At 37.9% G+C, this 286,108-nt stretch overlaps 10 protein-coding genes and 2 long non-coding RNA genes across 23 annotated transcripts; 8 read left to right on the top strand and 4 right to left on the bottom strand.

Moving 5' to 3' along the window:
- Positions 1 to 24,368: 24,368 nt before the first annotated feature.
- cwc27 (CWC27 spliceosome associated cyclophilin) lies at positions 24,369 to 67,168 on the bottom strand. Its single transcript, XM_079861884.1, has 13 exons — positions 66,918 to 67,168; positions 65,963 to 66,059; positions 65,733 to 65,845; positions 65,228 to 65,371; positions 64,273 to 64,371; positions 64,081 to 64,181; positions 63,370 to 63,439; positions 63,198 to 63,277; positions 62,478 to 62,639; positions 45,090 to 45,190; positions 31,428 to 31,537; positions 30,418 to 30,530; positions 24,369 to 24,919 (listed from the first exon to the last, which is right to left on the bottom strand). Exons 1-13 carry the CDS (start codon positions 66,957 to 66,959, stop codon positions 24,757 to 24,759), a joined length of 1,395 nt encoding a protein of 464 aa, XP_079718010.1. The 5' UTR covers positions 66,960 to 67,168; the 3' UTR covers positions 24,369 to 24,756.
- Positions 67,169 to 67,711: 543 nt separating this feature from the next.
- srek1ip1 (SREK1-interacting protein 1) lies at positions 67,712 to 70,647 on the top strand. The gene is made up of 5 exons (XM_079861889.1): positions 67,712 to 67,855; positions 68,277 to 68,324; positions 69,071 to 69,229; positions 69,651 to 69,726; positions 70,161 to 70,647. Exons 1-5 carry the CDS (start codon positions 67,843 to 67,845, stop codon positions 70,342 to 70,344), a joined length of 480 nt encoding a protein of 159 aa, XP_079718015.1. The 5' UTR covers positions 67,712 to 67,842; the 3' UTR covers positions 70,345 to 70,647.
- A 3,301-nt stretch (positions 70,648 to 73,948) lies between these two features.
- LOC307152895 (placenta-specific gene 8 protein-like) lies at positions 73,949 to 74,594 on the top strand (the record flags this gene model as incomplete). The annotated part of the gene is made up of 3 exons (XM_079861892.1): positions 73,949 to 74,033; positions 74,144 to 74,268; positions 74,452 to 74,594. The coding sequence occupies 3 exons, from the start codon at positions 73,949 to 73,951 to the stop codon at positions 74,560 to 74,562; spliced, it is 321 nt and encodes a 106-aa protein (XP_079718018.1). The 3' UTR covers positions 74,563 to 74,594.
- Positions 74,595 to 84,368: 9,774 nt separating this feature from the next.
- On the top strand, positions 84,369 to 85,175 carry LOC307152893 (placenta-specific gene 8 protein-like). Its single transcript, XM_079861890.1, has 4 exons — positions 84,369 to 84,435; positions 84,578 to 84,665; positions 84,748 to 84,872; positions 84,976 to 85,175. The coding sequence occupies exons 2-4, from the start codon at positions 84,581 to 84,583 to the stop codon at positions 85,078 to 85,080; spliced, it is 315 nt and encodes a 104-aa protein (XP_079718016.1). The 5' UTR covers positions 84,369 to 84,435; positions 84,578 to 84,580; the 3' UTR covers positions 85,081 to 85,175.
- Positions 85,176 to 105,513: 20,338 nt separating this feature from the next.
- Positions 105,514 to 107,863, top strand: LOC307152899. The gene is made up of 3 exons (XR_013820085.1): positions 105,514 to 105,607; positions 105,825 to 105,948; positions 107,555 to 107,863. It is a non-coding gene; the product is annotated as an uncharacterized lncRNA (long non-coding RNA).
- Positions 107,864 to 141,816: 33,953 nt separating this feature from the next.
- Positions 141,817 to 145,459, top strand: LOC307152897. The gene is made up of 4 exons (XR_013820083.1): positions 141,817 to 141,954; positions 142,054 to 143,273; positions 143,618 to 143,811; positions 144,769 to 145,459. It is a non-coding gene; the product is annotated as an uncharacterized lncRNA (long non-coding RNA).
- Positions 145,460 to 148,814: 3,355 nt separating this feature from the next.
- cops4 (COP9 constitutive photomorphogenic homolog subunit 4 (Arabidopsis)) lies at positions 148,815 to 153,124 on the bottom strand. Its single transcript, XM_079861888.1, has 10 exons — positions 153,004 to 153,124; positions 151,879 to 151,958; positions 151,512 to 151,663; positions 151,330 to 151,433; positions 151,066 to 151,219; positions 150,131 to 150,281; positions 149,863 to 150,033; positions 149,665 to 149,780; positions 149,222 to 149,306; positions 148,815 to 149,123 (listed from the first exon to the last, which is right to left on the bottom strand). Exons 1-10 carry the CDS (start codon positions 153,075 to 153,077, stop codon positions 148,990 to 148,992), a joined length of 1,221 nt encoding a protein of 406 aa, XP_079718014.1. The 5' UTR covers positions 153,078 to 153,124; the 3' UTR covers positions 148,815 to 148,989.
- A 2,956-nt stretch (positions 153,125 to 156,080) lies between these two features.
- lin54 (lin-54 DREAM MuvB core complex component) lies at positions 156,081 to 176,225 on the top strand. Of its 4 annotated transcripts, none has more exons than XM_079861872.1 (14): positions 156,081 to 156,267; positions 160,576 to 161,284; positions 162,770 to 162,887; positions 162,984 to 163,117; positions 163,255 to 163,410; positions 163,548 to 163,755; positions 165,044 to 165,114; positions 165,237 to 165,434; positions 165,518 to 165,609; positions 165,709 to 165,780; positions 167,206 to 167,308; positions 167,512 to 167,649; positions 167,759 to 167,961; positions 172,904 to 176,225. In XM_079861872.1, exons 2-14 carry the CDS (start codon positions 160,601 to 160,603, stop codon positions 173,100 to 173,102), a joined length of 2,376 nt encoding a protein of 791 aa, XP_079717998.1. In that variant the 5' UTR covers positions 156,081 to 156,267; positions 160,576 to 160,600; the 3' UTR covers positions 173,103 to 176,225. The 4 variants fall into 4 exon arrangements, with proteins under 4 accessions (XP_079717998.1, XP_079717996.1, XP_079717997.1 ...); XM_079861870.1 differs by having other exon boundaries at positions 162,984 to 163,135; XM_079861871.1 differs by lacking the exon at positions 156,081 to 156,267 and adding an exon at positions 156,931 to 157,466 and having other exon boundaries at positions 162,984 to 163,135.
- A 1,573-nt stretch (positions 176,226 to 177,798) lies between these two features.
- On the top strand, positions 177,799 to 179,762 carry inip (ints3 and nabp interacting protein). Its single transcript, XM_079861891.1, has 4 exons — positions 177,799 to 178,012; positions 178,313 to 178,409; positions 178,568 to 178,658; positions 178,751 to 179,762. The coding sequence occupies exons 1-4, from the start codon at positions 177,988 to 177,990 to the stop codon at positions 178,847 to 178,849; spliced, it is 312 nt and encodes a 103-aa protein (XP_079718017.1). The 5' UTR covers positions 177,799 to 177,987; the 3' UTR covers positions 178,850 to 179,762.
- Positions 179,763 to 179,857: 95 nt separating this feature from the next.
- Positions 179,858 to 200,613, bottom strand: kiaa1958 (KIAA1958 ortholog). Of its 5 annotated transcripts, XM_079861877.1 has the most exons (6): positions 200,410 to 200,604; positions 197,358 to 198,414; positions 192,228 to 192,275; positions 191,226 to 191,345; positions 190,793 to 191,110; positions 186,023 to 189,133 (listed from the first exon to the last, which is right to left on the bottom strand). In XM_079861877.1, exons 1-6 carry the CDS (start codon positions 200,413 to 200,415, stop codon positions 188,949 to 188,951), a joined length of 1,734 nt encoding a protein of 577 aa, XP_079718003.1. In that variant the 5' UTR covers positions 200,416 to 200,604; the 3' UTR covers positions 186,023 to 188,948. The 5 variants fall into 5 exon arrangements, with proteins under 5 accessions (XP_079718000.1, XP_079718001.1, XP_079718002.1 ...); XM_079861876.1 differs by lacking the exons at positions 186,023 to 189,133; positions 190,793 to 191,110; positions 191,226 to 191,345; positions 192,228 to 192,275 and adding exons at positions 183,133 to 183,981; positions 184,937 to 185,143; positions 185,261 to 185,440; XM_079861878.1 differs by lacking the exon at positions 192,228 to 192,275.
- Positions 200,614 to 201,438: 825 nt separating this feature from the next.
- On the bottom strand, positions 201,439 to 210,562 carry hsdl2 (hydroxysteroid dehydrogenase like 2). The gene is made up of 11 exons (XM_079861885.1): positions 210,403 to 210,562; positions 209,428 to 209,591; positions 207,123 to 207,221; positions 206,914 to 207,028; positions 206,695 to 206,798; positions 206,483 to 206,581; positions 204,355 to 204,549; positions 204,110 to 204,181; positions 203,857 to 203,997; positions 201,750 to 201,878; positions 201,439 to 201,667 (listed from the first exon to the last, which is right to left on the bottom strand). The coding sequence occupies exons 1-11, from the start codon at positions 210,537 to 210,539 to the stop codon at positions 201,555 to 201,557; spliced, it is 1,368 nt and encodes a 455-aa protein (XP_079718011.1). The 5' UTR covers positions 210,540 to 210,562; the 3' UTR covers positions 201,439 to 201,554.
- A 581-nt stretch (positions 210,563 to 211,143) lies between these two features.
- Positions 211,144 to 281,828, top strand: ptbp3 (polypyrimidine tract binding protein 3). Of its 5 annotated transcripts, none has more exons than XM_079861879.1 (14): positions 211,144 to 211,162; positions 245,283 to 245,358; positions 257,111 to 257,280; positions 259,479 to 259,625; positions 261,271 to 261,438; positions 262,131 to 262,241; positions 264,635 to 264,809; positions 267,539 to 267,613; positions 268,940 to 269,079; positions 271,298 to 271,331; positions 271,776 to 271,868; positions 273,599 to 273,815; positions 274,268 to 274,345; positions 275,455 to 281,828. In XM_079861879.1, the coding sequence occupies exons 1-14, from the start codon at positions 211,157 to 211,159 to the stop codon at positions 275,585 to 275,587; spliced, it is 1,623 nt and encodes a 540-aa protein (XP_079718005.1). In that variant the 5' UTR covers positions 211,144 to 211,156; the 3' UTR covers positions 275,588 to 281,828. The 5 variants fall into 5 exon arrangements, with proteins under 5 accessions (XP_079718005.1, XP_079718008.1, XP_079718006.1 ...); XM_079861882.1 differs by lacking the exon at positions 211,144 to 211,162 and adding an exon at positions 213,759 to 213,851; XM_079861880.1 differs by lacking the exon at positions 211,144 to 211,162 and adding an exon at positions 213,892 to 214,083.
- The last annotated feature ends 4,280 nt before the right edge of the window (positions 281,829 to 286,108 follow it).

Below are 286,108 nucleotides of genomic sequence, written 5' to 3'. Positions count from 1 at the left end.
CCCTAAAAACAAATGGGTATAGATCAGGGGTAGTCAACCCTGCTCTTGGAGTGCTTCCTTTCAGCAGACCTGCCTGTAATTTTATCTAAACTCTGCAGGATGGTAGCCCTCAACAAGCAGGGTTGGCTACCCCTGGTAGAGATTGAATTGACCTTTGATTTAAAAAATATAGACTAGGAGTGTCCAATCCTGCTACCTCCTGGAGGGCTACTGTCCTACAGAGTTTAACTCCAACCTGCCCAATAAACTTGTCTGGAAGTTTCTAGTAGTCCTGAATTCTTCAAATACTTGGTTCAGGAATGTTTAATTGTGGTAGGAGCTAAACTCTGCAGGACAGTGCCCCTCTATGAATAGGATTGGACACCCCTGGTATAGATGGTTAGAGCCTGTGTTGGTCAGCTCAACTGTTTATTTTTGTGGTTAAATGGAGTTAACCAATACTAGATATGCATGTGGTTTTTATTGAAATCAATAACTTGAAACTTCTATGTACATTTACTCACTTGGCAGACACTTTTATCCAGAATGACTTGCATTGAATTCAAGGACTACAACCCTTGACCTCGGAGTTGTTAGCGGCAGGCTATATTAGTTGAGGAGCTTCTAAACTTGACAGCCCTGGTTGTTACACTTTTGTCAATAACTTTCTAAAATAACATTGAGACCCAAGGGCCAAAGACAAACAGGGTAGTGTGATTGGGTGCTGAATTTGTGCAGGAGAAATCTCAATTAGAGCTTCAGAGTCCAGATGTTCAGTTGTGCTAGTCACCTGTTTTACTGAGCTGAATCACATGACCACAGGCCAAAGAATTCCACCATTGTCTGACACTCGAACAAGGCCTGAAAATCAGATTAGTTCCAAAGGGACGTTTCTTCTGTTGTGTCTCTAGAATTATTGTGGATACCAGAGAGACATTAATTGCGATTCTGACGTGATTCTGCTTTATGGAACCGTATTTAGCTTTAAATTCTGGGGTTCTGACATCTATGCATCTGTTCTGGGGCCCGCCGTATTCCAGATGCAATAATTCTCACATAAAATGCGTGCTGCAGCCACAATCCGCCACATTATCAGCAGTATACACAGACAATTCATCAGCATGGGATGACTTGCTTGGATATCTCCTGGTCTGTGATGCTGATGCATTAGTAGAGTTAAGCGAAGGGCCAGTGCCTGGGTAACCTGCCAGATCCGGTTTGCCATCGACTACCTCCAAAACACCTCCTCTTCCTCCTTCCCTGAGATCGCAGAGCTTCCAGCCCACACTCTTAAACCCTCCACACTCAATGGTGCTTTTCTTCCCTCAGTGGAGCACGGCTTGTTCCACTGCCCTTCTTCCGTTCATCTTTTGAGTGGGCGGCTCTTCTGGCCCCATGGTGCTGTAAGACCTTGATGCATTCTGGGTATGCGGTCTAAGGAGATGACAGAAAACCAAGAATACTTTAGCTCTGTTCCAAATTCTAGTGAACTTCCTACCTAGACCAGCTTTTTAAAGCATCATAGGTGCATTCCTGATGTGAAGACTGTTCCAAAAAGTAAGCAGTTCCTTTGTATTACACTTTTAGGCGGAATAGCATATTTCCTTTGCAAAGGCAATACCAGAATGCATTGCGTTGATCTCAATGTAAAACATTCTAGATTGCAGACTAAGTGAGAAATATAAATATTTGACTTAATACTGAAGAGTATGAAAAATATATAAAAATACAATTGAACCCAGTACTCATGTGCTGTGCATTTTTATGCTTGTTGGACTAGTATGCATTAACTTAGCAACATGCTAACATTAAACTCTACTGGAATCAATTGTGAATCAAGTTTCCTGTGCACTTTACAAATGCTATTTATGTGGCACAGTAGCGAACCTTGACTCTTGAACCTTGGCCCTCTCACCAGCTTCCCTCATCAGGAAAAGAGTAAACTCGGCCTAAAATCATCCTAGCTTACTGTGTCCTCTTCTATAATACTGCATGTTACCTTTGACAAGAAATGCCACAAGCAAACATCAGAGTATAGCGAATAGCGCCAGCTTTTTTATTAGTGGGGGGGGTGTTTCGATCGTGTTCCTCAAAGCAGGCGGAACGCATCGTACACTCAGTGATAACAAGTCCCACCCATTAAAAGGGACTATATGATTGGTCGATTTTCCTGTCAATTGAAATTCGTCTCTCATTGACTCACTAAGACATAGACAGAAAAGCAGCTCGCTGCGTTTTGGAACAGAGCTTAAGCATATTTTTTCTGTCTTTCCTTCCTTTCTGTTTTTTTACCTCACACTGGTTTAAGATCCTAAGTTAACATTCCACCAACTACATGTTGCAGTTTTCCACCATCCATGACTGAGTGACTTTACTCTTTTCAAATTATAGAGCATTGGGGGACCTCAATCGTAGATCTCACCTTTGTTATGGGACACAATTGATTATTGAAGTTTTGAGGAATTATGGGACAGTTTTATGTTTTTAATCACAACCATTTTACTTTTGCTGCTGCTACTCTTTTGTAGCCACAAACAACATTAATTGGATATGTATTGTTATGAAATGTTTAAACTGGGATTATTCAAGAGTGAACCTTGAACAGCGGAACTGTAGGCCACACATGCCGAGCATCCAGATATTGTGCTTGGTAAAATCCTAAGGCTTGAAGTACAAGTTTACTGGCTTTGGGACACGGACTCTCAATAAGACACTCAATGAAACTGGTACTGATCGCTGTGAACTTGTGTCTTTGAATGTCACATTGTTTAACCTGTACCTATAGAAGAGAGTTTTGCATTTTTGTGAATAGTTGCTTACATTTTATATTCAGTATTATTAATGTTGGTACACTGTTACTAATTTTTTTCATTTGTAAATTATATGCTAATTTATTGCCATGTGTCACTTGTCTTATGTATGTTTCACTGCATGCAAACCAAACTCTAGTCTAGTGAAAGCGATGCAGTGGAATAACACCCTTCACGATCTTGTTTTAGTAAAATGTGAGTTTGAATGTGTATTTTTTGCTACTAGGGCGCTCTTAAAATACGTCAGAATGCTTTTGTGTGAGTCGGTGAGTTTGAGTGTGCGTATGTCGGTATGGTATTACTGCACTGTTTCTCAAGGGCCAGTGCTCACAAAAATAATAATTATAATAAATAATGGTAAATGGTGTCAAAGGGTAAGCAAAAAAATATATTAACTTTAACATTCTCAGTCCTTTGGCTTGTACCCTTGGTGAATCCTACAACATGTAATGGATCCTGAATAAAATGACTTTAAAAGGGTTGTGTTTGCTTAGATGTTCTTTCCTGTGGTCTCCCACAAATGCCTAGTAATTCTAAATGAGTTTACTGCTGGAGAACAACAGGCTCATTCATTAAAGGGATAATTCTCCCAAAAAGGAAAATTCTGCCATCATTTACTCACCCTCATATTGTTCCAAACCCTTATTGCTTTCTTTATGCCGTCGAACACACAAGAAGATATTGCTGAATGTCCAGAGTGTTCTGAATCTTCACTGACTTTTTTCTTTAAACCTTTCTTTAAAGTCGTCTACTTCTGAATAACTATCTGTGGATAAAGTTGCTATTTTTAGCATAGCATGTAGTTACGGCAACTACCTGCTAACAAGCCAAACCTTGACCATCTGAGGGACACGGACTGGATTATTTTCTTTGCATTGCTTTATGGGATTGTATGCTTGCTGCTGAGTAATCTGCTGCGATTTCCACGTCCAGCGACTTCGCTGATTGGAAGATCTCTCTCGTTAGGATCATGGGTAGTGTAGTTCTTCACTGGGAATTCAAATATGACACTAAATCAAACATGACACTCAACAGGAACATTTATCATCACATTAAAAACCTTTTTGAATACTTGATTCTTATTGGTCAGACTGACCATCCAGGTAACTAAGGGGCTGTTTACTTAACACCGTATTCAACTAAAACCTTTTATGCCTTTTAACAGCATTTTGGGTGCCTGAAAACGCTAACTTTTGAAAAAGTGAATCAACAAAAACGTGAATCTCTGAAGACGATGATGTCATGCACATGCGTATTATGTGTTCAGTCTATAGTGTGTCATCGCCATCTAATGGCCTGGCAGCAGAATGCAGCGTTTTTAGTCGTTTTCGGTGAAAATTGTGGTGAAAATGACCTCAGAGGACAGTATTAATATTACTTGTAATATTGTTAGTGTTCATCATGTTGCTCAGATGATTATTTTGTACATTGTAATGGACATTTCTAATTTTTTTCGCTTGGCAGAAACTTTAATATAATATAAAAGTAAAATTATAAAACATCTTAAATCAACATTTTATATCAGTGTATTTATCCATTTATTTGTTGGGTAGCCATGTAACAAGGGAGGTAATACTTCATAAACAATATTCCAAGAATTACCATCTGATTGCACGTTATTCCTTAATCTCGTATTTCAAAAAGGTTTAGGAAAGTATACGTTATGGTAAAACCTTTCACTATGGACAAAATGAATGAATTTTCACTTCTGAAACCCAACTATTGCGCTATTTGAACACTTATGCCCTACTTACCGTAATGCTATGAATTACTAGCAGCTCTGTTTTGTCTAAATCAACTACTTTTGAATTCCTGAAAAACTGCTTGGGCTTCTGTCTCGTTTACTTGGAAAAAGAGAGCGATCGAAACAGAGACTGAGAGAAGATTAAGAACGTCTTAGCAGCTGGCTGCAACTGTCAGCTACAATTCGGCTGTTTACATGTCGACTCTCAGCATAGCCACAACAAAGATGAAGCAAGACAGCAGAGACACTTGCCAAGAAACAATTCCATTCTTTATCTCTTTGTAAACTAAAGGGACAGGCTGAGATGTCAAAAGAAATAATGATATAGCATAACAGGGCAGCCCTATGTATGCATGGAAGCCAAAAACGGTTAAGTTGAAGCCTTTATGTTACAACTGCATACATGGATGTCAACACATTTCAGTCGATGGCAACATGTTGTGAACAGAATTCGGTTTTGCGCCCCCAAGAGCCGAGCGTTCTCATTGTTAGCGTAAGGGGGATGTGCATAAGGCAATGGTGATCAAAGACATGCTGATGGCAAGATTGCACTCGTGTTTTTTACTTACCCAAAACAGATGTTTATCTTTGAAGGTTCTCAGAGAGGAACAAAGGCTTTGTTTACTCTGGAGTGGTTGAGCGTTTGCCTGAAAGTGCCTGACCTCGGGGGGTATGGTTTAATGCTGTCCCTATGTGGTCTTAATGTAGATTAGCCAGTGATTCATGATCACTGATCACTTCTTCATGATAGAGTGTTGAGGACGACAGACAAAACCAGCCTTCTGTATCACACTTATAATATTTGTACATCGGGATTATAACAGATTAGACAGACTAAACAAGCTTTCAGTTCTGGCACACGTGCTGAAGACTATAACAATGACAAATAACAATAGCTGTGTTCAAAAACCTAGTGAGCTGCCTACCCAAATTTAAAGGTAGGGGATCTTAACTCTAGCCCTCGAGATCCACTGTCCGGAAGAGTTTTGCTCCGACTCTAATCAAACACACCTGAACAAGCTAATCGACTATAGGCAGGTGAGTTCCATCAGGATTGGAGCTAAAAAGAAAAGTGGATCTCGAGGGCAAGAGTTGAGAACCCCTGATTTAAGGTGTCCGAAATTGCATAGTCTCCTGAGTAGGTATTTATTTTAAATAAGTAACTACTTCACGAATGCTAAAAAAGTATGTTCTATATAGTATGAGTGTAAATGTAATCCGAATTGTACTACATTCGCCATGTTGTCATTATCATGTGACCTACCAGCGTCAGTTGCGTCGCTTCACTGCCATTCATAAATCCTGTCCCATGGCCTCATGGGATAGTAAAGTGTCCATCTTATCCACAATTCAGAATCTCACCGGAAATAGCAGGTCATCTGAGGACTTTTTGCCGACTCTTTTATGAGTACTGTGAATTCGGACATACTACTTTTATCACATACTGTTTTTTCGCCTACTATTTAGTAGGGAAGTATGCGATTTCGGATGCAGCCATAGACTACCTTGTTTTGGCCAAAGATAATAATCCCAGAATGCATTGCAATGAGCTAAGTTGAAATTGACATATTGCTTTCAAATACTGTGTTACTCAAAACAATAGCATTGATAAAAATGGCCCAATTTAATTATATTTTACCCAATTTGTGTGTGGTAAGTATTTTTGTGCATGTTAGTATATTGCGTCGTTAGCTTAGCAACTTGTTAATTGTATTGGAATCACTTGAAATGAATCTCCTGTGCACTTCACATGGAAAAAAACGTAATTTACGTAACGCCTGGAGTCACAGCCTTTGAAGAGTTCCAATTCAGTCATTTGTGAGGTTTTCATTATATGCAGGTTGCTAAGCACGCCAAATTAAAAGTCAGTTTTAAGGTGTGACACATCAAGCCAACAAAGAACTAGCATTGACAAAAGTAGACTGTGTTGTCGCCTCGCATCATCTGCATCCAAGTCAAAAAGTTACGCTTGAACCCACCGCAAAAACTACAGCCAACGGCCAATCAATACGTACATTATATTCCTGCATGAGAGGAAATAACAGCAGGTGCCAGGAGTCTGTCTCTGTCATTCAAAAAGGGAATCAGAACCAGTGCCAAAGGTGCAACACACACCATCAATTCTGTGATTCTACTGATCCAGCTTTGTAGCCCATTACAGGAAGAGAGAAAATACCAGCACAAGTGCTTTCCAAGAACAGGGGCTTCACTGAGGTGGGAACTCATTAGCACATCATAGGCAGTTTTGATAAAAAGGTGTGAATGAGAACCAGAAAGTACCAACCCAATGAGGATTCTTCTTTAAATAGATAGTTAATTATAGAGACTGATAACATATGTTAGCATTATTCATAATGGGATATAAAATGCATGAGTTCACCCAAAAATGGACACTGTCATCATTTACTCACCCTCATATATAACTCACCCTATATATATTATATAACATGAATTTCTTTCTTCTGTGGGACACAAAAGCAGATTTTTGTTGTCCAAACCATTAATAAAAAGTCAATAGGGTTGAAATGCTTTGCTTTGGACCCCATTGACTTTTTTTACTGTATAGACAAAAATAGTTAAAACAAATAATTTTGTGTTCTGCAGTGCATAAAAGGAAGTCATACAACAGGAATGCCATGAAGGTAAATGATGTAAATGATGACAGAATATTCATTTTTGGGTGAACTATCGCTTTAAGTTCTCCTGTCTTATTTTCCTTCTGCTCGACGGATGCTATCGGCATCACGCTGGTGTCCCGATGATGTCAATCAAGTCAAGTCAAGTCACCTTTATTTATATAGCGCTTTTAACAATATATATTGTTTTAAAGCAGCTTTACAGTGATAATAGGAATTACAGTAACAGAGATTGTTTTGGTTTTACAGCAGCTCTAGTCAGTTTTGATCGATTCACTTCCGTTGCAAAAATCATTAGTTATTAACTTAGGGGGCGCTAACACGACACCGTTCTAACAGAAAACCCTTAAAGCTCTCCGGCCGCTCATCTGCACAAAACAGTGCCTGGTGGCTCGAGAACGCAAACCTTGAAATAGATTCCAATGTGCAAGCCTTGAACATTTTTGAAAAAAAGGTTATCTCTGCGCAAACCTCAAAAACGCAAACCTGTGAAAACGGCGACGGCGTGCACATGCGCATCACGTGTTTAGTCTATAGGTATGCGCATTTGAATATATATGTGCGCAGGCGTGTAGTCGTTCTTCACAAACCAACCCTCAACAAACTACTTGTCTGGCCTTAAAGATTTATAATAAAGAATTGTATCGAAGAATGTATCGCTCCCGCGTAGCCACGCGAACCGGAATTATCCCGACAACGCTTTGTCTGTACAGAGGTAAAGGGAGGGGAAGGAGGCCTTCACAGGGGAGAGACTAGTTGACACTTCAGGACTGCGTTGTCGTCGTGTCCAGGCGCAGGTCCTTCATCAGATCTGGATCCGGCGGACTGCGGTAAACCTCGGGATAAACAGAGAGACTAATATTAGCATAGACGCCATCCTTCATAAGATGTAACAAGTACATCAGGATTTATGAGGAGTGTTCCCGGTTCCGGCTGACCTAAACTATGCAGCCTAACAATGAATTGTAAAAGTCTATAATGTGTTACAGTATGTGTATACTAGGTCAAAGAGATGTTTGTTTTTAGTCTAGATTTAAAGTGACAGAGTGTGTCTGCTACCCGGACACTGTTATTCAAGAAAGATACACAGTGCTATAACTTCCACAAATCCAGATCCACATGGGGTCACGTGCACTTGTAAGCACTAAATGGCACACGGGAACATGTCTGGGACCCTTTTAGAGAATTACGGTAGACGTGCTTCAAAGAACTTTGGCTCTACTTGAACAACAGTTTTCCAGATAAATCACACAGGGCTGGTTTTGATCTGTGGCACCAAAAAGCCCCGAGCTCATGTAGTCTGCTTCTGTAAAGAGATACAGGGGCAGATATGACGTGGGGGAAAATAAACCCAGACTATACTGTAGCTTCATGATCTACAAGGCTTCAGCTGTTACTGAATCAGATGCACTAGAAGCTGATATGATGAGGTGTGGGAAATAACAGCCAAATGAAAAACAGCTCTTCGCCAGGAACAAGAATCGCCAGCCAGGTTTCCCAGACCCATTAAGAGCATCTCAAGTGTTCTGACAGAACTTGGTTTGAACAAACAAGCTTCCACCAACACCCCAGATGGTGTTGCTGGAGACACAGCACCCATGCTGGAGGCATGTCATGGAGGAATTCTGCCCTGAGGTTGGAGGGTCATATCATCAGCAACTGCTATCTGCTGAGCTCCTTCCAGAGGCTCTCCCAGGTTCGGATCCCAGCTCTTTTCCCACAGCTGACTGCCATATTGCAGCACTTTAGAGAAGATCAAAGCCAAATGGCTACTGAGCCGACAAGCTGGACAGCATCAGTCTTGCTTCACATTAACAGAGCATGCTCTTACCTTGCTTTCTCAACATACACTGGGAAACTCCATTTCATAAGTGGGACAAAAGAGTTCAGCACTCTAGTTAAAGGGATAGTTCACCTAAAATAAAAAATTCAGACCATTTTACTCCTTTCATGCGGTTTCAAACTAATACTGAACACAAAAAGTAGAATTCATAGTTAAGTCTGTTAAGCTCTAACAAAACAAAATTAGACCATATGACTGCGTTCCAATTTACAAACCATGTAATTATTCAAAGATAACTATAACGTTAACTATAATACTATGAAAATAGGGAAGTCTACACAACAAATATAAGAGTATAGAAACAGAGAAACAATATTGTTGGAATTACTTTCAGAACATTTTTTTCTAACTGATAAATGATCAGAACATTGACAACCAGAATCCATCCGACTGCAAGACCTCAAGCATTTAAAATTGTAGATGGTATAATTGAAGAATGCGCATATAATAAACAGAATGTTATTGTCTGTTGGTGTGGATGCTAATATAGTTGTGAGTTTAGTTATATTTGTACTTATCGCTCTTGGTGTCAGTGGCCTCAACAGTCCCCTCGGCCAGTGATCTCAAATTAAATTTCCTGCTTAAATGGCACAAGTATGGTTGATTTGTAGGGTTGGAAATTAATATAGGCTTGGGGTAAAAATGCAACCAAAACTAACAAGATGCCCCCTCTGTATGAGTGCTTGCAATCTAACAATCACAACTGAAATCCATTGGAAAGTACTTCAGGTAATCAAAGCTTCAAGTACTGATGACAAAGACACATGGATCCGCGAAAACAACTAAAAATGCTGTATTATGTTTGTCAGGCCAATAGTTGATGAGGTCAGAATTTGAATTATTTGGCAATGATAGAATCAGGCGTATATAAACAAAGCTCCAACAAAGCCACAGAAGAACCGCTGCATGTCTGAACAGCACGCAGTGGTGTTTTGTAGATGAATCCACATTTATACCAAATCAGTTGAGTGAATGATTCAATGACCCATTCATGAAGACAGTCACTTGCTAGTGGATATTTTATAGCTAGAATGTTATAATGAAACATTAATTGTAAATGTAGTGTGAATGCATTCATGCCACCTCTGGGCTTATTTTAATTTCATTTACTAAGTTTAAGAATTTGACATTTATTAAAGGTTCTTTTAATAAGGTTAGAAAAATTGTGAAATTTAAGCAAAAATCTATCGAATCACCTCTAATTGGAAAAGTTAGTTTCTGTCACTGCTGGATTGACTCTAATGCATCTTGTGACCATTTATGTCAAATCTGACACGGCACAAGCAAAGGAGCCTAAGTTGATTTGAGAGCTGCAAGTGGAATCAGATAGAGGAAGGTCTAGACTGCTCTTGTCCTTTCAATGAAAGTAAATGGTGACTATGAATCCCAAACGACTTGTGGACTTTATTTCAAGCCTTAGTTTAGTCATCTTTATTTATATAGCACTTTATACAATACAGATACAGTTTAGATTGTTTTGAGTGAAGAACACACCAAAATATTTGTCATTATTAACAGAAAATAACAGTTCTTGCCTTTAGGCCCAAGAATGATTACAATAAAGATAACAACATTATATTAACGTTCTCATCAGTGGAAAATATTGTTCTGTTTATACTAAGAGCGCTGCAGTTTTGTTGTCTGCCACTTTAAATTCTCAAGCTATTTAAGATGGAATCTGATTGGCTAGTTTTTATTGTTCATCAAGCTGGGTAAAAATCATTCTGAAAGTACGATATTGTTTCTCTGTTCCGTTATCATTCTACTTGTGGTGTGGACTCTGCTATTCTTTTATATTTAGAGCAATGTTTAGAACTATATCTTTATTGTTATCATTACAGTTATCTTCCTTGGTGTGAACGGCACTTTTCACTAAACAATTTCTTTGTTTATGTACAGTTTGAAGTGCAGCATATTCCAGAATTAGAAAATCAGACATATAGACTATTTTCATAATACAGTTTATGTATTCACCACTCACTTTCATTGTATGGAAAAGATCAGCCTACATGTTCTGCTTGCTAACTCCTCCTAACATGGCGAGATCCAAAAAAGTACACGTGTGCACTGGAACCATCAGCTGTACTAGCAGGTCACCTTGATGTCTCTCATTTTTGATGATATGTTTTACTGACTTTGAGAAGAGTGCAGGTAAGTAGATTAACTGTACTGCAAATCAATAACCAATCACTTAGCCTGAAAGACACACGGTAAAAAAGGCCTGGAGAGGGTGAAGGACCCTAATGTCTTCCACTCTAAGCAAATGCTGCTAATGGAACAGACAGGGACAGTATGAGATGAAGAGGACCTGTCGTCCTGTGCCCTCCTTACGCCTTTGCACTACTACTCGACCTCTTCAAAAGTAGACTGGGGATTTCTGAGAAACATTTAGGCTACACTATGCCATTCTGTAAGTGTTATCACATAAAAAGTTTTCCGTTTTTAGTTGAAAATGGTGTTGTGTAAACAGCCCCTAAAGTCAGACCATTCAGTCAGGCCTATGTTTGAACCAAGCAAACCGAACTACAAGTGTGAACAGACCCTGAATCTATTGTGAAGTCAGTTTGCAAAACAAATGACTCAGCTCTTTTTTGTGAATAAGATTTGAATCAGTGTCACAAAATGCTGTATCTGACCCAACACATTTGACAAACCATACTTGTTGCATTACTAAAATATAGTGTTAGTTTGCAAAACAAACTGATCTTCCATTGTGAAAAAAAAAGTCGCTGAGGAACCAAAGTGCTGTTGAGCGGTAGTGCCTATCCCTAGACTAAACAATGAACTGGAGAAGACAGTTGAGAAGCACTGCAGGGGGCTGGATGTGCCTGAGTGAACATGAACAAAAATGTGTGGAGAGAAGCTGGCAGTGTACAAATTAAGGTGTTTCTTTCACAGCCAATAGCAGATAAGCAACCAGTTGTTTCCTGACCATCAGCCTTTGACCCGGGGCTCGGTCCACTGCACGCAGGCTTACATACCGCTGAGGCTTTTCTGCCCGAGAGAACTGTGGGCCAAAATGGTTCAAATGAGGGCTTGAAACCCTTTGACGAAGATCCTTGCATGATAGTTTCAGAAGTCAAATCCCATAACATTTCTGGTATTGTGATTTCAAATTTATTTAAAAAGAAATTATACTTAATAGCCCAATTCCAAGTACTCATAATCTTGAAGAGACAACCATCAATCACAGAAGTTCCCTTTACCATGGAAATGTGAATGGCTGCAACAGAGCTTAATTTTGACTGGCCACTCAAGTACCGTATATATTGATATATTTATATCACATTTTATACTTCATCAACGACTAATATCCAATACTTTGCAAAATAGTTTATCATTCACGATGCTTCATGAGATCAGTGTTGTTATTGTTAATTACTTAAACTTGAGAAATGTTGCCTTGGCAACTTAACTGAAAAAAAAAAAAGAAGCTTTTAAGGACTAAAGTTACTTAAATAAAATAAACCTAAAAAGAAATATATATTTTTTTTTTTTAACTAATAAAAAAGCACAAAATTACTAAAAATGTAATTCAAATGAAAACTAAAAATATAAAATAACAGCTAATTCAAAATATTAATGAATACTATAATAGTGAAATTAATACTGAAATAACACACAAACTTACATACAGTCACATACCTTTGTCTTTCTTTCAGATTTTTAATTCTTTACTTCAAAATAAATGTCAGAGCTTCTTAGTTTTGTTCAAGTCTTAATTGAAGAATTTTTTTAAATCCCTATGAGGAAAAATTATTTGGAAAATACTTTTATTCTAATACACTGTTGCGCTCTATATATAAATCTACAAAAATGCCATTCTAGACTGCATATTCCAGCTGGCATGTCGTGAGAAAGGAAAACAATGATAGTCATTAAGATAAACAATGTGAGAGAAGATAAAGGATCCACACCTTTCACCAGGCTTCAATCCAGACACAGCATTACCAGCTTTGAGTTTGTGTCCATGGTATCCCAGTCAAACATTTGTGTTGACCTCATCTCTACCTAATGACAATAACACAGCAAGAGAACAGCTGAAAAATAGCTCATGCATAGTATAACAAAGGCATTTCTCAATAAGCAAGCAATGTTCCATTGCTACCAAACTGCAGTCCTGTGCTTGTTGATAACAAACAAAAACAAAGACCTCTAAGAAGTCAAGTTGTTTTTAATGATTGACCCCTAGAGCTCAATGGAAAGATGGCTTATGGAGACATCTAGAGTCCAGTACTTATACAAGCACCAGTCAGGGTGCAGTTGTCCATCTGGAGCAATCTGGGCAACATTGTCAAGACAATATCAGTGTATAACTTTCTGTCTTCAGCAGAACACAGAACAAATTATTTTGAAGAACCGTTTCTGTGCAATGAAAGACAATGGGGTCCAAAAGAACAGTGGGTACTTACATCAAAGAAAAAAATCCATCCTACAGTACTTACAGTATTGTGTTCATGTTGTTTTGCAAAACACCTGTGCTGCTATTGAGCTGAGATACGGTTAAGGTTAGAAATAGGTTGGGTGTTAAGGCTAGGTTAAGGTGTAAAGGCCTTGGCACACCAAGTCGACGGTCGGCCTAGGATGGTTGTTGACCATCGGTCGGTCTAGTTTTAGCTGTGTTACGCACCGTTGGCTCTATTTTTGGCTGATCGAGCATGTTGAATCAGCGTCCGTTGGGGGTAGAGAGAACTCTGATTGGATGTTCAGTTTAGCGTACGAGTCAGTGCATGAGAATAAAAGCAAAAGTGATGAAAGCGAGCAAAGAAGTCAAGATAGTACAGCCAAAAGGCTGTTCTAATTTTACATGATCTTACCTGAGTTTTCCAATGTCCAAATATTTTCATAATAACATGAGCCGACTGGAATGAAGAAAGTGATCAGCATGATTAATATTGAAAATGGTAAGCAAGCGCTGCTTTATTTACGGTTTGTATAACTGGAGTCCTAGTTTAGGTTTCTCTTTCTGAATGACAAACATAAACTACTGATACCTGCTGATATAGACAGATATTAACTTACCTTAAGGCACAGAACACACAAGCTAGATGACAGTCGCCTTAAGTCCTTTTTGGCCGAGACGCAGCCGTTGGGAGGCAATAACATTCAGCATTCGTCACCGCTAGTTCTTTTTTACATTGGCTTGGTCACTGCCTTAAGGAATGGGTCAACAGTGTAATTTATAGATGTAATTATAAAATAAATACAGGTGTAATTAGATGCAGATATTTTTGGTAACACTTTGTTTTACCATGTCATTGTTACATATGTTACATGTAACGTTAGTTGTAATAACTATAAATTGTGTATTATTACATTCAACTAATCATAAACTAAACCAAACCCTAATCCTAACCCTATAGTAAGTACATGTAGTTTGTTAATATTACTCAGTACTTAAATGTATACTTACAGTGTAACAAAGACACCTTAAAATAAAGTGTAACTGTTTTTGTTTTTGTTTTTTTTGTTAAATATAAGTACACTGTAAAACATGTATGTATACAATAAGTTCACCATTAAATGATTCATGTAAATGTTGGTACATAATAGTTAAAGACACTCAATATAAAGTGGGATTGAACATTGATTGAACTCTGAATTTCATTGTATGGACAATAAAAAACTTTTCAAAATATCTTCTTTTGGAACAAAAGAAAGAAAGATTTGGAACAATGTAAGGGTCAGCAAATTATGACAGAATTTAGATCTAGAATTATTTAGAACTATCCATTTAAACTAATATATCCAAAAGTCCTCATCAGGAACTGGACAGTCAAGCTAATTGTCTGCTGGGTTTGGGTGAGAATGGTGACATTGATGACACCTTTTCCCCACACAACACTCTTTCTCTGTCTTTGGCGAAGCTATGAAGAAAACGTCAGCGTTCAATATGTGAATTACTGTTGTACTTCAAACATCTCCGTTGAGGCAGCACACTGATATGTTTTTCAAAAAGGTATGAAAATAAGAAGCAGACTATCCCGTTTCCTCCCCGGCAGTCTTGCACCCTGCCTGAACGTGGCCTCTTGAATTGTCTAAGACGTTAAAGGGATAGTTCACCCAAAAATGAAAATTCTGTCATTAATTACTCACCCTCATGCCGTTCCAAATCCATAAGACTTTTGTTCATCTTCAGAACACAAATGAAGATCTTTTTGATTAAATCTGAGAGATTTCTGTCCCTCCATTGGTACAGAAATGGAGCACTGACACTTTGATGCTTAAAAGAAGTTCATAAAGAGATTGTAAAATGAATCCATATGAATCTAATGATTTATTCCAAATTTTCTGAAGAGACTCGATCACTTTATATGATGAACAGATATAATTTAGGCTATTATTCACATATAAACATTCCTCAACTCAAACATCAGTTGTGGTAAACAAAAGGTAAAGCATGTTCGCTCGATGTGCAAGAACCAATGAGGTTCATTCTCATGTTACGCAGCACGTTTGAGCTTCAGCAAGAACCAATGAGGTTCATTCTCATGTTACGCATCATGTTTGAGCTTCAGCAAGAACCAATGAGGTTTATTCTCATGTTACGCATCATGTTTGAGCTTCAGCAAGAACCAATGAGGTTCATTCTCATGTTACGCATCATGTTTGAGCTTCAGCAAGAACCAATGAGGTTTATTCTCATGTTACGCAGCACGTTTGAGCTTCAGCAAGAACCAATGAGGTTCATTCTCATGTTACGCAGCACGTTTGAGCTTCAGCAAGAACCAATGAGGTTCATTCTCGTGTTACGCAGCACGTTTGAGCTTCAGCAAGAACCAATGAGGTTTATTCTCGTGTTACGCAGCACGTTTGAGCTTCAGCAAGAACCAATGAGGTTTATTCTCGTGTTACGCAGCACGTTTGAGCTTCAGCAAGAACCAATGAGGTTTATTCTCGTGTTACGCAGCACGTTTGAGCTTCTGCAAGAAGTTTGTTCTTGCGGGTCAAGCCGGTTCGGTTGAGCTTCTGTTTGCTGATCAATGATTATATGTGAATCTTTAAAAGATCTTCATTTGCGTTCCAATGATGAACCAAAGTCTTACGGGTTTGGAACGTCATGAGGGTGAGTAATTAATGACAGAATATACATTTTTGGGTGAACTAACCCTTTAAGAGCTTCATCATAACATCAGAATTTCCAACATTTGAGAGATTTTCTAATAGAAACTAATGAATAATACATGAAAAAGATCCTGATGTTTATAATTGTGGTTCAAGTCATTTGATCACAATGTTCAACCCATGTTGAAGAATTAAGATTGCTTCATTGGTTAATAATTTGTCCAGGGTTTTTCCTTGCCCCCAAGTTTTGCTGGTCTCCCACAGTATACATTCAGGCAGGCCTTAAATGGAAATATTATTCCAGTCGCAGACTGCAAGGTTAGATAACAACCATCCAGGGTGTAATTCAATGCAAAATGTCGTTCAGTCCGAGGTAAAATATTTTTGAGGTTTCCTTTTTAGAGTTTAACCTTGGTCTTGGTTGAAGACTTGGGCTTAATTTATTGTTTTGACTGGTTCCTTTCTATGCTTTAAAATTTTTGGGAAATAATATTCATTCCAGATCGGTCTCGTCAAATTCCTCCAGTACCAAGGTCTTCACGCAGTGCACCATGGATCCAAAAGTCGGGCAAATATAGGAGGGAAAATGAATGTGTTTTTGTTGATGGTTCAGTCATTACACACTATCAGATTTCACTCACTGATGCTGTGGTTGGCATCACCACTGCTGCTACTGATAGATTTCATTCCAGTGACAGATTCTTAATGAGATGCCCACTGAATGTCTTTACCAGTGGCCATCTGAGTGTTTTTGTCCATTCAGTGAAAGTAAATGGAATATATATATATATATGGAACGGGGTACAGAACTTGGTTTTTATAAATCAGGAACACTGATTGGACTGTAAAAAGTGGGCATTTACCTATACCAGAATGGAGTCAGGTGGTTGGAGGGAAATTAGAGGTCTCAGTGATGACAGCCAAAAAAGGAAAAAAGTCGCTTCATAATAAGAGATATGACTTTCTGATAAAAGATTAGGAACACAAAATCAATTAACCATGCATAACAACACGGGAACATTTATTAAGAAAGTAAACAGGGTCTGACTTCATGTTGACTTCAAACACTAAACAACAGTTCAGTTTGAAATTGTACATTATTTTATGCAAAAGACACTTAATCTAAAAGGAACAACCGTATAAAAAAAGGAACAACTAAAAGTGATTCAACTAGAAACAGCATAAATTTAATTACGTTAAATGTTAATATGAATTGTGGACTACAAACACGGCGGATTTGCCAAGCTAGTGCTAAATAGTACATGACAGTTTACTTCACACACTGTCTGAGGTTCGGTCAGAAACGTAGGCCTCCTGACATCCACCTCTTGTGCTTGACAGATGAAATCATCTCTCTGAAGCCTCAGTCATGCTCTTTAACACAATTAGCAGCCCCTCAGTTGATTGTTATCATACTGTGTTGGATGAGAGACACAAACTTGACTGTAGTCCTGTTTAGATTAACATAATTACCATCAGGAGCAAATGATTCATGGGTAATATCACTCATGCTTCCACAAGTGAATCCCTTCATGTCTCTGTTTTTCTTAGTACACTTTATGCTTTATAATTCACAGAATAAGATCATTAGATTACCAATAACACAATGGATACATACATAACTCATTATATAAAGGTTGTAAATTGATTTGCATTTGATCGAGTGAAATAAGTATTTGATCCCCTACCAAGCAGCAAGAATTCTGCCTCCCACAGATTGGTTATGTGCCCATGTGGAACACAGATTAGCCCTGTCACTTTAAGAAAGTACTCCTAATGTCCTAATGTCAGTGGACACCTTTCCACAGAATCTGTATCTTCTATTCCAACCTCTCCACCATTATGAGCTGTCAAACGTCAGGGACCAGATTGTAGACCTGTGGAATGGGCTTCAAGACCATCAGCAAGAAGCTTGGTGAGAAGGAGACTTTTGTTGGTGTGATTATTCGTAAATAGAAGAAATACAAAAGGAAAAAAAATCAATCGCCCTCGGTCTGTAGCTCCATGCAAGATCTCGCCTCATGAGGTAAGGATGATCATGAGAAAGGTGAGGGATCAGCCCAGAACTACACGGGAGGAGCTTGTTAATTATCTCAAGGCAGTTGGGACCACAGTCACCAAGCAAACCATTGGTAACACATTACGGCGCAATGGATTGAAATCCTGCAGTGCCCGCAAGGTCCCCCGGCTCAAGAAGGCACATGTACAAGCCCATCTGAAGTTTGCCAATGAACATCTAATGATTCAGAGAAGGCTTGGGAGAAAATGCTGTGGTCAGATAAGACCAAAATTGAGGTCTTTGGCATCAACTCAACTCGCCAGGAAGAGAAATGCTGACTATAACCCCATGAACACCATCCCTACAGTCAAGCACGGCGGTGGAAACATCATGCTCTGGGGCTGTTTCTCTGCTAAGGGTACAGGACGACTTCACCGCATTGAGGGACTGATGGACGGGGCCATGTACCGTCAAATCCTGGATGAGAACCTCCTTCCTTCAGCCAGAACACTGAAGATGGGTCGTGGATGGGTTTTCCAGCATGACAATGACCCAAAACATACCACCAAGGCAACCAAGGACTGGCTCAAGAAGAAGCACATTAAGGTCTTGGAGTGGCCTAGCCAATATAATCCTATAGAAAATCTGTGGAGGGAGCTGAAACTATGAGTTGCCAAGCGACAGCCAAGAAATCTTAAGGATTTTGAGAGTATCTGTAAAGAGGAGTGGACCAAAATCCCTCCTGAGATGTGTGCAAACCTGGTGACCAACTATTTAGCATTTAAAGGGGTGGTATAATGCCCTTTTCACAAGATGTAAAATAAGTCTTTGATGTCAAAATACCCCACAGATATTTTTATATAGCATGTTAAAGTTGTCACTTTTTGAGGGTGAGCAAAAACGCACAGTTTTTGTCAGTCCCTTTAAATGCAAATGAGCTGCTGCTCCCGGTACAGAGGTCAGAGCTTCAACAGCTTGTGTCCTTTTACCTCACACAGACATGCACTGAATATTTCAAAAACTTTTAGCCTTTTATGTTCAAACCGGAGTCAGAAAGATGGAGAGACTCAAGAAGAAGTGACAGCATGTAGAATGCAACAGGACATTTCTGAATGGTTAGTTGATTAATTGATTAATTGATGTAGCTTATGCGTAGTTATCTTATAGTCATTGATTAGCATATTATATCATGATAATCTTTAAATCACGTTCCTGGGGGCGGGGTTTATGTAAATTTTAGGGTTTGTGATGTCACTAACCCTGGAGGAATGTTGTGTAGGGCCTACCATCCGTTTGTTGTAGTCCTTAAAAAGCAATTTCTTTAAAATAAAATGTCTCCCTTTGCTTTGAACTTTGAGTGTCGTGACTTTGCAGATGTTGTTTATGCTCAAACAGCAACATTACACACTAACTAAAGTTAAAAAAGTGAAATCACAATCAACCACCCCTTTAAATATCATCTTACTAACACACATTATTTGGAAATATAGAGTGACAACTGATACATTATTCATATGCATTTTATGCAAATAGTCTGTTATACTATATCACAATTTCATCTTATGTTTTGGCCATATACATATCAGCAACTGCACTAAATGGCACATGTTTGCTAAGTTTGGGCCTGTGAATAAAACTGTCCATGTTTTTTCCTCCTCGAATATGAGCTCCAGATTCTCCTATATCATACTATTTGAGCCATAAAATGACAACTCAAATATGATGCATATCTACATATATATATATATATATACACACTGCTCAAAAAAATAAAGGGAACACTTAAACAACACAATGTAACTCCAAGTCAATTACACTTCTGTGAAATCAAACTGTCCACTTAGGAAGCAACACTGATTGACAATCAATTTCACATGCTGTTGTTCAAATGGAATAGACAACAGGTGGAAATTATAGGCAATTAGCAAGACACCCTCAATAAAGTAGTGGTTCTGCAGGTGGTGACCACAGACCACTTCTCAGTTCCTACCGCTACCTCCGCCTTTGTGCAAGGAGGAGCAGGAGGAGCACTGCCAGAGCCCTGCAAAATGACCTCCAGCAGGCCACAAATGTGCATGTGTCTGCTCAAACGGTCAGAAACAGACTCCATGAGGGTGGTATGAGGTCCACAGGTGGGGACGTCCACAGGTGGGGGTTGTGCTTACAGCCCAACACCGTGCAGGACGTTTGGCATTTGCCAGAGAACACCAAGATTGGCAAATTCGCCACTGGCGCCAAGTGCTCTTCACAGAGCTCTGGCAGTGCTCCTCCTGCTCCTCCTTGCACAAAGCCGGAGGTAGCGGTCCTGCTGCTGGGTTGTTGCCCTCCTACGGCCTCCTCCATGTCTCCTGATGTACTGGCCTGTCTCCTGGTAGCGCCTCCATGCTCTGGACACTACGCTGACAGACACAGCAAACCTTCTTGCTACAGCTCGCATTGATGTGCCATCCTGGATGAGCTGCACTACCTGAGCCACTTGTGTGGGTTGTAGACTCCGTCTCATGCTACCACTAGAGTGAAAGCACCGCCAGCATTCAAAAGTGACCAAAACATCAGCCAGGAAGCAAAGGAACTGAGAAGTGGTCTGTGGTCACCACCTGCAGAACCACTACTTTATTGGGGGTGTCTTGCTAATTACCTATAATTTCCACCTGTTGTCTATTCCATTTGCACAACAGCATGTGAAATTGATTGTCAATCAGTGTTGCTTCCTAAGTGGACAGTTTGATTTCACAGAAGTGTGATTGACTTGGAGTTACATTGTGTTGTTTAAGTGTTCCCTTTATTTTTTTGAGCCGTGTATATATATATATTTATTTATTTATTTATTATATTATATCTTCAATTTCATATTCAATTTTCATATTTATTTCATATGTCAGGCTTTACAAGGTTAATTGAACAAATTAAATTGACAGCCCTAATATAAAGCCATGAATATGTGTAGTGATGGAAATCAAGCAACATTTCCACCAGATTAAGCCACTGAAGTAGAACTCAGACACGCCCCGTTTTCCAAAACCCCACCATGTGATCAGAATGAAAATGACCAGGCTACGTAAAATAAAGGACAAATCATGTTGAAAAGTTTCAAATGAAACCCAACCTATAATAAGGTCAATCTGACAAGTCATTTTCCTGTAGCAGAGAGGCCAAAGAAAAAGGGGAAAGTGGGAACAGAACAATCCTGGCTTCTCCGGGGCTTAAGGCAGAGAGGATTTCGTCTTGTTCTCGTACAGGGGAAAAAGGATTAAGTGATCTATTTATAGTACTCATTCACAAGGGCACAGGCAGATAGTGAACAAGATAATGACATTACTGGTCCATTTAATCTCCCACAGTCATGTGACCAACAGTAATGATGGGTATTTTGTATCTTGGCCAGCAAGAATGTCAAGTGTTGCTATGCAAGAGTGACATTGTCTTGTCTTCTCTCACCTCAAAGTCCACTGTAAGAGCAAATATTCATGTTTCTTGCCAGAGTCTTTCACACCAAAAACTCAAAAAGGGGCCGCATTACTTTATTATTCCTACCAAAAATCTTGCGTTTTGAAAGCCTCTGGTTAAACATCAAGATACTTGCTTGTTAATGCTTCTTACAGGACTTTGTTCTTACCCAATGTCAATGAAATCCATTCAGGGAGCCAATAAAATCTAAATGTTTTCACTTTTAGCCCATGTTAGCTATGAGGTTAGCATTTATATGCTATTTACAATTTTAAACTTAAGTAAATGTACTGTATGTGTAAAAACTGTACTATAGATGGAATTACTCTAGAAATGCTCAGTGGTGACACTTCTGGGTTCTCCAGGCACCCGTAAAAGACCTGATGTGAATTAACACATTGAAAAAGAGCTCAGAATGATGATAAATATAAAATGCTTGATCATGGTCCAAACAGGTCCAATGCAGTCTCAGCACCAACGTGTGACATCCTGGTTCTTTGTGAAAGGATATGGAAGTCAAAATCATGAAATGTTGATTTGGTGGAAAATTGGTGGAACAATTAAATTTAATGAATTGAGTCATGGGAACAAATTCTCAAAAAGCTCTTCAGTGTGTATTCCCTGTACCAATAGTAGTAATAAATTGTCACCAATGGAACTTGGTCAGAGCACTAACAGATATTTTATATTTTCGCAAAAATAAATAATGTTGTTTAGTCTAATATAATTAATTTGATTATACAGACATCATTATGAAGTCTTTTGCATTGAAAATAATATATCTTTTTTATTATAAATAAATAATTGTATGATGGATATCTCACACCACCTACAGTATATAGACAGCAACTCCCTTTCCATACATCCAGCATAATTTATCAGATCAGTCAGTCCAGTTGTGTTTAGGAACAACTCTGAACGAGTCTTTGGTGTAGAGATGTGTTGAAATGGCAGACCCAGTGGTTTTATAAAAGTCTCCCTGTGACAGAGGCACAGTAGAGCGAGTCAGAGCGCTAGAAGCTGCACTGGCTTTGGTGCGTCTCACCTGGTTTAAATTTGCAGCGGCTTTGGCCACGCGGCTCTTATGGTGTAACATTAACTCTCCTTCCTGTTCCATATGAAAATTTAAGCGTGATCCCAGAGGAGCAGTAAAAGGTTGTGCGCTGGCCAAACCGTGCTGCTGGTCGCGCACACTCGTGGTAGATCATTTAGACCAAACCACAGTCAGCCGACATCATCAGGAACGCCAATGGACTCGGCTCTTCGGTAACAAAATACAAGACCGATAGGAACGGCAGGAAAAACGATAGGAACTGTTTATTATCTTGCCACCGTTTTATACAAATGGGAGTTTTTTTTGGTGGGAGAATCAAGCTATGATTCAGACTGCATTTTTTGGAAGTACGGCTGCAGGACGAGTCAAGCGTAACTCTGGTTTACTTCACTACGGTCATGTGTGTCTTGCATTACTCCTGTTATTTAATGGACAGGTTGAACTCTGAGCTTCGTACTTGCTCGATTTAGGGCAGATGTGGAGTGGATCTAGCTTTTTCGCACATTTTCACTGCTTCTGCAGAAGAGCTCTTTTTTTTACGATGGCAGTCATGGCCGGTGATGTGAAGTAGAGATAAGAGACGCTGCTATTGCGTAATACGGCTGCATAGAGCTGGTTATTGAACCAATTAGATGGAAAATGAATAACTCAAACAGACGTTAAAAAGACTATTACATGTGCATAATAGATTTGCTTAACGTGACAGAAAATATACTGAAACAAAATATAAATGATGTCATGTACAGTATAGGGGCAGAAACTATTAACTATTAAACAATTAATGGCATATAACAAAATAAACAAGATCAAGTCAAGGTGCAATTATATTATTATTATAGTCCGTTACAGGCAATATAATCAATCGATTATTAAATTACGTTATGGATGTTAGGTGTAATTATGCATCGATCAACTGACAAATGATATGTTTTCTTATGCAACACACACACAAAAAAAATAACACACACACACACATATATACAAATATACATAAAAAATTAATCATTTATTTTTCTATATTATTCATATTAATTAACAAAAAACTTTTGTATTTAAACTATATTGTTAGATTAGTTATATTGTATAAAACCAAGGATTTTTTGTTGTGGATGTGCCAGTTGGGATACAGGATTTGCAATATGCGGTGAGTTCAATTAAATGTCCATGCTATTTTTTTGGTGTCATTTGTGAGATGAAAGAAATGGCACTGGATGTGTAAAACAGGCACATGATATTGCAAGATCGATCACAGGCTCCTGAATCTAATCAAACTGCAATTGTATCACGGCATGTTTTGAGGTATCGCAAATATTCTGGCTAAGGTAAAATAATGTTGTAATATCGTGATGAATCGTCCGATTTAAACGCCTAATGGATGCATTGATTTTTTTTATTTTCATAAATCGAAGCACGTATTTTCACAGCCCCAACTGTAACCAGTCACAGTCCAAACATTATGTCTAACAAACTACAACGTTCCCATTGTAATCAGTGTAGACACTGTCAGACAGACTTATTTTGCTTTGTTATAATGGGAGTCTAAAAATAAGTGTGAAATAAATGCTCAAAAATTATATCAACTAATGGTCTCCTTACTCTCTTTGTATTGGCATTGGCTATGTGACTTTGATTGATTTCCTACCATTTTTAGGATTAATTGGTCTATGTAGCTAAACAGTTAATTAAATCTACTTACAAACACATTTCCCCCCCCCCCCCAAACCAAATATGTGTGTTAAGTGAATTCAATCAGTGTATCAGTTAGGTCTCAAAGTGAACAACAAAGCCTAAACATTAGAAATAAAGACTTTTATTACTGTGATGACAGTTTACACTCATTTTGAGGGCATGATTAAACCCGTTCATGAAAAGGTTTTTGTATGAAGACCCAAAAAATGCACTAAGGACAGAGCAGATGGTGTTGCTTTTCCTCTATGGGTTAAAAACAATAAACGCTTGCCATCTTCACAAGTATCTCCAGTATTAGCAGGCAGAAATGAATGTCTTTTTAATAAAGAGGCTGCAGATATCTCCCATTCATACCGACAGAACATCAGTTAATATGATTCCTCTCATGAAGAAATGCTTTTGCCCCTGATGTTGTGCCATTTCTAATGGTCGGACTCATTCCAGATGGGTAGTTTGAGGCAGCGGGTGAACGAGGGGTGTAGCTGTAGTCTCACCTCCTGGCCTTCTTCTCTTTCATGAGTTTTTTGCTCTCCTCACGTCTCCTCTTGTTGACAGGGTTGCGTGGATCATAGATCTCGAATGTGTCTTCGTCCTGCATGTTGGCATCTTTTACCTTTCTGCTTTGTTCATCAAAGTGCAGAACATGGGCCAACCTAAATCACAAGGGGAAACAGAGTTCAGTTCAAAAGAACAGCAAAGCGCAGCTCACAGGCAAATAAATCATCAGAATCAGAGTGGGAAGTTCCCGGTGGAAAAGATCAGATCAGAGCGGACATCCAAATCTGACGAGTTCGCAAACAGCCTGTTTCACAGCATCTTTAAAAAGGCATAACTCATCTAAAAGGGAAAAATTCTGTCATTTGCTTCCATTGTGAAGGGTGCCCGCCAAGTGAATAAATAAATAAATAAATAAATAAATGTATTATAAATATGAAAATATAACAGTAAATTATTCAAATAACAAACAAGATAAATGTTTGCTCGTTTTAAGCGATAACAAATGTTTTCTCTACTATAGCTAGAATCAACAAGACTGAGTATGTGGAAGCCAAAATTATTAATCCTACTAAGACGTGTCTTCAACACTGTCCAGCTGTCTTGCGTCTACTTACAAACATGCTGTTTTCCAAACCAATTAAGTGCAAACATCGCTGCATGGCCAATTCTAAAGATTTCATAGGTCATGTCAATTACACTGAAACAAATACTAACCCCTAATTCTACTCTAAACTTAACCTTAGTTTTGCATTGGTGGCCTTTGCCACAATCAGATCCACCCACGATATTTCTGAAGCGTGATTGATCTTCAGCTTCTGCCTCGACAGAGACGCCCCTTGTAGGAGGTCTCAATAATCCAGCACAGATGCTCATCTACACTGCATTTCTTCAGTAATGCTCTTTCCCTCTCTCTTCACGGCACGGCTGGAGAGGTGATTGGCAGGCAGACTAACATTCCAGGAGCATTCCTGAGTGCCAGCATCAGAAAGAAGAGCTCACAGCTGGCTAAAGTCCCTTCCTGAGGACTCCTGAAGACCGCAGCCCAATCCAAGACACTGTTTACACTAAGCCAACAGGTTTCTGAACACAGAACTACAGTTCTGTCATATCTGAGTGGTTTTACTAATGCCTTCTAAGATGTCAGAAGTCCGTGCTAAGATATTTATAGGAATAGAACATTCTGTCATAATTTTGTCACTCCAAGCCAATATGCTTTATTTCTTCTTTGTCTTTACAATCAAAGTAAATGGAGTCAAAAATAAAGACATACACTCTTAAAAATGAAGGGTTCTTTATTGACATTGATGGCTCATGAAGAACCTTTAACATCCATGGAACCTTTCCATTCCACAAAAAGTTATTTACAGTAGAAAAAGTTTTTTTAGATTTTTAAAATGTTCTTGTTATTTGCTTTTTTCACTGAAAAGTTATTTGGAGAAACTAAATTAGTTCTATTCCATCACTGGAAAAAACTATTTTTGGAACATTTATTTTTGAGTGTACAGGTTTGGAACGACACGAGAGTGAGTAGATGATGGCTGAACTTTCATTCTGTCTGAGGTCATATTTAGGGCATTGTTTTTGGAGCAAGGCTAGGTTGAGGAGCAGATCCACACATCTCACCCCTGCTCTGCTGACCTACATTTCACACTGAAATGATGGCTACTGAGGAACTGTCTGAATCAAGACATGGAGAGTACCTCAAAGAAATGTCAAGAAGGGTGAAACGGGTCATTGTTATACATCATGGACATGGCTGGATGGCTCTCTGGGGTCTCATCTAAACAACAAAAAAAGATTTGAAAGGAACTGATATTCCACACCTGTTTGAGCTATTCTGGTGAAGGTCAGAATCTCTGGAAAGACTTCATCCTTCAAGAATCCAAATCTGTGGTGCAGGTCTCGTAATGAACGTGCTCGCCTCCAAAGCCCAGAGCTGGTTTGAAAGAACAAGATGTGACGGGACTTTCAATAATTCAACGACTGCCAGCAGTCATTCAATATGGTGCAACTTCTGGTGGTTTCGCAGAAGTGTGTCAGGCAGTTACTGTAGGAGCTGAAGGAAGATTTTTAAATTGAACTAGTTGTCTGAGTCAAGATGAATACATTAAGGAATGGAGAATGGAAGTGGCCTCTTCTCTTAAATTATGAGCCTTCTCGTTGGTAAGTAATCCGCCACGCTGCTATTTTTGAGCAATCGCAGAACCCCTGAATTCGGCCAAAGAGATGCATAAAGAGTCTGCGAGTACATGCAAGCCCATTTTTAAGTGTTAAACCGAGTGTGTGCGTGCTTGCTTGCATCCATTTGAAGTCCGTAGGAGATGTGACAGCTCATCTAGAATGTCATGGCTATACTCTGGCAGACCCACAGGACTCCCGTCGCGTAAGGCAGTCGGCACTGATAATTTGTCTAGCAGTCTCGGTGATGACAGCCCGTCGGACTCCTCGCCTAGAGTTATGGCTCGCACAAAAAATCCCACCGTTTGATTGGGGCTCTTATCAGGGAGGGGCTCCCGCCATGATGCCGAGGCCCTCGGAAGACTCTTCCTGAATTTATTTTTCTTTCGCTTTTGCGAAAGAGGGGGGAAGCAAGAGAGGAGGCCTGGTCGAAAAGGGGTTTTTGTAGACGCAGACACAGATGGAATAGTTTACAATCTGGCCCAGACTTGACTTCCAGTGTCTGACCTGTTGTAACCCATGTTCCGTTCGTGGGGTGCACCAGGCGTTCAGAAAGTGGTACAGACTTCCCACTGCTGTTTTTCTAGCACTGGGGGCCTCCCGTCCCTCCTCCGCCCCAGAATCAGTCCTGAGACGTCCTAGCGTCGTGGGGGTCCTCAGACATTAATGACAGTCTATCCAGAGGACAAAGTAACTAATAGGACACACATAGGAACTCAAGCTCAGATGATGGCGCCCCTTTTGCACTCACATGTGGTATTTGTTGGAGCATTTGAGTGGATATATTTAGACAAAGACTCAAAGTCTTTGATGAAAAGCAAATACGAGAGAAAAACACACCGTGTCGATTCATTTCCCTGCGGTGGCTTGCAGCGTGAAGGAGGAGGACGACGGTCTGACAGATCTTTTCGCTTTATCCTCAGCACGTCACCAGTGCGGCACACCATTAACACTGATAATTCATCAAGCATAAAGCCATTACTCTCCGCAGAGGCATGCACTCGACCACATTCTTTACATTTGATTGTGATTTACGGTTTTCCTGCAAATGCGTGAAATAAATGCAGTGGACGTCTACCAAGCAGTTAAGCAAAGACTGGCCGCATCCAAGTCGCTTCAAACACTTCCAGTGGAAAACTACCCTGGGTTTGCAATGGACTGTATCTATATATGGATTGGGCATATCCAAAAAATAATACCCAAAAAAAGCAAACTGCTGAAGCTATACGTTTTAACTGAGAGCAAAAAAGCAGAATGATTTACCAGTCTGCTTCCCGTAATCCTCAGAAAAACGAGAAGTGCCGTGTGACGCATTGGTCATGGCAGGGCTTCAGAAATAAAGCGTATCTATGAATCACAGTAATGTCCAATCACATTGAGAGTTCATTAAATAGAAAAACACATCTTTCAAACTGAAAGCCATAAATGTGGATGAGCAAAATCAGTTTTTAAGTACCTACCGCCATCTCAGAGGCCGTACTTACAAACACATGCATCTTCATCACATATGCTAGGAAGATTATGGAGAAAACAGAATCAAACTGAAACATCTCTAATTGATATTCTATTTGTGTACTTAAGCGCACAATCAGGGCCATAACTTTATGCCTCGCATGCAGCATTAAGATGGATGCTCCCTGGAGCCTGATTCATTTTGCAGCATCATAAATGTTATCCTGGCCAAAGAACTCAGCTGTCAATAACACCCTCGGCCCAACATGGAAACGTTCCCATCAGATCAGGACAAAAAATAATAATCTAGAGGATGCCAAAAAGAAAAGCTAAGCTGTGTTTAGTCTTCATATTTAAAGGAGGGCAAAAATAAAACCGAACAGACTTAATATTTGCACAGTGAGTGGTGTGTGTGATTTAGTGATCTAGCACCGCTGTGACATGGTAATTATTTCATTTCTGTCTTCATAATCTCATAGTATGCTGTTGGATTGTAATTTTCCAGTGACATACAGACAGCTAAGGCAGTTGTTACAGCTCACAACATATAATACTGCCCGACACAGTGCCTAGTTGCGAGTGATACCGTGAAAACAAACAGTAGGGGAGACCGGGGTAAGTTGTGCCACTTTTCATCTTGGAGAAAATGTAAACAAATACTTGATTTTGTAGACAGATGTCTGCTACAGGAAATCATTAATAACAATGCCCTAAAAATATAAAAAGTGGTACAGTGCCACAACTTGTTAGGGGTAAACATGTCAAGGGGTAAGCTGAGCCATTGGCAAAAATGCACAATCTCATTCCTAAGTACTATTTGTCTGCACATTATTTGCATTTTCATAAACCATCCAGAAAAAAGGTTTAATATTCATGCACTGGCATGGTTCGGTTTTTGGAAGAAAAAAAATATCAATAATTCATGGTTAAAAATGCAGCCAAAAAATTACATGATTTTAAATACTGGAAATTCACTAAGAAACACCATATATATTTTGAGCCCTGGAAAAGTTTTAGCCATAACAAATTAATTGTGTGTCACAGGCAGCTAGATATGACGGGATCTTTCTAAATATAAAGAAAAAACACAGTTTTCTTGATTTAGGGCTGCCACATCTTACCCCTGCTTTTCGCTATGTATTTAATAGTGTTGCAGAAGTCAAACTAGCATGTGTCTGCTCGTCATTGGGAGAGCATAGACAGAACAAAAAAAAACATCTGCAGTGACAAAGCGACAAGATTAATTTTCAGAGCTGGGGATCAGAGGACACATGGGCAGATGGTTAGTGCTGGCTTGGTGCTGGTGTAGCTGAATCCTGTTGACCATCACAACTTGGCTGGGGAAGCAAACCAAAAATTGGTCTTAAAAGTGAAGCTAGTAGCCCAAGAAAGTCTCATTGATTATGCTGATTAAAAGCCTGCTGGGGACACCAGCACACCCATATCCAAAACATATGCTGGTGGTGTTATGGAAAATTCCAACAATGGTTTATCGCCGAGCGCTCGTTCTGCTGGCACCCGTAATGAGCGTCTGTTAGAAAGACAGCACGCGCGTCTGACTGCAGGTTGACGTGCACCGTCTGGCGTACGGTGGGTGTGACACGTTCCATCTGGGCACTCGGTCTGCTGAAGCAGTTATTTACTCAGTTAAGTCAGCTGAGAAAACTACTTCTCCACAAGTGGCTATTGCAGCGCAGCAAAAACAAACACTGCATACTGTTCTAATGGTGTCAGTGCGCTCCAGAGCCAAACGCATTACTTGGCTGGAGAGCGAGGTGGTTCAGGCACACTTAAGGCCAGCAGCTGTGCCTGATGTGGAGAGAGGTATGAACGTTTTGCTATGTTAGTCCAAATAAATATCTCTGCTACCTTAATGTGAAACAGTAGCTGTGCATTGGGACAACCAATGAGGCGCGAGTTATTGAGAATGCATTTGATCACAGACAACTGCAAGTCCATTAGTGCATTAAACCTCTGTAGGAATGGGGAACGCACCGTACAGAACTGAGTAAAACCCACTCACCAGCCCTTATCGTCATCCTCGCCTAGTTCCTCCATGGTTTCCTCTGGAACACTAGGAGTCTCTGTGATCGCAGATGATAGTTTGGTTTTGAAGCTTTCCAAAAGGGCAAGTGTCTTTAGAGGCAAGAGAAAGTACGTTATTTTGACTTTTCAAATTGTATGATTAAAAAGAAGAAAAAAAGCACACCTAAGAATGATTCATGGGTATGAGGCACTATATTCTGTAATAGTTTCTATGGAACACAAAAGATATATTTTGAAAAAAGTTTTCAGTGTCCAAACAATGAAAGTCAGTAGGGTCCAGTGTTGTTTTGGACCCCATTGACTGTAATTGTATGGACAAAAACAGCTGGAACAGGCTGTCATGACATCCTTCAGTCAGACCGTACGAACATCAAAACTGACAAATTTCCAAAACTTCCACAATCATCAGGTACATCAGTGAGCGAACCGACTCGTAACATTTTGTTTGATAGACAGAGTATCTGTAGTCAAGTAATAGCCTATTGGGGTGGAACATTATCAATAATTAACTAATTTCTCCCTTTTTTTTTACCATTATGAGAGCAGGAGAAAATCTTAGGGTGCATCCGAAATCACATACTTCCCTACTCTATAGTAGGCGAAAAACAGTATGTAACAAATAAGTTTGTTTGAATTCAAAGTTCTAATACAAAATTACCCAGATGACCTGCTATTTCCGGTGAGATTCTGAAGTGTGCATTCTAAGGACGCTTTACTATCCCATGAGGCCACGGGACAGGATTTATGAATGGAGGTGAAGCAAAGCAACTGACGCTGGTAGGTCACATGATAATGACAACATGGCGAATGTAGATTACATTCATACTACACACACTCATACTATATAGAACATACTTTTTTAGCGGTCGGAGAAGTTATTACTTATTTAAAATAAGTACCTACTCAAAAGATTATGCGATTTCGGAAGCAGCCATAGTGTCTTAAAGCAAAGACTATAGCCATAGTGTCTTAAAAAAGAAGACCCACCTGAGCCTCTCGACCAGAACCCTTCCTTAGTTTCTGCTTCCTTATTTCCTCATACTTCTTCCTGCTCTCCAGGTACTCTGTCATCGCCTCATTGGTCGGGTTACTGACAACTTTGAGAGAAAAGAAGAGTGATCACAATCTAGATAAGAGAAATGAACTTACCCTCAGGAATCAATCTGTCTATTAGTTTAGTTTTATATATATAGTAGTGTGACTAACTTGAAAGAAAAACAGCTGAATTCCAGAACTGAAGTTATTACTATCATATGGACATAACTATACATAAAGTTTATACTGCTATAAACTTAGATGAAGATGACAGCTCCTGTGGGCCGATTCTTTCCAAGAATAATCGTATCGCCAATGCCAAAATTTAGGTCCTAAGAACCTCATCAGTGCAAAGGCCAAAATTTATGACTTTTGCAGTCCAAATGACTTTCTGTGCTATAAAGAGATGGATTTTATTCAAATTATAAGGAAACACATGTGATATACAGACATATATACTGAAAGGATTACACAAATGAAATGGGGAAACATATCAAAATGTGTTTATGTAACACTGAGGCCAACCCATCTTTCAAAATAATCACAGCGAACACTACAAAATTAAGAAAAAAAGAGAAAAGACACAAAAGGAGGAGAAATTGCAAATGTAAGCATCTAATGAAATAAAAGCTCTGTAATTTCTTCCATGATATTATAACAGGTAAATTTGGTGGCAATTTGCAGCATACAGTACCTGTCAAAAGTTTGGAAACATAATTTTTTTTTTTTTTTTAATGAAATCTCTTCTGCTCATCAAGGGTGCATTTATTTAATGAAAAAATACATTAAAAACAGGAATATTGTGAAATATTACAACTTAAAATAAACAATTTCTGTTTAATACATTAAAAAAAAATTGTTTATTCCTGTGATCAAAGCTGAATTTTCAGCATCATTACTCCAGTCTTCAGTGTCAGTGATCCTTCAGAAATATGATGATTTGATGCGCAGGAAACAGTCATGCTGCTTAACATTTTTGTGATATAAAAGTTTGATATAAAAGGTCAATCATATACAGCTACCTGTAATTAAAAGAATTTTAATGCTATATTTGATCAGATTTTAAACCCATTGTTCTACATTCCAGGTGATATCAATATTATGTCAAAGCAAAATTGTAAAATTTTAAACAATGTAAAAAAAATTATAGGAATATACAATTGCTGAGTATTTTCTTAAAACTGCAGTGAACCAAAGACAGTCTCAAAAACACAGTTTGAAATCGCTGGTGTTTCTGACGTCACAAACTAACTAGTAAACAATCAGATCAACGTGTAATCGTCAAGCAGTGGATCTCTGAGCTGGTGTGAGTGAGTGGAGGCGGGGCTCATTTGCATATTCATAGAACCACATATATTTAACGGGGCAAGGGTGTAAATATGTAATTTGGGTGATCAAAGATGAGTTTCAATTATAAAGTTATTGAATACAGGGGGACTTTAAAGGCTCATTATGGTTTAGTATCCCACCCCCAGTATATATTTTAAGTAATTAAATTAATATAAACGTGCATTTAGTTGACTAATGGCTTAAATAGACGACTACTAATCGACTAGAAAAATCTTTAGTCTGGGGCAGCCCTAAGTTTTTCAGTGTCAATTATAAAATGGCCTGTTGTTCACTTTCAAAAACTGCAAAATTAACAGTATTTTACTGTAATCTTTCTGTTAATCAATTTACAGGTTTTTACCTGTAGCAACTTTACAGTATTTTACCATTAAAGTGTTTTTCCAAAATTGTAGCTGAATATTTTAATGTTTTACTACATAGACTTTTCTGTCTTATTTAAGAAAAAAACCCTGAACCCTGCAAGAGGATAAAGACAATGTAATGGTCTTTTAAAATTCTCTCCTAATTATACCCACCAATTTGAGAAGTGTCTAAAAATAAAGTAATAAAGTATGTTCTATTAATTCCACGCTAGAATTGCAGGAATTGGAAAAGTCAATAACATCAAGGCTGGGCTGTTGACACTGGTGCCTACAGGCATTAATGTCCCCCCGCTCAGACGGCTGGCACTGATGTCACAGATTGCCCCGCGGGTACACTGCTTCTTTCGACTACACCTGCCCTCATGGCAACTATGACTGAATGCTTCTCCACAACAAGCTCAAGGGGAACAAACTACATCAGACGGAGCCTCCAACATTCGGGTGATTTATTTCATGTTAGCGCTGTCATGTAACGAAAAATCTTTTTCCCCTCACAAATGGAACACTTGTTTATTCTTCATATTTATGCTGCAGTGAAAACCGCATTGGAGAGAGGCTGGAAATTTGTTTTTCAGCAACTGAGAGAGCGTGCCATGCGTTAGTCTGAGAGCCACTGACTGTGTTTGAAAATGTTTAGTCTGTGGCATGAGCTAATAGAAAACTAGAAAGACAGAAAGAAAGTAATGAGCCAAAGACTATTAAAACACATTAACTGTGTAGAAAACTGAACACTCTACCTCTTTTCAAATCTATAAAAAAACAGGGCTGCCAATATGGGATGAAAAGCATGTTTATCATGGCCGTAGTTTAAACGGTGAAAGATACAGCCTTGATAGGACTGAAATAAACAAGTATTAAAACAAAGTACAAGAACTATGACATTCTTTGAGTAGCTTGTCTATACTGCGCAATACAGGCCTATAAATCATAAAAAAATATTGCTGCAATTGTTTTAACGTTTCTTTGTAAGGACTGTTATATACCCTACCATTCAAATTACCGTTTGGGGGTGAGACTTTTTCTGGAAAAAAAAATGCTACTTTTTTCAGCAAGGATGTATTAAATTGATCAGAAGTGACAGTTAAGACATTTATAATGCTACAAAAGATTTCTATGTCAAATAAATGCAGTTCATTGAACCTTCTATTCATTAAAGACTCCCGAAAAAATGCATCATGATTTCCACAAAAATATTAAGCAGCACAACCGTTTTTGTCATGTCATGTCAACAAGACTTCTTATTTTTTCCAAACAAAAAAAAAAGATTATTAATACCTGGATGGCAGTAATGTCAGTGATTCAGTGAATGTACTGTCTGACTATGAATAATGAAAATTGTGAACAAGACTAAATCCAAAAAGTCAAAAGTTTTGATATTGTTAGTGTGTAGTTTTGTCAAAAATAGCCATATTTCAATATTTATCAATACTGGAATAATTGAAACTGTTCCAAAACTCCTTTTCTGCAGTATCGATACACCAATACCAGCTGCGCGTTCTCGCTCTCTCTTCTCTCCTCCTCCTGTCACTCGTTCGTCTCATTCGCTCCGGTTAAATAGTGCTTGTATTGCATATAATCTTTTCCGCAGGTTTCTCACTCAAACCAAAAGCGCATGCACTACTGATCTATATAAGTGCCGCTCTCATGTGGCTTACTGCACTTAAACGGTCAAATACATCTAAAATAATGTCAAAGTGCATGTCTTGCAGAGTTTACAGGTAAATATAGTGAGTTTTGGAATGTAAATAGTTGAGAAAGATAACACATGTTGTGTAACAGTATATTGGATTTGTGCATAAACTCTTAAAGTGACAGCAGCCTAATAAACCTGCTGCCGTCTGTCATGTTAATCAGAGAACAAAAGACTCGCTGATCTTGACTGAATAACTTTTGTAACTTTAATTGTAAGCATTAATCTGTATTTCATTTTTACAATGAAGACTATCCAGTGTTATTTTACCTTTGATTAGCCTAGCTGTAGCATTTCTTACCTGAATATTCTATATACCCACCTGAAAAATGTAAAGCTGTTTATTTCATCTCTCTGTATTCTATTGTATTTATTTGTGCCATCTTAGCAATTTCTTTATTTGTTCTTATTTTATTACTAACTGTTTACTGGTCTATTTTTTTTTGTAAATGTAGTTCAGAAATTAAAATAAAGCCTGTATAAGCTATAACAACAAAAATACCCAAATTATAAAAAAAATTATGAGATGATAACAAATTATCTGTATGGCAGTATTTATGGCAGTTTTACCTGTGGTATTGAAAATAGTATAAAATATAGATATTTTTCAAGGTATCGTATCGAAGTTGGAAATTCCAGTATTGTGACAACACTATTAGTATGTTAACATTTTTGTTGTTTAATAGTCTTTTGATCTCACAGGACGTAACACGAGATCATTTCAAACTCAAATGACAAAGCTTTTTATTGCAGCCTGAGCAATAAAAAAAGCATTGCAGCCCAAGACCATTGTGTGACAGGAAAGGAAGATGCAGCTCACAATCTGTCATCGGTCATTTCTGTAAAGCATCAATTATTATAAGTTAAATTATTAATTAAATTGGACATATAAAAGAAACACGAGGTAATTGTCAATATCCAGCCCAATCAAAAAGCCCCTTCCCCCTTCAAAAAAAGGTGAGATCAAGCAGCTCCATTAAATTGAAGTGAATTACATATTGTTTTACCTGTCATTCATTGAAGGTAATTGATTGCTGTTTTTTAACTCTAAAACAACCTCTTAAGTCAAGACAAAAGCTGAATTATTGTAGAGTTCTTAATAACTACAGAACGAATCCCCAGAATAATCACTCGAATAATTGTTGGATTAGTCGATTATTCAAAAAACCCTCGACACAGCTTGAACTGGATCCAATTTACATGCCTGACAGACAAACATCTCGTCCTTCACCTGAAAACATTTCTGTACGAACTGGAGGTGTAATGTTCAGGTAGAGTGGAACTTAATTAAGTAACTAAAGTTTGAGTGAAACAGGTTATTTGGCTGTCATTAGCTACTCAAACCATGCAATTACTCATTTACAGAGGTATTCAACGCATGAATGCCACAAATTTAGAGCCGTGATCAAAATCACCTTTTCTAAAAGTCAGCGCCGGTAACAACCCTTTTCTTCGTGATTTATGTGAGCAAAAAGTGATGCCTTCCACTAGGCTTGCTCAACGCTCGCGCTTCGGCCCAGCTGCAGGACTGCTGAATGATGGCACCCTTAGGGCCCACAACAGCAGCACACTCCATCTACTCCAGCTGGTGCTGCTAAGTACTGTCTTTGAGTTTGACGGCTATTCTAACAACATTCCATCCCTCTCCTGTCACTCGGGCCGAAAAGAGCTACAAATCAAGCAACAGGGGGTTGATGGGGACGACAAACACCTCATCATTTGGGAGGTGGATTATTTCCCTTTCGCTGGTCAAGAACGAGTGGATGAATTCAAGGCTTCTCGAAGCTAACTGTGGTCCATCAGTCGACGCTAGCATCTTCAGAAGCCCAGCATGGGAGGACGTGAGTTTCTGCTGAGAATTACTCGGTGGAATTCAATGCAAAAGGTTTGAACTTAATCAGAAGAAACACACACAATGGAATTAGTTCATCTAGTGTGCATTTTACAATCAGCATTTGCCAGTATGTTTGGTAGCCTACGTTTTTATGAAGGTAGTGGTCTCAACTGTAGTATATCCAAAGTAAGTCAAAACCTGAAGATCCCACTAGATAGGTTGCAATATTCTGATTAAATAACAGTTGCTTGTTGTTTTCTAACTTACTAGAAATTGTGCCACTCAATACATCCCTTATTTTCTTTAAAGGGGTGGTATAATATCCAAAGATATTTTTATATAGCATGTTAAAATTGTCACTTTTTGAGGGTGAGCAAAAACGCACTGTTTTTGTGTCTGTCCCTTTAAATGCAAATGAGCTGCTGCTCCCGGCACAGAGGGCGGAGCTTCAACAGCTTGTGTCCTGAAAAACTTTTAGCCTTTTATGTTCAAACTGGAGTCAGATAAAGATGAAGAGACTCAAGAAGAAATGAAAACATGTAGACAACATGTATGAATGGTTAGTTGATGAATTTATGTTGCTTATGTGTAGTTATCTTAAAGTCATTGATTAGCATATTCTGTCATGAAAATCTATAAAATCGTTCCCGGGGGCGGGGTTTATGTAAATTTTAGGGTTAGTGATGTCACTAACCCGGGAGGAATGTTGCGTAGTCCCTACCAGCCGTTTTGTTGTAGTCCTTAAAAAGTAAGTTCTTTAAAATAAAATATGTCCCCCCTTTGCTTTGAACTTTGAGTGTCGTGACTTTGCAGATGTTGTTTCTGCTCAAACAGCAACATTACACACTAACTAAAGTTAAAAAAGTGAAATCATAATCAACCACCCCTTTAAAAAAAAAAAAGAAAGACACTTCTGACAATGGGGCCAATTTTTGGGGCATTTAAAATGAGAAATGTGAAGTTAATAATTTTATAAAACCACTTCATTCATTCTTCAGCTGAAACTTTACATTATAGCATTTTTGGAGCTGCCAAGCTTTTTCAACCATTTTTACATTTCTTTTAGGGTTTTAGCATTGCATTGCCATTGTAACATGTAAAACTGGATAGAACTTTACAACAAAAATGTTAGTAAGCAATATTTTGCACACTAAACTAGTTAAACATATTGTTTACGTCTTGTGGCTATACTATTAAAATGGTAATTTAAGCTTATGAATTGGTCGCCTTCATTTCCATTGTAAGCGCCTCACTGTAACCCAAATTTCAGATTTTTCCACAGAAAAAAGAGATAATTCCATAATTAACATTATGCCACAAATTCTTTTGGTTGAGCTTAATTTGTACTGAACCCTGGATATTATCTACCCGAATACACTGACAACTTAACAGTTACCGTATTTTTCGGACTATAAGTCGCTCCGGAGTATAAGTCGCATCAGTCAAAAAATGCCTCATGAAGTGAAAAAAAACATATATAAGTCGCACTGGACTATAAGTCGCATTTATTTAGAAATTTATTTCACAAAATCCAAGACCAAGAACAGACATTTAATCAGGAAAGGCAAGTTATTCAACTACACAGTAGCACACAGAACAACAGGCTGAATAGGTGTCCAGTATGTTAACGTAACACATTAACGCCCGTTTCACACATACTCCGTTTGTAGTGCGTATATTTTTCCGTACCCTTGTTAACAGGTCAGAGCTTTCACAATGCACGCGGTTGCAGTCCGTCGATACAGCAGTGCAGCGATCGTTTCCGCACCGAGTCTATTTTTGCTGTGCTGCACGCGCTGAATTAAAGTGACAGCACACGGTTTGTGGTCAAAATGAATACAGATTGACCAGATTGACAAGAAAATGTAGTAATTTCATCATAAATGCATTTAATTAAATACTAGCCTACTATTTTTCACAGTCATCTTTTTACTTCAAGCGTTGGTAAATCAAGGAAAACTACAATTTACTTCAACAAGGCGACATAATGAACAACACTCGTCTCATTCGTGGAGGTGGAAAAACAAGTTATTTGTGACATGCAAGATTTATTGTATAAAGATTTAAATTATGCAAAAGAAAGGGTATGAGTCTGCTGTTTTTGTCAATTTTAAGTTTTATTTTAAAATGTATGCGATTTTAATATAAGTGCATGGTTAAATATTTTACCACTTGCTTGAGCAACTTAATATATAATTATATAGAAGTAATGCATTGAATAATAGTTTGTTTAAATTGTGTTTAAACGTGAATACGTCTATTAAAGAGTATACGTATAAAGAGAATCGCAATGCTGACAAAAAACTTTTTCTTTTTTTTTAAATAAAATTTGCTGATAACTTCTGGATTTGAAATACAATGTGTTTGGGGTTACAGCCGCGGGTCAGTTACGCACTGCAAACGCAGCTTATGTGAAAGCACTTTAGCGCGTGCTGCTCCTGCACAGCATATGCACCGCAACACGCACCGCACACGCACTGCACACGTTATTCAGCTACACAATAGCATAAAGAACAAATATCTGGGAGGCTGAATAAGCTAAATTAACATAAGCCAGCGAGTCCAACAAGCAAGTTACCAGTAAACAAGTTCACCAAGCTCCCGCGATCTCATTCCTCATCATTTTCTTCATCATCCGTGTCGCTTCTGAACAACTCCGCCAACTAGAGCGCCCCCTCGCGGCTGTAGACGGTAATGTTTTCTCTTGGTTCATCTCAGTCTGAATTAATTTTGATATATAAGTCGCACCTGACTATAAGTCGCAGGACCAGCCAAACTATGAAAAAAAGTGCGACTTATAGTCCGGAAAATACGGTATATAATACCAAAAAGCCAGAGTCGCTTCAAAGTTGTGCATCTTGCAAAAAAACGCTGCACGCGAGTTAAACCTGAGCGCTGAACGCGTATATTTTCGGCTCATATTTTCTGCCTTTTTTCTCTTTCGGCCAAAAACTAAAAATGCATTTTCGACCAATAATTTCTGGCGGCTGAAATTTCGGAGCATCCCTGATAATTATATATAAAAATCTGTTAAATCTGATTCTGCATTGAACTGAATGCAATATAATATATTGATATTTTATATTATTTTAATATATTTTCTCTCCAATTTTGGTGTTACTCTAAATAAAAGTGTGGTTATTTTTATTTTATTGGCTTGTATTTTTAAAATTTAGATTCAATAAAATTGGAATAAGAACTTAATTATTTAAAAAAGTCATTATTGTTTTTATTTTCGGTTTTCGGCCAAGTGCATCAAGAATTTTCGGTTTCTACCTGAATTTTAATTTCGGTGCATCCCTAACTATTATTATTATTATTATTATTATTATTATTATTATTATTATAACAAAATATACACACACATACAACTGGGCAAAACTTTGGATTTGGATGTTTTTGAAAGAAGTTTCTTCTGCTCACCAAGGCTGCATTTATTTGATAAAAAAAATACAGTAAATAAAGTAATATTGATGAAATATGATTACAATTTAAAATAACTTTTATTTTATTTTAATATATTTTATAAAGCTTTATTATTTTCAGCACCATTACTCCAGTCTTCAGTGTCACATGATCCTTCAGAAATCACTGATACTTATTGGGTGGCAAATCTAGTGCAAGGAAACGAATGCATTGAAATGCTTTGATAGAAAATCATTTTCTAAAGTGTCTTTTTGTAAGATTATGCTCTGACAATTTCTCTTACACATCAATGTGTTTGACTGACAAGGCTCCATTGAAATGAAACACCCTGTGCACACAGGCATAACCTGTATAAATAACTCAGAGTAGTAGAAAGAATGTTGCCACATCATTTAGGGTGGGTAGAAAACGGACAGTGTTTTTAGCATGTCTCTCTTATTTTTGGCTCTTACAAATGACAGCCATGCCAAGAAAGAGAAAACCAGACTAGACGAACATGCTATAATTTATGTCTTGAAAACTAAAGTGATGCCTGTCGAAAATAATAATTCAAAAAGGTACAAATGTCTTCTAGTTTGCTTGGTGAATTGCGGAGGAGACAATTGGCTTCTTCCTAAAATAAGATACCAGATGCCAAGAGAGCGGGTTGCTGTTATTAGAGAGAGGGGAGGAATGTGTTTGCTTTTGGGACTGAATACAAAGCTGGAAGTAGCCTCTGTGGACATATGAACACTAGAGAACCGGACTCAAACCCAAACATTGAGATTAGGGGGTGGGGCCAGATGTCTCGATGGCAAGACAGCCAACTTCTGGATATTGACACAGAGATGGAAGCAGAACATCGGTGAAGCTAGTTTAAAATGCGATGATTGAAGTTTTAGACATGGTTTTTGCATTTTGTTGAGAATGAATAGAACAGAACAACCATGTTGCAGAAAACTGACACAAACTATTCATTTGTTTTTAATATAGCAGTCATAAATTAATGTTCAAAAGAACAATTAAAAAAAGTTTATTATTCTAGAAATATACATTAATATAATTATATTTTTTTTTTTTTTTCTTAATAAATTCATAAAATTAATAATATATATATATATTATCTTAATTATATAATTATATATAATCTTATTTATATAATTTTTACTGCTATTACTACTATTGTTTTCACATTTTTTGTTGCTAATATAAACTACAATTCAGCATACATTTAATTATATTATATTATTCCAACATCTTTATTATATTGAGTTATTAGTTAGAAGTAGTAGTAGTACACTGTAAAAAGTGATCAGTTGCCTTAACTTTAAAAAAAAGTGAGGAAACCCGTTGCAATAAAATTATTAAGTAAATAAACTGCATGCATATTTGAAAAATTTAAGTGGAATGTGGAAATGTCAAGTTCACATAACTTATTTTTTTCAATTACATGAAATTTATTTACTTAATTTTATGGCAACAAGTTTCCGCACTTTTTTAGTTACGTCAACTGATCACTTTTTACAGTGTAGCAGTAGCAAAAGAAAAATTATAAATTAAGGAATTACTATTATTATAAGGAATTACTATTATTATGTTAATATTATTAAGGATTTAAAAGGAATTTTCTTCCCACCAGAGCAATTCAAGCACAAAGTACTATTTTAAATGTTTTTAATGGTTTTTAACTTTGACACCGCTTTTTAAAAGCATGGCTGTTATGTGTCTGTCTGATGCATAGTCTATTTACGCAGACAAACAGTTAAAGACAATAGAATATAAAGAGCACAAAAATGTGTCTTGTGTGAACAGCCCCCAAACATGCCTCTGACAGACTGACAAATGGGTCGCTGTGGGCAGACATGCATTTCTGACACTAATTTTCTTCTCGTAAATAATAAAATCAATACAAAAATATCTGCATAGTTTTCAAAGTGACTTGGGAATTTCACGTGTCTTCAACAGTTTGGTCAAATTTGTCTTTCACAGTCATTACGAAAGCCCTTCGAAACAAAGCTGACAGTCTTAAAAATATATTATACCTCCGTCAGCATTACGATTTGTAACACTTACTTTTTCATTTATTTCTTTTCAATTCTACTGCAAAGGCAAAGGCTGGTCACTCCACATTACCCACAAAAATGTGGATAATGTCAACACCATACTGGCACAAGTGACTGTTTAAGCGTTTTGTCAAGAAACTGTCATAGCGCCAAATGAAGAGCCAATGAGAGAATGTTTAAGTTCTTCTATTGTACATTTGCATGTGCTATTGAACAAACCAGATTTTTCACACATGACAAGTTCTAAAACTAAGTTCAAACTAATGATTATCAGGGTGTATTTAGTTTTACTGGCGAAACTAAAACCACGATTGCAATTCATTCCTAATTTACTGGAACATCCCATCACACAAACTCTCCAAGACAGCTCTTTGTAATTCATTTTATAATAAATACTGTCCTGCTTGCTAAAGCAAGTAGGCCTCAAACATGAACTGGCTGCTAAGCGTAAATAGCACATTCCAGGCCAAACGTTAAAAGACACTGACAACGACAAGGGTGAGGGGACACACCTTTGCCCCCGAGAACACACAACGTGAAGACAGTGATATACAACAGGGCCATTGCAAAGCTCTGCAGAGGTCAAAGGTTAGCCTGCGCAAATCTCAAGCATGCAGTGATCCTCACAGGAAGTAGAGCGAAAACCCAAGAGCCAGGAGTGCTTTCTGGATCTGACAAACAGAAAAGGCTCCGACCTCGTCTGTGTGAGCTCTGTGTGCACTTTGAGCAGTGAAATTAAATGAAATGTTCTTAAGTCTCTTTACCAATGGATGTTCGATTGACGGGACCCTCTAAGAGAAAACTTAAACATTCTTCTGAATAGATAAACCTCTATCTCAAATCCTGTGAGGATAACATCTTCTTTGGTAATGAGAAGAATATTCAAATAACTTCTTTCTCTTATCTGATTTGTCCACAACATAACAAGTTTGAGGAAATTAAGGAGATTGAGTGAAAACAGCAGTGTTGGGGGTAATGCATTACAAGTAATGTGAGTTACGTAATCAAATTACTTTAAGTAACTATACGCATTACTTTAAAATTTCCAAAAAATATCAGTTATTTTTTCAAATAAGTAAAGCAAGTTACTTTGTTTTGCCATATATTGACTGACAGTTGATGATCCAATTCAACCATACAAATAACCAAAAATGACGTTAAATAAACATCATATTTGAGTTTAATTTCTTTGTTTTTATTGCTGATGTAAGAGTGTTGAACTGTCTTGTTCTGCTTTCTTCTGCAATCCAGAATGGCAGCACAGCTGAAAGGTTTGTTTGAGCTAAACAGACGTGAATTTGCATTTCCTTCAGCCTGACGCTTATTGTTTTATTTTATTTTTTGTTATTAAAAACAAGCAAGCCTAGCCCAGATGAGAAAAAGTAAAAATTCCATAAAAAGTAACTAGGTAACACAATTAGTTACTTTTTTAGGGATTGGCGCAATATTGTAATTAATTACTTTTAAAAGTAGCTTTTACCAACACTGGAAAGAGGAAAAAAAAAAGATTTGCATAAATCACCTTAGCGGCACGTTTTTATGGTCATGATAAATATTAGAAAGGAATGTTGCCAAACCACAGAAACCTTTGCAAACAGGAGAATATTAGAAACTAGACTTAATTAAAATGTATTGTAATAACCTGACCCAGAAATGTTGTGTGTGTGTGTGGGGGGGTGGGGGGGGGGGGGGGTTATATTTTGCATAATGGAAATAAAGGCTTTTTTAAACCATTAATTTTTGCATTGTGATTATTTATACTTTATTTATTTGTATTATTAGATAATTTTTTATATTAATTCATTAGTACAAAGAATGTAACTGACATTCTCTAGTCACTGATTACTACAACACAACTGTTTTACTGTACAACCGTAATAAATGTAATCCAAACATCTTTGAATAATTTTAAGCACTATAAATTGAACAATATAAAAATCATTAAATACTAGCATGATATATAAATACCTCCATTTAATTTATTTATTGTAATTTTCTTTAAGCAAAATATAACAACTTTTTTTTCCTTTTGATTTTGGGCTGAAATATGGCATGGTTATTTATGTTCATGCTTAAAAAAGGAAAGAAGAAAAAAAATAGAAAATATTACTAAATTATCATTTTGACATTTTTAAGGGGATAACTCGAATTTTGTCTGCTCCTCACACAAAGGTATTGAATGGCTTCAAAAGAAAAATACAAATATAGTGCACAAGTCATATGGACCATTTCACTGGGGCTTTTACCGTTTTTAGAGCTTGGCACCCCGTGGTCAAAGCAGCTTTCATTGGGTATATTTAAACTTGGTAATTTTGTGTGTTTTTACTGATCAAATAGCTATGGGAAACCCAAGTAAACAGCAGTCCAATCAACACCATGGAATGATGTAAATTGGCCCATTTTTAGAACATTTTGCAAAAATTCTTCTTTTGTAATCCAAACATTACACTGATTTGGAATGATATGGGGTTGAGTAAATGATTACCGAATGATGACTGAAAAAAAAGTTTCATTGCTCTCTTTAAAATGCTCACAAAAGGTAAGCAATCAACTAGGCACGTCCAAAAAAATGACTAAATAACAGCTTGAAATGCCAAATGTTTAATGTTATCCACACGCTCACTTCACAGCCAACATTCAGGCTTTCAAAACACATAAACACAGCAGCTTCAGATTTTTTTTCATATGTATAAAAAAGCAAGGGCTGATGTACAAAAACAAACCTCCAAAACTGAACAATTCAGTTGTTTGGAGGACCTCACTACATGCTGACTTGATTTTGGGAGAGGTTAAAATGCTTTCATTACACCATGTGCGAGAAATAAATTACGCTTTCACTCACACTTTCAGCTTTTCAAATTCTGTCAATAAAAAGACAAACAGCTGTGATTTCGTGGCAGAGACACTCACCCTCAGTGACATCCTCCTCTTTCTTCACACCATCTTCTTTTCGCTGTTTGATTGCGAGTAATTCTTTCTTCAGCTGGCGAGCTTCTTTTCGCAATTCATCACTGTGGAAAGACATTCAACCGAAAGCTGGAATTAATTTCCAGTCTTGGAAGGAACACTTTCCCAATAAGTCTTGCAAAATGCAGAAGGGAAAAACATGTTACGGAAGGAAAAACATGTAGCACATTTTTTCATGCATAGCAATTGAAGATATTTTCCTGCTATCTGTGATAAATCATTCAAATAATAAATAAAACGTTTTAACAAGTTGACGTGACATGATGGAAACTTACCAAATCTTAAATGTGCTCAAAAGACCAAATGTTCTCAAGAACAAATTTAAATGAATAAATGTTTTAAGTCTACAACAAAAAGCCCTAGAAAGTAGCCAACACATCACAGACACAAAATTATTCAAAGTGATATACTTTTAAAAAAACGAGCAACTATTCGTCTCATCTGCACAACTAGCGAAAGAGCCACAAGCTCATGAACTTTTTTATTGTTTAGTGCAAATGTGTGCAAAAACTTCCACAAGCCTTTCTTTAAGTTTTTTGTTGACATCCTGTCACAAATTCAATTGAGTTGCTGTATCTATAAGATTTTGCAAGAGCGAATTTCAGGATTGTAACTATAGTCAAAAACGAAAAAACTAGAACATTTCTGAATGTCTGCAGGGTGTTGGACTCCTTTCTTTATTAATATGTATTTATTTGAAATGGTTGATATGAAAATACAATCCCCAGAACAGAACACAGGATATGAACATCTCCTTAGCTCCGGGGTTTCCAACTGATTAAGCTTCTCATTCCACAATTAACAAGGGGATTGTGTGTGTTCACATAAAACGGGAATAAAACCAACAATTATCTTAGGCATAGTGTTCCAACATGTGTCAGAAACAAATATGTGCATTAGAAGTATAAAACTCTCTAATAAATCGTGTGGCGCCTTGTTAGATCAAGAGTTCAGCGCGGTGTCCAGACAGTCCAGGGTTCTGGCACCTCAAGAAGGGATGTTGTGGCTGAACCGATACACCTCCAGAACTCCAACAGTGAGCTCTCATTATGGTCTTTAGCATGGCTGTGGACATAATCTGTGCTCTCAAACTGGCAACAGAAACCCTGCGGCATCAAAGTACCGCACACAAGTCTGCTTGAAAAATGGGGAGTATCAATTCATGTCGACTCCAGAGCTGGTAAAAATTAGTATGAAAGCAATTTGGCTCAATTTGTGGACGTAAACCGCTGTTGATGATCATCCAATTTATAGCAAGTGACACTGATGTCCTGCAAGCAGCTTGGCTAAATAAACTATCATATTGACTTACCTAGCTCCAATGCTAAAGATAAAGACCAAAAAAAAAAAAAAGAAGCAGAAAAGAAAAGGACCTGGGGCCGCATTCATGAAAATCTTCTTAAGAAGTTAAGAAACTTCCTAAGATACTATTTAAATATCTTAAGAACTATTTAATCGCAACTGAATGCTGCCGAAAATTGAAGCGAGGTTTGACTCTTTTGACTAATTTGACTATTCTTTGTAGAGTTGTTACTGAATCAAGAATTCAGCATAGTCATGACCAATCATTATTTAAGTTACCGATCATGTTGTCACTTCAGAGTACTCATGCACATATCTAGTAATATGCATCATATGTAGCTAAAGTTTTGTTGTAATGCTTAATGTTAGAAACATAATATGCTTAATGAATTTATTGAAAGTTGGAGGTTATTCTAACTTTAAGAGGTTATTTAAGATGACAAAATATTCTGAACATTCTTCTTAAGTCAGAAAATAACAAGTTAATAGTAGTTAAGAAAAGTTTTACTCTTAAGAATACCAAGTTCAACCACGAGGAGTAGGCTTGACAATGGGTGTGTCTCAATCAGCTCCCTAGTTCAGTAGTCAGGGAGTCTGCTATTTTAAGGGCCGTCTCAATCACAAAATCCTACGCTCACTCCGTAAAAAGTCCCACAATGCACCGTGAAAACCAGGGAGCCTCGATGCTCACTGTGTTCCCTTAATGGAAGTTCTGAAGCCGAAACATAAATCACATGAGCCAACTGACATATAAAATAAAAGACTGCATACCAGACAGGGGCAATCTTGGCTAAACTAAATTTTGCCATTGAGCAAGGCACTTTACCTCTAGTTGCTTCATGAGCATTGAAGGTATGACCCCAAAATGGACCAACTAGAACAAGATGACATCCTGCTGTCTCAAAGAAAAAGAAAAACATTGTCACTGATGTCTAACCGAGCAAGTGATAATCAAATTTGTTTGAACTGGTCTTACACCTGAGGTAATCTAACCCTCCAAAAAAGGATCTTATAGCCAGTGCTCTTATTCAGACAATAGAGGCAGATGTCACAGGACAGCTGATAAGGACAGGCCCAGGCAGACACACACTTCCAAGGTGTGAGGTCCTCATTGATGAACTGCCAAGCTTGCCTCGATGAGAGGAAGTTGCTTCCATGTGCAAACACTGCCCCCACCCACAGCTGCCTTCTAGAGAACCAACCCTTCTGGCAGCTCCCAAGACAGCATCTTCTATTGGGGTATAATAATATTTTCATAGGACTTGACAGCTAAGTTTTGATGCCAGGTTCTTACATGGCTACAAAGCACAGGTAAGCTGCAGAGCCTGGGCCTCCAGCCCAAAAACACGTGAGCCATTCAAGCCCGTAACAATGACTGCCTTTGTTCCATCCATCTGCTCCTCTCAGCTGACACACGTTCTCTCCGGCAGCTCTCTTCTGTTACTCCTGTTGAACCTCGGGTCCCCAAACGCCAGGTTCCTAGTTTCTAGGTTCTCAAGGGGCAAATGTGTGCCACTGTGGACGTTTTAAAGGCTGACCTTGTAGAGGACCTCTTCTAGTGTTTGGGAGCTCAGGTAAAGGGGAACCTCTTGGACACTGGCATTCGTTTGTTCTCCTCTTTAGGTCCCCAATCCTGAAAAGAGTGCATCACCTTCAGTGGAGCCACTCAACATCGATCCACTGCTGGAGATCTTGGTAGCCGGATGATTACAAAGCCCTCGGTCTTGGTTAAAGCTGACATTCTCATTTCCTGCACATGTTTTGTTAGTTCATAGAAGGACCAATAAGGTAACAGAGAGTTAGAGTACAGGGCAGGTCATCTCAGCTGGTTCAGGTGCTTAGCAGTTCACTGACTTCAAACCTGGCTAGGGTGGAGGGTGTCTCTCACACAAAACTCTCGGATGGCTTTACAAGATCTGGAATAGTATGGTACTCTGACCACTATTATGGTGTTTTTATAGTGGGTTTTTGTCCTTTTTGAAGCTCTGGTAACTTGCACGACTAGTCAACTAACTTTACCACAACATTCTGACTAGTCATGGATAGGCTTCAGAAACATGACTAAAAATTAATAGTTGGCCTACTGCTCTAATACGCTTTAATTGTACAAAAAGGAAAAATTGTGTTCCTTTAATAGCTTCCATTGTGTTGGAATGAACAAATGCACATTTTGGCAAGAAAACAAGAGAAGACATGAAGTTTCCACAAGGGTGAAGAGTTATCTATTAGAGGCCTACATTGACCCTTGGTCGGAAATGAGCAGGCCATATAGGGAAACACCTCCGACTAAGTGATAATTTTGCTTGCCTGGACATGCTACCATTTACCAAACAAGAGCGGCATATCCTAGGCAACAGCAACACAATGGGTCTCTCAGCCAGATTGCCAGTAAGAGTGGAGAAAGCTGAGAAAAATGCAGAGACAGGAACACCTTCTAATTTACTCCCCAGGGCTCAACAAATTCCTCCGACTATCCTTTTGTTCTTCAGGTGGAGTCCATCTCCACCATATTGACCATGTTTGTGAAGATATCACAATGAGATGTGTTATCATTCAGGTAGACACTAACACATTTTTACCAACTTTTTAAAAAAAGATTCATTCCTACCATGGCAGTAGAAATCAATCTTGTGTAGCTAGAAGCGTTTGCGTTCATGTACCTGTGTAGAGTATGTTTTGGGCCTAAAGCAACAAACTGAATTTATACTCAGGAAAAGTAAAAGGCAAACAATGAAAGATATTTTGTGCATCAAGGAAATGTCCATAACAAGTACAAAAAAGTAGGGCCAATGTAAAGAATCAAGTAAAAGACAAAACAACAGCCAAACAATCCGCAGAAAGCCATTTGTACAAACAGAAAAAGTAATTGTGATCCTGGCATTTAGAAAATTAGGCAATTTGACTGAAATAGCACAGCTATTAATAAACAGCACTGCGCTGAAGAGTGATGGGCTGTTTAAAATAGCAGAGCTGTGAGATATGCCCTTGTTAGACAGCAGAGCGAGATAAAAAGGTATTTGTTAACTCAAGAAAAGAAAAGAACAGTGTGATAAAGTGTCCTTGTGATAAAAGGAGGAGGGGATGAGAGTTTATTAACGAGTGAGCTCTTTGAAGAGGAGCCAAAGTGTGCCCACTGTCTTGCGGCCTCATCAGCCAGAGGGCACACACATCCCCCCCCCCCCACCAGCCAGCACAATGACAGCCATTCACCAAACCCTCTCGGGCCGCCAGCAGGGAAGAGACCGTCATTTCACAAATCAGACGAGAGAGAGAGAGAGAGGGATTGGTGATGAAGTGCTGGACGAGACCTGACGCACACATTTAATGTCTGAGGAGTGGGGGAAAGACTTTGTCGTCACTCACGGCTCTCCAGACCAGCCAGCAATTGTCGCTCATTCAGACAATTCAAATAAGCGAAACCCGGGGAGCTCTGGATGATTTACTTTTCATAAAGAAAGCACACAAAGTGACTGGCCACAGACCAATCTTTCTCGTGAATCGAGACTTCAACATTTAACTCTCCCCCCCCACCAGCCTGCTGTCGCAGTCAAAAAACTTCTTGAGAGCGGGTCGTTTTTGATCTGTTTTTCCAAAACGGATGCGGAGTAGCTCCTCACGCTTCGCAGGAGTGGAAATACTGTTCCTCAAGCTCCACTCTCTACTGATTTTGACTTTTACGCATGGTTCAGAGTTTTATAATCAAGCAGTATAATCTCAGTGTTGCGTGGAGAGGGCAAATGTTTTCAAGGTCTTGAAGCAGATGGTTAAAGCAGAGGTGGTGTATAATAATCATATGATATCACATTTCAAGGAGGATAGTGAAGAATATTAGTTTTCCAGGTCTCCCTCTGACTCAAATGTAACGTCTACCTAAGTTTTGAGAAAGGAGACTGAATAATTGAATAACTGAGAGTTCCATAATAAATATTAATGATGGAGTTGACGAGTCAAGCGGTGTCCAAACGCATGGCATAAGCCGAGGAGTGCAGAAATTAACCATAACACAGAGACTGCGTATATGCTGCATCCTCCAACCACTAGTTTGCTAACAAATTATTAAATTTTACTAAAGCTCCAAACTGCAAGAATGAGTGTTTCAGCAAAGGTTACAAACATGTTGAGTTCATTAGTACGCATTTGAGATTCAAAACACACTTACCTACAACTTACAATGCAGAGTATACTGATCATTTTGCTAATAATATGAAAGATTGTTTTCTCTACAATTTACCTCCATTTACGATTAATTTTCTCCGCCACGATGGAATTGTAATTATACAGCAACAATGTTAACATTCCATATACTTCTTTATTGACCACCAGAAACTCTCTCTGACATAAGTAGCTCTTGCCGATAAGGAAATAAACTTGTAAAATTTCAGCAGTCTTTATAAACTGCTACGTAGAGAGACCGTTACTGATCAAGCAAGCAATGAATACATTGCGGCAGTGCATGCGGATTTCATAAGTGTATATAGTATCAATTAATGGAGTAATATGTTTCTAGTAACAATTAATGGAGTAATATGGCAGCATAACGTATGAAAAAACAACCGAGATAAAGAAAAATATTGACCGACAGGATTAAAATGAATCTATTTTAAATATAAATTAAATCCAAGAACAAATCATTTTCAATAAATGATATAACATATCATTTCCATAGTGTATTAAGATATTTTAATCTCAAAAGGTCATGGAAAAAAATAGTTTTCATGAAGGTGAAGTGAAGGTCATGTGAAGATACAAGTAATAAACAAAGCATGGTTATTTCTGGTTCGTTAATTTACAACGGTGAACAAATACAGAGATGCTCCGCCACTTCTTAGCTCTGCTCTGCTGAACGTCAATAGAGCCTCACATGCTGAAGTCTGGAGTCGTTCTGTCAGACTGCCCCAAACAGGGCACACATGCTCAGCGGGCTGGAGGTCCAGGAACCTGCAGATCCGAGGCACAGCTGCCAAGAATTAGATGATCCCTTCTGGCCTCCACACAAAAAGGGCCAGTGCTTTACTGATCCGGGTGACCTTTCCCTGAGAGGCTGATAGAGCATCGGATTATGACGGATGACAACTGACAGGTGCCATTTAGAAACAGTGACACTGCACACAAAAGTCATCATCTTTGGTGCATAATTGCTATTTGGACTCTCTTAAAAGACATTTCCATTGTGTAGACAAACCTAGTAAAATCTTGCATTATGGTCCAGAGGAGCTTGAAAAGCAGATAATGACGAGACCACATAAGAGTATTCAGTGGTTTGGAGGATTCAGATGGCTGCCGATCCACGCTCCTGTTGTAAGTCCTGTTGCTCTTCACTGCCAAATAATCCACCTCAGGATCACCACCGCGCAGACTCGGGCTCCGAGCGACGTAATCGGCAATGACTGTTTCTGGGATATTTGGCTTCATTTTTCTACAGTGGAAGGAAGCCGCAATGCGCTGTCCATCTTTCTTTTTTTTTTTTACAGTCTATTGTCTGGACAAAATGTTAATGTGAAGGAAAACCTTTTTCAATACTTGAGCAAGTAATTTGGACCCGTTAATTTGAGCAAATGCAGAGATGCTCAGATGCTTCTCTAGCTCTCTCTCAGCTGTGGAATAGAGCCGAACATGCTGAAATTAATCTTGAAAGTATCCATAGCAGGTGTTTACACAGTATGTAAAAAAATAAAATAAATAAGTGCATTTTAAATCTATTAATACGTTTATTTAAAAACACTCTAAAAAGTAATTCGGGGGACCTATTGTCATAATTTAAGTGCAAGGTTGCAATTTAAAAAATCTATTTTAGTGATTTAATTAAACCTTTTAAGTTGCAAACATCATTTTGAGTTCTGTTAAAATAATAATGTTGATCATTGTATTAACTTCATATTATGTGTAATTTAATTCTACTTTTTTTTTTAATGAAGCTGTTACTTTTACTGTTAACTTTGGAAATTGGGCAGTGGAATTATAGTTCCCAGAATTCTTTGCATAGAACAGAATAAGTAGAATAAATTTTGAAATTAATTGTGATTTTAGGGAAAGGAAAAGACCATGTTTGTCATTAAACAGTTTCTGTTATGTTGAAGTTTCTGTGGTTACCATTGTGAGTAAGAGTAACCAACATGAAGGTAAAAAGTAGATTGATGCTATAAGCAATGACTACGCTAATGCCAGTGACAAGTAATATCTTGTTCATTAAATATACATGTTCAATAAGATACATTAGTATGTGGTATGATAGCTGTGGATTTTAACTGAAATAAGATCCAGGTCCAGGGTTACAACTCAAGTAGTTGGAGTGAATTAAATTTTTTGAGTAATGTTTAATGTTATAAATGTTATAATAATGTTATACATTTTCTTTTTAATGTTATAAATTAAGTTAATCTAACTCAATATAGCTTGTTGGTTGAACAATTTCAATCGAAGTTGTCATAACTCAAAAAAAAAAAAATTGTTGAGCCAACATTATCTTTTGGAGTGTATATGTAAATATGTTATTATACATTATATATATATATATTACATATTACAAATATTGACGATAGATAGATGCTTTCATTTAAAACAGCTCAAACTTGCATTTTTAGTGTGGGATTTCTAGACTTAAGCCTTGTCTGTGAAACCGGCCAATTTACTATATAGTACTAATACTTCTAATACTAATAATAAATAAATGTTTATTAAAATACATAACATTTATTATACATTTAATAAATACAGCATACAAAATGTCAGATAGATAACGTTGCAAAGAAAGTGCCAAGTACTTGTTTGCTTGTTCTTTTGCCCAAGGTTTCATAGTTTTCTCTTTTGAATTGTGGCTGTAGTATATCATTCAGGTTTAAATGAAAATATTAAGAGCGTATGGCTATATCCAAGAGCCATATGGAAGCACTTTGTATCCTTAGTTATGCCCTGTCTGTCGGGTTTAGTGTAAGTGGCGGCTACCATATGTCGTGATGTCGGGACTCCCATAAGCATGCTGTTTTATTCATTAATGCCACCAATGATATGGACAGCGGTAAGTGTTTATACATTTTTGTTAAATAAAAGGTAATCAATATCACGGTCACTACAAATTTACGGCTAAAGACAATGGTTTGATTGTAGAACCCCCAAAAAATATTATGATTTTCATTAGCAAGAATACCAGAAGCATGCCATGAACCATGCCAAAACACACAGATAGCCAACCAGGAAATGAAATACTATCTTAAGCAGTAGACATGGATCCGGAGGAGCTAGATTTCAGCTCGAGCCTCATAGACTTATTCCAACCAACATCAGATCCTTCCTACAGCCTGTGCTTCCTTCCAGGTGACTGGCAACCAAAGCTTCTCTCTTCACCTAAAAGCTCCTGTAAGCCTGAGTGGGAAAGAGCTCTGGGCTGCAACAATGCTCCCTTTGTCTTGCACCAACACTCTACCTACCAGCCAACTCTTTGATTGCAAGCCAAGACAAACCACTGTGTTGGGTTACAGTTCTTGTAGCCAAACACCACGCTTGTGTTTAATATACTACAGTCTTTCTGCATTTTGCTTCCTGTCAATCAAAGCTGCGAGACTCGGTGGGTTTGGCCATTACTTCATTATGTAGAAAAAGAAGAGAGCATGTTTATTATGATCGGAAAATTATCCCGACACATAATGGCCGATGGTGAGATAAGGCAGGTGTGCTTCCAGAAAAGGGGGTGTGATGGAAGGGTTCTCCGCCCTTTAGCGCCTCAGTCAGTGAGGTTATGAATCCCTTAATCCCCACATTTACAAAGGTCACACGCTGATTTCAAGGATCACATGAAAGAGATGAAACTGTGACAATGGGTCTGATATGAGAGGCTTTGAAAATGGGTTTTAAAGATGAAACAAAATGGGATCAAGTAGTTTTTGCATCTTGCACTTTGACTATCCCACAGAAATAAGGCATTTCTGAGAGTTTCAGCAGCATTATATTTTAACTTTTGGTCATGCTCAGGGATTTACGGAAGCCAGATGAGGCCATGGTCTTTCTTGTTTTCTCGTTATCACAACTTAATTTTCTCGTGAACAGGTGGCAGTATAGGACTGATTATAAACTGATGGGGTGGTGTGGTATATATCCACCTTACTGTGTTAGTTCACACTGGCCCAGATTGTACGAGTTTGGGACAGAGAGAGTGAAGACCTTACTTCGAGATCACTATAATTTGTGCAGTATTGTGTGCGTTACTAACAAGTAATTAACTTAAAAGTGTTAAATGCTTGAATCAATTTGATTATTTTGCCTGAAAGTGTAGGCCTATCCGTTATCGTTACGTTAACTGCTAGATGCATGACTCGGCACAGTTTCACTTCCGCAATAGCATTCGGTGTGATTCTACATTAAAACTAATGTTGATATCACTGTATAGTATTCAGTTTGCACCCATCTTTACGACGCCATTTTAATCAGCGCAGTCTTAGTAACTGTGTCATTAGTTTACCTCACTGTGTCACTGTTTTTGGAAATCTGGATATTTAGCACCTCTTTTAATGGAAGAGCATGGCTAGAAGGCGGAAGCCAGTGTAACGCACATGATATCAGTCATAGCCTATCCTATATGACGAATAAAAATCACACAAAAAAATCCTGTTTCAGTATCAAACAATCATTGTAAAAAGAACAACTTTTGATCACAAGAAAATTAAGTTGTGATCATAAGAAAACTTTTATTATGTCGTGATCACGTGAAAACAACTTTTGTTAGGTCAAGATCACGAGAAAACAAGAAAGAAAAAAAATTATCCATGGCCTTGTAGGGCTTCCGTTGGGATTCGATCAAACTCCTCATCTAAAATAGTAAACTTTGGCACGTAACTTGTCCCGCACTGTTTTTGCTACAAAAGTGAATTTACTATACACTTAAGTTACCAGCTAAAAAAAACACAGGGACAAATATTTTGTGTCAGTATTAGCTGTATTACTTAGTGAGATTTTATTTATATATGATCATTTTCAACAAATGCATTTTAGTCATTCACAACATATCCGTACTGATTAGTGGCCGATATTACAGATTACAGAACATTTACGCGACAACAGCGTTTTGGGGGCCTGAAAACGCAAACTTTTGAAAACGGGTTTCAAAGTGCACGTTTTTGAAAATGATGCCGTTATCGTCTCTGTGTAAACTACAAAAACTTGAATTTGTGAAAAGGATGACGTCATGCGCATGCATATTACGTGTTCAGTCTATAGAGCTGGTAAGTCCCACCCATCCGTAAAACCCCACTGGACCTCTAGGTTGAAAAATCGTCAATGCAAGTGAATGGGAGAAAATAATAATTTTCTGGTCCCGTTTGAATTGTGCCATGAATGTGAACATATGTTGTCTGTGAATTTTTTATATAATCTTTCATGTTACGAGTTTGACAGTATATGGTATGATTCTTCGGCTAGCAGTTGTGGAAAAGACATAACGAGAAAGACTACATGTCGCCTATGTGACGTCACCCCATAAAGTTGACTTACCCGTGGTTTTCGCCAACCTCAACGATTTTGTCCTCTCCCTGAAAGAAGGTGGTGAAGTGCACCAAAGACACAGCCATGTTTAGCGGGATCCGTGAGCTAGTGTCCGTGTGCGAGTGGTGGTGACGTTTCAAACGCGTCGAAAGCAGCGAAGAGTCCACAAAGTGCTCTCACACAAAGTCTACCCGTATCAAACGTCTACCCGCTAAATTGTAGCATTCTTTACACGAAAAGTTATATAAAAAATTCACAGACAACATATGTTCACATTCATGGCAAAATTCAAACGGGACCAGAAAATAATTATTTTCTCCCATTCACTTGCATTGACGATTTTTCAACCTAGAGGTCCAGTGGGGTTAGCAGAAGGGGCGGGACTTACCAGCTCTATAGGAGTGTAGAGTTTCTTTACGAAGTGACATCGCCATCTACTGGCCTGACAGGAATAATACAGCATTTTAGTCGCTTTTGGGGATCCGTGTGAACGGGGATCATTTAACACTGTTGTCGCATGTACGTAAAACTTTTCATAAATGCAACAGAAAAACTTTTCAGTTTTTTTTACATTTTTGTTGTGTAACGTATCCTTAATATAGATGATTTATCAGTTATCAGCCACAACATGAAAATTAATTATTGGCTCAACAAGCACGTCAAACTGGGACTTGGAGGTGGATTTTCTTTCTTTTCTCAACAAGTAACGACATTTCAACTACCCAGAATACACTAGTAACCCCATAGCAATGTCCTAACAACCATTCACAGCACCCTAACATCATTGCAGACCGTTTTGAACAGGCAAACAATAAAAATCTCAGTCAGTACTACTTTGCACATTATTAAATATGAAAAAGAACTGGCCCTTCACTGATTAGACAGCTTATACCTTTAAGCCATTATTTGTAGTACCATAGAAATACTCTTTTTCAGGGATTTATCAACCTCATTTGTTTCAGAATTTTCCAACCAACCCTGAGCAGGGTCTTTGAGCAAAATAAATGCAAGGATGAAATGAAGCATCTTTGAGCACAGAGAAAAGTCAACAATAGCTCTCTAAGAAAGCACTGCATCGACAGAGACATTCAAACAGTTTTCACAGAAAGAGAAATACTCCAGAAGCACGTTTAAAATGAATTTCTCTAATGTAAGACACGGTCTCTCAGGAGCAGCAGTGCTGGGGTTGCCAGGTTGGCAGGAGGGAGCCGTTTTTCCCCTACTGTGGCAGAGTAATTTGATTTTTGAGTCAGAAATCTCCTTCACCTTGAGGGACCTGGCTGTGTCCACTGAAGCGGATCCACTGAGGACGAGGAGCAACTGTGCCACAGTTCTGGTCCACTGCAGGTGCCACTGCTCTTTAGAACCTTCAGGAGTCAGACGTCTGGTCAACCAGCAACACGCTGAGATCACAATGAGCTGACTGACAAAAAAGAAAACCTCGGTATATTCAACTATTATTGTGGACTTTTTGTATTTTTGCTTTGTGGATAGCGCCAAAAATAAATTTGCAGTTACCAATACTAGTAATAGCCAATTAGACAGCTAAAATATGCTACAAGAAGTTTAACTCCCTTTAAAACTCTAAAGCAATTTCTGTTACATTTACTCAATAACATATACTAGTAAATTACTAACTACTATAGTTTTGTGCAATCAAAGGTTATTGATATTTTGCCTGTTTATTTCCTAAATACATATCTGTGAAAATGCTGCTCATTCTTGGATTCAATCATCACAATTTTATTTAAATGTTGCTCTTGCTCTGTATAAATGTAGGCATGCGTTAAATCTGCAAAAAGTTCTTCTTACTAATGCAAAACAAAGATGTTTTTAGCAAGAGGAGTCCGTTTATTTTGTGCTAACTGAACAAGAATACTCTAAACACGTTCCTAACAAAAGTTGTTTTGTTCGATTCTGGCTACGATATGGACGTCTGAGACAAATTTTGTGAATCCTAATCCTAAAAGATTCCTCTGATCCTTGGCCAGGATCTGAAGTCTTTGATCGCTAGTTTGACATGTTCACCGACAGCCAATTAATGACCGTTGCGATCAGATCTTACCTCTGATGAAATTCTGGCAGTGTCTGAAGTTGAGGCACAGTCCTACAATGTGGCTTTTCTTATGGCGACCGTCAAATCAAAAACCAATAGAAGCAAAGAACCTGATGACAATTAGTGAGACAACAACAAACCACCACTTGCTCCACACACATCGTTTTTTTGTTTGTTTGTTTTTTCAGTTTTCTTATTCAAGAGATCAAATTAACGCTATAGTTTGCTAGCCAACATTCCTATCCCGCACGTAAATGCTGCTCACAATCATTGAACGTGTCACGGATGGACCGTTTTTAACGGGTCTTGACTGCTGTAGAGTCTGACATTAAAGTCAACTGAGATCTTACAGTGTGACATGGCTGACAGTGAGGATCAAGTCTGACAAGCAAAAATCGTAAATGACTATTATAAATCCTACAGCGGGCACCCGGCTTTACTTAGATACATCTATTTGTTCAAAACATGTTGTCCCAACTTCATCTGAACAAACAATTTTACATCGCAAAATGTTGTGTAATTTCCCAGCATACATTGCAGCTTAAAAAAATATGGTAACTATTGTAAAATATGATGATTTGTATGCTGTTGCAGCTGCCACTGTTAGCTGCCATGTGGTTCAGAGCTCATATTTTTACTAAACTAACATTTGTTGATGATTTGTGTTTGAGATTTCTGTGGTGAAGTATGTGCATCTCACTGAAACGGCTGGGTTTAATATATTTGACAAACAGGGTAATACGTTTGCCTCTAGTTTTAAGAGGCAAATCAAACGTAAAGGTGAAAGAACGAGGTTTGTAGCTCCTTGCATTACTTCACAATTTTTATTTTTACAGTTCAATAGACTGCTTTTTTATTCATTAAATGAATATTTTTAAGTTGTCAGATGTTAGTCCAGTTAAATTAATAAATTGATAGTAATGGGTTATAGACTGGTGCAGGTATGACATTACTTTGTAGGGGTCTCTCATATGAGCTTTGAGTTCTTAAGATGATGTGTAAAGTTAAAATAGTTAAACTTTTAGAAACGTGTTCTGTTCGAATCTGCACTTCCTTAAAACGGACTTGTCGCCAAACAGTTCAGATGTTCAAGCATTCTAATCAATTTCTAAAATAAAAGAGTTATCTTCCACATCCTTAATGCGTGCACATAATAACTGGTTTTGGTAAACATGCATTTAAATATCATAATATAAACACTACACTAGTGTCCAATATCACTAAAGTTCCAAATCTTTTTTTTTTTTTTTTTTTTTTTTGTATTAACTGTGCATATTAAGTGCAAAAGTCTCTTTCTGGTTGTCAGACACAATGCTGACTGGAAAAAGACTATGCATTTCAAAGTAGGGATTGACCATGAGTGTTTAAAATCAGTCAACCAATCAGTTTCCTATTTACTGGCCATGTAGAAACTAATAAAACGTTAATAATGGTTCAATTTATAAAATAAGTCAAAAATTTTAAGTGTTAGATTACTTAAAGTTGTCATATTAACATGGAAAGGGAAATTCTATGAAAAATATATAGAGGTTCAGGGCTTCAGCCCAGTTTAGGAGAACACAAAGAACACATAAAACATTTTGTGACACTAAAGCCAAAGGAACTCATCCGCATCCCTGGAGAGAATGTGCGTCTGATCCTACAGACCAACAGTGCCTTCTGCTGGACACACTTGAAATGCTCTATCCACAGCACATTCAGCAGCTGCTCCTGCTCCTGGAGGACCAGCATCCGGCAGAGTTTAGCTCCAACACTCCTGCCTGATAGAGTCTATTGATCCCGAAGTCCTTGATTAGTTGGTTCAGGTGTGTTGGAGCTAAACTCTTCAGGCCGTTGGTCCTCCAGGATGTACAAAGGTAACTGAATTGAAAACCCCCAGAACACTGATGCTAGTACACCAGGGACTGCTTCAAGCTCACTATAGAGACTTTTGGCACAGGTTTATGCTTTATCCTATACCTATCCAATTTTTTCTTTAAGACTGTTCATGGCTTTTTTTAAAATCAACTGCTAGTGGGTCATACTAGAACTTAAAGTCCCTCTGTAGTCAATCATTTTATCCCTTAAAACTCCACCAAAATTACATATTTAAAAGTTTTTTCTTTGAAAAATTATTTCTTCATGCCTTAAAGTAGCTTGAATGTAACTCTACACCCTTGCCTCGTTTAGTATATGCAGTTCTATGAATATGCAAATTATCCCCGCCTCCACTCACTCGCACCAGCTCAGAGATCCACTCGCTGATGATCACACGTTGACCTTACAAGGTAGTTTGTGGCGTCAGAAATACCAGCGATTTCAAACCGTGTTTTTGTGACTATCTTTGGTTCACTGCAGTTTTAAGGAGAAAATACTCAGCAAATTATGTTGATTTTGTACATGGTTTGTCTTAAAGCATTTTAAAAACAGCACATAGACACATAAACAACATTAAAAGCTTGATTTTCACCACGGGGGGCTTTAGACACTGTCTTAACATAATAGCTATGTTTATGCAACCGGCCCCTGATTGGTCAGCTGGATCCATGTGTTGTGATTGGTCAACTGCTTCCACCATGAATTTCAACACACTACTAATTAACTCAACCAGGCCCCGCCCCTTTATTCTGCGTATGCCTTGTGACATTGACTAGCCTGACTACGTCAGACTTCGTACTTCCGCTCAATTTCATTTCGCTTCTGTACTCAGTCTGAGACAGCTTCAGAGCTTTCTGTTTGCCACCGGTCTGGAAACAGCCGGGCCAATCAACGAACAGAGGGCGGGCTGAGAGCCGTGACGTAGACTCTGATTGTACCGTGGATGCGTAGATTTACTTAACTTAACCTGCAAAAGTCGTTCACAGCCATGTTCACTCCGGTATTTCGCTCGATGGTTTTGTTTTCGCATCATACATGTGTTTACAGTGAAAGTTAAATGCGGCCGAGCATGCGCATAACACACGCCATAACCAAACGTTATGTGATTGGCTTACGGGTAACCAATGATTTTAAACTTCAGACAAGCGCCCCCTAGCAAGAGAGAAAACACTTCTCTGTTATGCCATTCCAGACTCTGTCTACGAAGCAAAGTGAAGTAGCAGAGTCTGGTATTACCAGGCTAGACATTGACACCATTACAAGAGAACTGAACTGAGCTGGACGATGACATCACTGTTTTCTTCAGAGCGGCTATATATATATATATATATATAGACCCCTTCTGCGTCGACATCACAGTCACGTCATGGCGCTAGCTGGAGGCAAAACAGAGTGAAAACTGGAGGCGGCCAATACAAACCAGCACAGATTCGACTACATAAGGACCTTAAATTACTATTATTATTATTAAATGTCATCTTGTTGTGTAGTTGGGTTCTAGAATCGACGGAGTACAGGTTCCAATTTGAAATTTTATCGCATAATGTTTTCTAAATGATTGTGATTATTTGTGAATCATCTATGATTGTTGTTTTGATTGATTGGGACTAGACTTTTTGAAGAACCTGGTAAGAAAGGGTAATCAAATACATAGTTAAAAAATGAGTATGCTGTATCTGGAATTTTTATGTCAAGAAAATATTCACATAATTACAATTGCACCGTAATGTCACTCTTTACATTGTCGTCAACTGCGGATCGTACCACACGTCTTGTACGTGACCATTCAGCACATAGTTAAAGGCATCTAAAGATGTATATGCCCTCAGTTTCTCTTTACGCTCAGTTTCTCTATCGGGCAGGTGTAGAGCTTCTCAACCGGAGGTAGCGTTGACGTTAATCCTGTCAGATCGTCCATCCATTAACTGAGTGTACGGGTCGGCCAATCTGGTTCCGTCCGTTAAAATTAATTTTTGCAAATAACAATCGCGGCCCTGGACAGTGAGTGACCTTGCACATTAAGATAAAATTGGATTTTCTCCAGTCACTGTTAAAAAACAAGCTAACAAAACTGGCAAACTAATGTTAGTGAAGCGGCCAGAGGGATCGTTCTGCCTCCAGCTAAGCCCCGCCCACACAAATACATCACCATGTTTACCAACTGTAAAAGGGTCTATATATGAACTAAATTAATAATTTTTTTATAACAAAAATGAACCACCAGATCACTGAACTTACTTAAGCTGGACTATGACGCTATTTTCTTCTAGATCTGCTGTACAGGCGAAACAAACTTTGTTGCATTATTTTCCTGTTATCACTGTAAAGCTGCTTTGAAACAAAGTATTATATCTGTATTGTAAAAAGTCTGTACTGTCATTATTACACACCAAAGACAGTTAAACACGTCAAAAAGCATATTAGTTCCTCTTTACCATAATAACTTCTAATAGTAATCACCACGACATCGCTCATTTGCTGTCAACTCGACTCACAAACACTCACTGAAAACAAATGATTCCAGCTGTGTGAATAACGTTTCAGAAGCACAATTCACAAGTATTATTAAATACTGAATGTCAACTGTGCAATAAGAGGAAAGGACATCATCAGAAGAGAACTCATGGTAAGGCGAATGTCATTACCTGCGAGAGGTCTTCTTCACCATGTCTTGATTGGTCTTCTCCTCATCCGTCTTTTCTTTCTTCAGTTTCTTTGCAATGTTCTCTCGGACCTTCTCTCTCTCCAGTTCACGATCGCTGTCCTCCTCCACATCATCGTCTGCATCATCTCCGCCACTTTGGTTCCTTTACATACAAAAAAAAGTATTATATATATATATATATAGCATTCACACTAGGGTTATTATTGTTAACTAAAACTGGGTAGGATCAAGGGATGTAGAATATGGTCATGCAGAATAAGGCATTAATATGTGCTCTATATAGTACTAATAAACAGCCAATATCCTAGTAATATGCATGCTAATAAGCAACTATTAAAAAGTGAGAACTGGATCCTAAACTAAAGTGTTACCAATAAAATATTATTAGTTGAAAAACCTAAACTCAACGAAAATTAGAAATGCTGCCTTGGCAATAAACTAAAATAAGTTTAAGTTGAAGCACTAAAATCATTAACTGAAAATAAATAAAACTAACTAAAACATAGCGAATATGTAACGCTACATAACGAAATGACTAAAATTAACATTAAAAACTACAAATATAAAAATAAAATGTAATTCAAAATATTATTATTATTATTTATTTTTTTACATAAATATGGATTACATCTGCATGCTAAAGATAATGTATCATCAATATATCATGACATTACTATTCATGTGAAGACATTTTCCTGACCTGTCAACGACTGGAACAGAGCTTAACTTGGGATCATCCTTCAGCAGGTCATGACTGCTTTTGCTTTTCCCTTTCATGGTCTGCAAGAAAGGACATGTTGAAAGCACCATGTTTTCCCACACATGAATATTCACCTCCATAGAGGAATATGTGTCACTGGACACAAGGCTACCTGGCTGACTTGATTGACCATCTCCTCCTCTTCCTCGGCCTCCTCTCCAAACGACAACAAGCTGAAGTTCCTATAATTAAACCTTCCTGGTTAACACTACATTGTGGAAACGTCATTGTACAGCATCAAAATACAAAATTAAAACAAAACAAAAAATCTAATAATAAGTTTAAAAAAACAGATCATATAATAATGATGGACCCTTTACTTTCTGTAAATATATGGGATATTTAACATCCTTTTTTTTTTTTAAGTCTGATTGTTTTTGATAAGATATATATGAAAAATAGAAATGTTGTCTTTGCATCTAACAGAAATAAAATGAGTTGAAGTGGTAAAATTACAAAAATGAAATTAAAAATAAAATTAAAAATATATAGAAATATAAAAAATAAATAAAAAAACGGCAAAAGCACACAGCAAAATTACTATAAAAAATGTAAGTAAAAAGAAAACTGAAAATATAAAAATAAAAGCTAATTTAAAATCTGAATAAATAATAATAGTATATAAATAATACTAAAATAACACTGGATGTAATACTGATTTTTAGATGCATATTTCTTTCTTTTTTCTCCCTATAGCTATTGGTTTTATTGAAGGACATACAGTTCTTGAAATTTCAGAAAGAAAGCAAGGAAGCAAGAAAGCAAGAAAGAAAGAAAGAAAGAAAGAAAGAAAGAAAGAAAGAAAGGTGTAAGTGTAACATACTTGGTTGCTTTGGACTGTGATTTCTTCCCTTCTTCTTTGTTTTTTACTTTTTTGACTTTCATTTCACGTGGAATGATGTCCTCAAAGGCCGAGTGCAAGACCTGTGTAAGAATGTAAGACCAGTCAAGGACTGCATATGGAAAGAAAGGTACAATTAAAATGGTAAAGCCAATTCAGGGGACAGAGACAAACCTCTGCGGTTCGGATTTTGTGTGGGTTGAGTGGCCGTTCATCATTGTTACACTCCACATCTGCTAACCTGAGCATGTTATACACAGTATCTCCTGTGACCTGCAGCCAAAATCACAACAGACAAACTCACACACGTGACAAAGAGGGAATTCAAGAGGGCATTTAACACAATAAAACATTGATCAATATTAACTGATAAATGATAAATGAGATAAATGATAAAGAAATATTTCACCCAAAAATACAATGTCTTTTACTGTACACTACCGTTCAAAAGTGTAGGGTCGGTAAGATTTTACAACGTTTTCTAATCAATGTTGAAAACAGTTGTGCTGCTTCATATTTTTATATTTGTGAAAAAAAAAACAGTGATAATTTGTTTTTAAGAATTCTTTCAAAAGAACAGCATATATTTGAAATAGAAATCTTGTGTAATATTATAAATGTCTTTACTGTTACTTTTGATCAATTTAATGCATCCTTGCTGAATAAATGTATTACATTTCTTTCAACAAAAAAAAAACAAGTAATAAAAACTCAGTGAGTGTTTTAGCGCAATTTTCTGACGTCATGGGATCACAACACTAAGAGATAGTAAATCTTTTTATGGTTTGTTTTTTTTTTTTTTTTTTTTTTTTTTTTGTGTGTGCATTCCCGAGATTAGACCTTCCTTAACATAATGCCGAAAACCCGAAGTCTCTAGGTGGTCTGGTTGAGGAGGAGATAGAAGTGCAAGATTGGTGCGCACAGACAGAACAGAAATCATGAGTTAACAATCGCAATTTTGTCCGTAGGAAAATTGCGCTAAAAATCATCCTAACCCCAAACATTTGAACGGTAGTGCATTTTGCAGAAAGTCCAAGTCCGTTTTCATTTTTGAGTGAACTTTCCCTTCAAACGGGTCATAAAGGCGTAAACTGCAAGCACAAATCTTGAACACGATGTGAAACATCACCTTTCCAAAAATGGTGTGTTTGTTGTTAAGTTCATCAGCCCGTCCAAGAGTGAAGAAGAACTGGCTCCCATTATCATGAGGTCCAGCGTTTGCCATGGCAACCAAACCTCTCCGGTTGAAGCGTAATCTGGAGTGAAATTCATCCTGCATTGGCAAAGATAAACTGTTTAATATACAGTAACATTTACAATGCTTTCCCTTCCTGCACAATCCTATAAGATCATTACAAATCACACTGTCCGACATGGATCTAATAAACTTGGGAACGACATGTATGTAGACTATGTCAACGTCCGTCTTTGAACCTCTCTCACTGTCCGACGTTTATTAGGAGCCACAACCACAGAAATCGCCACGATTGCTCATCTTTTGTCTGGGACAGCCCAAAGTCGTACAATGTGTACCGGGCATTACACAAACGTAGGTCTCTAAATTGTATGTTAATATTAAACATCATGAATTTCATCTTGAAAATAACCAACTCGTCGCAAAAGTCAAGACCAACCTTGAAAGGGCGCCCGTAGATGGACTCCCCGCCTGTTCCTGAGCCCGTCGGATCCCCTCCTTGAACAATGAATTCTGGCACCACGCGATGAAAGACTGTGCCATCATAGTAACCTGCAAAACAGAAGCAATGTTTATGAAGAACAGTCCAGGTACTTGATTAAAAAACTGGCATTGTGACAAATTCCTTACATTTTATATGTGCATATTTTAGCATATGACGCCACTTACCCTCCATACAGAGCTGAGTGAAGTTCCTACATGCCTTCGGTGCTTCCTTAGACCACAGCTCTATATCAATGTCACCCGCCGTGGTCTTCAGCAACACCTAGATAGATAGATAGATAGATAGATAGATAGATAGATAGATAGATAGATAGATAGATATGTTTATAAATTATCAGCATGATCAAAACTTTACTGGAACACCTGTTGTGCAAATTCTACTACATGTTTTCTATCATCTGAATATCTATTGATATTTTGCAGCGAAACCTTTAATGTTTAATCTTTAACCTTTATGTTGTTAGTAATATTTCAAGATGAACATTAACTGGACTGAAGCGACATATGTTTACTTGATTATCCAAACATAAATTGTGAGTATCTATCAAATAAGATACATCAGGCTTTTGAGGATTGTTATTTGTTCATCTTTCAGTCATCATTGTATTGCATTGCATTATATGTTTTGCCCCCAAAAATAAAAACTACAGAGCTTTGATTATAAAACTAGGCATTTAAATAACATTTTAAAGACATATTATTGGGAGTTATAGACTGATATTATGCATTTTATTTAAGTATATGCTATACAATTATAAAGATCTCATTGATTTACATAATATTCTGAATTTCGTCTTGGCCTTATAAAATTCTATTTTTGTGCTCAGTTTGGGCCTCTGAATAAAGCTGAGGTGTTTTTAGTATGAGCTGCATGCATATTCTCCTGTATCAAACTGTATGATGTATCATGCCTCATAAAATGTGATTCAAAACATAAACAAAAATGATAAAATGAGTAAATAAATAAATGTAAATAAACTACTTCTTTGTTTCCATGGAATATTGATTCGTTGCTTGATAATTGCTTATATGAACAACTAAAAGAGAAGTTAGACACAGAACGTATCATTGTATTCATTATTTTCCATGAATATGTGTTTGAGATGATGTTAAAACTCACCTTTCCATTAGTGGGTGGCTCTTGAATATATATGTTGCTCATCTTTAACGCGTGTTATTATTTAGGGTATATTTCTCTCAAAACTGTTTCATTGGTTGATAGAAAAAGAAAAAAATATACGGAGATATTATAAGAACATAAGCACGTCTGACAAATATGAACTATTCTCTCCTGTGGTGTTTACAAGCGCATCCTGTCATGCCGCCAGAGTCAGTCTCGGTCACTCGCTCTTCTTCGACCTTATCGCCCCCTATCGTCACGGAGGAAATGTTCATTTATACTGTAAAAGACTAGAATTCACATGAATGATAGTAAACGCTGTCTCATCTTCTGTGTGTAAACCCTTTTTTTTTACTGTCTATGGTAAAACCTGGGTATAATACAAGTGTAAATTCTTGCAGTCGTCTGTGGTCCATGGTACTTTTCTCCGCGCTGTCAAGATGGACCAGTCACATCCATTTGTGATTACAAAGAAAAAACATTTTCTTTAGTCTCTGATTTATTTGTATATGATTTATAAATCATAGTATTTACTATCTTTAGGATGTATATGTCAAAAATAAAACAAAACAGACAGAATTTTTGATTTTCAGATTTTAATGCGTCTCAAGGCATGTTTCGAGCTCCCCTTAAAACTCTGTCCACATGACAGTAATTATTATCTTGTGAAATTGTGCTTTTTAGTTTTTATCTTTATTTCTATTGTGCTTACATTTTGAATGTATACTATTTGTCAAACACATGAGAGGGATTTAACGGTCTTTAAGCGGAACCACAGTGTGTACCGGGTGTTTCCAGCCGGAGTCTTTTACCAGACGGATTGATTTCATTCTTTGAAAAGCGGCGGAACCAAAACAACGAGTTTCTTATTTGTTATTTTGCTCTGTTATACTTCAGACCAATAAACAGTAGAGTAACTTAGATAATGGCTGCACAAGGTATGCTTTTGCAGATATCAATGGATTGTCCGCTAGTTTTAGTCATTGTAACGTTAGTCGATATGCTTCTGGATTGTTCTAGAAAGCATAACTTGACTTCATTATTGTCTTCATATGTGCTGTCGATTCACATCAAGCGCATATCTTTGCATGTCATACTTCATATTTTACACCAGTTGAGGGTTACTGTTAACTGACGATTTGTACGAATTCATGTAAGCATGTTGTTTTGATATAATGCAGACTGCTCGATGTTTTATAAACGGTGAGCCAGATCAATCCTGAAATCTCGTTAGATAAGGACGCTTTTATTAAATATCTCACGCAAAGACGTTTTCTTCTAGCTGGGGTTGGTTTTGTAATAATGTGTTCATGAATTGAAATCTTGAGGTGATATAATCATTAAATTCCCTACCAACAGGTCCAAACAAAGACAACATCAGAGCTGGTTGTAAAAGATGTGGATATCGTGAGTATGACGATCAGTAAATGAACTATAATTCTGCTCTATCTATCTATCGATCTATCTATCTATCTACAAAACATACATATTATTTTAATTGTGTTTTGGTACCTGTCTGTCTTCTACAGATAAAAACATGCATATACATACAGTTTAAACAGTTTTGTCTGTCTATCTATCTATCTATCTATCTATCTATCTATCTATCTATGTCTGTCTGTCTGTCTATTTGTCTGTCTGTCTATTTATCTGTCTGTCTGTCTGTCTGTCTGTCTATTTATGCCTGTATCTATTTATCTGTCTGTCTGTCTATTTATCTGTCTGCCTGTCTGTATATTTATTTATCTGTCTGTCTGTCTATTTATCTGTCTGTCTATTTGTCTGTCTGTCTATTTAGATAGATAGATAGATAGATAGATAGATAGATAGATAGTAAATTACCTTCCTATCTATCTCTGTCTCTGTCTCTCTTTCTGTGTCTGTCTGTCTGTCTATCTATCTATCTATCTATCTATCTATCTGTCTATCGTCTATCTGTCTACCTGTCTGTCTATCTATCTATATATCATCTATCTGTCTGTCTATCTGTCTATATTTTGGTCTGTCTGTCTGTCACATAAACATACATATAATTTTCAGTTTAGTTTGAATTGTATTTTGTCTTGTGTGTATATTTGTCTGTATGTTAATTAATGTTCAGCTTCACCATATTCATAGTTTATCTCTTTTGTGTCATCCAATGTTTTCATCAGCCGGACACCTTACTTTTGAATGTCGTAATTTTGTTCGCGTGGATCCGAGGAAGGACATTGTTCTGGATGTGAGCAGCACTAGCACTGAGGAGAGTGACACGGAGGAGGAACAGGAAGCTGTCAGTAAAGAAAAGATCTTCGGCAGCAGCCAATCAAAAGGTCCCGTCACTGTTTAGACTGAAATGCTTTTTATTTCCACTCCTGTCATGGGTCTTTTTTTCATATTATATTAAGAATTTCACTACTGAGGCTACGTCTACATTAATCCAGATACATTTAAAAACAGTGTTTTCATTTCAAAACGCTCTCCGTCCACACTAGCGTTTTACAAAAGTTTCTCATCCACCATTATATGTATGGTCTAAAACTAAAAAAAAAAAAGAGCGTTTCCAAAAACTTTCGCAGGACAAAAATGCCGTCTCAGTGTGGACGGAAGGCCAAAACGGAGAGAAAAAGATGCGTTTTCAAATGAAAATGTATTAGTGTGTACAAGGCCTCGGATTACTGTTAGTTCTCATGATTTAGCAGTGATCATTTGTCACTGAATGATTCTGTGATTGATTGGAAACTTTGCACACAGGTTCTCATGAAGATACCAGAAAAGAAAAGCATAAAAAGAAAAGCAAGGACAGATCCCATCAAAAGGCCAAAAAGAGGTACATATTTGATAAATCACAGCACTTCCTTGGAATTATTGGTATAAAAAAAATTGTAAATGCATTTTAGATGTTGCATTTAAAAAAGTTTTATCAACATATTGTTTGTTACGATTACAATCAACCATTTAAACTCGATTCAGTCTATGTGTTTTTACTTTTCATTTGCTTTATTCTTAATAATGATGGGTTTGTTGTCTGTGTACTTGTTTTTCGTGTAGAAAAATCCAATAAAGAAATAAAAAAAAACATTTATAATTGATATCTGGCGCTCGTAGTGCTTCATTAATATGTACATTCATAGATTTCGAAACATTTTAACATATGATACATTTTTCTGTTTTCATCTTTAGAATAGTGAAATCACATTTTTATAAATGTTGTATGTCATTATTAACGGGTTTGATCGTATGTTTATGCTTTCATAACCTCAGGTCTCACTCATCAAGTGATGAGGAGGAGGAAGTGAACAAGAAGAAGAAGAAGCACAAGAGCCACAAGAAGAAAGGGAAAAAGGAGAAAAGGGAGAAAGAAAAGAAACACAAGAAAAAACAGAAAAAGAAAGACACAGGGTCGTCCTCCTCCGACAGCTCTACTGAATCTTCAAACACAGATTGAAGCCGAATAAGTTCATTAGTTTGAATCAGTTACAGGACCACACAATCACAGCCAAGCAAAAAAACTATTGTGAAGCTATAAAACACCTTCTACAGAGCCATTTGTACATAATTCTGCAACAGACACCTCTGATTGATGCTCTTTTTTTGTGGTGTTTCTGTATTTTGTATATAAATGAAATGAAAACAACCCAAAATCGTTTTGGGTGAATACTTTTACCACACTTGTGTTTTTATAATGCTTTACTTAAACTGCTGAAATTATGACACATTTATCCAACAATAAAGGGTCATGGGCAATTGGTTTTGCTTTTTTTTTTTTTTTTTTTTTTTTAACTCTTTATGTGTTAAATAGACATGCCAGAAAAATAACGTGTCAGAGTGGTGACTGGCAGCTATATTATACAGTTTAGCAGTCATTATACAAAATATTTCACGACCAATGACCAAGCAGGATCAAGTATTCCAGAAAGCCAATGAATAATAATGCTATCTCTATGTGAGCTCACGTTTTCCTCTGGTTATCTTCGGGTATCTAGTTAACTCTTTCTGCTCATATCCAGAAGTGATATAAATAGCCCAAGCAGAAGGTTAAGCTGGTCTAAATAGCTCACATTCATATTTTCCTCTGCTTTAAATGCTTTATTATCCTTTATTCTGAGGGTGGGGCAGACGTGCATTTGAGTCCAGCCTCTTTAGACTTTGTCAGGGAAGGGAAGGAAATGACCCTTGTACACCGATGACAAAACTCTTTCCAATACTGACTCACCCTGTTCAGAATTTTCTAGGAGATTAGTGGAAAAAAATCAAATCAAATCTTTTGATTGATGTCTAGAGTTTATGTCCTGAGATAATGATAAAAGAAGTCTACGTAATATAACAAATAATAACAGATATTACATAACATTCAATATGTAAAGTGTTCCAGTAAAGCAGGTATGTTTGAAAATATTATTTGAAAAACCTTTCCTCTTAATCAAAGTTATTGTGAGATAACCTATTTATCTTTAATTTAGCTATTAATTAAATAATTGTTTAAAAAGTTATTGTAAAATGACCTTGCAAAATATGTTTGAAAAAAATTATTTTGTGAGTAAAATAATTAACTTTTTAATTTCATTAGTCATTTAAAAAAAGGCAGAATTTTACAAAAAACATGTGAAAAATTGCCAAATCGATTCTACTGCAATTTTAAAGGATTGTAACTTTTTATCTTATTATAATGTCATCACTGCAGTCAGGAATAACGTTTCTATGAGTGTACGGTGTAAAGAAAAAGTCATTAAAACAAAAAAATGCAATGAAGAAGAAAAACTGTTTCTCAGAACTCGCCACAAGGTTCCTAGTTTTTTAACTAATATTTATATTTTATTTTAGCTTTATTTCAATTAAGGGATAGTTACCCCCCCCCCCCCCAAAAAAGATATATATATATATATATATATATATATATATATATATACAGGTGCTGGTCATATAATTAGAATATCATGAAAAAGTTGATTTATTTCAGTAATTCCAATCAAAAAGTGAAACTTGTATATTATATTCATTTATTACACACAGAAAGATATATTTCAAATGTTTATTTCTTTTAATTTTGATGATTATAACTGACAACTAATGAAAATCCCAAATTCAGTATCTAAGAAAATTAGAATATTACTAAAGACCAATACAAAAAAAGGATTTTTAGAAATGCTGGCCAACTGAAAAGTATGAACATGAAAAGTATGAGCATGTACAGCACTCAATACTTAGTTGGGGCTCCTTTTGCCTGAATTACTGCTGCAATGTGGCGTGGCATGGAGTCGATCAGTCTGTGGCATTGCTCAGGTGTTATGAGAGCCCAGGTTGCTCTGATAGTGGCCTTCAGCTCGTCTGCATTGTTGGGTCTGGCGTATTGCATCTTCCTCTTCACAATACCCCATAGATTTTCTATAGGGTTAAGGTCAGGCGAGTTTGCTGGCCAATTAAGAACAGGGATACCATGGTCCTTAAACCAGGTACTGATAGCTTTGGCACTGTGTGCAGGTGCCAAGTCCTGTTGGAAAATTAAATCTGCATCTCCATAAAGTTGGTCAGCAGAAGGAAGCATGAAATGCTCTAAAATGTCCTGGTAGACGGCTGCGTTGACCTTGGACCTCAGAAAACACAGTGGACCAACACCAGCCGATGACATGGCTCCCCAAACCATCACTGACTGTGGAAACTTCACACTGGACTTCAAGCATCTTGGATTGTGTGCCTCTCCATTCTTCCTCCAGACTCTGGGACCTTGGTTTCCAAATGAGATGCAAAATTTGTTCACATCAGAAAAGAGGACTTTGGTCCACTGTGCTTTATTAAATCCAGAGTCAACGCAGCCGTCTACCAGGACATTTCCAGAGCACTTCATGCTTCCTTCATTTTCCAGCAGGATTTGCACCGGCCCACACTGCCAAAATAACCAAAACCTGGTTCAGTGACCATGGTATCACTGTGTAATTACTGTGTGATTTCATGTAATATTCTAATTTTCTGGGATTTTGATTTTGTGGGTTTCATAAGCTGTAAGCCATAATCATCAAAATTATAACAAATAAAAGCTTGAAATATCTCACTTTGCATGTAATGAGTCTATATAATATACAAGTTTCACGTTTTAAGTTGAATTCTTGAAATAAATCAACTTTTTGCTGATATTCTAATTATATGACCAGCACCTGTATATATATATATATATATATATATATATATTGGGTGCCCTAAGTTTTAGTTAAAAATATTAACCCTGGTATAAACAGCTGCCTAATGGCAGTGTGTCCAGTGTACTCTGGATTTTTAAAGTCATAAAAAGTGTATGTCGTTACTACACTCATGGCAACAGTGTTTTAGTTAGCTAGCAATAAATCAGTTCTGAGCTTCAAATTACTGAATAAACAGAATCCACAATGTCACAAGTCACGTAGCATGAACCCACTGTCTGTCACTTTAATTTTCTAATAAAAGAAATAGCGATATCCATGTTTAATGACCTTATAGTCTTATAAGAATAGCTTTTATTTATATTCAGAATATTATTCCAAAATAGCTAATTATTAGTTCAATCATCATAGTCTGTCGATAAAGTTTAATTATGATATTGTATTTTTCGTTCCTCTGACAGACATGAGAGGTGTGGCAGCACATTACATCAAGGTGTGAGAGCAAATAGCAACTAAATTCTTGGAAAAACACATTAGTGGATATTTATAACCATTATCTATGCTACAACTATTGCTGCAGGACTTTGAACCTATAAAAAGGGCAATAAATATTTTGATAATAACAAAGTAGGCCTAGGTTTTGACCCTTTTCCATCCATTTCCAAGGGCGCGCCCAAACATGTGACTTTTCAAACCATATATAATCGGCATACTGCGCATGTTACAGTGCATAGAGGAATATCCTGACTCAACTGCAAAGGAAACAAAATCAGGTAAAGCTACTATTAAATATTGCCAACCTTTTGGTAAACTTAGTAAATTCTACATTTAAATGTTAAAAAAAAAAATGCTTTGGGAAAAGAAAAAAACAATTCAAAAGAAACTTCATGCCCTAAATGTCTTTACCTATCCTAGATCATGGAGGTCACATCTCAACCTGCAGCATTTCAACCCAGAGAGTTTCACACAAGCTTAATGAGCTGCTGTGATGACGTGGGTGTATGTAAGTGATTCCAATGGCACTAAACACAAATATATAGTAAGTAAATTGTGAGCTATACATCTATCCTGCTGATGTGATTTACTTCTAAATCAGTTGTATATTTTTATTAGGCTGTTGTGGCCTCTTCTGCCTCCCGTGTTTGGGCTGCTCCATTGCTAGGGACATGAATGAGTGCTGCTTATGCGGTTTAGGAATGCCGATCCGAAGTGTATACCGAACTAAATACAACTTACAAGTCAGTATCTATCTATCTATCTATCTATCTATCTATCTATCTATCTATCTATCTATCTATCTATCTATCTATCTATCTATCTATCTATCTATCTATCTATCTATCTATCTATCTATCTATCTATCTATCTATCTAGGGTCTATTGTTTAGTTTTGATTGAATTGCTTTTGGTTTTGTCTCCAGGGTTCGATGTGTAATGACTGGCTCACCGTGTACTGCTGCTTCTCGTGTGCAGCCTGCCAGCTGAAGAGAGACATCAACATAAGGAAGAGTACTGGAACACTGAAACCATGAGGACCGAAAGAGTTTCGGAGTTTCAGAGTTCTGCTATCTAGCCGTCTATACCAGCGACTCCTCATGCACTCCTCTTGGAAACTAAAGATCAAAGAAAGTTGAAGGAGTTAATCATTCAATACGTAATGACAATGTCTTAAATATAAAGGCTCCAAAAGGTTTTTTGTTGTTGCAGCAATGCTATAGAAGATCCATTTTTTGGCTCCCCAAAGAAGCTTTCAAGTGAACTGTTCTTAAAAGAACCATGTTTTTTTGTGAAGAACATTTTAATAATCTAGAACCTTTTTTCCAGTGTAAATAACTTTTTCTGCAATGTAAATGTTCAATGGATGTTAAAGGCTCTTCATGGAACCATCATTGCCAATAAAGAACCTTGATTTTTAAGAGTGTATCATAAGTTGAATTAAGCCTCAATGGGCAAAACACATTCATGTTATCATAAAATGTAGCTCAGAAAAGGTCTAGTGGTGTAACCAGCACATTATGTGATATTAGTATATTGTCAGTGTAGCCTGTGGTTTGTGTTGTGAAACATATGAATTCCTATGTATAGAGTCAAAGAGCATAATAATAATAATAGTAGTAAGTTTATTTAGTAGTAGTATTTATCCTCATAGGAAAAGTAGTTTGCAGTAAGCTCACACAGTTAAAAAATCACAGTTAGCATATACAAACAATAACTGGTAACAATTGGTCTGTTGACTATAAGTAACTTTGCAACTACATGTCAACTAACTGTCATTAGAGTGTTAAAATCTGCTAACTCTTTATTGTGATGATCCTCAACAGACATTATACTGACTACAAGTAACTTTGCAACTACATGTCAACTTATTCTAACCCTAACCCTACTAGTCTACTAATACTCTACTAAAATCCTAATGAGAGTTCGTCGACATGTAGGTGCAACGTTACGTCAACAGAATGTGTTAAAGGGGCCATCAAAATAAAGTGAACCCCAATAATCTAAAGCAAATAAATCTTATTTAGGATAACCAGACCAGCTGACCATCAATCAACACAAGAAGAAACATTTAAAAATCTAATTGCTTGGGGGATAAAAGATAGTTTGGACCTGTTTTTCATGTATCGGGTAACACAGTACCGTCAGACAGATGGAAGTAAGTCAAAAGCCTAAGATAAGGGATGCCTCTAATCATTCACAATGATGTTAATCTTTATTCTGCACTCTCTCTTTATATATACTCTCTATACTTGTTAACTTAATTCCCAACAGTTTGCTTGTCATTTTTACTATTTTTCTTAGTTATTCCTTCTGAGCCTCTGAAGCAGCTCAAACAGAATGTCATAACGCTTTCAATAAAAGCCTAATAAAACATCAAAAGCACTCTGCTATGGACATTAAAAGATATAATTTTTTTAAGAAATACAACTTCTGGTGTGTCTTCTTAATCAGTCCACACATCCCATTTGAGTTCATGATCCAAAATACTGAGGTATTTATAATTTGTTACTAACTGAATTTGTTCCCCATTCATTTATGTAGGATGGGTTATACTGCTCTCTCACTCTAAAATCAATAACCATCTCCTTAGTTTTGGAGGTATTTAAGAGGAGATTTGATGTCTCACACCAGTTTAAAAAGAAATCCAAAACAGGTCCACGCTCTTCCTCCACATCGGTAGACGGCTCACTGAAGCAGTATCATCTGCATATTTGATTAAAAATCAATTTTTAAAAGAACTAGAACAGGAATTAGTACACTTGTGTCTTAGAGATAAGACACATCCTTGAGGTGATCCAAAGTAATCATTTTATCTGAAAGAGACACTCCTGACTCAACCTGTGAGACTGTAAAGTTAAGGAAATCCATCACTCATGTAAGCAACCTACTGTCGAATGAGAATTATTTTGCCAGCCCTTAAGAAAAAAAGTATACTTCAAGTTCATTTTATGAAGTATACTTGAGTAATGTTCAAGTATATTTTTAAGTATACTTTATGTAGTAAGTATACTAATGTCAATATGTACTAGTAGTAAACTTGTAAGTGTACTATTTTAATACCGCTTGGGACTAAATTGGCCCACTTGAAATATATAAAAGTATATGTTTAAGTGTACTATAAGTGTAACAGTAGTAAACTTTAAGTGCACAACTAGTTCATAATTACGTTTCTCATTTGTACTGCAAGTGAACTAATGGGTATACTAGTAGTTCACTATTGTAATACTTGTAGCAACTTTGAAGTATACTCTCAGTAAACTACTAGTTTAGTAGTTTTATACTACAAGTTTTCTTTAAGTGAACTTAACATCATACTTATAATTTACCATTTATATATTATTTTTGCTTTTAGTGTACCCTCAGTAAACTACTAGTTTAGTAGTTTTATACTACAAGTTTTCTTTAAATTAACTTAACATTATACTTATAGTTTACTATATACAATTTTTGCAGTTGCAGTAGGCCTATACTACTATGTTCAAATGTTATTTTTTATACTTGAAAAATACCTTTAACTCTACTTTAATTTTAAAAACATTTTATTAGCTTGCATCCTTTTTATCAACACTTGAATGTCGGTAAGTTTCATAAAGAAAGGCAACATTTTAAACAAAATAGTTGAGAAAATCACATTTTTGTCAAAGACTACACGCCTTGATTCAGAACGATGATCAAAACACAGATGGAGTAGATCGAGTCCGACACCCCCACAGCTTCAGTCGTTTTCTCTTCATGGTTTACGCTTCATTTCATTTGGAAACATTAAGCAGTTTTGATTTACAAGCTGTTTAATGTTTGATGATCACATTATTTTACATTTGAGTGAGCAATCTTCTATCACTTGTTTCAGCTTCTTCTTCTCCTGTATTTTGATCCGGAGATTCTGTACTAGAAGATGTGTCATAGCGCCCGTATACCAGTGAAAACATGGGTAGCTGGAAAATTCAGGCAATGGTGGGGAAAAGTTGAATTAAAGTAAATTCCTATGTACACCAGTGGACTAAAATCCAGATACGCAGAATTAGAAACATATCTTTTTTATATAAATATTTTAATCAATATTTTCAAACAAAGTTTCATAAGACTGTATATGAAAAACAATGTAAAAAAAGTATATTTAATAGGCTACTCGATCAAAAGAGTTAACACAACTACAAGCCAAGTATACTTTGAATAATTAAACTTTTAAGTATATCTCGATCAAAAGATTGAGTACAAGTATAGGCCAAATATACTTGGACTTTTCTCTCAGTATAAGTCAAGTACACTTAAAGTAAGTGTAATCAAGTATATTTTTGAGAAGTATATAAAATGTAGACTGAAAGTATGCTTTCTTCTTTTTAGTTGAAAAGTATACTAATAGAACAATTGAATAAACTTATTTTCCATGCTTATTTTATTTGCTCTATAAGCTCTTCCACCTGAAAGTTTGTTACTATAAAGCTGAACATGTTAGGCTAGTTTATAAGACGGTGTGTAATATTATGTTTTTAAAAAAGTATTTAATAAGCTACTCAATCAAAATAGTAAACACAAGCACAAGCCAAGAATACTTAGAATACTTAATTGTACTTTTAAGTATATCTCGATCAACAAGTATAAGCCAAATATACTTAGACTTTTCTGTCAGTATAAGTCAAGTATACTTAAGTGGAATTTGAAGTATATTTCTGAGAACTTAGTACATAAAGTATATTTCTGAGAAGTATATAAAAAATAGACTGAAAGTATACTTTCTTATTTTTAGTTTAAAATAAGTATACTAATAGCACACTTGAATAAACTTCTTTTTCGTAAGGGAGGGTATCAACGTACTTGGGGAAATACAGTTAAAAGCAGATAAGAAATCCACAAAGTCTTTGGTTTCTCTAAATGTGAATACAGCATATGTAATACCGTTAAAATGGCATCCTCTAGCCCCCTAGAGGACTGATATGCTATGAGATGAGGAGATACAGTATGTCTATGAGATGCTCTGTTTCAGATACAATGTACTTTTTTACTAAACGCTCAAAACATTTCATCACTAGAGATGTTAGTGCTATTGGTCGAAAATCATGTAATCCTAAAGGTCTAGAAACTTTTGCCACGGGAACTATTGTAGAAGGTTTCCATAAAGCAGGGACAATACCAGAATTATAAGATACTTTAAAAATCACGGTAAAAACTGTCGCTAACTGAACCGCACAGTGTTTTAAAACATTACCGGATATCTTATCTGGACCTGGGCTTTTACGGGGATTACATTTCTTAAAGATCTGACTAACCACTATTTCATTCATAAGAAAACCGCAGGAGATGTAGTCATAGTGGCATCACTGAGACAGCATTAACGTCTCCCCTATCAAAACCACAGAAATATGAGTTAAGCTGAGTGGCCATCTCTAGCTCCTCACATCATTGTAACACCAGAGGCAGTTTGCCTCTTTCCTTATGGGGTACATTTGTCATATTCTTAATCCCCTGCCAGGTATATCATGAATTGCCACATGTCAGAGATGCCTCTATTTTTTGTTTGTGCATATGCTTATCTATTTGTATTTGTCTTTTAATCTGCTTCTGTATGTACCTCTGAGTTACCGCATCCTGTTTTTTTTGTATGACTTTCCCTTCTTATTAATAAGGATCTTTAATTCTTTTGACACCCAGGGTTTATCATTAGGGTAGACCTTAAAGATCTTAGTAGGAATAACAGTGTCCACACAGGAATTTATATAATCAGTAACTATTTCAACATGTTCATTGATGTCGACACTACCAAAAACCTCCCACTGGGTCCATATACAATAAAGGATGTATATGGTCCCTCAATATAATTCTACAGTAGCCGAATTCTGCTATTTGCACAGGTACAATAACTGCAAACCCTATTCTTTGTAAAGTTACAACTATATTGATTTCCTTTATCTCTACTTCAGACACATTTTCAGCAAGATCATGTTGTAAGTACTATAGTGTGCAGTACTAATAAAGTACTAATGTTTCCATATGTCTGAAAACAATATCCGTTAACATTTTATCATAACAACTATTCTTTTCACAAACCCTTCCAATCTTATAAATAAATACATATTCTCCTAATCAGTGATTTAGTGTTTGCTCCATGTGAAGGTGGGCAGCTTTGATGGAAGCAATGGCAGTCCTGTTTTGGAGTCTTCAGCCAAACAGCTATCAATGTTATCAGCAGGTTCAGAGTTAAAATATTTTCTCCTGTCCTAGTTTATTGCGCTGATGAATTGCTTTCATAGGTGGACTTCCCGAGACTGTAAACTCTGTGGCCCTGTCGTACTTTAAAAAACAAACAAAAATACTCCAATGTGATTTATTTCAATGGACCAAAATGTCAACTCAACCAGTTCCATTTGGTTGGAAGAATGGTTCGGAAGTTACACACATCACCTTTAAAAGTAAACTACAGGATTGTGGGCTTTCTGTTGATATCTGGGGTTGACAGAGTTGTGTTTGAATTTAAGGAAGTAGAGTTACAATGAATTAAACTTCATTGAGAAAACAAAACAAAAACAGGAAATTATATCATATATCATATGATATCATATAAGCATATCTTAAAGGGATACTCCACTAAAAAAAATCTCTCTTCATTAACTTACCCTCATGCTTTCCCAGATGTATATTACTTTATTTTTTCAGATGAACAAAAAGAAAGATTTTTAGAAAAACAATCCCTCTCTTTGATTCTATATAATGCAAGTGTACGCGACCTCTAAAGTTGATGCATCAAAAACCACACAAGTTAACACAGCAGTAGTCCACAAGACCACAGTTGATGAATCAATGTCTTCTGAAGGAAAATATGAATTATGGATCTAGCAGCGGCTGTAAGAATCCTCCTCATCAGCCAGGGTGATCGCTCCCTCGAGGACCATACACGTGAGTTTTTATGAGTTTTTGAGATACCCTAACTGGTCAGTCGTGGATCTAGGCCCTCATCCTTACACCCAACCCTACATTCCTTCCTCCTCCACCGGTCCCGTCAAGAATATTAGACTCTATAGTTCCTTTCAGTTCTTGGCCCTTCCTCCTCAACTGGTTCTGTCTTGGCTCCTCTGACTCCTCCTCATCCTCATCTCTGCCTGCTCTCCTCAGCCGTCCACCTCCACCAGCCAGCCAGATGATACACCATGGTCTTCGAAGTTGTGACCTCTGGCTTAGAGTTATGACTCTCCATGTCTGCCCTATGATCCCTCTGCTCCACCACGGCTCTTTGGCCCCTTGGCTCCACCATGGTCCTTCATCCTTAGGTCATCCTTAAAGTCTTTACTACTAAACTGTGTTGGAATACACAGTTTGGGCGACGTCTGAGAATTTGTTGATCTTGTCACTGTATCATTGTTATTTTTTTCCTTCGGAATCGGTTTTCCTGCACAACAACATCGAGAACACAAGCACAGTGCACCTTAACTTTAGTTGATGAGGAGCAGACATGCTGGACAATAAAACCTCAGATGATCACAGTGTTGGGTTCAGTCTCGTGAAGAGGGGTGAAGAGGTTCCTGGTGGAGATTTCGAAGACAGGGGTGGTGGAGACGGTACTATTTGCATAATGCTGTAAACTTAACTCAGACTTGTTACCAACATCAGTCTGGGTTGTTTACATTGTGGCTCTCCACTCTCACAGCCGGCTGCTCCAGTGGGTTGTGGATCTTTTTCTCCATGGCCTCCAGCTCCAACTGCATAGTGTAGCTCAAATGTGTCCTCTCCTGCACTCAAAGCTAGACAGACATCTGAAACAACTGGCAATATAAACAGTGATGAATGACAACAGAGTTAGGAGAATTATAAACAAGACTGGCAGTAGACAGCTATAATTATGATCGCAGGCTATTAGCTAGAAGCGTATGTTCTGGAAGTGGGATAAAAACTAGTGGTTTCAAAGTGTTCTGATTGTTTTTATCTAAAATAGTACTCAGTCTTATCTTTATTGTCCCACTTATGGAAAGATTGCATAAAGGTGCCAGAACACTAATCCATTTTATTCATATAAGATAAACTATTACATACAAAAGTAAATTTTCATCAGGCCCAGAACAGTTTGGTAGCTTAATAGCCACAGACAAATGAGTGTTTAGTTATTTTTGGCCTGCTTAGAGCTACTCTAAAACGACAGCTCGAAGGCAACACCTAAAACTCAGATTGTAATGGGTGATCATTGGTACAAAGAATAACCTGAGCCTTCTTAAAAACATAATTATAAAAATAAAATTCAGTAGGACCAGTCTGATCTTCACAGATAATTTCCCTTGCCATCTTCACAAGGCTACTCAACCTATTTTTTATTAGTCAAGCTTAAGATACCATATCATGCCAAAATAACAGATTCAATACATTGTTTCTTCATAGTAAGACACTCTAAATTATTTTGAAGAACGATCTTTGTTGAACCCTTTTACAGACAGCCGATACATTGGGTTGAAAACTCAAATTATTGTCCATCACCACAGCCAAGTATTTATGACTATCTAAAATTGGGGATATGTTCACCCGATCTAACAGCAAAGAATAAGTTATAAATTTGATTATAAGAAAAAAAGGGAGGATTAAGAATCAACTTGATGGACCTCCAAACTCAAACCACGTGGCAGCAACAAACAGGAAGTGGCAACTCAGAATAGATCCACATCTCTAATCTTTGCCAGAAAATGTTTTACACTTCTATGTCATTGACCCCTTATCCTCTGTATTTCTGCCATCTTCATTACTGCTCTTATCTGTTTCCATGTGGGCTACAATAACTTCCAGGAAGGTGTACATGTGTTAGTGTGTGTCATATTTTCTGTCATCTTTTACTTTTATTATTTCCTTTTTTGGGGGAATGTCTGGGATGGCCAGCATGATGGCCAACATGATTGGGTAACTCTTCTCCACATCTGTAACCTGAATCAAAGGCAATTTATGTTTTATTTGAATATGGTGAACGCCCTATAGGCAAAGTGAGGTTGTGAACAAGAAAATACTACATCCATTTATAGATCATATCTAAACTGTGTAATTGGTTTATTTTGTACTGACCTCATTTCTCTTTCAGTCAGTCAGTAAAGCTATGTGTTATGTGTATGCATAAATTACATTTTAACATATATTCACATTGAAAACAGTTATTTTAAAGTTGTAATAATATTTCTGTTTTATCTATTTTTGATCAAGTAAAAGCAGCCGTGGTGAGCAGAAGAAACTTTCAAAAAACGTTTAAAGGAGACATATCATGCTTTTAAATCGTTCCTTTTTACATATAAATCATACATTTGTATGGGTCTGAATTCCTCATTATTATAGCTCCACAGGCCCCTTTTCTACCCCTTTTCTGATGTGTGTCTGAGAGCAACTCGTTTTGGTGCGGTCTCTTTAAATACAGTTGAGACACTTCATACCCCGCCCCCCTCTCCAGGATGCAGAGGTGACACTCGGTTCAACTCCACCCCGTTCGGCCATTTTTGTAGTTTGATAGCAGAGATACGATTATCTAGCGGCACAGAAGCTTTTTATTCACACGTTATTAACAAAATGTCAACAACGGAAGACTTGCCCAGCCAGCCTTACATGTTCGAGCCAGAGTCGGAGCCGGAGCGAAATGAAAATGAAGACGACGAACCTGCAGAACAACGTCTTCATATGGATGTATCGCAATGGTGTGTTACTGTATTTACACATGAAACTTTGGTCTTACGACCTTTTACCACCGTGTCGATTTATTTTGATTAATATGTGCGAGGGAGAGAGAGCAAGACAGCGTCTAGTTTGGAGACGGTGTCTTGTTTACATTTTCTCCTGGCTCCGAGGAGAGAGAGAGTGCGTGCGCGCGACCGGGTCTCTCTATCTCTGTTCGTTCTTTCAGTTAAACATGCGTCCTGACACAAGCACGGCAGTTCATCTACATTAGACGGTGTAATGAAGCGTGTGGGTTACTACATCCAACAACCGAACATTTTAACTTACCCTCTCGTAACTTCTGCATCTTTTAGCTTGGACTACAAAATTGCAGCGAGAAATAAAAATGGCGGATTGCTCGAAGTGTTGGGCTGGAAGTCAATGTCCTTATTTGGCAGTTCCGCTGCAAATACTGTGACGTAATAGTTCACAAAACGTCATAGATAACAGAAAAATCTGAACAGGTTGAAAAATAAGGCCAAAACAGAATATAAATATATCAACGAAGCACCTGAAGAGAATAATTTCAACTTTTCTGTACTTCTAAACACTCCAAATATACAACAAAATGCATTTAAGGGCTAAAAAAAGTGGATTTAGCATGATATGTCCCCTTTAAAAAAGAATCTGTAACAATTAACAATAAGGTTATAACATTAGTTAACTACGTTAGTTCAACTGAGCCAATACTTCTACAGCATTTATTCATTTTAATCAATGATAATTTCAACATTTTAAACATTTAAAAAATAAAAAGTTGTATTTGTTAACTTTTGTTAATGCATTGTGAACTGACATGAACTGTATTTTTATTTAACTAATATTAGCAAAAGAATAATAATATTATTTATATAATATTATTAAAAAATAATAAATGTTGTAAAACACGTCCATTGTTTTATGCTGATGATTCAATTCATTTAATTAGTTTGACTATAATGATATGCTATTTCTTTCTTGTAAAAGCGCTGGTTTCACAAGGACGGGTGATGTGGCAGCAAATGTCATCACTGGAAGGTGTGACAGAAAACGGAACGTGTGCCTTTTAACTATTAGGACTTTGGACCTAAAGGAAGTGCAATATAAATTTCAACAATTCACAACTGTCAGTATAAAGTTTTTATTGGTATTTACTGTAGATTTGAAGGGTGTGTCTGAACTTGTGACTTTCCAACTGTATATAAAGACATACTGTGCCAGTTTGAGTGTGTAGGAGTTTTCCTGATTCAACGGCAAGAAAGGTAAATATAATCTTTTTGATAAACTTTTTGGAACTTCTGTATATAAATGAATACTTAGGTGTAATGTGAACTAAAATGTTTGTAACAGGTTGGAAAAATGTTTTAGTGTTCTTGATGCCTCACTTATCTTTACCTGTCCTAGATCATGGAGGTCACATCTCAACCTGCTGCATTCGCACCCAGAGACTTTCACACAAGCTTAATGAGCTGCTGTGAAGACATGAGCGTATGTAAGTAATTACATATTTTATGATATATAAAGTCTTAAGTAGTCATAATGTGATTTTAACATCAATCATATATTTTTATTAGGCTGTTGTGGCTATTTCTGCCTCCCGTGTTTGGGCTGCTCCATTGCTAAGGACATGAATGAGTGCTGCTTATGCGGTTTAGGAATGCCGATGCGAAGTGTATACCGAACTAAATACAACATACAAGTTAGTATCTATCTATCTATCTATCTATCTATCTATCTATCTATCTATCTATCTATCTATCTATCGCAAATTAATATAAATATGTATTGTTTTTGCTCTCCAGGGATCTATGTGTAATGACTTTTGTGTCGGTTACTTCTGCATGCCTTGTGCAGCTTGCCAGCTGAAGAGAGACATTGAAATTAGGAAGAGTACTGGAGAATTCTGAAGAAACTTTCTTAAACGAAACAAAAGCGGTGAACATAATTGTTCTGTTTTTATAAAAGGCAACAAAGAAAAATGCTATCTAGCAGTCTATCTACAGCACACTACCATATAGTCCTTAATTATTGGGAACTAATCAAACTTTATGACTTTGAAAGTATGAAAGTACAGGCTGTTGCTGGCATCAGACGTCATGTCACTCAAAATGGGCATTGCTCAATGGCATGCTTGCACTTTATCAGATTATGCCATGTTGGTTGTGGTGTAAAACTATGAGTGACTGTAAGTTAAGAGTCCATCCTTAGGAGAATATAGTTGTATTATTTTGATAATTAAATTGTATAATTTCTGAGAAAATGTTATTTTAATACAGTTAGTTTTACTGTAATGTATAGTCTTAGGACAGTTACATCCACATACATTTTCTTGGTGATCTCTAAATTATAAGAAAAAGCATCAAGTTGTAAATATAGTGTAATGTTATTGTCATACATTAGTCTATATGATCTGTAAATGCCTTACTATAGTAAATTTACTCAAAACGTTTCATAATTCCAGTGTAACAAATAAAATACATAAAGAAAATAATTGCTTTCTTGTCTTTTAGAAAATTTTCAAAAATACAGTTGTGAATGCTTTTGGCTACATCATTGCTCCAATTTCAGCATGAAGCCCAGAACAATGTTCTTCATATTGCACAGATCTTCTTCAGCTCATGTCCTCTAAACTCAAGTCCATTTCACTTCAGTCAGTCTACAGCAGGTGGCACTGTGTCAGCTTTAATTAGATGACATGAGGGTTGGGTTCAAACATAAAACACACGCTCTTTGTACAATATCACAGAACAGTACCACAGTTTCATCTCATCTACTGACATTTCCTGTCTGAGAAATGGAGGAACAAGAACAGATTGTTTGAATCTTAGGGCCCAGCATCGTAAATCCCTCCCTGTTAATGCTTTAATTGTTAGCTGGGACATCACAACTTTTTTAATGTCAACAAAATGTAGTAGCTCACCCAAAACATTTAATTTTTGCTTCAAAACCTGCTTATTGTGTCAGCAAATTGGTCCATGCAACAACAACCAGAAGTGTTTTTGTCATCGTGTGAGCCTTGCTGGTTAAAATTGTTAGATGCGTTTTCCACCATGGCAGTCAATCAAGAAAATGTTTGTTATATACAGATTTCCTGTTTGTTCTATTTGTTTTTTTGTTTTGTTTTTTTGTTGACACTGACTGCTTACTATAAAAGAATGTCTGTTTTGTCTAGCTGAATGCCCTTGTGTATCACACTGAACTTTAGATACAGATTTCAACAGTAGGTACAACTTTACTGGCAACAGTCAATACTGTATTACACATTTGTATTTATACAGTATATTTATTTTTGTAGAAATAGGTTACGTGTTGACTGAAAGTTCATAGTTGCTTGTCCATTTTACACATCTTACATGTAAAGTCATACACTGAACAGAAAATTCAAACAAAAATCCCTGACAAAAACAAACTTACTTACTTATGTCCGTCACTCTTGCCTGGTTATGGGCCACCACACCCCAGATCTCCAGAGTCTCCTTGGCCATTCTTTCTAACTGGTTCCAGGTGTAGCTCATTTTGGTGACGTCAGCCTCAAGGTCACATCACCAGGTGTTTCTTGGACGGCCTCTTCTCCGCTTTCCCTGGGGGTTCCACTGCAATGCCTGCCTGTGTATGTTAGTTGGTGGTTTACGAAGGGTGCTCCCTATCCAGCTCCATCTTCTCTTCCTGATTTCTTCTTCAGCAGGGAGTTGGTGTGTCCTTTCCCAAAGGTTGGTATTGCGGATTGTGTCAGGCCAGCAGATCTAGAGAATCCAACTGCTGTTGATGAAGGTTTTGACCTTCCTGATGGTCATCTTGATCATCCTTCAGGTCATCCATCCATCCTTTAGCTCTATAGAGCAACACTGACTTCACGTTAGAGTTGAATAAGCGGATCTTTGAATGCCAGGTTCTGTTGGGTCTTATGGTTGCAGCCGGCAACGTGATTCCGTTGGGCTTGCTGCATATGAGGTCCTTCCACTGGTGGCTCAAAAGCAGTGGGTTTCATCCCTTATTAAAACCCATGTTTATGGTAAGGGTCATGTGTTGAGCGCTTTGTGCCCTTTCTATCTGAAGGAGAGCCCCCGGTTTCTCACCTTGGGTTCCTCTCTAAGAGTATGTTTCCATCTCAAGATCTTCACGATGGACAACTCGCTTACGGGCTGGGGAGCAGTCATGGAAGGCCATCCAGCTCGAGACCTTTGGGAAGACCCTCATCTGTCTTGACACATCAACTGCCTAGAGATCTCTCTTACCTTTATAGATGCGTAAACTGTTATCCACGCTTTCATCACTTCCAGATTGGACTTCTGTAATTCATTATACAGCGGACTACCCACCAAAGCAATATACCGCCTTCAAATGGTACAAAACTCTGCTGCACGAGCCCTCACATGTAATAAAAAATCTGCCCATATCACTCCTATCCTTCACCAACTGCACTGGCTTCCTGTCATAAACCGCATCCAATTCAAACTGTTAGTCCTAGTATATAAAGCCTTACATGGCCCGGCACCCAAATACCTTGTTGATTTGGTACAGCCATACAGTATGTTCCAACTCGGGCCCTTAGGTCTAGCACTGAAAACCTACTCGTGGTACCCCGGGTCAGACTCTCTACGGTGGGCGGTAGGGCTTTTAGTGTTGTTGGTCCTAAGCTTTGGAATAAGCTGCCCCCGAAACTTTGTGCGACCGACAACATCCAGACCTTCAAAAAACAACTTAAAACTCATATCTTCAAGCTTGCCCAATAAATAAGTATCCTCAACACTGTTTTCCCTGTTCTCCACTTTCTCAGCTTTATTTGCCACATACTCTGTCATAATTGTATATTTTGACAAATAGTACAATATGTTTTTCTTTGATTCATGTCAATGTTTGTCTGTTAAAAGCAGATGGCCTTTGTATCTGTTTGCTTGCTGTTTGTTTGCTGTTTGTTTTCTATTTGTATTGCATTGTGAAGTGACCTTGGGTTCTTGAAAGGCGCTATAGAAAATAAACATATTATTATTATTATTATTATTATTATTAGAGATGAGGTCTGTGTTCTTGCCACTACATCACTTCCTGTGGGGCTACCATGTGTTGGTGTGGATGGACAACACACCGGTAGTTTTTTACATAAATCACCAGGGCGTAAATCATAAATCACGTTCGCGCCCCCTGTTCAGGCTGATACAGAAGTTCCTGCTCTGGACGGATGGCAAACTGCTCTCCCTGAGGGAAGTTTTCATCCCGGAACACCTCAATCTGGGGGCAGACGTCCTGTGGAGGCAGCGGCTGAGGCTCGGAGATTGACAACTCCACTCTCCAGTAGTGGAGTCCGAGGAGTCAAGCCACTGTCCCCTCTGGTTTTCTCTGCATCCTCCAGCTTCTCTGGGGCAGGATGCCATGGTACAGACGTGGCCGATTGCTCTGCTCCTGGGAGTCTTGGCGAGGGTCCATCAGGAGGGGCTTTGCTCAATATTGGCAGCCCCATTCTGGCCGGCCCAAGTATGGTTCGAGGACCTTGTGTCTCTCCTGGAAGGCTCTCCTTAGGAGATTCCGCCAAGGAGGGACCTTCTGTCCCAACCTCAGGGAACAATCTTTCACCCCCACCTAGAGATTTGGAAACTATGGGTCTGGCTCCTGAGGGGTACCAGTTTATAGATTCTGGTCTCTCTACTGAAGTTAGCAATGCCATTCTCAATGCTAGGGCTCCTTCTACTAGAAAGCTGTACACTCTTAAAATGGATTTATTTTTCGTCATGGTGTAAGCAACACCATATGAACCCAGTTGACTGCATGTTTGGTCCAGTACTGTTCCTTCAGGAGCATCTGACAGCTGGGCTGACCCCCACAACTCTTAAGGTTAGGTTAGGTTAGGTTAGGTTACTTTTATTGTACCCGTAGGTAAATTTGTTTTACAGTGCAATGACTATGGCATCCAATACAAGAACACACAACATAGAACACTCCACAATACATAGGAACAAATAATTAAATACTCATACTGAATAAAGTGCTCTCAAGAAAGAAAATGCTCTCAAAACATTAAATGTGGTCTTTGTAAAAAAAAAACCTTAAGATGAACCTAAAAACAAACAACTTAAAAATCAATAAAAAACAATTTAAAATAAAAACAGATAAAACTCATAAAACCCTATTACAACATTACTGAGAACCACCTCTACATTTTGTTAATCATATTAATCGCATTTGGTACGAAGCTGCTCTTATATCTTTTCGTTCTACACCTTGGAACTTTATACCTCCTCGCAGATGGCAATAACTGAAACTCAGTGTGCAGGGGGTGACAGTCATCATCTAAGATTGAGAAGGCCATCCTTTGTAACTGTTTGGTATACAGGGATGCCACTCCTGGTTTAGACTCACCTATCAAACGGCCAGACCATTTTACTATCTGGTCTAACTGATTTTTTGCCTTTAAAGATATATGACCATACCATACTACAGTGGAGAAGGACAACACAGATTCAATAAAAGCATGATAAAACATTTTCATTATTGTTCGGTCAAGATTAAACACAGATAATTTCCTTAGGCAATACAAACGCTGGTGCCCCTTTTTGCACAGAGCCTCACAATTATTTTCAAAATTCAGTTTCTCATCAATAATAGTCCCAAGGTATTTGTATGATTGTACATACTCTATTGTTTGTCCTTTAATTGAGGTAGGTTCACTTGGATGAGTACTTTTCCTAAAATCAATGATCATATCCTTGGTCTTTGATATGTTAAGCTGTAAGTAAGATTCCTCACACCAATTGACAAAATCCTCAATAATTGGGCCATGTGAGGTCTCATCCTCCTTAAGTAAACTCAAAATAACTGAGTCATCCGCATACTTTATGATAACTCTGTTATCATACAAGCTTTGACACATATTTGTATATAAAATAAATAAAAGTGGAGACAGCACACATCCTTGAGGAGACCCTGTAGAGGAACTCCTCTGTTCAGATAAGACACCATTTACTCTGACTCTCTGTGTTCTGTTAGTTAAGAAATCCAAAATCCAACCCATCAAATTATTGCTTAACGCAAACTGATCTAAGAGCCTCTTGATTAAAATGTGTGGTTGAATTGTATTAAAGGCTGAAGAAAAATCAACAAATAAAAGTCTAGCATGTGTCCTCTGGCCATCCAAATGTCTTAATAGCAAATTTAGCATTGTGACTGTAGCGTCCTGTACTCCTCTGTGAGGTCTATATGCAAACTGCATAGGGTCCAATTTATGTTCGGTCAACCTTAGGATCTCAGACCGCACTAATTTCTCAAAGATTTTCATTAAAACGGAAGTCAAAGCAACTGGCCTAAAATCATTAATCATCTTCGGACCACTGCATTTAGGGACAGGGATGACCACCGCATCCTTCCACAGGATCGGTACATGTTGTGTCTTCAGAGACTTATTATAAATCTCATGAAATACAGGGCTCAGTTCTTTTGCACATGACTTTAATAGTCTGCCACAGATGCTGTCAGGACCTGGGCTTTTATTTGCCTTAACAAGTCTAAAAGCTTTTTCAACCTCCTGAAGGTCGATGTTAAAATGCTGATCATCCATTAGTTTAAAATTCAACTCCTGGATTTCTTTACTGAAGTCCAAATTGTCAAAACGACAGTAAAAATAGTTGAGTGCATTTGCCAGTTCAAAATCAGAATTAAAACCATTTAAAGTAACCTGATTGCTGCAGTTTGAGTTCTGAAGGCCTACTATGGTTTTCATATTTGCCCATGCTGAGCCAGGATTTTTGGATGCCATCTTATTTTCTAATTTTTCCTTATAGCTTTGTTTAGCTTTAAGGATTTCAGTCTTCAAATCCTTAGTAGCCACATGTAAGTCCATGGTTGTTCCGTGTTTAGATGCAATTTTTTTCCTTTGTAAACAGGACTTAACTGATTTAGTAACCCAGGGCTTATTGTTGGAATAGATTTTGACCTTTTTACATGGGATTATCATGTCCCTGCAAAAAGCCATATATGAGCATGTAACATTAACCATTAAGTCCAAATCGTCACCACAGTCCTGTTTAAAAATGTCCCAATCTGTACAGCTGTAACAGTCTTGTAGACAGGACACATCATCTTCTGACCACACTCGGATGTCCTTAGTCACTGTTTTCTCCCTTTTTAAAAGTGTCTTATATGTGGGCAGCAAATGGACACAATTGTGATCTGACGAGCCCAAGGGAGCCAGAGGAATAGATTTATATGCACCTCTCACCGATCCATAACACAGATCTAAAGTCTTTCCCCGTCTGGTCGGACAGGAGACATACTGATGGAAAGTTTTAAGAGTCTGTTTTAGGGAAACATGATTAAAGTCACCAAGGATGAGGTTTGGTGCCTCCGGTGAGATTGACTGTAACCTCTGTACAACATCAAATACTGTACTAGTAGCCGACGCGGAGTTTGCCTTCGGGTGAATGTAAACTGTTGTGATAAACATCTGAGGGAACTCTCGAGGTAGATAAAACGGTCTCAGAGACACCGATAAAAGTTCTATGTCAGGCGTACAAATACGCTCTCTGACAGTAACACATGAGCAATATCGCTTGTTGACATACAAACATACCCCTCCTCCTTGGGTTTTCCCCGTCACCTTTGATAGTCGATCCAAACGAAAAGGGGCTCCGAATCCATCCATACACAAATCGACGTCCCGATCACTCTCTGTGAGCCATGTTTCAGTAAATGCCATAATACAACAGTTCATAAAATCCTTTTGGTAGCGGACATTTCCTTGAAGCTCATCCACTTTGTTCCTTAGTGATTGTACATTTCCCATAATCATCGAAGGCAATGGAGCCCGGTTGAAACGCTGTTTCTTTAGGCGAGTTTTTACGCCGCCTCGTTTGCCCCTTTTCCTTTTCTTTACCGTGTCCCTTGCTTCCTGGTAATCCCTTCGAATCGAATTGGGTACATTCAACATTAGATTTTCCCGAGCTGGGTTACTGTTCTTGAGCTGCAACAATGTCTCTCTCGTATATGTTGTCCTCCCTTGGCATAAAGCCCCGCAAGTTTTACCGGCGGCCATCCAGTACATCACAAGCCATAACGCAAAAAGATAAAAAGCATCCATTTCGACCAAATGTAAAACTTTAAGAGCACTCCTTCAGTAGAAACATAAAAACGGATAAAAACTTTTAAGACACTAAAACAAAAGAAACGTCATCAAACATACACGAGGACGCCGAACACTCATTCACTGCCAGTCGCTGCGTGCGCATGCGCCAGAGGCCTCATCTTTTTTGGTTAAGGTAAGGTTTATGAAGCCACTATTTTGGCCTACCACAACCAGATAGATAGAATGTCAGTGGGTAAAAATGTTTTGGTTTCCCGTTTTCTGCGCGGTGCCAGACGGTTGAGTCCTATCTGCAGACTGTGGGTTCCATCTTGGGATATTTCTGTGGTACTTGAAGGATTGTCTACTGCTCCCTTGAAACCCCTTGAGTCAGCCTCAATGAAGCTTTTGACATTTAAGGTGACTTTTCTTATTGCTATTACTTCTTTCAAAAGGGTAGGAGACCTTCAGGTTTGTCGGTTTGCACCCTAGGCCGGATTACATCCCTAAGGTGCCTCTTTCACAGTTTCATCCCTTTGTTCTTTAGGCCTTCTCTCCTCCGCCGTTTGAAACTCAGGAGCAAGAGAGGCTGAATGAGAAGTTATGTCCAGTCAGGGCTCTTAATATTTACATCCACCTCTCAGGGCAGTGGCGTACATCTGATCAAATTCTTGTCTGCTTTGGAGGGAGCAACCGAGGTTCCGCTGCTTCCAAACAGACGATTTCTCATTGATTTTCAAATTCTGTCAGTCTGGCCTATGAGGTGCGTGGGGTGGCTTCGTCTCTAGAAGTCAGAGCCCATTCTACCAGAACTGTTGCTGCCTCGAAGGCGCTAGCAAAAGGTGCGTCTTTGGGGGATGTTTGTGCTGCGATAGACTGGTCTTGAAGTGTGAATGTGGACTCAGTTTCTGGGGCTCAGGTCCTTTCAGGGTGAGTCCTTCCTTTATTACAATGCTTTTGCAACTTTCCACAACCTGTTTGCAGGCATCCTCTCAGTATGGCAACGTGGATATTGTCGTTCCCATTGCGTTCCCTGAGAAATGAGTCTTTCCCTTCTTTATACTTCGAGTACTTCTGCATGGCTTCTTCAGACAATGAATCTGGTGATGCTCTCGCACAGGTGTTATTTATAGAATTGATTACGCACTGCAGTGCATCACCTGACTTCATCCTAGGCCAATGCTTTGGCGTGTACTACACATAACACTGCCACGCTCTTAAGGCGCGTTCCCATTGCATCAACACCATAACACGGCTTCTCGTTCCCTTTCTCAGGGAACCGGGTTATATACATTCTGAGCATGAGACGTTGAGACGTTCTGAGTGATGTCAAGTCAAGTCAAGTCATCTTCATTTATATAGCGCTTTTAACATTGTAGATTGTTCCAAAGCAGCTTTACAATGATAATAGGAAACTGAAGTAAAGTGTTTTGGCTTTATAGCAGCTCTAGAATAAAGTTATTGTCCAGCTAAAGTTAGTTTTATTGATTCACTTCCGTCGAAACGATCATTAGTTATTAACTCAGGGGCCGCTAACACGACACTGTTTTAACAGAAAACACTTAAGTTCTTTCTGCACAAACTTCAAAAACGCGAACCAGTGAGAACGCCGATGGCGTGCACATGTGTATTACGAGTTCAGTCTATAGGTATGTGCGTTTGAATATATGTGCGCAGGCGTGTAGTCCTTACCTACAAATCAAGGACTTACTCTGTCTTACTCTTATTATAATGTTTATTATTATTTATGTGACCATTGTAAGTCCGCGCTAGATCGGCCCAAAGTCCGGCATCCGACCAGCAGGGAAGGTCTCTGCGTGTCACTGTCTTTTCTAGAGGCAAAGTATTTTGATTTAAATGCAATACATTTTCTCATATGTATTCTCTCGTTATTTCATCTGACTCTATAAATGAAAAGGTTTTAATGATATCCGTGTATCATTAAATGTGAGTGAATGTTTGACTATTCCTTTCAACTCTTTAATGAAAATAATGTCAAAGTCAGTTAGAATAATCAAATGTAACAATTTATTATGTCAGGTAAATGTATCATGCCAATTACATAATCAATTCAAAAATAATCAATACAAAACATCAAATGCTCTGGGATAAAGAGAAGAGATGTGAACCCAACATTAGGAAATACATGATTCTGAAGTCTTTGAGGTCCCAACATCATAGGCTCATCTGAGGTACAGAAGGCATTTCATTATATAGACAGAACCTCTTTCACATGGCTAACAATGGGAATTTACATTCAGAGTTGACACCTTTTGGGCATAGGCGACCATTTGCCTAGAGACCTTAGTATTAGTATCATTAGTAAGTATCATATCACTAAGACCTTAGTTTAGTATCATTTGAAATGTCTCAGGGCGACTGGTGCAAATGGAGGGTTTCCTTTTGTGCATGTTATCTCTAAACTCTTAAAAACCTTATTACCTTTTGTTTTACTTATTTGGAAATGAGACATTTGTACCAGTCACCCTGAGATATTTCAAATGATACTAAACATGTATAATACTCGATGATAACCATTCACATTAAACCATATATATTCTTGTTTGAGTTTTGGTGATCTCAACATGAGGGAGAAAGAGTGGGGGATGAGGGGAAGAAATGTAGATTAGGATGATTCGGAGGTGAGACTGTCGTCTCGGTAGAGTACAAGGGTGAGTTCAAATGTTAATTTCCATAAAGGTCCTTTGTCTTCTCGAGGAGTGATTGTTCCTCAACCAGTTCTTCCAGTTTCTCCAGCTTACTCCATAAATGACAGGGTATTTTAAGTTGTTTCTGTTGCTATAAGGAAAAATGTACATCACAGTCTATTCATCATTCACAAACTAAAAATGCAATTCACAAACATAGAAAAAGGTATTCAGCTCGATTTGAATTTTCTGTTTTGTAATATGTAGGCTGTGCCGATTACTGTGTTATTCCCCCCAAAAAATTTGGCTACTTATTTTTTTACTTTTTAATTTTAATTTTTTTCTGAATTGGCTACCATTACATTCAAAGGATTTGTGCAGTGAGGGGAACTACATGTGTATAATGTATGTAAACATTTTGCTTGTACCAGAACAAAATGCATTAAAAATAAATCTCTCAAGAACTTACTGACATACTCAGAACTTATTTTCCAGAAAATAATATCACTTATAAAACTGTGCTAGGAACTTAACTAAAGATAATGAGGTGATAAACTAGACACAGCTGACACGGATGAACTAATAATGACGGTAACCAAGAATCCTGATGAGTGACGTTAATCAGAACAAAGACACATAAATGAACACAAACTGAAAGTCCATGAAAACGAAACTAAACTTTACAGAATGGTGACAACTGGAGCTAGGAATGAGGAATGCGGTATTAGAACAAAAGCTTGTCAACAACCAAACTGCCAATAAGACACTGTACCCCAATAAATAATTACAAAGAACCAATTAGTAGAGATAGTAGATAGTAGCAGACATAAAAAGTAATAAACATTTAACTAACTTTACCAAAACTAACATTAGATTAACTTTTTTGTACAAAACAACTACAAAATTCTGTTTCTGTAAAATTCTTTTTCATCTGAACAAAGTGTTATTTACGTACATAATATGTATTTGTAGGGGTGCATGGTGGTTTGGTGAGTAGCACTGTTGCCTCAAAGCAAAAAGATCTCGAGCATCAGGTCCTGGAGAAGGGATGGATGGAAGGATGTATTTAGGCTATAGTGACTAAGTGTATATTGACTTGATAACAAAATGGTTTGTGGTTCACTTCTCAAAGGCTGGATTTTCTGCATGTTAGGATAGTGATAGTATGATAAACAGCTTTGATGAAAATTGTATACCAGTTTATGTTACTCAATAAAAATCTCTGTATGAATTTGTATATGATCTTTACAGTAAATCATTGAGTATCAGATGCAATAGCTGAATTAAAACATTTAAAACTGTTCAGCAACTCACTCCAGAGCAGCTATGAAATGAGTGGTGTATTCACCACGTGACCAGGTCTACTTTCATGATCTTTCAGGATGATATAAAGAGTTCACCCCTTCCTTGATACTTTCTTTTTTAGTTTTTAGCCGTGCTTTTTCAGTTGTGTCTTTGTGTTACTGAAGGACCATTGTCATTTACAATGCCACCTTACTTGGCCACTGATTCCCTGAAGGATTTTTTTGTACCAGCCGGCAGTGCATTTGCTGCCTTTTTGTTTTGGATTATTTTCCAGTATGTGCTTAAACTGGATTTTCAATGTCCTTGTGACCCTGGGGTAAATACTCGTGTCTGTGTAGTTTACATGATTTTTCCTGCCATCTCACTTTTCATTGTAGTGGTGATTGCTGACAAGCGCACAAGGAGAATTTGCTGCATCAATGGAACAGGAATGCAATGCAAGAGCATTATTCTTTTAATTTCAATAATTAAAGCATTTTCTGTAGCGTGCCTGTGGATAATTGCAGTACTGATTGATGGGGACTGGTATGCATGCCTTGAAACAACTAACTATAGCTTGCCTCCTTATGAGCAAAGTTTTTGCAAAATGAACAGAACCCCGGCTGAAGATGCAGATATCCGAACAAAGAAAAGTTTGTCACGAGTAAGTATGCTTATTATTTATTTTAAAAAATGTACATTAAGCTTGCGGTAAAAGGTAATACGGCTTATACTGGTTATGATGAGGGAATATATCGTTTGAGTATATCATTATATCTACTGAGAATAAAATTAGGGAAAATCAACAACAGTGCATATTATATGTTGTTTCAGATCATATATAAGTTTGTTAGAGTGATAAAGGATTTTCACACACCAGGGTCCAGTTGTTCATAAAGTTTAATCTAGATCATAATTATCTACATTTGGAAATCCCATGTTTTGCTATCCAGGATCCATCTTACTTTTGTGCTGGTTTTTCAAAGCAATATTGGATTGGATCACCCTGCAGATACACACTTTTTCCAATTACCAAATCTGGATTATCAGTGCTACAACACTGTAACCCACATGTAACCCACAACCAGTAGGGTTACATTTCACAATCGACAGGAATATTGTTCCAGTATCAACAAAATATGTTGACCCAGGAACTCGTCTAACTCGGCAAAATCAGGACGTGCAGGTAGAAAGGTCGGCATTTAAACATCAGTAGCTCTATATGGGGTGAACGGTATTTATAATACTCACATAAAAATGTGGCAAGTCCTAACACACATCACAGACTAAAGGCTGGAAACAACCCTGCTTCTAATAAGCTCAACCTCTTCTATGCATGCTTTGAAGCCATGAACACAGGGTCCATCTGATAAGGTGGAACAGGTATTCATGCTAACCCCTATGTTTTACAAGTCACTGAGCACAAGGCGGTAGGTCCAGATAACATCCCAGAACGCGTCCTCAGGCTATAAACTTAAGAACTGGCCAGTGTTTACAGTTGATTACAGTTCGGTATTCAACACCATCATACTCTCAAAACTTATAACCAAGCTGCATAACTCTAGGTTACCTTCTGCACTGTGTAACCCTCCTCCGGAAAACTCTCCTCCAGAACCATCATAATGAGCACAGGCACTCCTCAAGGCTGTGTACTCAATGCTGTACACTCTTTTCACACATGACTGTGCTGCTACCCAGTCTTTGGTCTTGTCACAGGCAATGATGAGATGAAGGTGTCAGAAAAAAGGTCTCAGAACTGGTCACATGGCATAAGGATAACAATCTCACACTTAACATCAGCATGACAAATTACATGGTTGTGGAGAAAAGGAGTAAACGTGTCTAACAGCCACTATTGATCAAAGAAAGAGTGGACAACTATAAGTTTTGTGGTGTCCAAATCTATGAGGACCTGAAGTGGATAGAGAACACAGTGCAACTGACAAGGAAAGCCAACCAGAGAATGTACTTCCTTAAGAGACGGAGGAAGTTTGGCATGTCACCACAAATACTCTATAACTTCTACAGATGCACTGTGGAGAGTGTTAGTCCAGTCATTTTATGAAAAAAGGTTGAACAAATGGCAACAGAAGCAAACTCAACTGATTTTGTAATATGTCCTGAGTAAGGGAAAAAAATCCAGAAGAATCCCATTAGGGGAAAGTTTCGAAAAAGACCCAAATATAGCCTATTCATTCTTTTTCATACGTGAATAGGGTAAAAATTGTAACCTTTAGATATCACCATGAAAATTACTGAGTTGATTACTTACATCAAGACAAACAAAAAAAGTATTACAAGTTTTTTTAAATTGTTTGTTAACATGGGCAAACGGTGCATAATCTAATTACGTATGTGCTAATTTGCATAATTACCACAACAGATTTAAACATTGGGTCTAGCCAGGCGAAAATGTCTTGTTGAATCTTGTTGACAAATAACATTAAAATAGCCTACTTAATGTTAAGGTCTGAATGGAACCCATTTAGGCTATATGAGCATTAATACATAGAGGCAGGAAGAAGTACTTTAGAAACCAGCCTTTATTCATTTAAAAAGCTGTGCCATTTTACAATGGTAAGCTGATTTGGTGGAATTATATATATATATATATATATATATATATATATATATATATATATACACAGTATATATATAGTATATCAGTCTGGGGAGTAACCCAAAAAATCTACTAGCCAATGGCAATTTTATTGCCAAGGTGTGGATAGAGGGTTGACATTGCACAGCTCCCGTCTACGACTGCTGACGGACTCCGCCCTATTTGCATAGACCCCGCCCTGAGTGATCTGAACACAGTCCACCATGTTTATCTCCTCGCCAGAGCATTTAACAGCAGCATTAGAGTAAGAAATGTATTCTTATTAAAGCTACTAAAGTTATTCAATCAAGAGCAGTGATTTTCTGTTTTTCTTTTGTTGTTTGATTCATATTAACAGCATAGCAGTAGGTATATTACGCTGCTTTCACTTTAATACACAGATCTACACATGCGATTTCTTTCCCCTGCTGTTTATGTTAACAGACAGAACTGACTGTGTTTATGTGAACTTTGTGTGTTTTTGACATAACCTATTATATATTTGGCAGTTTAAGTGCAATAAGACGCGAAAAACAAATTAGTTTAATACTCATGGGACGTGCCATATCACATCCAGTTTTCTGTGCGCGTGCCTCGGATGTGTGCGCTCAAAAATATATATATCAGAAGTTAAGACTGATATGGCTTTAAAACGTATGCAGATAATAAACTTTCATTATGATGAAGAACTGCAATGTCACGTGAGCATAATCAAAACCAAACAGATGTTTTAGTTTTTGGCAGATTATCCGATGCACGAGCTGTAAAGGCTCCGTCCTCTTCTGGAAAGCAGGGAGCAGCAGCTCATTTGCATTTTTATTGTGAATTGTTTTTATTGCACAATGGTTCTCTTATAGAGTACATTGACTTTTGCTTTTGTTTAATTTTATTATTCTTTCTGGTTTGTCCTTTATTTTATATTCTTTTATATTTTATTGTATTTGTAATTTATTGTTTGTTGCCCTTATACCCCATCTTCCTCATGAGGAGAAAACAAAATAAGAATGTCATTGTACTACATATGACAATAAAGATATTGAATTGAATTTAGTGGGAAAGTCATGGAAATAATTTTTGTCCTATAGTAGTCATAATAGTTTGCTTGGTCAGCAGCTTTGTTATGTGAAGGAGTTAATCAATCTGTCCACACAGGCATTACTCTGACACATTTCCTTCATTTTGGAACTATTCCTTTAAAGGGGGGGTACAATGGTGTTTCATGTATTCAGAGTTGTTTACAGTGTTAAAGAGATGGATTCTCATGCATAACATGGCCAAAGTTTTTAAAAAATATTTTGGACGAATAACGGAGAATTTCTGTGCCGAAAATCTTACTTCCGGGTTGGTACAAGTTTCGGCTGGTTTTTTTTCGACCGTGGATCTAATGACGTAGACCAAAGTGGAACTCCTTATGAGCATTTCTCCCGGAAAAGCGCGGCCGCGCACACGTTGACCAGAAGAGAGCGAGACCGCGCACATCAACGCGCTTCAACAGGAAATCATCGGCAGCGCTGCATAGTGTCTCCAAAGTGTGTTTTTGGATGTGAGGGAAAGCTTCCCAAAGAACCCAGCGTTAGGAACAGTGGATGCTGTTTGTTGTGTAGTTGTGTAGACTGTTTGTTCCCTGCATTTCGACGATGAATGTTTTATAAACAAAGCCCAGATCGACGGATTCTCTCTATGGCTCTGGCTTCGCCCACACGGCCCGCCTCCAGACGCTCGGGTTTTTTCGGAAAGACTCGGTACAGCCTATCTTTAAACTAAAGAAACTAATAAAACTAAAGACTTTTTGGAGATATGAAGGATGCAATACTACTCTATAGGTACTCAAGATTAACAGGAGATTGAGTGAAAATGAGCATTTCACCCCCCCTTTAAGTGTGTGAATTAATAATTTTTATTTGCTGTCTTTTTCATATTTAATTTTACTAGTTAAAAATATAAAATTCAGTTTAGAATTAAGCTGCGTTGTATTATGACAATTATTATATCATGGCAAGTCTAGTGTACATTGTAAAAAAAAAAATCAAAATTAAATATTGTGGTAGTGTTTTGATTAGTAAAATCTAAATAATAATATCATAATAAACACATGATTTATATGTCTGTTTTTAAGTTAAATGTAATATCAAATTTTAAATCACAGAAAGTATATCTTGCAATTAATTCATATCCATTTCTTTTTAAGGAGATCGCCATTTTGGTTTTATTTGGAGTAAGTGTCATTTGGACATTCTCAGCAATAAGGCAATCTCCCTGCATGCGGCCACTTGCACATCGGTATAATGAGATTCTGCTGGAGGAGACTGACCTCTATATAACAAAGGAATTGAAAAACCTGGCTGAAGACCAGGCAAAGACAAGAGGACAGGAACAAATAGACAACGTTAAATTATTTTTACAGCTGGCAGCCGTACAACACAATGATGCAGAAACACAGCAACCGCAGCCGGAGGAGGTTCCGTCAAAAATCTCACGATCAACATTACAGGCCACATCTAATCAAGCAAACCCAGAGCAACTAGATCGATCTTCAGACACATATACTAAATCGTCAGAGAATTTCGGGGAAACAGCTGACACTCAACCTCTACTTGACGAAAAAGAAAAAAGACCATGACATTTATTTAAAGTGCATTATATTGGTCTAATCGAAAAGCATGGTTCATTTCGTTCACTTTGACTAAAAACAAACACTCTTCATAGAAACAATTTTGTTTAAATAGTTTTGTTACACTAATTAACTGTGAAAACAGATTGTCTGATTTGCTCAATCATATTTGTGATCTACACAAAAAAATTGTGTCTCTTCTAAATTTTATTTCTTTGCTTTCTTTTTAATGTAATGCTCTAACGTGTGTAATCTACTAGATTAAATTAAAGTAGGGAATCATAGTTTTCTTAAATCTATTGCATCTATGCTGGTCATTTTACAAGCAAAGTCTGTATGTTGGTGACTGAGGGTCTGATACATGTCAGAAATGCAATTGCAGTGTTTATTAATTTAGCCTGACTTCCAGATATACATTTGATTTGTAATTATTACATTCTATGTAATCAAATGAGCAAAGATTTGTAGAGTTTAATTTCTTTTCTTTCTTTCTTTTTTTTTTTTTTTTTTTTTGCTGTTCTTATTATAGTTGTATGAGACATGTAAAGACAACTGTGAGTCATGTAGGTCAATAACGCACCACATATATCCACTAACACATATCCATACTTGGCATATGTAACTCTTTAGGTTTTACAGCAGCACCATATATGTTAAATGTGGCAATGACTCATTAGTAGAAGTTTATCAGCTCAAGTTTGCTCTGTGTGTGTATTAATTATTATTATTATTATTATTATTTGTCACGATTCTTTTTGTCATGTTCTCTGTGTTTGTCCCTGAACATCTGGAACTTCATGTTCTGTCTGCCATCTTTGTAGTCCTTTTGTAGTTTCCTTGTTGTTATCCCCTTGATTGTCTCCCTCATGTGTGTCTTGTGACAGTTTTTACAATTGTTAAGATACCAAACCCCATTCTCTGAACCAAATGCCAAACGACCTAATGAATAAATCACTCTTTCTGCAAAACAAGTTCAGGTTCAAAACAATTATTTGCAATTCTCATGCACTCTTTTTGCACATTTTGCACTGTGATGCACTTGTGTTGCAAAACAGTAAACACAAGTGGGAAAAGTTAAACACAACTATAACACAGTTGTCATTGTTTACACACAACGACTGGGAGTAGAGCAGGAAGAGAAGGCTACATGTAAGAGGAGGAAGAAGATGAGGACTAGAAAGAGCAAGGTGTGGAGTGTTGTCAAAGCTGGATCCAGCAAACCAGAGGGTTCTTCTCTTCACCTGGCAAGGAACAACATCACCGTCTATCTTGGGCAGGGTGAGCGCTACATTGGGCTGAGACTATCTGGCAGCAGACGGGTCCCGCAACCCAGTCACTTGACAACTTCGTTGCCCATTTCAGAGAGGTCTTCGGTCGACTCATAGGGGACTATTCAGTTGGTGAGCAATTATACTATTTATGTCAAGGCAAAAGTTCAACCAATGTCTAAGCTTTGAAGTTTCATACCCTAGCGGCAGCCAGTGGATGAAACAACTGCACGTTTTTCACCACCTACCGTCAAGGTTTGGAGCCAGCTCTGCAGCTGCATCTCTCGGCATGCGATGACTCCACGCTTGAGCGTTTCATTCAACTGTCCATCCGCTTTGCCAACTGAGTAATAAATTGTGTGGAAGACCAACAGTGCCAGCAGTCCTCCTTGTACCATCTCCAGCCAGAGTTTGCCAGCACATCAGAGCCAGGTCACAAGCCCAAGCAAAATGATCATGCCTGATTTTCCACGGCTGAGCGGCAATGATGGCTGTTTGTACTGCATCTAGTGTTGCATGTCCATTCTGACCTCCTCGTCCCATGGCGAGTTTCATTCACAGACACAGTCCAAATGTTAAATCTCCACACACCACTATTGTACATCTTATTCGCCTTATTCACCTCGAACGTTCCACCGAGCCTGAGGGGTACACTTACCACTTCCGGGAGTTCTCACAGCGCGATTTCTCTCAGTGCAATGGCGCCTCACTGCTGTGTTCCCCAATGCACTTCATCACACAGGAAAAAATCAAATAGAGGACAAACGTTTCACCATTTCCCAAAAGATCAGGGACTACGTCGACAATGGATAATAAACATCAGAAGGGATCCTGGTCGTAATTTTAAGGTAAGTTTTATTATATGTCTGGTGCTGTGAGGCTGAGCCGTCTCCATAACTAGCTTGTATCGCTAGCAGCTAGCTAGGCTAGGATAGAACTAGCAAGTTTTAGTAGATAGATTATGGCAGAGAGCCAGGTTGTTGAAATATACAGCCTAGTCCAAAATTAGTAGTATGTTATTAAAATCTACCACCACAGATTCACTAGTATAAGCATATTCTGAGTGACCTTGTTTGTATTAGCTTCTAGTCACAAGCTAACCTAGGGAACACATCAGTTTTCCTAGCTAGGAGGAGGATGTACAGGAGTCAGATTGAGTCTGATCAATAAAATTCTACATGTAAAAATGTTTATATGATTGCATTTTATTTGCTGATGCAGATAAACACATACACAAAAGTGTGCTCGGAGCATTTCCTCCCAGACTGCCTTGTGAAAAGCACGACTGGCATCACCAAGTTGAAACAGTGTCAACTGTGTTTGCATGGAGTTCTGTCAGACCAGAGAGGAGGAGTGTTGTTAGATCTACAAGGTAGTATTTTACGTTAGATGAATTAAGTTACTACACTGTAACGGATTTCTGTAATTTGAACAGTATTTTACTGTAATATGTACAGTAAGATACTGTAAAATATGTATACAGTATGTTACTGTAAACAGCAAAGGATTATGGGAAAATATAGGGTCACTACTGTAATTCTTCACTACTGTAAATCAATTTACAGTAGTGAACTTGCCCGCGAAAAACTGACCAATGGCAAGAGGGATTTCTTTTCAAGTGTTTTTTTGAGGGGTGAAGTGGCAGTTAATGCACGGACAAAAGATCATGTAACTCACCAAAAAGGTTAGTATATAATTTCTATTTTATGTAAAACAAACATTTTCAAATGTTTTTACTTATGTTAACAGCAAACAAACATGATGTATCGTTTTGTTTTCGTCTGAATGGTTTTAGTGCCTTTTTTTCCTGACTGTCGGCCGGGTCGCTGTCACGGTGATAATATTAACTGGTGAGTAAGTTAAGTTCACCTATATTAGCCGAAATATTCTTTAGTTAAAACTATAAAAAATAATGGTTGTGTGTTCCTCTGCCTCTTTAACGCAAGTTAGCTCATCAGGCGGGCGGAGTCATCGGTAACGTTAACCGAGCTAACAGCGAACTCAACGTGAAATACTGAGGTAAAGTGAGATAGACGAAACCCTTGTTAAAGTGCGGGTTTTAAACAATATTTTCACGTAGGCCTATATGATTTATTTTCAGGTTTTTGATCTGGATAATGCCATCTGCAACGATGGAGTGTGTTGGAGCCTTTTCATTGTGATAACATCAACTGGTATGTAACGTTATGGTCAACTTCACCTAAATTAGCCGAAGTAAACTTATTAAACAGAGAAGCATAATAACTTTGGTATGTTCTGTCTCCTCTTTCACAACTTTTTGGCAGATGTACAACGTAAATACTGAGTAAAACTAAGTTAAAGGGATAACGTAGTACACCTTAAACAGAAAATTATGTATGTCATCATTTACTCGCCCACAACGTGTTCTAAACCTGCATGAAGTTCTTTCGTCTGAACATAAAATAAGATATTTTGAATAATGTTGTTAAATAGTGGCTGGTCCGCATGGACTTCTATAATTGAAAAAAATACTTTGGATGTCAATGGGGACCAGTAACTGTTTGGTTGCTCATGTTCTTTAAAATATCTTCTTTTGTATACAGCACATTAAATAATTTAATGGAAGTTATGAACAAGTTGAGGGTGAGTAAATGGTGACAATTTACAATTTTGAGTAAACTAACCCTTTATCCAACACCGTTGTTAATTTCATCTTTTGTTTTATTTTCAAGTTTGTGGTCTGAATTATGTCGTCTGAAATGTCGGAGGTGTATTTTGGAGTCTTTTTTGTGATTGCCTTCGTAATGGTGATAACATCTACAGGTGAGTAAGATGACATCAACTAAATTAGCTGAAGTATTCATTAGTTAAGCAGGCAAACATGTTCTTTTCTGTTCTTTATTTTGAATTTGCAGCGGCCATTCCCTCCGGACTGTACATCACTGCTGACGCTCTCCACTAATACACAGAACGGGTTGACGTTGGAGGAGGAAGAGGAGAAGGAGGAGGAAAGGGTTAGCAATATACCATTATCAATATAGCAAAGTTTTGCTAACTAATATTTTTAATGTTGTTTAATTGATTAAAAACTATAAACACCATACAACATTATATCTTACCTCATCTTCACCCCACATGTTATTGTTGTTAGTAATAAGTTCTGTTATTGTATTTTAGTTTTTTTCTGTAAACTATAACACTAAAAGGCTGCTCTGACTTTGTCTGTTTCAGGAGAGTCTGTTCTCAAAGCAAAAACATGGATGCTGACAATGAAGGGCAGAATCATCATCCAGTTACAACTGCTAACAGACGACTCTTCAGCATTAGCTGTCTATTTTGTCGAATGCAGAATCAGGTAAACCAAAATATATATATATATTTTTTTTTTTACATTACATTACATTTACATGCATGCATTTGGAAGTCACTTTTATCCAAAGCAACTTACATTGTATTAAGTTTAATTTAAATGATCCATTCCCTGGAAATCTAAGCATTCCTGTGAATGTATTGAAAAATAATGAAGATTTAATGATTTAAATGTAATTTATTATGGGGTAATACCATCCCTGTAGGTTAGGGGTGGAAATTGGCAAAAATTTGATGATTCGATAGTATTGCGATATTTGGGCCACAATTCAATATTATTGCGCTTCCTAACATTGCGATACAGCAAGTATTGCGATTCGATTCTGCGATAAATTGCGATTCATGTCCCCCATATTATTCAAAGACATTACAAAAAATAAGACTGCTCAACTCACTTCAAATGTCACATTAAATCTGTGAACATCTTCTACACATTTACTGGAGGGTAGTGCAAAAACTTTGTCCTTGAACATTCAGGACACAGGACCTTATTACAGAACGTAATTATATGAACGCGTCACCACCGCATTAGCACCAAAAACATGGAGATTTTATTTTAGAGAATAATTACACAACCTATTCGATATACTATAATTCTATAATTAAATAAACTAATCGAATATCCAAAAATTGTGACTCATCCCTGCATGTAATACCTTGTTTTTTTCCCAAAATCTTCACTTACGTCTCGATTTTCGAAGGGGATTATAAACGTTTCTTCCTTGGTTCGCTTTTATTTAGGCCTATTACATTCACATTCTTTACTGTGGTAAAGTAGAAAAACGTTGTAGGACAGATAGCCTACATTTTTACTTGCACGTCAGATTCATTTCAACACAGTTTTTGCTTGTTATTAGACATGTACGGCGCGTCAAGTTTATTTGATTTTTAGTTTCGCTCTCTTTGGCAGCGCAATTTCAAACATAGCTTAAATGTCTTGCCCTTGTGGAAAATTAAATTCACTTTTCATACCTTTTACAACAAGTAGAAAACATGAAGATATCAGAAAATAGATCGATGGTCTCTTTCCTCCTCGTGTCATCCCTCTCAAAGCACAGAGCGGTATGGCTTCATGTGGAATCACGTGTCTTTGTGTGGAAGTATTAAACGAAAGGTTTTTTTTTTTTTTTATATAGATTTAACTTTTCTATTATGTAAGTTTCTAATATTTACTGATATGTATTTGAATGCTTTACAGGCTTTGTGTTGCTTCTTTGACGGAATTGCTCAAATAAAGACTTTTTTGCTCGAATAAACTACATTTTTTTATTTCAATTTTCATAATAACCCCCCAACCACTGCAGGTAGTTGGTCCATTACCACCGCAGTTGTAAAAAAACTGCCACCGTCACAGCCTTATAACCTATATTGGAATACTTTGCGCTACTGTATCAATATAATTGCGTGCGCAAAATATCGCGACACTGAACAGAATCGATTTTTCCCCCACCACTACTGTAAGTGGATTCAGAATCAGATATAGTGCTTTTATTAACGCCAAAGTACATGCAGCATCAAGTTTGAGGGTTAGGGAAAATTCTGCCAACACCGGTCTGAAAAAATTATATATTTTTCCCTGCTTGTGTTTGCAGGTTCATTCTGAGAGTCAACCCTGATGGCACCAAACACCAAAGGCACAGATCAGATGGAAATCTGGAAAGGTCCAAAGAAAAGCATCAGCCTGAAACCCTCAGTGTTTCTCATCAGAGAGCTTGTCAACTTTGACTGGCAAAATTACTGAAATGTAACAACACAACACTGACTTTGACTGTATTTTATTGTTTTAAGGCCTGTTTTGCTTTTCAGTGTGTGTACGTTTTTGCCATGCTACAGATACAAATGGTCACCAGGAGATTAATTCTATGGACTTTGGAGATGTTGCCTTTTTTTTTTCTTCAGCTAGTGGCTCCTAAAGGTCAAGATTTGTAATTTGTACTTCTAAAACAAAATGTTCAACGATTAAAAAGAATATTATAAGGACAAATGTTTGTGAGTTATTGTGATTTTTTGGGGGGTGGGGTAAACATAAATTAAAAAAAGAAAATTTAAATGATGAAAAAAAAAAAAAAAAAACTCAATACTAATACTGTAAATGAAAATACGGTAATAATACTGTAAATGCAATTACAGTAAATGGTACAGTATACTGTAAGTGAAAATACAGTAATATTACTGTAAAACATTTTACAGTAACTTACTGGCATCCAGCTGCCAGTAAGTTACTGTAAAATTTACAGCAACCTCTTTACAGTGTAGTTATTAACTGTGTGTAGTGACAGTATTTCTCTGCTGATGATTTCCAGTAATGTTTCCACGGATCTCGATGATCGACATGGTGTGAATGTGTTGAGGTACGTAAACGATGTAATTGGTTCCATGAATTGAGCATGAGTATCATTGTAAAACACCTAATGTGTCCATCAATATGTTTCTCTTATACTTACAGTGAAGAGACACCCCCTCCGCACCCAGACCATGAATATGCTGCACTGCCTCCCTCACTTCAAGATCAACTTGAAGAAGCCCGCAAGACCATCGGTGATCAAGAACTTTTAATTTTAGAGCTTCAACAAAAACAGTTTTTGATTTCAAATTTTCAAGGTGACGATAAACAGATTTCATTTTATACAGGGTTTCCAGATTATGATACATTTAAAGCTGTGTTTATGGCCCTGCAACCTACTGCAGAAAATATGGTGGGATGGAGTCAGGCTCAGCGACTTAAACATACAAGTGGGGAGGTACTTTGTCAAGGCTTTAGCGCCTCTAAATTGTCCACTATGGACCAGTTTTTTCTTTTTCTTTGTAGGTTGAGGCAGGGATTTCCTGAGCAGGATCTTGCAACCCGTTTCCATGTATCACAGTCAACAGTAAGCAGGATCTGTGTGACCTGGGTCAATTTTTTGTATTTTATGTTGGGATCACTTCCAATGTGGCCTTCAAGGAAAACTGTGGATGAACTTATGCCAGATTGTTTTAAATGCACGTTCCCGGCTACAAGAGTTATATTGGATTGCACTGAAATTCATGTACAGAAACCTAGCCTAGACCTCCAAGGTCCTTAACTCAGCGATTTATTCACACTACAAAGGTAACACCACATTTAAGGGCCTAATAGGCATTGCCCCCTCAGGTGAAGTGACTTTTGTCAGTGATTTATATACAGGTTCAATATCTGACAAAGAAATTGCCAAAAAATCAGGTATCCTTTCTGTTCTCGAAGAAGGAGATATGGTAATGGCCGATAAAGGCTTTCTTATCGAGGACCTTCTCTCTGAAAGACAGGTCTCCCTTGTAATCCCTCCTTTTTTAGGCCCAAGTGGACACTTCACTGCAGACGAAGTACAAAAGACTCAAGCGATAGCAAGACTGCGAATTCATGTAGAGCGCGCTATTAGGCGGATTAAAGAGTACCATATTTTTGATAAAGTCTTACCCATGACACTGGTGGGCTCCGTTAACCAACTGTGGGCCGTCTGTGCCCTTTTAACTAACTTTCAAGGTCCTCTCTTTTAAAATTGTAATGTTAATGTAAATATCTACCAATGTTATGTAAATCTCTAAAACTGAAATCTTAATATCCACAAATGTATTCAAACCTTGAATAGAAAGTGTTCATCTTTACGAATCTGTACAAAGCCTTAACCATCATTATTGTTCTTCTTTATGAATCTATACAAATATGTGAACTTGTATTGTTACCATAGCACCTTATCATGGTCAGTGTATCACAGGATCAGTCCCTGTCAGACCTTATAATCACTTCTCATGCTCTTTACTTTTACATACCTGTGAGTGATTTGATTGTTTTACGTGTGTGTGTGTATGTATAAGCTACTGGATGTGTATCTATCTAAAGAATAAAGTACAATTGTATTACACATGGATGATGTCTTTCATAACTTTATAATTTAATATACTGGAACCAGAACAGGTCAGAATATCAGAAAACATTAAAAAAACATTGATAGGCACACTGGTCTAGGTTTGTAAAGGTAACTTTGTACATAGAAGTTGGAACAGGGGAATAATGTAAAATGGCCTGCCTGTACACTGTAAGCATGGAAAAGGAACCAGAACATCAGAAAACAGGCCGTTCAAAAAACATTGATAGGCACACTGCTCTAGGTTTGTAAAGGTAACCATGTACATAGAAGTATGAAAAAGGAACCGGAACAGGTCAGAACATTAGAAATTGCATTAGGAACAAACCATTTAAAAACATTAACAAAAGAGAACTATATACATAAACAGATTATCAGTGATGTATTACATGATTTTGTTACACAAAGAAGGCAGAAAGTGAGAGAAAAAGAATGTGTCCAATTTACATTTCATGTTCTCCCACTCTTTTGGTTGGAAGTGCACCCGCTCCAAGTGATGGTCATCACTGCACTTCACAAAAAAGTCACACCACTTCAACCCAGTGATGCCCATCTGCCCCATCACTTGAAAATAGTACTCGTGTGTGGTCTTCAGGCTGAGGCTACCATCAGCCTTGCAACGCAAGTACTTGCAATCCCTCATGCTCTCTTTGTTGGGGCACTTGATCTCCAGGAGGCCGTGCGTTGGTGAGGCACTGGGGTCAATCACTTTTCGGTCAGGTGAGGCACCTAGGTGTGGGGCGTGGTGGTTGATGACGAACCCACAGGGGAAGATCTCATAGCCAGTGAGGTCTTGATATTCGGCCGCAGCAACAGGCTCCAGTTCCAAACCTCTCTTCATCACCTTAGTCTGCACTATTTTCTTTTTCAAATTGGCCGCTAATACGTTGTAGTCTGCCACCCTTGAACAAATCCTCTTGAAGAAAGAGGAGGTAAGACGGTTGACTCGAACTTTATGCCAGGTCTTGCTATGGCTCTGTTCCCTTGTCTCTATCTCCAGCTGTATTGCAACAGCCTGAGTGACCACCAGGCCACCATAGTAGCACGACTCAGTGTCATCCAGGACAGTGTAAAATGAGCATGGCTGTGATGGTAAGGGAAACAGGGGATCATCATTAGCCCTGGAAGACTGTGTTGTGTGGTAGGTAAGCACAGATCCCTTTGGAAGGTCTCCAAAGTCGGTAGAGACAAGAGCAGCAGGCTGTTTTCTGTTCTCCTCCAGCAGCTTGAACATCTGACTCTTGCTTTTTATTTGACTCAGGTTTCTGTGTAGGCTCTCTGCAAAGGCATTTGATGGAAGCGGGAGTAGCACAGGACAGTACAGGTTTGACATCACCCCTTCAGACGAGCATTGCCTCTTTGGCGGAGGTGCGTTGGTCACTGGTGGTTTTAGCTTTGAGACACTCACAGAGCTCACCGTTCTTGGACTGACACCCAGGGCCCTCGATGGAATGTGCCAGGCTTGAGGCAGTGACGTCTTGCTCGTTGTTGGGGGGACAGATGTGTAGCCCATCTTGGCAAAGTGAGCGAGAGTGTAGAGCAGCCCGATGAGATGTTGCACTGTCCCAAGCCAGCTTTGCAGTTGCACTGCGTCTCCCTTATAAATGGCTGCTCAAGTGACAGCTCCACCTGAAAAGATAATCAAACTTTAGACACTTGACACTTCAGAGTTGCTATTAACAAATATATATATATATATATATATATATATATATATATATATATATATATATATATATATATATATACACTCACCTAAAGGATTATTAGGAACACCATACTAATACTGTGTTTGACCCCCTTTCGCCTTCAGAACTGCCTTAATTCTACGTGGCATTGATTCAACAAGGTGCTGAAAGCATTCTTTAGAAATGTTGGCCCATATTGATAGGATAGCATCTTGCAGTTGATGGAGATTTGTGGGATGCACATCCAGGGCACGAAGCTCCCGTTCCACCACATCCCAAAGATGCTCTATTGGGTTGAGATCTGGTGACTGTGGGGGCCATTTTAGTACAGTGAAACTTAATTATTTGGATCTATTTGCATCCTTGTTTCCATTTCCTGAGTATCTGGTAATGTTAAAATACAAAACTCTGATCTCGTGTCATAAAACTTTACATCTTGAACATGACCACAAAGCACATAATTATATGTATCTAAGGATTTATATGCCCGCAGGTATACCTTTTTGTGTAGGCTATACACTGGGCTTCTATATGAGATAAGTTCTTTCACAGAACTCTGCATAACAGATAGCGGTTTTGCCTCTTGGATGTGCGCGCATCCGGTATTGTTTGTATACAAGAAACCCGTGTATATGTTTTGAACATACTTCTATATTAGAAGTGTCCTAACAAAGTCAGTAAACACAGCTGTACCTTTGCAGGTGGAATCTCCAAAAGTGCTCCTAACTCTTCAAATGTGATATTATTGTACAGTTTGCTAGCAGACAGCAGATTGTGCTCAATGACTGTGATGCCAGTTCTGCTTCAGCTGCCAGTCCACTTACATAGTCTTTCTTAACCTTCTTAATACTCATCTTCACTGCTTTGTGGTCTTTTGCATGGTCTATTTGAGCCTTGAAATTTGCAGCTCTAGGGTTAGGGTTAGTTTGTTTTGTTTTGGAACCTTTTTGTGTGAGATGGGGGGGGGGGCATACCAATATCGGGTTCTTCCATTTGGCCTAGCCTTGTCTCCTTGAACCTTTACCATATGCATGGATGCAGGTCTGGCTCCTCTGCGACTCCAGGGCAATCCTGGTTCTAAACTACATAGACAACAGGCTCATTTTAGCCAGATCACGAGAGTTGGCGGTTCGACATCGAGGTGTTATTCTTGCTCATATTGAGAATTTAGGTTTGAGAATAAATCTAATAAAGAGCAATCTGTCACTATGTCAGAGAACTATATTTCTCGGGGTGGTTTTGGATTCAACCACGATGCAGGCAGAATTGTCTAAGGTTAGGCCAGGAGCTTTCCGTCCATCAGTGCCAGGTTCTGACAGGTCTTATGGTTGCAGCTGCCAATGTGATTCCGATGGGCTTGCTGCATATGAGGTCCTTCCACTAGTGGCTCAAAAGCAGTGGGTTTCATCCCTTATTAAAACCCATGTTTATGGTAAGGGTCATGTGTTGAGCGCTTTATGCCCTTTCTATCTGAAGGAGTCCCCGGTTTCTCACCTTGGGTACCTCTCTAGGAGTGTGTTTCCATCTCAAGATCATTACGATGGACAACTTGCTTACGGGCTGGGGAGCAGTCATGGAAGGCCATCCTGCTCGAGATCTTTGGGAGGGTCCTCATCTGTCTTGGCACATCAACTGCCTAGAGATGAGGTCTGTGTTCTTGGCACAACATCACTTCCTCGCAGACCTGTGGGGCTACCATGTGTTGATGTGGACAAACAACACATCGGTAGTTTTTTACATAAATCACCAGGGAGTAAATCATAAATCACGTTCGCGCCCCCTGTTCAGGCGGAGATTGCACTAGGACACAAACTAAAAAGTCCACTTGAGCGATTAATCCGCAAGCCGCCTAATCCTGACCATGTACAGTAGCCTACAGCACTGTTGAGAAACAGAAAGCTCTTCTTGACCAAGTGAGGGAGAAGACTAGCCAAGCCCTGGAGGCAAATACTACAATAAACGTAGAAGAATCATTTGAATAAGGAGATCTGGTTTGGATCCTTACTCAACCTCTATCTCATGCTGCCAACTATTTTATGGCCAAGTTAGCTCCAAAATGGCAAGGACCTGCAAAAATCTTGAAAAGGGTTAATAATGTCAATTACAAGGTAGTAATGGTTGACAACCCCAGCCAAAGTGAAAGTTGAAAAGCTAAAGAGATTTTATGGGACTAATTGAAACTCTTCTTTTTGTAGAGAGCGCTGTGTAACAGTTTTACAGTTACATTTGTCCCATTAGCTTTCTATACGTGCAATATTTAATCCTGTCACTAGGGGCTCTCTAGCCAGTAAGATACCTAGTATCATAAAAAGGATAAGAGAAGTAGTATGAGGTAGGAAGGATCATAGATATCATATAATAAAGGCTAGATGTCTCGTCCGCGCTGCTGGCCAATGGAGGTCGACGTCCGCACACGGCGGCCATCTTGCCACAGGGAGCTCGCTCACTCGTAACATTGTGTTTTAATGCTGCATGTACTTTTTAAATAACCATAACTTGCTCAATTTTCTACCGATTTTCAAACGGTTTGGTTTGTTATAAACGTCAGAGATGTAGCTATGACACTGCATACATATGAATAATTAAGAAAATCTGCAATTTCAACATGTTCCAGCGTTCAGAATTATAGCCACGTTAATAACGTTTCTAAGAAACCAAACCGTTTGTAAATCCGTCAAGATTTCACGTGCTGATCACTCACCTTACTTCAGATACCACAGAACTCGCCAGAAAGCTTCCCTGTGGCAAGATGGCCGCCAGTGATGCTGGAAGAGACTCCGTCTTAAGATATCTAGCCTTATATGGATATCTATGGGAAGGATATGTTAACCACATGGAGAAGGTTTCTCACCAATGCTGTCTTGTGTTTTTGCCAAGCGGCAACATTCTAATCTGAAAAATGAAGCCTACCCGGAAGTGCGAAAAACTGCAATACATCGAAAATCCGCTAGGGGCAGGTCCCAAAAGGGAGCAAATGTCCATAGACCCCATGTTAAAATGTCCGTTTTCACAACATAAATTCATGTTTTTACAGGTTGGTCCCATGGACTTTTATTGTATTTTTCGATAGGTTCCGAGTGCCTGACAACTGTGAGGGGGGTGAATTTTTTTCTAACTCGTTAGTTTAGATCGTATTTAGATATAAAATGTATGACAAATAAGGGCGTGGTTAACTTTGATTGACAGCTTGATTGACTGCTGATAACGAGCATATGTTGCGCCAAGGAGAATGACAACATAAGAAGTGCCATTTTTTAATATACAGTTGAAATATAATACTACTGTTTTCAGGCGAGAATGTAAATGTTAAAGCTACACTGTGTAATTTTTTTAGTTGATTCTTAGCAAAAAACACTTAGTTCTTTCAAAAATATATGTGCTCATTAATGTATATTTACATCTTTCAAGTAATAAAGTATTCTCGTAAGTTTATAATCTGCCATTGAAAGTACATACGGGTGAGGGGTTCGAATGCCGGTCGCCATGTTGCCCCTCCATCTTGAAACTACATTAGCCAAAGAGGGACATACCTGTAAATTCAAGCTTCGCCTTTCGCGCTTTACACTCAGTGACACCGTGACGAATGCGAGGGGGAGATTACTCGCGACTGCCGGCAGATTTGAAAGATTGCTGATGGAGGATCACGCCTATTTTCGAGGACATGTAGCAGAGTCGCCAAGGAAGCGAAAGAGAGAATTAAAACGTCAACGCGACAGGCAAATCAGCAAGACCAAATTCAATATTGGAGTAACTTTTCCCAGATGGAAAGAGCTCATGAGGAGCAAAGATTTTAAAACGGACGCCAAAGTTGCCTGCTTTCTTCTCGGCAGGTAATCGAGCCTATTTGTGTAAATTAGAAGTTTTATAGTTGCTTGTCTAACCATAGCATGGTTGTGCATAACGCCAGAACGACCTCTAGTATAACTTGCGTTACTTTTCCTCACGTCAATGGTGAAAAAGTATTGTTTACCTTGTAACATAAATCTGTGCTGCGACGGATCTCAGGTGATGAATAGTTTTAAAGGCGCAATTGGACGAAGTCGAACTGGAAGCCATGTTAATCTTGGAATAATACGGCCTCCGTAGGAGTTAAAACGCCCTCGAAATTGAAAGGAACAGAAACTAATATTCACTGGGTAGTCATATACAATTTCACCGCTAGATGGGGGAAATTATCACACAGTGTAGCTTTAAAGTGCAGTGATGATGAGACCACATCTGCCTGCAACCGAGTTACCAAGTGGCTGTCAGTAATGTGAACGAACTGTAGCTTGTGAAATGAACAATAGATGACAAAGGTGTTGTTGGCAAAACGAAGACAATGAATCGCTTTTTTGGTCAAGGTCCTGTCTATAGTTGAGCTGCCTCCTCATGTCTGCACGTTGAACCCAGTGCATCAAACAAACAGATAAACTTAGTGCCACCGTTAACACATTTACCCATCCCATATTTACAGAAACCTTACATAACATCATAGATACAAACAAACAGGGCCTGAAGTTAACTTTTTTGACCACCAGCCACTGTGGCAGGTGGATTTAAAAATCCACCCGCCACAGTGACTTTTTACCAGCCAGTTTTTTTTTTTTTTTTGCCTCATAAAAGGTGAAAAAAAAAAGGAACTGCACAAACATTTGTTCTTTAACTTGTAAGAATACACATTTAAGTGCTGTCAAGTTATTAACGAGATCCATACAAGTAATAATAACTCTTAGAATACAGATATAGACCGAGTGCAGCTCGTAGGCTATGTAAACAAATCACACGCGGCTGTGTTGATCGCTGGGCGTTACAGCGTTCAGGAACCGTTATGTTGCGTTCGCACCGGACGCGAATAGCGCGTCAGGCGCGAATTTAGACGCATATTCGCGTTTGGTGGGTATGGCTGACTTCGTTTAAATGTCAAATAACAACAGTTGCAAAAAAAAAAAAAAAAAAAAAAAAAAAAAAAAAAAAACCGCAAAGACCCAGCCGCTTTAGTTACTGTTGCTATGTCCGACAAGCTACACCGCGCTCACGCCAAACCATGATCTCACGCAATGAAAAACACATCGCGCAGCAGAGAGGAGGACACTGACAACACGCTGACAGACAAGACAGTCCTGGTTACTTTTGGTTTTAAACAAAGTATCAACGTTAAAATTTGGTCATTTTTAAAGAAATTTAGACAATACCGTTTTTGTGGCTCTGTAATGTGTCTTTACAGATCGCTGTGGTGCCTGCTTGTGAACCGATCATCTCTTCTTTCTAGTTAATTTATAGCATAAAATAAACATGAATGAACATAAGAAGGAATGAAGTTTTAACTGCGGAAAGATGTCAGTAGGTCTACTCAGTACACTCCGTTTTTTCAAGTTCAAATCATCCAACGTTGAACTCTCCTGACTGCTTTGTCGGACAAAAAAAAAGGCGGATTCGGCGGATTATGATTGGCCAGATAGCCGTCAATCAAACTCCCCGCGAAGGGTCGATTCTTATTGGCTACCTGCCAGTGTGGCAGGTAGATTGACAGTGTTACCCGCCAATTGCAGAATTCACCCGCATTTGGCGTGTGGTCGGGTGTTAATTTCAGGCCCTGCAAACAAACAAACAAAAGTACTTACATCTGAGTTTAGGAACCTCAGGTTCCTCAAATCAGGGCAAAAACATATGACATCATTGGTGAGAAAGCTTCTCCATGTGGTTAACACATCCTTCCTACCATGCCTACCTCTTTGTTGGTTATGAGATGAGTTTTTGCAGGCCGTAGAGCAAAGAGTTCTACCCACTTTATAATCCACAAAGAAAGCACATAGAAAGCTAATGGGACAAATGTAACTGTAAAACTGTTACAACCAAACATAGAAAAAGGTATTCAGCCTGATTTAAATTGTCTGTTTTGTAATATGTAGGCTGTGTAGTTATGTAGGCATAACTGTTACTGTTACGCAATATTTATCTGTATCTTTTAAACTGTCAAAAAACACTGAGGGCTACATAACCACCGCCTTACCATTATCCCCCCCCCCCCCCCCCAAAAAAAAAAAATTGTGTATGTTTGCAACACCAGTTTCTGTTTTGCTTTAAATAAATTAGTTTAGGCTTTCAAATAAAGTTGTTTGTAATGAACGTCACTAATTTGTTTATTCTATAGGCTACTTATTTTTTTACTTTTTATTTTTTCTGAATACAAAAATAATCATCTTAAATATATTTAAATACAAATTACATTTGACTTTTTCCAAACACTTTAAAATACAAAATAAGTATTTTGTATTTCAAGTATGTATTTTAAATACATGTATCTGAAATACTGTCCATCCCTGGCTATTACATTCAAAGGATTTCTGCAGTGAGGGGAACTTACATGTTTATAATGTATTTAAACATTTTGTTTCGTACCTGAACAAAATGCATTAAAAAGAAATCTCTCAAGAACGTCGTGACATACTCAGAACTTATAAAGTTCACTTAAGTTCACATAAAGTCACTTATAAAACTGTGCTGTAGGAACACACAGGAACTTATACAGATAACAGGTGATAAACTAGACACAGCTGACACGGATGAACTAATAATGATGGTAACCAAGAATACTGATGAGTGACGTTAATCAGAACAAAGACACACAAATGAACACAAACTGAAAGTCCATGAAAACAGAACTAAATTATACAGAATGGTGACAACTGGAGCTAGGAATGAGGAATGCGGTATTAGAACAAAAGCTCGTCAACAACCAAACTGCCAACAAGACAACCAACCTACCTCAGTAAATTATTACAAATAACCAATTAGTAGAGAATTTAAAATGAAAGGTATTGGTAGACATAAAAAAGTAATAAACATTTAACTAACTTTACCAAAACTAACATTAGATTAACTTTTTTATTTAAAAAAAAAAAACTAAAAAAATCTCAGTTACACTTGCATCATGTTCTGTTTCTGTAAAAGTCTTTTTCATCTGAACAAAGTGTTATTTACGTACATATGTATTTGTAGGGGGCGGCATGGTGGTTTGGTGAGTAGCACTGTTGCCTCACAGCAAAAAGATCCTGACTCGAGCATCAGGTCCTGGAGAAGGGATGGATGGAAGGATGTATTTAGGCTATAGCGACTAAGTGTATATTGACGCGATAACAAAATGGTTTGTGGTTCACTTCTCAAAGGCTGGATTTTCTGCATGTTAGGATAGTGATAGTATGATAAACAGCATCAAAAATTGAATACCAGTTGATGTTACTCAGTAAAAATCTCTGTATGAATATCTATATGATCTTTACAGTAAATCATTGAGTATCAGATGCAATAACTGAATGTATCACATAAAACTGTTCAGCAACTCACTCCAGAGCAGCTATGAAATGGGTGGTGTATTCACCGCATGACCAGGTCTACTTTCATGATCTTTCAGGATGATATAAAGAGTTTACCCCTTCCTTGATACTTTCTTTTTTAGACAGTGCTTTTTTATTTGTGTCTTTGTGTTACTGAAGGATCAATGCCACCTTACTTCACCATTGATAACCTGAAGGAACTTTTTGTACCAGCCAGCAGGGCATTTGCTGCCTTTTCGTTTTGGATTATTTTCCAGTATGTGTTTACACTGGATTTTCAATGTCCTTGTGACCCTGGGGTAAATACTCATGTCTGTGTAGTTTACATGATTTTTCCTGCCATCTCACTTTTCATTGTAATGATGATTGCTGACAAGCGCATAAGGAGAATTTTCAGCAGCAATGGGAGAGGAATACATTGCAAGAGGATTATTCTTTCAATGTCAATAATGAAAGCATTTTCTGTAGCGTGCCTGTGGATAATTGCAGTACTGATTGATGGGGACTGGTATGCATGCCTTGAAACAACTAACGATAGCTTGCCTCCTTATGAGCAAAGTTTTTGCAAAAAGATCAAAACCCCTGTTGAAGATGCAGATATCCGAACAAAGAAAAGTTTGTCACGAGTAAGTATACTTTTTATTTATTTTAAAAGGTGTAGCCTACATTAGGCTTGCAGTAGAAGTTAATACCGGTTATACTGGTTAAGAGTATGGGTACCGAAACCCCATATTAAATGAGCCCCGGTGCCAAATTATAAAAGACAGCAGTCGGAATAAGCTCTGACGTCAAAATTAAATATTGTGGAAGTGTTTTGATTGTCTAAATCTAAATAATAACATCATAATAAGCACATGATTTAAATGTCTGTTTTAAGTTAAATTTAATATCTAATTTTAAATTACAGAAAGAATAGTCACTGATCTTGTGCCTGTTATCTTGCAAGTAATTCATATTAATTTCTTTTTAAGGAGATCGCCATTTTGGTTTTATTTGGAGTAAGTGTCATTTGGACATTCAAGGCAATAAGGCATTCTGACTGTATGCGGCCACTTGCATATCAGTATAATGAGATTCTGCTGGAGGAGACTGACCTCTATATAACAAAGGAATTGAAAAACCTGGCTGAAGACCAGGCGAAGACAAGAGGACAGGAACAAATAGACAATGCCAAATTATTTCACAATGATGCAGAAACACAGACACCGCAGCCGGAGGAGGTTCTGTTAGGATCAACATTACAGGCCGCATCTAATCAAGCAAACCCAGAGCAACTAGATCGATCTTCAGAGACATCTACTATATCGTCAGAGAATGTCGGGGAAACAGCTGACACTCAACCTCTACTAGATGAAAAAAAATAAAAAAGACCATGACAGTTATTTAAAGTGCATTATATTGGTCTAATCGAAAAGCATGGATCATATCGTTCAGTTTGACTAAAAACAAATAACACTCTTCATAGAAACAATTTTGTTTAAATAGTTTTGTTACACTAATTAACTGGGAAAACATCGGTGTCAACATCTGGATCATTTGTGATCTACACAACAAAATTGTGTCTCCTCTAAATGTTATTTCTTTGCTTTCTTTTTAATGTAATGCTCTAAAGTGTGTAATCTACAAGATTCAATTAAAGTAGGGAATCATAGTTTTCTTAAATCTATTGCATCTATGCTGGTATTAATTTTATAAGCAAAGTCTGTATGTTGGTGACTGAGGGTCTGATACATGCCAGAAATGCAATAGCAGTGTTTAATAATTTAGCCTGACTTCCAGATATACATTTGATTTGTAATTATTACATTCTATCATGTAATCAAATGAACAAAGATGTGTAGGTTTTTTTTTTTTTTTTTTTTTGCTGTTCTCATTATAGCTGTACGAGACATGGAAAGACAACTGTGAGTCATGTAGGTCAATAACGCACCACATATATCCACTAACACATATCCATACCTGGCATATGTAACTCTTTAGGTTTTACAGCACCATATATATTAAAATGTGACAGTGACTCATTAGTAGAAGTTTAGATCAGCTCAAGTTTGCTCTGTGTGTGTATTAAATATTATTATTTATTTTATTTTTGTCATTGTTTATGATTCTTTTTCTCGTGTTCTCTGTGTTTGTCCCTGAACATTTGGAACTTCCTGTTCTGTCTGCCATCTTTGTAGTCCTTTTGTAGTTTCCTTGTTGTTATCCCCTTGATTGTCTCCCCCATGTGTGTCTTGTGACAGTTTTCACAGTTCAGGTTCAAAACAATTATTTGCAATTCTCATGCAGTCTTTATGCAAAACTCTTTAACAACTATAACACAGTTGTCATTGTTTACACACAACGACTGGGAGTAGAGGAGGAAGAGAAGGCTACATGTAAGAGGAGGAAGAGGATGAGGACTAGAAAGAGCAAGGTGTGGAGTGTTGTCAAAGCTGGATCCAGCAAACCAGAGGGTTCTTCTCTTCACCTGGCAAGGAACAACATCGCCGTCCATCTTGGGCAGGGTGAGCGCTACATTGGGCTGAGACTATCTGGCAGCAGACGGGTGCCGCAACCAAGTCACTTGACAACTTTGTTGCCAGTTTCAGAGAGGTCTTCGGTCGACTCATAGGGGACTATTCAGTTGGTGAGCAATTATACTGTTTATGTCAAGGCAAAAGTTCAACCAATGTCTAAGCTTTGAAGTCTTGTAGCAGCCAGTGGATGAAACAACTGCACGTTTTTCACCACCTACCGTCAAGGTTTGGAGCCAGCTCTGCAGCTGCATCTCTCGGCATGCGATGACTCCACGCTTGAGCGTTTCATTCAACTGTCCATCCGCTTTGCCAACCGAGTAAGAAATTGTGTGGAAGACCAACAGTGCCAGCAGTCCTCCTTGTACCATCTCCAGCCAGAGTTTGCCAGCACACCAGAGCCAGGTCACAAGCCCATGCAAATTGATCATGCCTGACTTTCCACGGCTGAGCGACAATGATGGCTGTTTGTACTGCATCTTTTCTGGCATGTCCATTCTGACCTCCTCGTCCCATGGCGAGTTTCATTCACAGTCCAAATGTTAAATCTACTCCACACACCACTATTGTACATCTTATTGCCTCTGATGTTTTCATTCCATTTATCATCCTCATTAATTCAGAGGGTCAGCTGGTAACTTCATATCAGTAGACCTCTGTCATCAGCTCAACTTCAACAAGAGGTCTAACAAATCACCTATCAAGTCCAGTTTTTAAAGATTTTAACAGTCATTTGGATAATGTCATGTCTCACAAAGGCATGAAAGAGAGCTCAGTTTAGTAATGCGGGAGTAACAAAATCAGCTTCCTTCCGTGTCTTCTTATCAATGCTTAAACTTTCGTGACGATGAAGCTCTGGCCTGTAAACTATCCCGTCAACTAATTCTTTCCCATCAACTGTATTTTTAAAATTCATAAAAACCGGGCAACTGGCAAGTGACACTCTTTCATATACTCGCCAACACTGATTTTTACTTGCATTTGGTGCTTGGCAAGTGTTAATTTTAGGCCCTGTATATATATGTTTTGAACATACTTCTATATTAGAAGTTTCCTAACAAAGTCAGTAAACACAGCTGTACCTTTGCAGGTGGAATCTCCAAAAGTGCTCCTAACTCTTCAAATGTGATATTATTGTACAGTTTGCTAGCAGACAGCAGGTTGTGCTCAATGACTGTGATGCCAGTTCTGCTTCAGCTGCCAGTCCACTTACATAGTCTTTCTTAACCTTCTTAATACTCATCTTCACTGCTTTGTGGACTTTTGCATGGTCTATTTGAGCCTTGAAATTTGCAGCTCTAGGGTTAGGGTTAGTTTGTTTTGTTTTGGAACCTTTTTGTGTGAGATTGGGGGGGGGGGGGGGGGGGGGGGCATACCAATATCGGGTTCTTCCATTTGGCCTAGCCTTGTCTCCTTGAACCTTTACCATATGCATGGATGCTGGTCTGGCTCCTCTGCGACTCCAGGGCAATCCTGGTTCTAAACTACATAGACAACAGGCTCATTTTAGCCAGATCGCGAGAGTTGGCGGTTCGACATCGAGGTGTCATTCTTGCTCATATTGAGAATTTAGGTTTGAGACTAAATCTAATAAAGAACAATCTGTCACCATGTCAGTGAACTATATTTCTCAGGCTGGTTTTGGATTCAACCAAGATGCAGGCAGAATTGTCCCTGGCTCGGGTGGATTCTGTTCTCACCGTGGTAGGCAGTCTGAGGATAGGCCAGGAGCTTTCCGTCCATCAGTGCCAGGTTCTGACAGGTCTTATGGTTGCAGCTGCCAATGTGATTCCCATGGGCTTGCTGCATATGAGGTCCTTCCACTGATGGCTCAAAAGCAGTGGGTTTCATCCCTTATTAAAACCCATGTTTATGGTAGGGTCACGTGCTGAGCCCTTTTTGCCCTTTCTATCTGAAGGAGTCCCCGGTTTCTCACCTTGGGTACCTCTCTAGGAGCGTGTTTCCATCTCAGGATCTTCACGATGGACAACTTGCTTACGGGCTGGGGAGCAATCATGGAAGGCCATCCAGCTTGAGATCTTTGGGAGGGTCCTCATCTGTCTTGGCACATCAACTGCCTAGAGATGAGGTCTGTGTTCTTGGCACTACATCACTTCCTCCCAGACCTGTGGGGCTACCATGTGTTGGTGTGGACAAATAACACGTTGGCAGTTTTTTTACATAAATCACCAGGGCGTAAATCATAAATCACGTTCGCGCCCCCTGTTCAGGCTGGTACAGCAGTTCCTGCTCTGGGTGGATGGCAAACTGCTATCCCTGAGGGAAGTTTTCATCCCGGGACACCGCAATCTGGGGGCAGACGTCCTGTGGAGGCAGTGGATGAGGCTTGGAGATTGACGACTACACCCTCCAGTAGTGGAGTCCGAGGAGTCAAGCCACTGTCCCCTCTGGTTTTCTCTCCATCCTCCAGCTTCTCTGGGGCAGGATGCCATGGTATAGACGTGGCTGATCGCTCTGCTCCCGGGAGACTTGGCGAGGGTCCATCAGGAGGGGCTTCGCTTAACATTGGCAGCCCCATTCTGGCCGGCCCAAGTATGGTTGGAGGACCTTGTGTCTCTCCTGGAAGGCTCTCCTTGGGAGATTCCGCCAAGGAGGGACCTTCTGTCCCAACCTCAGGGAACAATCTTTCACCCCCACCTGGAGATTTGGAAACAATGGGTCTGGCCCCTCAGGGGTACCAGTTTATAGATTCTGGTCTCTCTACTGAAGTTAGCAATACCATTCTCAAAGCTAGGGCTCCTTCTACTAGAAAGCTGTACGCTCTTACATGGCATTTATTTTTCGTCATGGTGTAAGCAACACCATATGAACCCAGTTGACTGCCTGTTTGGTCCAGTACTGTTCCTTCAGGAGCGTCTGTCAGCTGGGCTGACCCCCACAACTCTTAAGGTTTATGTGGCCACTATTTTGCCTTGCCACAACCAGATAGATAGAATGTCAGTGGGTAAAAATGTATTGGTTCAGCCCATGGTGTTGCTGCCTCGAAGGCGCTAGCAAAAGGTGCTTCTTTGGAGAATGTTTGTGCTGTGACAGACTGGTCTTCCCCATACACTTTCACCAGGTTTTAAAATGTGAATGTGGACTCAGCTTCTGGGGCTCAGGTCCTTTCAGGGTGAGTCCTTCCTTTACTACAATGCTTTTGCAACTTTCCACAACCTGTTTGCAGGCATCCTCTCAGTATGGCAACATGGATATTACATTACATGACATATTGTCGTTCCCATTACATGACACTGCGTCAAGGTGCCATACTTCGAGTACTTCTGCACGGCTTCTTCAGACAATGAATCTGGTGATGCTCTCGCACAGGTTTTATTTATAGAATTGATTACGCACTGCATTGCGTCACCTGACTTCATCCTAGGCCAGGGATGGGCAACTTCGGTCCTGGAGGGCCACTGTCCTACAGAGTTTAGCTTCAACCCTAATCAAACACACCTGAACAAGCTAATCAAGGTCCTCAGGATTACTAGAAAATTACAGGCAGGTGATTTTTTTCAGGGTTGGAGCTAAACTCTGTAGGACAGTGGCCCTCCAGGACCGAAGTTGCCCATCCCTGTCCTAGGCCAGTCCTTTGGTGTGTACTACACATGACTCAGACACTGCCACGAGACGTTCTGAGTGATGTCTTACTCTTATTTATGTGACCATAAATGACAGGGTATTTTATTAAGTTGTTTCTGGTGCTATAAGGAAACATTACATTCATCAGGTTACATTCAAAATTACATTCATACATATTTATCATTCACAAACTAAAAATGCAATTCTTATTGCCATATTTTATGTAACACCTGCTTTTAAAAAAATGCTTTTGATGCTACATAAAGAATTAAGGGACCAGAGACTTTCAAGTTTCAATGAGCCGTGTGTATTACACCACAAATCACCATATCAGTAAACATACAACGTACATAGTCATTCAGTTGCAAGGGACTTTAGGCAAGGCAAGGCAAGTTTATTTATATAGCACATTTCATACACAATGGCAATTCAAAGTGCTTTACATAGAAGAAATTAAAATAATAAAAAGAAATAAGAGTACAGTTTAGAAAAATGAAAAATAAAATACAGTACAGTACAGTAAACAGTCGGACGAACATTGGCACAGTGCTCATTCATTAAATGCATAGCTAAACAGATGTGTTTTGAGTCTGGATTTGAAAGTGACTATTGTAGGAGCACGTCTGATCTCTTCTGGAAGCTGGTTCCAGCTGCAGCTGGCATAAAAGCTAAAAGCGGACTCGCCATGCTTTGAGTGAACTCTTGGTATTTCTAGCTGATATGATCCTAGTGATCTGAGTGATCTGTTGGGTTTATATTCAGTGAGCATATCTGCAATGTATTGAGGTCCTAGGCCATTGAATGATTTATATACCAGTAATAATACTTTAAAATCAATCCTAAATTTAACTGGGAGCCAGTGTAAAGACCTGAGGACTGGTGTGATATGTTCATATTTTCTGGTTCTGCTCAGAATCCTGGCAGCAGCGTTTTGTATGAGCTGCAACTGTCTTATGGTCTTTTTGGGAAGGCCAGTGAGGAGTCCATTACAATAATCCACCCTGCTGGTGATGAACGCATGCACAAGTTTCTCTAAGTCTTGTCTGGAAACAAAGCATCTAATTCTTGCAATATTTTTCAGATGATAGTATGCTGATTTAGTTATTGCTTTGACATGACTACTGAAACTAAGGTCTGACTCAAGGTCACACCAAGATTCCTGACTTGATTTTTAGTTGTTTGACCCCTAGAGTGAAGGTATGCATTAACCTTGAGAACTTCATCTTTGTTTCCAAACGCAATGACTTCAGTTTTGTCTTTGTTTAACTGAAGAAAGTTTTAACACATCCAACTGTTGACTTCATCGATGCATTGGCACAGGGAGTAAATGGGGCTGTAATCGTTAGGCGATAGGGCTAAGTAAATCTGTGTGTCGTCTGCATAGCTGTGGTAAGCAATTTGGTTCTTTCTCATTATTTGGCTCATTGGGAGCATATACAGGTTGAACAGGAGTGCCGCAAGAATTGAGCCTTGAGGGACTCCGCATGTCATGGATGTCCACTCAGACTTATGATCTCCTGTACTCACATAATAACCTCTCCCATCTAAGTATGACCTGAACCATTTTAGGACTATCCCAGAAAGCCCCACCCAGTTTTCCAGCCTGTCAAGAAGTATGTTATGATCGACAGTGTCAAATGCAGCACTGAGGTCGAGTAGTACCAGCACTGATAATTTGCCTGAATCAGTATTTAAGCGAATATCGTTTATTATCTTTATGAGCGCTGTCTCTGTGCTGTGGAGCAGTCTGAAACCAGATTGAAAATTGTCAAAGTATCCATTCGAGCATAAGAATTTGTTCAGCTGATTGAAGACAACTTTTTCAATGATCTTGCCTATGAAAGGAAGATTTGAGATCGGCCTATAGTTGCTTAATATGGTCTTATCCAGATTGCTCTTTTTCAGGAGGGGCTTGACAACTGCAGTTTTCAGGGAGTTTGGAAAACTCCCAGAGAGAAGTGAGGCATTTACCACTTCTAGAAGATCGGCTTCTAAACTGTTTAACACACTTTTGAAAAATGATGTGGGAAGTGTGTCAAGAGCACAGGTTGATGTTTTAAGGTGCTGTACGGTTTCTTCAAAAATTTTGCCATCAATTTCTTTGAAGTCAGACATAGTAACTTTTACAGGTGGTCTGATCTGTCTGACCCCAGGGCAACTCAAGGATGTGCTGATCACCTTTCTGATATTATTGATTTTCTCAGAGAAGAAAGAAGCAAACTCACTGCACTTGTTGTCTGAGAGCATTTCACTGGGAATCTGGCTTGGGGGGTTTGTCAGTCTCTCTACAGTAGCAAAAAGAGTGCGTGTGTTGTTTAAATTACTGTTTATAATATTTGAGAAGAAAGTCTGTCTAGCTTTGCCTAGTTAAAAGCATGGATGCTGTCTTTGTAGATGTTATAATGGACTACAAGTTTAGTCTTCCGCCACATGCGCTCTGCTTTTCTGCATTGTCTTTTCATATTTTGCACTGCTGTTGAGTTTCTCCAAGGTGCTTTTTGTCTGCCACTCTTCTTCCTGACTTTAACAGGAGCAATATCATCAATTACACTTTTAACTTTTGAGTTAAAAGAATCAAGGAGAAAATCAACAGAGTCAGCAGATATGCTTGGTGTTAAGGATATAGCCTTCATAAATAGTACACTAGTGTTCTCATTTAAGCATCTCTTCTTGACAGACACAGATCTAGCTTCAGTGGCAGGAGAGATCAATATATCAAAGAAAATACAGAAATGATCAGACAGTGCTACATCCTTAATAACAATCGATGAAATGTTTAGACCCTTACTGATGAGTAAATCTAGAGTGTGTCCACGATTGTGTGTGGGTCCATGTATAAGCTGAGTCAGATCAAAAGTTTTTAAAACACTTTTGATTTCTTTTGCCATATTGTTCTCTGCACTATCTATGTGGATGTTAAAATCTCCAGCAATGGCAAAACAGTCTAACTCTGATGTAATTGTTGATAACAGTTCTGTAAAGTCCTCACCAAAGGCTGGAGAGTATTTTGGAGGCCTGTAAATAATGATAAGTAAAATGCGTGGAACACCTTTTAACACAATACCCAGATATTCGAAAGACAAGTAATTCCCAAGTGATATTTGCTTACATTGATAGATATCTTTAAAAAGAGCAGCTAGACCCCCACCTCTCTTAACAGCTCTGCAGACACTCATAAAAGTAAAGTTAGGAGGGGCTGCTTCATTGAGGATTGTTGCACTGCAGCTGTCTTCTAGCCAGGTTTCATTTAGAAGCATAAAATCCAGATTGTTTGTGGTTATTAAGTCGTTGACTAGAATTGATTTATTTATAAGTGAGCGGATGTTAAAGAGTGCTAACTTAACAGACTTACTTTTCCCCACATAAATCTTAGTTTGACGTGTAATAGGCACCAGATTAGTTAGGTTTGCTGTACGGCTAGGCTGGAAGACTTTAGAGGCTGTTTGCTGGAAGACTTTAGAGGCTTCGGTACGGACCCCTTCTTCAGAAACGACATGTCCTAGGTATGTGATGGTCTTTTGAAGAGGACAGAACTTTTTGCTCTATGGTCTACAAAAACTCACCTCATAACCAACATTCTGACAAAAGAAATGTTCACACGATGGGGAGCTCCGGCATATTTAGTTTCTGACCGTGGGCCTCAGTTCACTGTCCAGCTACTCAATGATACCTGCAAACGATGGGGTGTAGTTCAAAAACTCACTACATCTTATCATCCCCAGACCAACTTAACCAAAAGGTTCAACAGGACCTTGAAAACGATGATATCATCTTATGTCCATGACAATCATCGTAACTGGGACAAGTGGATACCAGAATTTCGGTATGCCATTAATTCAGCATGGCAAGAGAGTACAGCTCTCACTCCAGCGGAGATTGCACTAGGACGCAAGCTAAAAGGTCCACTTGAGCGATTCATCTGCAAGCCGCCTAATCTCAACCATGTAGCCTACAGCACTGTTGAGAGGCAGAAAGCTCTTCTTGACCAAGTGAGGGAGAAGACTAGCCAAGCCCTGGAGGCAAATACTACAATAAACGTAGAAGAATCCTTTGAAGAAGGAGATCTGGTTTGGATCCTTACTCAACCTCTATCTCATGCTGCCAACTATTTTATGGCCAAGTTAGCTCCAAAATGGCAAGGACCTGCAAAAATCTTGAAAAGGGTTAATAATGTCAATTACAAGGTAGTAATGCTTGACAACCCGAGCCAAAGTGATACTTACCATTTTGAAAAGCTAAAGAGATTTTATGGGACTAATTGAAACTCTTCTTTTTGGGGGGAGGGCTGTGTAACAGTTTTACAGTTACATTTGTCCCATTAGCTTTCTATACGTCCAATATTTAATTAATTAATGGGTATGCCATTAATTCAGCATGGCAAGAGAGTCCTCAGGTTCTCACGCATCCAGCCTCAATTTTGGCGGATAGTGAGTTTTCTAAATGCTGTATCTCTGTGTGATGTATGCAGATTTAACATGTGTTGCGGCTGACTTCCAATGGCAGTCATCTGATTACTTTGCACGTTCAACTGGTGTTGCATTTCTTTAAAATGAATATCAGAGGAATTTTCCAAATCATCCATTCTACATTCAGTTTTAAGCATTCTTGAGGCCATTATCATGTTAACAAACTTTCATCTTCCTCATTTGAAGAAAGGAGGAGGAGGAGATAACAGAGAGTCATCAAAATCACCTTCTTGTTCTACATATTCCTGTTAATTTTCCAGATATAAATTACTGAGAGAATGAATAAGGTCTCAGACAGGCTCATGACGCGTAGTGAAAGTTTCTGAAGAATAGTCTGGGCTTAAAGGAACATCACCCTCTGTCTCTCTTTGCGAGAAGGCCATTTTGCAACTAACACACCACTTGAAGTAACCTTAGCTTTAAAGACCCAAGTTGATTTCAATGCAGTGACGCTTCAAAATATGGTCACAATAAAAACACATATGTAGCATGACTCATTGAAAGCAGAATTTGTGTCTCTCACCAAGATTCAGTTAGGTTTTGCTTTTTCTTTCTCAAGTCTCTGTTCAGGCGCCATATTTTATGTAACACCTGCTTTTAAAAACGCTTTTGATGCTACATTAAGAATTAAGGGACCAGAGACTTTCACGTTTCAATGAGCCATGTGTATTAAACCACAAATCACCAAACAGTCAGTAAACATACATCTATAGCCTCCTCAATCCTGCACGTTGAACCCAGTGCATCAAACAGATAAACTTAGTGCCACCATTAAAACATTTACCCATCGCATATTTACAGAAACCTTACATAACATCATAGATACAAACAAAAGTACTTGCATTTGAGTTTAGGAACCTCAGGTTCCTCAAATCAGGGCAAAAACTCAAGACATCATTGGTGAGAAAGTTTCTCCATGTGGTTAACACATCCTTCCTACCATGCCTACCTCTTCATTGGTTATGAGGTGAGTTTTTGCAGGCCGTAGAGCAAAGAGTTCTACCCACTTTATAATCCACAAAGAAAGCACGTATAGAAAGCTAATGGGACAAATGTAACTGTAAAACTGTTACAACAAAACATAGAAAAAGGTATTCAGCTCGATTTAAATTGTGTTTTGTAATATGTAGGCTGTGCCAATTAGCGTAACTGTTACTGTTACGCGATATTTTTCTGTATTTTTTAAACTGTCAATAAACACTGAGAGCTACATAACCACCGCCTTACCGTCGAACTGTTATTCCCCCCAAAAAATAAATTGTGCATGTTTGCAACACCCGTTTCAGTTAAAGTTCAATAAAGTTGTTTGTAATGATATATATAACCTTTATTTAAACAGGAAAAGTCCCATTGAAACACAGTCTCCTTTACAAGGAAGTCCTGTATAGCACGTTCAATCATAGGTTGCAAGACAATAAATTACAATATAAAATACAAAGCGGATTTACACAAAATTTACAAAATATTTGCATGTGAAGATGCATTGAGTTTAAAATATATGAACAAACTAAATAGGGGCTAGAAGTCAATATCCACCCACCATTAATTAAAGCAACTGCACATGTCCGTCCGCATATCAGATATTCTTTTTTTAAAAGCAGCTAAGGAAATTAGCGCACCAATCTTAAGTCTAGACTGGAGTTCATTCCAGGACGAAGGACCATAGTAAGACAGACCCCTCTTTCCTGCTTCTGTCCTCATTCTTGGTAACTTAAAAAGTAGTACATCACTAGATCTTAATTGATATGTACTTTGGGTACGAACAAATTTTAAACAAATATAAGACGGCAAGATACATAAAATCGCTTTATAAATATAAATGTGCCAATGTCGCATCCTGCGCGATTTAAGTGACGGCCAATTTACCATATTGTATAAGATGCAATGATGTGTCTGATAGCCAGCATTTGTAATGAACCTGAGAGCCGCATGATAAAGAGGGTCTAGTATTGACAGAGTAGATGTACAAGCAAATTGATAGATGATATCCCCATAATCTATCTGAGACAGGAAAAGTCCTGCAACCAGTCTTTTTCTTATAGCCCTAAAAAACAAGATTTAAGAATTCCAGAGTGAATTTAAGTTTCATAGCGAGAGCTTCAATGTGTTTTTTAAAGGTAAAACCTTTATCAAGCCAGATACCCAAATACTTGTAAGTATCAACAAGTTCAATAGCTTCATCTTGGAGTGTCTTAATAGCAAGAACTGGGACTTTAGTACCTACGGGGGCAAATATCATTGCCTTTGTCTTTTTTGCATTTAAAAGTAGCTTCAAATCAAACAAGGCGGATTGTAATGAGGCGAAATCTGACTGCAAATTCGCACAGGCAGTCTCAGGTGTAGAGGCACAAGAATACATAATTGTGTCATCAGCATACAAATGATACTGTGAGTATTTAAATTCACTACAAACATTATTTATAAAGATGATAAAAATGAACGTCACTATATAATTTGTTTATTCTATAGGCTACTTATTTTTTTACTTTTTATTTTTTCTGAATACAAAAATTATCATCTTAAATATATTTAAATACAAATTACATTTGACTTTTTCCAAACACTTTAAAATACAAAATAAGTATTTTGTATTTCAAATACGTATTTTAAATACATGTATCTGAAATACTGCCCATCCCTGGCTATTACATTCAAAGGATTTCTGCAGTGAGGGGAACTTACATGTTTATAATGTATGTAAACATTTTGTTCGTACCTGAACAAAATGCATTAAAAAGAAATCTCTCAAGAACGTCATGACATACTCAGAACTTATTTCCTGGAAAATAAGGCCACTTATAAAACTGTGCCGTAAGAACTTGTATACTAAAGATAACGAGGTGATAAATAGACACAGCTGACACGGATGTAATAAACTAATAATGACGGTAACCAAGAATACTGATGAGTGACGTTAATCAGAACAAAGACACACAAATGAACACAAACTGAAAATCCATGAAAACTAAACTAAACTTTACAGAATGATGACAACTGGAGCTAGGAATGAGGAATGCGGTATTAGAACAAAAGCTCGTCAACAACCAAACTGCCAATAAGACACTGGACCTCAGTAACCCAATAAATAATTACAAAGAACCAATTAGTAGAGATTTTACAATGAAAGGTATTGGCAGGCATAAAAAGAAATAAATATTTAACTAACTTTACCAAAACTAACATTAGATTAACTTTTTTATTTAAAAAAAATAAAAAAAAAAAAAAAAAAAAATAAAAATTACACTTGCATCATGTTCTGTTTCTGTAAAAGTCTTTTTCATCTGAACAAAGTGTTATTTACGTACATATGTATTTGTAGGGGGCGGCATGGTGGTTTGGTGAGTAGCACTGTTGCCTCACAGCAAAAAGATCCTGACTCGAGCATCAGGTCCTGGAGAAGGGATGGATGGAAGGATGTATTTAGGCTATAGTGACTAAGTGTATATTGACGCGATAACAAAATGGTTTGTTGTTCACTTCTCAAAGGCTGGATTTTCTGCATGTTAGGATAGTGATAGTATGATAAACAGCATCGAAGAAAATTGAATACCAGTTGATGGTACTCAATAAAAATCTCTGTATGAATTTATATATGATGTAACAGTCTTGACCTGTCACATTAGTTTCCCTTTGGTATGTAAGGCTACTACCTGACACTAGGGGGAGGTAGTGTGCTTATTGCTCTACCATATCAGTAAGGCAAGGATAGGATCTGGGTATTAGGTTGACGTGTATGTGTTCGTACTGTCGAGGGAACCGAATCTTTTCGAAGGCCCGGTGCGGAGGGACGACCCGGAGACGGAAGTTTTTGGACGGAGCGAAGGCAGATTGCAACCGAACTATATTGTGAGTGTAACGATGGGAGATAGCTCAGATGGTAGCGATAATTATGGGAGGTTAGCCAAACAAAAAAGGCAAGGAAAAAAAGAAGCAAGTAGTGGAGGAGAGAATATTCTAAGACAAGTTAACAAAAAGATTAAAGCTAAATCTAAGGGGAACAGTAGACCTGACGTAGATGATAAGCAGGAAGAGTGGAAAGTTATTATTACGCTCAGTAATGATAAAGGTCACTTTCACCCAGTTCAAGTGACCAAAGCAATTGAGAAGGATATGGGGAAAATTAAATACGCTAAACTACTGAATAACAGAAGAATTCTAATTTCAGCAGTAAATAAGAAGCAGCAGGAAATGATTTTGAAAATGAGTAATCTTGGTGGTGGAAAGATTAAAGTGCATGTACCAGGAATGGCAGCAAAGCTAAGAGGAGTGATCTCAAATGTTCCACTGGAAATGTCTGTGGACGAGGTAAAGAGTGAGATTAAAGGTGGGAAAGTATTAGAGGTGAAAAGGCTCCAAAGTAATAAAAGTGGTGTTAAATCAGATAGTCTATCTGTACTGCTTGTTTTTGAAAAATCCTTACCTTATGAAGTTCAAATAGGATGGATCAATTACAAATTTAGGGAGTATATTCCCCAACCGTTGAGATGCTTTAAGTGCCAGAGAATGGGACACACAGTACAACAATGTAAATGGAGACAAAGATGTGCGAAATGTGGAGGAGACCATGAATATGGAAAATGTAATAAGGATACCAAGCTAAAATGCTGCAACTGCGGGGGTGAGCATAGTGCTGCATGCTGGATGTGTGGTCCAGAAACAAGCTGAAGAAGTACAAAGGTACAAGGTTGTGAATAAGATGTCATATGCAGAGGCTATAAAAAGCATAGGCAACTATGAAACAAAGAAAAATAGTCAAATAGAGAGTCATGAAAACCTGAATGAAAATGCAATACATGGAGCAGCAGGCCTACCCCAGAGGTTAAACATAAAGAGATGTCAGCCAGGAAAAGTAGACCTAATACCTGTAGCCATACAGCAACCATGTAAACATAAGTGTATAGTGGAGGAGAACACCTTGATGGTAGAAAAAAAGAGCTTTGTAGCTTTTATATGTAAAGTTGTGAATGTTGCCACACAACAAGAAAGAAAAAGTGACAGGATCAAGACAGTGGTAGAAGCTGCAGAGGAATTCTTGGGTATCAAAGATCTAAAAGCAGAAGATATACATGGCATGCTTAGCACTAATAATGATGGAGGGTCTCAGAGTATTAATTCAAATTATTATGGTATTCCATCTGTTACAATGGAATGCTAGGAGTCTGACTGCAAATGGACAAGAATTTAAGAAGTTTATAGTAGAGTCTGAAGTCAAACCTGATACTATTTGCATTCAAGAGACCTGGCTAAGGCCCCACCTTGATTTTCTTATACCTGGTTATGAGTCTGTTAGGTTTGATAGAGGTGGGAATCAGGGTGGAGGATGTGCAACATTTGTAAGGAATGGGATACCATTTAGAAGAATAGAAACTACAACAGAAATAGAGTGTGTAATTATTGAAATGTATAAATCAGACGGACACTTAGTAGTAGTCAACTTATATAACCCTTGTAAATCATTAAAACTAGAAACCTTAGAAGGAATAATAAGTAGACAAGGAAACCAGAAAGAAATATGGTGCGGAGATTTCAATGCACATAATAGTCTTTGGGGAATTAAGCATACAGATAGTAATGGAGAAGCAGTGGAAGAACTGATGGAGGTGAGACAATTAGTTTGTTTAAATAATGGGAATGGTACAAGAATTGATATACGTTCTAACACACTGTCTTGTATTGATCTCACTCTGGTTTCTAATAAAATGTCATACTCTTGTGAATGGAAGGTTAAAGAAAGTGTCACGGTGTGACAAAAATTAGAGAAAAGACTAAAGTCCTTGTGAATGCAGTGTTGTTGTGGAGACCTCCAGTGGACACCCGTCTCTATTGCACTGCGAATCTGTTGCCATGGCAGCAAGGCCAATTGCCCGATTGACAGCAGGTGTGGAGTAATTACAGAGAGTGTTGTGAGAGGGACACGTATTCAGATGGGGCTTTAAAAATAGAGAGGAAGCAGACTGTTGTGTGGTTCTCCTCCCGTGAGATACTGTGTTTGTCGGGGGGCTGTTTTGTATTTGAGGCTGGGCTGTGAAGATTGAAGCTGAGAAGTGGAAAGAAGAGAGTGAAGTATTTATCAACGAAAACCCAAGGAATATCGTCAGCAGTGGGGAAGATGTAAAGTGATGAGTATCGGATTCATTGTTTATATGCACTAACACTGAAGTGGTGTTGAGAGTTTGGAAAGTGTGTGGCACGAGTGAACTAGTACACCGAGTGAATTGTTGATCTGTCTCCAATTTTTGTCCGCTCCTCGCTGAATGTGATGATCGCTGCACCCGTTTTCTGCTGTCTCTGGAGAGAAGTTGAGCCCTTGCGAGAGACGAGAGTCGATCTGGTGGGAGAAAGACCGGTGGGTGAGTGCTGGCCTGAATGCACGGTGTGCGAGTGGAATGCAGTGCCTGAAGTGACGATTCACACGGTTTGTGTTATGGAGTGAAGTTCATCGTGTGGAGAAGTAATAGTAGTCTGCTGTGCACTCTCTCCTTACAGTCTTTCACTCGCCGTCTCCAAGGAAGGTTCTGATATATCAAGCGCCCAACTTACCATTTTGAGATAGCCCGGCTCTGTTAATGCTGAATGTTTTATATGCTGTTGAACTGTTAAACCCTGCTACATTGTTACAGTGTACAGCTGAAGTGGAGTGTCTCGCTTAAAGCATCCTCCCTGCCTGGTGGTCTCCACACGCTCCTATCGAAAGTCGCTGCCCTGTTCAGAATGAGAGAAGGTATTGCAGCTGAATGTTTCATCTACTGTTGAATGGTTAAATCCTGTTGCATTGTTACAGTGTACAGCTGAAGTGGAGTGACTCGCTTAAAGCATCCTTCCTGCCTGGTGGTCTCCACACGCTCCTATTGAAAGCCGCTGCCCTGTTCAGAACGAGAGAAGGTATTGCAGCTGAATGTTTCATATGCTGTTGAATAGTTAAACCCTGCTACCTGGTTATAGCGCACAGCCGAGGTGGAGTGTCTCGCTCAAAGTGTCCTCCCCGCCTGGTGGTCTTCATACGCCCCATCGAAAGCTTCTGCCCTGTTCAGAAAGAGAGAAGGTATTTCAACTGAATGTTTATTGTGCTGTTGAATAGTTAAACCCGGTTACCTGGTTACAGCGCACAGCCGAAGTGGAGTGTCTCGCTCAAAGTGTCCTCCCCGCCTGGTGGTCTCCACATGCCCCATTGAAGGCCTCCGCCCTGTTCAGAAAGAGAGAAGGTATCACTGAGCGCTTGTATACCGCTGAACCGTTAAACTCTGTTGTATTGTTGCAGTACACAGCCGAAGGGGAGAGTCTCGCTCAAAGTGTTCTTCTGCCTGGTGGCCCTCCATGCCTACGTTGCAAGCCGCTGCCCCTGTTGAGAAAAGGAATAGCTGCGGCACATGCCTTGATCGAAGTGTCTTCCTGTTGTCCAAGGTTCCCTCACGTCTCGGCTAAAGGCCCCCGTTCTAACTGGTTTGGCATAAAGGACACTTACCGGGATATACTTACCTGTTTCCCCTCCTGGCCCGGTCCGCTCGCCACCTGTGTCCCTGTGCTTTGTCCGAGTCTGAGGCAACCGCTCCCTGGGTACTTGCCTCTGGGGCAGCATCCGGGACTTGTTCCACTCCCGCCCATGAGTACTTACCTGGTTCCAGTCCGAATGGGGTCCGTATAACCACGACTTCCTCTTGAGTCCTGTAAAGAGTACTTACCCAGTGACCTACCTAGACGGTGTGAGTTTCCTCCTGATCCCTCTCCAACGAGCTGCAGGGCCGCCACGATCGTTCTCCCCTCTACGGTCCAGGGGGCCATCGAATTCCCTCTGGTGACAAGAAAGAAGATTTTAATTAGGATTCTTCAAATTACTGCTCTTAACTTAATAAAGAAACTTGTTATTCCTTTATTCCCTTGTCTGTCTGGTCCTTGACACGTTCCTCGAGGTGGTACCCGGTTTCCAGGGGTGGGTGCAGTCTGGCTTGGTCCACCCCGACCTGTGACAGAACTATTGGAAGTGATCATTTTCCAATATTTTGCTCTATAAATATTGAAATAGATCTCCAAGAAAGGCCTAATCATAAGAAATGGGAGTTTGAAAAAGCTGATTGGGAAAAATTTAAAGAAATATGTTGTATTTCAGCAGAGACAATTTCAATGCAGGGTGATATTGAGGAATGTGCATCTGAGGTTACACATTTAATAATGAATTCAGCATTAAAAAGCATACCATTTAAGTCAGTTGGGGGGGAAAGGAAAATGGTCCCATGGTGGAATGATACATGTTCCAAAGCTATTAAAGAACGAAATAGGGCAATGAGAATGCTAAGAAGTAATTTGAATCAAGATAACTTAATTGATTATCAGAGGAAAAAGGCTCAGGCACGAAGAATAATTAAGAATAGTAAACAAAATGCATGGAAGAACTATTGTTTTACTATAGGGAGGGAAGTTAAAATAGGTGAGGTGTGGTCAATGCTGAAGAAAATGAGTGGGAAAAAAATACTAAAATACCTGTATTAGAGGATGATGGAATATTGGCAATAACAGATAAAGAAAAGGCAAACGTATTGGGAAAGAAGTTCATGCCAGTGTTCATAGTGGTGATCATTTAGATGATATACATAGATTACATAAAGAGAAGGTTCTTAAAGAAAATAGATGTGTTTATTAAAAAAGATAGTGAAGAATGTACTATGGATGCAGAAATAAACTTGAATGAACTAGTAATGATATTAAGAATACTGCTGCAGGAGAAGATCAACTGAGTTACGTCATGTTCCAGAAAATACCTGGGAAAGTATTGCAGATAATATTACATTTATTTAATAAGATATGGGAAGGTAGAAGAAGGTAAAATGCCAAAAAGCTGGAAGAGTGCATTAATATTGCCATTTAATAAACCTGGGAAAGACCCTAATAATGCTGGTAATTATAGACCTATTGCCCTTACGTCACATCTCTGCAAGTGGATGGAGAAGATACTAGTCAGAAGACTTAACTACACCCTTGAATATAGAGGATTATTCGCACCATATCAAAGTGGATTCAGGAAAGGGCGTTCCACAATGGATGCTGTTGTGAAAGTAAGCAATGAGATAGAGAAAACTTTTAAAATGAAAGAAATAATGAGTATTGTGTTCTTTGATATTGAAAAAGCTTATGATTCCACGTGGAGGGAAGGGCTGTTAATTAAAATGAACAAAATGGGAATTAGAGGTAGGTTTAGAGAGGTGGGTCTTAGACTTTCTGTCAGAAAGAAGATTTAGAGTTAGAGTGGGATCAGAAATATCTGAGGAATTTGAAATTGTTAATGGAATTCCACAAGGTAGTGTTATTAGTCCAGTTTTATTTAATGTTATGATTAATGATATTTTTATGAATCTGGACAGAAGGATTGGATCAGCTTTGTATGCAGATGATGGGGCCATCTGGGCAAGAGGACGAGATCCCATAAGGGTAAGAAATAAAATTAAGGAAGCAATAGGAAAGGTAGAACAATGGTCGTATAGCTGGGGCTTTAAGCTTTCTCCAAGTAAGTCTTGCCATATGATATTTACAAGGAAGAAAGGGATAGAAAAACAGAACCTACAGTTATATGGACATAATATGGAAACAGTAGATCATTTTAAATATATTGGTATGTGGTTAGACCAAAAGGGAACATGGAAAATACACATTGAAAAGGTGGAATCAAAATGCAAGAAAGTCATAAATTTAATGAGAGCAGTAGTGGGGAAACTAGTGGGGACTTTCTTGCAAATAAACAATCACTAATATATATATACAGGGCTTTAATGAGGTCAACAATAGATTATGGATGTTATGTATATGGAGCAGCAGCTAAAACACATTTATTGAAGCTGGATAGAATTAGTAACAAAGCATTGAGGATATGTGCGGGTGTAATGAGATCAACACCAATTAAAGCAATACAGGTTGAGTTAGGAGAAGTGCCATCAGATCTGAGAAGAGATAAGCTCATGCTTACATATTGGAGTCGCTTAAGTGGATGTGGATATGAAAATCATGCAAAGAGTATTATTCAAGATTGTTGGGAGTATAGGTCTTTTAAAGGTAATGGCTTTGGATGGGTAACAAAAACAAAATCAGAGGAATATAGAGTGAATAATATCTGGTTTAATTCACCTACACCTATTAGTAATATCCCTATATGGTTATTTACTAAAACTGAGATAGACTTAAATATTTTGGAACTAAAAAATGAATGGGAAGAGAGTGGGAAAGGACACATGGCAAGTCAATATATAAGGAACAAATATTATAGTTACTTAGAAATATATACAGATGGATCTAAGGATGAGAAGGACAATGTAGGAATAGGAATATACCAACAATGAACATAAGTATTGGGAAAAGATTACCTGATCAGGCTTCAGTGTATATGGCAGAGATGATGGCGATTATTGTAGGATTACAGTGGATTGAGGAAGTAAAACCAGGCAGAGTGGTGTGTTGTGTTGATTCTGTAGCTCTATATTCAAAATATGAAATCTAATAGAGAAGATCTAATGCTAGAAATTCAACAAAGTTTATTTAGATTACAGAGACTACAGGTAGATGTGAGATTCTGTTGGGTACCTGCTCATATAGGAATAAAAGGGAATGAGGGAGCAGATAAAATAGCAAAAAAATCAACTAGGACGAATGATACCATACATATACCCCTTGGAAAAGGAGAGGCTAAGGCAATAATTAAAAAAGAAATGATGAAAAAATGGCAGGACAGGTGGGATGTGGATAAAAGTGGAAGGAAATATTATAGATTGCAAAAATCTATTAATGCACAGGGTGTGAATAGAAGTAACAGAAGAGAGGAAAGTGTTTTAACCAGGCTAAGGTTTGATCACACAGGATTAAATAAAACATTGTTTTTAATGGGTAAAAGTCAATCTGAAGAATGTATAGAATGTAGGTCCAAAGAAGATGTTGAACACGTATTATTGCATTGTAAGAAATATAGGGATGAGAGGATGAGACTAAATCAAAAGATAAGTCAGGTAGGAAGAAAGTGGAATATTGAAGGTTTGTTAGGCACAACAGGAGATGGGGTAAAGGATGCACAGAAAGCAGTTATACAATATTTGAAAAACATAGCAATATATTATAGGATTTTTTTTTAATGATATAGTCATAATAATACACTCACCTAAAGGATTGTTAGGAACACCTGTTCAATTTCTCATTAATGCAATTATCTAATCAACCAATCACATGGCAGTTGCTTCAATGCATTTAGGGGTGTGGTCCTGGTCAAGACAATCTCCTGAACTCCAAACTGAATGTCAGAATGGGAAAGAAAGGTGATTTAAGCAATTTTGAGCGTGGCATGGTTGTTGGTGCCAGACGGGCCAGTCTGAGTATTTCACAATCTGCTCAGTTACTGGGATTTTCACGCACAACCATTTCTAGGGTTTACAAAGAATGGTGTGAAAAGGGAAAAACATCCAGTATGCGGCAGTCCTGTGGGCGAAAATGCCTTGTTGATGCTAGAGGTCAGAGGAGAATGGGCCGACTGATTCAAGCTGATAGAAGAGCAACTTTGACTGAAATAACCACTCGTTACAACCGAGGTATGCAGCAAAGCATTTGTGAAGCCACAACACGCACAACCTTGAGGCGGATGGGCTACAACAGCAGAAGACCCCACCAGGTACCACTCATCTCCACTACAAATAGGAAAAAGAGGCTACAATTTGCACGAGCTCACCAAAATTGGACAGTTGAAGACTGGAAAAATGTTGCCTGGTCTGATGAGTCTCGATTTCTGTTGAGACATTCAGATGGTAGAGTCAGAATTTGGCGTAAACAGAATGAGAACATGGATCCATCATGCCTTGTTACCACTGTGCAGGCTGGTGGTGATGGTGTAATGGTGTGGGGGATGTTTTCTTGGCACACTTTAGGCCCCTTAGTGTCAATTGGGCATCGCTTAAATGCCACGGCCTACCTGAGCATTGTTTCTGACCATGTCCATCCCTTTATGACCACCATGTACCCATCCTCTGATGGCTACTTTTAGCAGGATAATGCACCATGTCACAAAGCTCGAATCATTTCAAATTGGTTTCTTGAACATGACAATGAGTTCACTGTACTAAAATGGCCTCCACAGTCACCAGATCTCAACCCAATAGAGCATCTTTGGGATTTGGTGGAACGGGAGCTTCGTGCCCTGGATGTGCATCCCACAAATCTCCATCAACTGCAAGATGCTATCCTATCAAAATGGGACAACATTTCTAAAGAATGCTTTCAGCACCTTGTTGAACCAATGCCATGTAGAATTAAGGCAGTTCTGAAGGCGAAAGGGGGTCAAACACAGTATTAGTATGGTGTTCCTAATAATCCTTTAGGTGAGTGTATGTTCTCATGTTACATACTCCTATACAGTAGGTGGCGGTATGCACCTTTATAGTCATGGTTGCAATCTGCCATAAAGCGAAAAGAAGAAGAAGGCAAGGATAGAAGGAGTTAGATGTGTTTGGGGACCAACAGCATGGCGTACCACTCTTAGAGTCCAGACTGGGAATCTATGGGATTTTCTGCTCAGTCAATGTAAGATTTGGTGTTTTGTGTATGTTTTATTCATGGTTATTGTTGGCCTGTGTGGATTCACATATGGTATGATGTTGATTTTTGTTTGCTTGTTTGTAGAAGGACTCTTTAGTCCTTCCTGATAATATCCAGGAGGATTGTACTTCAAAAGGACTGTTTAACCCCAGGACACCTTACTTCTATTCTCCTCGTTATCTTCTGGGTCGATGTACAAGGACAAATGTCTTGTTGCTTGATGACAGATTATATCGGATTGGTGCCGGCCATTTCATTTCCAGACTGTTGTGCACTTGAGTACAGCAGAAAGGACTTTGTCATTTCTGCCTATCCAGATAAGAACATTTGCACTACTTTTGTAAATAATATTGTTGATGCGTGACTTTGTCCTTCTATGTTGAAATGCTTTGACTCTGGGTATTATATGTGTGATTTCCTATCATGTATTGATGATCGTATGTATTCTTTACCTCTTTCTTTTGTGAATAATACTCATTATTGCATCTATTTCTTGTCTTTTTGAGTATTTGAACTAACACAGACCATAGCCGGTGGTTCCCTCCCTAATATAAATTTTGTGGCAATTAGTCTGGGTGTGAATACTAGACGAAGTGTTACAATGATCTTTACAGTAAATCATTGAGTATCAATTGCAATAGCTGAATGTAGTCACATAAAACTGTTCAGCAACTCACTCCAGAGCAGCTATGAAATGGGTGGTGTCTTTACCACATGACCAGGTCTACTTTCATGATCTTTCAGGATGATATAAAGAGTTCACCCCTTCCTTGATACTTTCTTTTTTAGCCGTGCTTTTTTATTTGTGTCTTTGTGTTACTGAAGGACCATTGTCATTTACAATGCCACCTTACTTCACCACTGATAACCTGAAGGAACTTTTTGCACCAGCCAGCAGGGCATTTGCTGCCTTTTCGTTTTGGATTATTTTCCAGTATGTGTTTGCACTGGATTTTCAATGTCCTTGTGACCCTGGGGTAAATACTCGTGTCTGTGTAGTTTACATGATTTTTCCCGCCATATCACTTTTCATTGTAGTGGTGATTGCTGACAAGCGCATAAGGAGAATTTTCAGCAGCAATGGGACAGGAATACAATGCAAGAGGATTATTCTTTCAATGTCAATAATTAAAGCATTTTCTGTAGCGTGCCTGTGGATAATTGCAGTACTGATTGATGGGGACTGGTATGCATGCCTTGAAACAGCTAACTATAGCTTGCCTCCTTATGAGCAAAGTTTTTGCAAAAAGATCAAAACCCCTGTTGAAGATGCAGATATCCGAACAAAGAAAAGTTTGTCACGAGTAAGTATACTTTTTATTTATTTTAAAAGGTGTAGCCTACATTAGGCTTGCCAAGGTAGAAGTTAATACCGGTTATACTGGTTAAGATGGGTACCGAAACCCCATATTAAATGAGCCCCGGTGCCAAATTATAAAAGACAGCAGTCGGAATAAGCTCTGACGTCAAAATTAAATATTGTGGAAGTGTTTTGATTGTAAAATCTAAATAATAACATCATAATAAGCACATGATTTAAATGTCTGTTTTAAGTTCAATTTAATATCTAATTTTAAATTACAGAAAGAATAGTCACTGATCTTGTGCCTGTTATCTTGCAATTAATTCATATTCATTTCTTTTTAAGGAGATCGCCATTTTGGTTTTATTTGGAGTAAGTGTCATTTGGACATTCAAGGCAATATGTTCTCAGTCTCCCTGCATGCGGCCACTTGCATATCAGTATAATGAGATTCTGCTGGAGGAGACTGACCTCTATATAACAAAGGAATTGAAAAACCTGGCTAAAGACGAGGCAAAGAGAAGAGGACAGGAACTAGGGTGACCACCCGTCCCGCGTAGCGCGTGCGCGCACAGCGTTTTAAGCCCAATTCACGCGTCACGCAAATTGAGACCGTGTCACGCATAATCTATGCTTGCTCAAAAAAAAGTTGGTCGCTCTATATACTCGAGCCCCAAGCAGACAAACGAACATTACTTGACATTTCAGCACGCTATTGTTGCCACACAAACCCCTCAGTTGAACTGCTGACTAGGTTGTTGTCAACTTTTTCGTTGTTGTCATGACAGCGCACGCACGCGCATACCAGACACACTTGGAAGGAAGGAACTTTCAGATGCGCGCTTTCCAATTCGAAAAATTCGAGAAAGAGACTGTCTGAGAGGCAACGCCATCATCAATTAAAAAGAGAAGGTGTGAGTACAAGAAACAAGAATGGGGAAATGAATATTTGTGGCTGAAAGGTGTTGAGGGGGATACCGAGAGGGCTTTTTGTGACCTTTGCAAAACGTCCTTCTCAATCGGACATGGAGGGAGGGGAATACGAGGTCAATTGTATTTTTTTTAAATACTTTTTTTTAAACTGTTCCTGTGGTGTTGAGCAACTACAATTCCTGTTAATCCTATAAATTTATATTATAATTTATTAATTTATTTAAAGTAAATAAATTGTAATGAAAAATAAATAAAATTAAATAGTAAATCTTAAGTGGAAGTACATCTGTCAATTCATTGAATGTTCAAAATATTATGAGTCTTTATTTAGAAAAAAAATACACATTGGTTGGCCTATTCATGAGCATACATCAAAAATTACATGTTTAGGAGAATAGGGCATTATTAATACTATGCAAGGTGGTATGTGCTAGAAATGGGTAAACCACTATCAGTGAGTCTGCCAGTGGGGCACCGCCGCGCCAGACAGTGTCCCACATTGTCCCTCAGAAACATACCCCTTGTCCCCCCTTGGGCTTATTAGCAGGTGGTCACCCTAACAGGAACAAATAGACAATGCCAAATTATTTCACAATGATGCAGAAACACAGACACCGCAGCCGGAGGAGGTTCTGTTAGGATCAACATTACAGGCCGCATCTAATCAAGCAAACCCAGAGCAACTAGAGACATCTACTACAGAGACATCTACTATATCATCAGAGAATGTCTGGGAAACAGCTGACACTCAACCTCTACTAGAGGAAAAAGAAAAAAGACCATGACAGTTATTTAAAGCGCATTATATTGGTCTAATCGAAAAGCATGGTTCATTTCGTTCACTTTGACTAAAAGCAAATAAAACTCTTCATAACAATTTTGTTTAAATAGTTTTGCTACACTAATTAACTGGGAAAACAGATTTTCTGATTTGCTCAATCATATTTGTGATCTACACAAACAAATTGTGTCTCTTCTAAATGTTATTTCTTTGCTTTCTTTTTAATGTAATGCTCTAACGTGTGTAATACTAGAATAAATTAAAGTAGGGAATCATAGTTTTCTTAAATCTATTGCATCTATGCTGGTATTAATTTTACAAGCAAAGTCTGTATGTTGGTGACTGAGGGTCTGATACATGTCAGAAATGCAATAGCAGTGTTTATTAATTTAGCCTGACTTCCAGATATACATTTGATTTGTAATTATTACATTCTATCATGTAATCAAATGAAAAAAAGATTTGTTGAGTTGAATTTTTTTTTTTTTTTTTTTTTTTTTTTTTTTATACATAGTTCCCACAGGCCAATTAATGTCACGTGACCTCCCTGGATATGCCATCTTTGATGGCATAAGCTGCTGTTTACAAAGTTTTACAAGCAAATTTCTAATATTTCTTTCTGTTTATAATGTTACGAAAATCATGAAGAGACAAAGTGACAGAGATTATAAAGAGACTCTACACTGTAAAAAAAATCCCGTAGTTTTTACGGAAAAAAACTGGCAGCTGGGGTTACCAGAACAATTCCGTAAAATATACAACAAAACAGTAATTGCTTTTACCGAATAACATGTACATTTTACAGTTTAAACCAGCATATAACACACTGGAGTTCTGTTATATTTACTGGTTTAAACTGTAAAATGTACGTGCTATTCTGAACAACATGTCAATTTTACAGTATAAACCAGTAAATATAACAGTAAATTTCAGTAATATGATATAATGTTAATTTACCATCCTATTGAAGTATTAATATCTGTTTTGTACACTGATAACCACCAATCACAGCAGTGATGAGAGTCACATGATCAATCAAAGCTCAACACAAGCAGTTCTTCCACAAGAAAGTTAATACTAATATATATAGAAGCTGCACAGTGTCATTCACACAAACATTAAACACCATCATGGTAACACATGAAATTTAAAAAATGCAATAAACATTAATTTAACAACATTAAATGTAACATAAACCCCTAATGTACATAACTGATTAGAAAAAACGAAGAAAACTATGAAGAAACAAACAGTTATTTCAACAAAAATACATCAAATGTGAAGTGTCACAGGGAATTGTGGGAATGTCAATTTACGGTTTTTCACTGTAAATTATACAATGAGTTGTTTTTTCACTTTCAAAAACTGTAAATTTAACGGTATGTTACAGTAAAATTACATTAAATGTACCGTTAGATCTATCACAGTTATTTACCGTATATAGTACGGAAACTTTCTGTTAACCAATTAACAGTTTTTCACTGTAGCATTTTTACAGTCTTTTACCGTTAAAATTACGATCATTTTTTACAGTGTATTAACACAAGACAGAGAGAGGTACAATGCGAAAATTTCAGTCATAAATGGTGTGGATCTGTATGCGCTAACGAAGGAAGCACTGAGCACTGATTATGCAGCTTTGCCTCAGATACAGTATTATCATGTGTACCATTATCTGGTATTGGCTAGGAGTTTTTACACATGTGAGCAATTCCGAGCCTGGAAATCACTGGAGGCGTACAATCAGTTTGCCGAGGGTTGGGTTGGTGACGTTTGCTCAAGTGCAATCAATGGAAAAGTAGTCATCATAGCGAAGGTAAAGTTATGTAGCATGATGCTAGACTATCTGTCTAGCCATAGCCTGCACAACTTAAAGGAGAACTCCGGTCAATTTTAACATTGAGCTCATTTTTTTGTCAATTTGGAGTGCTGTCAATACAGAGAACAACGACAAAAATCGGTGTTGCCTACACCGAGTTATCCTCTTTTTAAAATTTGCACCCTGTTGACTTCAATGGGGCAAGTTTTAAACCTGCTTTTAGCCTCTTAACATCCTTGATGTGTCATTACAAGTGCACAGGTCATGTGAGTGATTCCTTCAGAGTGAACACGAGTGAATCTGACTGCAGTAGATGTGAAAGAATTGGATAAAAATGATGTTATTTAAGCCAGCGCAAATACCTGTATTTACATCCTGTTTTCGGTTGAAGTCCAAAGTAGTCGATTGTCGAGTTCTCGAGTTTAAGAGACTTCTTAAATCAGTCAAATTTTGGTAAAATGTTCTAATCACCAACGGAAGAGCATCCCATAACCATAGAGCTGAAAAAAAGGTTGCCCAACCACACATAGACTTTAACTGAAATGGGGGCTACTAAAGAGTAAAAGAACCAGAAGAGCGAAGACACAGAGTTTGAGTATAAGGAGTTCCTAGATTACAGAGATATGCATGGGCTGTCCCATGAATGGCTTTTTATGTCAACATCAGTTTATTAAAATCGATACCTGCCTGTATGGGAAGCCAATGTAATTGATAAAGTACAGGGGAAATATGCTGGCGAACAGTTGTATGAGTCAGTACCGGATGGCTGAATACTGAATATATTGCAGTTTCTTAATGGATTTATCAGGAAGACCAGAGTTTTGCAATAATGAAGTGCATTGCAATAATCAAGCCTGAATATCAATATGAATATTATCAATATGAATATTAACAATACCTATTAACAACATGGACAAATAAGACTCAACAGTCAAAAGTTCAATAAGCTCAGAGAGTTAGCCTTTGGGGGGTGAAATGCTTTTAAAGTAATTTTATGTTTATTTTATGTAAAGTTTATTTGTTTCTATGAGTTTATTAAAATTAGAAAGTGTATATCAAATTTTAAATTAGAATTAATTTAGATTCATTTGACACTATTTACAACTTTTGGATTATTATTTTTTATGTACAACAAAACTAAAAGCTGAAGATGTTTGTGGTGCATCATTCATCAGTGCTTCTTTTTCCACTCCAACGTTCCAATAATTCCTGCCCACTAAAAGCTGCACGGATAAATTTGCTTACCCCACAAATAGGCCCATCTATGTAAACGATTTAGAAAAAGTTGCATCAATTCACACTTTATATCATCACTATGATATGTAGTGTCATATCACCCAGCCCTAACATGCAGTAATGCTTTAAACACATTTAACCTGATAACAATAAAAATGTAGTTCATGATTATGAAAAATGTAATATTTAACAATTAGAAAACATTCTTCTATTTTACTATGTAGTTATGTTGTCATACAAAACCCTGGGAGCATTATTTTATGGGTAAAAAAAGGTTAAAAGAAATGATTTCTCCAAATTCATCATTCTGAAAATGTTGGATATTTGAATACAGTTCAGTGCATTTTCTTTATTTCATGAAAATAATAAAGGGTTATAATCAGTGATGGTCAATATTACCTCAGTTACTTACTTACCTCTGATCAGGATATTATTATAACATTTAACCTTTTTGAAAACCATTAAGCAAATGGTTAGATGCACTTTTTTCCATTAAGCACTGTTTTTCTCTGCTGTCAGAATCACTGGTCTAGTGTGAGTCTCCAAGTTCCTCTTTTTTTTTTTTGCTAACTTTCGTTAGATTTGAGGCCCATGCAAATGACTTCAATGTGAGATTAATCGCCACTCTATTCCATTGGTTTGTAGTATTTCACTTTAAGGTTTTCTCTTTTGTCACTTACATCAAACATGAAAATGGGGGGCATTTTGATTAATGTTTTATATAGCAGCAAATCTATGAAGCAAAATGGAGACAACATTGTTGAGAGATGAAGAAATTTTCACAACGTTTATTGGATACTCACAGACCGTAACTATGAAAATATTAACCTCACAAGCAGAAAGGTCAAGCTTAACAGAACATTAATATATATGAGCCAGGAGTCTTTTCAGTTTTGACCAATGAGAGGAGAGAAAGCAAAGTGATGTCGACAAGAGTATGAGTGTGGTTTATTGAGTCATCTGTGCCTCGATGGCTTGTGCCGTCCACTCGGGTGCTGCCTGACTGATCTTCTCCAGGAGGTTGTTCACCTGGAAGCACAGCGACTGAATCTGCTTGTCCCAGGTGGGCAACGGCTCTCGCGCTGATGGAAATAAGAGATGTCATATTTGTAAGCCTCTTCAGTTTTATTCATGGCTATACAGTCTTCATCCAACATATTCAGTCAAAAATCAAACATACTTTCAAAATGGACAATGCCATCTATCTGGTCGATGAATCCATTCATGCGGCCCTCGGTAATCATTTGTGACGCTATCTTTTCTGCCTGTGAAAAGACAAAGATATTTATAACAGCATGAATTACATAGAATTTTATTAAACTTTTCTCTCTCGCTCTATACATATATAAATATTATTTTTTATTTTATTTTTTGGCACACCTGCCAATGGCCAGTGACTAAATATTTACTGGATCTTAATGTACATTTTTTCATGTTCATGTATTTTTAAAATTCATAAAAACCGGCCAACTGGCGAGTGACACTCTTTCATTTACTCGCCAACACCGATTTTTACTTGCATTTGGTGCTTGGCAAGTGTTAATTTTAGGCCCCGTATATATATGTTTTGAACATACTTTTATATTAGAAGTGTCCTAACAAAGTCAGTAAACACAGCTGTACCTTTGCAGGTGGAATCTCCAAAAGTGCTCCTAACTCCTCAAATGTGATATTATTGTACAGTTTGCTAGCAGACAGCAGGTTGTGCTCAATGACTGCTCGGTCTAGGATGCTTGAACCTGAAAGCATTAGACAAGTATTAGTCATTGCCTCTGCAGTACTAAAGTAATAATCATTCAGATTCCCAGTAATATGAAATACCATCGGCTGTGGTGGCTTTCTGATGTGGCATCAGCATGGCAGCGAACTCTTGCAGCTGGTTTCCCCGAATTATTCGATCCAGGTACATTTTTTCCAGGATGCCGTAGGCGGAAAGTTGCTGACAGCGCTCGTCCTTGAAGAGAGTAGCCAACATACGAGAGCGCTGCTGACCTTATGGACACATTAATAACTGATTAGATAATGCAATCTAAAATGGCTAATCGCAGTTCCGGTAGCTTAGCATAGTGGTGTAACACATTAGCCGTACCTGCAGAGGCCAGTATAGTGCAGTGAAGCGCGTGTTTCAAGGCCTCCAGACGCTCAGTCTCGTGGACGATGGATTTGTAAGAAAGCTCATTGTAGCGCTGAGCTGCCTCGATGAACTTCCTCCGATAATCCAGAACTCTGGCATAGCAAACCTGCAGAACATGATGGAATATATTACAGTTTCACAATAATCATAAAGCAGCCAAATATTACTGAATCACACACTGTCAATTTAGTAATTAACAGAACTTAGTATTTAAGACAATGAAATTAAAATTGTCTCAATATTTTTTATTTTACTTCAACCAAACAACCATTAATTCCAAATATATTACAGCACCTTAGCGTCAAGTAACTATATAAGTTTAAGCATACTAATGTATTCATATTTTAATGTTTTTTATTTTTATTTTAAATTATCTACATTTCATTTTTATTTACAAATATTTTCAGAATTATGTAAATTATGATTCATATATTTTACATACATTTTATATATCATAAATATATTTTAATCGTATTATAAATTATAATTAATTGAATTAAACAATATAAATACAATATATTTATTATATTTTTAATTATATACATCAGTTATATTACATTTTTAAATATTTTAATTAATGTATAAATTATTATTCACATTATTATTTGTGTACTTATATTTTAATATATTTTTACATTTATTTTTACCTACATTTTAACTTTATTTAAAAATGTTTTCATAAATGTGTAAATTATTATCCAGATATTTTATAAACATTTCATATATTCTATATATATACACACACACATATTTACTGTAAAAAAATATTAAAAACTTATGTATTTTTTATATTTAAAAAATATAAATGCATTTAAAAAATATGACAACTGTCTTTAAGTATCAATTAGCATATTCTAAAAGGACAAAATATTGTTCAATTGATGGCGCACCTTGTAGTGAATCTGCAGCTGTTCATTGGTGGATTCGTTCTGAAGTAAAGACGCTCGATTGATGTAGGCCTCGGCCTGAACCGGGTCGTCGTCCTCTAAATACAGCCGAGCGATTTTCAGGTAAGTGTCCAACTTGTAGTCCACGTTGTACTGTCTATAGAATCAGAAAAACAGATAATAACGTAAATACATCATTAGCATTTTGGGTGACTTGCAAACGAAATTCAGGAGCTTGAATTTGTTCCAAGAGAAAAGTGAGCTTACTTTTGACCCGTCTCCAACGGGATTCCCACGAGAACCTGGGCGGCGTTCCTCCAGTCCTCCTCTTTCTCATAGATTGTGGCTAGATGCTGTCTGATGGAGGCCACCTGCAAGAGCACGAGATCTGCTCATATACATGACCCAGGGTTCAGCACTGAGGTGAGAGTATCTCTCAGGACACATACCTGTTCTTCAAATGAGATGACTCTGGGCTGAATCTTCTCCAGAGTGAAGTGACACACAGCTTTCGCCGTGCCTTCCGGCAGGTTTGGAAGGTGTGAGCAGAAGTCTGTCAACAGCTGTCTGGATATGACCAGGCTGACGTTCTCATTGACCACTGTGCAAGTGTGCGAAATGGAGGCGCTCATCAGTTTAAACAATGTAAACAGAGCAATTCCATACAAAACGATTTAAGCGGAAACTATTTGAATTATATTATCAGACTAGTGTACTTGAATACTAGTGTACTTGAATACTAGTGTACTTGAATAATAGTGTACTTGAATACTAGTGTACTTGAATACTAGTGTACTTGAATACTAGTGTACTTACTCGCTTCAACAAATGCTTTCAGTGACTCAAGTTGTTCTGCATCAGTAAACTGAAGAGCCTTTTCTAAAATTTGACGGTATCTGTCAGAAGAAACACATTCATATAAGAAAATAACTAGAATTTTTGCAAAAGAACACATGAACATGATTAATCGCATCCAAAATAAAAGTTTGTTTTTACATAATATATGTGTGTGTACGGTGTATAATTTTTTTTCTATATATAAATACACACACTTGCAAGTATATATTTAAGAAATATTTGCATGTATATACTGTGTATATATAATTTATATTATATATAAATATTTTATATATAAATAATAAATTTTTCTTAAATATATATGCATGTGTGTGTATTTATATATAGAAAATAATTATACTCCATACACACACATATATTATGTAAACACAAACTTTTATTTTGGATGCGATTAATCGCGATTAATCGTTTGACAGCCCTAAATTATAACATTTTAAGTTGGATAACAAAATAAAATACTGGTTGCCAATTTGTTACTTGTTATTTTGTTAGTCAGAGGAAGGCGTGTTGGAGGTAAGTGTCAATCTAGAATATTTGATTGGATTTTAATATAATGATACGCTCCTGAATGCAAGATTGGTCATCAATATTTTTGGTCACTTATTACCAGTAAAACGACCTTAAAATTTAGCGTTTGATTGATGAAATACCCATTTGTCAAATTTTAGGTGCACACAAGGATATAAATTACCTCAAACCTAAAAGACGTCGACTAAAAACCTCCAATTTTGATTTCATGAGGTCTTTAATTTAGTAAAGTGCTTTTCAAGTTAACTTATAGCTCCAGCGGCCAGCACTTGCAAAATGTACCATTAAATACATTATCATACGACTATTTATAAATTATTCTAATAGCGACTAACCATTAACAACTCATAACGTATTTCGACTGCTATCAAACAAATGTAGGCATGTTGACAGGTATCATCTGCACTGCATATCCTCACGCTAGCTAATGCTAGCCTGCAGTCACCGCATCTGCAGCATCATATCTTTCATGAGAGCATAACCTACACCATAATACATTCATGCAATAGACATCTAGTAAGAACCAATACTGGTAAATGACTTGAGAATACATACTTCCCAGCTAGATCTTTATGAGACCCACTAGAGTTCATCAGCTGCGCGAGCTCCTGCCTTACGCCGGACGCCATTTTCCTTGTCACTCAAACAACAACACTCGCGGCGGACCACCAGAGGGCGCCACTCAACCCCGGCCTGAGGGAGACTGCACATCACACACTGACCACCAGAGGGCGCCACTCAACCCCGGCCTGAGGGAGACTGCACATCACACACTGACCACCAGAGGGCGCCACTCAACCCCGGCCTGAGGGAGACTGCACATCACACACTGACACATATGGTGTGTATGTGTTTTATTTTTTTTTATTTTTTTTTGTAATGCAATGTTTTCAACATAGGGAAATATATACAGCATTTGTCAAATTTTCCCTTAACCCCCCAACCCACCCCCAATCCCTTACCAACAACACATGGATCAGCATTAGTCAGCAGAGTACAAATACATGTGTGAAGTAATCATACAAAATAAACACACAAAAAAAACAAAAAACAAAAAAACACCATACACAAACAATTAACACACCATGCACACCATGAAATATATTTTTAATTGATAACGGGTTAAGGTTAACAACCTTTTTTTTTTACTGTGTATTTGTATTTGATTTAACTATTTCACTACCTGCATGAATGGGCTGTCCTGACTTATGATTAATTTATCAATTAAATGTTCTATTTATTGTGGATTGACATGATTAAAATCTTGCCTGTTAATAAGTTAATAAATAATCAATAAGGCCTGTTTCTATTTCATAATCCCACCTGTAATAGCAGTATTGAGTCTAATTAGTCGTTACTGCTTGAATTACCTAAAGAAGAAACATGAACTGGTTATGGAGTTTACTTTTCTTTTCTGCAATACAATAAGTATGCCTAACTTTATCGAGGTAAAAGTTTCCCCGCTGTCACCAGACGCAGGTCTAGAGAAAAGTGACAAAATCACGGTAGGACTGTGCAAACAAAGTAGACTATCTGTCAAGCATTGCCATGTAAGTGTATTGATTCATTGTCCCTTCATAGTTTGTAAGAGACATTTCAGGTTGGATGTATTTAATAAACTGAGCGAAGCCTATTCATCTGTTAATATGAAACGCGACTTGGCTACAGCGCATCTTGTACAACCCTTGGTAGCTAGGCAACGATAAACAAACTGAAAGACCGCAATTCCTGATTTCGCTTTCGTTCACTAAACAAAGGCTATGGAAATTAAACATCACCTTTCCATCAAAAAACGTGTTGTAATAAACATAACTTATTAGATTTAAGACCTAGGTTCGCTAGCTAGTTCTGTGCCTGCCTCTGTGCGCTATGGTGCGCGCTGTGAGCCTGGTCGACGAGAACCCGCATGAGAGATGTGACGCAGGACGTAACCCCGCCCCCCGGGCGAGATGCCCCAAAATTTATGAGTCCCCCACCAGAGGGCGCCACTCAACCCCGGCCTGAGGGAGACTGCACATCACACACTGACCACCAGAGGGCGCCACTCAACCCCGGCCTGAGGGAGACTGCACATCACACACTGACCACCAGAGGGCGCCACTCAACCCCGGCCTGAGGGAAACTGCACATCACACACTGACCACCAGAGGGCGCCACTCAACCCCAGCCTGAGGGAAACTGCACATCACACACTGACCACCAGAGGGCGCCACTCAACCCCGGCCTGAGGGAAACTGCACATCACACACTGACCACCAGAGGGCGCCACTCAATCTGAGGGAAACTGCACATCACACACTGACCACCAGAGGGCGCCACTCAATCTGAGGGAAATGCACACCCTGAGCACTAGAGGGACTCAGGGTATTTCTTTACTTTTCACTTTTTGTTGTTTAAATTTGTTGATCAGATTTAAATTTCATGTAAATTCCAAGTTTCAAGTTTTTCTTTTAACCTCTGCCTTTACCAGCCAGACTCTCCGCCAACCCAAGGACACCAATAGATTCCCCAATAATGCTTTCATTAATACTTTATAGTAACAGAATTATTTAAATCTAATTCTAAAATCTGAAATCTAAAACTTTATTATCGTACAGTGATGACACCATTGCATTTCATAATTATGCTAGCAATAAAGTACAAAAAAAAAATCGACCACGCATTTCAAAATGACTGCTCTTCAGTGCCAGACATCGCATCATCACTCTCTCGAGCACTGGACTTCCGCTCTGTCATATTCAGTCTGCAACACTTACTAAATTATACACTATAAACCATATAGTCCAACCCATTTCACATCTATGAAGTCTGCAGAGAAGGGAAACTGCAGCAGACACAATAGAATAGAATAGAATAGAATAGAATAGAATAGAATGTAACATAATATAATATAATATAATGTAATAGTTAGATTTAGTGAATTCATAACTATAAGTAAACAGTCTAAATGTTATGGCAACAACATATACTATATTTTTATTTACGGTACACAAATATAATACAATATAATAATATTTTATAACAATGAAATCAAATAAATGTTAATAGATATGAAATTAGGCACTTTCTGATAATTTGTCATTGCCACTGTTTTTAAAATATGATACAAATGGCTACATCAATATTTCTGTTGCACTCTTTGTCCTTACACACATTATATTGTTTACGCTATTTATTACTTTATGAATACGCTACATTGTAAGTGGGTTAATATCTTGCTATGGCACGTTAACTGGGCTTTTTGTATAATTTACTCGAACATTAGCACTGCTTTTTTATTCAGAATTAAAATAAACATAAACATACTAATTTTTTACCACAATCCGTTCAACTTTTTAAAATGTATTTTATTGTTATTGAACAAAGATCACAGAGGAATACATATATATCACACAAAAGACAGGATAAGAATCTCGAGGTAGAGCAAGGCAATAAAGTACATTTTCAAACAAGATACAGTAAACAGAGATAGCCTACTAAAATTAATTCATAAAACATTTAAATTAATATAAATGAAACATACAATACATAAATAAGAATACATAACATGAAACTAAAAACAATCCATTCGACTGTGTGCGCGCAGCACGGCCGGAAGTTGTGGCGTGACGTCATTTGTTGTTTCCTCTGGAGGCGTGGCTTGATTATGGGATGTTAGAGGTGAAATGGCGCTCGGCGCGGTATTTTAAACAATCGTCTTCGTCTGAGAGCGGATGATCGACACGATGCAGCAGCGCGTTGGATGTAGCAGCGCGTGATCGAGCGGAGCGCGCGGCGGATTCCAGAAGAGCGTCGCGACACTCATCACCTCGAGCAAGTGTAAGACGCGCTTTGAGCTCGGCTGGGGTTCGCGAGGGGCGCGAGGATATGATCGCGGCTAGTTGAGTTAGCCGCGCTGCTAACAGTGCAGTGTCAGCTGATGCCCGTCCGCGTCACACACACACACACACAGCTGGGATCGCTGGTCAATGCCTGCTGGGCTTCTGAGTCATCAATCAAATATAGCCAAAGGTTACCGCACGCGTCGAGGCGTTGCAGGAGTTAATAGTGGCTAACGTTAACTGGTTAGCAGTTGAGGCTACTAAACCTGACAGTGAGTGACAGCGAGCCGCTGACCCGACGCGCCTGTCTGCCGTACATCTACATACATGTAGTCACAGGCTCACTATATTATTAGCACTATGTATATATATATATATATATATATATAGTGGCAGAGTGACCTGTTATAAACCGTGCAACAGTATTATGGTTATAAAAGTTTATTCAAATTTCATTTACTTTACAGTTTTCTATGCTCTCTGTTTTATATACATCTCTTTGCCATTAAGACTTAGAGAGTAAGTTAGTTTAGTGGCTTTTGTTTGTGTGCGGAACTCTTTTATTTCACACAGTTTTTGTACTTATTCCTTTTAATCAAAATCATAACAGTGACAGTTTTAGGTTTCTGTACTCGTGTGTATGTCTTTCGTTTTCTCTGTCCGGGTGAATGACAGCTTGAGTCTCCGTTCATGTTTACTGTATGAAAGACATGCTATGATAACTAGTATCTGGTGAGGCTGTCATTCGGACAAACACTTTTATTGCTCCAGTGAAGAACAAGCTCGAACCGAATAATGACAGATTAATAGTTATAATTGTCAAATCGAGTATTGCGAGCGTCACTTGTCTATACTTCGCCCCTCTGTAACGTTACTCTAACTATGACAGAACAATACATCAAGTTGTTGTTTTCTTCTTCTCCTGTTTCTCGTTTCCGAACTGATGACGAGATGAAAATGGCGGATCTTTCGAAATCCTGCCCGGCCTGAAATAGACCCTCAGCGCGTGTTAAACTCTCTCCAACAGGGCTCAAATCAAGAGGAAAGCACCCCGGTCTACAGTAACTCTCGCGCTGCGCTCCGTGTACTGTAAATATCGACATTTCCATGGCAACAGGATAGACAGTAAAGCGGCCGCGTCGAATATCAACAAACTCCAGCTGACGCGAGCTGGGTCTCACTGAAGTCTCTGCCGAGGTAACGCATTACACGCGGAGTGTTATTGTCAGGCATGTACACAGGCCTGCTGTTGTTTCCCTCTGTTTAAAACTGCTGTATGTTGCGTTTAGCGATTAAAAGCGTGCATATAAGTGTTTTATTGTGTCTCTTAAGCACATAACTGCTGTCGTTATTAGCAGATTGTCCGTTTTATTGCTAGTTAATGTCCGCTGTGAGTGACTGCTGCTTTTAACATATAACGTTAGCTCTTGTGCTAGTTAGCCACATAGCAGCTGTGCATAAACCGCTCGTCTGCACTGCGAGCGACGCGATCAACGCCGTCACCGGTGGCGACTGTAGAGGGATTGGAATGGGAGCGGTCGCGTCGCGTCGTCTTGTGTCCGGCGTTGAGTAAACACGGGGGTTTGAATGGCCCGCCAGCTGACTGCAGAATATATCAGACTATTAGTGCTGATGTGATTGATACGATGAGACCTGAAGTGCTGCAGTCTTTCTGTGAGGATATTGTGATGTAATGCCATGTAAAATTTCGCCATATGTAAATTAACAAAGTTGGTCATTGTTGTTTCCGGTACGGTACTTTCAGATTTCATAAATGCTGTCTAGACATGTTGGCTGAAGTGGTTATGTTTATTAATACATACACACAGGCCTGGAATTCACTGGGGGGAACATTAGTCGGGACGATTTTTTTTTATTACATATCTTTTTTTTTTTCTTTTTTTTTTTTACGTTTAGTGATTTTTTTTCAGATGTATTTAAATATAAAATCATCTATGATAGCATGAAACATATTTCCTTCAAACAATGCTTTCTTCAGTATCAAGACAGGCACATGAAAGGTCAATGAGCAGCAGTTATGAATTGTGTGTGTGTGTGTGGCACAAACTCTCCATTCAACAGAATCTCTGCTTGGAGATAATTACCTGTTTGATTTTGGCCAAATTAAAGATCTACATAGTGTAGGAATCTGCATAGGCACACTTTTTTTTGGTGCATGCCGAATTTAACTGGTCACACAAACCCTTTAAAAACCTTTGTCCTCCGGTTAAAGAAATGTTTTGGATGTCGACCTCTCAGTTTAGTGCTTTGAAAATCAATAGTTGTGAATCCAGTTTTATAGGAAAGGGAAGTTAATGTGCATACTAAAAGTCATAACATTTTAGATAATAATGTACCTAGATATTCAAAAACATTGACTTATCCCTTTTCTTAAACAGTGGTTAAAAGGGTTAAAATGTGATGTTTATCATTTTATAAAACTTTGTTTTGTGAATGTTACCATTGACATGTTTGTTAAAAAAACACATTTCTACTTAAACATGTCGTTCTGTTCTAATATAATTCTCTGAAATAATTTCAACTGCTGATTCTTTTTCCCCCAGAATTGAAAGAGTAGACTATAATGAGCTGATCTCCCACTACTTCTCACAACCTGTTTCATCACACGAAGTTGTGATGCTCTTTTGTTTTTTTACTCTGTGAACATTTTGCAAATTGAGAGAAATTCTAATTTAAAAAAAGTCTATAAAAGCCTATTTACAAAAATATATTTAATCAATTTTAATGAATTTGTATTATTTAAACAAATGTGTGAATGATTGATTCAATGACTCACTCATAAAGACTTCACTTGTTTCATTACTGGATGAATCAGTGATTATTAACGAATCTCTTGAATTAATGATTCAGTGACGGATACATTTAAGTCACTTGTCGCCACCTACTGGTGTAAACGATGTAATGATACAAAAAATTTTTTTTTTGAAGCATCAAGTTACTTTCAAAAGGTGATTTACTCTATTTTGATCACTAGACATCAGTGTTTATATCTGAACTATAAACTTTTTTCCCAGTACTTCTGTGATAATTTGAATTACTGTAACACAGAAATAATTATACTGTGTGGTTGAAAAGCTTTTTCATACCTATACATGACAACTTCTGAATGCAGATCTTAATGTTCGCTGTGAAATCGTACTTGTCAAAGGTTTAATAGTCTTAATATTAATAGTTCTGTGTAGTCATGGACATTTCTGTAGTGCATTTTTTTTATTTTTCCCAACTCTAAAATCTATAGATCTTGATTTTTTTGTAAAGGGAAACTTGCTTGAAAGTCATAATGTTCAATTTGTGCTAAACCTTATCAGTCACTTTTTTAAAATTCTCTTTTTTAATGAATCCATCAAATGGTTCACAATTTTCTGAATGATTCTGTTATTAGCTATGTTTCCATCCAAAGTTGTGAATTTAACTTATGTGCAGAATTGGAATATTGCATAAAACATTTGCGCTTGCAAAAGCAGCGTTTCCAGTGAGTCGAAGAGAACAAAATCATCACTAACTGATAAACTGATGCTAAATATCACTTAAAAAATGGAAGTTGCTGCAGTGGGAGAAGCAACTGTATATAATACAGAGCGCTCCGATGAAACGCAATAAAGTTATCTTGCTTTCGGAGGCGAAACGCAGTCGTGTAGAACATTTCTGGTAAATTATACCGAACCACTTTGACGACAGACTTTGCTCAGGCATTTCAGAGTGACCAAAACAGCATTTCAGATGCTGTGCAACGGGATCGGTCGGCTGGTTGGTTCCGTCGTCGTCGTCACGTGACCTTTTCTGAAGCGCATCGAGTTACTTATTCGGTAAATGTTTTTCTATCGTAGTTTATGTGCACGTTTTCTTATCGGATAAATGTATCCGACTCAATTGAGCGTATTTCTCTTTTTTTTGTGTGCATTTTTAGAATTTATGTGGATTTTGGCATTTACATCCAGCATTTTATTTATGCGTTATCCCAAAATGCGCATAAAAATAGGTGACGCGACACCTATATACATGCATACACAAAATAATTATACACAGTACACACACGTATAATGTAAACACAAACTTTTATTTTGGATGTGATTAATCGTTTCACAGCCCTACACCAGTGTGATCTCCAACAAAATGTAGTCGTACCTGCAGGAAAAAAAGGTCTCAAAATGTGTCCGTTTGGTCGCAGTCTGGAAGCCTTTGCTTGCTGTACACTTTATACTTTATCAGTGATTTATTCTCTTGCTTATGGATGTTTTTTTATACATTTAAGAATTGTGCTTTTTTTTTTCTTCTTTTTTTCTAGTGTGTTTAGAGTATCTTTGTGCACAATGGATGTGGTGTCACCTGAGCTCAACAGCCTCCTGCCTGATGAGATCATGGACACGGAAGCGATCGCGATGGAAGAGGACCTTCCTGCCGAGCACCTCGCTCCTCCTCCTCCTCAACCTGAACCAGAGCCAGCGCAGGTTCCTATGGAAACAGAGGTGCCTGAAATCGTCAGCCTGTGTCCAGCCACCACGTCTATGCAGATGACCTCCACCTCCACTAATGCTCAGTGTAGCACCAGCACGGGAACTCAACTCCTCCTCGCCTCCTCCGGCCTCATGGCTGTCACCACCACAACCCCTGCCAAAACCACCAGTCCTGCATCAGCTCAAAACCTCCCCAAAATCTCCAGCGTTACTGTCCCAGCCAACCACCAGCTCATCATCAATAAAGTGGCCAGCTCCCCCGCTGCGGATGGCAAGCCTCCAGGCGCTGCTGTGCTCAAGCCGGAGGGGCAGAAACTCCTGGTTGCTGGTCTCAGTAAAACAGGGCAGCCCATTATGTTGGCTCTGCCCCACACTTGGAACAAGCCCGCCACTACCCAGGGCACCGGGGATGGCAAGGCCCAGGCGACGCAGATCAAGATGGTGACGGCAGTGGGGAAGCCTGTGATCGCTGTGAGCTCAGCCAGTCAGCTGATGGGCTCCTCCACGACACTGCAGGCCCAGCAGCTGAAGACCCTTCAGGTGGGTGTTTATCAACCTCTCGTGTTACACTGAGGAGGCAGACGTTACATAACTAAAGGCGGCAGGCCACGCTGTGTTGGGTGGGTGTGAAATTACCTTTTTATATTGAGACCCTAAAGAGAACTTTAATTTCAAGGTTCTTTATTTTTGCCTCAGTTTCTTTCTTTTTTTTCGTGGGAGTTATACGTATATATTACATGTAACAACGAGGTGTTAACTAATAAACTGTAGCCTCTGCAGCGGACTGGTTGTTAGTGAAAACGTTGGTTACACTTTATTTTAAGGTCCGTGTTACAGTGTAATTATACATTTACTAACTAATAATTAACTACTTGTACTTACTATAAGGTTAGGGTGTGATTTTAGGGTTAGTTGCATGTGATTATGCATCATTTATAGTTATTACTACAGTAACTATAAGGACACTGTATAACATTCTGGTAACACTTTTTTACACTTTCAAGCATTGAAAAAACCTTCAAATTTGTAAAATATATTTTGCTTATGAATGCCACTTTTATTACTATATTTTTAAAATTGATTATTGTTTTTTATAATATAATATTTATTTATAGTAGTCATATTTGTATTACTCTATTTTTACATGAGCTATTGTTATAGTATAATTATTTAAAGCCATATATTAGTTTTTGTGCTATTGTTTGTGGTCATTTATTTTTAAAATCTTCAAGTTAAATGTATTTTAAAATGAGCTACTATGATCTTTAGTATAATAATTTCATATTTCTTTTACAAATAATAGTCGTATTTGTAAAAAATGCCTTTTTTAATATTGATTTTTTTAAAAATCATTAATTATTATTTTTTATTGTTAATTATTATATATAATATTTTTATTAGTCATATTTAAAAAAAACTTTTTTCTGTAAGGACATGCTTTTTTATTTTACTGTATTTTTATAAATGAGCTATTATTATTTTTAAGATTATATAGTAATTTCTAAATTTTATAAATGCAAGAAAAATGCAATTGTAATGCTGTATTTAAATCAGTGTTATTGCTATTATTTATTAAAAAACAAATGAATACTCAATTCAGTTAAATGCATGTTAAATATCCTTAATAATAAGTAAAGTTTGATTAACTCTTACAATATTGTTAAACGGATAGTTGACCCAAAAATGAAAATTCATTGTCGTCATCATTGACTCACCCTGAAGTTGTTCCAAACCTGAATGAGTCTCTTTGTTCTGTTGAACACAAAAGAAGATATGAAGTTGACTGAAGCCATTGATTTCTATAGTATATATATATTTTTTTTTTTTTCCTTTCCTGGAAGTCAATGGCTACCGATAGGTTTTTTTTTTTTTTTTTTTTTTTTTTTTTTTTTTTTTTGGTCAACTATCCCTTTAATATGAATTTAAGAAGCTTAATGATGAAAGTACAATCTTGTTTCCTGTTCAGTGTCACAGTCTATCAAAAGCAACTAAAATAATCACCACGTGTCGTGTTTCTCCTCACAGATCACAAAGAAACCACCAGTATCTACGGCTGGACCAATGATAACAAAGCTCATCATCACAAAGGCCCTGAACAGTAAAGCACTGACCAGCCCAGCTTCAGTGTCTCCTGTAGTGACTGGTAATCTTCTGTCTGTATTTATAACATGAGCAAAAGTGCAGTTGTTTTATCAGCACGATTGTCAAATCTATTTCAATCCTCCTCTTTTGCCAACAGGGCGAGTTCTTACCCAGAGTACCCCTGTGACACCTCCACGCACCATTTCCATTGGCGAGGCCATCAGCACTGTGACGCAGAACACGTCTGGTAACAGCAAAGTCGCCATCTCGCCTCTCAAGTCTCCCAGCAAGGTCTTGAATCTTTCAAATGTAAAAACTTGCATCGCAGTTACATTTACCTGTCTTTGTGGTGCCAGATTTTTCTCTGTAATGGCCACACTCTTGTTTCTGATGTCACCCTCTTCCTCATGTTTCTCCTCTGTCTGTAGTTGACTGTGGTTTCGGTGGCCAGTCAGTCTCCAAACTCACCCCAGAAGTCTGTGACACTGCCGCTCAATGTGGCTCTAGGTCAGCAAATCCTCACGGTTCAACAGTCTGCCACCACTTCTCCAGCTAAAGCAGGAACCAGCCAGTCCACCGCACAGGTACGCCCATCTAGAGTCCTCAAAAAACCAAACCAGTCTGCTGTCCTGTCTAATATAGATTTTAACAAAGCCTGTGTGACATTGTAATTTAGTGTACAACAATACAAAACAATGTTTTTATCTGTTTTCATGTACAGGCTGCAAAGCCAATGCAGACAGTTACAGTGGGAGGGATGGGAACATCCCAGTTTAAGACCATCATCCCCCTCACCACACCTCCCAACGTGCAGCAGATCCAGGTGCCGGGCAGTCGCTTCCATTACGTGCGGCTGGTAACGGCCACCACCGGCAGCGGCACGGCACAGACGGGCGCCAGCATCAACACCAACCCCTCCATACAACCCGGTCAGTGCGTCATGTGCAGGGATGGGGGAACCAAAGAACTGAACAAATCCGGTTTCTCTTTATGATTCTGTTTTCATATAAGAATTATTTACTACTTTTATGGAATAAGTCATTGGAAAAAATGCAATTCCATTGCCAAATAGGGCTGGGTGATAAATCGATGTATAGTTCTGAGTCATTTTTTTATATGAACCTAAATCAGGTGCATGTCACTAAAAATCTGCATGCAAGTCTGCGTGTCTCTGTGTGAATGGGCGGTGCTATATGAGGACGTGAACTTAATTTCCTGAGCTGTTCTGTTCACTTCACCAGCTTTTCATTTGATAGAAGCGTATAATACATTTATATCAATATATCAAGCTTATTATATCATAGAATAGCATACAGCCAAGATGTTTATTCATCCATTTTAATTTGTGATATACAAGTTTTATTGTCACACCTTATTTGATTTGCAATTTAACTATCAATTTGTTGTAAATTAATTGTTATATTTTACATTTGTAAAATATTGATTACGTTACTTAATTATTATAAATGTATAAAACTTTGATCAATTTGAATTTTTATAAATATAAAAAAATTATCACCTTTTTTTTTTTTTAGAAGTGGCGAGTGGCATAAATGCAATTCAACAATTGGCCTTAATTGTATGTTAAAGGGGACCTATATAGCAAAATTCAAAAATGGACATTTACAACAAACTTCAGATACATTCAGGGGACAACTGAGACTTATATTGCGTCTTGTAAAAAGGGGCACAATAGCCTTTAAATAAAAAAACTAAAAAGTAGTAATGTTTCATTTATTTTTATGAAATAGTCAAAATGCATCATGTGTAGTACACTATGAATATGAACGTTGAGCGTATCAGTAACTTTAAGTCTCACGGTTACTTGTAGCTGTTAGTTTCTCTAATGTTCAGGAACTGGACTACACTGATCACACTATTTTTGTTTTATTCAATAAATAAATGGGCTCGTTGGAGTCATTCTGTCAGCGGACTACATTGTTTTGTGATATAGATTCGATTCAGTTTTTTTATTTTTTTATTAAACCAATTGTTTGTTTTTTTGTACCCCTGTGACTGTCTTTCATAATACTCCGTTAAATATTGTTTTAGGCAGTGGTCCTTCAATATGCTGCTGTCTTGCCATGCGATATTGTTTTTATAGTGGGTGCACTGCAGCGATCCATTTAAGAATGATTTTAATGCTATGATTGTTTATGAATATGGGAATTTAAGAAAATCTAATAACATTTAGTTACTTTTGTCTTGTTTGCAAAGCCAAGTCTGTGATGATGAACGCTGCGGTACGGATGTCTGTACCCATCGTCTCGGCACAGACCGTCAAACAGGTACACAGTGAAGCAGTTCTGCACACAATGACACCATTCTTATGGATGGCCGTGCAGCTTTTGCTCTGGTTTCTGTATGGTGTTAATAATCTGGAACATTTATATATATTGTTTGTGCACAGGTTGTACCCAAACCCTTGACGTCAGCAGCTCAGGTGGTGACCACCAGTCAGACCCCCCAGCGTCTCATCATGCCAGCCACACATCTGCCACAGATCCAGCCCAACCTCACCAACCTGCCGCCGGGCACTGTGCTCGCCCCCGCCCACGGCTCTGGGAACATGGGCTACGCTGTGTTGCCGGCCCCATACGTTACACAGGTCCGTATGTCACTCCTGGGGCAGGACGGATGAGTTTGGTTGTTTGTATTAGTTGGACTCTCTCACCTTGCTTGTTCCCATAGATCCCCCAGCCTGCGTTTGTGACTTTGACCAGCAGCTCCACCTTCTCAACAGCCACTCCCATACAGACTCAAGCCAGGCTTTCACTCAACGGGTGAGCCGAGCGCCACATGCCTCGCTGTTACATGTAAATCAGTTGCATCAAAAGATTTCATTAACCCTCAGGTTACATTCTGCATGTGCTTTATTACAGTTTATCAACATCAGAAGCAACCTCAAGGCCGAGAAAACCCTGCAACTGCACACGGTCGCAGTGTCTGAAATTGTATGTTCCCCAGCATTTGTTTACTTTCTCTGAAAATTGCCCATAAAAGGTGGTAATCTGTGTGAGCTGCTACGTTTGGCAAGCGCTTTCGTAGTTTCCAAATCCAATTGTGTGATTTTACAACAACTTCCTTCCTTTTAACAAACCTGTAATTCAGTTCTTATACTGTCAAATTCACCAGCAAGGACTGTTAATTCTGACAGACAGGAAGGGGATTATCAGAGGTGCCAATATAATTTTACATTTCTGTCAAGCAGTTTCAATATTGACATGAATTTTTTTTCAAGCTTTGCCTGTAGCATTTCATGTACTACCATTCAAAAGTTTGGGGTCAGTAAGATTATTATTTATTTTATTTTTTTAAGAAATTAATACTTTTATTAAGCAATGATACATTTAATTGATCTAAAGTGGCAGTAAAGACATTTATAATATTACAAAATATATATTTTTTAAATTAGTTATTTTTTATTGATGAATCTTGAAAAAATGCATCATGGTTTCCACAAATATGAAGCTTGCACAACATTGATAATAATCAGAAATGTTTCTTGATCATTAAATCATCATATTAGAATGATTCCTGAAGGATCATGTGACACTGAAGACTGAAGTAATGATGCTGAAAATTCAGCTTTGATCACTGGAATAAATTACATTTTACAATATATACACTTAGAAAACGTCAATTATAAATTAATCATATTTCACAATTAGAGATTCACCGATGTACCGGCCGATTTAACAAACCGATAGGATATTATGTAACTGCCTGGAGGCACTGAGTTGTAAAATATCTTTCTATTTATTAAATAAATATGTAATGTTCTATAAGTCAAATATGTTAATGTTAAGAAATATTTGACAGCAAAAGAACCTCAGAAATTCTGAGTTTTTTTTGCTGTCAAATATTTCTTAACATTAACATATTTGACTTATAGAAGGTTGACATGTCTTTGTATTAATTTGTGCCTCTCTTATAATGTTGGCCTGTTGAATGTTTAATGGATCCAATCCATGTTTAAAGAAATTAATTGATGAGCAATAAACCTTAATGCATGTGTTTTTTAACTTTGCTGATTTAAAACATGATCAAAACAGTAATCTGTAACGACAATTAAAACAGTAATTTTAATGAAAATATAACTGCAAATAAGTGAGCAATAACAAATATCAGTATCGGCCAATAGTTGTTTGTTAAAATCGGTATTGGCTAAAATAATTCCTGTAGGTGCTTCCCTATTCACAATATTTCTGTTTGTACTGTATTTTTGATCAAAGCAATGCAGGCTTGTTGAAAAGAGACTTTACCGTTCCCAAACTTTTGAACTGTAGTGTAACTCTTGGGCAGGTTTTTTATTTATTTATTTTTTTATGAGTTGTATTTTGCATAAACTCAAGAGTTCAATGTCTCTCGTCTCACAGGTATTGTGATTGCTTTGCCAATGGGGAGTTCTGTAATAACTGTAACTGCGTGAACTGCTTCAACAACCTTGATCATGAGAGTGAAAGACTGAAGGCCATCAAGGTAATGAATTACTGCATTCCTATTGATCGACATTGGCTTTTTTTCACTCGTCATTCTTTTCCATCTGCCTACAAACACTTCAAAGCAATAGCACATCATTGCCCTTGACGTCTTGTTTGTCTCACTGATCAGGACAGTTTTGCTGTAATGCTTTGAAGTGCATAGGTATCAAGTGAAGTAAGAAGTAATGTGTTTTTTCCCAGGCGTGTTTAGACAGAAACCCTGTGGCTTTCAAACCCAAGATTGGTAAAGGCAAACAAGGAGAGTCGGACAGGAGACACAGCAAAGGATGCAATTGTAAGAAATCTGGCTGTCTGAAAAACTACTGCGAGTGTTATGAGGTGAGTGTTTTCATGGGTCAAAGGGTAGTGGTGCCCAAGCTCTTGTGGCATATAGAAGACATGGTTCGTTTTCAGTTGTTTATATCACTCTGATGTCCATTCGCATTAGGCAAAGATCATGTGTTCGTCCATCTGCAAATGTATGGGCTGCAAGAACTTTGAGGAGAGTCCTGAGAGGAAGACGCTGATGCACCTGGCCGACGCTGCAGAGGTGCGGGTCCAGCAGCAAACCGCAGCCAAAACCAAACTGTCCTCACAGATCTCAGATCTGCTCACTAGAACCACACCAGCCCTCACCAGTGGAGGCGGGAAGTAAGTCTTTCCTTTAAAGGCACAATATGTATGATTTTTGGATTAAGATATCCAAAAACCACTAGAACATTTTTATATATTTTGTTGACTTGTGTTCTTACACTATCCCAAATGTTTCCAACAATGTTTAAATCCAGAGAAATCAGTAATGGCCCATGTTTTTGCGTTTCCTGTTAATGATGTTAAATCCGCTTTAACCTCGGTTTCCAGTTGTACTTCAGTAGAAACCATAAAAAAACACCAAAGATGCTTTAATATTTTATGTTTTATTAGACAGGTGAGCAACTGTTTGGATACCTTTATCGGATTAGTCTTATTGTTTGAATCTCTTGTTTTCTTGATTTACAGCAAGAAACTTGTTTGTGCCTTGTTTGAGTCAACACCATTTTGTCAAGTGTAAACTCATAAAATCAGAAAGAACTTTATTTGTAGAAACCTTTAGCCTGGCTAACGTCAGACCTCTTTCTCTTTGAGACGTGGTCTGGAAACCATATGTTCATTTTCTCGTATTTGAGGCGTGGTTTACGAATGCCCAGAGCCGTTTATTGGGCGCTACAAATGTCTATCAAATGCGCCTGTACGTAGCTCATAGCCAATCGTTTCAATTATACCAGATGACGTATGTAGAGCGACAGATATTCAACGAAGAAGACGACGATGGGTCAGAGATTTATGTGTACACCAGAGTCCTGCACGGGTCCGATTTTGTAAATCCGCACCCGCCCCGTTTTCCAACAGCAGCACTAATTAAAATCTGCACCGACCCGCTTAAAATAGAACCGACACCCGACCCCCAGCCGAAATAAAATCAGTTTAGACTATCACATTATAGACACACTTACAAAAATGTTTATTGCCAGGTCATACAGAAGTTATTATTACACGACAATTAACACAAGGACAACTTCAGCCTAAGCTGTCAACAGGCCGATACATGAAGAACATGGCGCTAACGTTACCACAAAACTGAGTAGCCTTATCACATTTTACCAATCGAACAGACGCGGCTACAACACTATATGCCACGCAATTTCGTCTAGCCTACATCTGACAATTTTGGGTTCAAACACGCCCTGCACACCACACATACTTAACAGTATTAAATTAGAAAAATACCGTTCGATAGCCGTTGATACAGAGTAATTACTTAATTAGGTACTTAGTAATAGATGTTGTAATAACATGTAACAAAATGTACTTAACATGTAACTAAGTTATGGAACAGCCTGTACTTACAGATTGTAATTACACACATGTAATAGGCAGCTACTGTTACACATGTGTAACAAGCCGAGTTGGATAAGGTTTATAGATACACATGAAGTACACTTAAGTACATTCTTGATACACTTTATTTTACGTAGCTCATCTCTGTGTAATATTATGTAATTACAATGTAATTAGGAAACTACTGCATGCATTTAAGCTGCAAACTAGTAAGTTAAATCAAACTAAGGCAGAGATGGATAAGGTATGTATACACAAAGTACACTTAAGTACATTCTTGATACACTTTATTTTACGTAGCTTATACCTGTGTAATATTTTGTAATTGCAATGTAATTAGGAAGCTAATGCATGTATTTAAGCTATGAACTAGTGGGTTAATTCAGATGGATAACATATGTAGATACACAGGAAGTGCACTTAAGTACAATCTTGATACACTTTATTTTATGTTACATACAAGTAATGCTACAGAACATACACATTTACCATGTGTAACTGCAGACCTTAGTAGCCTAACATATTTAAGTACTTGTTGTTACATTGTGTTATACTAAGTACTTTCTTACATAATTACAGTGTACCAAGTCCGCTTGTTACACATGTGTAACAGTAGCTGCCTATTACATGTGCGTAATTACAATCTGTAAGTATAGGCTGTTCCATAACTTAGTTATGAAGTTACAAAGTCTATTACTAAGTAATTAATTAAGTAATTACTCTGTATCAAGGGCACCGTAAAATAAAGTGTTAACAACTACTTTGTTACCACAGTTTCTGCGTGCTTCCTCAGGGATGTAGTTCCACATATGCGGCTATCCAACACGAAAATGTTTGCAGCAAAGCCTTTCACAATATTTTCTTCAGATAACTCCAAATTTCTCCCACACACTGGACTTGATTTTTGATGACGTATTGTCGACAACTTTACAATCTCCACTAGCTATTCTTTTCTTCAACTCCTCAGCATCCATCTCGACGACTGCAAGCAGATCGCGCGCGCGGTTATGATGAATTTTTAAAAGTGAAAGTAGCCTAGGTAACGTTATAGATCCTGGGAGGGTGTGGCGCGTCAGCACAAATAAACTGATGTGGATTTTAAATTATTTTATCAACTTGAAATACAGGCATATTTTTGTAGATGTGTTCCTAAAAATATGCATATATTTTTACGTCTGTCATGTTGGATCCATAGATAAACAAACTGCTTCGGTGTGTCGCATAGACTTCGTCATCGTCTTGCTGCTCCCACCCCGTTCTGTGATTGGTTTCCTATTTGAGGGGAAAATCTAGTCCATGGTATCCAGGCTGCCTAGCAGCGTGAATAAAATCGCGCTGCGCTCAAGGCAGCATGGGGAAACCCAGTCTAAGAAACCGTAATACAGCATTTTCTCCACCGTACAATGTTTTAAAATGAATTGCATGCCATTTAGCAACACAAGTCATCCAGCTTTTATTAATATGATATTGTAATATCGATCTAGCTTACTGCAATGTGCAACAAGTGTCTAATAGCAGTCACAGAGTGAAAGCACAGATAGTTAAAATAACTTTCAACACACTCAAACAAACATATTTTTATTATGATTGTTTTGACCAAGTAAAACAGCGTTGCGTTACCCCACGATTTTAATTCGACAGATAAAGTGACGTATATGAGTAATAATTCAGCACTCGTGGCTGTTTCACTGGCTGAAATAAAACAATGTGAATTTAACTGATCAAATGTAATTGTAACAAAGTTCAGGGAAGGAGGCAGACGTTTAACGTAACTTTAATCCTAAAATAAACTTAAAGGATTAGTTAACGTCAGAATTAAAATTTCCAGATAATTTACTCACCCCCACGTCATCTAAGATATTCATGTCTTTCTTCAGTTGAAAAGAAATTAAAAGAAAAGGCGTGACCTTTCAACGTGATTACGTAATGCGTGGCGCATCGCAGTGCTAGTGCAAGACGAGCATTTGTGGTTAAAAAGTATATAAATGTGTGGTGTTGTTTTTTATAAATGACCGATCGTTTGTCCAGATAAGACCCTTATTCCTCGGCTGGGATCGTGTAGAGCCTTTGAAGCTGCATTGAAACTGCAATTTGAACGTTGGACCCCATTGAAGTCACTATATGGAGAAAAATCCTGGAATGTTTTCCTCAAAAAACAATTTCCTTTCGATTGAAGAAATTAAGACATGAATATCTTGGATGATGTGGGTGATGAGTAAATTATCAGGAATTTTTAATTCTGAAGTGAACTAATCCTTTTAAACAACAAAACGAAAGGAGGGCAGCAGCCGACTGCTCCATTAAAGAATAATAAAAGCTCTGGAGCCCATGGGACTCGAGACCGGTGTCGCGCAGGTGTCTGTCTCTCATTAGCATTCGATCCACCGGCCTCGTTCCGCTCTCTCGGCTCTCGGCCCCGCCCTGCTTCATACCACAGTAACGTTAATAAAACTTTAATACATTAGCTCATCCATAAACATGATTTCAGCCTTGAGAATCCCACAGCCACCTAACAATGGCCAATGAACCACTAGAACACCTTAGCAACTCCCTAGTCGCTTCAAAAAGTTATAAAGAGATCGTAAACTCATCCGAATTGAGTGGTTTAGTCCAAATTTTCTGAAGAGACTCGATCACTTCATATGATGAACAGATTTAATTTAGGCTTTTATTTACATACAAACATTCATCAACTCATACATCAGTAGCTCAAACATGTTCGCTTGACATGCAAGAACCAATGAGGTTCATTCTCGTGTTACGCAGCACGTTTGAGCTTCCTCAAGAGCCAATGAGGTTCATTCTCGTGTTACGCAGCACGTTTGAGCTTCAGCAAGAACCAATGAGGTTCATTCTAGTGTTACGCAGCACGTTTGAGCTTCAGCGAGAACCAATGAGGTTCATTCTCGTGTTACGCAGCACGTTTGAGCTTCCTCAAGAGCCAATGAGGTTCATTCTCGTGTTACGCAGCACGTTTGAGCTTCAGCAAGAACCAATGAGGTTCATTCTCGTGTTACGCAGCACGTTTGAGCTTCAGCAAGAGCCAATGATGTTCATTCTCGTGTTACGCAGCACGTTTGAGCTTCAGCAAGAGCCAATGAGGTTCATTCTCGTGTTACGCAGCACGTTTGAGCTTCAGCAAGAGCCAATGAGGTTCATTCTTGCGCGTCAAGCTGGTTCGGTTGAGCTTCTGTTTATGTCCGCTGATGAATGTTTATATGTGAATAAAAGCCTAAATTCAATCTGTTCATCATTCAATCGAGTCTCTTCAGAAAATTTTAGACTAAACCGCACAATTCATATGGGTTAGTTTTCTGAAGTCTATGAATTTTATGAAGCGTCAGTGTCAGTTGCTTAGCTGTCTATGGAGGGACAGAAAGCTCTCAGATTTCAATAAAAATAGGTTAATATCCAGGTTTGAAACAACATGAGGGTGAGTAAATGACCGCATTTCATTTCTGGGTGAACAATCCCTTTGACAACCACTCCACTAACATCTAGAAAGATTCATCACTCCCTCAGCTGTTGTGTTAGAAACCCTCGTGCAGCAGCATTTATTAGTTTTTGGTTATTTACTAAAAACATAGAAATAACATTGTAATCTAGCAGCTGTCTAGAATGCGCATGGAACACTTAAACAACACCCTTTGTGTTATTTTAGTGTTATAAAATGGTCTTCCTGTTATGACTCAAATGTTAATGAATTTCTCTCTAGGTTGCCGTACACATTTGTAACAAAGGAAGTGGCGGAGGTGACGTGTGACTGTTTGCTGGAGCAGGCGGAGCAGGCGGAGCTGGCCAACCAGCCTCAGGCCATGGCAGAGCGCCTCATCCTGGAGGAGTTTGGGCGCTGCCTCAGGAGAATCATCAGTTTTGCTGGCAAAGCCAAGACGGACTGCCCCATCAACTGCTAGACCCGGTCCTGGCAAAGCCATGACTGAGAGCCCTTCATCCCGCCCGCTTGGGTCCCACGGCCCAGTGCACTGCCCAACCCAGAGTGGTGGACCACTGAGGGCACTTCTGCCCGCCCCTCATATGGACTCACGGGGCCTTCTAATGCAGAGAGACCAAGCAGAACTTCCCATTGGCCTCTGACACAACAGATGTAATGTGTGTCCGTTGAGCCGGAGGACACACTATATTCAGTAGGAGGACTACAGTACTTGATTGTAGCCCCTGCAAGTGGACTTGCACTGTTTGCTTTCCTGGAAGGGGATTTATTTTAGAACAATCGATAACATTTTAAGGTAGTTTTGTTTTTGTTTGGCAGCGTTTTCCACTTTTAAACGTGTAATCATGCTATTTGTTTGTCTTTTAAAACTGGATTTTCATATTACCATTCACTGTCGTCAGAACGCCCTTTTTTCTTTCTTTCTGCTAATAACCTCGGGATACGCCCGGACCTTCCCTGCACATGTCATTAGCCGTCTGATCATGACTTGTATACAGTAAGTAGCCTGTACTGTAGCTTCATTATATTTATTTGCTTGCAGCCGAGTTTGTTCCTTGAGCAGAATCGGGTTCGTCTTCACCGTTCCTTCTGTTCTCCAAGAATACACGCGTTCAGCCGGGAGGCCGTACTTCATCCCGGACCGGACAAGCCTGAAGCAGAGCATGAAGCGGTACAGAGATATCCTGTACTCCCAAAAGTGCTTACAGCCAATATATATCGGACAGGATTAGATTGAAATCTTTACTAATGGAAAAAACAATCAGCTAAATAATATTCAGTCTTAAAGCTTGTTTGAACATGCTTCTCCACTTCAGTTTACAGGGGAATTAAGACTCTCCTGAATGATTGTGGGAATTGTTTTCTCTAGGTTTGTTTTTTTGCCAATTGATAGTTGATGAGCTCTGTCAGGGTTTAATTAAATCAAACCAGTTTGCATACATATAGTCGCTGAAATGCTTTATGAAGAACATGTCCAGTCTATTTTATTACATCCCAAAATAAAATTAATATTTCTTAATGAAAATTAAGCATAATTCAGGTCCTATTAAGTTTTGTTTGTTTGTTTGTTTTTGCATTTTCACATTATATTCATTATTTTAATGCACCCCCCCCCCCCAAATTAGCATTATGTATAAAATGAGAAAAATCTGATTCTCATTAGTGTAATTATAATTTGTTTTAAATAAGCTTAAAGTACAGTTTAATTGTTTTTTGTTTTTTTACTTTTTAGTAATGCAAGATTATTTTACAGTAATGTTAATTAAAATGAGTTTTTTGTTTGCAAACCATTTTTATAAACAATATATGAGTGTATGATAAAAGGAAATTCTTATTCTCGTTACTGTAGTTCTGACAATTGCTTGGATTAAAATGATTGTATTAGTTTACAGATTTCTTTTTAGTAGCATGAAATTATTTTACAGTAATGAAAAATATCTAAAATAACAATTACAAATAATGATGCTCATTATTACTGTAATTGCAATTACTTTGATTTATTTTATGAAGTACAGATTTCTTTTTCATTTTAGTAGCATAAAATTACTTTACAGTAACAAGAATCAAAATTATATATATATATATATATATTCTTTATGGCCCTAAAAATGGGAATATGTATATAATCCCATTACAAAAAAAAGTACCTTTTTTATCTTTTGATTTTGGGGTGAAATATGATGTGCACATGTTCTCTTTGTGTTTCATTCATAATGTGGTCTGTTAATTGCTATATCTTTTTGAAGGCAAGGAACAGAAACTCAAGGTTGATCAGCAAACCTGAAGCTTGTGTAGGTTTGGTTTAGGCCGTGATTTGTTTGGCACAGGTGTTTAATACAGACTTCCATGCGTAATTCTTCATTCAGTGCCTTCTCACAAAACTGCTCCAACCATTCCTCCCCGTCCTTCGTTGAAGTGTTGCTTTCTTAAACGCATTACCCTTGATGAATAATGAAACATCTGCTGTGTGTAATCTGCCATAACTAGTTTTTAATCTGCTTTTACTCAGTTTTATTTGTAATACCAGACAGCTATGAACAAACATAGTAATCATATCTTGGCCAGACTCAAATAGGCTTCTTGAATGCAACTTTTATTTTATCACTAAACAGACCATCGAACTGTCATGAAGCCGTTTGATTCTGTAACGTGTTTTAGCTGAAGGTTTCTGATCTGATCCATGCATTTCACAGCACATGTATTTATATTTCACTGCTAAACAGCTGCTTCAGTGCAAGCGGTTTAATAAAAGTGTTGAATAGGGCGAACCGCTTATACACCTTATGCCTTAATAACCACCTCTCAGGGCTTTTTATGTGAATATCTGTGCGTTTATGTAGATGCATGACTTCAAGCGATTTAATAAGCTCTGCTAAACCACTCCTGAATCACATTATTGCATTAAAATCTTTCAACAGCTGTATTGGATATGGCGTCTTTGATCTTACTAATAATGCATATGCCCACAGTATATTTGTTAACCGTTCTGCTGGCATTGCGAAGTCTTAAAGGGTTCCTCACCTGTGCCATCCAAAACTGTCATCTTTCCAGTTTCAGTTGTTTGAAGGACATCCTTGTTTGTGGATTTTATGGTGATAAACATTATATCATATTCTAGACCCTTTCCTCCACTATATTTCTGACAGATGCAAATGATTTTCAGGTTGTACTTTTGTCAAAAAAGATGATGAACAATGGGCTCACTGTATCTTTGTATGTAGCCAGTTAATGTTATCTTGTATATAAATGTAAATGAACGTTAGTGCTCCTTTTTACCTTTCTGAAAATTGCCATGTTTTTTTTCTTTTCTTTTTTCATAAAGTAAACCCTTCACTAATGTGTAAATGTTTTCCTGTTTGATTTCCATATGGTGAGATGCATAAAGGCAGGTGTTGTAGTGTTTGAGTTTTGCTACAATTCTAATCTTTTCTGTTTGTCCTTTCTTTTCTGTTTAACATCTGTCTATCCACATGATTATAACACTGTGTATCAGTCAGGATTAAAATCCCTCTGAAGATATATTAGAAAGTTTATTTTCAGTGCATTGTTATACTCACTAAAAGACTGATTAACACTTAAAATAATAATAGGCAAAAATAAGTTAAAATCAATTTAATTTCAATAAAATATTTTCAAAATAATGCATAATTCATATTTGCATCAGAAAATGATACATTTTTAATATTTATTATTTAACATTATTATTTGCATTTGCTGTGAAGTTTCTGATAATATTCATATTCCTTTGAGTTATTTTGTTCTTACATTTACAATGTATACTAACTCTTAAAATGAAGCATTTAAAGTCGTCATGAAGCAGAAGTTCTTTCCGGTTGTGGCGTATTGAGTGAAACGGCTTCTCCAACAAGAATACATTTAGGGCGGAAGTTAATTGTGTTGATTGGATGGTTGTGGTTTGCTATTGGTGGATCTCATGTGAGTGACAGGTTGCTCCGCCCTCTCGCCAGTGAACACGTCATCAGAGAAGAGACGCTGCGAGAGGGAGGGGAAGTTATTTTGATTAAAGATTATGAGAACACATTCATTAAAAAATAATATAATGATGCGCACAGATAAATAATTTATAATAAATACTGCAGTAGGCCCATCCCATAGAAATAAGTCTGATTTCATAATAAATAAATTATGATTTCATGGTGACTTTAACCCTTTCATGCATGAATTATGATAACCTCAGGATTTTTTTCCATTGTATTTTTATTGCTCTCAGGGCAGCAATAGTACAGCAAAATTGTGTGTATTTAACAAACTAATCAACAACATGGTATAAAATCATGTGAAAACTATAAAATATATACAAAATATATAAATGCAAAATATTGCAAAGGTAACTGAACTTCATACAAATTGCACTTCGCGTATCTTTGATATCAGAACATGAGGACGTGATTCCATCAGAGATCTCTACAGCCTGTCAAGGTACAACTGTGGAAACCCGACCCAGAGTGTGTCAATTTACCCTTACTAGCTGATAATTCAGATTATGTTCAAGATGGACACGTCTAACAGCTCTCCTCTGAGAAAACCTAGCTATCAGGTGTTTTCAATCTCATATGAAATAAGCAGTGTTGCACTACACTATCAGATTACTTGTTTTGATGTTACGAGTAAAGTAATGCATTACAAGTAACGTGCATTACGTAATCAGATTACTTTATGATCTAACAAGTAATGCATTACAACAAGTAACGTGCATTACGTAATCAGATTACTTTCTGATCTAACAAGTAATGCATTACAACAAGTAACGTGCATTACGTAATCAGATTACTTTTTGATGTTAGGAGTAATGCATTACAAGTCACATATTATGTAATCACATTACTTTTTTGATGTCGGTACAGGATGATGCACCAGGGTACAATGTAGAGGTTGATGTGCAACTTTGCCATCAAAACCCATGCAAATGCAAGAAAATGCTTTTTTAATAGCTGTCCTTTGTAGTGCCCTCAATGCATTAAATAATTAAGAAGGAAAGAGACCATAATTTAATTTCTTAAGTTTTTATGTAATAGGAAGTAGCATATGCTCTGAAATTTCCATTATAGACGTAGTTCGCATTTATATTTACCTACATTTACAATGTAAATAAAGCGTTTAAACCCACCCTGTGGTTCACACGTGCAGTTGCTCCGATCCTCCAGAAGGCGCTGTTCACACTGAAACAGTAGCGACGCGATGAGGAGCTCTTACCGAAGAAGACAAGAGAGCTGCTTTATTTACCAGAGGAGACCATGCATCCGTTTTAGATTCTATTTATTGATTTGACTCAGTATTTTAGAAGTTGTTTATTCTGTTTATTATTTAGATATAGAGCTCATGTGGAAATGGCCGCAAATCCGCCCGGACAAGGTAACTGTTGCTGTATATCAGTTGTCATAAACAGCTGTACTGTCATTTCAGATATTAAGCTCGGTGGATGTGATATATACTGTACTCTTTAAATCGTTTTCAAAGTAACTCACTAAATACAACAAAGTTAAGTTATACAGTGCGATGAGGCCTATCAAACATTTAAAAAAAATAATTAGTCGTTTTGTCACAATCACACAGTTATTATACAAGATTGGCTTCAAATAGGCCTACAGAATTTAAAATGTGTTTGCTTGCTTTAAATGAACAATTATATATCTGTAAATTTGTTCTCAATAGGATTTCAAAACAAAAACAGGGTTGCTATTCTAGCTGAGCTGGATAAGGAGAAGAAACGCCTGATCCAGAGTCAGTCTATGAATAATCCAGGAGCCAGGTACTGTTTAAAAAACATAAATCACTGTAAAAATACTTCATTTGTATTTTGTATTTTCTTCTAAAGAATCCTGCTGTTAAGTCAGTACCTTTCTTGTAAGATTGTCAATAATCTTTTTTTTTTTTCCATAACTTATGCAATATAATGTGTTTTCCCAGCATTCCACTGTCTAGACCAGCAGTAAATAAGGAGTTCAGGGATCAGGCCGAACAGCAGCACATTGCAGCACAGCAGAAAGCAGCTTTACAGGTATACCGTAAGCTTCATGTTTAGAGCTTCAATATTTATTTATTATTGATAATGTCCCATCAGATGAGTATTTTTCTCTGGTTTGGTTTCAGCACGCACATGCACACTCGTCAGGCTTCTTCATCACTCAGGATTCCTCCTTTGGTAACCTTATACTGCCTGTGTTACCAAGACTCGACCCGGAGTCTTGATCACTTTTGATGCTACTCTGACATGGACTTGCTAGATGACATAAATTTTTCATGAATTTTTTTAGTTTTTTTTGGTGGTCTATTTTTTTATGATTTTACATAAAATGGAGAAAAGTGAACCACTACTGTGTTGTCATTTTTAATAATGTGATATATTTACGATGATAGGATGTCCTACCTGCCTTTCAACATATGTATTTCTATACCTCTGCACAGACATCACACGTCATCTGCGCGTTCAGTAAAGTAACCCAGAGTTGTAGACGCACAGTAACCGAGCGCCGAAATGAACAGCAGCCGCCTTTTACTATTTCTCCTGAACCAAAACAACAAGCTTATGCTGCGTTCACGCCATTTCATAACTGTAATTACGAGACGGCAACCCGAGCTGTTCACATCCTCAGACACAGATTTATGCATTTCTATGTCAACACTATCAATGCCGAAATAAATCTACAGCAGTCAGTTGTTACAACTAGAGCTCTGTAAGATGTCTACATTATATTATTATAATGTTATGTGCTTTGAGACATGAGGTAATTTAACGCTGCCTCATCTCGTGACGCTATGCTAGCTAGCTTGCTACTGCTAGCCTTTCTGAAATTGCCTACCCTACCTTTAAAGTACTTTCTTCCCTATTGTCATGTATATCAGAGAGAAACAGCTTCTCAAACAAGAACAAATGTTGGGCGGGGCTTGATCTTGTCCATGGGGAAATGATTGGATGGTTGTGGTTTGCTATTCGAACTATGGGAGTGACAGATTGCTCCTCCCTCACGCCAATAAACGAGAAGATGTCACTGCAAGAGGAAGGAGAACTTATTTTGATTCAAGATTATGGGGCACATGAGTAAAAAAAAAAATGGATGTGCATGGATAAATAATTTATAATAAATACTGCAATATTCCATATAAAACAAGAATTGTCCATTTTGATTTCATGGTGAATTTAAACACTAAAACTGAGACATGTGAGATAAAAGCCAGAAAAATATGACTACTTATTTTACAGGGTTGCTTTATTCGTGGTAGTATATTTGTTTCTCAGCTGATTTCTTTCATGCCTCAAACACCTTAATTTGTAACCATTTCAGTTCATAACCTAAAATAGTCATTGTTGTGTATGTTAAAGAATAAATATTATATCAGGCACATATGTTGAACAGGCACGTATCTGTAATATATCTAACACATACAGTATCTAACAATGTAACATCTGATAAGTGCTTTCTATTTTAGAGAACAGCTACACAAACAGAACATTTCCAAGACATGAATAAATGAAGGATAGCAGGACTAGTTCCACTACATTCATACGTCTACGACATGTACGGAATAACTGGACTGACATTTTTAATTCATCGTCAAACTCGTAACTGTTGCCATACACAGTAAAAACATCAAAATTGGCATCCAAATGCCTTTATGTAGTTGACTTAATACTGGATAAAGAAAATTTTTCACTGCACATAGTAAGACAGCTGTGTTTACAATATAATCATGACAAAAAGACAACTTTATACATAGTTTCATACACATTGACAGAAACAACAATTAAGACTTTGCTTACCTAATAGAACAGAGCATTGAGACATAAAGCAAGATGGCCCACTCAGTCATACAATTTAATTTAAAGCTGCCGTGTGTTCATCGATGTTAAAAATACTTCCTCCTATCCTAGCTTAATGTGCCATTTGTAGATTAAATTTCTGAGGAGTGTAATCATCACAGTGGTTCTGTGGCCCTTTCCTTGGTTGATCTGAGCCATACCTAGAGGGAGATATCCATTAGCATTCCCAATTATCCAAATGCCAGTTGCTCAGCTGCTGCAAGTATGGACGTATGCAACTTGAATTCCACTATCTTTGCACATGGACACTCAGTTATGAATACAGATTTTTTTTGTCCTGATCCAATTACCTGAGCCACAAATGTCATATGACTAATAACTCTTAAAGCCTCTGGAAAATTACATTGTGACAAGCTGACAACACTGACTGGCTGGTGGAACCACAAGCAACTATCCTGAGCTGTGACTCAAAGGCAGCAGACAGGGGCAAATATGAGTCCATTTGAGGCTTTGAATAGCCCTCCAAAAAGTCACTTGGCAAAGACAAAAGTATCAGAATACACAGCTAATTTTAAATGAAAAGGTTAAAAATGGCACTTCATTCAGGAAAGATTGGCAACCCCTGGTGTAGACATCTGTCAGCAGGGGCTAACTGAACCCTCCCAATCATCCGATCATTGACTCCTTAGTTTGAGCAATCTAACTCAACGAGTGGTGTGCATTTGGAGTGGGAACAACTTTTTGTCCAAACAAATGGAAGACAGAAGTGTTTGAGAAAATAGTTTGGAAACAGCCGATCCGTTTGATGCTACAAGTGGCTCGAAAGTTACTCTTCAGCTTTAAGCAGAGTCAGTAGAGTCAAAAGAACCAGCAATGACAAAGTTGGTGCTGCCAGGATGGGAAGTCCCTGACTGGGCGGCTTGTTGCCTAAGGTCATTGCAGATCAGAACTAGCTGATTGCTCTGGGCCTCGGACAAGGAGCTGCAACTCTGGTAAACACTGAAATTGGTCTTTCTCCCTGGAATGTTGCCTTTCTCACACATGGTCTTCACCATCTTTGCTAATTTGTTCTTTCCCAGAGCTTGGCAGTTGTACCAGTGCAGGGCGGCCAGGTTGACCACAGGCTTGATGGACAGATAAAAGGGGGCATCTTCAAAGAGCATTGCTTGAGGTCTGCGCTGAGCGAAGTCCTTGTAGTCCTGCACCGGGCAGGTTTGAGGAGCGTGTGGGGTAGCGTAGATGCGAAACTCGGTCGTGGACCTTCTGTTTCTGGCATTTGGGTCACTAAAATCCTGGTATGTCCACTCCAGACACTCTAGTCCTGTTTCTGTGGTGAGCAAGCGCACATCGCCCCATTTGAGAGTGGAGCTATGAAAGCCTGTGCAGTGGCCAAAAGCCTTTGTGTTGTTGAGCCACACCAGGTTGAGTAGACCCTCCGGGTTGAAGCGACTCAGGAGACCCCGTTTCCTTAGGAGCAACTCGTCAGCAAGGGTCAGCTTCATTGACTTGTGGGGTTTGTTGCCTTTCCCTTTGAACTTGAGCTCCAACTGCTTTTGCTTGAGGGCATCTTGGGATCTCTGAAACTCCCGGTCTCTTGTAATGCTGTAGGCGTAGCGATGCTCCTTCAGATAGCGTTCCAGGCCACACTGATAGTTGGCCAGGCTGTTGGGCTCATACTCCGAGCCATCCCTTTGGCGAGCATCCACAAAGAAGGAGGCCAAGTAGATGTCCAACTCATGGCAGGGGATGAAGTATATCTCTCTGGTCTCGGTTGGATACTTAGAAACCAGGAAGTCCCGAAAGTTGCGAAGAGCTGTTTGGGTGCTGCGAATGGTCTTCTCGTTCTGTTCTCGGTATGCTCTCTCATCCATGTCTGCTGAAAGGGAAGAAGGTAGTTTTTTCATATGTCAAGAACTTAATTGCTTTGAAAACAATTACCCAATGGACCTTGGACTAAAGAGGCGGGATATTTGACATGAATGGAAATGTATTTGTGTCTCTCTGTGAGGGGATACACATACAGTTACTAGTGAGTCACCATTATTGGTTAGATCAATACTGGTCTAAGGTGTTGTCCAGAGATTTTTTCCGATGGAATTTTGTTGTTGTTGTTGAAAGGCCAGGTTTTTGAAGGCTTTTGAAATTTTGAAGATTTTCACGGTACAATCCATTAAATGGACTGTACACTTCTATCTCTCCAGCCTTGACTAGTGCAAATCCAAGCGCTTACACGGATACACACGGGAGTGTTTGAAAGCAGGCGTCTATCAGCGGATGCCTAATATATCCACTGATAAATGCCTGCTTTCAAGCGCTCCCATGTGTATCTGTAAGTGCTCAGTGAAGACAACATGTTTTTGAAGCGTTGATCATTGTAGCCAATCACAGATATATATGTTGAACTCGTGAACACAATGGCCAATCAGAGGTGTTTAAGAATCCGTTCAAAATGCTAGAGGGAAATGCTGGTATCGTTACTTTTTTATATTTCACTGGGGACCACAGTCTGTAATTTTGACAACACTAATTTGTACCATATGAAATATGAGGTCCTTTGTTGATAGCAAACAGCGAATCTGCTCAGCTACTGTCCAATCTTTAGGAAAAGATTTCTAATCCCAGATTCTGTATTGATTGTATTGCTTTTTGAGTTATCGCTTATCAACATAATGGCAAAATTATTTTCCCAACAAAAATACACAAGCATCAAAAGGGGTTTTAGGTTGTGATTTTCCATTTATTATTCACAATAACAGTCATTGAACCCACTGGTTCATACAATGCCGTGTAAGATCATTAAGCACTTATTTTTCACAGTCTACACCTTGACAATCTTGTTACATGACACTAATCTGGTATTCAGAGAGGAAGAGGTGTCGTGTCAGAAAGTACAAACATACACTGTAGTTTGTAATGGAAGTAAGCATGCAGTCATATAATTATTATTATTATTATTTACCCTAATGTTTAACACTGAAGTAAATACTGGTCAGGCAATCTGATACTGATACAAGGCATACAAAACAATTATTTAATTTAATTTAAAAGCCAAATTGGCCAAGAACAAGTATAACAACTGATTGAAAGTTTTAAACAAGTGTGCTGCCATAAATCGCTCACTTTGTGACGGATCATGGCAAAAGAGGAAAAAAGAAGAACAAGGCCGAAATGTGATGGTGAAATCCAAAGTGTTCACTTAGAGTGGTCCTCATGTCCATTGTAAATCAGATAAGGTAAATGTAATTTTTTTATTATTATTTGCTGACAATTGGTAGAAGTTCCCCCTTTGCTTTCATACTTTTAATCTTGGCTTTGATGCTGTCATCCATGGCCTGTCGGCATCTGACTGCATAGTGGGCCAGCGTTTCCTCCTTCTCATCCCACGGAGGCAGAGCGTGGAAGACTTCAGGGGCCGCCAAGCTGAGTTCAGCAATGGCTGCTGTCCTGGAAATGGTATTACGGTCTACACCGACTCTGTCAAAAGCCACTTTCATGGATACACTACGTCGAAACTCTTGCAGTGCAGCCATATATCGAGCAATCACACCCACAACGTTTTTCACTGAAAAATAGTAACATCATTCTTTAGTGAAACGAAATTTTACTTGAATGACAATCAAAATCTAGCATTGTTATTCATTATCTAAAACAGGGGTTCTGAACTCTGGCCCCCGAGATCCACTTTCCTGAAGGGTTTAGCTCAAAACTCATCTGCCTATAACTTTCTAGGGCTGCGTTTATGTCCAATTTTTTATGCCCTTCCCTCACTAACTTCCCTTCGTCTCGTTCACTCGGATGTACATCATTGCTTACGTTGCTCAAGTGCCCACTACTGGCAGAACCCTTGCAATGTGTTTAAATGGAGCCCTAAACCCTTGATCACTGGAATCTGCTATGAAGCTGATTTATTATTTTCAGGTTATTTCCTTATGAATTTGTTTTACGCACCATTCTATAGGCCTGTATGTATGCTTGGCCTGTTACTAAATATAGTAAACTACACAAGCAAAAATGATAACAATACAATAAACTATAACAGTAAGCTTAAGGTAGCTACAAGTATTATGCGGTGAAATATCAAAATAACCAATATCAAACAATAGAGTTGTGTGGGGTGGGGTAAATTAAGCACGGCCTGCTGTGAACGTCACACTCATGTTGCATTGTGGTCTATGGATCTGCCTGAAGTGTACATGTTGAGTAGACTCGCTCCCTCTGTCTGTCCAAATAAACTTCCCTAGCGCACCTTACAAAGTCGAACACACTTCAAAATGGCGGTGGGGATTCCTCTGAGCGGAAGTGCTTAGGGAAGTTTGCGATTGTGAATAAAAGTGGTGTTAAACGCAGCCTAGTAATCCTTAAGACACTGGTTAGCTTGTTCAGGTGTGTTTGATTAGGGTTGGAGCAAAACTCGGCAGGAAAATGGATCTTGAGGGCCAGAGTCCAAAACCCCGGCTCTAGATGTTTGAGTTAAAGTTGAAATTTAGCTCAACTTTGGACCCAAATCCGTTTCTTACTTCGGACACGCGTGTTCTCGCCATCTCTGCTTCTCTTTGATGAAATCTTGATGGTCCTCTGCCTGTCCAGCGGGTGCAACTCCACTTCCTCAAAGGAGTCGAAGAGGGCTGGAGAGTCAAACGGAGCGCCCTCTTCAGGAATGGAGGTAATTATCTGATGCGAGCTGCCTGCCTCCATTTGACTTGACGAAAGTGTCCTTCTTTTATCTGCCAATCAGAGAAAACAAGACCGTTCTTATCCAAATCACAACCTACATACTGATCTCCATGCCTCCCTTCATATCATATAAAATTGTTATTCTCTAGATTGTAAGGAATAGTCACCTGGGCGCAGTTGTTCTTGCAGGAAGTCACAGATGAGCTCAGCCTTCTTAGTGAGTTCCTGTTGCAGAAGCTCTTTGTCTTGTTTCAGGCTGCTGATGGTTTCACCCATCAACTCACCTTTGCTTCTCTCAGCCTGTAGTAGTGCTTTCAGTCTCTCTATTTCATACACAGCTGGAGATACTGTTTGAGATAGAAACAAAGCTTTACCTCAGGAGTTCCCACTACCACTGGAAAGATATATCTAAATGTTGTTGTTGTTTGGTGCTAATCTGAGAAGTCATCTGAAATCTGATTTAAAAAAAGAAAGAAGAAAAGAAATACTTAACATAGGCAATAATATAAATTATAAGCATTGGGAATTAAAAGTAGAAAACAAGAGTAATACGTGGCTGGTGGTGAACATTTAGGGCTGCCAGATGATTAGAAATTGTAATTGAATTAATTATGAGTTGATCAATTAGTCAAATGAATATCTATTAATTACATTTATCCACAGAAATCAAGTTTATCTGTGGTAGACCTTGGAGCCATTTACACAGGACATGTTTTTATTCCATCTGCAATGTCTGTCATTTCATTTGGCATCTTGCTGTTAACATTATGGTTGCTGTTTTTTAGCTTCTTGATTTTCTGCACTCTTGCAGACATTAAGTTATAATATAGGCAACTATTGCTATTTTTAACACTACATTTTAACATTTGGCATTTCATATAAATTTATATTGCATATATTCTGACTTTTTTTTTTTTTTTTTTTCATCACAGCACAAAGATGGAGATGCTTTTCAGGATCTTTTCATCTCTTTCATCGCTTATCTTGACAAAGGGGTCCAAAATATGTTTTTAATATAGTAATTCAGAACACTTCTCTTTCCAGTCAGTGTTGGGAAAAGTTACTTTTAAAAGTAATGTTACTTACAATATAAATTTACTCCCTAAAAAAGTAACTACTTGCATTACTTAGTTACTTTTTATGGAAAGTAATCCAACTTGACGTTACTTAATCATAGTTATCCTCAGATATTTTGTTGTAAATTTAAAAGTAATGCATTACTTTACTAGTTACTTGAAAAAGTAATCTGATTACATATCCTGCACTACTTGCAATGCGTTTCCCCCAACACGGTTTCCAGTAAAACTTATTCTGATTGATTTCCGTGTCACATCTTGAAATGTGATCCATTTATCATTGCTTTTGTTGTTACTTGATGATAACTACCCTTTTAGACGGGGAGATTTCTTTGTCTTTGTATGGAGTGGTTTAAACTAAGATCATCTTTATAATACTTCTTTAAATGTCTTTCCTTTTAGTAGACTTATTTTTGCTACTTCTACCATGACCTCTTCAAATATGATTATTATGTGATAACAAATAGGAAAAAACTGAAAAGACTACACCACCTCAAATGAATGCCACTGATGCAGACTGGTAAAAGCGAAATTAAGAAATAAAATACACTGAATTAATAAGCAGTCAATAAAAAAAAAATCCTACTTTATAATATAAGATGACATGCAAAGAAAAAAAAAAAAAAAGCTAAATTGCAGCAATTTATGCAAAGGCAAAAATGGATCACAGACATCATTTGGTCATTGATTTTATTGTAACGCATCATAAAATGACAAATAAGACCACTTAAGACACACCAGGATGATTGAGTATTTACACACTTGAAAATAAACATCAGTCATCAGTCTTTGTAGAAGTGCTAAAATAAGTACAAGTTCAGCATCAAGTAGGTACAAAAACAAAACACTTTTAAAACTGGTCAGGTGAAGACTTCCTAACCATTACGAAAAGATTGACCTTTCATAACCATACTAAATGCTAAAGTCAGTTTTTTCTTTTATATTAAACATTTGTGGTCAATGTGATATACCGGTATCAACCAAGGTTTATAAAAAACATAATACTTGGTTGTGAAAAGTGATCAAACTTACTGAGTCTTTCAATGTTTTAAAGTCTGCTTTACTAATGCCATCCAAACAATTTCATTATATATCAGAAGTTTGTGAGCCCTTGAGTGACCTTTTCACTATAGACTCATTTCAGCACCTCACAGACAGCAAGACATTTTGTGGAATATCTTTAACACAGGAATTGTTAATTGTATGTTTGTTTATACTGAATAAACAAATCTCACATTTCTGGCAGTAATTTTATAAGCTGTTATATGCTAAGTGGCCTATCCACCTTATTTGTGGAGTAGTAGTGGCCGCGGCCATTTGTGAATTGAACGTGTCGAGGGGCTTCCAGTTATTTTTAGCAGTACAAAACAGCTCGTTTTGCTGCTTGATATTGCAAACGGGTATTACTTACCATATAATTTTAAAGGGGCTATATGTAGAATTCAGAAACCCATGTTATTAGCGACACCGGTGGCCGTTAAGTGAACTGCAGCCAGCAACCTATTGTTTGTGCTCGCACTCGTGCACACGTGACGTACAAGAGACTGAACGTGATTCAATGCTGGTGAAGTTCTCCTCTCATTAACTAAATAAACACACAACAAAAATGACAGCGGTAGGAAAACAGCAGTTAAAGCATCTGATCATAGCGATGTGAATGTGTTTGAACCAGTTCTGCGAGTCACAGGCTATCAAACTATCATAACAGTGTAATTTTAAAGTATATTTGAGACTATAGACTATATAGATCTGGCTATGTGAGACAATAGTTTGAATTAATCCCTTTTGTTTGCATAACACATTGACATTACAGTACAGAATAGATCTTTCGCTATTATCCCGAAAATGAGCATTCAATTCATGTGTCATTGAACGGAAGAGAGGCTCTCGGGAGCGTAAACGTCACATACTTTGGATTTTCCCAGAAAATAAAAATGAGTCCACAGGCTTTCATAGACAACCTATGAAGTCGGGGAAGGTCTTGTTCACACATTGCCAATAAAAAAGGGATATATTCTTTCATATAGCCTCTTTAATGTATTATTAACATAATTATAAACACGCTGGTTTGTAGCGCAAATAGTTTTAGCGTTTACTGCACATTGCAAAATAAGGTGGATAGGATATCACCTAGGTAAAAATTAAAAATGTACGAAACATATGGAGTAATAAAAACTTTGTGGGATGGTTATACATCTTTAAAATCAATGTCCTGTCAGTCATGCGCAAGCATGTAATGAGGAAGTCCTCGATTTAGTGGGATGCTGATCGACAAATCAGAGCAGCAGAGGAAAAAGGAAGAAAAAAGGCAATAAAATACAGTTTAAGGTGGTTTTGATATGGTAATAATTCACATTGTAATATTTAAAGATATCGGGTACGAGTAAAAACCATCAAAATGGTTTGACAAAACTTGTTTTGATTGTTACAATGCTACATGACTAACATGAATAAGCACTAGACTATTCTAAGGTTATTTTAAATGGTTATAAACAGGTTTGTGTTGACTAAACAAGTCAATAGTCAGTAACTATCACAGTATAGATAAAGTTGGTTTTGCTGAAACGAAAGAAATGGAAATAGTTCATTTGTCTGACCGTGAATCTTTCATCTCTTAGTGCTGTGGCTGAACTGAATCAGCTTTTAACGATTCCACACGTAATCGTTCATGTCCAAGACACCGATCGGCATTCAATCACCGGGCAAAACAGTGTTTCCTTTCAACTGTATGTATAATAATCGCATTTGTCTGTGAATGGAAATTTTTGGGTATCAGCAATTAGATATAGGAAGGGTCGTTTTTGCCTGAAGATTGTTCGTCACAAAAAATAAAGGACTCTTGAGAAGATTCTTGCTTCTTTTTCTGGCCGATTCGAAGTCTGCATTTATTAATACAGGCCTTCTTCAGCTTAGATGATTCCACGGGTGTCCATCCGTCTATAGTAGAACAACGCAGAACATATGCTGCGAGAGAAAACGAAATAAATACATTTTTAATTAAAATCATTTTAGGGAATTAAAATTTAGGAAGTTAGAAAAAACAAACGGTGGATTAATAAAAGCGCAGAGAGCACTCAAAAAAATTCACATCTATTATATAATGAAAAATAAAAATATTATTATGTAACTGTTTATAGCTATTGTGCATTGTTATATCAGTGCAATTCAATAATATAAAATTCCTTTATTGTTTAGGGGAAAACTATGGAAGCTTGTTTCCGCCACAAAATAAAACATTTTAAAAGATACTTGCGACTTTTTATCTCACAATTGCGAGTTTACATCTCGCAATTCTGACTTTATTTCTAAGAATTGCGAGATATAAAGTCAGAATTGCGTGAAATAAAGTCGCAATTATGTGTTATAAAGTCAGAATTGCGAGATATAAAGTCAGAATTGCATGATATAAAGTCAGAATTGCGAGATATAAAGTCAGAATTGCGTGTTATAAAGTCCGAATTCTGACTTTTTTTCTCGCAATTGCGACTTTATATCATGCAATTCTGACTTTATAACACATAATTGCGACTTTATTTCACGCAATTCTGACATATTTTCTCAGAATTGTGAGATATAAACTCACAATTGTGAGAAATAAAGATATAAAGATAAGACAGACTTTTTTCTTTTTTTTTTACCTCAGAATAGTTTATCTCTCACAATTCTGACTTTATAACACGCAATTGCGACTTTATTTCTCAGAATTGCAACTTTATATCTCGCAATTGCAACTTTATATCTCGCAATTGCAACTTTATATCTCGCAATTGCAACTTTATATCTCGCAATTGCAACTTTATATCTCGCAACTGCGACTGTTTCTCAGAATTGCGACTTTATTTCTCACAATTCTGACTTAATATCTCGCAATTGTGAGAAAAAAAGTCACAATTCTGACTTGATATCTCGCAATTGTGAGAAAAAAGTCAGAATTGTGAGATAAAAAGTCGCAATTATTATTATTTATTTATTATTCAGTGGCGGAAACAAGCTTCCATAGAAAACAGTGTAGAACATCCTTGATTATTTGTCTTAAACATTTTAAATCTACTAGATGTTCTGGGGGAAAAAACAGGCATAAATCTAAATATTAAATATCAATAAAAGGCTGAAGAGTTTTAGCTGAAATATTATCAAACTGTTTGGGATAAGTCTCTTATTCTCACCAATGCTGCATTGATTTGAACAAAAATACAGTAAAATATGGAATAAAAACGGTAATATTGTGAAATTTTTTTACTACTTAAAATAACTGTTTTCTACGTGAATATATGTTAAAATGTAATTTATTCCTGTTATCAAAGCTTAATTTTTAGCATCATTACTCCAGTCTTCAGTGTCACATGATCCTTCAGAAATCATTCTAATATGATGATTTGATGCTCAAGAAACATTTATGATTATTATAAACAGTTTTTGCTGCTTAATATTTTCGTGGAAACTGGGATGTTTTTTTTCTGGATTCTTTGATGAACAGAACAAGAACAGCATATATTTAAAACTTTTTTTTTGTAATGTGAATGTCTTTGTCACTTTTGATGAACTTCATTTAAAAAACAAAAACAAAACTTCTGAGCCCTAAATTGTCAAGTTAGAGTGAACTGTCCCATTTCAAATACTCACACATAATCCCATCCACTCTTCTTCTGTCCAGGATCTTTTTGCCATCAGGCACTTTTCCCCTCTTGCCGAAAGCGACGGCCCCGTTGAGGTCCTCCTCGCTGAAGAAGTGCTCGAACAGCAGGTGGAAGAGCCTCATGCTGTCCTGCCGTGACTCCTGAAGCATGGAGGCCAGTTTGTAGTGTGGCAGGAAGAGTCCGCTCCCCGGAAACAGCTCCTGCTCTCCCAGTCTGGCCGGACTGGACAGAGGCATCTGCGTTCGCTCGTGAAACACCAGGATCCGATCAATGACTGTCTGCAGGTTTTGTAGGGTTATAGTATCTGCAATTTATTAAAAAGAATTGACCTGTTGACATAACTGATGGTGCATCAATCACAATTACATCCAACCGATATAGTTGAGGTTGATTTTTTTTAAATCGGGCTGCTAGCTCACCTATGCTTGTTATAAACTCTTCCAGGTGTTTTCTCTCTTCAAAATACCTCTCACTGCTTGGACTGAGATCGGATGTGCAGAACTGCTCTTCTGAACTGTGTGCCGCAGGAACCAGATGCTCTGTAATACATCAAATAAGCGTTTAGAAGCGGATGAACTTTCCTCCCGACCCGATATTGCAATCAGCCGGCAGAAACACAACGCACAACGCTTCAAACCAAACGCATTTCCCACACAACGTCACAGTAAAGGACTGGTCTGTACTGCAGTTCATACAATCGGCAAGTCCACAGACAATCAAGGCATTTTCAACAGAGACATTTTATTTTATTTGCCATGATGCAAAGTTTCCTCCAAATTCATTATAAAAATCAATACAGAGGAAAAATTCTACTAGCGTAGAGTGAATCTCACTAAACCTGTCGATAGGAAATACATGCTGCGCTCAAAGAACCAAGACTGTTTGCATTGTGACATTCATTTCATGAAAAATAAGCACATTTTCCTCCCAAATTTTCAGATCTTTTTTCTAACAATTCTCAACAAAAAAAAAAGTATTTCTCATTACCCAAAAGAAATCACACAGTAATGCTTTACTGAATTAAATAAAAAACATTTATTTTGGTAATAAGTTTTTTTTAACTAGCAAAAAAATAAATCCAGTACAACTACCATAATGTAAATGCATTATATATAAATAAATTATATATAAATGTATATGTATTTTTTAGACATTATATTTTTTTAATGTAGTCCCGAGAATGGGATTTTTTGTTACACTTTAATTAGAGTGTTTCTGCTTAATTTTCATGAAAATGTCACTTTGCAAAAAAAACAATGAGGTTCTTATAAAATAGTGTATGCGAAATAAAATTTCTTAATTGTTTTAATTTTGGGTAAATATGAGCTGAACATGTTATTGACGGGTTTCGTGGGATTTACCCATTAATAATATAAAACAGCAATACTTTTATATCATAAGTTCTTGCACAAAAAACTAACCATGAAGGGCTTTCAAAATCACAGCATAATCCATCTTCTCGTGTGAACCTGTAAACAGAATAAAATTATAGTTTGTCCGCAGAAAAACAGATATGAATATTATCTTTTAAGCATTTTAATGCATGCTTATGATAAAACACACAATCACATGACACTTTAACAACGTTAAATCTACTGACATCCATTTTCCTCTCAGTAAAGAGAGAAAGTGCCAAGAAAACTCACCTGTTATTTTCGTTCGGTTTATTTGGAGTTAAAGAAATAACAGCGTCATCCATTTCCATCTGGACTGAAATGTCAAATATCCCCAGAGTCTCTTGGGAAAACAGCTTAATGCCTTATTGCAGGATGGGAGAGGACGCGATCTCATTAACTAGCTTACTAAGACCAAATAACTGCCAGTGTGAGATTGAATTCATTTATAATGCCATGTAGAGAGATACCCACTTCCCTGAAAAATGGGATTTTATCATAAAATGTACTCAGGATGAAGCACCAATCTATCTAATTTGTAAAAGAAGGAATGTTTAAGAAAGCGGACGAGATGAGACCGCTACAGTTATTAAGACCATTGATTAAGAACACATTTATACATAGTTAACCAAATCAAAATGTATTTTCATATTGAATGACAGTTACAGTACAGCTTCAAATATGTAAAAAGTCAATTAAATATACAACTATGTAATAAACTAAGAAAACTAATACAATGTTTTGATTATTATTTATTAGATACATACTGTGTTTTGTATATGTATATGCCTATTATATGGCTTTAAATTTGAAAGCAAAGTAAATTACAATATTAATTTATGATTTATCATAATCTGCGCGATTCTTTCTTTGATGGCGTTGATTCTTTCTTTCTTTCCAAATGAGCGATTATTGTCAGTGAAGTCCACTTCAACAAGGTGTTCACTACTCCCTGAACACGGTATATCAGTTGAAGTGGACTTCGCTGACAATAACGGCTCATTTGGCTATATATAAACGTGACGTGACGTGACGAATCGCAGAGCTGGTGCAAAAACATCCACATCGCTACGATCACATGCTTTCTTAACTGCCGTTTTCTCACCGCTGTTATTTTTGTGTGTTTATTCTATTATTGAGAGGCAAGCGCACAGCACATATTTACATATTCATCTAAACACCGCTCTCAGCAGTGTGGACGGCGTCTGGATGTTCGTTAACAGTATATCGCTGCAAAGATGTTTCCAACTTTATGAAACAAGAACTTAGTTATGAATAAATCACAGAATGAACCTTTGCTAACTCAGTTTCTCCACTCTCGCTTTCAATTTCTTCTCCTTCTTCGTTCTTAACTTTGATGTAAATAATTTTGTCAAATACATAGGTCTACCTTAAAGGCACACTACGCAACTTTTGGCACACTAGCGGTTTATTAAAAAAAAACTGAATGTGTCTTGCTCTCATGCTGCATGCCTGCATTCATAAAGTTGTGTTATAGGGCTGAATCCCACAGAACGTGTTTTTCCATTTCCACTGGATTAAAAAAAAAAAGAGGATTTTTTTGCAATGAAATAAATGTATATATTTTAGTTTGATAATGTTTTTATTTAATATTTTGTATTTTTAAGGAATTTTATAGTACTTAATTATATTTATGCAATAGTAATAATAATCCATTTATTCACTTTTTGAACATAGACCTTAAAACTTAAAACTTGCACATAAATCTTGAATGCTTTGGAGCACAGACTTAAGTGTTGTCACTTTTTAAAGAAGACCCTTGGAAGATTATTGCTGAAAAAAAGAACTTAATAGTTATAGAAGTTTAAGTTTATTGTTATGAAATATTCACAAAAATAATTTCAATCTTTACATGAAATATATATTTTCCAAAACATGTTTTACTCTAAAAACTGTGAGACAATCAAAGCCATAAATCTAAACAAGTTGTGCTCCAAATTTGAGTTTGATATCTAAAAAAATGAGCTTTCAGTAAGATTGTGTTTGGGCGCAGTACCAAAGGTTTCCACTGGATGAAATTCGTCTTCCATTCATTTCCAATGTGCTCATTTTTGAAAGCTATTTTTTTTTTAGGGCCATTTAACCCTTTCGAATCATGTCCATGACTTTTTGTGTGTTCACATAGTAAGTGTCAAAAACCTTTACCAAGTTTTGTACCATTCTGATGAAGTAAAAAATTCTCAAAAACCAAAACGAATTCTCAAAAATGACCGAAATGCACCAGAGGGTAAAAAGAGGTTCAACTTCTCGTGTTTTTCCAAATTCCACTGCCTGTGTCTCATGTTTTTCAAAGTGAAAACATGTTTTGTGTGAATGGTCCCTTAGGGCCGGTTGACACAGAATGTGTTTTTGCGGTTAAAAATACAAGACACAGTTCAGTTGAGGGAAAAAATGCAAGGTCTCGAGATGCATTTTTTTAAAAAGTTGAACTTCTTTTAACATGAACACTGCAAAAGACAAGTGCAACAGTTAAACACGTCCATCTAGCATGTGTTTACACTGAAAACCAATGGAAATAAGCGCAGTGGAATGGAAAAACGTGTTCTGCATGAATGGCCCCTTATCCTTAATACAGTCATTCACTTTCCTTTTTAAAGAAAATATATAGGCAAAAATGTTCACTCCTAGCCCATATCATTCCTTGAACACAGCATTTTTCTTTTTGGCCAGGCATGAATTGCATCTGGGGTTTAAGCAACACCCAGTGTGTTTCATCATGTCCATTGTGTAGTGTTGGGTTACACTTGTGCGGTGTGCTAAATCTAATTTATGGCCTTGACTGAGACGACGTCATAAATGTAATAAAGAAGATCAACATAAGCCAGCACTCCGCCCACAGACTCGCTCACAAATATCACACACAGAAATACATGTTCAATATACTAACCTTTTGTGTTTGTTTGTGATTTCTACGCAAGTACATTATAAGTATGGATTTTTGTTCAGGCTTTTTTCATTGGGTGTGTGGTTGCGGCTAGGGCACAAAAGTGGCTTGCATGATTAAATAATTATGCAGAACCATTCAATTTGCATTCAGCAATGTTCAAATGAGGTGCCGGTTTTGCTTTGCCTCTGAAGCTCCGATCTATTGAGCAATATTGATATTTCACTTTTTACTATCATTTATAGCACCCTCATGTTGACTATGAGATCATTAAAGGATTAGTTCACTTCAGAATTAAAATTTTCTGATAATTTACTCACCCCCACATATATATATATACATAGATAGATAGATAGATAGATAGATAGATAGATAGATAGATAGATAGATAGATAGATAGATAGATAGATAGATAGATAGATAGATAGATAGATAGATTTTTTTTATAAATGACCGATGGTTTGGCTAGATAAGACCCTTCTTCCTCGGCTGGGATCGTGTAGAGCCTTTGAAGCTGTATTGAAACTGCAATTTGGACCTTCAACCTGTTGGACCCCATTGAAGTCACTATATGGAGAAAAATCCTGGAATGTTTTCCTCAAAAACCTTCATTTCTTTTTGACTGAAGAAAGAAAGACATGAACATCTTGGATGACGTGGGGGTGAGTATTTTAATTCTGAAGTGAACTAATCCTTTAAGTGGGTTTATGTTCATTTCAAGCACACAAAGGCTCAACAGACACTCATAAGGATAAAATGAATTCAAACACTGTACAAGTATTGTATGCCATTGCTTTAGATATAAAAACGGTCAATCCAAGAGTAATTTATCTAATAACCTTGCCATGTAATAAAAATGTCATAATAATTTCCTATTTTATGCTTTTCTGTATGTTGGGACCTTGCACCACATGACTCTGCAGCAGTGTTGTTATTGTTAAAGTCCCCTGTGGTGAAAATCAAGCTTTTAATGTTGTCTATATGTTTATATGGTGTTGCTTTAAGACAAACCATGTGCAAATTCATAAGTCAACACCATTGCTGAGTATTTTCTCCTTAAAACTGCAGTGACAGTCTAAAGTGTTTCTGACGTCACAAACTACCTTGTAACCAATCACGTCATCGTGTGATCGTCAACGAGTGGATCTCTGAGCTGGTGTGAGTGAGTGGAGGCGGGGCTCATTTGCATATTCATAGAACCGCGTATACTAAATGAGGCAAGGGTGTAGAGTTACAGTCAAGCTATTTTAAGGCATAAATAAATTTTTTCAAGGAAACAACGTTTAAATATGTAATTTTGGTGATCAAGGATGAGTTTTAAGGGATAAAATTATTGACTACAGGGGGACTTTAACTAAAATTAAAACTATTAAAATTTGTAAAAAAATTTACAAATAAGACAAATACTGGATGAAAAACAAACTAAAAATGTTGCCTTGGAAAATAACTCAAATAAAATACATAAGTTAACGTACTAAAATTACTAAAACTAAAATAAAAATAAAGCCAAATAGAAAGCATTTTAAAAACAAATATAAATGACAACAGCACAAAATTACTAAACATTAAACTAAAATTATAATGAAACTGACATTTAAAAATAATGAAATAATAAAAAGCTAAAAAAAAAAACTATAATAGTATATAAATATAAATATATATAAATCTTCCCAGTCTGTCAGTAACCCTCCGTTTAGTTCCTGTCTCTATGAAGCCCCTCCTTCTGAAAAGCTGAATGTGCTCTGATTGGTCGGCTGGACCGGTATGTTGTGATTGGTCAACCACTTTGTGTGTTTTGAGTGTGTTTGGAAATGTCCCGCCCCTTACAATAACCACCAGTTTCAACACACTACTAACTAACTCAACCAGGCCTCGTCCCTTTACTCTGCGTATGCCCTGGAATTATTTAAATGAGGAATATTGTGACGTGTTTGTTCTCGGAAGAAAACTGAAGACTACAATCGAGGCGTTTCAGGGAGTTCAGAAACAGTGACGCCGATATAGACCTTTTTCATGCTCAAACAGCAACATTAAAGAAAGTTGAAGATGTAAAAAGGTGCTCTTTAAAAGCAACCACGAGAATGGCTCAAAAAAAGACGTTCTGTGAAAAGCTTGAGCAGGATTTGTTTGCAGGTGTTGCTAGCGTAAGATATCTAATGAAGTTACATTTTTAAGTGTGACTTAAAAAACAACATTCTCAATCATTTCTCATCACAAACGTAATGACATTTATTGTAGATAAGGGTCTTTACCTGTGTTGTCTGCTCTAACTTCTGTACTAAGTGCTTGTGTTGCTAGAAGATCCATTTCAGGGTTTACACCAATGGAAGCCTCTCCGTAAGACAAAGAAGACCTGGGATATTCGTCCCGGTGTAGCACCCCCATAGCGTCAATCCTTCCGGAATGGGGTACGGCTGCCAAACTTTGACTGCATGCAGGGTTCGAGTTCATGTGCATTTTGTTCTGGGTAACGTGGAAAGGCGCACGCAAGGGTTTGATCATGGATGTAGGGGAGTTGTCCAGCGGAGACGAGGACACCGCCAGGGAATCTCCGTCTACAGAGGAAGGCTTCTGGGACATCGAAGAACTAGAGGACGGCCTGTTCTGGAGGTTCGGCCTGGGCGACTGCGTGACGCCTCCAGAAGAGCGGTTCCCCTCCGAGCTGCTAGGCATCTGTTGGTTGGCCACACTGTAATAGTCTTCACCCCTCTCTTGTTTGATCTTCTTCGACGCCGGGTCAGTGCTGTCCTCAGGTCCGGGTCCTTTCCCGGCTCTTTTCCTGTGCGTGACGCTCGAGGCGTGGTTGAACTCGGAGTCTCCGTCTTCATCGGTGGCCGACGACTCGCAGACGATGTCGTACAGGTTGTTGTTGTACTCCTCGCCGTTGTCGTCGATCTCGGAGGCTTCGCTGCAGTTGGAGATGTCGCACGAGTCGTGGATCTGACTGGAGTCGCCTTGGCTGGAGCTGCCCTTGTGTTTTCCGGCATTGCCGAGGAAGCGCTCGGCCGAGGTGTTTTGCATGACGGCAGCGGCCTGAATCATACTGTCCGTGTTGATGCTGCGGCTCTCTGTGTAGCACATGCGCTCCTTGTTCCCCGTTTTGCAGGTGGTGTTGAGGGGCCAGTGGTAGGCGTGACCGGCGCTGCAGCCCCACAGGGCCGTCAGGGTGCCGTGAGAGCCCTCGTTCAGCATGTGTTTCAGGTTGGGGATCAAGGTGCAGATCGTTCCATGACTGTGGGCCCATTTCACCAGTTTAGCGAGGTTGTCGGAGGAAGTGTGCAAGCAGTCCTCCATGTTGAGCCTCCTCCCCTTGGGATGATAAAATTCATTCATTTTTCAATACAAACGCATGTGTGATAAACTTAAAGGCAACAAAAAAAGCAGTTGCAACTCATTTTGCTTCCATAAAATCAGTATAAGATGCATTGAGAAAATAGGGTGAATTTTCATTTCATGCCAACTTTAACACAAAAGAGTAAAACAAACCATAGAGGGCAACAATGCCCGCCTACTTTTTTAGAGGCGCTGGTTCTGGAAGTATTTTTTTCCTTTCATTTCTTCCATAGGGATTCCAATAAGCCAATAAGCGTTATTAGCCAAGTCAACCAGCTACGAGGTGAATCATAACATTTTCTTCAAAAGTTGGATTTGAAAATCTGACAAAATGACGAAGAAACAAGACTGTGTACTTAACGGCTTTAGAGAGGGAAAGAGCTACAATCCCAAGAAGCATTGCGAATAGCATAATCAAATCAAAAACATAAAACTACTCATTTAAAAATGTTGATTTTATATATAACAATATTTCAGTTTTTTTGCATAATATGCATACGTGTAGAAATAATTAAATATTTTGAGAGTGTCGGAAGCCTACGTCATTCGCAGTGCTTCATGGGAGTGGGCGGAGCTAAAGAGATCTTTTGGCACGTTTCGACTCTGATTGGTGTCGTTTTCTGTACAGCATCATGGATAATGTAGTTTTTCACCACGAATTCTGCTGTTAAACGGTTATTTAAAAAAATAAGATGAAATAATGCGAATTCTTCTGGATTAATCCGACTGTTGCCCTCTATAAGATATTCATATAAAATTTTCAATTCAACTTTTGTGTAGTTGTCATTTTTTTTTTTTTTTCATTCATTAATAAATAAAAAATAAAAGCACGAACACTTATGTATATTAACATTATTTTATCCAATAAATTACTTTCCTTATTGGAGTATGATCAGCTATTCCCTTACAATAAAGTACTGTGACATTATGGTGTCGCTTGATAAAAATAATTCATTTTTCAATACAAATGATTTTTGCATACGATCAACTTAAAGTCAACATGAAATGGCAGGTGCAGCCCATTTTACTTACATAATGTTCACAATAAGGTCATTAAGATGCATTTCAATAATTAAACAACTTCATAGAAGGTGCTAGTTCATGTAAAATTGATCAACCTGAGCTTCTGTTTGACCATATTTTATGTGTACTATGTATATGCAAGCAGCACATATTATGTTTAAATGTGAATAAATCTGCTAATCATTAAATGTGATCGTGTCTCCTCAGAATACTTGGATGAATGATCAAGTAATACATATAGATTGCTTTCACAATGTCTTTAGGAATGTGTTTTTGAAGTGTAAAATTGATGATGGAATAGCACAGAAATATCTGATTTCATTAAAAATGTCTTTATTTGTGTTTCAGAGATACATACTATTAATATTAATAATAAAGTATATTTTTAAATTTCCTCAAGTGAACACTTGTGTAAATCAACATCAGGCTATTTTATCCAATAGATTACTATACTTATAAGTGTGCATGGCTAGTCACTTACAATAAAGTACTGTGACATTATGGTATGTGATGGTATTGGTATTCATTTACCACAATATGTACATGGTATTCCAAGGTACTTATGAGAAAACCATCGCCATGCAAAATGTTAAAAAACAAAACAAAAACACTGAATTACCAAGGTACTTTGATCATTACTTTTTTATTAGCGGAATAACCTGAAGACACACCCCTGTCAAAAACATCACCGCCCACATGCATTGTTTACTACATTAGCTCTGTTGTGATCAGTTGTATGACACATGAAGCCATTGATGTCTATGTTTATGAATACCGATCACGCTGCCTCTATAGACCGCAGTTTTGCACATCATGTTCGCGTAATAAACGCAGAGGTCCGAATGCACATAACAAATCCCCCGAGATGCTGCGCGTGCAGACAGCTGACTGAGTTTGAGACAGAGGATCTGCATAAACACAAAGCCCGACAAAAGCATCATCATGTACCTTCATTCGGGAGAATCCACTCCGATGTCCGTCACGTGTGCTGCTCGCTGGCTCTTCGCTCGATATCAAACATAATTTGTCAAAGCAAACTCTTAATTTCTACGCGGTTCTTCAAATTTTGACAGCATTTTATACAAAAGCCATTAATTTTGCTTTTAATGGACGTACAGCGGGTACTTCCGCTACCACCGGAAGTACGTGTCCGAGATATATGATATGGCAGACAGTGTAAATGTATGAAATTTTACATTTAATTTATTACACAATCGTAAATGACATCGCTAAATATTTTCGTCAAAGTATGCATTCAATAATATAGCCTACTCGTGGCGAAAAAGAAGTTATATCTGACCGTTAACCTGACGTTTAAACACTTAAAATGTGCCCAAAGACCCTGTAGCAAAATTGCAACACGTGTTTAAAGCAATTAAAAAATATACTTTTTTGTTCTTTTTGTATTAATTCCAAAGATGTTTAATGAAAAAAGTAGCATACATAATTTTAGACTGTTTTGTAAGATAAATTAAAACGAAAATGCATTTTACTAAACGATCAACACACAATTTTAGAGAATCACAGGCTGGTCTGATATTTTAGTCTTCCTGTAAAGGCTGAAAGGCAAAGTCAAAAAGGACAAATAATGTGTACTTTAATTATACTGTACTGACGCTTAAAACATGGTTTTATAACCAGTGGCTTCTTAAAACCACTTTCAAGATGGATAAATCAAAATACATAATCAGTGTCAATGAGTTAAACCTCCATCCCTCAGAGAATACTAGAGTTATGATAGTAAAACCACTGTTACCAAAAAAAGAAAAAATATAAATAACAGATTCGCAAAGCTTCTTACACTGTTTGCATGAGCTCCTATATTATTTTGGCTATTTGTGGTTTTACTGTAGCTATAGTCATTATGGTATGTTGGTGGAGTCATGGTCATTTTTGTAAGAGATTGTTAATTCTGCTTTTTAGAATGATGTTGCAATGACAAATCTATTAAATAACATGCAGTGAAGAAAATGTAACTAAAGGAAAATCCTTTATTAAAATGACTATCATGTGGACAAATGGTTTAATGAAAACAGTGATATAGAAAAGAGATCATGTACATCATATGTAAGGCATCAGATTGAGTGATCATATCACAGCTTAGACTTCATCATGGCCATCATCTTCTCCAGTTTGATGGCAAGGCCCATGTCACCCTTGATCTTCAGCTTTCCAGACATGAAGGCCATGGTCGGCTTTAACTTCCCTATGGATGAAGAACATGGTTTCCATCAGTGCTTCCAGTTATGTCAGTAGTGTGTGAAGTGCTTCACCAACACATTTTATACCTCCGAACATCTTGACGAAGTCTGCGCTGTCCATCGACATGACGACGTCAGCTTTGACTGGCGGTTCCCCATGGCCGGCACTTCCGGCATCATTCTTCAGGTCAATGTACCAGACTCCAGCATGCTCGCCTGCCAACCCAGCCAGAGAACTTTGTTAATACAGCACAGATGAAATGGATCCACAAGTGCAGTTGAAGTATTTCCTATTAAAACAGGAAGTTGGGGCAGGACATATGTGGCTTGTCCATTTTATTAAGCCAATAGCCTTTAGTTAACCTCACAACCATGAATCACAGCCAACATGATTTGATACTGCTAGCCAGAAGTATGTGATTTTAGGGGGTGGAACATAATCATTCTGCACAGCCTTTGATTGGACACAATTTATATACACCTGTGAGTTTTCCCAGAAAAGAACTGAAATACTGCACATTTTAGTGCATATCTGTGGATATATATACATATTTCCCTATTATGGAAGCCCATATCCAGCACATAGGGGGAGAAAATCATGATTTGGTAAATCGTAATTATGACTAAAAAAAAAAAACGCAAGCCATAAGTTAACACTTATGACATAAATTGAAATTATGAAACACCAAGTCATAATAATTAGATAAAAATTACGACAAGTCAATTTAATGAGATAAAAAGTCGAAATTAGAATAAGTCTAAATTATGACATAAAAAGTCATAATTGTGACATCTTCCAATTAGTCGTGTGAAAAAGAAAGTGCACCCTTTTGAATTGAATTCTATTTTATGTATCAGGACATAATAAAAATCATCTGGTCATTAGCAGGTCTTAGGTAATGATGAACAACAACACATGACATATTACGCCGTGCCAGTCTGGAGGGATTTTGGCCCGCTCTTCTTTACAACGTTGCTTCAGTTCATTGAGGTTTGTGGGCATTTGTTAATGCACAGCTCTCTGAAGGTCACGCCACAACATTTCAGTCGGGGTTGAGGTCTGGACTTTGACTGGGCCATTGCAACACCTTGATTATTTTCTTTTTCAGCCATTCTGGTGTAGATTTGCTGGTGTGCTTAGGATCATTGTCCTGTTGCATGACCCCGTTTCGGCCAAGCTTTAGCTGTCAGACAGACTCTAGCATTTGACTCTAGAATACTTTGGTGTACAGAGGAGTTCATGGTCGACTCAATGACTGAAGGTGCCCAGCAGGTCCTGGGGCAGCAAAATTTTGCGATTTCTCTGAGCATTGCACGGTCTGACCTTGGGGGGAATTTGCTGGGACATTCACAACTGGAATATTGGCAACTGTCTTGAATGTTTTCCACTTGTGAATAATCTTCTTCACTGTAGAATAATGGACTTCAAATTGTTTGTAAATGGCCGTACAACACTTCTCAGATTGATGGCAGCAACAACTGCTTCTCTAAGATCATTGCTGATGTCTTTCCTCCTTGTCATTGTGTTAACACACACATAAAGGCCACAGACCAGCAAACTGACAAAACGTATGCTTTTATAGAGGTGATCACACTTGCTGATAATCAATTACTCAAAGAATTTCTTAATTCCTATGGAAGCAGTAAGAGTGTCCTTCGTTTGTCACCCATGGCTTCTCCATTTGGCTTTATTTTTGTTAAATAAATAATGACACAATGTAATATGTCATGTGTTGTTGTTAAATTTCTAAGACCTGCTAAGGACCAGATGATTTTGAATTATGTCCTGATATGTAAAACCATAGTATTCTAAAGGGTGTACTTTCTTTTTCACATGACTATGTCTTATTTTGAAAAAGTGGAAATTGATACACTAAGTTACTAAGTCTAAATACTAAATTATGATACAAAAGTCAGCTATGATTTTGACTTTATCTCTTAATTATGACTCACCTCAATTTTACCTCAAAATCAGTATTTAATTCCAAATAATGTTATAATTGTGACTTTTTATGTGATTATTATAATTTACCAAAGCATGTTTTTTCTTATGTGGCAGAAATGGGCTTCCAAAGCCTATTTTTTATTATTAAGTGTAACATTTTTTTTTTGAAGAGTGTTAGAAGAGAGCACACACTCAAAGCCACAAAACTTCAAAGGAACTCAAATGGTTTAAATGAGATTTCATAACTACCTGATAAATCGAATCTGAACACTCCTTTTGTGGTTTTCACTATATCTGGACTGAGAATTCCTCTGATTATGTTGAACATCTCAGAAATAGGTCCCACGGTGGCAGAATCAGCTTTCCCACTTTTGAAAGCCGGAGTGGCACCTGAAGGGGGAGTTAAAATGAGTCGTCTTCTGAAGTACGCTTGAGAATGGAAGTAAATTAACCAAGTAGAACAAAAACGGATGAAATGTGTTGGTTATGCCTCATAACTCACCATGCTGCTCCATTTGCTTGGCTAGATCCTCTGGCTGTTCATCCAAGAAAAAGTCAGGAAGCAATGAATGACCTAAAAAAAAGGAAATATATTGTGTCGTGTCGACACAAGTTCAAAGTTTCCTGTAATACGACATATGCTATAACTGTCATGTTATTGTATACAAGGTCTAAAAAATACCAGAAAGGCCTTTGAATAATGATGGAATAGAAAAACTATAATTTACCATTTTAACATTTACCAACCTGGCTCAACAGCATATATATCAAAGTCCTTAATGCCCTCCTTTTTGAGAATGTCCTCATCAATAACAAACTGTCCCGTGAAGCTGGAGGGTTTTTCCAGGATGGCATAGGCTGCATCAGCCATGATCTCAACCTTCCTGCACTGTTTACCAATCCCAGAACCACCCAACATGTCCATAGCAGCCGTCTGGATGGCTGAAGGTTGATGATGCATAAAGAGTAATTCAGTTATCATAGTCGATTTTGACTAAGGATGTGTTCACAACTTCACACTTGTAGTTTGGTTCGCTTAGTTCATTTAATCCGGACAAAAAAAAAACATTTAGTCCTGGTCCGCTTAGCGTTCACATCGGCATTTTAACACCGAACCTAAAGATACTGAACCTAAAGGCATAGAGATATGTTCACAACCTGATTGGTCGTCTTTTATGACGTATATTTTGAGACCGAACTTACCGAACACCCAAACCAATGCTGTGTTCTGGGCTAAATGCTCTCGCTGTGTGTGCGTAGCTACATATGATGGTATTTTGAGCAGCTGAGAACTCGTGAAGAGCTTATAAAATGTGTAAAGGAGTCAAAACAGCGTCAGGAATCCCTCCGTCACACACATGAAGATCTGCTGTGAGGAGACACGGTTCTGACGCCTGAACTGAGATGGGCAAAAACTATATGCTTGAGCTTTCTGTCCTTTTTAGGGTCTCATCTTCCTGTTTTTGGTTAGTTTACATGTCTTTGGTCCGTGATGCGTTCATATTTCATTCTAATTGTCCCAGAGTTTGTTTGGAAGTGGAGCGAGATCTTTTCAGTGTCTCGGTCCTCTTGTTTGGTGCACCAGGGTTCAGACGGCAGCGTTCACACTTACTCAAATGAACCGCACTAACAGAGCAATCGCACCAGAGTTCGCTTTAATCCAACCAAACATGCCAAGTGTGAACACACCCTTATATTCAATTCCACAGCAAGTTTCATATTGCATATCAATAAAAGGTTCAGCATGCCACTTTGAAACAACGGCACGTGCACCAACTCTCAATGTTTTTTGGAAGCTCAAACTTGCTCTCTTTGAGCTTCCGCTGACCATATTTCATGAGATCTATATAAATGCATTGATCAATGTTTCTATGTGAATAGAAGCCTAAATCAAATATCATCAGAAAAAGCGATCGTAACTCTTTAGAAGATTTAGATTAAACCGCTTGACTCATATGGATTACTTTTACAATTGCTGCATCCAATTCGCATACTATCTGTCCTAAATATTATTCGAAATTAGAATTAGCGTGTCCCAAATCGTAGTATGTTGAAATGAGTTTTCCAAAGATAACCGGAAGGTCTACTTTTCCCGGTTAGAATCCGACGTGCAGATCGATGCGCACTCTAACAGCTAATATTGCCCACAAACCATTGCGCTTTGGACGAGGATGCGATTAGAACTACAAACACGGATAAAAAGTGTTAAAAACTACAAACATGGTGGATGTGCGAGTTTGACGGTTAAGTAGAGAGGTTTAAATAAGGGAGTTTGAATGATTCATTATTAGTATCTAACCGGAGAAAGACATTTATTCAATGTTATCCACATTATATTTAATCTGCAACAGCATTGTAAGTTTTTATAAAATACGTTTGGTCATTACCTTTTAAATGCATCAATGCGCAAAAACACATGAGGAGAGACTCCACATGAATGACCCACGACTGGCAGATCAACCATACGGTAGGAAATTAAATTCAACTGAATGTTGAGGACTACAACTGTGACAAGATGATTGACAGGGCAGTTTAAACGGCGACAGGAAGCACGTAACTGAGCGGCACAGCTGTCCGCTGCAGACGCAAGTCGTATGTCCCAAAGCTTCTACTCTGTTACACACTCAAAATTATGTACATACTTTTATGGCATAGTATAAGTAGGTGAATTGGGGCGCAGCAAATGCCTTTTTGAAGAGTAAAAGTTTTGGTTTGCGTGGACTTTCAATGGAGGTACAGAAAACTCTCAGCTTTCATTAAAAATATCTTCATTTGTGTTTTGAAGATGTACAAAAGACAGAGTCAGCAATATCGACTCATCCATTAATGATCTCCTAATTTAATTATTTAACGACTGAAGTATGAAACCCATTACCTGTCTTGGGCCATAAGGCATTGACGGCAATAGATCCTCTGAACTCTTCGGCCATTCCCAGTACACACATGGACATGCCATACTTTGCCATAGTATACGCTACACAGACATGATGAAAAACAAAATCAGTGGCATTATTTGTCACCCATGTTTAGTGGTAGTTTAAATCCGAAGGCTTTGAGCACAGAATGTGAGAACGCTCCTCCGCTCACCCGTGTGATTTTTGAACCAGACAGGATTGAGGTTGAGAGGTGGGCTGAGGTTAAGTATGTGAGGGTTTTTGCTCTTCAGAAGATGTGGGATACACAATTTAGACCTGTAATGAAAACAGAGTATTGTGTGTTCAAAAACAGACATTATCTGTGAAACACGATAAATGTGAGATTTATTGCAATCAGCTATGAATCTCAATACATAATGCTTCTACTCACGTCAGGTACGTTCCCCTGAGATTGATGCCCAGCATAAGGTCGACTTTCTTCATTGAAGTCTCCAGAGTTCCTGTTAAATTGATGGCACTGGCATTGTTGACCAATATGTCAATCCCTGTCATCAGAATGAAAAACAAATTAGAACGAAGCAGAGCGCTAAAAATGTGCACCGTCTAAGAAGAATAGATATTTCAAACGCTGTAACTCGCCTCCAAATTTTTCCACAGCCTGTTCCACGGCATCGTTGATCTGCTTCTCATCACGGACGTCTACGATACACGGCAGTGCTTTCCCTCCTGCAGCTTCAACTATCACACAGACATTATCTGGTCATAGTCTTTTCACATAAAACATAGTAACTGCAAAAAAAAAAAAAAAAAAAAAAAAAAAAAGTACAAAAACTGCAACAAAGTACAGTGTATTATGGGAGAATGAACTACTCATCCGCAAACCATTGAGAATGATGTAATAGACTTAAAGGGATAGTTCACTTTGAAATTAAATTTTGATATGTTTTAGCTTACCTGAAGGGCATCCAAGATGTAGGTGTCTTTTTTTCCGCAGTAGTTTCAATTTTGATATTTTTAGGTCAAACCGTTCTTGTCTGACAGTCATATCATGCAGGTCTGTGGTCACGGTCTCAAAGAGCATGCACAGAGTCCAAATTAAAACAATTCCCCAACGTCCAAATTAAACAATTCCCCATCGTAAGTACACATTGATGGCCTAAGACACGAAACGAGCGGTTTGTGTGAGAAAACGAACAGTATTTATATCGTTTTTACCTCTTATAACACACCCACGTCCAAGTGATCTGAGGGCGCGGGCGCTTCCTGGTGTGTGACGTGTACGCAGACTGGTGCATAGATATATATACTAGATGTCGCATTAAAGACATTCGTTCCAATGAACTGCCGTAGCCAAGGCGACATCTAGTGTATATATTTCTATGCACCAGTCTGTGCACACGTCACACACCAGGAAGCGCCCGCGCCCTCAGATCACTTGGACGTGGGTGTGTTATAAGAGGTAAAAACTATATAAATACTGTTCGTTTTCTCACACAAACCGCTCGTTTCGTGTCTTAGGCCATCAATGTGTACTTACGATGGGGAATTGTTTAATTTGGACGATGGGGAATTGTTTTAATTTGGACTCTGTGCATGCTCTTTGAGGTGGTGACCACAGACCTGCATGATATGACTGACAGACAAGAACGGTTTGACCTAAAAATATCAAAATTGAAACTACTGCGGAAAAAAAGACACCTACATCTTGGATGCCCTTCAGGTAAGCTAAAACATACCAAAATTTAATTTCAAAGTGAACTATCCCTTTAAAGCTGGCATGAAACGACAGTGTTTTTTCTCTATTGTGACGTATAAAAAAAAAAAAAATGTAGGGCGGGACTGGATTTCGTCCTCAGGAACTGATTGGATTGTAGGAAGTTGGGTGTTGCAGATCTGAAAGGCAGCTTGCAGTCAGTTGAGGAGGATATTGAGTGCCGAGACACACGTCATGAAGAGAACAGATGCCGAAAAAAGATTTGACCCCAAACTTGTGAACGTTACTGTGTGTTCAGCACTTCATGCTTCTATGGGAACTATGATAACTCCCTGTCCTGAAACCAGTTTGAGATGGCCTGTGCTTTTGTGTTTGATTGGTAGAACCAACAGCCAAACGCCCATTAATCAAAGCCCCCACCAGCAGCATGAATCCTTGGCCCTGTGACAGCAATCCAGAATTGTGGCAGTGGTGGGATGGTGCCTGAAATATTTTCTTGGCACACTTGAGGCCTGTTGACACCATTTTATCATCACTCCAATGAGTGTCACAGCCCATATACAAATGTAAACATATCAATACGAATAACACAAAAATACAATGATCACATCATTTGCAATGCTTCAAACCTCTGCTGGTGGCTCTCTCTTCAAGATTATGGGTAATGTAGAATTATACTGGGAATTCGGCTATTAAACGCAATTTTTAAGGAATAAATCTCAAAGCTGAGTTGAAAAGTTAAATACACAAGCTATCAGAAAAAAAAAACTTGTAAATCATCCATTCTGTAGTATTTATTTCTAAGAGGGCATTTACAAGACAAATAACATTTTTAATGCGTTTTGGCCGTTCATTTACACAACTGCGTTTTGGGGGCCTGAAAACGTTTCAAAGGTGCATGTTTTTGAAAATAATACCGTTATCGTCTCCATGTAAACTACAAAAATGTGAACTTCTGAAAACGATGCTGTCACGCGCATGTGAATAACATGTTCAGTTTATAGGCGTGTAGTGTTTCTTTTCAAAGTGAAATCGCCATCTACTGGCCTGGCATAAATAATGCAGCGTTTTTAATCGCATTCGTGGATCCATGTGAACAGGGATCGCTTTTGATAACGTTGTCGTCTGTAAGTGAAACTTTTCATAAACTCAAAGGAAAAACGTTTCAGTTTTTTACTACACCGTTGTCGTGTAAGCGTACGCTAACTGTGTGTAAGAGTGTGCGCTCACTCTCTGCTGCAGCTGTGTAGATGGTGCCCGGCAGTTTGGGGTGCACATCAGCGGTTTTGGCAGCGATGACCACATTGGCACCGTCTCTCGCAGCTTTGAGAGCAATGGCCTTGCCAATCCCTCGACTCGCTCCGGTAATGAAGAGGGTACATCCAGCCAGCTTCCTAAAATGAATGCATATAATCATATAATAATCTGATCATGTCATAATCAGTGCACTATGCAAACAATAAGCGAAACATAACTAATCAGAGATGGATATAATCATATTCTTATCAAATCTAAAGTCAAAGTCATGTGACAGACCAAATTCTACAATTTAACTTGCAATTTGTTTTGAAGACAGCAACATTTGAAATTAAGTCATGTTTCATAATGGTTTCCAATATGTAAAATATTTGAGAACACACACACACACACACACACTCACACACACAGTATAAATATACAGTATATACACACACACATTAATAAGACATACAAAAAGAGCCACAAATACATAAAATATAAGGATACCCAATCTATTTATTATGAGTAATTGCCTTGTATTTGTGCCACTTTTTGTATCGCACATTTTTTGCACTTTTGAAGTCCGTTTTGTCCAAAGTATCACGAATCAAGAGCTGTATTTGCGTTGGCATTCCCTGACTCCTGCGCATGGGAAAGTAGGGTAAAGGTCAAATCATTCAAGTTTAGAAAAATACTATAAATATGTAACGTGAAACAGGGCTAATCTGCTGAAATGCCAAATCAATGTCAACATGTTGACATTGGCTGTGTATTATGGCTGCAAAGTTTTGACGAAACAGTCCAGCTCTCTTATGTCATTCACAACAACACAGGTCAGAAATCGCGTGAATGACTCGATACGAGTAAGTTACAAGTCTTTTAATACTAGTCAACAACAACATGATGTATTCAAGCGCAAAATTGTGCAACACGCGGCTTATCAGCAAGAATGAGAGTGAAACTCACCCAGTGTTCTGCAGCATTGTGATATCTGAGCTGTGAGCAGTAATGTGTCTAACATAAGACTCAAGCCAAGACCTCTGAATGAGAATGCAGGCTGCGAACTCGCCCTTTACTCTAGTGACAGACTCCACTGCGATCATTCACTCCACTTCCGGTAGAGTCATGAACGCGCTACTGTTTTTAAAGGAACATCCGAAATATGCAATAAAAGTTCTAATAATCAGCTAAAAAAGGGGGGGACAGAACAATAAAGAATACAAAGAAGGATCAATCACATAAATAATGGAACAAATTCTTTCTTGATGTACACTAGTATTCAAAGGGTCTCTTGAAGCTTTAATACACTGCCTGGTTGGTTTGCATAATGTAAATATGAACTTCAGCTAAGATTATAATAAAGAAGGTGTTTCTAATGTGCATCAGAGTTTGGAGGAATATTTTCTATTTTACCATGGTCTGTCTGAAATACTCGATTCTGATTAAATCTTTTAATGCACAGGTAGTTCCAGTCAGTTTAATCACCTTTCTGTATTAATGCGCTGTTTTCGTTGAATCGCACGCACACTAAATTGAAGATTGCGCTGCGTGTGCACAGAAACATTCAGGAGCACGGAAACTTCAATGCTTTTAGTTATAAAATAGCTTCGCAACTGAATCGCTACATTATATTTCTCAGCAACAAGGGGGTTACATCGCTATTTTAAAGTAGGCCTAATTAAACTCACAATTTCATTGTAGAGAGAGAGACGCTGAAGAGATGCAGGTAAGAATATCTCTCTCTCTCTCTCTCTCTCTCTCTCTCGATAATTAATTCAAATAAATGCTATAATTCATTCATTCGATTTAATGTACTGCTTTATCTCTGTGTCTGATTCAAATCGGACAGAATGCTAGATCTAACCAGCCGTAACTTAAATAACCAATTACCCTTCCGGTCAAATAACACGATGCAAACATCAATAACAGCTTTAAGTTGTCAATGCTGGCAAATGACCATGGTATAAGCGGAGTAATCCATGGCTAGCTGTGCATTAAACGATTTTAATGCACTCCACGTCGTGCATTAAAATCGTTTAATGCACAGCTAGCCGTGGATTATCCCTTACTTATAATTTCGTTACATTTATATCATGTTTGAAATCCTAATGTATATTTTTTAATTACTCTTCATATAAAAAGATAAAGTTAGTAATAGTAGTAGTAGTTTATTGATCCCAGTTAAATGATAATATTGTATCATTTAATATTGTATCATTCGTGACCTGAGGATATTGTTACAGCCCGACTAAATAATAACAATGATGCAATGGTTACTATTTATAAACAATACTAATAATAATATAAATGATTTATTAATACTAATATAGATGTTTTTTTTATTATTTCTATTTCTGCTGTCTCTGTGCAAAGTACACAGAGATCCAAGAGTTGCTGCAGAGCCAAAAGAGATCCAGCTCTCTGGACGTCATGGGTTGAGCTTGACCTGGTCCAGCTCCACCTCTGAGGATCTAATGGGTGGAGGGATAGAGTTATGGGTGGGGTTGGACCTTCTAGCTCCACCCTTCATGCCCAAATTACATCCAGAGCTCTTTCTCATTCTCTGTAATAACATTACCAGTTTATAGCACCCTCTATGTGTTGCAGAGCTGCGGTCGAGGTAAACATCATCCAAATATACATTGTTGCAATTATATGTGTACATAATAGGCCTACTTAATTAAATGATTTACCTCGTTTAGCTTTTTTTTTTTCATTCCCCTGGATTGCCTCGACCCCTGTGTCATGTTTGTCATCTACCGTGATTAATGATGGTTCCCTTTAAAAACACTTAGTTGACTAGTTGGCCACAATTGGCTAGTGTTACTATGCAAATCTGTAATTGTTTCAAGAACAAAGTTTCAATTGTTTTAATTTTAATTGTTTTAAATTGTTTCAATTACAATCGTAATGTAAACACCTTCACCGTGACATCCACCGTCTCTCAGTCAAGTAAACAGTATAGATATATAAACATACACCTATGATATAATTTAGGGGTTTTCGATCTTTTATAGGCCACAGGCCACCAAATATGATCTTCCTCGTGTGAGGGACCCCCATCATAAAATTTAAAAGTCAGCTATATATTTTCATGTATAAACACCCCATTAATACTGTGATTAATATTATAAATAATAAATGTGTGTAAATGTTATTATTTACATAACATTATTTGGATTACATTAGTTATTTTCCTTACTGTAGTACTACTGTTAGATATATATATATATATATTATTGATTAACATAAATTGATTTAAATATATATTTAAATCAATTTATGTTAATCAATAATCAAATTGAGTTAAGTCAGTCTGTTTCTCTTCACTTTTCCACGGACCCCCTAAGCACTCCCTTGCGGCCCCCGGGGGCCCCAGACCCCAGTTAATTAAACCTGGAGTAAACTACTGTATTACAATTTCAGCTGATTTAGATTCTCTGTGTTCTGGAATAGTGAAAACAGCAGGCTATGAATGTGCGATTACACAGTGCTTTTTTGTGACACACACGTTTCATGTGTGCACAAGACTGCAGTTCAGCCGGTCCAACAAGTGTAACAAGTTCCTACACGCTTCAGGTACTGAGTGGATAACATCTTTACTGCTGTCTTGATGTTATGTGTGTATAACAAATAGTCCTCATTATTAAAAAACAATGCTTAATCGGGTGACATTAATTAGTTAATAATTCAATGCACCAGAATGGTTTGTATGGTTGATAAGGAGTTCATTTTAGGAACACACTCGCAGCTGGAATATAATATAATAAAATATTATAGTATATAGCTATGTCTGTGTGTGTGTGTGTATAGTGTATGTATATATACACAGACACACACATAGACATATATAAATATATATACACACATATTATGTAAACTTTTGTTAGATGTGATTGATGGTTCATGGTTAATCGATTTGACAGCACTAAAAAAATTAAATAAGCAAAATAAAACAAAGAAAATTATAATATTTATTTATAAATAATTAAACAGATATCATTTTACAGACATTATTTTATTCTGTTTTTAAAGACTAGTCTAACCATAAGATAAATAACAGTTATATTTAATGTTTATATATGTTACAGTACACTAATGGGTAGAAAAAGGGATAACGATATAATGTATATGTAAATATGTTTCAGATCATATTTTACACATTTTTTTACTGTATGAAACAAAGTCTTTAAACATGATTATATATTAAATCCCTGCTTTAATCAATATATTCCAGGAACAAGATTATAGAGTTCCTAGTGCTGATACATCATCAAATTATCCAAAAGCACGCGCTGCGCTTGAAAACAGTGAACGCGCGGAACTTGTTGTCGCGCGCAATAACGAACTCTATATTGGTCCTTTCAACAAAACGTCCAACAACAACAATTATATTATTACGCGATTCTTCAAAGGTGTGTCTGCTGAAAGGGGGAGGCCATTTTGTACAGAGAAGCGTCTGTACATGCATGTATGTGTGTGTGTTCACTTCAGGAGCAGGAAGTGTGTGCGTGCCTTTGTGCTTGAGAGAGTGAATTTGTGTTGGGGAGTCGAACTGTAGTAACAGCAGTAACACCCGTTTCTTCATTTTCCTGTGCTTGCATTGTTATTTCACCTCGCCACTGTTTTGCTCTGTGCAATGGATGGGTATGTGAATTTACAGTGTCTTATTTTCCTATTACGCGCTTGTTGAGTTGCTCATGTATTGAAGTGTTTTCATTATTGTATGTAATGATAATAATGGCACGTCAGAAATGGCATGGGAGGAAAAGTGGGGGAGGGAGCAAACGTGTAAACTGCTGGAGATTTAACCTGAGAGTGCTTGTTTATTTTTAAATGCAAATGCAGTGGAAATATTAAATATCATTTTTTTTACTTTCGCTTTGGTTTGTATTAAAATCATGATGCGCTTGTCGCGTAACGTTAGGCTGTGGGTTAACAATAATCGGTTGATGTTGTTGAGATGCAAAATATGGGCGTATGGCACTGTGAATATACCATATAATCAAAGTTAGATTCAAGGAAGTGCGCTTGTTAAGAATTAAATGCCGTTTTGCTTGTGGCTTTTGTTGTACAATCATTCCTCGTTTGCTTTCAACCTTTGCTATTCAATATACACGACATGAATTCGAGGTGAATAGATTCGTGAAGTGGTAAGAATTAAGGAAATAAGAGCTCCTCGTGTGTTGCTGCCATTTTAAAGCCATTAAGGGGCGTTTCTGAAGCGAATCTGTCTGAAAACAGTGTTTCCTGGCGCTATTAGCGCTCCTGTTTTCATCCACCGACGCTCTCGAGTGGGTTTTATGTGAGAATTGTAAAAGAATAACGCGATGTTTATCTTTATATCGCGATATTATGTTTAACGACTTTTGCACAGACGGCGAGTCGACAAACAGCTGCCATTGTACGCAGTCGCGCGCCGCGTTTACAGTAACGTTATAGAGAGCTCGAGCGCTATTTATGGTTTAATTTGCCCGTTGTAAATGGTGTTGTGTAGTGTGCTTAACTGTCATTGTTTACACTCGTGTGCGTGAGCAAAATTGTGGTCGAGGGACTCCGTGGTGTTCAGATTATATTTTACTCACTTATTGTTGCTTTGCTTGTCCTCCTCTCTAGTGACTCATTTCTCCGAATCGGTTCTTTTGAACAGTCCGTTTTAAAGTCCCCGTGAAACCAAAATTGAAGTTTTTTGGCTTTTAGTATAAATGTTAGTCGTAATGTTATCTATAAGCTAGTGTGCTCCAAAACAATGACAAAATTCGCATTTAGAAGATAATCATTCAAAATGTAGTCTCTCATTTACGCCAATATGGATCAATGATTTTGATGACATCACTCTGCACTTCAGCTTCTCATCAGATTTGCTGTCCAATCAAATGCTCTCTAGAATCTGAAGCTCCGCCCCTACATTATAAAAAGTATAGTTGAAGCTGCTGCTGAAATCAGTCACTTGTTCACACAATTATACATGGTGAATGGTGCGCTGTGAACACCACCCTCTGAATTTGTTGCATTATGGGATTGAATAAGTGCACTCAATAATGTTTATTATGGTTTCAAACACCAGTATGAATGGCTGTCCCTTCAAATAGTCCACTATATTAGGGTGTAGCGGGCGATTTCGTACTACATTTGTCATGTTGCAATTTGACCAACAGCGTCAATTGCTTCGCTTCACTGCCATTCACAACTCCTCTACTGTGGCCTCATGGGATAGTTAAGTGTTCATTGGATGCACACTTCAGAATCTCTCCAGAAGTAGTGGGTCATCCGGGTACTTTTCCCCTACTGTTTTATGAATACTATGAATTCGGACATACTGCTCGACTCACGTACTTTGAGTTTTACACTTGCAATATAGTTTGGAAGTATATTTGTACGCAGGAATTCAATCCAGTTTAATGAACCAGTTCAACTGATTCATCTAAAGGATCAGGCTCAAAATGAAGGATTTGTTCAGGAATTGCTTGTAAAATAGGATTTAATCTAGTGCTGGGCAACGATTAATCGCATCCAAAATAAAAGTTTGTGTTTACATAATATATATGTGTGTACTGTGTATAATTATTTTGTATATATAAATACCCACACGCATGTATATATTTAAGAAAAAATTATTTATATATATAAAATATTTATATATAATATAAATTATATATATATATATATATATATATATATATATACAGTATATACATGCAAATATTTCTTAAATATATACATGCATATGTGTGTATTTATATATGCAGAATAATTATACACAATACACACACATCTATTATGTAAACACAAACTTTTATTTTGGATGCGATTAATCACGATTAGGCCTAATCATCGCCCAGCACTAATTTAATCAAAAGAGATATTCCACACCTAGAATTGCGCAAGTTGATTATGGTTTTGTTTGGTTAATGCTGAAGTGCCTCAATGTCTATAGGCTCATGAAAACATGTCACGTTGTCCACAAAGAACTGTGGCAGTTCCCATTATAGCATGTTGCACCTTTTTAGTGTGTTTGTCATCATTCACACATTGGTTGTGATCCTAGCAGTTAATGTAGTACAGTATACTATATATAAAGGACAGTTGCAGCTCTGCTGAAGTGAAAGCATTATATAGGCTAATTGTGCATTTTCACACTCCCAGGGGATTTCTACCATCAAACAACTCCCACATCTCCCCAGTGTGGGGATTACAGTCTGCTTCTGAAAGACCGAACACCCATTTTTTACTTTGCCTCTCTGTCTCTCATTGGCTTTTAATAAATGTGGAAGCTTGAGGTGTCCACCTGGGTGGAGGCGGAACTGAGGGGTTCAGTTTGTGTCACTTTAATTATAACAAAGGCATCGGGTAACGCTGAGTCCTGATATCAGACAACTGATGCAATGGAACAGAGCTAGACAAACATAATTTGTTTGAGGGCTTGTCTTTAAAAAAAAATGTAATATAGCCTCATGTTGTTTCTAAACTTAATATGAAGAAGTGCTCTGTAAATGTTTGACATGCAGTTAGTTCGGTTTATACGGCTCTAAACTTATCTAGTCATGAACCTTTTCACATTTAATACAGAAGTAGTAGGGGAAAAAGGAAGGTAGTTGCTAAAATTCTGCTTTCGACACTGTTTGCAGCTCAAATCTTAAGGGTAAGTGCTATAGCAGACAGTGTTGGGGAAAGTTAATTTTAAAAGTAATGTGTTACTCCCTAGAAAAGTATCTAATTGCATTTTTTTAACCACAAAAAAGTCCTATTTTTGGCAAATGTAAAGGCCCTTTCTCACCAAAAGTGAAATGAATAAGCCTCAGGCTGAAGGAAATGCAAATTCATGTCTGTAGAGTAGAGAGGGTGCAGCGCTAACAAACTATAATGTTTTTATTAAGTCATTTTTGCTTGATCATCAAAGGTCAGCAGCAAAGAAATTTGTTAATAAAGTGAGATTAAATGCACAAAGTATATTTGTGTAATTTAACATTTAATTACTGCAGGTTTGTGTAATATTCTGAGTTTGCATTTCACTGTTTTTATTCATTTTGAGGAGTACTGAATCTATTTTTGTTCAAGTGAGATGAGTAAATGCTCACATTTAGTCTGGAGCTACAATAATCATCATGTTCACACACTGCGCACACACAACACCTCTGCGCTTACAATTTATCTCAACATGGGGACAGGAGAGCTGTCAGTCAATGCATGGCAAAACATAGTACCTTGCAGTAACTTGCATTTACATTACATCAAAGTTACTTTTAAAAGTAATTAGTTACTGAAAAAAAGTAATCCAAATCTCGCATTAGGCCCGCTTATGCGTTTCCCACAGTAATGATAGCAGAGCTTCAGAGGAGGCCTGTGTTTGTGTATCATGGCCAACCGTTTTCACACGTCTCATTTGGAGCATTGTTTTTCTTCTCCCTTAGTTTGGTTCGTTATAGTTATGTGTGAAAACAGAAGAAAAAGAAAAAACGGTGCGAGATCGCCTGAACGAGTTGGTCTCGGCCAGCTTGAAAACTGTGGTTTGCTTGTGGTTGAGAAAGAATACGGACCAACGAACCAAGCTGTATCACAGTGTATGATAGGTAAATCAATACGTTGCGTGAAAAGCTGCAATGTTTGTTTTGCTAATGTGTCTGAAAGCTATCCTGGAGCAAAGACGAAGAGCTGCCTGTTCATTTTAAAATAAATGCATACAAAGCCTTAATTCCTGCTGAGACTATTAAAGTAATATAACAGCAGCTACAAAGAAAGCCACAATGAGAACGCGGAGCTGTTGTCCATCCATCCTGACAGATAACCGCTATGATCAATGGGAGGACAGTTAACTCGCACGTGACTTCTATTAACAAATTTGGGTCCTTTTAAGAAATATTGCCTTGTGAAAGCGAACCGAACCAAGACGACAACATTGTAATAAGAATTCCTGTTTCAGAACAAAACAAATGATCTAGACTACAGGTCTGAATACGCCCTAAGGCTTCATAATAAATTGTATAATTCGGAAATAAATTAGCAGATTTCAGTCTGACCTGCATCCACATTCCAAAAAAGCAAGTGTGACCTTAAGCTCTAACTTAATAATCGACCTTGTTGAAGTAATGTCCGTAGTGTACTTGAGAAATGTTATCCTGTGGGCTGTAATGTAAACTGGCCCGACCGGTCGTCAGCAGGACCAGTGCCCTTAGTTCAAAACGGTGCTTGTTGTGCTCAAAACAAACCAATATTTGTGGGTTTTGAGCATGGAAACATGATTTGGCATTTATATAAAATTTAATCTTATATTAAACCTCAATCTCACAGGATGTGCAGGTCATATTCACCTAAAATCAATAAATAAATAAAAATTATATTTTGCATAAAGAAAATTAAGCCCATTTTTATTTAGGACCATTGAGATTTTTTTGCATTGTCACGACTAAAAAAAATTCATTCTCAAAATCAAAAATCATATTGTATGGACAGAATGTTTTTTTTAATGAGATTTTAAAGGAAATTTTAAAATCAAATTAAATTCAGTACAACAAATACTGTGATGTATGGAATCTATGGGTACTTTACAATTATAATAATATATCTTTATTTTTTATATACATTACAGTGATTTTTGGTTCAAGATTTTTGCTTTACAGTCATTTTCTTAATGTTAAGTTAAATTGATTTTAATTGATTGATTTTAGAATTAAATATACATTTATTTGCAGTTTTGTGAGATTCATCCAAATAATGCACTATTTTTTTCACTGTTCACAAAAAACATTCCAGCCTTCTGTGCCACATGAATTAGAAATGATCGCTCCTGCAGTTCATTATAATGCATTGTAACCCAATCACAATAGCTTCAAAATGGAAACCATGTGATGGGCACTTTGCTGCCTCATGTGGGTGATTCATTTAGGACATTTCACTTTTAGACTAATGTTGTCTTCAGGAGGAAATGTTTCATCCTGTCAGTATCCTCCTGATAAGCCCAAGCGATGATAATTAGGCAAAGTGTGGGGAGCAGGAATAACTCGCAGCATGATAGCCGAGACGTCCCACAAACCCGTGTGAGATGTTGGGGAAGTTCCCCTGCTAGATCGTGGTGAGTTACATCATGAGAACACCATTATGCCCTTACTTCCTGCAGAGCGAGGGTCGGAAAGCAACCTTGCTACTTTCTATTGCATGAGGGCTTTCACATTCATCTCAAGGTCTTGTCTTATAGAAATCATTGATACTTTCAGGTGACCCTCTTTTTAAAAAATTCTAACAGACCTAGGTGACAGACCTCCTGTTTTGGAAATAGCAATAAATATAAAATATAGCTGCAAGCAGCGATAATCAGGTACCACGCATTAAATGCTTATGTAGATTATTCAGTCATACAACTGCGATTATTTTCTAATATAATATAGGACTTTTAAGTGTGTTTTTATGGAAATAAGACAAACTCAAAATTGCGAAAGGGTTTTCTTGCGGAAATGGATACAGATATTACCAACTGACTTCACACTTGGCATGTTTGGTTGGATTAAACCTGAACACAGCATTGTTTTGGATGTTCGGTAAGTTTCGTTGTGAAATATATTTACGTAATAAAAGCCGACCAATCCGGTTGTGAACATATCTCTATGCCTTTAGGTTCAGTATTTTTAGGTTCGGTGTTAAAATGCCAATGTGAACGCTAAGCGGACCAGAACTAAATGTTTTTTGGTCTGGACCAAACCAACCAGTGAACACACCCTTAGGATTCAGGGGAAAGACACATTTTTTATTGTAACCATTATTAGCAAAAACGTGTTGTAGCGCCACCTCTAGACATCCTCTAAATCTACTAAATTTCTTAATGTCTTCTCAGATTTGACATTATTTGCTGATGGAAGCTAATATAAGCTGTGTTTAACCATGAAATTTTAAGAAAATGTAAGCATTTGCTCATTCCCATTCGATTGATCATACGACTACGAAGTTAAAAGCGTTTTACAGTTGTAGTTCCACTGATGCGCAGAACTTGACCTAACTTGGCTGGCATGCATCCTCAGGCTGTCCAGTTGTCTATGTATGTTAAATTTCATTAAGTTTGGACTTTGCATTCGACAGAGATATAGGCAAGTTTTTTTGCAACACAAGACCAATTGATTCGCTTATATCTTCGTAAAGCACCGACATATCAATTTTCTTTTGATCACTTTTTGCCCGTATCTGCAAAACCTTTGCCTTGTTATGGTGCCACCTAGTGTCAGATAGATGTGTGTGTTTGCGGCTGAGTAGTGGGCGGGATTTCTGACCATCCCACCAAATAGGGTATCTCTACAACCTTCGATCTTCGGTTCTTGAACCCCTATTGAGTTGCAAAACGCTCTCAGATCCACTTTACTAAACAAGAGGTTAAGTCAATGGGGTCCAATGTAGTTTTGAAGTCGCTGGCACAATGCTAGGGTGATTTTACGTAGTTGTCAAAGCGTTCTGTATGATTACTAGGATTTTTCATACTAATCCAAGTCAAAAGTCCTCCATCTCTGTGAAATTCTGGCATCCCTCATTCAATGCAAGTCGGATTTCTTCTTTTGCCTATTCTATTATCTGCCAAGCAAAAATCACACCTCTCCTCAACAAGCTAGATGATTTGAGGTATCACACTTCAGCATGTGGGACGAGTTAAATAGGGAAGTTTACTACAATGACACATGAGGGCAGGCTATTCAAAACGGCATCTGCACCTGCGAGTCATATAGCATGGCAGGAAATTAGTGCTTATCGGGTATCAGCTTCTACTTGTCCATGTAATCAAACTGTTTTGGACATGGAAGCCACGCACTGATCCTCGATCAGTGCTTTTATTGCAAACCGATTTATTAAATGTAACGAATCTGCTGTTATATGTATTTGTCAGAATAGAAGGTTAAAGAGGTGGAACGTACGGCTAGATCCAAGACGAGGATGGAGAATGGTCTTTTCTCCACACAAGTCTTATTTTATTAAGGCCTAGAGCAAGAAAGAGAAAAACATTGTCATGTGATGGCTGGCCTCACAGGGCTCAGAGACCTTATGAAGATTTATCTGAAAGAAGCTGGTCTATTTTTATTGTCGGCATGTGAAAATGGTGATGTGATAGCACTTTAAGTGTGATGTAAAATGCACATCCTAAAGCTGACCTGTGTTTTTAAATAGAAATTTAGGTGGTTCTTGAAAAACCTTGTTTCACACCGCACACCAAAGCAGCGCATGTGTATTCACTACCTGTATTAAGTGGTTACAGTTTTCACACCGCCTAACTCTTCTAACTCTTCCGAGTTAGAAGAGTAAAAACAAACCATTATAAGCATAATAACCCCACAACACCCTGCCACATTTTGAAAAGATCTAGTTTAATCTTTAAAGTAAAAAACATAATACAATTTTTATTTTTTTTGGTTTAGATCTAAAACAATTCTTACATACAATTACTTGAAAATGACTCTTCTGTGAAGAGAAATAAAGTTTCTAAGGGGGGGCATAAAGTTTAAATGGTCAGGGTGTTACAACTGTCCTGATATATTAATTAGGGAGGATCCGATCAGGATTTTTGCAGACGAGACCAACTACCTATTTCTTATCATTATGATTGGCCGATACTGATCATTCAAGCTTTAAGTGATATGTATGCTGTCTGTTGGCTGTCACTTTAAACTCTTTTTTTTATGATTTCACATGATTTGGAGTGGCATACCTACACTGCAAAAAAAAGTTGCTGCCTTAAATTGCCCTTGGAGTTTTTAATGTTACAACACTGCTGAGAAAACTCCAGAAAAAGTGATGCAATTTATTGATTGTTCGTTTGAATCGCGACAACCTCGTCTAAATAAAGATGTGCGGTTTACTAATGTTTCACGAAGTTACAAAGCAGAATGTGACTCCTGATCGAATTTCTGAATGTGACAGAAAGTTTAGGACTCCTGATCGAGTCATAAAATGTGATTATCAGCCGGTCGATCGGAGCATCTCTAATAATAATGGATAAAAAAAGCCTCAGTGAAAGAAATAAATTCTTGAAAAAACAATGTTTGGTATAATCCTTTGTTATTTAAAAAAATCATATTTGAAGTAAAACTGCTTCACTGCTTATTAATATTTGAAAACTTCCAAATCAAAGTCATGTGGTGCAACCAACATGCAGAAACATGAAGGGAAAAAACATACAACCGTAATTGGTGACTTATTAGAGAATAAACCCCCCTCCCCCCAATAAATCTCCTCAAATAATCAGAAAATTTAGACTTTTCGTGACAAAGCAATGTTAGTAAAATGTCATGTGGTGTGACGTGATATTTATGAATAATTAATTATATTGGTACAAAATACCTTTAACTTAAGAAATATTTTCTTAAATATATTTCAAAATCGTAAAAAAAAATTATGATTACGTTGTGTATACCCGCATGTATTCAAGATGAAAGGAAAATATATATTTTACTTGATGGTTACACCAATTACTTTTTTTAGTCATTAAATTTAAACTTTTTTTTTGAAAATGGTATAAAACTTGCATTGAGACATAACCAACCTTTACACAACCTGACAGTAATAGTTAGTTTAGGCTTTATGAAATCTCTTGTAAATGTTGAATGCTGTTATTTCTAACTGCCTCCCAGAGTCTATAGTATTTTCGCAGATATGTAAATTAAAATAGAAGAGATGTTCAGAACCTACAACCAGTTCATATTGAAATGCTGTGCCATTCTACCTCAGCTGTGCAGAATTTCAAATATACCCACGGTTTCTAGATTTCAGTAAGAAGGCGACATGTTTCGCCCACTCACATGTCTGCCATATGGACACCAGCCTCATTTCCACACACACTACACCACTCCTTTCCTTTATAAAACACTGTTTAATCTGAGAGAGAGTGCATGACGCTGATTAGCTGTTATCATTATCATGTCTGGTTAATACTGGTGCTGTTGATCTGGCCAGTTTGAACTGTGTCTCAGGAGACCGTGTACTGTACTTCCTCATTTTCATATAGTGCACTTCCTGCTGTACACTGCAGGATCTGAAGAGCGACTGCGCAAAGTGAGTCATTCTCTGCACTTTCTGAACATTTGTATTGTCATGTTTTTCACTGGTCTCAAACATCACGTCATTGTCAACATGACATCAAAATAGTTTGTTCTGTTTATGCATGATACATTGGTTATTCCACTTCATGCCAAAGAAGCAATTTAACCTTAATATTATTGCATTACTTTTTAATAAGTCCAAAACAACAATCATGTTGTTCAAAACTTTGTCATATGGAGGCCACTTTTAACCATCCAATCAAGCTGCACTAAATCAGATTTTTCCACCCCTCCTTTAATATCATGTTTTGCTCGGAAGTACGTCACACTGGGGAAGTAAATTGGTTGCGAACATTGCACTCACACATTACAATGATTGATGGAGAAAAAAATTATGTGGAGACAAGCAACAATGGCTTTTGACAGAGAGTTCCTTATTTTGTTACCATGGACAATGGCAGCATGCAGAACCAGCTCCTGCACTTCAGTATGTTGTCAAATCAGTAAACCGGTGCTTCTGAATATGTTTAACATTCTGCAAATGGTTTAATAAAAAGCATGATTCAAGAAGTGACTCAAATATTCAATGTTTTTTGGTCTATTCTGCACAGTTCTTTGGTCTATGTGTACAGTGATTCTTTAAAAAGACTATTTTTTGCCATTATTTCAAATATTTCTCAGCACTGTCACGAAGGATGAGAATATTTTTTATCATAAATCTACCTTAAAGATCATTTTGATAGTTTTAAGAATGTCAAAACCAGACAATGTGGATGTAAACTACACCCTGGAATATTAAAAGCAGCAGTCTAGATATTTAAAGTGTAAAAATTCTGTCAAAACATAGTTGACGATGGCAGTAACATAGTTGACAGTTTCACCATTTTGAACTATTTGTGGGGAAAAAATGACATCACATGATGCTGGTCACATGGTTTTGGGATAAACCACTTTTTAGTTTTCATGGGGGTGTTTGGTTAGTAACATAGTTGACATAATTTTTGCTTATTTGAAAGAAAATGTATTTAAACCGAATTTATTTTTCTAAGGTATTTAGATTATCTATATTAAATTGATATATACAATCTTGACTGGAACAGAGTCATGGACTACTTTCATGGTATTTTTATGGTGCTGTTTTATCCTTTTCAGGGCTTGACAGCTTCTGGTCACTAAATGCTTTGCTTATATGGAAAAGAGCAGCATGAACTTTCCTCAAAGCATCTTCATTTGTGTTGCACAGGGTTTGGAGTGACATAAGTGTAAGTAAATGTGAACTCTCCCTTTAACATTCACTTTGAGCGAGTTCCCATTTTGTCATTGGCGGTGGACAGTCACATCGGGCTCGTCCCACAGCCTCTTCTCAGTTGAGGTGTTCAGCCATATGAGTCTTTGTAATGGAACGATTCGCTTCCCATCCATCCAGAGGCTTGTTGTTGTTGTTGTTGTTATTGACGTCGAGCTTCCTGCCATTCATCATCTTCCTCTTATACATACACCCTCACAGAGCCTCCCTCCCGCTGGCCAGTGCGCTATCCCAATGATAGTCCTGCCATTCAAGTGCATTCGCCTTTTTGTTTAGGAAAACTAAACGACAATCATGTGACTATACGTATTCAGCATTTGCGGTTTAATGTGAAAGGTGAAACGCTTACATTATCCAAACAGCTGATGTATGTAGACGGGTTAGCAGGGCTGTTTAATATATTATGAGCTGAATAAATAGCGTTGAAAACTGTCGGCTCTGTTTTCATTCAGTGTTAATGTTGGAACACTTATGAAAGTACTGCATTTTCACCTAGTCTCGAGGTTTAAGGCATTAACACCTTTCTATAGTCCAAATTACACAGCTTTCCCATTGAAGTGCATTTATTTAACAGTGCGTTCACAAGCACTGAGAGAGAATAGCTTCTATTTCCGTCTGTGCTGAGTTGTGAGATGAATGGCGTTTTCCCACTGGTGGTGAAAAACCTAATCATTGCCTGCCAGTGTCATTTTGGCTATAGGCATCATGTATGAAACGCGAGCGGGACAAATTTTTGCTTAAATCATTTGTAAAACCATGCTTAAGTAAATTTTAATGTAACAACAATTTTTTAAGAGTGCATTTGGGTCAAATATGGACAAACCCAATGTTTGGGTTTGTCCATAGTTGACCCAAACATGGGTTGAAACATCCCAGCTTTTTTTTTGAGTGTATGTGTAGTATGATAGTTTGGTAGCATGGTATTCCGTATATAGTAAAAGTCATTTCTTCTAACTGAGGGATGCTTGGGAATGCATCAGGAGAATGTGGCAAACACAGCCCAGAGTAAATTACAGGGACTAGATTTAGAGGGGTCGGCCACGCCAAACACACCCCCGTCTCCCCCAGTGCAAATCCCTACGGGTCTGCCAAACTCAGGCACAACAGATGCCATTTGGTTAACCAGAGCATCATGTCTGAAGCCTCAAACAGGTTCGCCCAATTCACTGAGCCTTCAACTGGCTTGGAAGACTTACATAAAATCTCATATACCCATGTGTTCTGTGTTCTATTATTATGCCAATATGCTCCATTATTCATGAGCATGTAGTATGAAAAAAGAGGATGGTGCTCTAATTTTTTCCCAAATGCTAAGCTCCCTTGAATGATGGTGGGAAAATCCCAAATGCTTAGTTTTTCTCCATTTTTGGCATCACTCTAGAGACTGCAACTCCACTCTTTTTTTTCTCTCGCCAAGAGTACACCCCATTAAACGAGAGTCACTGGACGTCTTTCAAATATCCTCCCAAATACACTTTGCTGACACCATAGAATTTTCTCTGACAAAACAGCAAAGTAATTGACACAGCAACATTACTGGGTGTCGTCTTGAGTGATTGGCAAGATGGCAATGCTTTTATTTTCTTCATAATCTAAACACGAAACAAAAAGGTATTCTAACAAACCAGTACCATATGTAGGTTAATGAGGTGATGTTTTTTTTTACATAAATCTATTTATTTAAAAATACATTAGAAAATTCAATGCCATAAAAACTTGCCATAATCGTTTTAATATTATAGGCATTATTATTCTTGGACACTGCTTATTAATATTAAAAAAAAAAAAAAAAAGTGAAAAAATGTGTGCCAAATCCAAGTCAAGTGGTGTGTCCAACATGCAGAAACAATGCAGCAAAAAACATAAAGAGGCATAGCAACACTGTGGCATCATGGTGTAAAGTTGTGAATGGGTTAACATTATTACTTTCTTCAGAAAATGTACTTCTCTCAACTACCAAAAGACCTCCCCCAATCCGTCACCTATTTTCTCGTGACCGTTTAATTTTTTTTGTTGGGTTAATTCTGTGAAGAATGCCACAATCATATGACCAGAAAATCCTGTTATTTCTTTTACACTTCATACTCCATCAAGTTTTTTTTAATACTGTAAAATCACACCCATCCCCAGACTCCATCTGTATTTGTATATTTTTTAATACCTGCAAAGTCAGACCTTTAAGGTATTATGAAAAAACCTCTCACTGTTGCTTCATCATTGATCCTGTTGTGTAAATTCGCCTGCAGTTTTTGCTATTTCAGCAGATGCCATTCATCCTAGTCAGCAGTTATGAGCGCACAGGCCTTATGTTGCCCCAGATGTGGGAGTATTTCAAAACTAACTGAAAATGGGAGTTGTGTAGTCGTGCAGTACTCACTGGCACAATGCAAAGATGGTGCCTGGGTCTTGCTACATGGCAGCTAACCTGTTTTGAGTGATTTTAAGTTTGTGTCTCTGTACTTTCTTGGGGTTCTGGGTAATGTCTGGGGAGTTGGTGTGGTTTCCTCCTGAGCCAAAAAGTCAAACACATCTTAGTCTCTTCCTCCATCAATGATTTTTAACTAGGGCTGTCAAACGATTAATCGCGATTAATCGCATCCAAAGTAAAAGTTTGTTTTTACATAATATATGTGTGTGTACGGTGTATAATTATTTTCTATATATAAATACACACACATGCATGTATATATTTAAGAAATATTTGCATGTATATACTGTGTATGTATATTTATATTATATATCATTTATATTATATATAAATATTTTATATATAAATAACACATTTTTCTTAAATATATATGCATGTGTGTGTATTTATATATAGAAAATAATTATACTCCATACACACACATATATTATGTAAACACAAACTTTTATTTTGGATGCGATTAATCGCGATTAATCGTTTGACAGCCCTATTTTTAACATTTTACCAACTGCCAGGAAAAAAATGGTGATCGTTTGTAAATTGTGATCATTTGAGCAAGTATGAGTAAAGGGCTGTTTATACCAAGGACCATAACTATAAAGTTTTAATCATCATTCTTATTATTTGAGAATAGAGTCCATAACACAATAATGGCACCGAAGAACGAGACAGTTGGAATTCAGAACGCTTATTTTTTCCAGCTGATGAACGATAAAACATTTGACAGCCAATCAGAATCCATTCGACTTTGAAGAGCTTGAGCATTTAAAACGACAGACGACAAAACTGCTGTGCGCACTTGTAATAAACAAACACAACATTAACGCCTTTTGGTGTGAATGCTAATATAGTTATCATTCTTGTGAGAACAGACTTAATAGTAAGGCATACTTGGCTAACACTTCAGTGCTCGACATACGCACACTACAAAGTTGTCCAGTGTCGTCGCCATTTCTTTCCATGTTTTCTGACCAATAAGAATGTCTTTGTACGCATTTAAACTTGGGTTGCGTGTATCTTAACGGGCTTGCACAAGTGCTCGTCAAAGCAGGTGTTTAAAGCCCAAAGTATACTTCGGCTGTCTGCGTTCCACAACGGTCTGCGCGACGTAACTTTCTGTTGTACACATACCCTTTGGTACGCATCAAAACCAATGTATACTTTGAGCTTTAAGTGTCTCCATTGACATCAGGCGCCACAGAGAACCTGTTGCGTGTGTCTGTCCCTCATGTTGTTGCTCTGTGTTACCGCAGAGCCTTCAGTATTTTCACTGCTGAGCATTGTTAGCGCTCTGTTGGCATTCTCGTCTCCACTGGCGGCCTGTGTTTTGGCTAGCAGGGCTGGGAGACGGGCAGCGAGGGCTATTGTTCTACTGTACTCCTTTGTTTCACCCAAAGATCTCCCCCTTCTTCCTCACCTCACTTCTCATCTGCGAGGAATGAGAACTATGCAGTGTCCCGGATGGACCTGGCTCCCACGTTGTTTCGCCCCGTGTTTCTCTCCCGCCCTGTGAGGGAAGCTGTCTTTGCCGGACCAAAATCCTTGACTTTCACAGATTGGATTCAAAACGTGTGACTCACGGCTTGTAACGTTTTGAAATGTTTGTTAGCTAGCTGGTTAATTCGTAGATGATCAGTGCTGTTTTACTGAATCGAAATTTAGGGGCTTTTAGATATTAGATTTAGTTAACACCAAAATACTGGCTACACAAAATTGGTGTAGGATTTACTTTGAAACTATTTTTGCTAGTAAATGTACCAAATAATTATGAAGAAACGGCAAGTTACACATTGAAGTAAATGTGAAATTTTGAAAGACCGAAATGGTATTTTCTTGTAAAACGTACTAGAATAATTTTTCTTTTAGTTACAGCTTTGAAAAACTCTGTTTTTACAGTGAAGGGTGTTGTGGTTGGTTGCCAAATGTGGTTGCTAATATGTTCTGAGTTGATTTAGCATGTTGTTAAGCTATACTAGTGTCCGTTCTCACAGAAAGCGTTTTCATTTCATCGTTTTCCTATGTAAACAAACATGGCGCTTGCATAACGGCCACGTAGAGTAATCTGGATGGTTTCTAGAATGTTGTGAGAAGGTTGCAAAGTGTTTGCTTACTGGCCAAAGTCAAAACACCCCCAGTCTCTATTATGTTCCTTACCTTAAAAGGATGGATCACCCAAAAATGAGAACTGTTATCCTTTACACACCCTCAAATTGTTCCAAATATATATTGGTTTTTTTTGTGTGTGTCCATAGAATGAAACTCAATGGGGTACAATGTTGTTTTGAACACTATTGACTTTCATTGAACGGACAAAAACAGTTAAAACGTCCTTCAAAACACCTTCTTTTGTGTTTCTCAGTACAAAAAGAAAGTCATACAGGTTTGGAACAATACGAAGCCAAGTAAATGATTTTTTTGTGCAGTTTATCATTGTTAGTTCAGCAGTATTAGAGGAAATGCCACTTTCAGTTCAACTACTTCTCAGTGACACAACTGTCAGTTGCACTCAGGGTATGTTTACACGACAACGATATGCTTAAAACAGAGAAGCTTTTCCTTTGAGTTCTCCGCGTACAGACGACACCATTGTCACAATGATCTCCATTTACACGGATCTGCGAAAATGACTCAAAAAAACGCTGTATTCTGCTGCCAGGCCATTAGATGGCGATGAAACACTATCATCATCATCTTCAGAGATTCGCATTTTTGTTGTTTGCACAGAGACCGTTTTCAAAAACTTGCACTTTGAAACCCGTTTTCAGGCAGCCACAACGATGTTGTCGTGTAAACGAACGGCCAAAACGCATAAAGTTTTAAGTTTTTAGTTGTCGTGTAAACAGCCCCTCAGTTTGGACTTTGTTTTCCTGCTTACACTATTTCCCGCCATTACTATGTTGTCATGGTCACTCATTTGATTCATCATTCAGTTCAGGTGTGTGTGATTTGATTATCCTTGTTTTGCATGTGTACTTAAGTTCCATTGTGTCTGTTCATTCTTGTCAGGTCTCGTCAGTGTTCGGATGTGTTGTATGCTACTCTCATTGTGTGGATTTATTAAAGACTGCCTTATAGCCTTCATCTTCCTGTTCGTGTGCAACATGCAAGTATTGTTTTGATAGTCCATAAAAAGACAGATTGACACATTAGTCTCTCTCATGTCTCTGTACAGGATAGAGTTGTTTATGTTTTTGAGTGCTGGTTATCTAGTTGCAGTGAAAGCATGTTGACATGCTTCAGGGTCAGTTTTTGACGGAGCATCTCGCCGTTCTGGTTTCTGCATTCTCCCCCATGCACAGACACTGAAGCTCAGGTAAAAGGCATGCTCGGTTTGATGGGATCATATGACCGCTCCTATCTGGCCTCACTGTCAGCTGGGCTGGTTTCAGTTCTCTCCTCTTTATTACCTCCCTACAATATTAAAGGGAAATGGACACCGGTCTGGCCCTCCCCACAGTAACATGAGTTTGCAGTTCCTCTTTCTTTTTTGTCTTGCTGTTATCCGTGCTGTTGTTTTGTTTTTGATTGGGAGACCAAGGTTTTTCTCAGAGTGCAAACTCGACAAGTGGGAGTTTGACTCCTTTTTGGTGAATCTCACGAAAAGCATGATGGGTCACATCTCACCCTTAAATCCAAAGCAAAAAATTATATTTTGCACAAAGAGAATGAAGCACATGCCATTATTTTCATAGCAACTAAGGCATGTTTTACCCCCAGATTCTCATTACCGCAATGCATGCAGATAGTTTACTTAGGATTTTTTTTTTTGTAATTATGAAAATTAAATAATGAAATGAAAAATGACTGAGCTCACTTTTAAAGCACTTGTAATATAAGGATTATTGTTTTTGTTGGTGTAATTCCGTTTCTATGCTCTTAACTATAGCCTACTCATTAAAAAGTTGTCAAAAACAGCTTTTACTATATGAATGCGTTTATTTTGGAGAAGTGAAAATAGTGATGACTGACCTTGCACAGAGGAGTAGACAAATTGTTGTCCAATCAAATGCTCTCTAGAATGAGCATGCTCCTCCTCTTTATACCACCTTCCTTTGATTAGCAACAGAAAGAAGCAAATCATGTTTCATGGCTGTGACGAAAACTAAAGCCCATTGGCTGTTTAAATAAAAATGCGAGCCTTTCCTGTAAAACAAAGGAAAGAAACCTTTTCCATGGGGCTTTTTGATGGTCATGAAAATAATATTACAGATATGTTTTTGACAGGTTGTTTCCCCTTGTAAGCTACTAAATGATCAAGAGCGCAAAGCAGGAAGTGAATACTCATTAACTGGTGTTGATTAACTTTCCAGTTCTCTCAGTTCTGTCAACATCTGAGGTGTGAATGTCGACTAGATGGATATCAGTCCCTGAACTAGCCACACAACAGAGAAAATAGCAGGAATCCTTTTCTTTTCTTTTTTTTATGGGTTTCAGCCTGTGTGTGAACGTGAATTGGAGGAGTCCGGACCCTCCCTTCCTTCCTCTCCTCCCCCCGGAGGTCTTTCACTGCCCCCCTGAGGGCATCGGCTGGCAGATTTGGGGAGGATTGGTGTGTAGGAGTGTCTATGAAGCACCAACACAAGCTCAACTCACCTGCGTTCTTCAAATACAGAGCATGCAATGCCTGTGACAACTTGATTTCTTTTTTGAGGGTGTGGTTTATCCAGTTGTCTCGTTGCATTTCAGAGAGAAAGAAACTATTTATAAATTACAATTCTGGATGAATCCTGGCTGGTTGTTTTGAAAATAATCTCACAGACAATTTTCGCATTGTCAACTAGATTTGTCAGACCCAAACATGTCGCGGCAAATGCAGACAAATTGAAACATAACTGCTGGTTTGATGTTTTTTTTCCTCTGTTTTTAATTGAAGTAAAATTACCTGCCAGTCTCCAAATCCTTTACTAAGTACGCTGTGGTACTGTGGACCTGTATGTTTTGTTATACTTGTTACCTTATACAGCCCCCTTCTCCTTTCATCTAACTTTCCATTTGAACTATATTATCCCTTGTTTGCATGTAGTGTCACACAGAGTAAGTCTGTGGCTCTTTCAACAGGGCTAGTTAATTGGAATGTTCTGTTAGCTGTGTTTGTCCAATCGTATCCGGTTACTGACGAGGGGGCCCATCTCAATAATAGATATCATAGACAATGAAGCTAGAACACACACACACAACCCTCCCTTCCTTCATCTCACACTCCAGCTACACCAATAGTGATGCGACTAGAATGCTAACGTTATAATTAACAGTGTTGATTACAGTGTTTATATTATATTTAATGATTTTGACGACAATGGAGCATGTCAAACCAGAACACTTTTGTTAAATTGAAAAAGATTGCAAGTGGTGATGCAATAAACGAACATTTCCATTACTGACTACACTGTTAGGACGCTTAAATTTTAATCAGTGACTTTTGCAATAAAAGCACATGAATGGTGATATGCCAAACTTGGAAGCTATCTATCAGGATGGACCAGTTACATGAGTTATTTAATGGTAATTTCAAGATTAATCAGCAACTTAAAGGGTTATTTCACCCAAAAAAAATTTTTTAGTAATTACTCACCCTCATGTCGTTCCAAACCGTAAAACTTTCGTTCATCTTCTGAACACAAATTAAGATATTTTTTATGAAATCTGAGAGCTTGCTGTCCCTCCATTGACAGTCTTCGCAACTACCATTTTAATGGTTCAAAAAGTTCATAAAGAGATTGTAAACTAATCCATATCGAACACTCTGTTGAACAGATTTCATTTAGGCTTTTTTTCACAAATAAACATTCATCAACTCTCACATCAGTTGTGGTAAACGGAAGCTCAAGCATGTTCGCTTGACGTGCGAAAACCAATGAGGTTCATTCTCGTGTTACGCAGCACGTTTGAGCTTCAGCAAGAGCCAATGAGGTTCATTCTCCTGTTACGCAGCATGTTTGAGCTTCAGCAAGAGCCAATGAGGTTCATTCTCGTGTTACGCAGCACGTTTGAGCTTCAGCAAGAGCCAATGAGGTTCATTCTCGTGTTACGCAGCACGTTTGAGCTTCAGCAAGAGCCAATGAGGTGCATTCTCGTGTTACGCAGCACGTTTGAGCTTCAGCAAGAGCCAATGAGGTGCATTCTCCTGTTACGCAGCACGTTTGAGCTTCAGCAAGAACCAATGAGGTTCATTCTCGTGTTACGCAGCACGTTTGAGCTTCAGCAAGAACCAATGAGGTTCATTCTCGTGTTACGCAGCACGTTTGAGCTTCAGCAAGAACCAATGAGGTTCATTCTCGTGTTACGCAGCACGTTTGAGCTTCAGCAAGAGCCAATGAGGTTCATTCTCGTGTTACGCAGCACGTTTGAGCTTAAGCAAGAGCCAATGAGGTTCATTCTCGTGTTACGCAGCACGTTTGAGCTAGACGTATACGCGTTTGACCGTTATGCTCACGTCTTGCATCTTTTGCAGTGTCTCGCACACAACACAGCATTTTAAAAATGTTCTTAGGTTAAAAGCAGTTCAACTTTTTTTTATTAAATGTGTCTTTAGTTTAGCTCGACTTCCTAAAATCACCTATTTTTTCTTATATAGTGCAATATGTGAGGGGACAGACATTTAGTGGTGTCTGAAACCATAGTGGATATTATTAAGAGCACTCATTCAACCCCATAATGCATCTATTGATTGTACAACCGATTTTAACATATAACAAATAGTAATACAACAAATAGTAATATCAAATCTACTCAACTTTACTGCAAAAATATCGCTATTTTAATTCAGCCAAGAGGCCATGCTGTGGCACATCGATCTTCTACTGTCACATGTCTTCACGTGATGCGAATTTGGATTAGTAAATTTCCAAACGCGTGTTTAGTGCGACTGCTCTATAAGGAGCTGTTTACACAGAGCGCTTTTTTCCTCTCCACTGCGATACTTTTTCAGTTGTTTTTGCGCTAGACGGACGTGTAATAACTGCGTCTCGCACATGATATTGCGTTCTAAAAACGTGGCGCTCAAGTTAAAAGAAGTTCAACTTTTAAAGAAACGCGTCTCGAGACCTTGCGTCCACCACACCCCCACAGCCCGCTTCTCGCGTTTTTCAAAGCAAAAACGCGTTCTTTGTGAATGGCCCCTTAGCTTACTTCTGGGTTGAAAATTATGGTGGATAATGGCAGAAATAGATAATTATGCTATTCCGCATTCACCCACCGTCGTTGATTTATAATGACGTGTTGTTTGTAGTTTGTTGCGTCGCTCGCTTGCGGTGTGTGTCAGCCAGAGAGCGAACACGAAACCATAGGACATCTGTTCCCCGTGCGCACTCCCGCTGTTTCTAGGGAGACTCATCATCAACCTGTTGCTCTCCGTCTTTTCTTCTGTCTATTTTCCAATATGAGGCTCGCGCCCTCTCAACAGCGGTATGAGTTAGGACACTCGCTTATTTGCTCTCAGTTAATATGTGCTCAAACATATTTCTTTATCTCGCTCTTTCTGTCCACGCACGCACACAGAGTCCCGTTTTACAATAGGGACCTGTGGTGGTGTGTGCACGCGCATATCCTGCCACACACACATAATACACCCTCCTCTTCCTCCCTCCCTCGGTTCATCTTCCCTTCTGTCCTTCTGTCTGTGTCTCTCGAACCCTCACTGTTCTCTTGAGCTCCGTCTGTTTCACTCTTTCCTTCATCCCACATGCACTTCTATCACTCTCCTCCTCCTTGTACTCTCTCTTTCTCTCTGTCTGTCTGTCTGTCTCCCTCCCTCTATTTAATTCTCTCTCTCTCTCGTCGCTTATGAACACAGGAATATTCTGACATGCTGGAGATGAGATTAAGGTACAGTTTTGCTCATTTTGATGGCAAACTTTTACATTTAGACTGACTTTTGTCATTGAGGAAAAATAGCATTTGCTGCAATTGTTGCAAAATGATTAATATGAAAGTGTTGACTGGTTAAATGTCATAAACTGTTATATATTTTCAGTTTGCTTTGGAGAATGCTTTATATTTTATCTAATATTGTCTATGATATCAGAAATGGCCTACTCAATGTAAACTATGCATATTTACACATTTTGCAAACAGTTAATTGGGTATTTTGACTTGAAATACTTTTGCTCAGACTTTCATGTGCGACATTTAAAAATATTTGACTGTTTTTATACATGCAGTTTTTATGACCTGATTTGAGATACCTTTAAAAATAAATTTGTACTTTTAAAAGCGATTAGAATAGTGAAAAATGAAATGGTGGCCAGCCATAGCATCTAAAAACACACTTTCTCCTACATCCGTATGAATTTAAAATGTAAGCTTTGATGCACATTAGATTAATTTTTTTATGAGCATGCTATGCATTAAGAATAAGATTCTCATCACGCTCATTTATTTTTAATAAATGAACAGTTTATACAATTTAGTTGATCTTTTTCTGCTTTGTTGCACTATGGGCTCCATCTGTTGATGAAAGTCCCTGTTGACACCAGGTTCCATGTGTTTCCAATATGCATATATGGCAACCTTGTATCAAAATGTATGTTTACTAAGCAACAGTTCTTGGAAAGATTGTTCAATTATTATAATTTTTTTTTTCCAGTTATTTATGTTGCAGTTGACAGCAGTGCTCTCTATACTAAGTGTTCTTGAGTTGAATGTGTTTTCAGGTAAAGTGTAACATTGTTGTGTTATCAAAATGCTCTGTTTGTCCCAAAACAGTAAATCTTCTGTTTGTCCAAACAATGGCAGACAGGGAGAATGTTCATTGAAAACCATGATTATTTTTGCACTCACATTTGCTAACATTAGTTATCAAAATTATACACTAAAGCTTTTAAAAAAAGATAAATTAAAGCCTTACGAATCAGATCATTATCTCCTTTTTAGATAAAATTCAATTATTGTTGATTTGGAGGTCTGGTGAGAGGTGCCTGAGTGACCAGACGATTTCAATAAAAAGTGGGAGAAAGAACAAGGTTAAAACAGTTACTCAGGCAGACCAAACACGTTCACACACTCGACGCACACAGCGGGACCCTAGAAGATAAAAAGCAGACAGAGAATTAATTCTCCTTCACTGTCTGAGAGAGTCAATCGTAAAAAATAAATGATTAGATATGATGGCAGATGAAGAACGCTGTTTGTTCAAAGAGATTTGACTCTACACCCTTTGATCTGTTGCACTTACACTCTAAAAAAAAATCTATTTCATAATCAGTATTTTGGTCTTATGTATATCTCAAATTCAATATAATTATTTATTACCTTATTTTCAGATCATTTGAAATCTGGTTTTAAGCATAAATTCATGGAGGTTCATTGCCAACGGGTTAAAAAAAATGAACACAATTCAAGATAGCTGTTCTGAAAACAAGCCTAATTATGTTCTTGATCTTGTTTTATGGATGTTTAGATTCTTTAACTGGAAAACAAATCCAAAACACAAGTTTAATAAAATGATTTTAGTGTACATTTTTCTCCTTTCATGCAGACCTAAACTGATACAGGCTGAGTCTGATGCATCCGAACATGCAGGTTTAAACACCTTTATATTTTCTCAGTGCATTCTGTTATTTAATCACACAGATATTTGCCTGCCCTGTCAATAACACCCTAAATTCTTTCCCTCTGAGATATTATTGGGCAAATTTTCATGCCTGTCCCAGCATGCATGATGCATAAATCCAATAACTTGAATAACAAGGCCATCAAAGAGACATCAAATGGCTGAGGAATTATTCACACGTTGCGTAATATCTCCGTCAGGAAGGAGATGGTCTGTTGTCTGTCTAACGCCTTTGATATTCATTTCAAAATCGCTGGTGCTGCAGGAGAAGACCGTCACTCCTACATCTCCCTTCAAGCCCAAGCTGGGAGGCCAGGCTCTAGTTTAGCTTGTTTTGAGATGGCTAAAAACTAAAGATCATTTCAGCCTGGCGTACATCCAGAAAACCCTGTTCCCTGCTCCGATTGGAGAGCGCTCGGCCACAAATTCACTCTTCAATTCCTCAATTTGGTCTGATGGAAAATGTTATTGTCTGGCAATGCCCGTGCTAACAGGGCAATTTGGCAGAGCAACATGTTGTGGTGAAACCCAGTGGAAGCGGACGGCTTGAGTCTTGAGGAGACTGATTTGTTCGCTGTCAGCTGTGTAATATTTGTGCCTGTCCGGGGAAGTGGTAGTTTTTCTTTCACCAGCCGGCGCAGGCAGGTGTGTTACTGCTTTTTCGCAGGATCTGTTACAGCCAGATACGTTGTTTTATAGATGGGCTCAGCGTACTGGAGCTAATTGCATTACAAACGCTAGATTTGCATTGTGAGTTTTAGCTGTAATTTGGGGCTGTGAGGGCAGTTTGTCCTGATATCCTCCTTGGTGGCATCGTTGCTACTGAATATTACATAAGGAGAAACCTCCCTTTGAAAACACCCCCCCCCCCCCCCCCCTCTTGTTTCCATGGTTATTCTCTTTGCTGCTTTCAACATCAAAAAACAGCATCTGAGCATCCCACAGTGCCCATGGGATCAATAGCTCTGTCCAGTTTTAGGGTTTATGCACCATATTGAAATGTTTTTTCATAATAGTTAATCGTTTGTTCTCTGTTGCCATATGAATAAAGGGGCTTTATTGTCTTGCCTGAGCAATTTTATGTTGAAGGAACAGTTCACCCAAACATGAAAACATGTATGAGTTCCATTCCTTCTTCCGTAGAACACAAAAGATGATGTTTTGAAGAATGTTCAGGCTGTTTTTTTCCACACAGTGAAACTGAATGGAGGGCTTGAGCTTTCAGGATCCTTTTTTTATACAAGAACTTTTATATAAAATCTGTCTTTAGTCTAGACCTTTTTCTTATATAGTGCATTATGAGGGGACAGGCATTTGTAGTGTTGTCTGAAACCATAGTGGACATTATTGAGAGCACTCATTCAACCCCATAATGCACCTCAATATTGATTGAACAACCAATTTCAACATAAATAGTAATACACTCAAAATGTAAAACAATATACAATCTTCTCGCCAATGCGAAAGTATGAATATATACAATGTGAATTCGCAGGTCGGAGTTCACCAAATTTCAACAAGCGCTTTTCTCTGAACGTTCATGCACAAATATTGGCTTTGCACATACCAAAAAAATCTGATAATCTCAAATCTCATTTGCATTTGCGGTAGGCCTGCATGATATATCGAAGTAAAATTGATATTGCGATATGACTTAATGTGACATTAAAGCTGCGATTAAATAAAATAAATATATGCACTAAGCGGCTTTGTTCATTTACTAAACGGCATACTGTTTGTTAAATATTTTTATTTAATAATAATCACTATAAAAATCACATTATTATTATTTTATAGCCAAAAAATGTGGCTTATGAAAGTGATTTGTTTATTTAGAACGTTGTTCACTTTATGGTTATTAAAAATAGTGATTTGTTTTTTGTAAAGAGTACACAAGTGTGAACATTTCAATTTTTCCCAAATCGTTCAACTCTTAAAGTCAACATGAAATGGAAATTGCGATAGCTTTTCTTCCCTATTGTGACGTAAATCTGAGTGAAATGCTTCTCAAACAAGAAAAAAAAGTAGGGCGGGCCTTGATTTTGTCCGTGGGGAATTGATTGGATGGTTGTGGTTTGCTATTGGTGGATCTCATGTGAGTGACAGGTTGCTCCGCCCTCACGCCAGTGAACACATCATCAGAGAAGAGAAGAGATGCTGCAAGAGGGAGCGGAAGTTATTTTGATTCAAGATTGAGGGCACATGAAATATAAAAAATAATGATGTGCACGGATAAATCATTTATAATAAATAATGCAATATTCCATAAAAAAAACAAGGGTTCACACTCAAAAAATGCCTTCAGCATAAACAGTCATTTTTCTGTTTTTAAAGTTATTTTTATTCTCTTTGCAGATGCATTCCTCAACAAAATCACCCTGCTCATTCTAGAATTATTAATTATTCCCAAACATAGCTATTCAAGTATTCTGACAAAATAGTTTTTTTATATCGCGATATATCGCAGAAAAACTAAATATTACAATGTTGTTGTTTCCAATATCATGCAGCCCTAGTTTGTGTATATTCAAATGTGATGCTTCAGGACGCATCATATGACACCAGTGACTCCAAACAACAATGTTCTTGCATGTCTTGTAACCAAACATGATGCACCAAGTTTAAATGAGTGAGAAACTAAAAAACGAGTGGAAGTGAGCCTGTTTAAATAAGTGTTGAAGAAAAGCGTGTTTGTGTTTGTTTTTTAGTCTGCACCTTGTTTACTCAGATGCTGTGTGTCAAAACAGTAGCTTGTCCACACTTAAATAAAAAGGCGATAACCTCAGGCGATGTGCTCTCCAGATTAATGAACGGTGAAAATTGCGCTTTTACATTATTAACTTCTGCAACCCTGACAACCTGATTTCATTTTCTCTGTCCCTGTTAATTACAGAATATCCCCCAGCCAGGCTATAAAATGATCAAACCATTATTATTAACTATCTTTAAAGCCTCATCTTCTTTTCCGCTCCATTTTAAAAGATCATTTAAAAAGTTTTAATTTCCCTAGGAGATTTTTTTGCAACTGCAACACGTCTTATATCATTCAGCAACAAGTAGCAGCAGCTTTTTGTTTGTTGTTGCGGAAATAACATCTCGCCTATCAAGAAAAGCAGTCACACCTGTGCATTTTCATTTGCATTAGCACCCAGTAAAGCGTTTTGCGAATGTTTGGGGAGATAAACAAGCTGGAGGAACACAAACTAGATGACTTAGCAGAGATGGCTGGCAGGGTGAATCTCATGAACACATGTCCAGGTCGCATTTCACCCCAAAATCATAATAGGAAAATAATAATGAAGCCTATTTATGACATTATTTTCATGAAAATGACACTCATTAGCTCTCCATATTCTCGTTACCGTAATGATTCCAGATTTTTATGTTTAGGGCTGACCATTTGGGATAGCACAGTCCCCATGTGAGAGTGCTTGGGGCCAGTTGACAGAAAGGTTGTATCAGGCCAGTGTTTTAAGGCCCGTTCACAACATAGACGGTAAAAAAAGTTCTTCCTTCCACTGAAGAAAATGTTTTAGAAATATTTTTTTGAGTTTGGCTCGCGTCCCATTCGATTACAGGGAGAGGGTGGGGTTTCTGACCTATACTGCAGCCTGCCACCAGGGGGCGATCAAGATGTTTGGCCATGATTTTCAGGACATGTGCGGCACACTTGGTTCACACCAAAAATGTTAATTATAAAAATAACTAAAATAATAACAATACATAGAGATGCACGGATACTCATTTCTTTCCGCGGATATGCTAGCCGATTATTCTCGATATGTGCCGATACCGATAGTTTGATTTTCTTAAGGAAATAAAATCTTTCCCAATTAATGCTGTATATAAAAGGAACCATCTCATAAGGTATAACTATAATATTTAGGTTAGAATTAACAACAGAGCCCAAACTACCTGAAACTTTCCTGAGGTAAATTCGCGTTAAGTGACACATTGTTCAACATATCTTCTGAAGTGCATTAATTTTTATTTTGTGCTATAAGACATTCAGACCTTTTCTTCACACACACTATATAAGATGCAGTCTGACGTGTTTTCTGCCTCCTTTTGATTGATGGGATAGAATCGGCCTTGATCATTGGCTGCTTTTTAACAATTAAAAAAAATTATTAGTTTTATTGGCCGATACATTGGTGCATCTCTAGTCCACACCAATGGATGATAACGTTCAGTTTATTATAAGCACACGCCGCAGTTTTGTCGTCTGTTGCTTTAAATGCACATGCGGATTCTGATTGGCTGACAAGTGTTTTTATCGTTCATCAGCTGGAAATTAGTTCTGATTGTGATTCTGTGTTTATCTTCCTTGGTGTGAACAGACCTTATCATGTACGAATCTTACCTAGCCTCGTGAAGTGTGGTTTACGCTACATACAAATCTTATGTTCTTTGATGCACATTTTCTTTACCTAGCTAAATTAAACATTTGGTTTTCCGTCAATTATTGAATATATATATATATATATATATTTTTTTTATTATTCTGAATTCTGCTAATTAAATATATCACCAAGATAAAATGATCTAGCTGGCTGACATAGATGACATTAAAGTAATGAGTGTTTTGCGTTACGGTAATGACTACTGGAGGGAAATGTGCCTAATTTTCATAAAAAATAATGGAAAAAATAATGCAACAGATCTTAATGAGGTTGAAAATGGCTTCATTTCCTTAATGCAAAGTATGAGTAGTTATTTATTTTATTTCATTTGAGGCTGAAGCATGACCCGGACAGATCCTTGACAGCCTTTGACGTACGAGAGAGCTCTATTTATATCACATCAAGTATATACAGTGACTATTCATGAAATACGTCTAAAAATATCTGATGATCAAATATTTGGACAATCCAAACACTTTTGGACCTTATTGAAAGTCAAAATCGTCTGTTTCTATAATGAGTAGCATTCCAGTTTTCATACAGAGTTTGAGGCTGATGGGAGAATGCCAATGAAAGGATATAATTGCAATCAGCTCTCTCTCTCTCTTTCTCTCTCTCTCTCTCTCTCTCTCTCTCTCTCTCTCTCTCTCTCTCTCTCTCTCTCTCTACCCTCGACTAATTAAAGACACTCAGCTATAATGATGGCGGAGTGGGAAAATGGCGTGGTGGAGTTGGCGGCCGGTGCTGACGTGTAGCGTGCGCCGGTGAGGGCGTGACCCGTGACCTGTCCTGGCCCTCTGAGGGCGTGTTCAGAGAAATGGCAATTACGATGCGGGCGCTGAACATCAGTGTCGTGTTTCATCACTCTCAGCCCATCTCTGCGCACAAAATGTCACATGCATCAGAGAGGGGCTTAGCTGTAAAGGGTAAAGAGATTCTATCGTTTTTGTGCCTTTTTTTTTGCATATTCATACTCTGCCTGGGCTCATTTGAATTTCATCTAAAAAAAGCGAAGATAGGCTTTGTGTTGTTTCCTGGTAGGCTGAGGGCACAATCGCGCTCCAATAGGGAGACAGCATTGCAGTGGCTCCGCCTGTGAAGCCAGCTCTCCCTTCCAACAACACCTGGCTGAGTTGAATAACACAAGCGCTGTGCTGAACTCGTACCTGCTGTGTGTGTGTGTGTGTGTCATGAATGACCCTGTGCATGAACTCGTTTTTAATAAGAACTAAAAAACTGCGTCGTCTCATTTATATTGGAGGTGGATCTCGAATGTCTGGATGACTGCAGTTTATGTTTCTGAATTGATTCAGTTGTTTTTTCTGTACACATGAGACTTTAGTTAACATTTGTGTTTGGATCCCAAAAACCTATTGTTCATTTGGTACAGAGGCCACATATCCATTTTTGGTTGTTTATTTTTGGGATTTTATTGATTTTGACTGTGAGAGAGCAGACCGGAAAGGTGGATGAATCAGATCGGGAAATGACCCAACCTGGATTCGAACTAAACGTCTCCCACGTACACAACATGTCGGAGCTCTTGCTCTTCCCAGCAGGCCATGTCTCTGACCTTTGGCAGCAGTTTATTTTTGCCCTGAAGTCTGAAAATAATGTTAGTCCTGGCTTCTTGGAGCAAAATCTGTTGCAGTTTTACCCTCTCTGCTCTTTAGAATTAAACAGCCAATTTTTGCTTCTGTACCTTTAAGGCTTTTACATGTAAATGACCTTTGTTGTGATTGGCTAATTTCTTTGTATGTGAAAACTACTGGCGAATAGCACAGACAGCGTTGGTATGTAAATGAGGTCGGTCTTGTTTTAATATTCACATGGTTGTGACCTTTTAACCGCTATGATTGATCTCTAAATGACCTGTTCTTTTTCATAACTTTAAGCAATATAACACAGGAAGTTGTGTACGACCAAACCACAGCTCAACGGATATTCAGTGGCAAAATTCCACACGTTAGTTCGTACGTTTTTAATCTGCCAATGAAAATAGTTTCAACAGAAAAAAAAGGAGTGTTATGTGCTGTCAGGCAACACAAAAAGACGGAATAATAGAGTATACGAATGGAGCAAAATGCATTTTGCATTCCCGCTCAAAGCCTTCTGTAATTAATCCGTTCCTGCTCCACTCCGGGTTTTCCATTTCTTGCTCCCATCACCAGAGAAACCTACGATGAGTGATACTGGAGTGAAATAAAACGCAAATGCTTTTTTGATAATACCACACACTCTACTTCCACTCTCCACTGTCCGTAATCTCTGGTGAGAACGATCAGGAACAGAGAGGGATGAAACATCATCATTAATGATGTTAAACTAAATATAAGCACTCTTGGAGGTCTGCTTGGCCAATCAAATTCAAGGATCAAAACTAACTGTTTTATAATATAGTGTTTTTTTTTTTCTGATTTTGATTGTGTGCTTAACATTTGGTTTCAGCAAATCATTGAAGAGCTTGATGTTTAGGACTGGACTATGGGATCAATATCACATAAAAAGTATAGCAGACATGGATCAAAAAAGAATAAGCATGAATCAAAAATTAAAAAAATATATTGCACAAACTGAAAAAAATAATGCAAATTGATCAGAATAGCAAACAACGTGGTCACGTATCAAAATATAATAAGCGTAAATAAAATAAAAACTTGAATCACATTAAAAATGATATTGCACAAAAGTTAAACTTATGTTCATGTTTTCTTCAAAATTATGTTTTCCTTGGTTTTATTACTCTGTACTTTGTGCTCTCTTACATTTTCTGCTCATACTTTACTCTTTTGTACTTATATTATATTTTACTTATACCAGAGTTAAAAAAATCCTTTTCACTAATTGAAATAAACTAAAATGTAATATAAATATTAGATGGAAAAAAACTGTTGAAGCTAAAGTAGTAAAAAACTAAAACTGAAATTAAATCGAAATCGAAATATAAAAACTAAAAACTAATGAAAACAACAAAAGCACATAATAAAATTACTAAAATGAAAATAAAAGCAGAAAATATTAAAAATAAAAAGTAATTTAAAGTATAAAAAAACAAAAAGTATATAAAATATACTTAAAGTATATTAAAAAAAAAAAAAGTATACTAAAACAACACCGATTAAAATAACTTTTGAATTGCCCAAATAGTTTTGTTTTTTAATAAGTAGACTAAACATAAAATGTCTCAGTTCTGCACATTCTTTATCGTCTAGCTCAAGAAATTCAACTCGGTCACAAAAAAGCTCCAAAATTAGAAACTGAGGAGGAAGACAATTACAGCGTTATTCCCTGAGCTGTGAGGGCCTCGCTCAGGAAACACAACACAAATGGACACATTTCCTCTAGAGCAGGGCTGGGCAACTCCAGATCCATTTTCCTGAATAATTTGGCTCTATCCCTGACCAAACTCACCTGCCTGCGGGGATGTACAAAACGTGTCCTCCGAGGTAAACGCATCCCCCGTACTTTTGTGTGTTCACATAGAGGTTTTCATGGGCCAGTGTGAATAAATCTAGATTTAAATTCAAGGAGATTCTATGCATGAACTGTCGTTTTATTTTTGATCCGAAATGAGGCAATGTAAGCATTATGCAGCGCTAAACTCTCTCATGTAATGCACTGCGCTAGAGTCTGGCTACAGTATCTGAGGGCAGGATCACGTGCCAGCCATCTTGTAGCTGAATAGATTGTATTCTTGATCTGCTCACCTAACAAACAATTTGCTGCTAATGGATGCATTTGTGTGCTTGTTAGACACCATCCTCAAGGAATTGATGCGCTGCTGAAATTTCCCTTCTGGACTGAAAAAAACAGTCCTTTGATACGCCACAGGGCCTTTCGATTGGTTTTCTGTACTCGTCACGCTGGTCTGTGTTATTAGATTTTGAAAGGATAATGTCACCATCCATGTATGCCGATGACATGAGAATAGTTTAGTGACGCATTTAGTTTTGGAATACATTTGAATTCATTCCCTTTTTTTGTAATATCACTTAAAGATGGTTGATTTTACAGGTTTGAATTCAATATTGCTAAACATTTACACCCAAGTTTGGAATATAAGGGTGTAATAGGTGGTGTTTTGGGTGGTTTCTCTGGTTCCCACGTTGACTCATTTTGACTGAGACTTTTATTTTATATTTGTGTGTTTCAGTGGGCATCTGGAGAGCCTCCTGTTTCCGTCTCCTCGTATTGCTGTACTACCATGAGCAGTTCCACTCCATCCACAGGTACTGTCTGTTCATCAACATCACTTCCATTAACAGGCTAGACACTTTCAGGCCATTTTCTGATGACTTGACTTGGCCTTTTTGTTGAATTATTCATCTGAAGGATAGGGCTGGGCGATAAATCGATTTTATCGATTCACTCGAATATGTAGTTTACGTCGACTTGTTTGAACGAAAATCGGTTTTCTCTTTAACATCTGCCGACGCTCCCCTCTGAGCTCCCGTAGGTCCGAACGGGCTCAGCATTTGCCATAGAGATGCACAAACAACATCCCAATCCACCCATTTTATGTTATGTTACGTTATGTTATGTTACATTTTCACTGTTTACAAAGGCAGGGCCTGCCATCTTGTCTTGTTGTTTCTGATTGCACTTTAACCCCAAGGGGGAAATCCAGATCAATCAAAAAAAAATTAAGTTAAAACTTGTTTTGAACAATTTCTTTGTTCTCTGATTTTAAGTAGGGGAAAAAAAATCTATTTAAATCGAATTTTTTGTGAAAAAATGGGATTTTGTTTTTTCTTTTTTTAGGCCATATCGCCCAGCCCTAGTGAAGGATTACTTTCGGTCACAGATTTAAAGACCACATGAAATCAAAGTTGTCCCTGCTTGCTTTCTTAATGAATGTCATTGTTCGCGATTCATGTCGAATGTGTTTTCATTATCTATTATTAAAATTTAATAACCTTCTCTGCCTCTGAAATTACTTTTCTTTTCTGCTAAGCAAGGGTGTACAAGTGCGGCAAAAATAATACTTCATTCTGATTGGTCAATTACAGCATTCTGCGGTATAATGAGCGATAAACAACTTGTCCCAGGCAGCTGATTTCCTACATAGTGGCTGTGTTAGTTTAATGTCTCTCTTATCACTCGCATAATAAAATAATTTAAATTCAAATCAATATTTTATGCCCATTTATTTATTTGCTAAGTAGCCGAGTAATAATGGGGATAATGTATGCTACAGTGAGCTGCTCATTATCGCATAAACCTCTGCTTCAGCTCAGAGTCCTGATCAGCAACTGTAAGTTATCCCTATGTTTCACCTACACGTTTTTTTTTCATGCTGATATTCAGATTTGTTCCAATATCTTTCAAATGTAAAAAAAAAAAAAAATTCAAAGGTCATACTACAAAAGATTAATGGGTGGCAAACTCTGTTTCGTTTTGACATTCTTAATATATTTCCATGAAAAGTGTAAAACAGACTATTCAAACTGTTTTCATGGGTTTTTCATGGATTTGCGAACATTATCCCACAGTCGTGATCCCACAGGAATCATCTTAAGATCTTTATAAAGTCTGTTCAAGTGCCCTTATTATGCTATTTTAAAGGCTCCTAATTTTGTTTTGGAGGTCTTTTACAACAGGTTTACAAATACATCCAACAAGGTCAAAAAATACTTTAATTTTCTCATAATATACATTTCAACACCACCTCTTTTCTCACAGTGTCTTGAAACTGTTCGATAAAAGATCCGGTCTCTCTAAACCCCACCTTTCTGAGAGCCGACTCTGCTCTGATTGGTCAGATGGCCCAGTCTGTTGTGATTGGTCAAACTTCGCTCTGATTGGTCAGATGACCCAGTCTGTTGAAATCAAACGCCCATTACCATATGTAGATTTCCGCTGCAGAGGTTTCCTCAGCATTTGATTCACAGTGATAAAAACTCCCAAAGTCTCATACCTTGGAAGTGCATGCAAAGTGGATTTTTAACAGCACTAAAAATGAACTATGCAATGATCGGTGTATGATGGTGAAATGGTTGGCGAGTGTATTAGCTGTTATTTGAGCATCTGAATGGAGATAAAATGGAGGGCAGAATGAAATGACCCCATCATCTGCTCTCTGCCATTTCTTTTCTCTCTTGCTCACTCATCCTTCCCCTGGTACACAATAATCCTTAATATGTTGTTGTGCTTTGGAAAGGGAAACAGTGTCTCTATTATTTTCAGAGTTTAAAGTGGAATGACCAGGGATAGCCTCCGGACAGCTTCTATATTTTGATGTTTTCTGCTTCTCATGAAAGCTCCCCAGTGAAGAGCTTTTAAGATGTTCTTGGCATTTTAGTGATTCTGCAAAATAATTGCAAAATGATGGCTTTTAATGTGGTCTAGTGCTGAATGGCTGGTATGATCTGCGGATACGTGTTGTACTGTAACTAATGCAAAAAGGAACAGATACTAGTATTGTTCTGAAGATCAAAGTTTGCACATCTCCGTAAAGTATTGCTGTTTCTGGCATTTCCCATGAATCATTGTAGTTGTGCATTTCTTTGGCATAGTAATGGTAAATTCATCTTTTTTTTATTTATTGATTGATTGTATCGCCAAAGTCAGACTGCATAATTAGATTTTAGGATCAGAACATATTTGGAGCTAGTTTTTTATGTTTTTAATATATTGGTTTTGTCTAGCCTGACTAAACTATATCAAATAAATAAATTATATAACAAATACAAATTATTTATCTTATTATGCATAATATTATTTAAATGTTTATATGTATTTGTTAAATAAATATATCTTAATTCGATAATTTGGCCAGTAACTGTGTCCACTTCAGAAGTTTAAACCTGATCTCAAGAGAAAATGCAATTATTTTACATTTTATGCTAACCTTAACCCTTGAGTTGGACGAAATGTTATGAATTTTTTTTTGAAGGTCCACCCCTAAACCTAACTCTCAGTGGGGTGTAAGCATATCATACAAAAAGGTAGGAATTTGCCTAAATGTAAAATATTTACGAATTGCATTGAGTGTATTGGAACTTTTTGTCAATTTCAAAATTGACTACAAGCCTTTTCAATGAATAATGAGTTTGTTTTCTCAAATTTGTGGGGATTTTCACCAGCCTAGGGTAGTTTGCTGGTCTTGTCCGGTTTATCTGGTTAAAACTATCCAAAAAAAAAAAAAAAAAGACCTGCCTAACCAGCTTTTTCAGGCTGGGAGTTCAGCTAAACACCTTAGGTTACACAGTTTTTTTCCGGCAGGGTCAGTAATAAAAAAAAAACTGTCTTTCAACCGCTAGTCTGAAATGCACAGTCATTAGCATTTAGCCAAATTAGCACAAAATACAATCTTGAATTGAACTCTACCTCAGGCATTTGTTTTCCCTGTTATGTAGTCAGTCGCATCATTGTTTGGGTTTCTTGACGCAAAATGGCCTTCACAGCACATTGTGGTCGTTGCTACACAAAACTAAGGAAGCCATAACAAAGCTGACCCTGAGTCTGTGTGCTGATAGCCCAATCAAGCTAGCTTACATCAAGGTCAATATAGTCCCTGCTGTTTAACACTGATAAACATGCTTTCAGATTCCTCCCTGGTGTTTTGTGTTGTTCACACTCTTTGAGCTGTATATATTGTCATTAACTGAATGGTAATAATTATACAAGAAGGCATATTTACTCTTGTCTGACCACTTTAGCTGAAAACGTGTTGTTTAATTAGAACGTAATTAGAACAGATGGGAAGTTGTTGATATAAAATAGTAGCTAAAATTAAACAGTCCTTTACAGTGTGAGGAAGCTACTCTGAATCTGTAAACGTGCCAAGCTACAAGTTAAACTATAGTCAAGTACCATTTTAAAATAGTTAGCTACACTACAAGCTACTAACAAAAAGAAGCTAACTACATTGAAGCTGTGTTTGTTCACAGTTTGAATTTTCTTGTTTCATTTATTTTCAAGATCTGAGGTGATCCATTTCCACTTTCAGAATGGCTATAAAGGTCATGCAAAATGATATTCATACTCATACTAGACACTTTCAAGATTAAATAAAGCACATAATCAGTACCTGAGACTTTATATGTTGTTGTTTCAGCCGCTATGTTGCCGAAATAGTTTTTTTTACTATTGCGTGACACAAACTCTTAATTAACATGGAAAATATACCCTTTATCGCATGTCGCCACATCGCATCTGGTTAGGACAAAGTGTTGGTTTGTTTAGTTTAGTTTGTTACTCCCAACACTGGTCCTATAGTCACTAATTTGTCCTTTACCACTGTCCTTTATGGATGAGCTTTTAATCTGAAAAGCATATAAGGACCGTATCCTTTTTTCCCATACGAAGCAAACCTTGTGTTCCAGCACATCAAGCATATGAGAGCCCAAAGGCTCAGAGTCGTTGCACCTTGGCAAACACATGCACACTTGATTGCTGTCTACTGGGACCACTCTGCCAGAACAGTACAAAAGTATTTCTGCCCTGTCAAACCTGACATACTCCCTCTTGCCCCAGGCAAAGTTGACAGTAAAGCCCATAACCATGAGTTAAAGCTGATCAGACATGTTTGACTGAGGTTATGGTGTGTGTAAGTGAGTAACCAGCCTTTATCAAACTGAAGACTACTCTGTTCTTACCATGGATCATAAATGTTCAAGGGCTTTTCATTGGAAGTGGTCGTTTGTGAGAGGACAGTGACAAAGCAACAGACAGGTAGAACTGCGCAAAGGTAATACTTGTGGTGAAGGATGGCATTTCAGGAATGTCAGATATGGGAATTGTTGACGGGAAGTCACAGAGAGCTCGGTTGTGAGCAGCATTCCGTGAATTCTGTGGTGTCCTAGCAACAGTTTTACTGTAGTGGGATTTCACAGTGCATCGCTGAATTAACTGTGACAGCAAGGATAAGATTCTTCTCTAGTCTCTTGGGTGATGCATAGACAAATATCACGGAAAACGGATGCTTTCTACAAATGGATAATGCTGCTTCAGTGCTGCAGAAATCCTGTGATTTGCTGAACAACTTCCTCATCCTGTATTGGCTTTGTTTGTTGCACAAACATAAGTTTGATATTTGCCTAGTATTTTAGAGTTGTTTGTATTACTCCAGTCTTCAGTGTCACATGATCCTTCAGAAATCATTGCTGATTTGCTGCTCAAGAAACTTGTTTGTTTAATTATCAATGTTGAAAAGAGCTTGATATGTTTGTTGAAATGGTGTACATTTTTTAAAGAGAAAGTTTCAAAGGAACAGCATTTATTTGAAATATAAATATTTTGTAACAAATGTATTTACTGTAACTTTTGATTCATTTTATGCATGCTTGCAAAAAATTTCAATATAAGATAAAATCATGGATCATGTATGTTCACAAATCCACATTAAAGTAATAGTTCAGCCAAAACTGGTCATCATTTGCTATTTTTATTTTTGCTTTATTTTATTTAGGCCTATTCCTTTATAGTTCATATTAATTTTATTTTAAATGTTGTCATTTCTTGTCTACAAAACAGAATGATTTATTAAAGTTTGTAAAGGCCAATTATTTAAAACTTTGGTAATCTTAAATAATGTTGGAAATCTATCTAGATTTGCTAGCACAAACCATCCCATGCATAGAGTTTATATATGGCTAGTGCTTTTCAAAGATCCTTTTTACTCATTTCCTCTTGAAAAGCCTGTGGCATATTCGATTCAGGGATGGTTCCTCTAATCACATTAAATGCACAACAATAAGATTTGTTAACGACACAATGAGATGAATTGGCATGGAGAAGCCAGATGCCTTGATAGGTCATGTGTATGGTCACCATGGTAACACAGGGTCAATGGAAAAGTGGACCAATCATCTTCCTGTTCTCCTGGTGGCTGATATGTGGCGAGATGCCTGTCTCTAGGATACGTCAGGGTCTCATCCATGCGTCATATATAAATCCATAGTTGCAGTAACGGTTCAGCAATATTAAAGCAAAATTTATGTAAGATTATGCATATAAGGGGTTGCATATGAGGTTTTTAAAATGTGCTAAAGTTCCATAATTGAGCTTATTAAAACTTGAACATTTTTATATTCTCAATGAGCCTCCAGGGTGAAAAACTGCAGACTAAGAGCTATTCAACATCAGTGTTGTACTCTTTCAGCATGTTGTGTCCTTTCTGCAGTGTGGGAAAATAATGTGAATACAATCTGCCTGTTCTGTAAAGGGATTATCTAGTTTCTTTAACTCTCTGCATGTGGTAGGCTACTGCCTCTGCCTGCATTGAGTTATTCCACTGGAGGTTTTGTTTTGTTGCCTATTTAATCGCACCCATGTTCGGTGTGTTAACAGTAGATGTCTTGCAGATGCAAGCTTGTTTTTCATTATCCATATTGCTTTCGACTAAGTCTAGATGCCTCCGGGTCTGTATTAAGGCAGACCTCGTTAGTATTAAATGTGGGTTTGTATTTTTTGCAGTCAGACTGGGCAAGTCATTTGAAACCCTGATTATATTTGATCTGCATCAGTATGTGGATATGTTTGCAAACATGGTTTAAGCACACTTTTATTCCCCACAGTGCTACAGTATAGTCTCTTTTAGTTCATTTTATGATGTCATGGAAGAATTCAACACTTATCATGGTTTTGAAAAACTTAAATGTTAGCTGACACCAGCTTCCAGAAGGACACCTAAAAACAGAAGGCAACACAAATTATAATAACCCTCATAGGACTGCATGTTGTTGCTTGGTGCCTGTTGGTTTGATAAGGCTTGTTTTTTGTTGTAAATCTGTTCTCTGTGGTGAATTTCACATAGGTTCTTCTCCTTTTAGTGTCAGTGTTGCATCATAAATGACAAGTTGGCTGTAAACGCAAGCCTGTAGTGGTGGGAATATAAGAAAAAGCCTATTGAGACCAGGTGAAGCTTGAAGATCTGTGAGGGGTGGGAAGGTATCTGCATGCTGGGCTATTAGAGGAAAGACTGGGTTGAGAGGGGAGGGATGGGGTCACTGTGCTGAGCTGTGAGGGAAGGGTCTAGATCACTGTGCTGGGCTGTAAGGGAAGGGTTTAGATCACTGTGCTGGGCTGTAAGGGAAGGGTTTAGATCACTGTGCTGGGCTGTGAGGGAATGGTCTAGATCACTGTGCTGGGCTGTAAAGGAAGGGTCTAGATCACTGTGCTGGGCTGTGAGGAAAGGGTCTAGATCACTGTGCTGGGCTGTGAGGGAAGGGTCTAGATCATTGTGCTGGGCTGTAAGGGAAGGGTTTATATCACTGTGCTGGGCTGTGAGGGAATGGTCTAGATCACTGTGCTGGGCTGTAAAGGAAGGGTCTAGATCACTGTGCTGGGCTGTGAGGAAAGGGTCTAGATCACTGTGCTGGGCTGAGAGAGAAGAGTCTAGAGCACTGTACTGGACTGTGAGGGAAGGGTCTAGATCACTGTGCTGGGCTGTAAGGTAAGAGTCTAGATCACTGTGCTGGGCTGTAAGGTAAGAGTCTAGATCACTGTGCTGGGCTGTGAGGGAAGGGTCTAGATCATTGTGCTGGGCTGAGGGAAGAGTCTAGATCACTGTGCTGGGCTGAGAGAGAAGAGTCTAGAGCACTGTGCTGGGCTGTAAGGTAAGAGTCTAGATCACTGTGCTGGGCTGAGAGAGAAGAGTCTAGAGCACTGTACTGGACTGTGAGGGAAGGGTCTAGATCACTGTGCTGGGCTGTAAGGTAAGAGTCTAGATCACTGTGCTGGGCTGTAAGGTAAGAGTCTAGATCACTGTGCTGGGCTGTGAGGGAAGGGTCTAGATCATTGTGCTGGGCTGAGGGAAGAGTCTAGATCACTGTGCTGGGCTGAGAGAGAAGAGTCTAGATCACTGTGCTGGGCTGTAAGGTAAGAGTCTAGATCACTGTGCTGGGCTGAGAGAGAAGAGTCTAGAGCACTGTGCTGGGCTGTAAGGTAAGAGTCTAGATCATTGTGCTGGGCTGAGAGAGAAGAGTCTAGATCACTGTGCTGGGCTGAGAGAGAAGAGTCTAGAGCACTGTGCTGGGCTGTAAGGTAAGAGTCTAGATCATTGTGCTGGGCTGAGGGAAGAGTCTAGATCACTGTGCTGGACTGAGAGAGAAGAGTCTAGAGCACTGTGCTGGGCTGTAAGGTAAGAGTCTAGATCATTGTGCTGGACTGAGGGAAGAGTCTAGATCACTGTACTGGACTGTGAGGGAAGGGTTTAGATCATTGTGCTGGGCTGAGGGAAGAGTCTAGATCACTGTACTGGACTGTGAGGGAAGGGTTTAGATCATTGTGCTGGGCTGAGGGAAGAGTCTAGATCATTGTGCTGGACTGTGAGGGAAGGGTCTAGATCATTGTGCTGGGCTGAGGGAAGAGTCTAGATCACTGTACTGGACTGAGAGGGAAGAGTCTAGATCACTGTGAGGGAAGGGTCTAGATCATTGTGCTGGGCTGAGGGAAGAGTCTAGATCACTGTGCTGGGCTGTGAGGGAAGGGTCTAGATCATTGTGCTGGGCTGAGAGAAGAGTCTAGATCACTGTGCTGGGCTGAGGGAAGAGTCTAGATAACTGTGCTGGGCTGAGGGAAGAGTCTAGATCACTGTACTGGACTGAGGGAAGAGTCTAGATCACTGTGCTGGGCTGAGAGAAGAGTCTAGATCACTGTGCTGGGCTGAGAGGGAAGAGTCTGGATCATTGTGCTGGGCTGAGAGAAGAGTCTAGATCACTGTACTGGACTGAGGGAAGAGTCTAGATCACTGTGCTGGGCTGTGAGGGAAGAGTCTAGATCACTGTACTGGACTGAGGGAAGAGTCTAGATCACTGTGCTGGGCTGTGAGGGAAGGGTCTAGATCATTGTGCTGGACTGAGGGAAGAGTCTAGATCACTGTGCTGGGCTGTGAGGGAAGGGTCTAGATCATTGTGCTGGACTGAGGGAAGAGTCTAGATCACTGTGCTGGGCTGTGAGGGAAGGGTCTAGATCATTGTGCTGGACTGAGGGAAGAGTCTAGATCACTGTGCTGGGCTGTGAGGGAAGGGTCTAGATCATTGTGCTGGGCTGAGGGAAGAGTCTAGATCACTGTGCTGGGCTGTGAGGGAAGAGTCTAGATCATTGTGCTGGGCTGAGGGAAGAGTCTAGATCACTGTGCTGGGCTGTGAGGGAAGAGTCTAGATCACTGTACTGGACTGAGGGAAGAGTCTAGATCACTGTGCTGGGCTGTGAGGGAAGGGTCTAGATCATTGTGCTGGACTGAGGGAAGAGTCTAGATCACTGTGCTGGGCTGTGAGGGAAGGGTCTAGATCATTGTGCTGGGCTGAGGGAAGAGTCTAGATCACTGTGCTGGGCTGAGGGAAGAGTCTAGATCACTGTGCTGGGCTGTGAGGGAAGAGTCTAGATCACTGTGCTGGGCTGTGAGGGAAGAGTCTAGATCACTGTGCTGGGCTGTGAGGGAAGGGTCTAGATCACTGTGCTGTGCTGAGGGAAGAGTCTAGATCCCTGTGCTGGGCTGTGAGGGAAGGGTTTAGATCATTGTGCTGGGCTGTGAGGGAAGGGTCTAGATCATTGTGCTGGACTGAGGGAAGAGTCTAGCTCACTGTGCTGGGCTGTGAGGGAAGGGTCTAGATCATTGTGCTGGGCTGAGGGAAGGGTCTAGATCACTGTGCTGTGCTGAGGGAAGAGTCTAGATCACTGTGCTGGACTGAGAGGGAAGAGTCTAGATCACTGTGCTGGACTGAGAGAGAAGAGTCTAGAGCACTGTGCTGGACTGAGAGGGAAGAGTCTAGATCACTGTGCTGGACTGAGAGAGAAGAGTCTAGATCACTGTGCTGGACTGAGAGAGAAGAGTCTAGAGCACTGTGCTGGACTGAGAGGGAAGAGTCTAGATCACTGTGCTGGACTGAGAGAGAAGAGTCTAGATCACTGTGCTGGGCTGAGAGAGAAGAGTCTAGATCACTGTGCTGGGCTGAGAGAGAAGAGTCTAGATCACTGTGCTGGACTGAGAGGGAAGAGTCTAGATCACTGTGCTGGACTGAGAGAGAAGAGTCTAGATCACTGTGCTGGACTGAGAGAGAAGAGTCTAGATCACTGTGCTGGGCTGAGAGAGAAGAGTCTAGATCACTGTGCTGGGCTGAGAGAGAAGAGTCTAGATCGCTGTGCTGGACTGAGAGGGAAGAGTCTAGACCGCTGTGCTGGACTGAGAGAGAAGAGTCTAGATCACTGTGCTGGGCTGAGAGAGAAGAGTCTAGATCACTGTGCTGGGCTGAGAGAGAAGAGTCTAGATCACTGTGCTGGACTGAGAGAGAAGAGTCTAGATCACTGTGCTGGACTGAGAGAGAAGAGTCTAGATCACTGTGCTGGACTGAGAGAGAAGAGTCTAGATCACTGTGCTGGACTGTGAGGGAAGGGTCTAGATCATTGTGCTGGACTGAGAGGGAAGAGTCTAGATCACTGTGCTGGGCTGAGAGAGAAGAGTCTAGATCACTGTGCTGGACTGAGAGGGAAGAGTCTAGACCGCTGTGCTGAGGGAAGGGTCTAGATCACTGTGCTGGACTGAGAGGGAAGAGTCTAGATCACTGTGGGGCAAGTCACTTAAGTCACTGTGCCGTTTTATTAAGGGAAAGGTCTAGTTCTCTGGACTGTCAGAAAGGGATGGAATCACTGTGCTGGGCAGCGAGGGGAGGATTTAGATTGGTGAGCTGTGAGGGGGGAAATGGGATACACTGTGCTGTGTTGTAAAGATCTCTGGACTGTGAGGAAAAGATTGGATCACTGTGCTGGGCCTGTTCATTTTTTTCAACTGTGGCTGGTCGTCATGCTGATGGTAGCACTTTCTTTTGTGCACTGCTGTTTCTCGCTGCTTCCTCTTGTCGGCAGGCTTAACTTTGGAAAGAAAGAGTTTATCAATGCGTGAGAGAGAGAGAGAGATAGAGAGAAAGAGTTATCTCACAGACACTACTGCACACTACTGCATTCATCATAGGGAACATGGTACCATTTTTTCCCCACATACAATCTGAGGAAGATTTGACCCATATTTTAATGTGACTGCAGAAATTTTCCCTGTATTACAGTAATAGAGCTTTTAAGTTCATCACTCATACATGGCCTACTAAGGACCAGACAAATACATAAGAGCAGAGTCTAAAATGGCCATTAATTTGTTTTTGCTTTTGAAATTACTTCAGGGTGACGTGTACAACTTTTCAGTGATAAAGTGCTTTCTCCTGTCCTGTCCCAGTTTAATGTTTAGAGACAATTTTACGAAATCCATTTGCATGTTGACTTCCTGAAGAATGAGTGCTTTGTGGTGCTTTCAAACATATTGTGATCGGACATGTCATCTTTTGGCTCAGTGGTGTGAGTTTGGGACAATCAATGGGAAATTGGGCAAATTGACCACAAGTCTGCCCAGTGCCCACTGCAGTTTGTAATCTGTCTTGGTAAAAAATAAAAAAAAACGTATAATACATGCACATTCTAGGATCTATCTGACACTGAGACTGATACAAATTGCTTTGATGCCATTATCTGCAATCAGACGAACACAAGGATTGCATGGGCTTGCAAGAATGTGAAAGCTGTAAGTGTTGAAATCTGAGGCAGGCACTACACCATGGTCTGTCTCTGTTAAACCTGTCACCAGCCTGTGATGTGCCCCTGGACATAGCCAAGTGCCAAATGCCCCACAATGGGTGCCATTTGGAGTCTTGACAGACTACAGAGGCCTGCATAATCCTGTAAGAGGCTTGTTGTATTGTTTCGGGGGGAGCATCAGAGAAACTGCCCACCACCGTCATATTGTCAGTTTTATGTTTCTGCCCATGTCTCTCTGTCTGGTGTATCTTGTTAAATTCATTCTAGGTCCTTCATGAGGCCAAAATATTTTGTAACGGTGACCTTTTTGGTGTCAGTCAATCGATAATAATGGTGTTTGGTGGGTCTTATTTTTGTAATATCCATGTACATCAATGCCAGTTTTGGCATTTGGAAAACTGGTAAAATCAAAAAATGGATAATCTGTCTCTCTCTTTTTTTCCTTTTTGGCAGCTAATGGCACTGACAGTAAAACATACAAAGGAGACCGATCTCCCTGTGGCCCCTCCCGCGTCCTCCACGTCCGCAAAGTACCCATCGAAGTGTCTGAAGCAGAGGTCGTCTCACTAGGAATCCCTTTTGGCAAAGTCACCAACCTGTTGATGCTTAAAGGGAAAAACCAAGTAGGTGCTCCATGAACCTGTGAACACATCTCTGCCCTATCTTTCAGCTCTGTAAGTTTTTAGCAGCACGACTATCGGAACCTCAGTTATTTGAAAAACACTGATGGGTTTTAAATTTGCCTTGTGAGATTCTCAAACCTCACCTTATGCTTTCAAGTTGGTTTAGTGGTGGAATTTCCGGATTAAATGGCATGAATAAGATCAGAGGAAGCCAGCGTACATATTCCCACTGTTAAACCTCTGTGTGGTTTAACATGGTGTAACTAACAGGATTTTGGAAATGTGGGCCTACCCTCCCCAATAAGGACAATGGTGTGACAATACCATTGTCTTAAGGCTGGCCCACACTAAAAGATTTTTTTAAAGACCACAAACATGACGATAAAAAAAATCATAGATTTAACAACTTTGTTCCTATAGTGTGTGAAGTGTTGTGATGTGACTAAGACAGCACAACACACACTAACCGACACACACTAACAGTTTAACAGTCCCGACTGTGAACACGGGAAATCTCACAAAATCTCTTGCTTTCAAACGTGACTTTAGAGTAAACAAACATAGCGAACGTCTGGCAAAAAGAAATGGAAATAATAGTGTTCAGACTTTTTTTTTTTTACAGAAAATTTTATGGAAAATTTGCGGTAAAAAAGAAAAAAGTTTGGATGAAGGCATGTTATGCTACCGCCAGCTCGCTTTCTGAATTGTTAACCTTTTCGGTCCATGTGACGATCTACAGAGCACGTGCAGATTTGTCCTCGTGGTTCCCCCCCAAACAACAGGATTTCTGATCGTAAATATTCAACATGTATGGCTCCGACGTTCTTCCGTGCAGATACAATCACTCTTAACACCTCACACCACAGGAAAATCTGATAAGATAATCTGTTGAACCATTAAGATAATCGGGACTTTGACTAGGATTGTCGGAAGGGGAGAATTGGGCCCAAAATCTGCCTGATTATCTTGCAGTGTGTGGGTGCCTTTAGGGATTGTGGATGTAAAAAATTAAGCCTATTAAGATTTCTAATGACAATTAAGCATGATTATTAGCCTCAATTAAATAGCCTACTGCCATAAAAAAATCGTACATTTAAAAAAAAACGTACATTTTTAAAAGTGCTTTTCTGATGGTGTAAGATTATTTAATAAGAAAATTACTGGATGCGCTTTTAATGTGTCTATGTACTGCAGTAATAGGAAAGTAACCTTTTTCACATTACGGAAATAGAAATTTGATTTATTTTTGTTGTTGTTTTTTTAATAATAATTTAGTTGGAAATGTGCTTAGTTGTCATGAAAATAATTTGACCCAAAAAAACACAATCTTAAAATCTGATTAATGTTAATATCTTAAAATATTAGTCATTCTCTTTATGCAAAATGCTGTTTATATTTTTTAATTTTGGTTTTAGAGTGAAATATGACCCAGACAGTTTTACTGACCTGTAAAAACCCACTATACTAAGAAACGGCACCATCAAAGAATCATTTTGCTGTATTTTCTCCTTTCTAAGGGATGGTGAGGACAAGGGTCCAGATCTGTTTTAGCTTAATTAGTGGTGGCCAGTGATAGAAACTGAAGTGTGCGTCCTTTCAAACACATCAAGGTCCATCTAATAACAGAAGCCCTGCAAAAACACAGCAGTCTCCCGCTTCCACTTGAGTGCCTTTTCATATTCAAATTTAAAATGGCATATTTAGACAATAAAAGACAGGCAGACAGATTTCTAATGCCCCTGTTGCATAATTTGTTGTTTGTTGGTTGATTTGATTGGGGCTTCAAAAGATTCAGTTTATTGTTAGATTCTGCATCTATAAATCTCTCACACCTTGCTTGATGAGGTAAGAATAATTATTAGTGGCGCCTGTTAAGACAAGCATCACTATTTTATGGCTCGTTCTTAGGATTAGAGATTTGAACAAAACTCAAACTCAGAATATTAAACTTTGTCCCGTATTGTTTGTGCTACCAACATGATTATGCTTGTCCTTCCATATGTGCAAAGCAGCACTGATTATAATTACTAATATTTATCTCCATTTCTTTTAGCCTGTCGATTTTTATTTCATTTGAGTGTTGCATTAAAACAGGCTAAGAACAAGTTGGATTGAACTTACACCACATATGTGCAATTAGCTGAATGATGTTGTTATCAGGATTTAGCACTTACAGTATGTCTCTATTTGCGCTACAGGCTTTTATAGAAATGGCTTCTGAAGAAGCAGCCATCACCATGGTCAACTACTACACCACAGCTGCACCCCATGTCCGCAACCAGCCCGTCTACATCCAGTATTCCAACCACCGTGAGCTCAAGACTGATAATCTGCCCAATCAGGGGGTGAGAATTACATACAGTCTAACCTGCACTTTAAACCACCCCTTTCACTACCATAGTAGGGTCAATGCCAAATAAAGTTATCTAAGGTCATTTATTCATCTAAAGGAATCATTTGAAAATAATTGTTTAAATGCATGTGTCAAGTTTTTAATGTCCAGTCACAATTTGCCATTTTTCAGCTAAATTTATTGGGCAAAATCCAGTCATTTACAGTTTACTTGAGGGTGAAAGAGTTCCCTTCGCAGCTTGGTCACATTTATATACACTCAAAGCTGCTTGCTTTGAAAGTGACTTCTGTGTAAGATGTTCTTCATACATCTTTACACTATTGACTATAGAAAATGGTCAATAGTCTTTTTATTTATTTTTTTTGGCTGCAAAATTTCTACTTTTAGACCAATTTCAACAAAGTGTTTGATTTAGTACTCACTCGCTGTCTCCTCATGGAATGGTGAAGAAGGCTCAGACGTGGATGGCACTTTTTCTTCTCGCTCATATTTCTGTGGTTTCTTTAAAAAAAAAAGGAATATTGAACTTTGTGCATCCGCCATTGTCACCGCGTGTTAATGAACCCTCTCGCACAAAGAAAATGACAGCATGGGCTACGTACAACATGTTAATCAAATGACATCATCCAGAAGTGCCAATCACCAGAGCTTGGCAAAAAAGACTATATGAGTTAAAAAAAATATAGTTTTTTTTTTCATTATTCTCTTTTTTATTTATTTATTTATTTTACTTTTATAACACAAGAGATGCTTTTCAGTTTTGTAGCTGATTGTGACCAAAAACCTTTTGTTTTTTATCAGCCCTACAAAAAAAAAAAAGACCAATGCAAGGGTGTGTCCTGTTTACTGCTTAGTGCTTAAAATACTAAAGGAGGCTGGACTGTACCAGCTAGGGAACTAAATGCCGTTAGTTGGCACAAACTGTAATTTGCACTACTGTATGTTCAAATTAAACCTTGCATTGGGGATTTGTTGCTTTTTCCTGTTGTACTGAACTCTTATCAAACCATGACCCCAAAAAGAGGCATGTACCTCACCATGACTTCTGTGTACTGTTACACCCCTAGTAAAAAATAACTAAATATTCCTTACACCATGAATACATGCAATCTTACTCACTTTTTTCAAAAAACAAAACTCAAACCATTTTTCAGATAAAAGTTTTTTTCTAGCTCTCAGCTATCATGGGTCAATTTCCTGTTTATACTATATGACAACCTGAACCAACCTTGCTATGTCTTAAAATGGCAAAACCATAAACTTTTTAAGAAAACTTACTGATTACTTGATTCAAAGTCATGTCTACAGGTGGAAAGTGCCTGAAAGGCAGATGAAGCTCTAACCTAAAACCTATATGTAACCCTAACCTTTTTTTTTACAAACTCAGAATGGTATCTCTGCATATATAGTGCCTCCTTTATACTTTTGCTTTACCCAGAGCTAATAGTTTTACAGTAGGCCTAAGTAAATCGGCTCATTACAGAGTCATTGCTGATAGTGCATTTTAGTGCCATTGCAATCAGGCATGCCCTCCAGTGCAGTGGTGAGATTGAGGTGTGTTTGTGTGTACTACTCTGTATGAGTGGAAAGTTTTGGAAGAGTTTGGTCCGAATGTTAACTCTATGTCTCCCTTGTAGAGGGCTCAGGCTGCTCTGCAAGCTGTCAATGCAATGCATTCTGGGAATATGGGTCTCTCTGGGACTGCGACAGCCAGTGATGGCGGGATGATGCCTGGACAAAGTCCTGTGCTTCGCATCATCGTAGAGAATCTCTACTACCCAGTGTCTCTAGAAGTGCTACACCAGGTGAGACTACATTACACCAAAATTGTACTATTCGTTAAAATGAAGGCCATTTAATATGACTTTTATAATTGTTCTTCATTTGCTTCAGGTATCTGTACTTATTTTTGATTCATAAATAATGACTTAATATATTAAGTGATATCATGATATTCAGAGAAATATCCTTTTTTTACTTTCTGCAATATATCAAGCAATCCCCTGGGTATTCACTTAGTTTGTTTGCTTGCTCTACTTTCAATGTTTACTCTGTACACTTCCTACTTTGTTGTCACCTAGTAACCACATAAATGTACCCTTCCACAAGGTCAAAGTGTCACAAAACACTTGTCTTCAGAAATGTATTGAAGCCCTCTCATGGGAACTCATGAGTTGAAATCTAGATCAGAAGAGTGCTGGGAAAACTGAAAAAAACATCTTAAACCAGCCCGAGGTGGTTTACTAGTCTCAGCTGGTCTACAAGGCTGGATTCCACTGGTCAGACTGGACTAGTTCAGTGGTTTTAGAGGGGTTCTGTGCACTTATAAGATGACTGATCAGCTAAACCCACTAAACACCACCTTGGCTAGGTTGGGAGTCTAGCTGAAAGACCAGCCAAACTTGCTTAACCAGCTCAGATAAGCAAACCTTCTAGGGCTTAAACTACTCTGTTTATCATGGCTGTCCTTCATGTTCTTATCCTCTCCTTCATTTAGATCTTCTCAAAATTTGGAACAGTCCTGAAGATCATTACCTTCACCAAGAACAACCAGTTCCAGGCCTTGCTACAATATGCAGATCCAATGAACGCACATCATGCCAAAATGGTCAGTACCGAAATAGAACCCACAGCCACAAAATGCTCCCCTTTATTATCTTGTTGGTGGGATGAATTGGGTTGGGTGGGATGAAACATGGCAACCAGCTTTAGTACACACTAGTTTAGTTCCTCTGTCTGTCCGCGGAGACGGACGGTTTAGCTGTGGTCATCCTTCACCAGCGCTCCGTCCTCTATAATCAACACTTCATCAATCACACCTGTCTTACATCACCTCAGTTTAGGCGCTCTCTGGTATTTTTTTGGTGCGGCGCCGAAAATTTATCAAAGCAACAGGAAGACAGCAGGAAAACCAGCTCCCAGTAGACCGCACAAATCAAGCCGCCCCTGTAATTAATATGTCACCGTTGAGGTTATCTAATGAATGCCAATGCAGCTCACCAGGGGGAAAAGAGCTCGCAAGTAATTACTCCTCTGGTCTGAGGGTGTTATCTATTGTGCGGCTGCCATGTTGCATTGCCTCCTTGCACAAAGAGAGTATTTGTTAGTGTTACAGGAGGGGTGGGGACAGGGGTCTCTTTTTGAAATCTGCGATGAAGCCCCCCTTCCTCCCGGTTAAAATTGCAGCAAAAAAAGGAACAATTGTGTGCAAATGCACCTTATTTTCCCAGCGTGTTGGCTGGAAAAGTGCTAGTGATTCTCACTGGCAGAAATGCAGAACTAACTAAAACTAGATCTTTTTTTTTTTAAATTGTTGAATTGATCAAAATGCTGTCCTTCTGAACTTTCTATTTATCAAAGAATCCTGAAAGAAATGTATCACAGTTTCCACAAAAAATATTAAGCAGCAGAACTGTTTTCAACATTGATAATAATAATAAATGTTTCTTGAGCATCAAATCATATTAGAACGATATCTGAAGGATCATGTGACACTAAAGACTGGAGTAATGATGCTGAAATGCAGCTTTGATCATATATTACAAAAGAAAACAGTTATTTTAAATTGTAATAATATTTCACAATCTTACAGTATTTTTTATCATATAAATGCAGCCTTGGTGAGCATAAGAGACTTCTTTCAAAAACATAAAAAAATCTTAGCCGCCCCAAACTTTTGAGCACTAGTATACGGTATATGACAGCACCATAATGCTAGGGAGTTGTGGGTGGATGCCAGGGCATTGCATTGCAGTTTCCAAAGTGTTCTGTGTGGGGTGGTGTCTCTAAGATATTTTAGTATGTGTGATATTTTAATATGGCTTGAAACCCTCATTTAATAAAAGAGTAAGACTATGGGATTTCCAGGTTTTACCGTCCGCCATTCGGAATTAGTATGTCTGATGGCTGAAAGCAAACAGCACACGGCTCTTCATTCTTCAGGCCACTGTCAGCATTAGATGTGATTTGCATTTGTCATCAGGGTTTAGTTAAATGAAGTTCCCCCGTGGGAGAAGTTAGTTCACATTCCCTCCACCCTGCCAAACCTGTTTCAGGCCTACACAGACAATTCAATAATTAAAACGTCGGACTGGATTAAGAGGCAAACTCATGTTGTGTGGAGTTCTTCTTTTCCGAAACTAAGCATCTAAGCAATAATCATAGGTTCATATACAGTATATCTCAAATGGTCATAGTGAGAAAACTGACTATCACTATATCCACCATTTCTATCACTGACTATCACCATTTCTATCACTATAATGGCTAATACTCTGGGTTAATAGTAGTACAGGGGGAGACTCTTCATTTGTGTTGGGAACATGTTTTAAGTTTTGTGGTTTGCAGGTTTGAATCATTTGTACTGCACATGTTGCTTTTTATTTTTAGACTTCCCTGTTTTTCAGTGGAGATACAAACCTTGTGACCATGGTTTCTACCATACCTGTTTTAGTAGTTTGGCTGTCGCTTACTTTAAGATATTGATTAACAGATAGAAAAACTGAGATGAGATGTTTGGGCTCCATTAAACCCTGATGTAATGAAGCAGAGCAGGTGTAATCAATGAGAACGTGCCGGAATAGTTCAATGTCCTGTGATCGGAAAGACAAACAAGCTTCTGTTACCTGTGTGACTGCATTAATCTAACAGGAAAAGGATAAAACATAATATAACATAATAAACATAACATAATTATATAGATAGATAGATAGATAGATAGATAGATAGATAGATAGATAGATAGAAATGATATAAACATAAACTGACTCAAATTATCCCCAATGTCTCGTGTTTGCAAAGGTGTGAGCCCTAAGTTTGATCATATATCAGTACTATAATGAGAAAGAGATCCATGTTTGCATTAATATTTTCTAAAATGGAAAAAGTGCCCTAAATTGTGCTTTAATTGCCCTAATATAGTCTTCCTTTTATTTAAGCAAAATCTTATTTCTTTGTGTCTTTTTGTAAGAGAATGGCATTGTAATGTTGTTTCCCCTGCAGTCTTTGGATGGGCAGAACATCTACAACGGCTGCTGCACTCTGCGTGTTGAGTTCTCCAAGCTGACCAGTCTGAATGTGAAATATAACAACGACAAGAGCAGGGACTTCACCCGTCTAGACCTTCCCTCAGGGGACGGCCAGCCTACCATGGACCCCTCCATGCAGACTGCTTTTGGTAAGACATGTACACTTACAGTCATTTAAGACATTTCTCCTTATACAGTATAGACGTTATTCAGAGCAGCGCCATGACTGGTGTGAGAGCGAGGATGTGAGGGATAGACTTAACACATCTTTAATGTCATCCGCTGTATAAAGCTCCTAGATTACTTCTCATTTTTTTGAGTTTTTTTGTCTCCTGAATGAAATCTCTTGGAAAGATATTTTTGCAGTGTTTCATCAGCAGAACAATATCCCACATTATACCAAAATCCACTTGAACAAGGCCGCGTGATCATAGACGAAACAAGACATTTGAAGATGTTTTAAATGTAATATTTTACAAAATTATATTTGTCAAAAGTTGATGTAGAATAAATAGTATATCGACTACGGGATTATGATTAAATGTACATTTTGATGTATGGCATGGAGAAAATTTGCACTATTTAATTGTAAAATATCCACTTTGATTTCAGATTTTTCACCACATCATTTCTGCTGGAATATTCTGGGTAAAAAAACACCTTAAAGTCGGCAATTGTGACATTTATCAGAGTGAAACGGCTTCTGGAACAAGAATAAATGTAGGACAGGGCTTGATTTTGTCCGTGGGGAATTGATTGGATGGTTGTGGTTTGTTATTGGTGGATCTCATGTGAGTGACAGGTTGCCCCGCCCTCGCGCCAGTAAACACATCATCAGAGAGGAGATGATCGAGAAGTAAGAAATAAGAGAAGTTATTTTGATTGAAGATTATGAGGGCACATGAATTATGTGCACAGATAACAATTACTGCAATTTTCCTTATGAAATAAAAATTGAAAATTCCTAATTTCATGATGACTTTATGCTTTATCTACCTAACGCTTTGTTGATATTTTAACCCGGAATACCCCATTAATTTTCATCCGTGTGTATACTGACATTTTGTTTTTTAATCAAACCTGTCCATTTATCTAATAAACTTCTATTAGAAACGATTGAAATCCCAGTGTAAAACAGATATTTTCCTCCCTTCCTCATTCCCTGTGTGTTTTATTATAATGCTATCTGTTCGTAGCGCGCTCACTATCAAAGGGCACGCCTTATCGCACATGCACACAAAGTTATGTGGGCCGGACAGCGTTTGCAGAGCAGATTTATTGTGTGTGTGTGTGTGTGAGATTGTCAGAGGGGGCGGAAGATAACTGTGACTGTCCATCCACGCATCTTGTTGTCTCAGGCTCGGTAAATCACTTGCGCTGTTTAGAGCAAGAGGCAGTGTGGATTCTGATAAGGCGAGTGTGTGTTCATGTGTGTGTGTGTAAATCAGAGCTGATGAATTGTTTCTGGGCGCAGGCAGGAATCTCAGGGGCGCTCTGTGACGTCTTCACACACCCGCCACAGCAATAAAAGGTGTTCAAATGGCAGCTTTTATTAGACCACTGCCCTTTTGTCGGTCTTCTAGCGCAACACCCCTCGTGAAAAATGTTTTATTGTGGTCAATATGATTGTTTTGAAATGTATGTAAACTGAGCTCTGTAGGTTTATATCTCAAATAGGCTGGATAAATCCATTTTAAACAATGGTGTCACACTTAAGCCCGTCCCACTTGGGAATTCAAGATATTAGATGAGCAAATTGTGCTTTACTTGAGCGTGCGTGTCTCAGCAAGCCATATTCAGCTTGAAATCAGTTGGTGATAATAAAACAGTGATGATATAGGGAGAACAAAGCAAATGTATGTGCCCCTATTTTATTGATTGTGCTTCTCATAATTTATTTCAGGCTCATACAGGGTTAGTGATTATATGTTATGTTATTTTATAAAGCAAATTTATCAAGTGAGTCAATGATAAATTAGAGTGTCTGCAGGAAAAAATAAAACACATGTGCCGAGTTAAATGCGAGTTAAATTTGTGTTCATGCTGGTTTTGTATGGTTTGAGAAACTTTTGTGCCATTTTCAAGAAAAGTTTACATTTAATGACTCATTAAATGACTTTAATGACTGTAATGTGGTGTAACCATCAAATTCAAATAAAAATAATTATAAGCAATTATTTTCCTGACGAATACTTGTAAGTTGTAATAAGTATTTGTTTTTAAAAAATATATATTTTCAAGGTAAAAAGTATTTTTTTGGATATATTTAATTCATAAAGTGTGTTTTGGGGATTATGCATTAACCTTGCCATGTCAATAAATGGCTAATTATTTTTTTATTTTTAATAGACTTATTGACACAGTCATGAGGTCATAGGATCTTCTTTATGAAATCATTTCCTGTAAACATGCAACATATACATTTTCTTATATGAATCTGTTGGTCACACCATATAATGTGGTATTCCTCAAATATTAATAATATTAAAAACGAACAAAACAGGTTTTTTATTTTTTCCATTTTTTTTTCCATGACATAATAATAAAAGATTGTTCCAAACTACTTAATAATGTTTTATTTTTCATGAATTTCATCTTTGTAATGAGGCTTTTATCTTCATTATGACATCAAAACAGATGTATAACCATGACATGTACAGTATTATTTTATGCCCCCAAAGAAATTCAAATCTTTGCCTCAAGAATAGATGTCTCAAGTCATTTTATGAATCATGAATACATATTATCCCTTCATTGTGTTGGGCAGATACACATACACTGCTATCAGTATCCTGTTATGCAGTTGTGGTCTCATCTTTTAAATCCTTTGTTCATTGTTGGTGACCCTTTTTGTGTGTGTGTGTGTGTGTGTGCGCAGGGGCTCCTGGGATAATTTCCTCTCCATACCCCGGGGCGGCTGGTTTCGCCCCCGCTATCGGTTTCCCTCAGGCAGGTAAGCTTTCAGTCAGTCTCTCACACACACACATCTCAGTAATGGAGGCAATGTCGTGCGGCTCACGCCAGCGCTCAGACTGAATAATTGGAGGTATTACGATGTCATCACTCGAGCCTCTTGCAAGACACATCTTTAGATTGTCACCAGCAAAGTGAGCAAACTGAAGAGGCAATGAACACAAACACAGTATCGAGTATCGACGTCACATTTGAAAACAGATTGAGCAATGTGTGCAGCTTTGCATTTTGAATTGGCTGTTGATTAGTTTGCTACCGATTTTGATCTATATGATCAATAAATCGAATTTAAGTGTACCTGGGATCATATTGCTCTTCAGTTTCATCATTGGGAAAATAAAATACTATTTAATAGCTAAAAGTTAGAGCATATTCTTTATTTAGGGCATATCAAATATAAAGAGAAATATGTTAAATATTTATATTTAACATTTTAATATATGTTAAATAATAATAATATAATATACTCTACTACTCTACTCTAATATAATAATATTATAATATACACTACTGTTAAATAATCTCTTCTGTTCACCAAGGCTGCACTGATTTGATCAAAAATACAGTAAAGATAGTAATATTGTGAAATATTGATACATTTTAAAAGAACTGTTTTCTATGTGAATATGTATTAAAACGTAATTTATTCCTGTGATCAAAGCTGAATTTTCAGCATCATTACTCCAGTCTTCAGTGTCACATGATCCTTCACAAATCATTCTGATATGATGATATAGAAATATAATATGAAATAGACATAGGTACATTATGAATGTGTTTACTGTCTTTTGATCAATTTAATGATCAGTTGGAAACAAACAATCTTACTGACCTAATATTTAAACACTGGGGAATTATTTAACATATTTACTTTCTTAAAGGAATAGTACACACAAAAATGATCATGCCATAATTTACTCACTCTCATGTTGTTCCGAGAGAAATCATTTCCACCACCTCCGACACAACAGTTATTTCCTGCTGACATAATCAAGTACCATTTAATAATATTACAAATGTCCCGTCCTATATTATTTAGCACTTTTTTCTTCTGTGCTGGCTTCATTTAAACCTCTTACTACCCTGACCATCCAACTCAATATTAATTTGAACTAAAATCACCCAGCATGCCTGAACATGTTCATTTAATAAGCTATTACAAGAAGACCTTGTGTTGTTTATCTGAAGAAAAGAAGAAAAAAAAACAGCGACAGGTTGTAAAAAATGATTGTTCTAGAACGTTCCCTTCAACTCTCTTACGTCTCTTCCCGTCTCCCGTCTTCCCTCTTCCCACCGGTCCGGTCAGGTCTGTCTATGCAGGCGATGCCTGGTGCTCTGGGACCTCTCACCATCCCTTCATCAGCAATGACAGGACGGATGACCATCCACGGCATGACCCCCACCACCATCCACTCCGTGCTCCTCGTCTCCAACCTCAACCCTGACGTGAGTGTCACCCCCCCACCCCCACCCCCACCCTCGACACCACCTTCCCATGAGGGCCAAGCCACTCTGTGCCCTTCTCTGTGAACCCTTCTACCACAAATATACAGTGGATTTACCATTAAATTGATGATGTCTTTAGGAAATAGTTCAAAATAAACTCCAGGATGCCCACATGCAACATTTAGTACTTAGTAGTTAAATACACTTAATATAAAGTTAAGTGCCCTTCAAAAAGCATTTGCCCTTTTTTTTAGATTCTAGTGGATTTTCACAATCGTCATCATCGAGTATTTTCCAGGGTGGTCCATTATTGTGCCATCCTCGATTTCCAGTAAACGGCATGAACAATTTATATCGAATCATTCTGCTCTGCGAGACCTTTGCATCTCTGCTTAATAGTATTTTCACTTGCCTAAATTATTGGGGCTTTTGTTTTTCCACAAAAGAAGGGTTTTATATGTTGACTTCAGTATGATAATGAGTATGATTTGGCTGAAAATGTGACGCTATGAATTTAAAGCACCACATTACTTAGAGTTTTATGGACTAGATATAGATATAGAGCAGTTTTAAGGATTTTTGTTCTTTTCTTTTTTCACACTTTTTTCTTTTTGGTGTGTCTGAGCTACTAATTAACCTACATTGTTTTTGGTAATATAGTTGCTAATCTAGTTATTGGCATCCAGACAAAAAGTATGTGTAATAATTCTAATGGCAATATATACTGTCTCTACAAATCATTTTCCCAATTATAATATTGTTTATTATGAAATGCTCTATCCATGCTGATTAATAATGTTAAACGTAGAAGAAAAAAACGCCTTGTGACAAATCTGGTTTGAACGGTCAGATTATGACTGATAAAAATAACTATATTTGCCGCATTCTTGTTTTCTGCAGTGTTTTCTTCAGTGAAAGTATCGATCTGTTTTGCTGCTCACCGTGTTTCTGCTACCGTTGTTAAAATAACCGCGTCATCTGCAGCTCTTCAAGAGTTAGTCCACCCAAAAATGAAACTGATCCCATGATTTACTCCCCCTCAAGCCATCATAGAGGTATTGGACTTTCTTCTTTCACAATCTGAGTTAAAAAAATATTCTGGCTCTTCCAAGCTTTATAATGGGAGTGAATGGTACCTTCCATTTTGAAGCCCAAAAAGCGCATCCATCCATCAGAAAAGTAATTAATACGACTCCAGGGGGTTAATAAAGGCCTTCTGTAGCGAGGTCACTCTTTCGCTGGAACTAAACTCACGCACGACCTCTACCGGAAGCCAGTGATTATAAGTTATAAATATGGATATTTTTCTAACTTAAACACATCACTTCGCTTCAGAAGGCCTTTATTAACCTCCTGGGGTCGTATGGATTACTTTTATGATGATGGATGCGCTTTTTGGGCTTCAAAAACTCACTATTCACTTCCATTATAAAGCTTGGAAGAGCCAGGATATTATTTAATATAACTCTGATTGTGTTTGGCTGAAAGAAGAAAGCCATATACACCTAGGATGTCTTGAGGGTGAGTAAATTATGGGATCACTTTCATTTTTGGGTGAACTATCCCTTTAATGCAGTGCTTTAGCGTCTTTAGCTGGAGCGAGAACAACACACACAGAGCAGAAAGCGCTTGAATGAAGTGTGTTTGGCTCTAGATAAAAACATTAGAGAATTAAGCGCCGAAAGATCATTACCGTAAACGACCTTGAGTGCTTGTGGTCTGAACAGCTCTGTTGTTTTGATGCACTTTAAACTGTAGAAACGGTAAAATGGGGCTGTTGTCATTATGTCTGTTGTCCGGCTGAAACCAAGCAGGAGTCGGGAATAAGGACCGCGGTCCACTATTTAAGGATGCCTGATACATATATGAGTCTATCACTAGTCTGAGCCATTACCATAGATTATAGTATTACAAGAAGACTATCCAGACACTAATGCATAAGCACTGGCCTTATATATCACGGCAGCCTTTAAAAATGATTCCTTTCAGTCTTTTGCTATTTCCATGTTGCTTTATTCAGTCCAGGCAACTGATGTCACAAGACACGTCATTTAATTCTGCAGCATTAGTGGTCACTGATCAGCATGTATGTCGAAGTGCATCAGTCAACATGTTTCATAGCAAATCACCACATCTGTTAATGTTCCTTGATGCATTTCACACTTACTCATTTGACCTTATTCCAGTCATGTCTTTGATAATGTTTCATCTCTTGCAGAGTATATCGCCACACGAACTCTTCATTTTATTCGGTAAGGACAAATGTATTACTCCTCCTGTAGATTAGATGTGCAGACGGCAGTTTTTATGAAGGCAGTAGAGGATAGTGGGTGAGCGATGAGACCATTTCCTTACAAAATACACAGTCTGGAGATTATTTGCAGATTGTGTGTTGTGTGTCCCATCATATGAATGGTAGAAATCCTCAGTATTGCGCACACACTCAGTGTGTGTCATTGCTATTGTCCCCACAATTTAATAACTGTCAACATCAGAGACAGACCTTAGTGTGACTGATATCCTTTAAAATCACTCTATGTTTGCCCACTCTATGAGCATGTGATCGGTTACTGTCGCTCTCTGCCTTCAATAATGAAACACTGAGATCTGCAGATAACGGATTATTTGCTGTAAATTGTGTTCACGGTGTGTTTGAGCACAGAAAAAAGATGTCAATTTCTCTTTTATCCGGGTAGGAGTCTACGGAGACGTTCACAGAGTCAAGATTCTGTTCAACAAGAAAGAGAATGCCTTAATACAGATGGCAGACGCCACGCAAGCCCAGCTCGGTACGTCAGGCATTACACACAAACCCTTTTCATCTCGATTGATTGTCTTCATCCTTTGATCACATTTATCTGTGTATTCTGTGGCTGTGTTAGAGTTACATTTCAGTGTGGTTGTATCTTTGCTGGATGTAGCCAGTAACATGGATGAAATATTGCTTTTCTGCTAAATGTCTCATAATAATTCCTTGTGTAGATACACAGAAAAATTCTGATGCAATTTTTGCGGCATATTAAATTAGATTCTAAAAGAATCTTTCATCTATGAAGCGACATGCACACACTGCCAAGGTTTTTTTTGTTTTTGTTTGTGATAACCATATTTAAATGCAGGAGTGAATGCTTTGATGTATTGATGTCTCATCTGTAAAAAAAAAGCATAGATTTATTTTCTAGCGGCAAGGTGGTTTTTCAGGAGTGGATACAGCGAATTCAGAACGTGTGAGCAATTAATTTGGGAAACACAAGCAGAATTAATTTGTGTAAATCATTCAATACATTTTTGTATACAATTCTTTGTTTATAATTTGCATTTAGATTTTGTCAGCTATTTACACAGATTGTGTTAGAATGTTTTTGAGAATGATTTGTACAGACATTTTTTAAACAATTGTGAACAATGTACAGTACAGTGCACAGAAAAGTTTTGCTTTTGGGTTAAAAAATGTACGTAGGAATGGTTTTATCAACATTTTATTCAGTAGTTTTTGTATGAATCAATTTGTGAACGATTTACACAAATTTACATGAGAATAGTTTTATGCACGATTTCCACAGAAATTTATGTAAGAACAGTTCTGATATTGATTTACATAGAAATAAACCTAATAATTGTTTTACCCCCGTTTTAGAAAGTCATTTATGTGAGAATCATTTTGCAAATGATTTACACAAATTTACATAAAGGTAAATGGTTTTGTGCATGATTTACAAAGAAATGTACGTAAGAATGGTTTTGCAAAAAATGTACACAGAAATTTTTGTAAGAATATTTTTGATATTGATTTACACAAAAATTTACGCTAGAATGATTTTATCCACATTTAATGCAGTAATTTATGTGAGAATCATTTTGCAAACGTTTTACACAAATTTACGTAAAAGGGTTTATGCGAACTATTTACATAAAAATGTACATAAGAATGGTTTTATGCACAATTTACACGTAAATTACCCTAAGAATTGTTTTATCCACATTTAATACAGTAATTTATGCGAGAATGATTTTGCAAACAATTTACACAAATTTACATAAAGGTAAACGGTTTTGCGAACAATTTCCTCAGAAATTTGTGTAAGAATAGTTTTGATTGATTTACACAGAAATTAACTTAAGAATGATTTTATCCACATTTTATCCAGTAGTTTATGTGAGAATCATTTTGCAAACGATTTACACAAATTAACATAAAGGTAAATTGTATTGTGCATGATTTACAAAGAAATGTACGCAAGAATGTTTTTTCAAACAATTTACACAAATTTATGTAATAATAGTTTTGCTATTGATTTACACAGAAATTTCGCTCTGCTTGTGTTTCATGATTGAGGCAAAATGTGTGTACAAAATTAAGTATTTAGAGGCAGTGTACAAAATTTGTTTGTTGAAAACCTGATAGAAATCGATCTTATGCTTGAGATTTTACTGTTCAAATGTTCAGCATAAGAGTGTAACATGATGTGTCTCAGAGTTCAAGCTTATCTTTAACACATTATCTCATGGTTTGTTTAAGCGATGAGCCACCTGAACGGTCAGCGTCTGTATGGTAAGGTGATCCGTGTGACCATCTCAAAGCACCAGACGGTGCAGCTCCCTAGGGAGGGTCAGGAGGACCAGGGCCTGACCAAAGACTTCAGTGGGAGCCCGTTGCACCGCTTCAAAAAGCCCGGCTCCAAGAACTTCCAGAACATCTTCCCCCCCTCCGCCACCCTGCACCTCTCAAATATCCCGTGAGTGACTGGAAAACACCCACACATGGGGCACCACAGGCCAAATACAGCATTGGTATACTAAAAATACATGGTTTGGTCAGATGCTGCAAAGACTTAATTTTACTGGACTAATAACTTAAGCATTCATTTTTGGGGGAAAATTTTGTGTATATATAGTATTAAATTTGGGGGGAAATAATGTGTATATATAGTATTAAATTGTAGATGTTGAATTTTCAGAAAAAGAAACAATATTGTAATGCATATTATTAGAGCGATGTAAAATTACTCGTACCATGATGTATGATTATTATCCATATCACCCCACCCATATTATCATATCATATATCGGTTGTTTCACTGCACAAGAAGTCCTCCATTACTCTTTGAATTGTTGTTGGCATCAGATAAGGTGCTGTTTTTGTCCTCTGTAAAGATAATATTTTTGTTCCTTTCCTTCCACGCCCCAGTCCCTCCACCACGGATGATTTTCTGAAAGACCTGTTTGCCAGTTCTGGATACATGGTCAAGGCCTTCAAGTTTTTCCAGTGAGTTCTCTTCACATTTGTTTTCTTTGTTCTCAGCCTTCATTTATCACACAGGGAATAGTCTGCTTGTATCTTTCTTTCAAGACGACACGGCCGATAAGGATGAGTTGTTTTGGGAAAACACGAAACCCGTATGTTATAAACAATGTCTATACCATCTGCTAGAAAGAGGCACAACCTGATTTCACAGAGTACAACATGTTCCATATTCCTATCAACCAATCAGATCTGAGGGACAAGTTTAGGCTTACAATCAGGGACAGGTGCTTCTACACCAGTGTTATTCCCTCTGATTTTTGGGGGGATAAGTTATGGGTGGGGTTAGGTTTAGGAGTAGAGATATGGTTGGGACAACATTTTTGGACAGGAATGTTGTTCCTGGATCAACAAAATTTGTTGACCCAGGAACGCGTCTAACTGGGCAAAATCAGTACGTGATAGAAAGAGAACAAGGATTTTAAATTAACAAGGAATAAAATGTGAACATGCGTAGCTAAACTCTGGAAGAAGGTGGCCCTCTAGGAGCATTGACTGAAGTTGTGTCTTTTGTAAGGAAATCATGAGATACTTTATTGTTAAAAATCAGAAAAAAGATTCACACACAAAAATAGGCCACAATAATGTGCTTTTTTGCACTTTTGCAATTTATTGTGGCCTCTGGACAATAAAATCTTGTGAGCTTTTTCGTGTGTGGATCTTTGTTCTGATTTATGAGGTATTTTTTGGGATCTACGCACCGCAAGAAGTTTTTTCATTCACCTGTTTGGGACTAGTGTTTGGCGTTCTACGTCTTTCCTTTCACTTTATAGTTAAACCACATTTAACTATAACTATAAATTTAACTACGATTTTTAGAGTCATTTAAACTTTTGTTGAAAATTTAAAAATGGCAGAAATTGTATAAACTAAGAAGAATGCAAAAGGTAACTTGGCACTTGTTTTAAACTAGCTTTTCTAAAGATTTTTCCTATATATTTTCCCTCTCTTTATGTCATTGACCTTATTACGGTTGGGCCAACTGATCCTAAATGAGGACTTGCGATGTGGCACTTTAGCTTGTTTCATGATCACCCAGTATCTGATTTTCACTATCCATGTATGATTGACAGGAAGGACCGCAAGATGGCGCTGATCCAGCTGGGTTCGGTGGAAGAAGCCATTCAGGCTCTAATCGTCCTCCACAACCACGACCTGGGAGAGAACCACCATTTGCGAGTGTCCTTCTCCAAATCCACCATCTAGCACCCGCTTCACTACAAACACACCCTTTCCCCATCCTCCCCGTTCCAGCCCTTCTACCTTCAGCAGTCTGACTGTTTCATCCAGAGAATATGACTGACTGACAAACTCAAAAAAAAAAAAAAAAATCATTACAGATATTCATGGGGTAGTTTTAGAGATTTTCCCAAAAAAAGAAAGAAAAAAAAAAGCAAATAAGAGACTACTGCAGAACCTTTAGACAGTCGGAGAGTGAGTTACTCTCGCGATACCAGGGCTGGAGACACATGCGATATCCATGACAATGTGACGTTTCTGGGAACTTCTGTGTCGAGGAAGTAAGATTCCCTCTATAGTCTACTGGTGAGGACTTCGTTGATGTGAAACTCAAACTAACACGAGATGAACATTCTCAAAAAAAGTCAATGCTGAGGAAGTTTCTTTACCGCACACTTGCCGATTACATTGGAGACTGACACTCCTGTAGCCCAATGGCCTTGTTACCCCAGACCCAGTGAAGGCGGAGTCTCCTCTGCTCCTCCCCCAAAACCCACACCTTCATTCTCATTGGCTGTTTCGACGGAGAGCCCTATTTCCCGTGGGATGTTTTGGACGCACGGCCACCGTTTGAATGTCGCTGACATCGTCATTAAGGTGCTGCTGGAAAAAAAAAAATCTGTAGCGATGGCCTCAACCAATAGGCTTGTGCTTTTCTTCTGAGTAGCATTAAAACAAGACTGCTATGGATTCAAAAATGGGTGCATTTAAAATTCAATCGCAGCTGTTTCGGCTTACAAACCTTTTTGTTTCTCTGCACTTTGATTGGTTTGAATTGAAGACAGGCACCGTGGGGAATGTTAGGCATCCTCATATCTGTTTACTGTGCAAAGATGTATAGCCAGATGGTAGGCATCTGTGAATAGATAGTGAATGGCGTGATTTGTTTTGTTTTTTTCTTGTATTATGGAAATTTTATATTGGACAGACCAGCCTTTTGTGGGCTCTCTGCACCTGCAAAGCTGTCAGAGAACATCTGCGCACAGTGGCGCACAATGTCATTGTCCAGTCGATCGGGTTCCTCTGAACCGGGGCGACCGTTTTCAAACATGCACGATCATTTCAGAACACTTATGGCCAGCTGTCAACCCTACTGGAACACTCCAATCAGCAACGCCCAGTCTGACAGGAGGCTCCGCCTCCTCCTAAGTGAAATTCTCAATGTGAATGGTATAGCCCGTGATCTCGATTGGGAAATTGACGATTTCCTCCATTCTGTTCCCCTTCTTGCTCTTAGTTGAGTCTTTTCCTTTCGTTCTACTTGTTTTCTATCTTTCCACGCAGGGGCAGAAGGTTCTGTCCTCTGCTCTTTCACTCCTCGGCTCTGTCCACAGGTGTGAGAGTTTGCAGCCATGGGCTCTATAGAAACCGTAGTGAAGACCATTGAGTCACAGAAAAAAAGAGGGCGGCACTCTCTTTTGCCTTGCAGTCCCACACTAAATGCCTCTGTATCTGAGCAAACCAAATATTAACGGAATGAGTAAGACGGATTGACACGAAGACGCCACCTAGTTCCCAAAACCTAGTGAGCTGCTACATTGGCAGCTGCCTTCTAAGACCTATTCGCCATGTAAGCCCATGTGAGTACTATTAGTCAGTTTAGAGCATTCCAGATCAAAGTCCTCAGCAAACTTGACTCCGATAGAGTCCAGACCAGAGGTTTTCTTTTAGAGGTGGAGAAGGTTAACTCTGAGTGAATCTTGTAAGCCAACAATACAAAGACTCTGATATAATGGAAATACTCACTCCAAAACTAGCATCTCCTCCAGGTGGAGGCATTCTGATTCGATTGATTTTAGTGGAGTTAGATGTTTGCATGTTAATTCCAGTAGTAGAAATACATATCACATGCCAATATTGAGCATGTGCTATGTATTCTTTAAGCTCATTACAGAGATAGTTTGAGGTTAGCATGTTGCTAAGCTAATAACACGGTTCTCTAACACTATCTACACTGGACACAAAGCGTTCGTTGTAGAAAGCCTTGAGATGTTGCAGCATAATGCGGGAACTGTGTAGACATGCTGTAATGAATGTAAAATTTCATAGCACATGCTCAATATTTACTATTACTAACATAGACTGTCGCAACATTAGCTTAGCAACATGCTAATATCAAACTCTACTGGAATCATTTGATCATATAAATGATTAATTTTTGTGTTTTTTTTACCTGATTCTAACACCAAACATTTTTAATTAAACAATTTTATAGATATTTTCAGTATTGAAAGAATTTAAAGTATATTTACAATCGATTCACCCTCCATCTTGAATTTGAATGAGCTTATCACAATGCATTCTGGGATTGCCTCATCCACAAAGGATACGTGCAATGCTGCCTTAGAGTTTGGCCAAAATTAGATATCGTAGAAGGCTGGAACAGCCTTTGTGTCGGGATCGCGCCTGTGATGCCTTAAAATGTCGTCTAAGTAGGCAGCTTACTAGGTATTGGAACATGGCAATGGTGAGCACATACAGAAGCTGATTCTGTGTGTACGTGTTTAGTTAGTATTTGTGTATTATTAGCGGCTGCATCGGGACTCTCTAGGATATATGATGTCTCCCTTGTGCGTACGAATGAGGTGCTGTCTCATTTAGCGAAATCTGGCCTTAACATTCCAAGGAGGGTCACCGTAGACCCGTTGAGTAGCATCTAAAGGGAGCAGCTTCTGTGCCTGAGCACTATATCCTCCGTCGAAGCCCGTTTGAAATCAGTTATCTAACAATTCAACAATCTTCATGTTCATGCAAGGCAAGGGACAGTGACTTTTTTTTTTGTCTTTGACTGATTTCACCTGAAGCGATTCGAAACTTCGCTTTCACTTCTCAAAAGAAATTTAATTTTGTTGAAGTTTACAGTCTTAAAGCAAACTATTCAGGTCTATATATCTTAAGGATTGTCAAGATTTTTTGAGAAAAAAAAAAAGTTACTTATTTTTGGTAATTTGTTCTTTTTTATGGAAGAGAAAAAAAAATCAAATTTGAAACCTCATCGGGTTTTTGTACCACTATAATCATTCAAGAAATCATGGTGAAAAAAAAAAAATCATATTTACTGTGTATTTACCTAATTTCTTATTACGTGCCTTATTATGTGTTCATAATCAAATAGGTTTTAGACATTTTAACTGAAATATCTTATGTACTATTTTGTGGGATTGGTGAGAGGGTTGATTTATTTTGATCTTGATTTTTCTTTTATTATCTTTTTGTTGTGTAGCTCTTATAGATGTGCATTTTGTGGGGACTCAGTACCATGTGGTCTTAATATGATATGAGATGTAAGTTATGATGTATGGTGCTGTGAATGCTCTTATTAGACAAATGAACGGTGAACTCAACAATGTTCAGAGCATGCTGTGGGTCTCTATTCTCCCTCGCAGATGTGTGTGTGTGTGTGTGTGTGAGTGTGTGTACATATGTGTGCTAGACACGCGTACCATTGTTACGTACAGCCTTTCTAGGCCAAAAACAAAGTTCCTCCATCTCTGATATAAAAATTTAGAGATCAGAGACAGAGGTTGCTGTAAACATGCTTATAGTTCTGATTAAAAAGTATGAAATTTACGAGCTGTTATGAGCACATCTGTGAAGTTTTTTTCTTTTCTAAGTGATCACACGCAAATTTCGTCTGGCGAACGATAAAACGGGCGAAAAAATCGCATAGACTTGCTCAAGAAACACCCAAGCCGTGTCTAGAGACTTGGAGTTGGGCTCTTTTTACTTTGGGCCAGTAAGTAACCAACTAGGAACCATCTGAACACCACAGCAACACACTAAAACCACTCCGAACATCTTTGCAACCATATTGCAACACTCTGGCAACCTCCAACAAACCATAATGTGATGTTGGCGAGTTTTTCATGGGAACGACCACTCAGAAATCAACATGAATCAATCACATCATCTAATATGATTATGATCACATAACTGGTGTGCATGCGTGGTGAAAATAAACGATCCGCAGCAGAAAACGTGGAGGGAAGTACCAACATTTTTGGGGACAGGGACGCGTCCATACTGAGCAGGCCCCGCGGTTCAGCACGCATGTAATTCGCGGATTAACTGTAAAGTTGTTTAACCAACATAGAGTGAAAGTTTATCATTTGGACATGTTTTGTCTTGCCAATTTAGAAGAAGAGGTGAAAATCGGGACTCGAAGCGCGCGTACGCAGAGAGAGACAGTGCTGGAACACCGAATTGATTCCTCTTTCGCTCAAGTATTCTCTCGGTTATGTCATAAGTGAACAGTTAAGAAAGAAACCGGATGTGTGTTAGTATATTCGATTCGTGCATTCGCTCTTAAAGTGACAGCAGCCTAATATTCCTGCTGTTGTCTGCGTCATTAATGTTAATAAAATTAAAAAATACAGCTTGAACCTATAGGCTATCTAATTTCTACAGTGAACAAATAGAGTTATAGTCAGGAGATTAGGAGGAAAGTGATGACGACAGCTTGTAGGATAAGTGTGCCGTGTAAAGCGTGAGTTCCTTCCATCTCCAGGCGCTCCCTTGAGAACCAGACCAAAAGGTTTCTGTGCACCCCATTTAATTATCCTCGCGGAGACCCAGAAGCCCACAGCATAGGCTCTGAGTGTTCAGGTCTGCCTTCCGTTTTGCTATGGAGTGATGCTGATGTCTGAGACCTCCACCTGTGTGTGTGTGTGTGTGTGTTTTGGAGTATCTTATTTACTGTACCTTATAATTGATTCAGTTTAGGGGTTTTGGCCTGTTTCGTTCTTGCTCTGTTGTGATACTTTTTGTTCTTTTTTTTGGGGTTTGTTGATTTTCTATATTAAGAGTGTGAAAACTGGTTCAAGATTGTTGTCTGTCACTCTGCCTCTTCACAACAGCAGATCCGGGTCCGTAACGTCCACTGACGTGTGCGATGGCGTCCGTCGGGAGGTGAAATATATGCAGAGCGCCGACCTGCTCCCGGCTGCGATGCTTTTTATGTATCAACAGGAGAAAAGCCAGACTCCATAAACGTGTCACAGAAGTCATTCATTTTTGTTTCTCGAAGCGAAACATGTTTCCAACCACGTCTTGACTCAGGCAACAACGTTCCGCTGTGTTGTAAGACATTTTCTCGTTGATATCCGCGCTCACTCGAACAGTTACACACACGTGTATGGTTTTTTACTGAAAAAAAAAGTCACAAATAATGCAGGACCAAAGTTTATGTGCCTTTCATCTAGCTTATTTGTAACTTATTTCCTGGCTATATATCAGAAACCGACAAACTTCTTGTATTTTCCACTCTCGGTCATGTTACGAGTCTGTTTTTCCACGTGTCTCGCAGTCTGTTTTCGGATTGTTTTCCTCAGAAAGGTCAAGCCATATCCTTTCCCCCCCCTCAAACTAGACTCATTTACGATTGTGAATGTTATCGGGCCCTTATGGATTCATTTGAACAGCCTTACGCTAGTCGCCACCATCTGGATAAGCGGTTACACTTTTTGTCTTATTTAGTCATCAATTCCATTAAAAAGCTTTACTCTAAAAACGTTCGAGACCGTGACGATAAACCAACCACTGAAACCAAAGGACTTGATTGAATTGGAACTGATGCAGCACTGTTCAGACTGAGATAGTTTATTGCTTTATTACGATGCAATTGACCCTTACAATCTAAACTTCAAATTTCAGCCATTATGCTTTCTATTCTCTTCTCATGACTAAATTTATGGGCTATGAATATGCTAATTGACCAGTGTAATTTGCATAAAGGGAGGGGCTAGACTAAATTAGCTAACTGAGGTGTCGCTCAAGCACAGCGCACATACAGAAGTGCCTGAGTTGATCTCAGGATGCTTTGAAATACCTAATTTATAGTTTTTATGAATGTTTCACTACCAAAAGGAAACAAATGCTGTACATATGTGTTCCCTTATTATTTTATTTTATTGTTTTTTTTTTTTGTTTTTTTTTGTTTTTTTTACCTGGCCAAAAAAAAAAAAAAAAAAAAAAAAAAACGGTTTTGGGGAACAAGATACAAACACACCAATATGAACTGGTTTTTATATTTATGGAAATTAACATAAAGAAAACACAATTTGTCTTCTGTATTTTGATATCATACCAGTACCAGCTTTCATTTGTAAAGCAGTTTATGTGACTTGTGGGAATTGGGGAGAGACATGAGCGTATCCAGTTTATGAGTTTGATGTAATAAATGCAAATAGAAGATAAACTATTAAAGAAACATATTTTCTAATTTTTTGCAGTGCATGACTGAGTGGAGATTTTATTTGTATTTTTTGTAGAAAGCATTTCTTTTTTTTTCTGTTTATGAATGGCTTATTATGCATAATCATTATTAGAGTTATTATTCTTATTACCCACCCTGCTGACGTTTTTCCTAATCAAATTTAATTGTAGCATGCCTTGAATAAATGTCATGACATCTGTACTTTCCTATGTCCTCTGCGTCTTCATGTCTTTCCTTCTGGATTTGTCCTTAATTCAGCAGACTTCCTTCCATGTTCAATGCTCTGCAAACTCTGCTTCTTCTGTGCCTGTATTTGACAAGAGAATATGATTTATGTTTGTAAGAGTAGTGGAATGGTTGTAACCTTCCTCTTCCTCTAACCTCTTCTGTTTATGACTAACTATCTCTCCGCTATCTGTTACTCTGCCTAAACCTGCTCTGCTTAACTCTGGACAGAAAAGTATTACATTTAAACAAATGGTTCACCCCAAAAATGTGTTTAAGCAGTGACATTTTTCAAAATCTCTTCTTTTGTATAGAAGCTTGTGTCCGCCACAGAATAAAAAATAAACATTTAGCAATTGCGAGTTTATATCTCACAATTTTGATTTTCTTTCCTTAGAATTCTGAGATATAAACTCGCAATTTTTAGAAAAATAAAAAGTCACAATTTATTCACCCTTTTCACATGGGTTTCTCAGAAGCGGAAGTCGTCATAGTTGTGTAGCCTAAACGTAAAAAAAAAATAAAAATAAAAATTCCCATTTGCTTAAATAGCAAAAGAAAACACCACAATAGAGTGGTGACACTTTCAAAAAAAATGGGAAAAAATAGAGAGAGATTGATAACAGCAGTCAGAAGAGGGAAAGACCAATATCATTTTTTTTTTATAATATAATATAAAATGTATAGTGTTATAAATGTACATACATTTCAAAGAAAAATGAAAATATAAATAACTTTGCAGGATTTACGATGCTGACGACCGTTAAAACGCGTCATCGCAGTCTGTGAAAAGGTCAACTCTTTTAAATGTATTTAATTTTATTTATTTATTTTATTCCGTGACGGAACCAGCTTCCATACTTTTGTGTTTCACAGAAGAAAGAAAGTCTCAAACAAGTTTGATATGACATCAGGGTGAATGATTACAGAATTTGCACTTTGGGGTGAACTATCCCTTTAAGGGATTTAGCGAAACGGCTTTAGCATTGTCGTGATAAACCAAGCCTGTCATTTGGACGCTACCTGGTAAGAAAGGCGTGCATTATTACACCCTGATGTAACCTCTCTAGTTGTTTACTTCCTTATAGGAAAATAGCTTTGCGATCAGGAAGCAGCTGCATTAGAGGCCATTAAAAGACAGAGAATGTCAATGAAAGAGTAAACAAACACTGGTTATATATTAGAGTTGATTATGAATACAGTGCTAATTTTCAGAAGAGCAGGGAAATAAATGTCAGACAATCATCAAAAGTAAAAACTCGCTTGTTAATTATATTTATTAATAATATTTCACTGTGGCTAATGACAGTTTACAGCGAGAAATTTACTTTGACACAGATTATTCAGTGAGCTGCCACACACACACACACACACACACCTGGTTTCCATGTTTTATGGGGACTTTCCACAGACTTAATGATTTTTATGTTGTACAAACTGTATAGTCTTTCCCGTTGACCCTAATCCTAAACCTACCCATCACAGAAAACTTTCTGCTTTTTAACATTTAAAAAAACATCACTGATTTATAGCCATTTTCCTCATGAGGACAACAACAAGAAAAAAGTCCCAACAAAGATTTCGGATACTGCCATCTTTGTGGGGACATTTTGTGAGCCCCCATAATGTAGGATTTACTAGGACACGCACACAAACAAAATCCTTTAAAAATCACGATATATCTGATACGAGATGATAACGAATGCATTCGCCCAACTGAGCTTGCAATGTAATATTCATTAACAACAATGTAGCTCATACTGTTTGAAACTTTAGGGTTGCATAATAACTTATCGGTTAAATGGCGTAAGTAGAAGACATGCTAAAATATAATTTTATATCATTTAATTTCAGTAGTTTTAACAATATATGTCATTCTACAAGATACTCTTTTAACCACTCATGTTATGAATAAACGTTTCATTAGACCACTAGAGGGCAGCACACACACACACACACACACACACAAAGTTAATTCCAGCCAATTAAAATATACATAAAATAATTTATTCAAAATGACATCTTTGCATTTTGCACACAATTGTTTTTGGTATATCTGAAAATTCAGTTAAATGCTGCGGTACACCAATTGCATTGGTTTCTCACAGGATTAGCCTACCTAAAATATTGAATATGACGTTTTCAGCTTCAACTTAAATGTCAAAACGACCAGCTGAAATGCGATAAACAGCCTTTTAGATAAAACATATTGTACCTTCCTTGAGATTTAAAGAATTCTCATGGCTTTTAAAAGGAGCATTAAGCTATTAATATGCTAGCACAGTTAAACCCGGTTAGTACTACTCATACAGAAGGCTACACTGAAGGTACAAGAGTCAAGTATGTTTTTTTCCATATGCTCATTTAAAGACCCTTCATAATAATGTATTACGGATGACATGTAGGCTAGTAATTTTCCACATCAGCATAAATTAACTGCCGAAAGATGAAAGAAACTAGATAGGCCTTCTCTAATGAATGCTTCAATAAAAGTTCAAATAAAAGCTCACGGTTTCATTTCCTTTAAAATTAATTTTCTCAAAATTGGCCTCCTCCATCTCTGCCAGGACGGCTTACCAGTTGATAAAGTAGCAAACATGATGTACGGCGCCTACAAAATAAATATACCATCTCAAATATACCGTCTATATCATCTCAGTCCAGTTCGTCCCTGACATTTGTAAAATTTAATCAATTATGATTATTTATTTTTTTACATAATATGTTATAAAAACAATTATTCAACCATTCAAAAGTTTGTGGTCAGTGATATCTTTTTTTATTATTACAACTTATTATTGAACGGTTCCACAGAAATATTAAGCAGCAGAACTGTTTACAACGAAATGTTTCATGAGCAGCAAATCAACATATTAGAATGATTTCTGAAGGATCATGTGACACTGAAGACTGGAGTAATGATGCTGAAAATACAACTTTACATAAATTATGTTTTAAATAGAAAATATTTCATATTACTGTTTTACTGTATTTTTGATCAAATAAAATCAGTCTTAGTGAGCAGAAGAGACATTTTTTTCAAATCGTGTATTTAAAAATATTTTAACAAAATGTAATGTTTAATTAATAAATTAATATTTAAATAAAAAATACATATGTAATAAAAATAATTAAAATTAAATAAAAAATTGAAAAAAGATCGATCCACCATATAAAAGTCATGTGGTCCAGAAAATAATATATTGATCTTGACACATAATCCGGGGATCCGCTTCTCTCCATGATATTCTTTCCATTTTTATTATATATGCATGTATATTGATGCATGGAGGAGATCCAGTCAGATGATTAAGACAAATTTGATTTCTTAACAGCAGACAATCAAATAATAAATGAAGAGTAAAATTAATTCATCCATAATCAGGATTAAAAGTTTAATTAATAAACATAAATAAACAATTAAAATCACTTAAAATATAATTAAAACATTCTGAGTATAATATTCTCAGCCTAAAGATAATTAAAGTTGGTTGTGAGATCTTTCTTTGAAAAGACAGGTTGCGAAGGAGCAAGGTCTGAGTCCAAGGTATAGACTGACCTGTACAGAAATTGATCTCCCTATTATACAGTTATCAATCAGAGCATTCGGAATTGAATTGAATTGGAATTTCATTTTCATAGTATATCGCATTGAAGCAGACACACAAGACACAAACATATCTAGGTTTTCATGTTTTCACACTCTGAGGTGTTAGCTCGTACACTGCAAGATGTTTAGCCAAGATAACATTGGTTTACCACTTTATTCTGAGACACTCGAGCATTTGTGGTCTGTATATCGGAAACGTATAGACTTTTGCCCTCATCTAAACAGCAAGTACAAATATTCACCCTTTATTCTGAGACATTCGAGCATCTGTGGTCTGTATATCGGAAACGTATAGACTTTTGCCCTCATCTAAACAGCAAGTACAAAAATTCACCCTAAGTCAATCAGCTACATTTGAGGCATAAAGATTAATAAAAGTATTAACAGAGGCGGACAGAGTACACAGCTTCATTACTTGAGTAAAAGTACAGATACCCTT

This window comes from Squalius cephalus, assembly GCF_949319135.1.
Source record: "Squalius cephalus genome assembly, chromosome: 24".
NCBI classification, from domain to species: domain Eukaryota; kingdom Metazoa; phylum Chordata; class Actinopteri; order Cypriniformes; family Leuciscidae; genus Squalius; species Squalius cephalus.
Note: the sequence above shows the minus strand (reverse complement) of the source record. Positions and strands in the feature narration are given on the sequence as shown.

Bases quoted from the DNA above. Each gene is read 5' to 3' on its own strand.
- cwc27 (XM_079861884.1), bottom strand. From the start codon at position 66,959: ATGAGCAACATATATATTCAAGAGCCACCCACTAATGGAAAG. The intron at 63,440-64,080 runs GTATGTTACACT...GTTTAATTATAG, and splicing joins TCACAGTCCAAAGCAACCAA to GAACTTCAGCTTGTTGTCGT. The intron at 31,538-45,089 runs GTGAGTGTCTCT...TTTCTCTCAAAG, and splicing joins AGAGGAGGATGTCACTGAGG to TTGTCAGTAACCCGACCAAT.
- srek1ip1 (XM_079861889.1), top strand. The intron at 68,325-69,070 runs GTGAGTATGACG...TGTTTTCATCAG, and splicing joins TTGTAAAAGATGTGGATATC to CCGGACACCTTACTTTTGAA. The intron at 69,727-70,160 runs GTACATATTTGA...TCATAACCTCAG, and splicing joins CATCAAAAGGCCAAAAAGAG to GTCTCACTCATCAAGTGATG.
- LOC307152893 (XM_079861890.1), top strand. From the start codon at position 84,581: ATGGAGGTCACATCTCAACCTGCTGCATTCGCACCCAGAGACTTTCAC. The intron at 84,666-84,747 runs GTAAGTAATTAC...TATTTTTATTAG, and splicing joins CTGTGAAGACATGAGCGTAT to GCTGTTGTGGCTATTTCTGC. The intron at 84,873-84,975 runs GTTAGTATCTAT...TTTGCTCTCCAG, and splicing joins GAACTAAATACAACATACAA to GGATCTATGTGTAATGACTT.
- cops4 (XM_079861888.1), bottom strand. From the start codon at position 153,077: ATGGCGTCCGGCGTAAGGCAGGAGCTCGCGCAGCTGATGAACTCTAGT. The intron at 150,282-151,065 runs GTGCGCCATCAA...CATGTTCTGCAG, and splicing joins AGCTGCAGATTCACTACAAG to GTTTGCTATGCCAGAGTTCT. The intron at 150,034-150,130 runs GTACGGCTAATG...TGTGTCCATAAG, and splicing joins CACTATACTGGCCTCTGCAG to GTCAGCAGCGCTCTCGTATG.
- lin54 (XM_079861870.1), top strand. From the start codon at position 160,601: ATGGATGTGGTGTCACCTGAGCTCAACAGCCTCCTGCCTGATGAGATC. The intron at 163,756-165,043 runs GTCAGTGCGTCA...TTGTTTGCAAAG, and splicing joins CAACCCCTCCATACAACCCG to CCAAGTCTGTGATGATGAAC. The intron at 167,962-172,903 runs GTAAGTCTTTCC...ATTTCTCTCTAG, and splicing joins CTCACCAGTGGAGGCGGGAA to GTTGCCGTACACATTTGTAA.
- inip (XM_079861891.1), top strand. From the start codon at position 177,988: ATGGCCGCAAATCCGCCCGGACAAG. The intron at 178,013-178,312 runs GTAACTGTTGCT...TGTTCTCAATAG, and splicing joins CGCAAATCCGCCCGGACAAG to GATTTCAAAACAAAAACAGG. The intron at 178,659-178,750 runs GTATACCGTAAG...GTTTGGTTTCAG, and splicing joins AGCAGAAAGCAGCTTTACAG to CACGCACATGCACACTCGTC.
- kiaa1958 (XM_079861874.1), bottom strand. The intron at 182,296-197,357 runs GTAAAGACCCTT...CTTCCCTTTCAG, and splicing joins AGTTAGAGCAGACAACACAG to CAGACATGGATGAGAGAGCA.
- hsdl2 (XM_079861885.1), bottom strand. From the start codon at position 210,539: ATGATCGCAGTGGAGTCTGTCACTAGAGTAAAGGGCGAGTTCGCAGCC. The intron at 207,222-209,427 runs GTGAGCGCACAC...TCTGTGTGATAG, and splicing joins CTACACAGCTGCAGCAGAGA to TTGAAGCTGCAGGAGGGAAA. The intron at 204,550-206,482 runs GTAATGGGTTTC...ATCAACCTTCAG, and splicing joins TGCCTTATGGCCCAAGACAG to CCATCCAGACGGCTGCTATG.
- ptbp3 (XM_079861879.1), top strand. The intron at 257,281-259,478 runs GTAGGTGCTCCA...TTTGCGCTACAG, and splicing joins TGCTTAAAGGGAAAAACCAA to GCTTTTATAGAAATGGCTTC. The intron at 264,810-267,538 runs GTAAGACATGTA...GTGTGTGCGCAG, and splicing joins CTCCATGCAGACTGCTTTTG to GGGCTCCTGGGATAATTTCC.